This window comes from Lepidochelys kempii, chromosome 4 (assembly GCF_965140285.1).
Source record: "Lepidochelys kempii isolate rLepKem1 chromosome 4, rLepKem1.hap1, whole genome shotgun sequence".
NCBI lineage: Eukaryota > Metazoa > Chordata > Testudines > Cheloniidae > Lepidochelys > Lepidochelys kempii.
Window position 1 is genome coordinate 84,384,128 of NC_136383.1, and position 288,358 is coordinate 84,672,485.

General features: G+C 41.3%; 3 protein-coding genes and 1 long non-coding RNA gene across 13 annotated transcripts; 2 read left to right on the forward strand and 2 right to left on the reverse strand.

Moving 5' to 3' along the window:
• Window positions 1-391: 391 nt before the first annotated feature.
• Window positions 392-73,520, reverse strand: ZDHHC2 (zDHHC palmitoyltransferase 2). 3 transcript variants are annotated; one of them, XM_073341929.2, is made up of 13 exons: window positions 73,279-73,520; window positions 48,747-48,773; window positions 37,490-37,584; window positions 32,764-32,884; window positions 31,550-31,619; window positions 28,837-28,869; window positions 21,409-21,529; window positions 16,237-16,369; window positions 14,155-14,281; window positions 13,851-13,943; window positions 9,528-9,637; window positions 8,889-8,975; window positions 392-4,994 (listed from the first exon to the last, which is right to left on the reverse strand). In XM_073341929.2, exons 1-12 carry the CDS (start codon window positions 73,427-73,429, stop codon window positions 8,926-8,928), a joined length of 1,131 nt encoding a protein of 376 aa, XP_073198030.1. In that variant the 5' UTR covers window positions 73,430-73,520; the 3' UTR covers window positions 392-4,994; window positions 8,889-8,925. The 3 variants fall into 3 exon arrangements, with proteins under 3 accessions (XP_073198030.1, XP_073198031.1, XP_073198032.1); XM_073341930.2 differs by lacking the exon at window positions 73,279-73,520 and adding an exon at window positions 72,858-72,919; XM_073341931.2 differs by lacking the exons at window positions 48,747-48,773; window positions 73,279-73,520 and adding an exon at window positions 41,182-41,262.
• On the forward strand, window positions 51,650-53,674 carry LOC140910597 (uncharacterized). Its single transcript, XR_012158657.1, has 2 exons — window positions 51,650-52,082; window positions 53,469-53,674. It is a non-coding gene; the product is annotated as an uncharacterized LOC140910597 (long non-coding RNA).
• A 12,628-nt stretch (window positions 73,521-86,148) lies between the features above and the next one.
• On the reverse strand, window positions 86,149-235,616 carry MICU3 (mitochondrial calcium uptake 3). Of its 8 annotated transcripts, none has more exons than XM_073341936.2 (14): window positions 235,217-235,615; window positions 211,083-211,236; window positions 181,437-181,468; window positions 166,317-166,395; window positions 154,568-154,615; window positions 149,038-149,120; window positions 136,638-136,709; window positions 135,152-135,190; window positions 127,821-127,916; window positions 119,725-119,825; window positions 117,072-117,243; window positions 107,158-107,266; window positions 102,802-102,959; window positions 86,149-88,566 (listed from the first exon to the last, which is right to left on the reverse strand). In XM_073341936.2, the coding sequence occupies exons 1-14, from the start codon at window positions 235,562-235,564 to the stop codon at window positions 88,456-88,458; spliced, it is 1,602 nt and encodes a 533-aa protein (XP_073198037.1). In that variant the 5' UTR covers window positions 235,565-235,615; the 3' UTR covers window positions 86,149-88,455. The 8 variants fall into 8 exon arrangements, with proteins under 8 accessions (XP_073198037.1, XP_073198038.1, XP_073198041.1 ...); XM_073341938.2 differs by lacking the exon at window positions 86,149-88,566 and adding an exon at window positions 95,246-95,320 and having other exon boundaries at window positions 235,217-235,613; XM_073341937.2 differs by lacking the exon at window positions 135,152-135,190 and having other exon boundaries at window positions 235,217-235,616.
• Window positions 235,617-245,654: 10,038 nt separating this feature from the next.
• Window positions 245,655-251,304, forward strand: FGF20 (fibroblast growth factor 20). Its single transcript, XM_073340094.1, has 3 exons — window positions 245,655-245,952; window positions 248,875-248,978; window positions 251,059-251,304. The coding sequence occupies exons 1-3, from the start codon at window positions 245,655-245,657 to the stop codon at window positions 251,302-251,304; spliced, it is 648 nt and encodes a 215-aa protein (XP_073196195.1).
• Window positions 251,305-288,358: the final 37,054 nt, after the last annotated feature.

Genomic DNA, 288,358 nt, shown 5'->3' on the forward strand with positions numbered 1-288,358 from the left:
GCTCTCATGACAGTGTAAGCCGCTTATAAGTTATAAGATCAGGCAGGTTCAACACTTCGAATGCTGATGTTTTCATACTACTTCTAAAAACAAATGGTTGATCTCTTGCATAAGCAAAATGAGTTTAATTTTTTTCCAGCAGCAAGTTAACATGATACAAAAATACGTAATACTGTTTACAGAATACAAACAAAAGCAACAAGCTCCTCCAGGATTTGTGCAACATCACTAGGTATATACACTATCACTTCTCAGCAATGCATACTCAGTTGTTCTGGAACAATGGTCACTAAGAGAAAATATCCAAATTGTTTTGAGAGAGCTCTCTTGGAAGCTGATTTTTCTGACAGCTCAGCTTGTAGAGTGTTTTGCTACTTGTGGTAAAGTGTGGGAAAAGTCCAGAGGGAAAAATGCTGTCCTAGTAAGCTAAAGGCATACCTAATGTGCACCTTCGTGTTCTCAAACTTGCTTCTTGTTCTTAGTACAATCTTGAAGGGGAGAGCATCAGTGTGTAACAAAATATTTCCCCCCACCCCACCTGTGAAATTGCCCTGTATATTATAAATGCTTCCTAGAGATGATAATCTAAAGCAGCAACAGTCATCCTCAATCCATTTAGTACCTAGTTAGGTGTGTTGCATGCAAAACACCACACTGGGCTCATAACTGAACAAGAGAGAGAGAGTGGGCTAAAGTCAGATCTCAGTTACAGCTGTAGACTAGCTATATAAAATCAATGGCAACATTATGTATCAGAGCAGAGGTGGGTTCATTGTTTCTTCCTCTCAACAATTCAGTCTCCCCTTCTGTGATGCAGTTGATCATTTATTTCATACACAGTATTCCTGTAACCTGGATCCTCAGCTACTACTTTTCCAGTGGGAGCTGCAGTAGCTTTCACTCCTACTATCTGACAAAATTCTGTATTTGGCTGCCTAACACCATTTACAGTTTATGCAATGGGATGGCTTGTTCCCAAGTCGTTAGTTGTCCTACAGAAGCTTCCTCCTAAACTAGTGGGACTAGTTTAATACCCTCACTGGGGATTGAGATTAATATCTTTTTGTAGCCTTTTATTTATTTTATCCATTGACTATTAGGAAGGGAGAGCATGATAGTGCTGTCTTTTACTCCATAAGGTGTTCAAGACAACAATCATTCAAAATATTGTGCTGCATTAAATAGGGCCATGCACTAAAACAGGTCCTGATAGAAATATACCATGCTCTTCATTCACTCTCGCCTTCAGCATTTGATTTTTGTCTGGACAAACTGCAAAAAGACAAACGTGAAAAATCTACTGGTGTATTTATAGTAGACATGACTAGTTTTCATTGTTTAACACCTAATACTCAAGTGATGCACTAACATTGGTATTTGTTTTTTTACTTGAAAAACTGACAGTATTAGACCACTTTCATTGTAGTTATGATCTCCACAGGCGTTAAAAACAACCTAGCTGCACCTGGTCTACAATTACAAAGTGATTAAATGGGTGGAGCTCAACCTTTAAGTTTGCAATTTTCTTTATAAAAATATAAATTCCCTCTCTCTCTGGAAAAAGATTTCTAGATTACAAAATATTTCAGTTACGTAAGTGGGGTTCAGAATCCATGTGGACCTATGCACCAGCAGATGTGTAGTCTGTTGTAATGAATTGTTAAATAGATGTGAGTGTCCAGTAATTTTAATTCATACAAATTATCTACACACCTGGGGGGCAATTCATTCTGACTTATTATAGTGCCTGGATGAAATGGGGGGACTCAGGCCCATCCAGAATCCCACTGAAGTTAGTGTCTGTGGGGTATGTCTGTGCATCCCAGGATCAGGACCATAATTAACAGAAAATCGGCAACAAGCAGTTGCTGTTACAATAAATATAAAACACTGTGTTCTTACATTTAAAAAAAAAATACGAGTTTTACACATGTTCGAGTACAGTCAAGTGCCCAACAAATTTATGCTGACCAAAAGAATCAACGTAATCTGACAATTCCTATAGTTACAGTCTTGCTCTAGGTTTGTTCTCCCCCCCGAAAAACAAAAAAACCCTCATATTTGCATTGTAATACCACAATGGCTGAACCACAAGGCTTTGAAAAGAAGCTATGTTCCCTCATATAGAAAGCTTTCAGAGTCCTCATCAAACACAAGTCAGGAATAATAATTTAATGAGGGCCCAGACAGCTTTGACCTACCATAGAATCTGCAGCAGGTGGTGGTGGGAACTCCACAATGATCCCTTCTCAAATCATTTGCATGTGGGGATTTGCCTCCGCACACAAAACAGGCCTTAGTGATCACACACAACCACCTCTACCCCTTCCTCCCTGGAGTGAGAGAGCTGCTCCAGACTACAGCTGGTCACTGCTGCTCTAGGAACCCCTCTGAGGCTGTATTACTTTTTAACCCTTCTTTCTGGAGAAGGGCTGAAGGGCATTCCCTGTTCCCAACCCACCGAAGAGCTGCCCACATTCTTCTTCCTTCCCCTGCACAGATCACTCTTCTTATAGATCAGAGGAGGAAGGAGATCCAGATTTAGAGGGATCCCCTTCTGGCATGAATTTTACTGCAAAGATACTGTATATTAAATCGTATTTACTGTTACATAGAATATTAGGCAAGTTACATTAAAGCTAATTTTTAAGAAGTTGGACATGTCATATGTATATATTTTTAATGCACACTCGTGATTGACAGACAATACTGCAGCTGAATAATTACTTACAAACAAATATACAGATTATGAAAGCATGAAGAATAAAGTATTTAGTTCTTTCTCCACCCCATCTCTATAATCATGTTGACAGTTACCAACTTTTAAATAAACACTGATACAAAGTAAACTCCTGACAGAGTAACACTGAGGAAATTCTGGCAGCAAAATGTTTACATGTATCATGTAAACAGTGTTACCCTCAAAGGCTAGTTTAAAAATGTTCCACATCTATAGATCATATTCTGGCACTTCTGGTAATGGAATCCGTAAGAGATGTCTTCAGATGAGTAAAATTTAAGGAAAAAGCTCATTCATAATAATAAAAAAAAACATTAAAACCCTACCTACTGAACATTTTTCCACAGAGACATTGGTCCATGTCAGATCAAAATTCTCATCTAAAAGTGATAATGGTTAAAACCATCTCAGGAGAACAATTATGAACCAATGATCTAGAATTACATGGTTGTAAAAGAGGTAATAATAATAATAATAATGATTTACCGGAAACAAAAAAAATCCTATTAACAGTAATTCACTCCAGTTCCTCTGTGTTCTGAACATTTCTTGTTTCTTAAAGATTTACCTTCCTGCTATTACAAATACAGAAAGAATAATCTATCAGTTTTATATCCTGTACTTTATCTTTCTGTTTTATGTAATCCTGTGACCCAATCTGATCATCAACTGAGTTTTGAGAGCTGAATTCCCTATCTACTTCTCAACTGTGCCCTGATCCCATAGTCTTAAGTGCAATTTTAAAGATCCCTATTTTAATTTTTCTAGCTAGCCCACTAGAAAAAGTTAATTATTTTTAAAATGGTTTTGCAATTAACATACTTTGCATTTTATGTAAACATTTTGTAATACCGTAAGTGTAGTGCATATAAAGGCACAAGACAGAGTAAGGTTTGTGTCGCTGAAACTTCCTTGGTTTCAGAAACTAGCAATACACTTTCTTCTTTTTTTAAATCTGGCTGGTAAACTCTGATCCTTTGAAATCCAACATCTGATTGAATATGTACATATCTCCTTCCTACTTTCACTGTAAAAGGTTTTCTATGGGAAATAAGTTTGGGTTTTTGATGTGAGTGATCAGATGTCCAGTGTCCCTGTAATAGAGCAAATACTACATATTGTTATGACCATGAAAGTCTCTTTGTAAGTACATCATTAAGTTGCAACATTTTAAATACAACTGAGAAAGGAATGAGCTTATGTTCAATAATTAGTCTAATGACTACCAAGCTATGAGAAGCATATTAATGTTCTTGGGCCATGTACTTCTCAAAGTCCACAATTTAGATTAAGCATTTTTTGGTCCAAATGTTTCTAAGTAACATTAAGTCCATACATTTTGTTTTTCTAAAGAGATACTGGCCCAAACCAAGAAGCTGTATCACACTAATCCCAATTTCATAGAAATCATCCTGTGCAGCTGTAACTGAAAGCCCTGATCTAAACACCTCCATTTACACACACAGTCAATCTTAAATATGGGCCTCTTCTTACTATTCTACTAAGAATGAAGATTAACCTGAACTGTAAGCACACAATCCAGTTAGGTGAGAGGTTATTTCAGCTATCAAGTGTTTACAGTTCAGCAGTCATATCTGTATAAGGGAAGAGGGGATATTATCTGCAATCAAGTCTAAGATGATCCAACCTAATTCATGTAGGTTGATTTTAAATCATAAATTAGCTGACTCAGTCAGAATCTGAAATCAAAATATGGTACCTGACCAATCAGTAAGCCACCCAATTACCAAAAATCAATGCTAATAATGCTTTTCCAAGGATAAAGCCAGCAGTACAAAATGTATAATTCTTTTTTTTTTAGATAACCTACTTATGGCCATTGAAATTCATAAGTAATATCAAGATTCAAAACTGATGTAAAAGCATAGACGGGCTATATATAAGGAGTTTGTTTTCTTGTGCTATCAGAATACCAAAGTAAAAACTAGCCCTAGAATTGCACAATTGTAAATTTTGTCCCGCTAATCCTAACGAAAGGATTCTCCCTTTCTCCTTTCATAATACTCAGAAATGTCCTTTAGCATTTTAACAGTAATTTGTGTATGTTGAAACATTCTTTATACAGTTCAAAAATATCAGTATGTCTTATGTTTCAAGCAATGACATGGCAACAGCTAATCAGCTGTCAATTTCTTCTGAGCATATCCACACAGGAGCAGACAGGAACAGCTGGCTGATGGGGGCTGATTTTTGGAAGATTGTATCTTCCTTTCATCAGCAGCTTTACCTTCAACTGGAACAGAAAGCATAAAACCCCAACAACATTTTAGAAACAAAGGCACATTTAGCAATTTAATGACATTTGTTATATATTTTACAGGAAAAAAACAACATATAATGGAACATATAAAGACTGGATTGATAATAGAGTTGCCTTCAAATCAATCCATCTTAGGCTGGTAGTGACCAAAAGTTGTGATCATCATGTGGGTATTCTATCGCCAACTACTGTGTGCAATAGATGGGTAATCTAAGTTCTGTTCCTACGGGTATGTGCCTCATAAAAACAACGGTTACAAGTGGTACTAAAATGAACCATTTTTGTCAATCTCAGTAGACACACAGTGAATGACCATGTAGTATGAACTCCTATCCCTAACAGTGGTGCAAAGAAGCTGGTAGCACAGTGTCAGGAATGTGGCATTGTGCTGCCAGTATAATGGTGCTCTGGAGAGAGAAATTCATTCTTTGTTACTATCAATATAACCGAGTGAATGTAATTTTTCACTATTTCTCTATGAACTTTCAGAGGCACAATCCAACTCAGAAAAGTTTATATGACATACATGAAAGAACTTACATAACTGAAGTTGTGTTTATTAAGAAACAACAGAAATATTTGTCCTGGGAAAATACCTTGAAAAAGTTTTCAGAAAGAGTTGAATAAAATACTGAATTTACACCAGCTGTGTTCAGATTCTTTTCTGTTAGCTTTCCATGAATACTTGCATGAGTAAGTTTACTTGTTTAAAAAAAAACAAAACAAAAAAAAAAAACCCTCCCTCACAGGCATTGTGATTTTTAAGCAAATAGTCACAAAAAGCAAGACATACAAGTATTCAGACCAGAAATCTGATTCCAAGTTATTCATCAAATTAGGGACAGAAACGATAGAATGTAGGCTCTATGTCCAATCAAAACTAACAGTTCAAATTTTGAATACTTTCAGACTGCTTACAAACAATGTATAGTCTAATAATTATTAATAGATATTCATTGGAACAAGGCAAATAATATATAAACAAAAAAAAAATCTATATGCTATTCACAGATAAGATGCAAACAGGAAAGAAGTTAAGTTTTTCCAAATTATTCATTATGCATTATTCACTCAAAAATATATTTCTTCTTCCTAATTTTAATTTTATAATAGGAGCTTTGAAAGCTTAATATATGAGCATGTGTATTGCTAATTGCCATGGCCATTGTTATACTCCATTTTTTGTGACTGCAGCCATTAAAGCAATGGATTCCTTTATTTTAATGGAAAATATCCATGAATTTTGGGATTTTGCATTTGAGTGGGTGGATGAGAGAATAGTCAAACAATTTCCATGAGAATCTTGAAAGCTGCCAAGTTAAAAACTACGTTTCATAAGGTATTATAAAAATACCAGGAACTCCGATTATGACTAGTGATTTGTCACATTAGTGGTTATTCTACAGGTGATCTGAGAAGTCATTTTAATTTTAAAATAGTGTCTCCAGGTTTCCTAGGCTGCCTTGCTAAATAACGTCAGCCTGTAAATGGTCCCAGGCAAACAACGACATGCATAACTAACCGAGGTGAGCAAGGCAGCTATTTTTCTGTGGCAGCTATCGTTTTGCTAAGATAAGACTGGGTTAAACAGGGCGCTTGCATGTCATTTGAAGAATGTATCCCTCAACAACTTTTTGACAGGGTTCTAGAGAGGGCTGAGGGTATGCTTCCTATAATGACAAGGGGTGGAAATGCATTTCTGTAGGTGTCTGAAGAAAAGGAGTACTTGGTGCCACAAGTCCTCCTTTTCTTTTTGCGAATACAGACTAACACGGCTGTTACTCTGAAACCTGTAGGTGTCTGAGTTTCTCTTGGAATAATTATTTCAGTGCTGCTGTGATTTCATCATGTTGGATAGTTAGTGAACGTGTTATAGTGCCCAGAGCCTTGGGTAGGCATTGTGATGTTGCACTCCATATGTTTTATGGAAATATGTTTGTAAGTGTGAATATGATGTAACTGGCATATGCTTTATGCAAAAGGTCTCTTGTAAGGTATCATTACAAAGCTTATGATCTACCGAGTGCGTTCATCCTATTTGTTTGCATGTATTAGTTCTATGTCTGGAGTTAGGAGAATAAGATACAAACTTGTGTTACTGATGTAAACATGTTAAGTGGAAGCCATTAAGGGTGCTTCAGATTCAACGAACTGTGAATGGGTTTGTTTACCTGCAAGCCTTCCTATGTAGTGTCTTTCAGCTACTAGGTAATGAAGAAGGAGGTCTTCCAGTGACATCTGATCATGTCACCTGAACTAGAATCCATCTTAAACCTAGTGCTTTTCCATTTAGAAGGAGGGGTGGGGACCCAGAGAGACAAAAGATTCCCGCCTTGTGCCAAAGCGATAAAAGGGGGCTGCCAGTCATGAGAAATCCTCGAGTTACTACCTGAGCAGAAACTCACAAGTAGTGTACCAGGGAAAGGGATTAGGCTCAGACTAGGAAGAAGTCTAGTCTGTGAAAGAAGCTTATTAAAACATCTGAGGGTGAGATATTACCTGTATCAGTTTCTTAATGTATTAAGCTTAGACTTGCATGTTTTTGCTTTATTTTGCTTGGTGACTTACTTTGTTCTCTCGGTTATTACTTGGAACCACTTAAATCCTACTTTTTATACTTAATAAAATCACTTTTGTTTATTAATTAACCCAGGGTAAGTGATTAATATCTGGGGGAGCAAACAGCTGTGCATCTCTTTCTATCAGTGTTATAGAGGACAGACAATTTATGAGTTTACCCTGTATAAGCTTTATATGGAGTAAAACAGATTTATTTGGGGCTTTGAATCCCATTGGGAGCTGGGTGCTGGAGAGAGGAGTACTTGCAGAGCTGTTTTCAGTTAAGTCTGCAGCTTTGGGGGCGTGATTCAGACCCTGGGTGTGTGTTGCACCAGGCTAGCATATCTGGCTCAACAAGTCAGGGTTCTGGAGTCCCAAGCCATCAAAGAAAACTGGCTCAGAGGTAGACCCCCAAGGGGGTCTCTGTGATCGAACCCTTCACAGGCATCTTTTTATAATTTTAAATCTAAATAAATAAAAATAAATAACTTAATAAACAGAAGTCACTGAGCAGCCTTCAGAAGGTAAAAGCTTTCAATTACGACCAACCCAACGAAGAGTCTGATATATCACTACCAATTCCCAGATCGTCATCAAATCCCTTTGCTTATATTTCTTTGCAGATTAAGATTTCATCGACTTGTTCCCAGGAATCATCAATTTGGCAGTTCCATAAAATAGACATATCTATTTATCATCATCATTATCAATACGATATAGACGTCTGCACTCTCCATTATTTCTAATGATTAATGGGAATTGGCTCTGTTTCTTTTTGGCATGAAAGAACAAAACTACAAGTTAATTTATTCCAAGTTGTACCACTTAAATTACCTTATAGGTCTTTGCCTACTTCTCTTGATTCAAAATACTATCACTCAGTAGCACTGATCTAGTGTATTGAGTTCAGGGATGAGAGTCACAAATTCTTTAATCTGAATCCTAGCTTTGGCACTGAGTTGCTCTAAGGCCTTGGCTAAGTCACAACGTCCATGTCTCTGTCTTCCTACTAGATAATGGCAATAATACTTACAGCACTCTTTAGATGTAGACATGTAAAGATTAAGTTAATTATTTAGAAAAAGTATTGTTCAATCAAGAAATGTGTGTTTTAGGATAAACAGGAGAAATTGTTTCAATGTCTGAGGTAGGAACAAAATTAAATTGGAAAAAGCAAAAATGCTGACAAAGTGAGAATAGAAGCAAAACTACCAAGCATATTTTTAATAACTTTTCTATTGGGCAGAAGCACCTCGGAAGGCGTTTAATAGCAGAGTGGTAAATAAAACATAGAAAATACTAGCCTACCTTTCCTTGAACATTTAGATGCTTCCATTAACAGTGACTAGGTTTCATTTTCCACAGTTAGTCCAGGATTGCTCATACCTTTGGGGACTGGAAAAAAATAATGTTGTAAATAAAGTATTGTATATTATTTTTAAAAGATATTAATCAAAACAGCTTTATATTTGGTTGCCAATCTTCTTCTAGTTTTGTTTCATGGTCTATTTTGTGTAAATACTTAAACATGTATAATTATACAACATCCACTAGTTGCAATAGTCATGAAGGTGCCATCACAGTTTGGAACAAACGATTAGATATAATGATTACCTCTCTGACTAAAAAATATTTGGATTTATCTTGCGAGCCAGTGAACATCTGCAATTAGTATTATCCTTTGTGAGAGCTGCAGGTATTCAATATCTTTCATCATCAGGCTCATTCATAGTTAGAAGTATAAGAGGGCTTAAAACGTGCAAGGGACATTTTACAAACATGCACCCTAAATATTACACTTTGTAACAACAGGAATTGTTTCCCACCTTATAGCTACATCAAATTAATTTTGTCTCACAAAGAGAAGTCTTTGGCAATTTTCAGATTACATCTTTCCAACAAGAATTTACATTAAAATTCAATGGGTGTAACAAATTAATCTCTTACCAACTTTGCCCTTTTCAGTATTTGCACTACTTTCCGTCCAAGACTGAGTATCAGTAAGAAGGTGGCTCTGGGAATCTCGTAATGTCTTTGGAGGAAAAATGTGATTCTCGCTAATATGTAATTAAAAGAAAATAAAAAAAGTAAAAAGATTAACTTTTAGTTAATACCAATACCATTACACACTTTAAACAACTGCTCATGTAAAGGTCTTAGAAAATCTTACCTTGGTCATTTTTTGCTGAATCTTTGATTCTAATAAAAACCTTCACTCTAATACACGCTAAATTTTAGTTCTGTCACAGAGACAGGGTGCAGTCTAAAATGTAATGGTTTAAAACAGAACAGAGAAACATTTAACTTACATTTTAACTTTGCTCTTTGGTATTTGTTAGGGACTGGTTAACATGTTTTTACTAACTCCAAACCCACCTAAAGATAGTGAGTTCAAAAGAACGATCACATTTCATTTATAGCTGAAAAAAATGCCACACGTCAGCTTCAGCTAAACCTAACCGATGCTCCATATACCAGCAGCCCCAATCTAACAGCACACGTGCTCCTAGCATTTCTATGTCCTCAATCCCCCGACCTCACAGAGTATGTCTACACACTCACTGGGAGGTGTAATTCCCAACTTGGGTATGTGTACGCAAGCTAGCTCTGCTTGAACTAGTCCCAAAAGTAGCAGTGGGACCATGACGGCACAGGCAGCAACTTGGGCTAGTGCCAAATACGGATCCAGGGGCTAAGGCGGGACCACAGTTGGGGAGCTAGCCAGAGCTGCCACCCAACCTGCTGTGGCCACACTGCTGTTTTGACGTGCTAGCTCGAGCAGCACTTGGTGAAGATAAAAGGGGGAAAAACCGGGGCAATATCGTGGTGGGGGTCTACGAAAGACCACCACATTAGGAGACGGTGACGGATGAGGCATTTCTAGAACAACCCAAAACACAACACCTGGTAAAAATGGGGGACTTTAACTACCCAGTCATCTGTTGAAAAAGTAATACAGCAGAACAGAAAATGTCCAAATAAGTTCTTAGAATGCACTGGGGACAACTTCCTGTTTCAGAAGGTGACCGGGTAGCATCAGTTTTAGATTTGATTTGGACAAAGAGAGGAATTGGCTGTGAACCTGAAGGTGAAAGGCAACTTGATTGTGAAATGATAAATTTCATGAATCTAAGGGAAGGAAAGAGTGAGAGCAGCAAAATAAGGACATGGATTTCAATCAAGCAGACTTTAGCAAACTCAGAGAACTGGTAGTATGTAAGGTTCCAGGGGAAGAAAATCTAATGGAAACATGAGTTCAGGCGATATTAAAGACACAGCAGTAAACTCTCTCAGTGGAAAGGAGAGAAGGAACAATAGCAAGAAACCAATACGGCTCTACCAGGAGCTCTTTAATGACCTGAAAAATCAAAAAAGAATCCTAGAAAAAGTGGAAGCATAGACAAATTGTTAAAGAGGAGTACAAAAGGACAGCACAAGCATGTAAGAGAAGGCACAAAATGAGGTACACCTCGCAAGGGACATAAAAGCCAACACAAAGAGGTTTTATACATACGTTAGGAGCAAGAGAGAGACAAAGGAAAATGTAGATCAACTACTTGACGGGGAAGGAGAGCTAACAACAGGCAACACCAAGATTACTGATGTGTTTAATGCCTATTTTGCTTCAGTCTTCACTGACAAGGTTAATTGTTACCAGCTGCTTAAATATAATTAGTATTAAGAACAAGAGGGAAGGAACACAAGCCAGAACAGGGAAAGAACAAGGATATTTAGATAGCTTAAAGGTATTCAAATTGGCAAGGCCCGACAAAATTCACTTATGTTACTTAAGGAACTAGCTAAAGCAATCTCAGAACCACTAGCGATTATCTTAGAGAACTCATGGAGGAAAAGTGAGGTCCCAGAGGACTAGAGAAGGCCAAACATAGTATCTATCTTTAAAAAGAGGGTCTTGGCAAATTATATACCAGTCAGCATAATTTCAATTTCTGGAAAGATACTGGAACGTATTATTAAACACTCAATTTGTAGAGGATAATCAGGTGATAAGTAATAGCCAACATGGATTTGTCATGAACAAATCATACCAAAACCCACCCAACCGTCTTCTTTGACAGGGTTATTGGCCTAGTGGATGGGGGGAAAGTAGTAGTTATGATCTATCTTGATTATAGTAAGGCCTTTGACACAGTCACACCTGACATTTTCATAAGCAAACGAGGGAAATATGATAAGATGAAGTTACTCTAAGGGGGCTGCACAACTGGTTGAAAAAACATAGTCAAAGAGTACCTATCAATGGTTCACTGTCAAACTGGAAGGATGTATCTAATGGGGTCTGCCTTAGGTCTGGTACTATTCGATATTTTCATTAATTACTTGGATAACAGAGTGGAGAGTATGTTTATAAAATCTGCGGATGACATCGTGCTCGGAGGGCTTACAAGCACTTTAGATGACCAGATTACTGTGACAAATTGGAGAATTAGTCTGAAATAAGATGAAATTCAATAAAGACAAGTGCAAAGTACTAAACTTAGGAAGAAAAATCAAATGCACAACTAGAAGAGGGGGAATAGTACCACTGAAAAGGATCTGACAGTAATAGCTGATCACAAATTGAGTATAAGTCAACAATGTGATGAAGTTCAAAAAAGGCTAATATTCTGGGGAGAGAGTATATATTACGAAAAACTTTCTAATTATAAGGGTAATTAAATACTGGCACAGGCTTCCAAAGGAGGCTGTGGAATCCCCATCACTGGAGGTTTCTGTGACCAAGTTAGACAACACCTATCAGGGACTCTCTAGATATACTTGGTCCTGTCTCAGTGTGGGGAGGATGGACTAGATGACCTCTCAAAGTCTCTTCCAGCCCTACATTTCAATGATTCTGTATCCTTACTGAAGTCAGTGAACAGACAGGACTTATACCGACTAAAATTAGCGTTTGGAAAGCCAAGCTGCCAGACACACTTAAACAAGCTGTGGGCAAGCCCCTGCTCAAGAACTCATGTTTGAACATTAACAGTCTCACCAAATATCAAGCTCTCTCAAGCCTCCCATTTTTAGGCAAAGTAATTAATAAAGATGATGAGCCAAATTCAGATATACTTGGTTTCTAAACAAATTTCTAATCTTTATAATCTCTTCTGTTATTGCTTTGTGATTGAATCTTGTAATTAAAGTGTCTAATAGCCATGGCCAGGAGTGCTACAGCAATTAGTAAAACAACATTAATAGTGATTATATATATTATTGCTACATATTTAGGAAAGTTTTTTCCATTTTTCCGAAGTTGAAGAGCTAGACAACATTTCATGTCGTGTAACAAAATAGTAGGTCAGGTTGTAAGACGATAATGGTGTATTGGTAAAGAAATACAATTCGATTTGGATGGATCATTTATGTTAGAATTACTGACTGAATGTAGCTTGTTCACCTTCTACTGATCTCTGCCAACATTAACAAAAAGTATCAGGCACACTTTCAGTTCCACAAGAAATTGCTAAAAATTGTGCCACACAATGTTAGATATGAGCTACTATTATGTAGCCATACCTACCTAGGTTAAGAGGCATAGACCTCCATTTATACCGGTTTTGAAACGACTGCAGCTGTGAAACGTACTATCACTAGGATTGATAGTGGCATCTAAATATGAATGAATCTGACACGGAGACTGACCATTGTGGAATCCCACACTGGTAAAGGCTAAGGGTAATACAGAAGTCAAACACACTGATATTTTTTGGAATGTTATCGTTTGTATTGCACATTGTCCCAAAAGCACCACTGAAGATTGGGGCCCCCTTTGCAAGATGCAGCACATAATACAAAAAGAAACAGCTCCTATACTGAAAAACTTGGAACTTAATTTGGGAATATCTCAATCAGGCTCACCAATTACCTGTTTTAGTAGCTATGCAAAGTACGATTTGTTGTGGCTAGATAGACTGTCAAAATTCAGGGGTTGGGAAACAGCTAAACTGAAACAAGCAACACAGCTGATAAAAAGAAAATAGAATGTATTGCTCCCACATTCAGCAGTATTATTCATATGGCATGTTAGGGAGATTGCTTTGCCAGGTTTAAAATGATGAAGGTATGAAACTGAGAAATCAGCTGAATTAAAAGAACTTTACATAGATGCCTTAAATTCTGTTTCTTAGTAGGATACTTTTAAAATGCACATATATATGACTGCATTAGTGACAGCTGCCTAAAAATAATAAGCAAATGAAAAGTGGAGAAATCCACAGTATGACAGGTAAATGACAAACTTAAGGCAGACATAAACAGACATACTTTTTGGTTGTTGAATTAAGTCCAACAGGTGTGGAAACTTGTTCAGGATCTTGGTTAACAAGACAAGTTGGGAAGGAGCAACCATCTCCTAGACTACAGAGAAAAAGAAGTTTAGAATCAGTGTAGCACTTATACAAGCAAAATAAAACAATACTTCAAATATTTATTTTACAATTCCTAATTTCAAAGCACCTGCTTTATTTCACATGATTTCGTGTAAAAAAAAAAAAAAAAAGTGTTGCTGACTACTTTCTGATATCCATATCTCATGTATTAAAAGACCGTATTTTTCTTCCAAGCATACCTTGTAAATACAGGGAGCAGCCAGTATTTCTTCTCATCACCAAACACCTGTCTTAGATTTTTGCTGAAGCCCAAACTAAAACCATTCTTGTCTGTTCCATGACGAAATATAGGTGCTCTGAATGCCTCTAGAAAATGAAATAGGTTTGTCATATTTCCTGCCTAAATACATTTTTAATTAACACCCACTGATTATTTAGATAATTATGCTGGTAACAACAGGCTTATTGGCTTTCAGCTATGCAATATTTCCTTTTGGTGGGGGTTGCATAATGCCAGTTCAGGTATTGTGCAGCCTCCAAAAACTACTTCCTTTTGAAAGATGAAGACACTGGTATTAGTTCCCAATTGCCATATCTAGAGAAGTGGCCAAGAGTCCTGTGGCACCTTATAGACTAACAGACATACTGGAGCATAAGCTTTCATGGGTGAAAACCCACTTCATTACATGCATTCGACGAAGTGGATATTCACCCACGAAAGCTTATGCTCCAATACGTCTGTTAGTCTATAAGGTGCCAGAGGACTCTTGGCCGCTTTTACAGATCCAGACTAACACGGCTACCCTTCTGATACTTGACATCTAGAGAAGCCGCCCTACTGCTGGGGAGGAGGCAGGAGTTTTCCCTTGTCTGACAGATTCAGTGAGCCAGGGAGTTGTGTGGTGTAAAGAGGTTTCCGCATGTAACTGCCCCATAGCAGAGTCCAGCAAGGTAAAAGAGAGGCCTCACTGAGGAAACTTTTCAACCCATTCTCAAATCAAACAACTACAAAGGGAGAAAAAGGAAAGGAGCCACCCACTTTGACATTCGGGTTTCCCTCACACACCAGGATGGATGTGAGAAGTCTCCTTTTACTCCTCAGACTTTTTATAAGGGCCTGAGATCTTCATTCTACCCTTTTAGGGTTCTGTAGGGAAATTACTGCACCGACAATAGGAAGAGAAGAGACAGTTAAGTCTAGCACAAGGAGCTCCAGTGTGTCCGATCCAGAGAGCACATTCACAGGAGTTCTCCTTCCACCATGTAACTCCTATAGCTTGGTCTTTCCCTTATTGGCCTTATGGAATAAGCTAATCATTTCCTTGTATAAAGTTTACTGCCAGTACACAAGACCCACCTGGGACACTCCAGAGATTTAAATTTTTGTAGCTTTATATGTCAGTTCCCTTGCACTAAAATAGCATATGATTGTTTATGAACTCACAAATCTTCATGGGTGCAGTTTATGGTATTAAAAATAAGTATTCTACTTATTTTATTAATGGCTTTTAAATAATCTGACTCATATTTCTTCTCTCATTATTACCAATTTGAATTTGAGTCACTTTCCTGCACTTGTTACTAATTTCTAAACGGACGTTAGATTTTTTGGGATACTGTGAAAGAGAAACACTCGAAGGAATGGGCTTGAAGCATGCACAGACTCCCCTACAACTGTTAATATCTGCATTAGCAGGAGAAAACCCCCCAGACCTAATTCTTCCACTCCCCTGCCTCAAACTGAGCGTGCATCAAGAGAAAGAGTGTTTAGAGATCTAGAAACTTGTTGCTATCATATCACTGACTGAAACAACGAACTAACAACAGAGAGTGAAGGTGAGAAACACATAGGCTATGCCTACACTACAAGCAATGATGAGAGCTAGTGCAAGTATATGTACACAAGCAGAGGAACCACACTCCTAGCTCGTAGTGTAGATGTAGCATAGACACATCTTTTAGGACCCATGTATCCTACAACTATTATGGAGTCAGGGACCCTGATGCAGTTATGGATGTCGCCAGACATGGACGTGGCCAAATCTGTTACCAGGTAATGGAGACACAGTTAGGCCTCATCCAGGCTACCAGTTTTAACCACGCTGTAACTGATTATACTTTTAATATAGTTAGGGCTTTACACTGTGGTACCATCATCCTGAGTATCTCTGCACTCATTTATTACTAAGAAAGCAAAGAGTCCTTTAAAATCCACCTTTTCTGTGTGATTCATTACGTGATATCAACAGCTTGATATAACTGGAATAATCACAAAGGTAATAATACTCATTGATAGCAAGGTACACTATGACATTACTTACCTAATGTAGATTTATTCTTGCTGACTAGCCAACAATGATAACCAAAAAGAGAGGATAAACTGACTGAAAACATGGCTGCAGCAAAGAATAAAAACATGATATGGAACTTGGCTTGAGTATCAGGAAGGCCATTCTATAAAGAAGGAAAGAAAACCAAAATGTTAAGGCAGGAAAAATAACGACTCCTTTAGCCATATTAATAATATCCACTCAACCAAGATTCTGGGTCAAGCTCTGCACTAACTCACAGACCCCTGTGCAACCGCATCTCTCAGGAAAGTAATATAGTCCCTTTAGAGAGAAAGGGCCACATTCCACCCCCCATGTTCTTTCAAGGGGCATGAATTAGAGCAGAATTTGGCCTTTTTAAGAGAGAATATACAGCAACTCCTCACTTAATGCTGTAGTTATGTTCCTGAAGAATGCAACTTTAAGCAAAATGATAAGCAAATCCAATTTCCCCATAAGAATTAATGTAAATGGGGGGGGGTGGTTAGGTTCCAAGGAAGTTTTTTTCGCCAGACAAAGGCATTATATACATATACAGTATAAGTTTTAAACAATTTTAAACAAACAATTTAATACTGTACACAGCAATGATGACTGTGAAGCTTGGTTGAGGTGGTGGAGTCAGAAGGTGGAAGAGAATGGATCATCTGGCTGCTCCTCTTGCAGAACTTTCCCAACTCAAAAAAACACATCTAGAGATTGTTGTTTTGCTTTCTTTTTCTTCCCCTTGGTAAACTTCTTTATAGCAAATCATTACGTGACCAACTGCCCTAATCACTTTGGAGCTGCATTCCCTGTCAGGATCGTCATCACTGAGGATTTTCAAGCCAGCTTCAATCATTTGGAAAGCTTCAAAAAGACGTCTGGCAGTCAAATTCCAATGCGTTGGTTCTTCTTTTACTTCTTGGCCCTCTTCTTTCTTTGCTCTCATCACCTCTAGTTGCATCAGATCTTCATTGGTTAGCTCTTCTTCGTGTGATTGCAGAAGTTGTGTAACATCGACTTCTTCCAGCTCATCAAAACCCATTTTCTTGGCCAAGCCGAGGATATCTTTCTTCATAGCAGGGACAACATTTTAAAATCCTTTTAAGTCACTGACACATTCAGGCCACAACTTCCCCCCCCACACCATTTATGCATGCCTGAGTAACTTCAGCCCAAGACTCACCAATGGTATTGATGCACTTGAGGATGTTGTAGTCATGCCAAAATTGCCGAATTGTAGGTTTGCCTTCCCCATCAGTGCCTCTGATGAGCTGGTTGAAAGTACAGCATAAGTAAAATGCCTTAAATGCAGCCATGGATCCTTGGTCCATGGGTTGGATGAGTGATGTGATATTAGGTGTCAGAAAGACAATGTGGAAGTTTTCACACAGGTCGTCTAGGTTGATTGGATGAGCCAGTGCATTATCAATAAGCAATAAAATCTTGAAATCAAGATTTTCCTTGGCACAGTATTCCTTCCATGCAGGGACAGCATGGAGAGTCAGCCATTCTGAAAAAATAGCTCCAGTTATCCATGCCTTCTTATTGGATCTCCAAATGACCAGAAGGTGTTCCTTTGAAAATCCCTTGAGAGCTCACGGTTTTTCAGATTGGTACACTGTCAGCGGTTTCATCTTCATGTCTCCAGCAGCATTAACTCCTAGAAGCAAGGTTAGCTGGCCTTTAGTTGCTTTAAATCCGGGCGCTGTCTTCTCCTCTTGGAATGTAAGTCCGCTCAGGCATCCTCTTTCAGTAGAGGCCCGTTTCATCGACACTGAAGACTTGTTTAGGGGAATTGCTGCCTTCCTCAATTATTTTCTTGAGATATTCTGGGAATTTTTTAGCTGCTGCAGTATTGGCACTAGCCACCTCACCCGACATCTTGATGTTATGCAGGTGGAAGCGCCTCTTGAACCGATCACACCATCCCCGACTTGCCGTGAACGTCTCTGTCTGTGATCCTTTACCTTGGTCTCTCTTCAAATGGTCATACAAACTTTTTGCCTTAGCTTGTATCAGTAACAAATTTAGAGGTATGTTCCATTGGTTTTGCCCCTCTATCCACATTGAGAGAAGACGCTCCATGTTTTCTGGCAAACAATTTCTTGATCGACTTATTGTAGTAGCACTACGTGGTATTACACACCGAGCACTATCCCTGATCTTGTCGGCATTACTCCGAATTGTTCTCAGTGGTCGGAGTAAGACCTAGAGCAATGCCAACCGCACGCTCACCTGCATCAAAAGACCTTAAAATGTCTAATTTAGTACCCTAACTAATGGTTTTCCTACTGCTAGGCACTCCACTATCACTTTGCTGGATGTTTTTGACTCATGATGCTGCATGATACTCCTCTGGACAGCACATGCACGTGCTACTCTTCACTCCCTTCAGCCTGGAGTGATTGGGGTCATGCAGCATCAACCAACTACTGAAAGAGAAAGGATTTGGAAAACCCATGTCATTCTCCATGCTCCCTTACTGAAAGCCCTGTGGGTTTAGGCTAGAACTAGTTATGGAATCAGTTACACCTGCAGGTTCTTACTTTCACAGGAGCCCTGCTGGAGGACCAAAGGCCCGTCTTCCAGGGTGCCCTGGACAAACCGGCCCTGTGTACCTCCCATAGGTAGTCTACATAGGCAGTCAACACTGGGGCAGCACTGCAGCCAATGTAGTTATCACTGTTGTAAGAGGAGGAAAATAACATATGCTGCAGGGCTGCGCCCCTCCCTGCTGTGTGCATGCGGGGGCAGAGAGATGCAGCTGGCACTGAAGCGTATGGCAAAGCTCCCGTGGATTTCGCAGACTTTCATGAGATCAGGGCCAGGTTCTGTGCATCCATACACCACTTCTCCACACTTGCTAGAGCGAAGCAGATGCTAGAATGCTCTGAGCTTGCTTTGGGTGGGCTGTTGCCCCCTGGGTTCTTACCCCACTCCCACGAAGGGGCGGTGAGCAAATGGACGTTGTGTATTCAGGCACAAGATATCAAGGTGGGGCTCCCACTGTGCACCCCCGCAGCTGCTCTGGAGGCAGCTGGTGGCCTCGGGCGAAGCCTCCACAAGCGCTTGGTGTAGTGCTCTATTCCCGAGCAGGGAGGAGGGCAGCGGCTGGGCCATAAAGCGATGGTGAATCACTGGGGGGTAGCGTGCATGTGGAATGTGATTACAAACATATAGTAGTTGGGAGGTGCCCCGCCTTACCCCACACAGACGCAGCCTACTGCAGACAGTGAGATGGGCAAGGAGGCTGAAGGTGCCATGTTAGGCTAGGAAGCACCTTGAGCAGCGGCAGCTTTCTCCGTTGTGACTCAGGTACAAGCGCAGACGCCGACTTTGCAGGACGGTGCTCAACCCCCGGCTCTGCCCCAGGCCCGCCCCCACTCCACTCTTTCTCCCCAAGGCCCCACTCCTGCCCTGCCTCTTCCTGCCCCCGCTCCAGTCCCTCCCCCCAGCACGCCGCATCCTCGTTCCTCCTGCCCCCCTCAGCCTCCTGAATGCCGCAAAACAGTGGATTGCAGTGGGCAGGAGGCATGAGGAGGGAGGCGCTGATCAGCTGCTGGTGGGTGGAAGGTGCTGCCCTGGGGTGGAGGGGAGGTGATAGGGGGGCTGTCGGCCCACCCTAGTTCCAAGCCCCCACAAGGACGGGCTGCTCTTTCAGAGAATCCTGCAAGGAGAGGACAAAGCAGGCAGCCAAACAACATTTATAAGGGAACACTGTGCAACTTTAAACGAGCATGTTCTCTAATAGAGCAACGTAACAACGTTACCGGGAGGACGTTAAGTGAGGAGTTACTGTAAATATTAACAGAAGTCCTTTAAACTCATCTGAATCTCAATTACACACTGAAGTGGCTTTTAGAGTAGAGCCTTTTATATTTAAAATAACCAACTTGTGAAACTAACCCTGTCAGAATGACTGATCTATAGATCACAAAGAAAACAGCACTGTTACAAATCTAAGAGCATATTCTTTGCTGTACATTCAGATGACAGTAAGCAGGACATTTTCATATGCATGCCTAGTGGACTGATTTAAATCAAAGTGATTTATTTCACCAATTTTAATTATGATTAAAATCAACAAGCCAGAAACCTTGAGTTTAATCTTGTTTTGCATTACTTTAGTTACCTTCCTAATGTGGGGTTGATTCTCATTGATTGGTAACCATTAAAACATGTTGATTTGTATGTCCCATGAACTTAAATGAAAGTTATGTGCGCACAGCTGATGGGATGACGGGTCTTATACTTGAAATATACTAGAGGTGTTCTGTTACCACTGAACAACATATACCCACCAACCTGTTCGGAAGCAAGTCAAACTACCTGACATCCAAAAGCATATTCAGTTTTGCAGCTGAGGACTCTTAGGGTATGTTTACACAGGAACTAGACAACCGTGGCTGGCCAATGCCCATCTACTCAGACTCACAGGGCTCATGCTGCGGGCCTGTTTCATTGCTGTGTAGACATCTTGGCTTGGGCTGGAGCCCAGGCTCCAGGACCCTGCGAGGTGGGAAGGTCCCAGAGGTTGGGTTCCAGCCCAAGTCCAGAAGTCTACACTGCAATGAAACAGCCCCGCAGCCGGAGTCCTGCAAGCCCGAGTTGGCTGGCCCTGGCCAGCCACAGGTGTTTAGTTGCTGTGTTGACATGCCCTTTGTTTGTGCTTATGATACAGCACATATATGAACACAAAATCAGGGTCAACTGCTGAGGCCAGCTTAAATTTGTAACTTAGTGACCAAACGTTACAGAGTTATATATTTCTTATAGCCTCTTTTCCATAGTCTCTCTTTTCTGCTTTTCATACATTGAACAATTTTATTGTCACCATCTTAGAAGTGTAAAGACACACAGAAACTAAAATCTATTCATTTCACTTTCTTCCACATCACAACGTTTGGCATATCACCACCACTCAGGAAAACTTTCAGTTTTTAAGAGAAGACTGTAGCCTGTGGAAGGAAAGTTCATGCTTTATATGAACACAGACTACAAATTAAAAACTAAACAAATGAGTTAATGTGACTATAAATATTGATATTTTACAACTCAAAAAGAGATATATGTATACACTTGCTAAATATATAGCTCTGAACATACAGATCTGAGAGCTTTTACATTTACAGAACCACACTTTTCAAATAAGAATATGGGTTAAAGATAAGTACTTACTGTCCAGAATTTGATAAAATACTGTAAATCTGTTGCAGCAATGAAAATGCAGTACAGTAGAGAATAAGCCAAGAAAAGAAGGAAAAATTTGTAATTGGAGAATCCAACGCAGTTGTTCACCCTGGCAACAAAAAAAAAAAAAAAAAAAATAAGTACATGAAAAACTGAATGAAAACAAATACATTTTAATAATCTTTCTTTAATTGCTTTAGTCTAATTTTTAATGTTCTCATTTACTGTAAAATAATTTTAACATAAATCTGTAAACAAAAATAGTAGCTTCCTGTATATCTCTCTAGTACCATAAACTGTCTATGAAATTTTTCATTAAGACATTACTTTAAAAAAAAAGTATTTAATAGTGATGGACGAGACAAGCAGCTGTTTGCTTTTGGACTCCAAAGTAGTATTTTAAAGAACTTCCACAAGTCCTCCCCACGCTCTCTCAATTTCAACAAAAATCCTCAGGCTGAAATCAGGCATAGAAAGGGCCTAATTTGAAAGGAATATTTTTGACAAATTAATATATGGATGAATATCAGGATTTTGTACAGAAACTTCCAAGCCTTAACTATGGCAATCTCCAATATGATGTTTTACTATTATAATATTTCTTAAACATTTAAAACTAACTAATAAAAGATAATCACATTATTGAGATGGGTACACTGGAAACCATATCAAGCCATTACCAACTGGAATGAAGGGACACTACATTTACAATCTTGTAACTATAGTTGCACGTATTTTGAACAAGACTAAAATTGCTTAAAAGGGTCAGAATTTTGGAATCACAATCCTTAACATATTGAAAGAAAGGATTAAATAAAGAATCCTAACCTCAAACAAAGAGACAAAATGAAAAGCTCTTAAGCCTGAAAGAATATTTAATTCAAAGCGACAAATAAATCAAGCTTATGAGGTGCTGAAACTTGAAATGACTCAATTAATAAACAAAGACTGTCTTTTAAAACAGATCAACACAAAGAAAAAAAACCTTCTCTTTACAATGCAAAAGATAACCATTTCTGTAGTCTCCAAAGAAGCAAAGGAGGATTCTGCTGCAGCACATTTCCTGAAATGTTCCTGACCTAAACCATCATTGGTGAAGGCTGGCTGCATCTTATAGGGAACGTGGGCCAGGTTTGAGTTTGGGTCTGGATAACTATTTGGTCAAATGCTAAATGAAGTTTACTACTAATAAGGAATGCAAAGGACAGTTTGATTTTAGGCAAACAGGCACTGCAGTAGGCCACAGAATAGAATTCAGAGACACCCGAGTTCTCCAACCTTCCATTAAGTGTGCATATGTGGGTTTTGTTTATTACTGTTTCCCCAAGTAGACATTAAAACCTTCCAAGTCTGTTATCTAATCAGTTAAAGATACAGGAACTATATTAATGTGTAAATGGGAAATAAGCTAAATAAATGGAGTATAACATAGGTTGTATGATAGAGAAACTTAAGGCGGAACTCTAAAGTGGCAAGCTACAAAGAAATAATTCAAAGAGCTTGTCTACACAGTGGGTTAGTGTGCACCAGGCTTGGGTGTAAATTCTCATGTGCATCAGTATGTTTCACACTAACCAGCCATGTGGACTCTGCTGGCACACACTAAGTTCCCTAGTGCAAGCATTTAGTACGAGCCAGCAGGGTCCACACAGCCAGTTAGTGCACGACCTACTGGTGCACACTAGAATTTAGACCCTACCTAGTGGGTTAATGCACACAACATAGACAAGCTATACTTCCTTAAAACAACCGCAAGAGTCAGCTTAATCTTTTGGCAGACTCTTAGCCCAACTGACTGGATTAATGGAAAAGCAATCTTCCTTAACTTTCTTTTGAAGAGTGACCTCACAGCATATTAAGCGGTGGTGGCCGTTGTTTGGCTTGTTGGAAAAGGTGTGTGCCCCTTTAAGGGCTAGAACACCAGAAAGTGACTCTCTGCTGTGGCTGCAGATCAGGTCAGCATGGGGACACTGACCCATTTCCCCCCCCCGCCCCCACCCCACATCACATGACCAGAAGAGAGTGGAGGGACTATATCGGTCCATTCCAGTGCAGGAAAAACCCTCTTTTACCTGGACCGGGCAGAGCAGCAACTAGAAGTGGTGACATACCAGGTTTTGTCAAAATCTGCTGTGGGCACTGCACTAGTCACTCCTTTATCCAGGGGCTGGGAAGGAATTTGCCCTCACTGCCAGACTGTCCAAGATGAAGTATGGGGGGAGGTTTGCCTTCCCCACAGTGGGTTCTGAGGGGCTTAGTTGGGGCGAACATGAAGCGGGAGTTAGGCTATTATGTTGCAACTCGTTATGTAAATGTGGAGCAGATGTCCAGTGAAGGTACTTCCTAGGGAAAGGATATAGTGATCAGTTGAACTGAATTGGTAAAGGATTTAAAAAAGGTATTCTTTAACGGAGTGGAAACAAGGGGGTTCAGGGCTTCTATGACTTCAACAAGTTAAGTACAAATCTGTATTATGGATTTCATAAAATGTCCCTTGAAATTCATCAATACACTACCAGCACCCACTCTATATCCTCTACCGGCCTCATTTTGGCTCAGGGTTTATTGGATTAAAATGAAAGACAGTGAAAGAGACTTGCTTTGAGCCTGATATGTCTGCCCTATACAAAATCTATCAATTTGGATAGAGAATGTCTTCAAATGGGTAAACAAAGCCAACTCTACTGAAAGGAAATTAGTTTGTATTCCTAAAAGCCTATGGTCTGACTAAATAGATCTGTTAACTGCCCTTTATGTGTCAAATGAGTGCTACTTTTGCAGTATGTAGCTTGAGGCAATGGGTTTCTAATTTGACTTCTAAATTCACATGAAAATTTGGGTCTCCCTTAGGATAACACATGACAAATCAAGTTTAGAAAAAAACTACATGTTTTGTGAACCTTATAATAGCTTGATTTGTAATTAAATATTGAAAACCTCCAAGATTCTGAAGATAACATCAATGGAAATAGCATTTTCCATGACAAGAATCTAGTTGTGCTTATAAAGGGTTGAACAATTTGTTCAGCATTTAGAGTTAACACTGTAGAAGAAAAAGCTAAATTTTATGAGAGACACGAGGTGGGTGAAATAATATCTTTTATTGGACCAACTTTTGTTAGTGAGAGAGACAAGCTTTCGAGCTTATGCAGAGCTCTTCTTCAGTTCTGGGAAACGTATTCAGAGTGTCACAGCTAACGCTACGTTTATGTCACAGAGGTCATGGAAGTCATGGAATCCATGACTTTTAAAGACGTCCGTGACATTCTCTCCTTCAGCCCCAGGGGCTTGCAGGACTCTGGAGCTGACAGCCAGTGTGGCCCTGGCAGGGTTCCGGTGACAGCAGCGACAAGTGACAGGGGGCCCCCTGCAAAGTTGCAGCGATAAGTGACAGACTCCGGAGGGGGCCCTCCTCGGGGTTCCACCAATGGGTGACCGCTTCACGCAGGGGGCGGGGGCGGCCTTGGGAAATGGGTGGGGTGTCCCATTTTCTCTTTGGGAAATATGGTTACCCTGCAGTTCCCAGCTGCTGCGGGTGGACGGGAAACCCCACAGCTCCCAGCTACCACGGTGATGGGGGAAACCCGAGGCAGCAAAAGTACAGACAGGTCATGGCTTCCATTAATTTTTGTTTATTGCCCGTGACCTGTCCGTGACTTTTACTAAAAATAAGCATGACAAATCTTAGCCTTAGTCACAGCTAAATACAAAGTGGAAAAGATTGTTTATCATAAGTAATTAACACACATTTCAAGGGATCATTCAAACTGAAGTGGCCTGTTAACACCCCTCTAGTCATAGTGAGGAGAGGAAGCGGGTGGGAGAACACAGAACAGGAGGGGAGTGTTAGTGGATTATAGATTGTTGTAATAAGCCATAAATCCAGAGTCCGTAATTTTTAGTGTCTAGCAAAGTTATGAATTTAAGCTCCCAGGCTCATCTTTTTAAAGTATTGTGCAGGTTTCCTTTGAGGGTGAGGACTGATAGGTCAGATGTGGAGTGATCACTTAGTGAAAACTTTCAGAGGAACAGCCGTGTTAGTCTGTATTCGCAAAAAGAAAAGGAGGACTTGTGGCACCTTAGAGACTAACCAATTTATTTGAGCATGAGCTTTCGTGAGCTACAGCTCACTTCATCAGATGTTTACCGTGGAAACTGCAGCAGACTTTATATACACACAGAAATCATGAAACAATACCTCCTCCCACCCCACTGTCCTGCTGGTAATAGCTTATCTAAAGTGATCAACAGGTGGGCCATTTCCAGCACAAATCCAGGTTTTCTCACCTTCCACCCCCCCACACAAATTCACTCTCCTGCTGGTGCTAGCCCATCCAAAGTGACAACTCTTTACATAATCAAGTCGGGCTATTTCCTGCATAGATCAAGGTTTTCTCACATCCCCCCCACCCCCATACACACACAAACTCACTCTCCTGCTGGTAATAGCTCATCTAAACTGACCATTCTCCAGGTTTAAATCCAAGTTAAACCAGAACATCTGGGGGGGGGGGGGTAGGAAAAAACAAGAGGAAACAGGCTACCTTGCATAATGACTTAGCCACTCCCAGTCTCTATTTAAGCCTAAATTAATAGTATCCAATTTGCAAATGAATTCCAATTCAGCAGTTTCTCGCTGGAGTCTGGATTTGAAGTTTTTTTGTTTTAAGATAGCGACCTTCATGTCTGTGATTGCGTGACCAGAGAGATTGAAGTGTTCTCCGACTGGTTTATGAATGTTATAATTCTTGACATCTGATTTGTGTCCATTTATTCTTTTACGTAGAGACTGTCCAGTTTGACCAATGTACATGGCAGAGGGGCATTGCTGGCACATGATGGCATAGATCACATTGGTGGATGTGCAGGTGAACGAGCCTCTGATAGTGTGGCTGATGTTATTAGGCCCTGTGATGGTGTCCCCTGAATAGATATGTGGGCACAATTGGCAACGGGCTTTGTTGCAAGGATAAGTTCCTGGGTTAGTGGTTCTGTTGTGTGGTATGTGGTTGTTGGTGAGTATTTGCTTCAGGTTGCGGGGCTGTCTGTAGGCAAGGACTGGCCTGTCTCCCAAGACTTGTGAGAGTGTTGGGTCATCCTTTAGGATAGGTTGTAGATCCTTAATAATGCGTTGGAGGGGTTTTAGTTGGGGGCTGAAGGTGACGGCTAGTGGCGTTCTGTTATTTTCTTTGTTAGGCCTGTCCTGTAGTATCAGAGGAACAGCCGTGTTCCCCACAGGTGATACAGTGGTTTTTTTTGTCATTTATCATTTTCCTGTGAGAATTCATTGGAGAGTGTAGTGATTGTCTGATTTCACCCACATAGTTGTTATTGGGGCACTTAGTGCACTGGATGAGATGCACCACATGTTGCGATACACATGTGTAGGACTCATGGATCTTGAGAGGTGTGTTGTGGGGGTGCTGATCATTCTAGCAGTGGAGATATGTCTGTAGGTTTTGCACCTGTTGTTCTGGCAAGGCCTGGTGCTGCTTTGAGCTGGTGTGTCTTGGTCTGCGGGGTGCTTGCTTCTGATGATGAATTTGGAGGGATAGGGGTGTTGTTTGAAGGCCAGAAGAGCTCTATAAACCAATGTCCCAATTTATTTTAGAAACGTTTATGCTACTGGGGTAGCCCACTTCTGTAACACATGGTACTGTGAGCATGAAAGTCACATACAACTGCTAGAAGTATTGGTGAAATTATTATTAACTGTTGAAATTACAGTAGTGCAAGAGGCTCCAGATTAAGATCACAACCCCAGTGTATTAAGTATTTTACAAAAAGACACTGTCCAAGGCACTGTAGAAAGACAAGACACCAGGAATGTGTTTTAACTAGGCCTCGACATTATTGAGGAACACATCTGGGAACTGTCCAAGAGTAACCCATCCATTGCAGGTCATCGTTCCTTTGTAATCCATACCAACTGGTGGAGGACTGCTGTCAGTCCCCCATCCCATTCATCTGGTGCCAGCAGCAGTGCTAGGACCCCATTGCCTCCTCATACAAGGCTAAAGGGGGACAGAAGAGGCATTTGTCTCCTTGCTGTTCCAGACATTATGACTCCCTACCCCATTCCCCACCTTTATTAGGAGATGCCTTCTCCTAATCCACTTCCAACTTCAGTTTATCAGAAACTGGGCCCCCCTATTACCTGCACTTGGCACCTGCCAAGTTGCAACAAAAACTTAATTTTACAACCTGACTTACCCACCAGGGCCCTGAGCTTCTGAGAGAAAGGCAAAAGAAAATCTCCACAATGCCCAGGTCATTCCAGCAGTGAGGGAAAAATTGCTTCCTAGCCCTAAGGGGTGACTAGCCTAACCACAGCAAGGCCCCAAAACATGGTCCTACTCTAATCCCAAGGGGGAGAAGCTTTTCTTCCCAGTACAGAATGGTGCCCCTCTTCAAACTCCCGTAGAAAAGCCAAAGGTTTTTTTTCCCCAGACAAAGACTCTCCCTCTTACCCCACACCTCTGAGGATGATAGGGTGGAACAATATGGTAATTGCCTAAGTAACTGACATATAAAGGGTAAAAGGAAAGGAATATGATTAAATCCAGTTAGTTTTTGTTTTAAAAATATCCCCAGCCATATACACATTATCAGCATGTTTGTAGTGATAAACAAATAACTCCATCAGCCTTTCAAGCCATCATTAATTAATTGATGTCTTATAACAAACATGAACATGTCTGCGATTCCTCTAGAGACATGAGTTTTATATCCTTTATAGATCTGACAATGGCTAAGATGGCAATGTAGGGGACCCTCTCAGGCTACCTTCATTGACATATGCTAGACTAAGTGGCTCCAGGAAGCAGGCTTCAGGAGCAGCTGAAAAAGGTAACTTTGAAATCCAAGGTTTTGGCCCCGATCATCAGTCCATCCTATGTCCTGACTGGGTTCTACTTATTCCTTAATAATTTTCTTCCCAATTCATGAAGAATGAAAAAATCTTTTAGTACCTAAAATATTATGTATATGTTCATCCAAGTTTAAAAAAATGCATATATACAGTGTAAAATGGGAACTGCATCACTCTACTATGCCAAACTATAACAGACTCATCATTGGGCTGGAAAGAATCTTCTCGTCTAAATACTCCAGTCTCTTGTAATAGTGAAACATGTTTCAGAGTAACAGCCGTGTTAGTCTGTCTTTGCAAAAAGAAAAGGAGTACTTGTGGCATCTTAGAGACTAACCAATTTATTTGAGCATGAGCTTTCGTGAGCTACAGCTCACTTCAGAAGTGAGCTGTAGCTCACGAAAGCTCATGCTCAAATAAATTGGTTAGTCTCTATGGTGCCACAAGTACTCCTTTTCTTTTTAGTGAAACATGTCTTTCACATGAAGCCCCTCAAAACTGTATCTCATCTAATTTGGGAAATAAAAGGTATGAACTATACTCACCAAGGGCAATGATGGTCCATTTTCAAAATACATCTTTAAAAGAAAGCAAACAATTATATATATGTTAAAATTATAGGAAAATAAACAGGAAGTTTAGAGTTTAAACTAAACACAATTGCTACAAAATATCTGATTTCATATATCCAGAAGAATGGGTTGCCAATCAGCTACATAGCCTTCTTCAGAATAAATCTCATTCACAGTTATAGTCAAGTCTGCTCACATAATGCACCACCTGCCTACAGTAGAACAAGTAGACTTTCCCCCACTTTGAAAAGTAATAGTTGGCGGTTCAAATTATATTTTTGCCATCTTTTATTACACAACTTAACAAGTTACTATATATGAGCACATTACCATGAATTTGTATTGACATTATCCACAAGTTGTTGCAGAAGTTCACAAAGATCAACCTACGATGCCAACCTCCAATGCCCAACCGTTACATTTTCAAACAAGCACATTTGTGCTTTCTCTCAAGCTGTTCCTCATGCTTGGGAGGTACACCCTCTAAACAGCTGCAAAGCTACCCCAGTACTCCTTCAAACTCTTTTTTAAACTCTCCTTTGCTGTGATGCCTACAAAATTCCTGACACCAGTTAGGCTGCTTGTGTACTGAGACCACTGCCTACCCATGCTGACCAATCCTGCCTCTTTCCTTGTACGCCCCTGTCGGTCTGTATCCATCTATTGTCTCTTTAGGGGAGGAATTGTCTTTTGGTTCTGCGTTTGTATAGCATCTAGCACAATGGGGTCCTGGTCCATGACTAGGGTTCCTAAGCACTAGGATAATTACTCCTGAGGGAATTCTGCACCAAAAATATAAAAATTATGCACGCAATATCTTAAAATTCTGCAAATTTTATTTGTCAATAAATAAATGTGGAGGCTCCAGGATGGCAGTGGGGAGCAGAGGCCACTGGCTGCACAGAGGTGGGAGATCACCCTGCAGCCCCCCCACTCCCAGGACATAGACTCAGCGATGAGCTACACTCAACCCTGACACAGTGCAAGGGCCGAGCCCACCCCAGAAACACTTCGTGGCCCTGGCCCTCCATGCCAGGCACACCAGGTGTGGGCAGGCAGGCTCATCATGGCAGGATCCAAGTGTGGAGGAACTTAGTGTGGGGGGGATCCAGGTTTTTATCCTTCAAAAGTTATGTCCACTCTGGAAGACAATGGATGACTGGAGAACGAATATGTTTAAGACCTCAGAGATACCAAGGAAGTGATGTATGATTATTTAAGAAGGCTAGAAATCTTTATTTGGACTGTTTAAAGCACCACATTTTGTTAACAGCAATTTAACTAAAACGCTCAGGAGAAAAGCTCTTCATTAACAATTCAACATCCTCACCCTTCTACTAAGGGAAGAGAGCACTCCTAATCCACATGCGAGTTATCTACGGTGGATAAAAATCAGTGAAAGATTTTTTTTAAATTTAAATTCAATACATTTTTTCTTTTTAAAAATCAACCTATTTAAAATTAAAATTGAAACTGACAACCTACATTTAAGGCCTAAATTTACTATAATCTATTAAAATAATTTAAACTAAATTAAATTGAATATTCAACCAGTATATGTTTGCTGCCACAATTTTAAAGAAATTCAAACCATTGAACTGGTGAAAGTCACTGACTAAGCACGTGGAACCAGAATTTACTGAAGTGCTAAACCTAGCTTTTGACAGGGGCAAAAGAATAATATCTTAAATTCAATTTATTCAACTAGCTCAGTTCAATGACTAGTTCATTCAAAGTCAAGCAACCCACTGGGAGCTGAAAAAGCAGGAAAGCTTGTTTTCCTCTTGCAATACATGAATAAAACAATGTGTGAGGATGAGATCTACTAGTTCTAAAATCCCGAAGGACATAGTGGACAGAATCACTGTTCAATTCAGTAAAAGACAATACTACTTTTGTTTAATAAATTAAAGTTTGAAATACAAAACAGTTTGATTAAGCTGATTTTTTTATGCATCCAATACGTTTAGGGTAGTTTTATTTATTAAAAAAACAATTTAAAAATGTTTTGTGCATTTTTAATTGAATTCCAATTTCCATCCAAAGGCAGCTTGACACATATCACAAGTTAAAAAAAAATCTAATAAAAACAAGAAATGGCTCTTTTGCTATTTTCTTACAATCAAAAAATACAAATCTGAATAAATGTATATTAAGCTATATAATTGCTTAAATAAATGTATACAGATATAGTGTATCCTACAAGTTAGCAAAAAAAGAGTATCAAATGGATAATCAAGGCTATATTTAGTTACAAAACATGTTTTAATGGTTACCAATGAGAAAGTACCTCTCTTTAGAAAAATAACTAAAAAGTACAGATGTAATACAAGATTAAAATTAATTATTTAAATCAAGGTTTCCTGTTTGCTGATTTAGATTTTAAATCACCAGTTTAAATAACACCTCCCTGAACTCACCCAAGAAATTGTCCAATAAAAAACAAAAAAAGAAAAGTAAACATTCTTGATGCTTGTACGGAAAATTAAAAGCAGAAACAAACCTTTAAAAATACCTTTCAGAGTGTCTTTGTAATGAAACACCAAATAATTTTTTGTAATTAACAAGAAAGTAGCAAAAAATGTATTGCTCAGTTCTTTACCATTTAGCAGAAGCATTTTTATAATTATTTTCTTTTGCATTAATAAGATTTAACAATTGTTTAACATTAAAAAATTGTTCTTACTTGTCACACACGGAACAGTGATGGCAGCGGTCTGGTTTTACAAGTAGGCATCTGTCACAGTATCTGATTGCTGAGAAGAAAAAATATCCATGTTGCATTAGATCCAACATAAGGTTATGCACATTTTAACATCTTTAGACCCACTCAAAAATAAATATTTATAGTCAAATCCTGAATTCCCTGAAACTTCCAATAAAATGATTCAATTTGAATTTAGTGGGAGTTGCACATGTTCAGCACCTAACATAACGGCTATTTAAGAGCTACTTGTGAAGTGCATTTTGAATTTTTAATACACATGAGAAATATTCCAACAAATTGCATTCTGGATTATTTATTAAAGCTTTTCACTGAAGCTACTTTTCAAATAAAGAAAAGTCAGCATTGCAAAACCTAAAAATACAATAAAAGGCTATGTAACATGATTAGTAATTAATAAATAAATTCACATTAATTCTAAGAAGCCATTTTAGGATTTTATCCTAATAATAGATTTTATTTTGTATATTGCCTTTAGGGTTTGCTTACTTGGCAGACATGCGTAATCTGAAACTAATTACACTGATGATATAATGCAAGGCCTTTGACTGTTTAGTTTTCAGATTTGGCGTTTGCTCTTGCTAATATTTCTTCATCACTGTAGCTGACGTGCATAGGTACACAATAGTAGGTGCCATAGACAATCTGATATTAATATTTACCTTTTCAGGAATGTAAAACAGAAGTCAAATTATGTAACCTTCAAATATATATTTCACCTTCCTGTAGTGTTTGTTAATACTGCAAGCTATCAAATAACTACAGGTAAACCAGTGCTGCTTTTGAAACCAGTCTTGACACTAGTTAGGATTTGAATAGTATTAGTGTGTTTTCAATCAGTCTTCAGTTACAAATCGTGGGTATGTATAAAGCTTAATAGAAAAATCAGATTAACTTTGACTAATATTTGAGTATTAACATTCTTTATGTTTTTAGTGACTTGTAAATTCTATTACCATAATTACTCATTACTACATAGAATCTGCATTTGCAGAATCTTAAATAATGTACTTCTACTAAATAATAATAGGGCATCATTCTTAGGTCAGTTTTTTCTTTTAAGCTTTGAAAGACAATTCATTTTTTTAAAACATTGTCTAAAAATCTCACTTCCTACGGACAATGAATGTATCAAGACACTTGTCTCACTGACCACAGAAACAAACAGAATTTACCTCCAGACATTGTCCTTGTATAGATAGGAAGGTCCTTGGCTGCTCGCCTAAAAATTTCTTGCTGGGCTTCACCTCTAGGCTCCCTTTCCAGCAGTTCTTTGTCTGCATATGACAGATGGAACTGGAAAAATAATGTAATTTTTAATTAGTAATGCCTAGAAAATTACATCTTTGTGGACTTTTACTCCAATTAAGAAGAAAGATATTCATTAAATAATGATGAAGTAGCCGTATGTGCAAAATACTGTAGCGAACAACCAATTATTCCCAAGAGAGAGAAATTCAAGTTTTGGTATTTTTTCATTTCTCTTCTTAGTCAAAAGCAATTTAAAACATTTTCTGATTCCAGTGTGTATCCACCTAATATTGATTGCTCTCCTTAAGATAAAATAGGAACGCCAAATGTTTAAAATTAAGCAAGATTAACTGATATATCCTTAGACCATTTGGTTACCATTCTCTTGACAAGTTTCAAAGAAGACTACCTCAAAGTGTATTAATGAACTGTTAATGCATGTCAGGAGGGTCCACACAGTTCATCCGCAGCAGGCTAGTGCAGAGTAGATTTAAATTCACATCCCAACGTGACATGAATGAAATGTTCCTGTAGACAAGCCCAAAGTCCACCCCTGTGATACTGAATAAACCCAACTGGCTATTGAACAGAAGTTAGTTACTTTAGTCTTTCAATGTCATAAGAGGGGGCAAAGAAAAGAAAATATAATACATAATAGGTAGGAAAGTAGGAAGGGGAATTGTGTTAAGGAATCATACTTAGCAAAGTCAACAAATTAGTGCACACTATGCAATGTCAATTTTCTCCCTCAACACACCTGGACAGACTACTCAAGCAGCACAGGAAGAACATACTAGGGAGTTATGGCGACTTTAACCTTATAAAGGAACAGAAGCAGTATGTTATAGTAGAACCTCAGAGTTACTAACACCAGAGTTATGAACTGATCAGTCAACTACACACCTCATTTGGAACTGGAAGTATGCAATCAGGCAGCAGCAGAGACCAAAAAAAAAAGCGGGGGGGCGGGGGAAGGAGATACAGTACAGTACTGTGTTAAATGTAAACTACTAAAAAATAAAAGGAAAGTATTTTAAAAAAAAAGATTTGACAAGCTAAGGAAACTGCTTCTGGGCTTGTTTCATTCAAATTAAGATGGTTAAAAGCAGCATTTTTCTTCTCCATAATACAGCTTGAAACTTTACTAAGTCAATGTTTAGTTGTAAACTTTTGAAAGCACAACCATAATGTTTTGTTCAACGTTACGAACATTTCAGAGCTACGAACAACCTCCATTCCCAAGGTATTTATAACTCTGAGGTTCTACTGTACATCATTTTATGCTTACCTAGAACCCAGAGTATTTTGTAGCACTAAATTACTTGTAATTAATTAAAGGGATGATGTCCAGTAGACCTGTCCTTTAGCATCCGTTTCTACACTGCTGAACAAGGATGTTGTTGCATAATGCTGCTGGCAATGAAGTTCAAAAGCACTACTGAAACAGTAGACATTGCCTTCTAATAACTAGATTTGCTACATTTAATCTGATAGTCCATTTTAAACTCTAACGGTATGAAATAGCGGCAAAGAGTCCTGTGGCACCTTATAGACTAACAGACGTATTGGAGCATAAGCTTTATGCTCCAATACGTCTGTTAGTCTATAAGGTGCTAACAGACGTATTGGAGCATAAGCTTTATGCTCCAGTACGTCTGTTAGTCTATAAGGTGCCACAGGACTCTGTCACTTTTACAGATCCAGACTAACACGGCTATCCCGCTGATAGTATGAAATAGTTGCTTTCCAACCCAGGTATATTTAATGATTTATCATATGACTAGCATTCAGTAGCAGCCTTTTCTCAACATCTTCTATTGAAATTGGTCTATAAGAATTTGAGTAGATCCCTCGTCTAATTATTCCTATATAGTCTTCACGCACAAACCGACACTCCAAAAGAGTATAATTATAAAAAATGTGGCATGTAAAAACAGGTTAAACTTTAAAAAATTTTTAATATTCCCCCCCAAAAAGATACAGCAAATGTTGCTAAGTTAAGTCAATAGAAGTCACTGATGACTGTATTGTGGCAGAATGCAGAATTGAACTGTTTATTTAGAGCAACAGTGATCTTTCATGATAAATTATTTGTAAATGTGTTCATGGTTCCCACGTTAAAAAAAAAAGGGGGGGGCATTTGAAAAAGCCCAAACATTAACCATGAAAATCACAAGTTAAGGTTACATAAGCAATTCAGCATCAAACTTACTATCCAATTCTTGTGCATAAACCAGTGAAAAGCAAATTGTTTCTACTTTTTGAAAAAGGCTCATGATGAGTGCTTGCCACTTGAAGTTTTCCCTCCTACACATGTGAACATTTTCTTTTTCTCCTTAATCATAAAAATTTTCATAGTAATAGCTCTTTGCTATAAAATGACAGTGGGTTTGTGGAGAGTAGGATGGTTAAAATATGATTTACAAAAGGACTCTTAATTGACCTGCAACTATGGAGGTCACATGACGAGCACATCCATAACATATATACCTACGAGTATTGGATGGTGCTCTAATTATCTTGAGTATTTTATCTGAGTGGTGGTGAGGGGAATATGGGAACCAAAAGTTGTGGGTCTGGGGTAGGAGCAGCACTAGAGCAGTGGACTTCTGGAGCTCAGGACGGAGGAGGAGTAACATAGGTCTCTACGTCCATTCCAGCCCTGAAGACAATTTTGGCTAGTTAAGCATCGCCAGCTTATTTAGACTTGTGGGGTGAGGGCCAATGGAGGAGGGTGAGTCTGTGTGGAGAACACAGAGGAGGGTGGAGTGTTGTGCAAGGCCCATGAGGGAATAAAGGAGTGTGCAAGGGGGCAGGGAAGCAGAAGGTAGCAGCTGGTTTGGTTGGCTAATAGATATAGTTTACTTTCATACACCAAATATCATGAAGGGGATTCCATTCAAAAAATGACAATTACATTGTTATTCACCTTTTTAAAAACTACCTGAAAGGGTGTTCCAAAGAGGTAGCTGCTAGGCTGTTCTCAGTGGTGGCAGATGACAGAACAAGGAGCAATGGTCTCAAGTTGCAGTGGGGGAGGTTTAGGTTGGATATTAGGAAAAACTTTTTCACTAAGAGGGTGGTAAAGCACTGGAATGTGTTACCTAGGGAGGTGGTGGAATCTCCTTCCTTAGGAGGTTTTTAAAGTCAGGCTTGACCAAGCCCTGGCTGGGATGATTTAGTTGGGGACTGGTCCTGCTTTGAGCAAGGATGACCTCCTGAGGTCCCTTCCAACCCTGATACTCTATGATTCTATGAAAAAACCCCATGCCTTTACAAATAATCCTTTGCTCAATGCAGGCCAAAGTATATGTGCCAATTCGGGAGTTTAAAAGTGAACCCTGTGGCGGAAGCAGTGGAGATTAAGAACATTTTCTGAAGCTCTGCATGATTTTTTCAAGCTGTTAAGTTTTGATTAACTTGTATATGGAAACTACGTGCACAGTCATGAAATTTTCTGGATGAAAAAATGATCCTTCTCTTTTACGTTATCCAGAAAATTTTAACCGGTTTGCTTTCTGAGATCAAACAGATGAGGAAGAGGGGAACAAAATAAAAACTCTTAATGCAACCTCAACTATGGAGGCATGGTAGTGAGTCCATAGTATGGTAACCGGATAAATTACATAGGAAAATGTATTTCTTTCTTATGTAATGATTAGTTTGAAAAGCAACAGATAACTTTTCTTCAAAATTAGGGCCAAATCCTGCCTGTTTTACTCACACAAGTAGTCCCACTGACTGTAGTGCATAAGAGAAGCATAATTTTGTCTTCTAGTTTTTCTAATTTCAGGTGTGAAAGTTCCATATGCTTCAGAGAATGGTACCTAGAGAGTAAACCTGATTCAAGAGGCAACATGTACTATTCCTGGAGCTGTATTAGGATGAATTCAGCTTTCTGCTCCATCTTCCTCATATTCTTCCAGACAAGCGGATCCCTCTTATCCAATCCCTCTGTAGTACTATAACTAGACATTAGAATTTAGATTTAACTGATTAGCTGAGTCAACTGTAGCTGGACTTACAGTATGAACGTCTTAGACCTTACCTGAGCACAGACTAATTGGGATTCTCAGCGTCTGTAGGCTGCTGTTCTACAAGATGACCCACAAGTGAGCCTCTCTCTGGCTGAGCCAGTAGGGGCGTCCACTTTAGAAATCCCTCTTACCCCTTCGTGCAATGACAGCATGAGGACTTGATTGTTTATGCTCAGAAAACAGTACTTTTTGAATGGTAGGCAAAAGTGATTTTTCAGAATATAACTGACACTAGGACAATAGGACATCTGAACTAATTTAAAACACTCCATCTCAAATACATTTGCAAAAAATTATATATTTATGTGCACTACCCCCCAAAGAATGAACACCTCCCTAACTAAAACATTTGTATTTTATTGTCCTCTGTTAGCACACAAATGTTTGCTACATTTAATTTCTTTCCCATAATATATCAAACCACCAACATGATGGTAACAATCACTTATCACTACCAGTCAGGGTCACATTAGAACTGGTGACCTTCAGGTATATAAGGTATAAAGTGTACGTTATCCAGCCCTCCAAATGTCATTTGACCACTTAAAATCACCTGAAAACTGCATGCATCAGAAATGAACATAAATGTAATTTGTCCCAAATCTCAACTTACTTCTTTTGAAGGATTCACTGGTAATGTAAAGATTGTTTTCCAGTAAGACCAGACAAACAGCATGAAAAATAGGTGATAGGCAATCAGGCACACAACTAAAATTAAAGAGGGATGTAATTAATATATTATACAGAAGAGAACAGCAACAGCATATTAATTATATTATATATGCAAATTATCAGCATCACTAAGGCTGTAAGAAAATCATGTGCCACAATTTTGTTGCAGAAACTGCAACTTTTAACACACACAGCAACTTTTTAGAGTTGCTGCAAATGTTAGTGGCATTGTGACCCATGCACCATGTTGCAATGCTACTCAAATTTGGCCAGCAGGTAGGCTAAATCCCAGAGAGTGGCACCGCAACTTGGCACACAGGGTTGCAATGCCAATCATTCAGATTTGGCCCAGCCACCCCTCCATCATGCTTTTTTGACCACCAAGTGGGACACATGGCATTTCTTCTGTCCTGCTGCCCTACTTTGGAAGGTAGGCTGCATGTCTTGAACCACAACTTAAACTATGACTGCAACTTTTGAAAAAAAAAAAATCACTATTTTTTTTAACAGCCTTAAGCATACAGGTGTACAGGTACCCTAACGAATGCAAGTGTATCCATTTAATACAGTGTAATGATATTGGTAAACAAGATGTTGCACTGAAACCTTAGATGAAACACAAATTTACTGTTGTAAAAAATAATATTAAAACATTAAACTGAATTAAGGTAGTAAAACCCTAATTAGCAAAAGGAAAAAACACAAAGTACTCCCAGTATTTTCCTGGATGCTCTGGGTAAATTTAACTGACCCTTCCCTCCCTTTTAATATTATGAGCTATATGTGAAATCGTTAGCTGTGCAAGAAAGGGAATATGACAACCTAAACTTTATGCTGCATAGGCGATGAGAATCTTTCAAATACCGTACATGGATACATTTGGATGTGAACATTAGCCTTAATGTGTACTAGTTTTTTGTTCATGGTAGTTTTGCTGTTACACAGTCCAAATACAGGTTTTTAAATGGTCAAAACAGTTTATTCTTTAGATCCATTGTGATGTATTCTTATAGCTCTTAATAGTACAATCAAGATTTACTGGGCTGTGGTATTTTGTCACATTCTCTATTCTTACAATGAGAACTATGTCAGTAAATCTGTCTTAAGCGGATGGTGAAATTTTATGAACACCACTCATTGTATGTCCAATAATTGCTCAATATTCTTGATCTCTCTCATATTAACATATAGCAAAATTCACTACAATGAAGGACAAGGCCAAACTCGAGTGCCCACTCCAAGTAGCCTGACCAGATATCAAGAAGATGTGCAGGGAAGAAGAATCCATCTCATTCCTCCAGGCTGCAGCATGCTGCACAGCTGCCACACGCGACACTTACACATCCCCTATATGGTGAATTGGAGAGAGGATCTGCACAGAATACTCTGCCCCTGCAGTGCAAGTGGGTTCTACACCACACAAAATGTCTGCACACATGTAAGCCCCCCTCCCCCTTTGTGAGAGTGACAATAACTGTCACCTACGCTCCCAAATTTATTGGGCAAGGTGATTTTGGCTTCTGTTGAAGGATCTCTCACCCCCTCATCCACGTGTCCCCTGCCTGGCAATTATTTCTGCCCCTTCCAACCCCAGTCATCAGTTCTGCCCCTCCACAAGCCTCATTTCTGCTCCCTCCAAGCGGGGTGGGGGCAGGGGTGGGGAGGCTGCAGCAGAATCCCCTCTCTTCCAGCAGGCTTGGGTGGGGGGCAGCTCCAGCAGCTCTTCACCCCCTCTGGCCCCTCCCAGGCCAGATGCTACTGGGCCCTTTAGCTCCCTCCTCCCCTCCTGTGAAAACAGCTTCAGGTTGCGAGGGAGAGGGGGACACAGAACCCTGTATCAGCTCTGATTGGTTGTTCTGCCCCAGGAGGTAGTCAAGTGGGGCAAACAGCCAATCAGAGGGCTCAAATTCACTTGTGGTCTGGAGCGCCTCTCATCATTGTGAGACTGGTGCCTGCCCCCGTCAAAATCATGCCACTTGTGAAAAAGTTGAGGGAGTTGGCAACACTTGTCAAATAGTACACCAGATTACTCAGTGCTAATGACTTTTCCATAATGTACACATGCAAGAGGGCAGAGTAAAAGTTCTAGCAGCAAGTTCAGCTCTGAATTTCCCCACTTTCATGAGTTCAAAATATCAAAAGTAACAGAGGAGTAATGTAGCTGGCACTGAATTTTTGTTAATTTAAAGTTAAAGACAAGCAGAAATGCTTTAAAAATTTATTCTTGGCTCACATGCCAGTCATAAATTAACTTATTTGTAAAAACAAAAACCTGAATCAAACCATACTGTAAGGTACTTTGCTAAACAGGACAAATTGGTCTCTGAATGGCTTAGGCAAACAGTAAGTCTGTTCTTCAGATCAGTCAGAATATCACAGGTCAATAGCAGGCAAATATCACTTTATTACATCAACACTGGTCACTTTATTTGATAGATTTAATCATTTGACAGAACAATTTGTATTTACTCTATAATACATATTACCTCAAGAACAATATCAGCTATTTTGAAAATAAGCAGTATGATGGTACAAAACATGAGTGAGAGAAAGCAAATATTGATTATATGACTTTCTCTGCACCATATCCTTTTGCTAATTTGTGAGTGTTATTCCCTGTACATTTTACCTCTAATACAATACTGGGAAAGATATCTCAATTTCATCTCCATTTTTAAGTAGGAGGAAGGAACCACTATCTACAGAAAGTTTTATTCCATTGACATACCAGATTCAATGCCTTGAGGTATCCAGTGTTTCTCCCTTACTTGCAGTTTAGTGTGTCTGCAGAATTCCTAAACTCTTCAGGCTTCCCTGGCTTTCCAGTTTCTGGGAATTAGGTCTGGGATCAGAAAGGTCCCTGGAAATCTATGAAGTCTGACTGGGGAGCTAGGGTGGCCAGAGAAAGCCTAAAGAGTTTAGCAACTCTGCAGACATACTAAACTGCAAGTAAGGGAGAAAGACTGGATTGCTTAGGAGTTCTCTGGGGACTACAGGAGTTGAAACTGAGCTTCCTATGTTGGGCTCCGATAAGGTGATGCTGACAACTGCCACCTCTCCACTACTGACGGATATGGACAAGGTAGCAGACAATACGCTAGTCCTGTGAAGACTGACAAAGTAATTTGGTAATGGCATTTCATGGACAGATGCCATGGATTCCACAGTACTGCATCATTTTCTTTAGCCCCACAAATTTCTTCTCCCTTCATTTGCTGGAATCAAAGGTGTATCATGCCCATGACGGAAGATTCTATCACATACCTCCCTAAGTGAGTGAGGAGAGAGTTCTGCCACCTTCTCCTTGCATTTATAGGTGAAAGAGAACTCTTACTTATACACAGGACAAGAGGGTGTAAAGATTCCGTACCACCAGCCTTCCCAGACAGGGGGTGGCAGTGCTGCTGAAAAGCCTGCTACTGTGCAGGAAACTTTATACACCACCACATTTAACCTGCAGATGAGCGTGCTGAAGAGTTTACCCCAGAGAACTACATCAACATCCATGTCCAGCTGCCTTTGAGCAGATTCCAATGAGTCTGCATTGTTCTGGTGAAGGCAGTCTTGTGTCCAGAGTCATGGCAGTGAAGGGCAGCTGCACTTCCCTCCCTCACCAATGTGGCATGGGGATACCTGTGGGCTCATTTCCTGGAGTCTTCTCAATAGCCACAGATGCTTTCAAAAGACATTCCCAGCCTTTCCTCCAAACTTTTTTTCCCCGGAGAGGAATGAGGAATAACAAAATTGGCTCAGGTGGTAAAGAAGTAAGAACAGATTCTCCTGGAATGAAACAGCTAGTACTAATGAAGACAAGAGCAGAAAATTGAGGGGAGTGTATAAGAAATGAAAAATCTGCCGGGGCCAGTCTCTTTTAGTACGTAAAAGTATCAGATATGGCTAAAAGCATCATTAACAAGAATTTTAAATATATGATTAATACTTTTTTTTTTTTCCTAGTACCATATAAGAAAATAGTTTCCGAATTACCTCAAATTTGAACAAAAATGGTTCTTTGGCCACAGACTATTTATGCAAAATTTGAAGAGGAAATTACCATTTTGAGGATTTTACAGGAGGGAGCAAGGCTAAAAGAGGGCTTATATTATAAATCTAGAGTTAGCCTTTGTGAAGAAGCTACCACCTCTCCATACAAAAGATTCTTAAAAGCCTGGCACTGCTCAACACAAACATGTAAATTCTCTTGTCAAAATGAAAAATTCTTTTGCTCTTTCAAAAGCAAGTGCTATCTTTTTAGAAAATGTCACATAATCCGTTATACAAACTCGTTAATGGAAACAACATGAATAGAATACTCACAATTCATTCATACTTTTTTCAAGCAATCACTGATAATCAAAGAAAAAGCAACCTGACCATCTTCGTTGCTTTGTGTCAGGAGAAAAAGGGGGATGGCCAGGATTAAGTCAAGCCTTAGCTAATGTGAACAGAGCGGATAATGGTAGAAGCATTAGGCAAGCACTGTTGATCAAAAAAACACAAATCCTAGTTCACGAGGCTACATAATCCCTCCACAGTGACGTGACATGACAGAGAGTGATGGGTTATGACAATTAAACAGGGCTTAACTGCAGCATATAATAAAGAACTATATGGTACTGCAGACCACTGACAGAGAAATTCACAATTAAAGTAATTAACAAGGGCTATTCAAATTGCTGTCCTTCATGGCGCTGACACAGCACAAAATATTGCAGTGCACTTCATACCCAGTAGAAATTATTGTACTGAAAATGGGAAACATTCATTACACTATAGAACACACTTGGAAAAAGGGGAAAATCATATTGCAGGGATGATTTTGAAAAACCGCATACCCATTAATTGACAACACAATATGCAATTCAGCATATTGTTTGTTTTCCATTATGATTTACAACAATACGATGACAGCACCACACACATTCGTGGTACAAAATGACTATAAATCAGAAGACTTTCCTGGTGCAATATAAATATCAAATAAACTGTAATTATAATTATATTCAAAAATATGTTAAAAGAACATTAAGGTTGCAAAGCGAAGCACTCAGAAGTTAGGAGCCGCCAGAATTAAGTTTGCCTGCATACCCTTCTACGTATGCAGTATGATATGCTCTTTAATTATGTGATCACATGCTGTTTTTTCTCCAAAGGACCCCTGCCTCACTCAGTACCCAGAACAAATAGAGTTTACTCAATGAGTAGCTATTCAATGTTTTGTATTATCCTCGTTTTACAATGTGTGGTCCTAGGATTTATTTACTGTGTACTAATCACACCCTGTTCAGAATACAAAATCAATAATTTCATCATTGGCTTTTCTATGGCACTCATCACTATAGAATCCACGTGCTTCACAAACACTAATTAATTGTCTATCACTGTGAGGGGAGGTTGGGGGGGGGGGGGGCTACTACCTCATTTTATAGAGTATGATCTGAGACACAGAGGGATTAAGTCAAAAGTTTCCATTAATTTTGGCAGCCCAATTTGAGATGACAAGGACCTATTTTTTTTCCAGAGTACTTAGCCTTATATAGCACTTTTTATGTTCAAAGCACAGCTCCCATTGTCTGCATTTGCAACTGTGAGTGCTCAGTTCTTCTGCCAATCAGACCCCAAAGCATCAAGTTGGGCACCCAGAAAATGAGGCAAATACACCAAGTGACTACCTGTGGAAAGTTTGGTTTAAGTGACTTGCCCAGCATCTCTGTTGCAGAGGCTGGGACAGAATCCCATTTTCCAGGGCAGCATTCAACTGTATAACCATGAGACTACTTTCTCTTCCTGTAATCTCGACTCATTCTCCACACACCTTCCAACTTCTGCAACAAATGAACCAGGGGTCCTACACAGAACAGCCTCTTTTACTACACAACCCTGTTTGATCCCCTGATAGGTCCATCCTGTGAACTGAATGAGGCAGAAGTTCTATGGAAAAAAAAGAGTCTTATTTACATGATCTCATACTATCATAAGGCATACACACAAGGGGGCCAAATTAAGATTTCACAGGCAAACATAGTTCTGCAGTTCCGAACTTTTCAGTGCTTGACTTTGCAACCTTAACTTTCCTTAATGTAGTGGTTTTGTGTCTCATTTCTTATGTAATTAAAAAGGCAAAGTGAAAACAAATTCCATCACTTGGCATCATATTGATACTGACATAGGTCATCAGTTGGAATGTTTAGACCAGGGATGGGCAAATCTTTTGGCCTGAGGGCCACATCTGGGTATGGAAATTGTATGGTGGGCCATGAATGCTCACAAAATTGGGGCTGGGGTACAGGAGGGGGTGAGGGCTCGGGATGAGGGGTTTTGGGTGCAGGCGGGTGCTCTGGACTGGGACTGAGGGTTTCAGAGGGTGGGAGGGGGATCAGGGCTGGGGCAGGGGTTTGGGGTACAGGAGGGGGTCAGGGGTGTAGGCTCCGAGCAGTGCTTACCTCAAGCAGCTCCCGGAAGCAGCAGCATGTCCCTCCTCTGGCTCCTATGCAGAGGCGCAGCCAGGTGGCTCTGCATGCTGTCCTGTCCACAGGCACCGCCCCTGCAGCTCCCATTGGCCACAGTTCCTGACCAATGGGAGCTGCAGGGGTGGCGCCTGCGAGAGGGGCAGTGCGCGGAGCCCCTGGGCTGCCCCTAAACCTAGGAGCCGGAGGGGGGGCATGCCACTGCTTCTGGGAGCCACAGCACACGCATGCGGAGCAGCCCCAAACCCCGCTGCCTGGTTGGAGCATGGGAGTGGGGCAAGCCCCAGACCCTGCTCCCCAGTGGGAGCTTGAGGGCCGGATTAAATCAGCTGGTGGGCCGGATGTGGCCTGCGGTCTGTAGTTTGCCCAACCCTTCTTTAGGCTCTCAGAACTTGTGTCAAAGGAGAAACTGATAGCAGTAGTAGGTTGCCATTCTCCATATGGACCAGCACTAGAAAGGATGAGGCATACACATGGACAGCAAAGGAACAGAAAGACTCAGGAATCTTGGGTTCCATCCCAGGTACTGCAGTGTAACATGTTCCAGCCCTCTGTAGAGAAAGAAGTGGTTCAGGACTATTTAGAAAAGCTGGACGAGCACAAGTCCATGGGGCCGGATGCGCTGCATCCGAGAGTGCTAAAGGAGTTGGTGGATGTGATTGCAGAGCCATTGGCCATTATCTTTGAAAACTCATGGCGATCGGGAGAAGTCCCAGACAACTGGAAAAAGGCTAATGTAGTGGCCATCTTTAAAAAAGGGAAGAAGGAGGATCCTGGGAACTACAGGCCAGTCAGTCTCACCTCAGTCTCCGGAAAAATCATGGAGCAGGTACTCAAGGAATCAATTTTAAAGACTTAGAGGAGAGGAAAGCGATCAGGAACAGTCAGCATGGATTCACCAAGGGAAAGTCATGCCTGACTAATCTAATTGCCTTCTATGACGAGATAACTGGCTCCGTGGATGAGGGGAAAGCAGTGGACGTGTTGTTACTTGACTTTAGCAAAGCTTTTGACACCGTCTCCCACAGTATTCTTGCCAGCAAGTTAAAGAAGTATGGGCTGGATGAATGGACTATAAGGTGGATAGAAAGTTGGCTAGATTGTCGGGCTCAAAGAGTAGTGATCAATGGCTCCATGTCTAGTTGGCAGCCGGTATCAAGTGGAGTGCCCCAAGGGTCGGTCCTGGGGCCGGTTTTGTTCAATATTTTCATAAATGATATGGAGGATGGTGTGGATTGCACCCTCAGCAAGTTTGCAGATGACACTAAACTGGGAGGAGAGGTAGATATGCAGGAGGGTAGGGATATGATACAGAGGGACCTAGACTAATTAGAGGATTGGGCCAAAAGAAATCTGATGAGGTTCAACAAGGACAGGTGCAGAGTCCTGCACTTAGGACAGAAGAATCCCATGCACCGCTACAGACTAGGGACCGAATGGCTCGGCAGCAGTTCTGCAGAAAAGGACCTAGGGGTTACAGTGGACGAGAAACTAGACATGAGTCAACAGTGTGCCCTTGTTGCTAAGAAGGCCAATGGCATTTTGGGATGTACAGATAGGGGCATTGCCAGCAGATCGAGGGACGTGATCTTTCCCCTCTATTCGACATTGGTGAGGCCTCATCTGGATTACTGTGTCCAGTTTTGGGCCCCACACTACAAAAAGGATGTGGAAAAATTGGAAAACGTCCAGCGGAGGGCAACAAAAATGATTAGGGGACTGGAACACATGACTTATGAGGAGAGGCTGAGGGAACTGGGATTGTTTAGTCTGCAGAAGAGAAGAATGAGGGGGGATTTGATAGCTGCTTTCAACTACCTGAAAGGGGGTTCCAAAGAGGATGGATCTAGACTGTTCTCAGTGGTAGCTGATGACAGAACAAGGAGTAATGGTCTCAAGTTGCAGTGGGGGAGGTTTAGGTTGGATATTAGGAAAAACTTTTTCACTAGGAAGGTGGTGAAACACTGGAATGCGTTACCTAGGGAGGTTGTGGAATCTCCTTCCTTAGAAGTTTTTAAGGTCAGGCTTGACAAAGCCCTGGCTGGGATGATTTAGTTGGGGATTGGTCCTGCTTTGAGCAGGGGGTTGGACTAGATGACCTCCTTAGGTCCCTTCCAACACTGATATTCTATGATTCAAGGGTTCTCAACCTTTTTTTTTCTGAGGCCCCCCCAACATGCTATAAAAACCTCCATGGCCCACTTGTGCCCAAGAACTGGTTTTCTGCATATAAAAAGCCAGGGCTGTCATTAAGGGGTAGCAAGCAGGGCAATTGCCTGGGGCCCCATGCCACAGGGACCCCCATGAAGCTACATTGCTCAGGTTTCAGCTGCAGCCCCAGGGGTTCCGGTCCCATGCGGTGGGGCTTCGGCTTTCTGCCCTGGGCCCAGCGAGTCTAACGCTGGCCCTGCTTGGCGGTCCCGGACCCATGGTTGAGAACCACTGTTCTAGTGCTCACAGACTCTTCTGCATATTCCCTGTAAGCCTGGCCCCTTCTGCCTTTATCCCCTCTCCCAGTCTCATCTTTTCCTCCCCAGCACCTCATCCAAGTCTCCCCTCCCAAGGGGTTTCTCCTCATCTCAGTTCCAGTCTCCTCACCCATTCGATCCTAAGTCTCCTTCTCTGCTCTCAACTTCCAAGTCCCTGAGATTTTTCAAAGGTTTATAACTTAGCCAAATTTGCAGTTTTTCTAGGCACATCCCTGACACAAAAGCAATCCACCTGCCAAATTCTGAGCCTTGCTCCGGAGGCACTAGAGTTTCTCAATGAAATAGTAGTAAGATTTTTTAAAACCAAAAATATGGGCAAACCGATGTATTTTTCTCGAATCTCATTCTCAGAAATGGCTGAACTATTTTTGCTGAAACTCTGCATAAACATTCAGCCTGAGGCAGACAGTCAGCACAGGAAATTTCATCCTGAGTGGTTAAAGCTTGCCCAAGTTATAAGCAACTGAAAACTGGGAAATGCAGGCCATCTAGTGCACTACAAGGGAATTACTGCAGAACTACCATCTGGTCTCTGCATGCAAAGACAGGAAAATCCACTGGCATTATTGTTTCAAAATTCTCAGATCAGGCGTGGGAAACTACAGATATGTTTTAAGTTTACACATGTCAAATAGATCATTAATGGAAATCATGAACTGCACAAAATTTGATTATTTTGAATTTCTTAACTTGACAAAACTCACTGCTGCACTGAGAACCACATATGTGGCAACACAAAAACTACTGGAGTTACACAAACACAAGAAAAAGCTGAACCATTTCTTTTAAATGGGTGGAGAGGTGGGGGGGAAGGGAGAGACTTGCATCCCTGAACTACCCCGTACATTTTCCTAGATGCTACTTCAATAAACTTGAAAGTAATATAGCCTAGAGGGAGCAATTCTAGTGATGACTGAGAAGGCATTTTCATTCCAATCCTCTATTTTCAAGGGTTTATAATTCTGAAAAAGTCCTTCTAGCTGAAATTATTCATGCTTCTTAGTCTTTTTCTGAAAAGTCTGAAAAAAGTATGTTCAGCTGTTTGTTTTGTGTGTATGGGGGGGAGGGGGATCCTCTGGAAATTTCTAGATCTAATCCAGACTAGGCAAGTACTAAGCAAACAACATTGCCATTACAGCTGGTTGACATTTTTCAAACAAATTTTCCTGTCAGACATGTGGTTTCACTGAAATCAACATTTTCCTACAGGAAAATGTTGATTTTGACACAAGTTTTCAATTTTCCACTTGGAAGAATTGTTTGGAATGGATGTTCAGAAACCTTTTTTTAATTTCACAAATGTTAATTTGAAATGACAAAATTTGTTTCAACAATCTGACTTTAGTTTTTGATAAAAATGTTGTAATTTCCAATCTGAAGCTTTTTGGAATTTTGATTTGTAAACATTGCCATTATTTTGAGTTTGTTCTGCTTCAGAATGGAATGCAATTTCAAAATGTCAACATTTCCCATTAGAGGGAAAATGTAGGTTTCCTCTAATGTAGGGAATTTCAAGTTGTCAACATTTCCCATTAGAGGGAAAATGTAGGTTTCCTCTCTTTACTGTGCAATGGCTATTTGGAGCTCAATGTGAAGGAAGTTTGATAATCAAAGTCCTGACTGAATAGATGTTCACATAATAGAAACCACATCACACCTGATCTCTCTGCTGGCTGTCCCTACAGACACATCAAATATTAAATAGGTGTAGAGAATTAATTAACCTCATCCAACAGAAGTAGATTTTTTTCTAGTCAAGTGAGTAGTGGAAAAGCTTTCACTACTACTGCCTGTCCCCAGAGGTAACTTTTATTTCCACTAAAATTCACATATTTTAAAGTACTTTTTTTCAAAGGGGCCTCATTAAAACAGAACAGTACAGATAAGGAAGGAAAACAGAACTCTTCTATTCTACAGACCTAGTACTTAGAAGAAGTCTAAGCAAAATTAAAAATAACTTTTTAAACACTACAAACTTGAGAAAACTAAAAATCACTGAAATCTCCTTATTTTTTAAAACCTTACTTCTTACAGATAAATCCGTGGTCGTAAAAACAATAGATTACCTGTTTGTAAGTGAGATTCATAGATCCAGTTAATGTGATATACAGGATTTTGCAATAAATTTGAGGTACAGGTCTGATTATTTTTAAATGATCAGAAGGCCTGCTTATTTTTCTTTTGTGTTGCTCAGCTTCATTAAATGACAGTATTGTTTAAGATATATATAGATATATCTTACCTTTTTCTCCAATATTTGCCATGGATACTGCAAAAAAAAAGAAAAGAAAAAAGGAATAAAATAAAAAACATGATTTGCTATCATTTGGAAACAGATAAAGTCCTAAATCAAATATTTCAAACATTAGTTTCCCAACATTCCTTTGATAATAAACAAACATCAAAACTTCAAGTTTAGACACCCTGTATTTTTACACTGAATCATGCTTTTATTAAAAATATGTTTATGGTGTTGATTTTTTGTGATGATTAAATAAATTATCAATGCCACACCAGAGCTAAGCAGTGGTGCTGGAACAATGTTTATAGTGGGGGCGCTGAGAGCCGCTGAACCAAACTAAACTCTGTACATAATGGAAACCACTTGAAGCCAGGGGGTGCAGCAGCCCCCCCAGCACTCCTAGTTCCAGCATCTATGGAGCTGAGATTAGAACTCGGATGTTTTTGGCAGACACTCCGTTTCACTAGACCATACTGCCTCTCCCATTAGGCAGAATTTCACATAAAACTGCCAACATTCCAGCACCAAGGCCTTAATCAGTAATCCATAAAATTATGGAGACAACCTTCCGAGAGAACAAACAAGTGACCTAACAAGAAGCAAATTGTTTTTATTCGGAGCGTTATACAACAATACAGAAACTCATTACCGTCACTTGAAAAGGATGGTTCTTTTAAAAGCAGTCACTAGCTTCTTGATAGGAGCACTTGTGGCACCTTAGAGACAAATTTATTAACGCTAATAAATTTGTTAGTCTCTAAGGTGCCACAAGTACTCCTGTTTTTTTTGCGGATACAGACTAACACGCTGCTACTCTGAAACCTAGCTTCTTGATGTGCAGCTGGAGTGTAATACAGAGCAGATACTACAAAAAAGAATAAAGCCATTCCAGCAACTCCTCTAAAGGTGAAATGTAAAGCAAGACACATTTATGCCATTTACTGCTCGCTTATGATATATTAAAATGGGCTCTACTTGCTCATTTATTTTTTATTCCCTCCTCCCCATTCCAGCTTGCCTTGTTTGTTTTATCGTTGGGAATACCAAGTACTGACTTCCCTTTTTTTGATGAGGACTTTTGCAAGATTTTGGAGGACCAGAAGGATGACACTGCTAAAGACTGCAATCAGAAATGAAACTACCACCCAGGTTAGCTTACAAGGAAAACTTCATGCACAAAGGCCATCTTTACAATCGACTTCTGTTCTTCAAATTTCCTTGCTGTTACTACCACTACTGGAAACACTGTGAACTCAGCACAGATGGTCACCAGCATTTTAATCACTGCACAGAACTGACCAGTTAGGAGCAGGTTTACATAATAAGGCGGTTAAGATATTGGTGCCCTGTCTACACGCCAATGTTACTACCACGAGTGGAGCTCCCTTCCTTTCTAAGGGCTATCTGCTTCAATGGAATCACCTACTGTAGTACCAGATTGACTTACCAACTCAAAGGAAAAGGCATAAACAGAGTCCTGCTCAACCTGATACAGAGCAGCAGCAAATTCCATGGCCTTCCACTCAATGCTCCTCCCCTTGGTTCATGCAAGACACAGAAGATACCTAGCCAAAGTATTCCTGTCAATCAGAGTTATTGTTTCACACCACAGAGGGAGAGGCAGTTACTCTGGTAGTTGATACAATAAGGATTCTGAAGAGGAGCACCAGCATCTTGAATTGGACTCTCAATTTAACTGGCAGCCAATGTTAAGTGCAGTGTAGCAGTATGATGTGCTCTTACTGGTGGGCATAATTCGCATGTGGAATGCTACGAGCAGCAGCAGTTGCACCTTTTGTTGACCTTCAGGATCAGCCTCCTGTGAAAACTATTGCAATATAGTCTCACCTTAAGGTGATAAAAGCACGGATCACCATGGCTAATCACATCCTCAGTAGAAAGGGTACATTCTCATCAAGTGAAGATGAAAACATTACTGACTACTTGGAAACCCACAGAAGAGTTTAAAAGGACAATAAAATAATGCGGCAACTGAAGAATATATGCAACTTATCAGATATCCACAGACAATCCATCCATTTCTCAGAATGCTGCTCTCTTCCAACCATCATCATCTCTATCTTGTCTATTCTGAACCTTAGCCTGCTGTTTTTCCTCCACATCCCTATTTTAACCAAACATCAGAACGGCAGGGAGACCACAATGCCAGTCCTAGGTAAGAGGACAGCTAGGTCTCATCAGTACATTGGTGGCACAGCAATAGGTTCTCAACCTCCTTTATAAGTTAAGCGAGAGGGACTGGAAGATTGAGCGACATAGGACTCCAAAAAGGTAAGCGTTCTTAGTGAAGAGGAGCAACTGCTATCACCACTCAGATCTTTCCCAGAGGAATGCTCAAAGCTACCATAAACACTTCACACAGAAGTAGGCAGAAAGCACTTCATGATTCACAGTATCACAGCTACACAGTTCTGTAGAAGATCTGGACGGAAAATGGTTTTCAGAAAAAGTTTCATCTTGAACCAGGACAAAAAGTCAAGCCTGAAATTTTTCACAAGGGACTTCCAGAAAATTCCATTTTGGGAGAAGCTAGAAAGCTCTTGTGAATTTCACTTTCTACCTGTAAAATTGACAAAAGCCTTCCATCCAGTTAGCAGGGAGGCAGTGTCATGGCACTCAGCCTCAGCAGCCCTACTGGAAGGTTTTTTTCAATTTCACTTTCTGGCTGCAGGTAGACAATGACATTGGCAAAAGCCTGCCAGGCAGGCTGCCCTCATTTAAGTTTTCCTAACAGAAAAATAAAATTACTCAATAAAATTGGAGTTTTCCCATGGAAAATTTTGATTTTGCAAACAAAGCCATTTTCCAGTGGGAAATAATTCCCAACCAGCTGTATTCGGTAACTACTTAGGCATTATATATTGTTGTAAGACTCCACTTGTGGTTATTTATCACACTTCCTTTTAGATGATCTGTTTAAGATCAAAGTTTCCAGAAGCTATTTACTAACTGCTACTGTCTAGACTCTAGAGGAAACTACCCTTTCATTTCAAAGGGCTTATCTAGACAAAAAAGTTTCACCAGTTTAAACTTGTTGTGATTTTAAACCTATTTAGCTAAACCAGTGCAAAAGAAAGACTGTGTGGGCATTCTTATTTTGGTTTAAATAAGGCTTATTTCAGTTTATTTTAAGTCAATTAAGAATTAGGGCTGGTCTACAAAAGCCACCTTGCTTTGACCTAGTTGTGCATGAGACTACACTTAAATTTCTCTCCTTTCTCTCCTACCGACGTTAAGTCCTCTGTTACAGTGACGCAGTAACATCACCTCCTGAGCAGAGTTCAGCCATGGTCAATGTACTGAGGTCGACACAGGGTGAGTGTACACATTATTACTTATGTTGAGTCTAACAGCCTTCCAGCAGCTGTCCCAAAATGCCCAACACTGACCACTTTGCCGAGGGGTCATGGAGACCAGAAGGTCCCTCTCCCCTTTAAGGCCCTACTAATTTTTGAAGTGCCAATTCCTGATTGTCCAGAATGGCAAACACAACATGCAGCTCTCCCTTGTTGTGTGTAACTGCCCAGCTGATCATGCCAGCTACATACTCCAGATGCACTCTGGCTTGGAGATACTGGATCTTCTGGGCCTGTGGGAAGAAGAGGCTGAGCAGGCACAGCTATGAACTAGCCATAGAAACATGGTCATCTACGACCAAATAGCATGGGGGATGGAGGAGAAGAAACTGCAGCAAGCATATCAGAAGGCCAAGGAGGCGAACAGTCATTCCAGTGCTGAGTCGCAGACCTGGTGCTTTTACAAAGAGTCATGTGCCATATTTAGCCAAGACCCCCTGACCCCACAGACCACCCTGGATACCTCTGATGGGGGACATGTGACCAGGGGTCCAGCTATGCTGCAAGCCAGGACCTTTTTGAAAGTCCACTGCAGTCCAGTCAGTCCCAGCAGTTGAGCACAAGTAAGCCTGACGCAGGGGCAAGAACCTCAGGTTAAGTCAGTAACTGTATTTCCCATTACAATGATGTAGTGATGGCACTCCCAACTTCAAAGGACACAGCTATCCACTCTTCAGTAATATACTCGTACTAGCAGAGGTAGCAATACAACAAAGAGAGGTAGCATTATCTTATTTTTCATTCCCCATAGTTAGGCCAGGGGGTCCAGGTGGAGCAGGTTGTTTATGTATCCAGGGTTGTCCCTTGAATCCTCCTGAAAGATCTCGATGGAGCTCTCATGGAGGTACTCTGCAATCTTCTGCTGAAGGTTTCTACATATGGCAGCCTCTTCCCCTGCAGTAGGACACTTTCTCTACACCAGTCAGCAATAACTTCAGTAGGCAACACTGCAATACACAGTCTAGCAGCATACAGGCCCGGGTGGGCGCTCTGGGACAGCAGCAGCAGCTGTACTTTCCATGCTTTTGTTGCACACACGAGTGAGAGATCAGCTAAAATCACTACCGTCTGTGGACAGTGGTGCCAATTTACAGTGCCACTGCCCTATACTTATAATTCCATGCAACTGAGCAATTCCCTCCTCGTTTCCCTCTCCCCTGCAAGCCATACTCACCAGGGCTGGTGCTGTGAGTGGTGCCATACGCAAGCACTCCCAAGTAGAAGTGTCAATAGACATGTCTTGTTTAAAACTTTAGGGGAGCAAGGGAAGGGAGTTCTGAATCTTAACGCTTGCTCTCTGTTGTGACTATATTGACAATGGTACTTCTGTGTGATTTATCTGCAGCTGCTGCCATGGCACCCTTGAGGGGTTCCCCCTCCACACCCACACAACACCTGAGCCAGACAAGGAGGAGAAAGAAGAGAACCTGGGATCACATGTTCAATGAGATCCTGCAAGCCAGTGCTGCATCCGACCTTGAGCAAAAGGCCTAGAGGGTGAACACTGCAGATGGCCTGGAGAAGGAAAGTGCAGACTGGAGAAAGGCTCTGGAGTCCAAGCAGAAAAAGAAGAGGGAGATGCACCAGGACATAATGGGCTTCTCCAGCAGCAAACACAGGCTCTTATGGACCTACAGATTTAACAGTCACAGGCTCTCCTCTCTTTGCAGTCCACGGACATCTCCATTACAGCACCTCCCTACACCTGCCTTTCAACATTTTATGTGGCATCAGGGGCCTCATCCTTACCCCTACTACTCCACTCCGGGGGACATTAAGACAACCACAGCCTCACATACACTGACCTGTGAAAGCCACAGTTGCTGAATGCGTAGGTAAAATGGACATGAATGTTCTTTCCCCTTCATAAATTCTGCTCCATTAAATTTATTAAGTTTTTAATATATTTGCTTTTAAATTACACAGATTTTTCTTTGTACTGGTTTTGTTACTGACTACAATTCTATTATTTGGAAATAATTCATCTTTATTAGTTCACAACATATGCTGCAGAGTGCCTAGCACTTCTGAAGGCACCCACTTATTTGTTACTGTTCAGCATGACAACTCAAACGGTAGTAATCATAAATGTACAGCAAGCATTGCAAAATTAATAGGTGCATTGACAGTGTTATATTCATAGATCTACATCAAGTACCCCAAAATTCCGAACAAGTCCCAAAACACAGGACCAAGGGGAGCACAGTACACCACTATTCATTACTGTGGCTCTCTGTTAAAGTGCTTTTTCAAAGCCCCTCTTGGCTGTATAACTCCACATTGAGCTCCTGTAATAGCCCTTGTGTCTGGCTATTCACACTTAGCAGACAGCAGCTCCACCTCTGCGGGAACTCCTCCCTCTTTGTTTCAGAGATATTATGCAGGACACAACAGACAGCTGTAACCTATGGGATGTTTTTTCATTGAGTTAAACAATGTTAGCATCCCTTCAGTCTACCAAAAATTCATTCAACTCTCATTCTGCACCTGCTGAGCTGGTAGCTGCATCTTTCGTTGGTGCAGTCGAGGTAGTCAGTGTATGGCTTCAGAGGAGCAAGAGGGAGGCTGGTGTGACGGGTTGGACCCCTTAAGGTGCCACATCATGTGCTGAGATACCACTGAGCCCACCTGTTATGCCAGCCTGGGCACCCTTTTTACCAGTCTTGCTGTGCTAGGCCATTAAGCCTTCTCCAGCACACACCCAGGCAGGCCACACCCAACTGCAAAGCCAAACAAACACTGAGATCAGTTCTGGGAAAACTCAGCTTAAGAGACTTGCCCCAGCACTCAGGTGTCCACCTCTCTTGAAGTACAGACCCAAAGGTATATCATGAAATCTGCCTCCTCTCTCAATGTGGAGGAAGGCATGCACAGCCTCTTCTCCTCCTCTCCCCGCATTATGAATTGTACAAACTGGGTTACATGATAAACAAGAAATAAATGTATTAACTACAAAAGGTGGATTTTAAGTGAACATAAGAGATAGACAGGACAAAACAGATTACTAAGCAAATAAAACCAAACACACAAATTAAGCTTGTTTCACTAAAGAAATTGGTTACAAATAGTAATTTCTCACCCTAGATATCACTGCAAGCAGATTACAGAAAGTCTTGAAAGGCAGCTACACAGATCTCCAGTTTGACACTTCAAGTATTGTTATTCACAAACTAGACGCCCTTCCAGCTTAGGGCTTGTCTACACTGGCAAGTTTTCTCAATGAAACTAATGTCGACATGAAAAAATTGACAAAAGCAAAGTTGCCAAAGCATGTCTACATTTGTTCCCTCTGCCAACAGATTGTGTCCACATTCGGGGCACCATTGTCAACAGCGAGAGCAACGGAGTGTGGGCATGTATCCCACAGTGCCTGGCGACACCATCCATCGCTAGGTGTTGTGGGAATGCAGAAACGGAGTACAGCGCATCTTGGGATGTGCAAAATGTACTGTCATGCACCGTCATGCACCGCTGTGCGTCCCAGCCCTCCGATGGTTTCTGGCTTCCTTTTGCGACATTTTTCCAGCTGTCAGTCTTTTGTAGTGCGCGACAGCATCTGCAGTGAGAGAGGATGGATCCCGCACTTCTTTCCTATGTGCAGTTAATTGTCATGAGGACACTGCGCATGGCAGCAGAGTTACTCGCAAAGTTACTCACAGAGGATGAATTGCAGGCACCCGAGTGTGATACGGACAGCAGTTACTTATCAGTGTTTTGTGCATTCACAGAGCAGCTGCATACAGAAGATTGTCGCTTTCGGGCTAGAGAAACAAGCACTGACTGGTGGGATCACACTGTCATGTAGGTGTGGGATAAAGACCAGTGGGTATGTGCTGAGCTGGCCCCCGACCTGCGGCGCAAGAACACCAGAATGAGAGCTGCCCTTTTGGTAGAGAAGCGTGTTGCAATCGCTGTGTGGAAGCTGGTAAATCCAGACTGCTACCGGTTAGTTGCAAATCAATTTGGAATAGGGAAGTCCACTCTTGGGGCTGTATTACTCCAAGTGTGCAAGGCAATAAATTGCATGCTGCTGTGGAGGACCATGACTCTAGGAAATGTGCATGAAATAGTGGATGGCTTTGCAGAGATGGATTTCCCTAACTGTGGCAGGGTGATCAATGGCACACACATTCCAATGGCACCAGACCACCTTGCCTCTGAATACATCAGTAGGAAAGGATACCTCTCCATGGTGTTGCAGGTGCTTGTGGATCACCAGGGGCGTTTCACGGCAGGCTGGTCTGGAACGGTGCATGAAGCATGCATCTTCAGGAACAGGGGCCTGTACAGAAAGCTGCAGGCGGGACTTTCTTTCCAGACCACAAAATCACAGTGGGGGATATGGAAATGGCCACAGTAATCCTGGGACACCCGGCTTACAGCCCTGGCTCATGATACCTTACACAGGGCACCCAGACATCAGCAAGAAGCGTTTTAACAACAGGCTGAGCAGGTGCCGCATGGCAGTCGAATGTGCCTTTGGCCGTTTGAAAGATCGCTGGAGGTGTCTCAGTGGCAGGCGAGACCTTACCAAGGACAAGAGTCCTGTGGTCATAGCCACGTGCTGCACTTTGCATAATCTGTGTGAATCTAAGGGTGAAAAGTTTGCTCAGGTTTGGAGCACTGAGGCAGAGTGCTTGGCTACACAGTTTGAACAACCAGAAGCTAGGGCTGTCAGAGGAGCCCAGAGGGCTGCTATTAACATCAGAGAGGCTTTGAGGAACCACTTTGACAATGAGGGCAGTAACAGGTCTGCTTTGGAGTTGCTTCTCTGATGCATCCATGTACAATTTTGGGGTCCAAGATCCATGCAACACAACGCTTTAGAAGCCTGTTCCCAAGAGTGAATTGATTGCTGTACGCTTCTGTAGAACACAGAATAAAAACGCTGTACCATTAAATACCTTAGCCTTTATTTATTGTTAAAAAAGGGTAAAACCTCACAACTGTGTGTAGCTCCAGCGATCATTGTGCAAGCTGTGAGGGGGGTGGAGTGATGGGGAGGCTCAGGAGGGCCGTGAAAAGGAATGTGTGGGCATAGAGGGGGGTGGGGTTGGCAAAGAATTGTGCACGTGCATGTGGTGCAGTGGAGGTCGACCACGGATCTGCTCAGTCTGCAGCTGCGTGTCAAAGGCTTGAGCAGCTCCGTCTGATCCTCCATCACTTTTATCATCTGCTCCGTCGCTTGCCTAGCAAAAGCAGCACTCTCTTTTCTGTCCTCCCTTTCGGCTTCCCAGCACTCTTTCCGTGCCCTGGTCTCTCTCTCTCTCTCATCGAGCTGCAGCGCCTCCCGGAACAGGTCTTCTTTGCTGCGCCTAGGGTTCTTCCTTATCTGCCGAAGCCGGTCCGTGGGGGTGTGTGGTGTGTTCCTCAAGGTCTGTACTGCACAGAAGAGGGATTGTTACATTCCAGCAAACAAATGAAATATTTTAGTAACCAGGGCCTTCTGCTAGTAGAAATCACTTTCTCTCCGAGACTCTAGGCAGGCACACAACTCTGCGAGCACCCCAATCATGGTGAGTGTCAGGAGTGGGGGGAAGGCGGTTGTGCGTACAGACAAAATGGTCATGGCTTGCAGGGCAGCTTTGCAGGGAACTCATTTTAAAATTATCACACACTTTTTCACAGGTGGCCAACCTGCTGGCTGACAACTTACTACTGCGCTTAACCAGGGAAACCAGGGCACAACTATGGCATGCTTGTGGCTTTCACCCTGGTCTATATGCAGCCCAGCTACGTGCCGCTTTGGTCCCAGCTCCAGTGATCGCTAAATGGCATGGTACAGTTTCCTACAATGGGAGAACTAACAAGACTGCAATCCCTTGGAATCTCGGCAGAGGATTAACAAGTACCTCTTTGAAACTTTCCAGAGCCTCTCTCTGGAGGATTCCCTGCAGGTCTCGATGTCCATCGACACCCTGCTTGGCCATGCAGATTAGCTACATAGGGCAATGTCCAGCTTACAGAAAATACTACCTGCCTCCCACTTTTCGATTCTCTACACAAGCCACAGCAATGTACCCGGCGTCTCATCTGCTTCCTGCTCCCCATTGAGAGCTTCCTGAGTGGAGAAAAGTTCCTGGCTGCCTGCCCCACCGGGTGACCCTGCTGGGAGCACCACATCCTCTTCTAGCTCGACTTCTTCATCCACAATTTCAGCCTCTCTTTCTGCTGCCTCCGAAGTAACCACAGGGCTATCGGCAATGGAAGTGGGATCACCACCGAGGATAGCATTCACCTCCTTATAGAAGCGGCAGGTCTTAAGTGCACCACCGGAGCGATGGTTCGCCTCCCACGCCTTATGGTACGCCTGCCTCAGCTCCTTTATCTTTGCTCTGCACTGCTGCGTGTCCCGATCTTAGCCCTTTTCACACAAGCCTCGAGAAATTTGCCCGTATGTGTCCCGATTCCTACGGGTCACTTGCAGCTGCGATTGAAAACTCCTTTCCCCGTATACTGATCAGATCCAACAACTCAGCGGTGGTCCAAGCGGGAGCAACAGCCACCCATGCTCACCTGGGAAGCCACCTGGGAAGCCAACAAGCAGGAAATGAGATTTAACATTCCCGGGCCTTGCAATGGGGAGGGGCTGGTTGGCTGCAGGGCAGCGGAATTCAAACTGCTGACCAGAGCAGCAGCATGGGAATTGTGGAACACTATCTGGAGGCCAATAAAATCGGGGAAAAAAAAAAAAAAAAAAAACAGCTGTAGTGTCTACACTGGCTGTTTGTCGACAATAAAGGGAGGGGAAAAGAAAAGTCTTTCGCAGGGGTGGAAGTTTTTTGTTGCGAAAACTGGGTGGGTTTTTTTCGAAAAAAGTCACATTGCAGTGTGTACGCTATTGCTGTTTTGTCGCCAAAACCCTTCTCCCCACAGTTCAGTTCTTGCTTCCAAGTGTTTCACAGTGACTGAGTGGGGAGGCAGAGGAGAACCTCGATGATGTCACTCCCCTGCCTTATATAGCTCTTGTGTAAGGCGGGAACCCTTTGCCTCCCAGTGGAAGAACACTGCCATTCCAAGGGCTGGGTCTAGTACCAGGTGACTCAGACCCATGTTTCTGCAGGGCTGTGGCAGCCATTGCTCATAGGCTGTCTGGAGTGATCACAGGAAGACTACACTCTTTCGCAGTCCATTGTTTTTGCTAATAGGCCATTAGCCCTGTCTGGCATTTCCACTGTCTGAAGGGATAGTTGGAGGTGACACCCAAAGTAACACATTTGAAATACAGATACATGGTCAATATTCCTAACTTCAGATACCGAAATGACACAGGCAAACAAATTGGATAATCACATTCAGTAAATCATAACCTTTCCAATGATATCTCACATGAACCATCTTGCATAAAGCATATCTCAGTTATGTCATTCATAATATAAGCATATTTTCATAAAGAATATGGAGTGAAACGTCACAGCTGGTCCCCCAAAATCACTACTGGCATTTCAACATAGCCATTGGTAATCTGCCAGTCAGGAAAGAGATCCCTGCTTGCAGCTTTCTGAACAGTTCTGTGTTCTTGGAGATGGGAAAGTCATGCTTCTTCCCTGACCAGCCCACACTGATGTCAGTGAAGCATCCCCAAAGATCCACCAATATTTACATAAACATAGAAAAGTAGCCCTTTCTGTTGATGTACTCTGTGGCAAGGCAATCTGATGCCAAAATAGGGATATGCATGGCATCTATTGGTCCACTGCAGTTGAAGAACCCCACTGCTGCAAATTCATCCATTATGTCCTGCATAGCAGGAGACAATTAATGACCCTGCACACTTGCATGACAATGGACCCCATAATGGATTTTCCAACTCCAAAATGATTTCTCACTGACCAGTAGTAATCCAATGTTGTAAGTTTCACAGCTCAATCGCCACTCACTTCACCACTGTCAGTGCAGTTCTCACTCTGGTGTTCCTGTGCTAGAGGGCTAAGGCAATCTCAGCACACAGATCCAAGAATAAAAAGAAAAGGAGGACTTGTGGCACCTCAGAGACTAACCAATTTATTTGAGCATAAGCTTTCATGAGCTACAGGCTGTTACCCAGATCCAAGAATGTGGCCTTGCACATCCAAAAGTTTTGCAGCCACTGCCCATCATCCCAAACTTCCCATTATGATGTAATCCCACCAGTCAGTGCTAATTTCTCAGTCCCAGAAGCAGCGCTCCACCATCTGCAACTGCTCTATGAATGCTACCAACCACCCTGAATTGGTCCTCATCATGTCTCACAGCCATATGTCCTCTACAAAATCATCATGTTCCCGGCTGATTCAGTTCTTCTTAGGTTTCAGAGTACCAGCCGTGTTAGTCTGTATTCGCAAAAAGAAAAGGAGTACTTGTGGCACCTTAGAGACTAACCAATTTATTTGAGCATAAGCTTTCGTGAGCTACAGCTCACTTCATCGGATGTAAATATCAGAGGATCATGCATCTATCTTACGCTTGCAACGCCTGTGATAATAGTAAGTTTGTTGGATTTTTTAAAAACGTGCAAAAATTATATGATATAAATGACAGTTGCACGCTGGGAAGTTGATCCCTTGCTCCCAGCACCCCTGAATGACGCGTTTCTGCCCCACCATGAATTGCCAAAACTTCCTAAAAGACAGCACGCTACACAATGGCAGATTGCACTGGGATACCTACACGTGGTGCACCACGCTGCATCGACAGAACCATTCCTGGTGCATATGTGTAGCACAGATGCAAGGAGCCAAGTATGCACACACACAGGTGATATACTAACTGCAGCAGCCTTATGGTCGAAGCAAGTCACATAGGCAAAGTTTGCAGTGCAGACATGGCCTTAGAATAGTAAATTAACAATACTCACTGAAGTTTTCTAACTAACATTTTTTTTCAAATAATAAATCTTCATGAGGTGTTCTCCATAAGCAACATTATCTACACTCACTGGCAAAACTGTAAAGATTTTATTGGCAGCCATCATCATGGTAAAAAAGTTATACAAATATATTAACATATTTACTTATTTTGGATAGCTCTCACCTCACTCAATTATTCTGCTTTACTCCAACACTCAAGAGTTGTGTTCAAATTAAACTCAGGAAAAAAAAAAACAATCCACTTTCCACCATTCTTTACCCAGTTTAGTGTTCCTAATACAATACGGTCTTGTCTTAAATTTATCATTGGCATAAACTATCACCTTATATTTGTTTAAGAGGAGATATTAATATTTTCAGCCTCAAGCAAAAAAAATTAAGAAAACTTTTAAAATGTAATAGTTAAAGCATTAAACCCAACAATGTACTTTGCCTAAATGTTTTCTTATTACTCCAGGTGCAAGAAACTAATATATGGAAAGTTAATAAAGACATGAATTAATAATGTCAAGCACAAGGAAAATAATAACTGTTTTACAAAAAAAATTTGATGACTCACTATTTTTGGTTTTAGAAAGGAACAAAATGCTCATTTCACATAATGTTCCCAAAAAATAAGAAGCTGCCATAAATTTACTGAAAACAAATCTAAAATGCACATTTATTTATATACAAATATTTCTATGTTATTTAGGGTGACCAGACAGCAAATGTGAAAAATCGGGACGGGGTGGGGGGTAATAGGAGCCTATATAAGAAAAAGACCCAAACATCCAGATGTCCCGATTTTATAGGGACAGTCCCGTCACCCTAATGTTATTTTACAACACTTTATTATTTGATCCTTTATGGCCTGTTAGGCACAGCTCTTTGTAGGTTTTTTTCCCCTCCCCTCTTCTCCTGGGGAGTAGCTACATTGCTGATACAAGAAAGTAGGTCAAGCTTACAGTGTATTCGGTCATTCGTAAATGGTAGCTTAAACACGGAAAATTTGCTGAATGGTGTAAACATTAAGCAGCAAAAGGATGTACATTTAAAGAAACATATTTCATAGAGTAGTGACCAAGTTCTGTTAAAAACAGCAATTAGACACTGCATACCCAGCTCACATTGTTCTCAGCCCCAAGATTCAAAATATTCAAGTTCAAATATTTCCAATATATTACACTGTCTAGGTTTTGTAATTGTTACAGTTTTCCACACTACATCTTTCCCTCTGCAGGTCGGAAATCTGTTTTTTCCTCACCTCTTTTCAAAGTTCTGAACTGCTGAACCTCACCTCATTTCAAATCTTGCAGCGTTAACAGATTTGTGCAGGTTTTCAGTCCCAAGTTTCTGATTATTATACTCGGAAAGTATTAGCCCATCTGCTCATGAAATACCCACAAATTATTTTATATTCTTCTTTCTCATTGTATTGTGTACACATATTATACTGCTCTTCTTCAGGTCCATTCCAATCCTTGCACCTGAGACTGTCAACATGAATCTTTCTACAAGTAAAAATAGCATATAACTTTTTAAATAATGCAAATATATATTTTTCAACTTGGCACATTATAATTTCTCAGATGAAAGTTGTAGCATAGCTAAAATTACTGGAGATTCCTATATGTGGGCAGGTTGACTGACAGGCAAGGAAGAACAACAGAGACAAGGAGAAAAAACTATAAACAGATCCTATGTCCCAGTGAGCAACCAACATTACTCAAAATGTACCCCTGGCAGCTTTGGGGGGAAGAGGGCTTTAGGTTGGCTGCGGAAAGAGGGCTCAATTGCTTCTTTCAGAGTCTCTTCTGCCCCCCTACCTTCAACATGGGAGCTCAATTCCTTCACGAGTTTAGGAAGGGGAAGGGTAGCTGGGAGGAGGGAGATCACAGCTAATTAGTTGGTCTATAGGGAAGCAGCAGCAGGCCACTGGCTCCCATGCAGAAGCACCTTTTCTCCCCTGGCTGGACTGCCATTACAAACTCAGAGCAACAGCTCCCACCCTCCCTCCTCTGGGATTAGAATAGAACTGGGGTCTCCTGTGGGCACTGCCCTCAAGTCAACTTTCTGGACTGGGAAGGAAATTTTCCCTGCCAAATTGGCCAGGGAAGAATGGGATTCTTTTCACCTTCCCCTCAGCAACCCAGTGAGTAGATTAGGAGATAAATTCAAGTAGTCGCACCTTAGCAGGTGGTTAGCGCATGTAATTGTTTGATTGGGGTCCGGTTCCCTAAATTACCAGAACTGGAAGTGGATTTAGGGGAACACATCCCCTAAAGAAGCTGGGGAATAGGGTGAGCACATTTAGTGTCTGGGACAGCAAGGAAATAGCCCCTTAACACTCAGAGGAGAAGGTGGTGGGGTCTCAGGAACAGGCAGGGGGAAGGTATGGAGGGGTGAGGAGCTGATGGAAGGCTTCCGCCATGTGAACAGGTTACAGACAGAAGAATGCCCTGTACTGGACAAGTTAATGCCAGATAGTTCTAGATGAGTTAAGTTTAATAGAGTTGTGGCCTTGTTAAGCCACATCCCTTGTTATCTTTTCCTTCTTCCTGCGTGTCCAGGACAGGGGACCCAAAATGAAGAGTGACCTCTTGGAAGCTGTCATCCCCAAGTATTGTTGGGAGAGGAGGGAAAGAGGAGCTCAAAGGACAAATAGTTCTACTGGTGATGCAGAAGAGGTGCTTGGGTCACTTCCCTCCAACCCCATGAGCTTCCTCCTGACCACACTGACCCCTGACTACAGAATGCTGGGCAACATTTCCAGCTGAACAGTCCTCCAGAGTCTGATCATGCAGAACAACAGCAGCACAAAGGAACAGGAGACCTCTCATCAGGGTCACTTCCCACCAATAGAAACATCTGGCAGCTTCTGCCCCTGCTTGCAGACAACTTCCCAACTTTGCCTTCTGAATTCCATGGATCACAGGATAAGGGATATTAGACACAGGACCCAGTACAGATTCCCATGCTAATTCTGGAAGGTGAACCAAAATGCACACTTTGTTTGCTCTGTGCCCTCCTATGCTGTTGCATATGCCGCAAGGAGTATATATTATATACAAAAAATAAGTTACAATGGAAAACTGCAACCTGATGATCACTGATACAGCTGCCCTAATGATTTCAGAAAGAAACAAACTGTTTCTTCAAGGAACTTTTCTTAAGAGTTTGAGACAATTTAAATAGATATTTTCATTTCTCGTAATTCTTAATTTGGGGCCACAAATGAGAATCTTTTTTTGGCATTTTCAATGTGTGTGTGTGACTTATCTATAAAACACATAAGTGATTGAGATGTACATTTGCTATAGACAGCGTGGAGGATGTGTGTGTTGAAACGTTTTGCTCAAATTTTTTTTTTAAAACTGCATATATGTCTGGCTATGTTCAAGCATGGGGGTGAGTTTAAAAGTAAGTTAGATAGCATTTTGTGAAAACCTGGACATTTTCTCTAATTCTTACTCCCTTGTGGACAGGGCAAGAGCTTGTATACGCTCCATGATATTTTCTATACACTTATCAAAAAAATTCTTGCTTGCATAGCTTTCAGTTTTAATAATCTGAGCTGACTACAAGTGCTTTGTCAATTCATTATTATAAGGGGAAGTTTTATTATATATGACAACACAGGCATTTTCTTTTTTGGCTTTGAAATCAGGTATATCTTCTGGTTCAACGTTCGAAAATTGACAAGTTATTACAGGGGCCATAGCCCCCAGATTCCTATGGATATAGTGCTAGGAACACAGCCTGGTGTGTTGAAGTTAAATACAGACACTTGTTTTGAATGTTTGTGGATGCACCCAACGTATTTGTATCCCTTCGGTTGCAAAACCCCCCAACAAAATGAAAGATTTAAGAGAAAGAGTGACTTATTACCTATATTAGATTAAAAACTGAGCTATCTGACGAAAAATTATACAAAGTTTCAGAGTCGGCAACCCCCAGATTTCTATTATTATGCTGGTAGGACAATATCTTGATTTACTGAAATTAAACAAAAAGAGATAGCTGTCTAGAATTTGTGACTGCAGCCAAACAAGTGATTTTATCACGTTGGTTATGGAAACAAATACCATTGCTCCACTGTATTTTCTTACCTTTTGCTCCCTCTTTTTAAAAATATTAACATATATAATAAAATAATAATAATATAAATATTAATATTAATATAATATGTCCTATTAACAACTGTTTATCTTTAAATAAAAAACACTATTTGCTTTCCAACAAAAATGTGTAACATATAATTTAGATCACAGATTATTAAAAGGTATAATTATAAGTACTTAGTTCTTTTACCATTTTTTTCTCCAATTATTCAGGGGGAGGGGGTCATGCACATTGGGCTGCTTTAGTTAACATTCAGATTTAGATACCCATTTTTCCTTAACAGGTATCTCTACCCAGATTTTAAATGCCTCTGAATTTTAGTATTTTTTCATTATCTTCATTGTGGTTCTTTATAGTTTCCAGGAATAGTGCTAGTTCTCAGTCACTGGTTTAGGAGTTCGGGGCCATACATCAAATCCTATTACCATCTCTCTTTAGATTGGGGGTCAGTTGTTAGAAGGGAGAAGTCCAGGCACCAGAAAAAAGGTTTTATCTCATAATGTCCCATTAAGTGACATCGTCACCCTTATCTCTCAATCTCATTCTGACAGAAGTCAGGGGTAAGGTACCACGTAGGTAAAATACTCAATTTCACATCTTCTTGATTTTATTCAAGTTTTAATGCAAAAATCTATTAGAAAAAATGAAAATAAGGAATTTCCATGTCCTTAAAATAAAAAGTGGCCTCTTAATTATAAGATTCTTTAGATAACAGCTTGTTGACGTGAGAAAAATCTATTTGGGATGTGAGACTATCCATTTACCCTAATGAATAAAATTATAAAACTAATTACTAAACAAAAATTCTAAACCTTTGATTCTCCTCTCATATGACTTAATATTCTGCATCTGAATTCACAACAAAATTTGCACATATTTTATCTTTATTGAAGTTTTGAAGCTGTAAAATGGTTTAACGCTATCTGAAAATTTACAGTAACCCCTATCCTCTACACCAGCAGTTCCCAAACTTGTTCTGCTGCTTGTGTAGGGAAAGCCCCTGGCGGGCCGGGCCAGTTTGTTTACCTGCCGCGTCCGCAGGTTCGGCTGATCGCGGCTCCCAGTGGCTGCGGTTCGCTGCTCCAGGCCAATGGGGGCTGCTGGAAGAGGCGCAGGCCGAGGGACATACTGGCTGCCGCTTCCAGCAGCTCCCATTGGCCTGGAGCAGCAAACCGCGGCCACTGGGAGTCGCGATCGGCCGAACCTGTGGATGCGGCAGGTAAACAAAGCAGCCCGGCCTGCCAGGGGCTTTCCCTGCACAAGCGACGGAACGAGTTTGGGAACCACTGCTCTACACACAAAAATGCCTTTTGCGCCTTTAATAAAGTGTGCTACTGTCATTTTCATTAATCCTGCTAGATTGTTTGCACTGTATTCTCCTGAACCATCTACCCCTTTTGTTGTGATTTGTTTTGTGCCGGAAGTCAGAATGAGTAGATGGAAATAAAATTCATAAAAACAATTGCGTACTACTTGGGTGCTTAAACAAAACATTACCATGCTTTACCTTAGTGTTTTACGTAGTCACCAAAAGCCAATAATATCTGAATGATGTTTGATGCGCTACATGAAGTGAATTGGCACCTTCTGTTTAGTTCCTAGTGCTGTCCACATCACAAAACCCACCACATTTGGCTAGGCTTTGCTGGATAGATCAGAAAGGACACCAAGGACTGAGCATGCATGGCAACCAAACTATCCTCTTAATTAGGCAATCCTTAAACAAATAGCGCTTATGTATTCAAAATCATAGCGATTACCTGGATGTGTAAAGATTACTCACGTTAAGAGTTTCATGATCAGGTCCTTCTATGAGGTCCTTTCAGAACAGAGATGAAGCACACTTGCAAATAATTTATATCACATTGATGCTACTATGTATCAACTTGTGTAAAAGCCTTTCATTCCAACCCGATTCTCAGGGGATTATAATTTCACCACCACAAAGATTGATTTTGGGAGGAATGAAAGCATAATATCTAATCCTGGAAAGAATATTGTATGAGTGGAAGTTTTTTTCCCCAACTCAATGTGATGAACTGTAAGTTGAGCAAAAATCATGCTGAATATGGACTGAAAAAGAGTGTTTTTTTAAAGATTAGGTTTCACAAGCAGAGAATAGCAGCTCTGCAGAAACTGTACTTTGAGCAAACAACGTTCATCTCTGTTCTGGGGGCCAGAACAAGGCACATTCCTCAATGAAGTCCTATTTGGAGAAGTTAAGTGGGATTTTAAAGATGCATATGCATTTCACTGGCCCACTACACAAGGATTAATTTTACCCAGTCTTAGTTATAAGAGTTCTACAAATGTGTAAGTGTTCAAAGTTTTAGAAGGAGGAAAAATACAGTGCTTCCAAAATACGGTAGTATCATTAACACAAACTATCACGATTTCAGGTCAAACTGGATCTTCCTCCACCTAAATGTGGAAGTCCAGTTAAAGTTCTAATGCCTTTTTCTGTGTTCTGGTATATGAATCCTTACAGTAGAAACACCCTCAATTTCCCTCTCCCCAAAATAGATAGAAAAAACAGTTCTGAAAAATTCTCCTTTTAAAAAAATACAACTATTTATAGATAGCTGCTGTATAATGCTTCCTCTTTACATCTCTCTAACCGAAGTAATATTTATATCATTTGTGAGTATCTGCTATAGTATTCTAAAATAAAAAACCATGCATTTATTAAAATAAATGGGGATTCTCTGTCTTTCCCTGAGCAACATAATAAACCTTAGAATTAAATTCAGCAATATTTAGAAACTTGTTAAACTAGACAAACAACAGCTGATTTGTTTTGGTCTTGGGAGCCTGGCCTTGAACGTTGGTCAATGTTACTTTCATTTTAACTATAAATCTATTCCTAGCTAGACCAGAAGATTTAGAGTTGAAGTAAGGAGAAACATGAAGGAAATTTGTTTTCTTCACGCACCTACAAAAGAGCTTACTAAACTTAGTACAGTAGTATTATTGCCAGCTCTGATTTTCCTTGTACAAGGGTGAGGTGGGGAGAGGATTCCACTTAAATCTACTATTTCACTTACTAAGTTGCAAGGTCACTGTTTTTCAATGTTCAAAACGTATATCTACTGATTGTACCTAGCTTAGGTTCTTTTCCCCAGTTTTTTAAAAGTCATAATCAACTCTCATAATATGACATTGAACCTGATAAGCTGACAGAGAACAACGATGAAGAAAGAGGCAAATATTTAAAAACTCTCTAATTTAATTCTTATGCTTTTTCAGGTTTAAACCATTGTGGGCATAAGTGACTGAATTTAGATGTCTATGTCACTATGCCCACACATCTAATATAAATTATTTCATTTGTACCTACAATTTTGCCTGGAAACAATTAAGTGCAAAATCAGAGGCCATGCTGAAACTTAAAATTTCACACAAGGAATTTAATAGCCTTATTTTTAAAAAGTACTAGTACTCACAACTACTACTGAATTCAATAGGAGTTGCAACAACCTCTGCAAATCAGAACTTAAGTGATTTGCCAAAGGTCACATAGCAAGTCAGTGGCAGAGCTAGATTAAACCCTGGGAGATCCTGGCACCAGATCTCAACCAGTCCAGGAGAACATGCTGCCCCTTTAGTAATGTATTTTTGGATTTACTCTTAGATGTGAGAAAACTGGTATCACAAATGATTAATATTTAAAAATAGCAAGTCACCAGGATTTCTGTTTAGAACTGCGTGCTATTTAGTATCTTGTGAAGCCCCCAAAACACAAGATTAGTGCAAACAAATTATATTTCAGTAAGTCACTAAGTAACATACTCAGGCCGCAGGGACTGTACAGATTTAGAGTTTTGTACTGTTGTGTTTAGTTGATAACTTTTTACAATTTAAGTATGTGTACATATAGCTCCTATTCCAACTCCTGTAAAATAAATCCACATATGCACATACTGACTAGGTATGAAATAGTTTGACACTGAACTGCATCCACCTGCACTTCCTCTAGGACAGTGGTTCTCAAATTTTTTTTTACTGGTGACCCTTTTCACATAGCAAGCCTCTGAGTGTGGCCCCCCGCCCCATACATTAAAAACACTTTTTTATATATTTAACACCATTATAAATGCTGGAGGCAAAGCAGGGTTTGGGGTGGAGGTTGACAGCTCGGGGCCCCCCATGTAATAACCTCGTGACCCCCTGAGGGGTCCTGACCCCCAGTTTGAGAACCCCTGTCCTAGGAGATGCCGTTCAAGTAAACCAAGCCCACACTTTCTCCTACAGGCCAGGCTTGCTGGCCAGACTACATCTCCTATGATGGACCCTCACAGCACATCATGGCAGACACATGGTTGAGGTATATTGTGAGAGATGCAGCCTTGCTGGAAAGCCCACCTCGGAGAAGAGAACATAGAGAAAAGGCACTGCAGCAGCTCAGAAGGACGTGGTTTAAAGTCATACTAAGTCAAAATGAAACATTTTCTTTCAATCCAAAGTGTAGAAAAGAAATGTTTCAACATTTCCAAACTGAAGTGTAAATGTTCATCTCAAAAACCAAAACGTTCAATTTTTCACTGAAAACCCAAAACACCCCAAACCCAGAAATTCTCCACAGAAAGCAAACACTTTTTGGGAAATTTTTTTTGGCTGTAAACCCAATTTTCCACTGAAAAACTGTTTTGGTGGAATTTTTGTAACCAGGCTTCTTAATATCTTCTAATTACTAGAGAGGAAGGTGTTTAAAAATCCACAAATAGACCCTCATGTACTAGAAAACTTGCAGGTTAATGGAGGAGGTGGCATTGCAAGCTGCCATAAAACAACTTTGTGAAGATAAGGATTAAAAGAAGCACATACATTGATCTAGATGTGAGTCACCTAAATTTTCAGTAAGAAGTTTGTACTTGAAAAATTACAGTAAGCCCAAGGGTTATGTACTATACATGTTCCCAGTTGCATCACTCCTTTTCTACAACAGCCACTTCCTCAAATGAATATTTATCTTTAGCCATGGCCTTCAACATGACATCCAGAAAAAGTCAGAGAAAGCAGCTTCATGTTAGAACTACCAAGTCTTCAAGAGTCATTAAAAAAAAGTTAAGATGTAATTATTTTTATCATATTCTGTAATAAATAGTGGTCATGGAGCCTTTCCAACTAATTAATGGATCTTGTAGTTATCACACTACTGGTCTTTAGTGTTAAATCAACAAAGAAGCAGTTCACTGCCTTGTAAAACTACTCCACTAAGAATGTTATCCCTTAGTTGCATGTCAAAATACTTACTAAAGGCACAGCTAAAGAGATTTATCATCATGATGTTATGTTTTTACCTTAATTCTTCAGTTTTGCTTTATACATGATAAAATGATTAACTCTTATACAGAGCCTTTGGTACAATCCTACAACATATTAAGCATCAACAAATTTGACTTCAAAATATCATTGTACTTTATGACTAGGCCAGATATGCACCTAAGTCTAATAAGAGGATAGTCTAGTTTATTAGCTAGGGTGCAATTTATCTTTTTTATAAGCTCCTTTGTTAGATAATACAAGTTATGTAACAGGAAGTCTGTGACTGAAATGGTCTATAACAGAGAAAGAGAAAATTAATGTTTATATTAATGAACATAACTTTTAGCAGTATCAGTAGGGTTCTTACTAGCACCTATAACCAGAATGACCACCTATGACAATCAAGGTCCAGACACCGGAAGAGAGCAGGTTTGATTTGAACCCCGCAAAAATAAGCAGTTAAACCAACTTGATGGCATACTACGCTATTCATTGTAAAAGTGTATTGAGTAAGATCTTTTATGAAAGCTTGCAATGCACTGAACGTAAGTCATTTGAGATATGTATAAAAATTACAGTTACGAATGTATATGTAGAAAATTGTAATTGTAACTGTGGTACAATTTCGGCATCATCTCACATGGCAGTGAAGCAATCAGGCAGAGAGAGGTTACTTCTCCAGATGAGACTGCTTCTAGCACCTAGTCATTGCCCAGACCAGGAAAAAACAACGAAGAAACAAGGCAAATGAGAACAGCTTGAAAATGAAAAGAAAACCGCAGTCTTTGAAAACTAAGAAAGGAGAGGCTCTCCTGCTGGCATATTTAAACCACTCCCAACAAGTGGCAGTAGCCAAGAGCAAATTTACCATGAAACAAACCATGCGGTGGCAGGGGGCCCCCCCAACGACAGAGCAGCCCCCAAAATGCAGGACAAATCTCATCTGACAACCTGCCCCTGAGTCCCGGCCGGCGGTGCAGCAGGGCTCAGACAGGCAGGCTGCCTGCATACCGTGACTGGTGGCCCCATGCCGCTCCCAGAAGCGGCCGGCCGCTGGCACGTCTCTGTGCGCCCTCGATGGCGGGGCAGGGTGGGGGAGACGGCTCCGCCCGCTGCCCCTGGTCCGTGCAGTGAATGGAGACCCATTGCCCCCCCTTACCCCAAGAGGGGCACAGAGATGTGCCAGCAGCACAGCAGGGCTAAGGCAGCTCCCTGCCCACTCAGCCTACCTCACTCCACGCCACACCACTCCCGGAGGGGGGTGTCTCCGTGAGCTGCCCCCACCCTGAACACTGACTCCATAACTCCAAGGGGAACTGCGGAAATAGGAGCTGCGAGGGCAGCGTATGCGGGCAACGGCACGCAGAGATCCCCCCCGCCTACGAGCTGCTGCCAGAGGGATGTATGCTGGTCGCTTTGGGAACCGTGCCACCAGAGGTAAGCGCCACCCCCTTGACCTCCTCCTGCACCCCAACCCCCTGCCCCAATCAAGGTATCTCACTTCATTTTCATTTATTTCCCATTATTTATATAGGAGGAGGATGAAGAAAGAAAGAAAGAATGAAAAACGGGGGAAGAGACCAAAGAGAATGTTCTTTTTCTTGGCTGGGTCCCAAGGGGGACCCCCCGAAAAATGAAGCTGTGCACAGGGTCCCACTAACTTTAAATCCACTACTGGCAGTAGCTATGTCACCAGGAGATGCTCTCCCACCAGCATAGTGCTGTCCACACTGGTGCTGCTGTCAGTGAAACTTACGTTGGTGATGGTGGGGGGGGTGTGTTTTTTCATGTGCCTGACCAACAAAAGTTTTGCCAACAAAAGTGCTAGTGTACACAAAACCTTAATGAACACAGAGTTATGAAGAGAGCTTCTGTTCACATACCATTAAGGGAACGCACCCCAACAGTTATAATGTAACACATAAAATAGATGGGAATACTTAGCATACCTGTGTAATTTAAGTGTATTGTTTTAAAAGGGGAATGGGATCTAGACAATACTAAAAATGGGCCTGAACTGCTATGTCAGATCCAAAATTCCTAAAGCATTTTCAAATGTTAGGTCTGGGATGTTTGGTCTGGGATTTCGGGCCAAACTCTAGGCAAAATACTATATGACAGAGAAAAATATCATGCCACCCGATAGGTGTTCCGCAAAACGGAAGGTGTATTTGAATATGAACAGAAATTCTAAAGCGCTTTGTTGGCTCAATAAGCCTTGCAGACAGTATCATCAACCCACTACAACATCTAAGCCAGCATGCACAGTGTTTTCACCACCATCAATACTTATAGAGTCACAGTAACAACTAGTTCAGGAGTCACTGCTTATGACAAGGGAAAGGCTACTCTAGGAGGAATATTTGATTAGAGCTGAATCTCGAAGCATGCATCTCTTCTCCACACCAGCCCTGCCACCCTAAAATCCTTTGCTGTCTAACTGGTCTCCTAGGTTCAGCTACACTGCGATGCGCACAAGCCTGGCAAAGCACGTCTCATGACAAAGAAACACCCACCAGGAGAAGTGGACCGGGAAGAGACCCAGGAACTGGGCGCTCAGCCACGGGGCCACTGCCCGAGCGCCTCCGCCACCATCGCCCGGGACACAGGGTCCAGAGGCGGGCTCTGCCTCTCGGGGCGCGCCCGGGGCTTGCGGGGAGCGGATCCTGCTCAGCTCGGCAGAGGAAAGGCAAAGGCCATTAAGCCGCCAGCACCGCCCGCCGGGCCCGGCAGCCTCCTAGCGCAGGGCTAGGCTCGTGTTTACACGGTCACACCGCCCCACGCGGGGCAGCGTGGCGGGCCGGGATCAGCCACTGCCCTGCAGACAGACCCCAAACTGTCCCCGGGCCACCCGCCGGGGGTTTTGTCCCCTTTCCCTCCTGCGGGTCGGCGCTGCGGGGCAAGGGGGGTCCCTGGCAGGCCGCGGGCCCCACTCACGCAGGCAGAGCTGGGTGACATAGGCGTAGTAGGACCAGCAGAGGATGCTGGAGATGAACAGCACCGGCACCCAGTAGAGCAGCCGCTGGCAGCGCCGCCTCGCGCCGCCCCGGGTCCCCGCCGCCGGCGCCGCCATCTTCCCGCACCGCATGCCAGCCACTAGCCCCGGGCCCGAGCAGCGCAGCAGCCCAGCCGAGCCGCCGCAGCCTGCTGCCAGCGCGGGGAGGGCGCGGCGCCTGTGCCGCCCTCCCTCCCGACAGGCTCCTCCAGCGGGCGGCGCCGCGCCGGGGCTGCTCCGCCCCCGCCGCTTCCACAGCCAGTCACGGGCCCCCGCCTGCCGCCGGGGCGTGGGAAGGGACCGCGCGGAGCCGCCCCACGGAATGAGGCTGGGGCTGGCCGGGCTGGGAGCCCCAAGGCCACAGCGGGGGGTTCGACCCCCGAGGAAATGGGGCGGGGACAGGGCAGTTTGCTCCCACCTGCCCCTATAACAGCCCCGGGCCGAGGGCAGGTACCCGCCTGGGCAGAGGGGAGGCGGCGATCAGCTCCCCCCGCCTCAGCCCCTCATTAGGGGCTCGCTCAGGCGGAGGGAGGGAAACCCGGAAGCTTGATTTTCGCTTCAAACGACAGGAGGACCGAGCACCTGCCTCGTATACTGACAGGAAAGAGCCACGTGCCCCCTGGCAGCGGGCAAGGAGATTAGGATGCGCCGCCCGCTGCCTTCAGTTGCAGTGCGGTGCAACGCCACTGAAACCAACGCAGTTAGCGTCAGATCGGAGCAACATTGCTGATTCAGGCGAGCTGGGCCTGATACCCCGTGTGATCCTGCAAACCAGTGACCCCGGCTTGATCCTATTTCATCAGTTCTCTTTTCTTGACTTTCATGGAAGCACTGGGCTTGCTCCGTAGACTCTGATCCTGCCAACGCTTATGCACCTGCTTAACTTTAGGCAGATGAGTAGTTCTATTGAACTCAAAGAGCCTAAAGTTTTACACCTGTAAAAATGTTTTCATGCTCTTAGCCTATACAGACCTATGAACCGTGGACCTTATCTTTTTCTGTGTTCTGTATAGTGCTGAGCACATTGTCAGTAGTCAAGACATGCGTCCCTCAATTCCCCTAGCTGTAAAATAAGGATAATGATACTTAAACACCTTTGTAAAACGCATTGGAAGTATGGACAAAAGTGCTATCTAAATGCTAAGTATTACTGTAAAATAACAGATACAGTAACTGTTGTAGGCAGCCAGGGATGTCACAATAAATGGTAGCTTAAACTTTAGTGAACATGGCAGTCAGTTCTACTTTTGACATCACAATGGATTAGTTGGAAAGAGATGAGCAGATACAGTATGCTGACTCACTTTTCCCCAAACATGGTTTAATGAGTGTTCCTCACACAGAAACACTTTTGAAATGGCATAGTAAATCCAGATTATAATTAGGTATGTATGCACAAATTAGTTGCTGAATTAGAGTTCCAAAATTAGAACTGCCAGGATCAGCAGGGAGCATTTCTCCAATCTACTAGAATCTTTGAGTGTGTCAACAATATAGTAGTTATGAAAGAGCTGGTTGATTTAAGTGTGTTTGGATTTTCAAACAGCTTTGGACAGGATCTCACACAATGGGCTATTAATGAAACTGAAGTCACAGTGTGAGAGGTATAGATTGTCATAGATTAGAAATTGGCCCTGAGATAAAAATAGAGTAAGAGTTTTCAACATTGCAAAAGTACAGCAGGGGGTACCACAAGGTTCTGTACTAGGGCTGGTATTGTTTAGTGTATTTATTAATGATTTGGATAAGGGGATTTTAACCATGAGGTGGCAAATTTACATATCAGACAAAAGTGTTTAGGTTAGTCAAAACTAGGGAGACTGAGGAATTACAAAAGGATGTTATGACGCTGGCAGACCAGGTGCCAGCTCATGCCAAGGCCCCTAGGCCTCAACTGAACTCTGACCAATACATAACTGGAAACCAGTCTGGTTTACCTGTGTATTAGCATTGTTAAAATAGATGTTAAGTTTATAAGAATGTGTTTAGTGTTAAGAATTTATGAAATGTTTGTAGGATGTTGTGTGTAGTAATCTCATTTATAAGATCTGTACCCCACCTTGTAAGGTTATATTGAGTAGTTGCATTATAAAACTCTGTACATTTGTAAATCAAACAGGAAAGGAGCATTAATTTATGTAAAATGCTGGCTTCCTACAGAAGATGGTAAGTCCTGCCCACTAAGAAGGCCCACTGAAACCAAATGAGCCACTGTGAAACATCAAAGAACAAGACTTTAATTACTCCCCTACTACACCCATGAAGAGAATCTGTGCATGTGGACTCATCCCACCAGTTTGAACTCTGGGAGAAGGGAATAAAAATCCCTAACCAGAAGAAAATGGATCTCTACGCTGTTTGGACTCTGGGAGGGCAAGATTTCTAAGCAGAAGCATCCCCAGTGCAAATAATCCCATCTAAAAAAAGGTACTACAGAAACAGAAAGGGTACAGAGTTGCACGATGAGCACTGTAGCTCATGAAAGCTTATGCTCAAATAAATGCGTTAGTCTCTAAGGTGGTACAAGTCCTCCTTTTCTTTTTGCGGATACAGACTAACACGGCTGCTACTATGAACACTGTTAGTCACTGAAAGACTTTGATATAAGGGGAGACTGAAAATATTACGAGAGGAGACAAGATGAGACATGACTGAGGTATTAAAAACAATGAATGACACTGATAAGGTAAATTTGACACTCCTATTAATCATTTTCCATAATACAAGAAAAAAAAAAGAGACATTCAATTAACTAAAAGACAACAAATTACTTTTTTTACACAATACACAATAAACCTGCAAAAATCATTGCTACAAGATATAAAGCTTAGTAGAATAATAATGAAAATGATTAGACATTTATATGTCTAATGAGAACATCCACAGTTACATAAAATAGATTTTAAAAGTATAAGGGATAAAATGCTTCCTGCTTCAGGGCATGTGCCAACCATTTACTGACATGAATTAGGAAGAAACAGAGGCAAGTCATTCCATTATTTGGCTTCTTGCACCTTCCTCCGAAGTATCTGGCACTGTCCACTGTCAGACACAGGGTACTTGCATTAGATGGGATCACTGATCTGATCTGTTCTGTTATTCCATTTCCTGTTTTGCTATATGAGGAGGAGCTGGGAGCTGGAAACTCCAGGCATAACCTGGCGAGTTAATGTTTGTATAGTACTTTGAGGATTTAAAAAGCTATATAAATGCTATTATTATGTTTATAAACACTGCATTGTAAGACTAATATTTTAATATTCCAATATCTGATTGTGTCAGCCCTTCACAGGCTTTTTCAAGGACTATAGAAAAAGGAAGTAGTATTGTATTGCTTTTTATTTACTTAAAATTCTGTGAGTGTTCAAACAGCACCTGCATGCTGGTTTATGTGCTGCAGCAGAACATTTCTGATGGCATCAGAATGTCCCCATCAGCCATTTTACAGCACTGCAGGCTACCTTAGGTGTATGCTGGAAATAAGCATGGCTCATCAATCGTAATACATGCCAAGAAAATGTTGTAAACATAAAGGCATACATTAGTTTTTGAACTGTTAATGAATCCTTACAAATCTTTTTGTTATATAATACTTACATGTCTGTGTGGTAGGTTGTCAGTGACAGGAGGAAAAAAAGATGAATTGGTACAGAGAATATTTCAGTGTACATCACATACATGCTATGCATATGGCTTTTTCAGTTGCCTTCATGGAGGACTAGATGCTCTCATCCTGTTAGGGTGAAATTTAGCCCTAGTGTAACTCCACTGGCATTAATGGTATTGTACCACTTACCTGAGGGCTGAGTTAACCTTTATATCGTTAACCAGATTAAAACGAAATAACGATTGAGAACATGGAAAAGAAATTCCATACTCTATGTAAATGTAGCCTAATGTGATACTGCCACTCCTGCCTAAATAAATGAAAGTTGGATCAGTCCTTTCGTCATTTATTTCATCTCATTAGTAAGTCATTCAGTACAGAGTCAGTGAACCAACTCTTTAGCTGCTGTACATCAACATAGATCCATTAGCTTTAATGGAGACATTCTAGGTCACAGCAGATAAGGATCTGGTCAAATGTCTTCCTACATGTTTAGAACTCAGTGGGAGTTGGGTATTTGGCACTTTTGAAAGTTATTCTAGTCATTGAGGTTTTTGAATAAGGATTTAGGAGCTTAATTCTTGGCAATCAGATTTGAAAATCTTGGACATTAATTTCCCTTTTTAGCAACAGAGGTGGGGAAAATCTAAAATTTCCAACCTTTCCTTCTCATTAGTAATAGTTGTTTATTCACAGCAGAAATCACGGTGACAAAAGGAAAAAAAAAGGGTGTGTGTGAAATGCTGCCCTGAACAAGGCCATCTCCTGTCCACAGCAACATTATGTGCTTCAGGATCCGCACCAGTTCCCTAAGCATATTAACAGTCATGGGTTGATGTGTATCTTCCCTAGGGCCAGCGGTGCATCACTATCTTGCTAGAAACCTTCTAACTAAACAACCGCTGCAAGGATCTGGGTAACCATTTAGCCTGCTGACAAACATAAGGGCTGACAGGAGTTGAGGATGCCAACTGTCAGGTTGCTAACGACACCATTTACTGCAGCACATGTTCCTCTGTAGTGGGCCATATTGGTGACAGGCCTTCCATATCCTGAAATTGGACAAAATGATTAAAACTTCTCTCATAGCTCTGCAATGTTCATGGTGACACCAACCTCTCACTACACTGACAACCATCATACGCTAAGGCAGGGGTGGGCAAACTTTTTGGCCTGAGAGTCACATCTGCATGCAGGACCATGAATGTAGGGCTGGGGCAGAGGGCTGGGGTGCGGGAGGGAGTGTGGGGTGTGGGAGGGGGTGCAGTGTGCAGGAAGGAGCTCAGGGCAAGGGGTTGGGGTGCAGGAGGGGTGCGGGGTGCAGCAGGGGTTGGGGTGCAGGAGGGGTGCAGCAGAGGGTCAGGGCAGGGGGTTGGGGTGCAGGGTGCAGAAGGGGTTTGGGGTGCGGGCTTCAGCCGGGTGCCACTTACCTTGAGTGGCTCCGGGGTGGCAGTGGCGCGTAGCAGGGCTAAGGCAGGCTCCCTTCCTGCCCTGGCCCTGCGCCACCTCCCAGAAGTGGCCAGCACCATATCCCTGCGGCCCCTGGGGGAGGAGGGGGCAGAGGGCTCCGTGAGCTGTCCTCACCTGTGGGTATCTCTCCCGAAGCTGCCATTGACCAAGGTTCCCCATTCCCGGCCAATGGGAGCTGTGCGGGTGCGGTGCCTGCAGGTGAAGGCAGCGCGCGGAGCCCTCTGCCCCCCCCTACTTCCCTAGGGGACGTAGTGCGGGCCGCTTCTGGGAGTGGCGTGGGGCCAAGGCAGACAGGGAGCCTGCCTTAGCCCCGCAGCGCTATGGGGGTGGCAGTTAAGTGATATTCACCTGGAGCATTCTTAGGGACCAAGCCTAGGGGAGAAACCTGCAAGTTCTGCATAAGTAACTAACTGAATGACCCTGCTACCCTATTCTCATTTAATTCTTGTGCAATCTTTTTCTTTACAATATGTCCCAATCCCACTAAGGACTTCAAATTTTTACACATCACACGAATTATTTTCTCCATAAAAAGAATCCCCCCCACCGAAAACCCAGCCCACAAATATACCCTATCTATCCTGTTATGCCAGGTATACTAAACGAGCACCCTTAACACCTCCAGTTTAACTGGGCATCTTGCTCTTGTCCAACCCACCATTTCCAGCTTGTCTCCCACCCCTGCCTGTGTTTTGCCCCCATACTCTGCTCCTGCCCCCATGGGCCTGTAGGCAGCACTTGGCTACTACCCATCCTGTTCCCTCAACGAGACCTTTCCCTACTGATCTGGCAAGAACAGGCTGTATGGGCCCCAAAGCATGTCACAAGCATGCCTAAATTCGCAGATGCTATATAAACAAGGACTTTTACTGAATGCCCCGCAAATGTCATTACGCACCTCAGGCCTCTGTCCCTGTGGACTCTGGGTCCCCATGGCATCATCCACTCCAACCTCAGTGTACGATGTGGGATGTCCTACCAAGCCATGCCCCATAACATATTATATTCCCACCTGATTATATCCATATATTTAAACAATGCTGGGCTTCTGTCTGCGTAAGCCTCTACAATAACTCCCACATGGATAAGGAAGGCAGCTTCCCAATTTTCGCATATTCTCATCAACGTTGGCCGCTTGGGCATTTCATTGTCCTGCTTATTCTTCTGTGGCTTATTGTGTGTCAGCACCTCCTTGTGCAACAATGATAATTTGTTCACATGTTCATCTCTCAAAATTTTATTCCTAGTAGTACTGAGAAGGTGAATCCCATTGGGTCAGCCACCCCAGCAGAACCATACTTGAGACTGTCTGTTGGGGCACCCTCAGTGCCCTGTTGTCCTCCAGCTAACCCTGAGCAGCAATTTTATTCCACAAATTGCAGTCCTTGGCAATGAATGAGTTGAAAGGTGCCCAGAAATGTCCCCTCCATTAAGGACTCCCAGTCCCTGGAGAGGGGTCTGCTCCACCTGACTATCACCAGTCCCACAAACTCAGACCCATGCTGGGCTTCCATTACTTTGCTTCCCGACCCTCCACCTATGGGTGCTCCCAACTGCTGCAGTGACTGAAGGGTAGCTTGTAACAACTGTGTAATACCATTAGCACCCACAGAAGGTGTGTGTACCCCAGATATCTCTATTATAGTTCCTAGGACACCTGATCCTCCCCATATCCTATTTGTTACCCCACTAAAGTCCACCCTCTCCTCCACCATTTAAGCCCACCAAAGGGAAAAGTGTGCCAGGACCCTGAATCCCCCGAGGCCCCCTACAGACAACCATTGCCACACTAGGTAGAAGGAGCCCACCTTCACATCCTGCCCTTGCAACCTCTATCTGGTGCTGATCAAACTCACCCCTGCCAGCAGTGCTGCTCAGCTATCCTGCAATCTGTTCAAATGACTGTCCCAGCTCTGGCCAACCCACTGCATCTTGCAAACCTTGCAGTGCTGTGGAAACAATTTTGGAAGCAACTGCTCGGACCACTTGAATCAATTCTTGGTTGGCTGTCCCACCTGCAAATGCAGCCAATTCACCATCGGTGTGTTTGCTTCCCCAGGATCCACATCACCTCTCAGCTGAGAGGAATCCACTTGATAAGCAGACAGACCACCCTGGGATTTGCCAACCCCAGTCCTGGGTCCAGCATCTTGCCCGTGTGTCCCCCATGGTCTCTCCAGCCCCACCTCATCCACCCTGTGCTGGGTTTGAAAAGCCCTCCCCTCTCTGTTCTAGCATGCCTGCTATGCTTGGCTGTGAAGGGGAGCCAGTCCCCACCTGCTATAACTTAGAGAGAAACCTGAGACTGGATTCCCTACCCCTTCTCCCATGAACTGCCTAGTACTGGAACTGTTACTGGGGTGAGGACTTCCCCCCATCCTTGCTGATCTGTTATGACTCAGAGCTATGCCTGAAATTTCCTCTGCCTCTCCTACTTGTTATTAAATGCCTGCTTCTTCCTCTGTGGACTGGAATGGGGGGGAGGGGATTCCTCTGCCCTTTTCCTGCTCTCACTGCCCCGCTACCACAGGTTGCCATGAAGATTGCAGAGCTGAAGTCCTTGCTGCTCTGCCTGGTCTAGGTAAACAAGGGCTTCTCCTGCCTGGCATGTACTTATATAATGTCCCCTCTCTTCTGGTTACCCATGCTGACCAACTCTGCAGCTGCTGCAAAGTCACTCCACCTCTTTCTACCCCTTAAAGAGGAAGAAACCTTCCTCCAGCAACCCAGACAGCAGACCCCCGCTTAATGTGTGGCTCGGTCATTACTCCGATTCCCTAGCAAATACCTGACCACTTTCCTATCACCCTGTCTGACATGGTCAATCCAAGTTGGCTTGTTTGCTTCATGACAAACCCCTCTTGGGGTCATCTCAGACTATACCAATGAAATCAGGAGAACACTACTTAAACCAGGGGATTCCCATTTTGTGGGGTGGGTCCTATAGGGAAAGGAGAGATCCTGCCTGCTTCTCGGTTCTGTCCCTGTATTTGCTTTCTCTCCTCCCCAGTGTCGTACTGCACAACACTGCCTCTTCAACTTTCTGCCAGTAGTGGTAGTGCTGTGTAGAAATAGCAGTGGGGGACAAATGGATGAGTGAGGAAACGGTCAGTGAGGCATGGGGTTGTGGGGAGTCATCTATCCACATTGTTATGTTTGGGAATTCAGCTCAGCCCCGTTCCCACTCCAGCCTCCACACTGACACATAAAGAGCAATCAAAATGATGGCCAATGGGGCAGGGTTTGCAAGTAGTTAGAATTGTGTGGACTTTACAGTGAAGCCAGTTCTCTATAAACTTGTAAAACTGGTTGACGTTGTAGTACTGCATTGTCTGTAGAGCAGAGTGAATAATTACAAAGAATAATTTGTTTGGTACATTTATTGTGAGGGATTTCAGAAGTGAGAGGTAATGAATGGAAGATGATGATGAGGAAGTTATGACAAATGGTCATGTTCAAAGTTGGGAAGATTATACTCTTTGGAAATCTATTTTTCAGATTTAGTAAATATATTCAGTATTATGGCAAAAGTTGTATTTTTAATTGCATGGATATGCCTTTGAGACTCTTAGATAGTGTCTCAAAATGGAAACAACTCGATCTATTTAGGTTAGTGAAGAGAAGACTAAGAAGTGTACATGGGGAAAAGATTTCAGATTGTAGAGGGCTCTTTAATTTAGCAGAAAAAGGCATAACAATATCCACTGGTTGAAAACTGAAGCTAGACAAATTCATACTAGAAATAGGGAAGAATTTTATAGCAATGAGTATAATTAACTATTGTAACAGTTTACCTCTCCATCCCTTGGAGTCTTCAAACTAAGACTGCATGTCTTTCTAAAACAGATGATCGATGCAGATATTACTGGGTAAGGTTCTATAGCTTGTATTATGCAGATCAGACTAGATTATAATAGTCCCTGATGGCCTTTAAAAAAATATCTATGAATACGGTGGGGTGAGAGCAAAGTAAAAGTTCCCTGGAAGTTTTTCTGGAGTCAGCTTTCTGCCCTGAAGCTTCAACCCCTCTTCCATGTAGAGATGTTAGTTATTTTCTATTTCTGGTCAGGTGAGTGAGGCACAGTATGTGACCCAGCAGCAGAGGAGGTTTATGGGAGAGGAGACATTTGTGTCTCCTGAATACAGGACTGAAGTGAGCTGGATGAAGTTCATCATTTGCAGCCAGAAACCATAGTCTTGAAACAAAGCACATACCATGTAACTACCTGCTGTAAGGCTAAGAGGATGAAAGTAGATCACATCACCACATACTTTCATCAACCAAATTTAGCCTCCTCAAAAAAAATATCAAGTTAGTTTGACAGAATCTATTTTTCATAAACACACATTGACTGGCATTAATTATATTACCGTCTTTTAATTCTTTATTAATCAACTCCTGTATCAGCCGCTCCATTATCTTGCCTGTGATGAAAGTCAGACTGGCAGGCCTATACTTACCCAGGTCATCCCATTACTAATTTTAAATACTGGTACAACACTAGCTCTCTTCCAGTCTTCTGAAACTTCCCCAGTGTACCAAGAGTGATTGAAAAGTCAACATTAACAGTTCAGCAAGCTCCTCAGTCCAAACCTTGCCCTCTATTGGTGCCTCCACATTGTTTAGTTGCAGCACATACATTTTCCAGGCTGCTAGCCAATTGGGGACAGTCTATTTGCAATGATCTCTTTAGCCAAGCATACCACCTCTGCTCCCTATCCAGAGGGTGCACCCCCACCAGATGGCATCTCTCATTGTCCTGCTTTGCTTTACCTATGTGCCTGGAACCTTCTCCCTCTCTGTGCAAAATTCTGTGGCAGGACAGCATATACATCCTGTGACATTCTATACCTTGGGGGAGCGTACTGTAACCCCCATAGTCCTCATTTTCATATAATTGTGATCTTATATATATATAGCATGCCTTGTAAGGTATCAGGGGAAAGGTTATGATCTGCTGAAAGTAATTTCTCTATCCGTAGATGTGTATCATTAATGCATATGAAGTTATGAGAACTGTGGTGTATGGTGGTCACTAAAAACATGCTGTAAGTTGGGGAATCAGCCAGATATTTGCTCCCCAGAGGCAACAGCAAGGAAAGTAACCAACGCCCAGGCAGGGTGTCAAACAACCCATCAACAGCCACTGTCCAGCAAGGGAGCTACAATGCAATGACTCACCTATATGTGGCCAAACCAGTGGAATTGCTCAACCTTGCTGGGTGACTCAGCAATGCCCCCCAGACATGCCTGAACTTGTGCTCCCCAAGCACATGGACTGAGGGTATAAAACAGAGCGGATACATACTGGGACCTTCTCCTGCCCCCACCTATGCTGCAAGCAATCAAGACACTGAGAAGAAGACAAGTCTCCAACACAGGAGATTGGCCCAGGATTAAGGAACAAACCTGTATATTAAGGACTACAATAGCCAGTCGGGTGAGAAAAACTACTTAATCTACTTGTTGTCCAGTCTAATAGGGTTGAGAGTTTAGACCGTGTGCTTATATTTTATTTCTTTTGGTAACTAACTCTGACTTTTTGCCTATCACTTTTAGACTTTAGGAATTAAAGACTAGTCTTTAATTAAAGATTATGTCATGTGATGAAACCTCCAGGAATATGTCCAACCAAAATTGGCAACCCCAACCTTAGGGATAATGGCAGCATGGGTGAACTTGTATTTTGGTGTTCCCCCATCACCCCTGGCCCCCACAGGCTCCCCACCCTCCCATCACCTCTGGGCCCAGCTGCCTCCCCTCAGTGCTTAATTTGTATTGAAAGAGGTGCCAGAGCTCAGTCCCAGCACAAATTAAGCACTGGCAGGGCAGTCTGATAGCAGCAGCTGCTGGCCAGGCCTCCAGTTCTGAAGGCAACACCACAGCCAGCAGCAGTGCAGAAGTAAGGGTGGCATGGTATATGGCCATCCTTACTTCTGCGCTGCTGTGGTGGCTCGTGGTGCCTGGCACTCTGACTGAGGCTCAAGGCGAGCTTTGCGCTATCACATGGGGACTTAATCTTGACAGAGCCCATTGCCCTCCTGCAGCCCTCCGGCCAGTCTTGGTTCACCAAGGATGCCATTTCAGATTTTGGCAGGGTGGGGCAACTTTAACCATTATTCCAGAGGCCAGTTAGGCACCTAAACACTCTAGGATTATTTTTGTAGATAATAACTTAGGAATTAGCTGACAGGAGCACTGTATTTAACTCCTATATAAAGAAAGAAAGAATACATACAAACTCCAATTAAAGCCATATTTTAAATTTATATGTAAATTTAGAACAATCAAGAGATAATACAGCAAGATACTCCCAATCTCAAGCCTTCAAGTATCAATTCTGGAGCTCTAACATAGAAATCAGAAACATAAGTTTGATACTTTGTAAACTATCTTTAGTCAAGATAAATAAAAATAAATAAAATATGCTTAAAATCTCTAACAGACAAATTCTGGGTCACTGCCGTTATCTACTCTATTGTAGTTAATTGATTTTCACTCCATGAAAAACATATTTACTTAATTTTAACATATGTGATTAAGGTTTATTTCTCTTTTATTAAGAACGAGGATTTATTTTTCTAATTATTTTGGCATTTATGTTTACCAATCACAATCATGTACGTGCCTCACTAACATTTGACATTATCATTGCTATCTGTATCATACTTGGAACTGCATCTATTTTCATACAAATTTTAAGTTATTTTACAGATGTAACTAAAATTACAATTTGAAAATAAGCGATCATCTGCATAGTGTCTAAAATTATGTGTTTAGCTAATGTTTTTTAAACGGGCACTGCTAAGACGAGTACAAGCTAAATTTACATTCTAGAAGGATACTATTCTTTGATTGTACCATTTTAAATAATGAATGGCAAAGCACAATATGGTAATAAAAGTAATAATGATAATTACTCCAGCCAGGACAGGTTAGGCATTTTAGAACTCACAACTCAAAGAATTAAATTTAAGCATAAGAGATAAATAAAATTATGAAATGCACAGACCAATCAAAAAACTAAAATAACAGCACTGTAATCCTTAAAGAACTCTGAAAGAATAAAATTATAGAGAATATATGTGCATTGCACATTTCAACATGCAGTACCAAGAAGTAATAAGAACAATAACAATAATACAATTGTATTTGCGGGGGGGAGTGTGTGTATTGGGGGAGTGAGAGAGAGACAAAGTGTGTGTGTGTGCGCATGTGTGAGAGACAGAGAGAGAGTGTCAGACAGACAGAGTGTGTGTGTTGGGGGAGTGACAGAGAGACAAAGTGTGTGTCTTGGGGGAGTGTGAGAGACAGCGCACTGTCACTTTAAGCACAGCACTCACTAGTCTGAAGGCTTGTTCAGACAGCAGCCCCGGCCAGCAGCTCCCACTCCTGACTCAGAAGCAGCAGTACAGACTACCCTCACCCCAGCTCAGAGGAGACCGGGTACACAGGTAGGGGAAAGGGGACACCCCAACATCAGCCTCCCACTGCCCCGCTCTGCACAACAGACCCCTGGGAACAGCTTGGCCAGAGGCTGCTCCAAAGTGTGGGGCCGGAGCTGCAGCTGGCTGCAGATGGCAGCAGAGCCAAGTAGCAGGGGGAGGAAAGGAACCCCTGCTCTGGAGGCGCCCCCCCTTAGAATGGCACCGTGGGCAGTCGCCTAGTCTGCCCACCCCTAAAGCTAGCCCATAATTTGATTCATCTGCACTGCAACAAAGGAAATTAGTTTGTTTCAAGTGCGTTTATTTTGAGATAAACAAGAATATGACAAGCATATTTTTTCATATTAGTGTACTGTTACATAATTTATTGTTATTGTACTAATAAACAAAGCAGAAAGCACAGTCTTATAAACTACTCTGACAGTACTATATTCTATTTTATGCCAGTCTACTGTACTTAGGCACCATATAGAAAAAAATACAAATTGGAAAAATGATACCAAGATTTTACATACATTGTGATTGGTCCTGCAATTGATTGCACATTGAAAAAGCAGTCCACTGCATACTGTTAATTACAACATCAGGGCCTATCAGCATTAGTACAAATCTCTTTGATTTTCTAGTTGTCAGCTGTGAGAGGAGAGTGCAGTAGGGACTGCCTGAGTATTTGTCACGGAAATGCTGTCTACAGTAGAATATTTCTGACATTTTTCTAGCTAGTATTTTCTTATTATATGATTTTTACCTAAAGCCAGATAAGCCATGTAAAAAGAAAACATTCTAACATTGATATTTCTGAAAGTGGAAATTCTAAAAAAAAATTTTTTAAAGTCAATTAAAAAATGAATAAAACCTTTGTAAATTGATTAGTCCTGAAACTTAATCTTATTAACATAGAAGAAAACATATTCTTTTCTATTCATGCATTTAAAAATACTATATGGTCTTTGAGTGACAGACAGCCACATTCTACATGATGAAAGAATAAAACTCTTTGTTGTGTTTGTGATAACAATGAAAGATTAAAAACAGTATGTTGTGCCTAATAGCTGATTTAGGACTGAATTGCACCACTAAACCAAACCTTTTTTTTTACAACTGATAACAATGTAAATAGATTAATATTAGATAATCCGTTTTCATGCACAGATTGCTTTTATGTCAATACTGATTAATTTCATATTCAATAAATTTTCCTAAGAGTTACATTAAAATCGTGTGTGTTAAAGTGAGTTAGTATTAGGGTTTTATTTACTTTATGCTATCAGCCTTGTAGCCCCTTGTAAAAGCAGTGCAAAACTTTTAAATGCAATTGCTACATTGAGGCAAACCTGCCCCCCCAGCCAAACAAAAAAGACTGTGGATATGTAAAAACAAGCAGAATTGTGCTCCATTAATCATGACTTTTTAGGGCCTAATTCAACAACAACAAAACAACAACAAAATCATTCTTCACAACATAGAAATCTACAGACATGAGGCCAGGGAGGCTACAGATTGCTTGCATAACCCATAGCTGTATTAAAACTTATTATTTAATTCTAGAATTTGATTCAGGTAGAATTCCAAAGTCTCATGGTGTTTACATTTTCCATTGTAACATTTTGTAACTGGCTGTAGCTCTGTGCTATTGCATGCATTCCTTTTAATTTTTTTAAAGCCACACCCCGGGGGCAATATTTTTTCAGTACTGCATGCCAGTCTAGCAGAACTGGATAGGATTAATTTCTGCCCCATACCATGCCCAAATTTTATGAAAAGTGCATTATTACAAGTAATACATAATTAAGCTGAAATCCGTACTCTGGCAAAAAAGTTACAGAAACACAATGCTATATATTAAGTAGCATTGTATTACCTAACATGATACAAATATTAGCTAATACTTTGCCATTTTATTTTCATTATATTGTACACAATTAGACATCTTAAAATCAGGAAATTTTATTAAACTGAATCAGTAAGATTATAACAGTAAGACTTACAGCTGTTGGACATCAGTACCTCTTAATTAACAGCAATCAATAATTCACATTATCCTATATCACAACTGCGACTTATAGTTGTTTTTAAATGACAGTTTTGTTGACTCATGAGTACTTACAACCTGTACATTCCACACTTATGCAACTGTTCTGCTACAAAGTGCATTTTCATCCCTGTTTTAACACAAATTTCATATAATATTCATTTTCTAAAAACAAATTCACATCCCCACCACATGGAAATAATTTTTCACCACTGCCAAAAGGCACATTCACCAGAATGAAAAAAAAAATTCTTTAAATGAAAGGCACATCTCAAAATAAATATAAACAACACACTTCTTTAAATACACATTCTTTAACATATACTTTTATAGGCCAGATGACAGTGTAAGTCAACCCTTAAAACAAAACACATACTGAAAAAGTGGTTGAAAAAAATCCATGAATAGATCAGCAAATCAAGTGAAAAAACCCAATGGTGATTCAGTGCATAGTGCTGCAAGTGAAAGCTACATAGTTTACCTGTGTTATGTCGTTTTTCACACACAATATCTAGGAAAAATAGTAGCAACCAAATGCTGAAGTTTTTTCTTTCCTTCAGTTTTTTATCCTAGCGTATCTCGACTCCGAAATTGCTTCCAGAGCTCTCTTAAATGTTCGCTTGTTACAGTCGTCACACAAACATAGTAATCCTTCAAACCATATTTTGGGGTCTCCTGTTAAAAATGAACAAGTATAGAATTAGAAACAGACAATGTGCATTAAATTCCTTGCCACTAGATTATATTTTACAGGTGTTCATACAAACTAGGTAAATTTTTCATTACTACAACCAGGAAGTGCTAAATCCTCAGATTAGGGAGAGAAGACAGGCGAAGTAATATCTTTTATTGGACAAACTTCTGTTGAGAGAAACAAGCTTTCGAGCTTACACAGAGCTCTTTTTCAGGTCTGATATGCAGATCCTTGCACATGAGCATGGTTGTGGATCTGTCTGAAGGTAAGTAAGCAGTTTCCAGAACTGCACCTCCATCACAAGCACATGGTTAGTATTCACCCAGTAACTTAGTCTATATTGGTAGCTAAATGAAAACATATCCTTTTGTTCAGAAGTCTCCTGCTTTTAAGATAATTTCTTCATTTTCATAGCTGTATCAAAAGGTTCACATTTTTACACAATAAAATAAAAATACCAAAATATCTTGGTGCTTGTAGAAGACTCATGGCAATGGCTATAGCCAAGTATAAAATGAAGGCAGATAATACACAAACTTTCTTGCACTGTTATGTCAATTCTGAACGATGAGATTTCTGTTATTTCAATCCTGGAGCATCCAATAAAAAAGTACTATTCTGCTGAATGGTACTGCAGTTCTGAGACATTGACAAATACCCAGAAGAGAGTAGGCTGAATAGGGAGCAAGGATGGTCTAGTGCAGGGGTCTCAAATGCACAGCCTGCGGGGTTATTTCCTGCGGCCCGCCAAGCTCCCTGTGCCTCCCTGGAGTTATTTCCTGCGGGCCGCCAAGCTCCCCGCCCCCTGCACCCCCTCCTCCCAGTGCTCCGCATCCCCGCTCCTCTGCCTACCTCCAGGCACTTCCCGCTGCCAAACAGCTGTTTGGTGGTGCTTAGTGCTTTCCAGGGGGAAGGAAGGGGGAGGAGTGGGGAGTCGCGTGCTCAGAGGAGGAGGAGGAGAAGAGGCGGGGCTGGGGCAGGGATTTGGGGAAGGGGTTGGAATGGGGGTGGGGAAGGGGTGGGAAGAGGTGGGGCAGGGGCGGGGCCTCGTGGAAGGAGTGGAATGGGGGCAGGGCTGGGGGCAGCGGAGGGGTGTGTGTGTGTCAGTGATGCGGCCCTCGGGCCAATGTACTAGTCCTCATGTGGCCCTCCTGGTGATTGGAGTTTGAGATCCCTGGTCTAGTGGTTAGGGCTCTAACATGGGACCCAGAAGCCTAGGGTTCAATTCCCTGTTCTGCAAGACTTCCTGTGTGACCTCTGACACATCACTGAGTCTGTTACTTAGTTCCCTGGTCACATGCATCTTGTGTAATTTACTTACATACATTAACGATAAACAAAAGATCAGGTACTAGAGGGGCAAGGTAACCATAGATTTATCTTTACTTTTAAATTTGTAAGATAAATTCATCAATTGTTCCTGGGCATAAATTCAATATTTTTAAAATACACTTATAAACCAAGCTACTCTAGCCATTTATCTATGTATTTCTAATGTGCCGGCACTGCTGTAGTTAGTCTCAGTATATCAAATTAGGAGAATTTTTGCCTCTAAAAATCACACTCTCCAATGTTTTCACCCTTTTCTAAGTGAGTGTATTGTCTTGTTTTTTTTTAGACTATTTAATATACTCACTCTATGTATTTAGATGCACAACCCAATTTTCCCCTTTGTAAAATGTATGAAAAGAAAAATGGGTCTCGTATTGTATTTTTAAAGGCCCTCAATTGAGAACTTCCAAGATGAAAAATTACCTTATCTAGTTTGATGGCCTGCAATCCAGCACATTTAGATGAGGAAAAGCTTCATACGTGCACTCTGAAGGTTCTTAACATGGCCTTTCCAAATCTGATCTGAAGTAAATGTAGCTACCATCACAAATAAGCCGCTGCTGCCACTGCACACCACTGGCGGCAGCATGTCAGGGATATGTAGTTACACTTCCCAGTGAAAAGCAAGCTGTGGGAAAGACTCTGGCAGCAGGGAAAGGCTCTGGCAGCTGATACTTGTGTTGAGAGGCGTAATGTCAATATGCTTTCTAGAAGAAATGGGAGATGCTAGCTTCCTCTTACGTGGCTGGGAACACAGTCCATAGTCAGCAGTCAAATAACAAATACCCCAGTGTAACAAACACTGACTGAAGTACAGCACATTTTGCAGTGTAAGATTCTTCCTTGCAGAGCTTAAAACTAGACTTTCTTCAGTTATGAATCCAATATGATCTAAAATTTTCTCTAAAATTATGAGTGAAAAATAGTTGAGAGAATTAAACAATAAACCAAATAAACTGTGTCATTACTATATTCAATCTTTTTATCCAATATAATCCATCTACTTTACAAGACTATTGTTCACACAACACTAAAACTGGATTTGTAATCCCAGTTTTCTGCACAATCAGTAAAGAGAAGTCATTGCTCACCTTTCAGTTTGCCTGCCTCAGAGAAAAGACCTAGCAACAATGTTTCCGAGACAATTATCTGGTTTTCCTAATATTGCTTGTTATGATGGTCGAGTTTAAGTGTATAAAAAGATAGCCTTTTATTACGAGAATTGTACATTGGGAATGCATAGAAATTAAAGGTTTTTAAAACCTTTACCACATGACAAATCTAAATCTTGTTTGTATAAAACATTTATATTAGATAAGAAACTGAATAAGAAAACATAAATTAGCTTTTAGAATTCACACTTATAATATCAGTCTTCCATTGTCTTTTCTTAACAGTTTCTTGTCCCCTTTCCTCTTCAACCAAATGAACTCCTACTGATGCTAATTCACGTGCTATGCCTTGCAGGGACAGCCACAGAGAAAGAGAGACAAAATCTGCAAGACTATTGTTAACTGTTTGAACCAGGCGAAGTTTGGATCTTGTTCCCCAAAGACAGATTTCATTATTTATTATAAGGGTAGCATGCTTCATGCTGTGAAGCAAATGTCATTAGTGCAGTTTAGAGATATGTAACACATAGCAGAATGTGCTTCTGTTTCTTTTTGGGTACAGATTCCAAGTGTGGTATAATCAGTGATAAGCATGCCAAATATTTAAATATCTTTTATTACTGATCTAAGTTTACCATACAAATCATATCAAAGTATAGACTAAAGTCTTTACGTTTATATTTGGAACAACAGTAAAATTGAGAGTTATCATATTGCATCTAACCTTGGGTGATCTATATGGCAGATTTTTATATTGCAGACATACTATGTGTTTCTTTGTACATGAGGATGGTGTTTAAATTAATTAATTTTCTGAAATAAATGTTCAGTTTCACACTGGTTAATGGCTCTGCCTTTATTCTCTTTTCAATTATTCTGTAGTTTAGTTTTGCAATGACTTTTTAAAAGGGTATATAAACTCACTTTCATTCAATAATACGTATAGTGTGAATAGTGCAGGTTCTATTGTCCCCAAGACAACTCTCAGAGCAGCAGGCTCAAAATCACATCACTTATGTTTTTAATTAATAAAGTTGGCCAAAGCTTGCTTCAATTTCAGCTCAACAATCTTCATAACATGGATTAGTATTATAAATGAATGTAACATCTTTTATCCAAAAGGAACTAAAATTACCTCACAAAGTACATATGGTATGTTTCATACATCACTACTGAAATGCAACTGCCACTAGGGTCGAGGGCATTAACCAATTGGTGCACATTAAGGGAAGGGGGAGTTTTAGCTTCAGCAAAGAAGGTTAAAAGACCAACTCTTGCAAGAAGCCCCAAGAGAATGTCCAGGTACATCAGACAGGACTTCAGTTTTTCAGTCTCACCTGAAAGAGTCTACACATAGATAAACTGAATACCATGCAGTGTACTATGTCAGAAGGATGAATTAACTCTGCTTGGATTTAAAACTCTGGTTTCAGGGAGTATGGGCACTTATACTTGATGCTTAAAGCACAAAGCCTCTCATATCAACAGAATTTTACTAGGTTTAATATTAATGTTTTGGAGTTCTTCTGAGTGATAACATTTTGTTCCAATTTGGTAAATACTTACTATTGAAACTCACTAAAAAGGCACAGTAAATGTACAGCACTTTACCAATCTATTTAAGACCTGATACCTGCCCTGAAGTTACAGTCTAAAGTATAAAGAGACAAACAAAGGTATGTCAAGGCATATAACAGTACAGGAAAAGGAGGATGCATAAGGACTATTGGGGAAGAGAAAACAAAGTACTCCTGGAAGAAACTGCAGGATTGGGGTTTTAGTTAACGAGAGATTGAACAAGGTAGGAACAAAGGAAAGAAAGATAATGCTCAGGTTACCAAACTGGGAATCAAAATAGTGAGCCTTAGAGGTGATGTGAAGATAAAATTAATCTAAAATAATTCTTACCCTGTGTGACTAACCAGTTAGATTATTAAATTGAAAGAATTTTAAAAATCACTTTGTTTTTACCACTTCACCTGTCACTTCACTTGTGCAGAGAAACTAGAGTTTTGCCTGTTTAGAATGAGTTACTTTCCAGTTCTGAGGCACTAACACAATACTGCAGTATTTGGGTTGGACCCACACATAGGATTTTTAAACTACAAAGTGTAACCAAAATGTAGTTTTCTTTTTTGGAAATAAAGTCCTACTGATTCTAAGTTTCATATGTGACAGTGTGGGATATGTCTGAGTCAAATTTTGAGCTCTATCTTGTGTGTGTGTGTGGAAATTTTGGATACAGACAGCACAAGCCTGCACATACCCAAAGATAACCTATTGTACTACACTCCTGAGAGCGGCTCTGTCCAGCAAAGGTGTTGGATACCTTGCTGATGGACTAACACTAAGGGTACATCTACACAGCAGTTGGGAGGTATAATTCTCAGCTCAGGTAGACCTGCACGCACTAGCTCTGCTTGAGCTAGCATACTAAAATTAGCAGCATAGCTGCAGCTACACGGGTGTTGGCTCAGACTAGCTGCCCGAGTACAATCCCACCTGAGTCCCTGGGCACATACGCAGGCAGCTAGCCTGAGCGGCTGCCCATGCCCACACTGCTGTTTTTAGGCACTAGTTCAAGCAGAGCTAGAGCATGTACATCTACCCAAGCGGGGAATGACAAACTGCTATATAGATGTTCCCCTTAAGAGCCACTAAAATCCCAATCAGGGGCCAACAACTTTGTTTGCAACAATGGGCTTTCTACACAAGGTCCTGAAGGGGAAAAGGGGGAAGCATGACTGGTGGGCATGTAGCTTCTCAGTCTGAGTAAATGGCTAACAGACAGTGGCCTCATTCTGCTCTGTGCAGGGAATGATAATGGCCACAAGTAAAAACAACTTGAAGGAGAAAGGAGAGGAGGAACTCTGTGCAGCCTGAAACACTGACAAACCTCAGACTCACAGGAAGGGTAGATCAGCCTAAGGGAGGGTGCTTCTCAAGGGGTTTTGTGGTTTTCAAAGATCTGTAACTCTTAAGTGCTTTAAGTGTAAAGTAATTATGCTTAAGAAATTCTATTGCTAAGCATGTGTTCCTTGCTTTCCTGCTATGTTGTTCCCAAGTGGGTTAAACTAGAAGCTAAGAGCCTAGGTGGAGCTCTACAGCAGTGTGTGTAAATGACTGTGGATGGAGAGTGGGCTGTTTGGGAGGCCTCAGACTCTGATTTCAGAGTCTATGGCAGCTGGATGGCAGCATCTCATGTTCCAAGGAAGGACATAAGACAGGTGGTCCGAGTCTGGCCTACGGTTCCAGAGCTAAAACAGTTACTACACTCTAGCCAGACCCAGTTGGTTTGGAAGCACATGGGACCTAGCAATTGTTTCCACTTGCAACAGACTAGTGATCGTACAGTGGTGTGTAGGGCCAGATTCTAACAGGCCCCTTTCCCCCCCATGAAACTATGTTTGGGACCTAAACTAGTTGTTAATGCCCCATGAGTAGCTACTATACAATTATTATTTCACCTTCCTCTGTAGCACGGGTCACTTGCTGGAGGATTCTCTGAACCTTGAAGTCTTTAAACCATGATTTGAGGACTTTAATAGCTCACACATAGGTGAGAGGTTTATTGCAGGAGTGGGTGGGTGAGATTCTGTGGCCTGCATTGTGCAGGAGGTCAGACTAGATGATCATAATGGTCCCTTCTGACCTTAATATCTATGAGTCTATTATGTACAGAAAGGAAAAAAAAATGGCATTTATGACCTTAAATCACAAAAAAGCATGAACACACACTTTCAATGGAAAGATAGTTCAAGCAGCAATGTTAGAAATACACCAAGCTATTAAAAATATGTACACTTTCAAACTAAAGTGGAATTAAATTAAATAACCATTTCTCAGTGGGAGAAGGGAAAATCTACCTTTACTATAGATGTCTTTAGTACCATATATATCATACAGAGTTATCTGAAGCATGAATAAAACTAGTTACAGAACAGACAGAAAATACCAACAGAAACTCACAAAATCTGTGCTGTGGGAGAGGGAGAAGAAGCGTTTTCTTGAATACAGTACAAACAAAGCAATAAGCCAACAAAACAATGACAGCCTGAAATAGAATTATATGACCTTGTAAAATACTATGATGATCACATTCTGATAATCTATTCCTTAATTCTGTAATGGCAAAACAGAACAGTGGCAGTTTAACATGCAGCCATTCCCATCAGCATGCTGGCACACTTAGAAAGACTAAGCAGCTAACACATACCGTAACTTATCGGCTATAGAGTTCCTTCTTCACGCAGGCTTTGAAAGTGGTATACCTCTGTACAGTTTTGTATCCCTGTGGAGCAGAAGATGGAGAAGTGTGCATATGCAGACAACATGTGAAGGCAGCCAGAGGTAAGCATAAGACAACAGTGGCATGAAAATACAAAAGAATGGGGATTAAACGACAAATAGCTAGAAGTTAGTCAGAGTAAATAGTCAATTATAGGTAAAACTTTTTTTATCATTCAGTCTTTATATTTCAAATGAATTGTAATTGAAGATAAAATTTATAAAGGAGAGGGAAATGGTTTAGCATTACAGTTTTAAAAATAAAATATATGAAAATCATTATCTTCAATCAAACAAAAAACAAGGAAAACAGTTTTCATTGTTATGCCTTCCTACTATATAATATTTGTACAAGCTTTTAACAAAAAACCTATGGCAATATTCTGACTGACCACTGGGTGGCAGTTAAATACATCAGATTATCTCAAAAACGGTTTTCAAATTAAACCCTCTCTCTCAGGTTATAACAGTTTTCTTTTAATGTCAAGTCCCATACTTGAAAAAGAGATATAAATTCTTTTATATAATATAAAACCTATTAGACAGTCAACTGTTTTAGGTCTATGCTAGTTTCTTAAATATTCCATTTATGAAGGCAGGTACTGGAAATTTAGTTTTCATAATGTTTTAATTGTTATAGACATCTAATTTATAGTGTTAAGTAACCCAGTTAGACAAGTAGACAGTGTAAGACAATGGAAGAGAAAATGACTGTGTATACTTGTTAATTTTGTATAAAGATTAGTATCTGGTCCTCTCTCCAACCCCATAACTTTCTGTCCTTTAACTGACATTCAAGTGAACGATCCCTTTTATAGAGCAAAACCTACAGTCCTGGCAGAATCTTTTTAGAATTCCAGTTTCACTTAGCCTCATGCTTTATTAAGTGCATTTGCTTTATTCAGGCTTAATGTGGCCACAGAACACTTTGTGCTAAAATACTTACTATTAATTGTAATAACCATAAGCTTCTTTGAGGCAAAACATCCCCAATAAAACAGAATTTTTAAACAATCTCAATTATTAGGAAACATTGCTCTAACAACTAATCAAAAGAACAGAATATTATTTTTCCTTTCAAGGCAGCACTCAAAGTTAAGAGGATTTTTTACTTTTATTAATCATCATTACTATGTCAAAACAGTCACATGACATGTCAATTCAAAAGGTACAATTGCAGGGTCTCTAAAATGTAGCAAATTGAAGCTTACTTGGCCATTATGAAAAACTACAGTAAAAACTGCAGGGTTTTATAACTAATATGAGAAGCTAGCATACAGGAGGGTCTCTGATTGTAGGGAATCATCTATAATTGCAATAATAATTGTATTATTTACATTAGACAAAAAAGAAATGCCATCTAGAAAAGCCACACTCCAAACAGATGCCTGCTGTTATTTAGTTTCTATTACTTTTTCTTACTAGATATTTTTAACTAATAACAAAGACTGATGCGACTTATGAGGGTGTATGGATGTATGGTATTTCACATTAAAATATTAAAACACTGCATCTGGACTTTATAAATTGAAATTTGATCTTCATTAAGTTTGACCAGCCAAATACTTCTCTGCAGATATAAAATATTGTATCAGCAGAAGCTATTAGTCTTCTTTTATCCATAAAAGCTAACAAACAGAATGTTAGTAACCATTAGGAAAGGGATCCACAATATGATAGAAAATATCGTAATGCCACTATATAAATCCATGTATGCCCACACCTTGAATTCTGGCTGCAGTTCTGGTTAGCCCATCTCAAAAAAGGTGTATTGGAAAAAGTAGGGAGAAATTTATGGAGGGGATGGTATGATGGGATCTTTGACTATTAGAGGTAAATATGCCCAATGCCCTGTGATGGGACACTAGATAGGGTGGGATCTGAGTTACTACAGAGAATTCTTTCCTGGGTGTCTGGCTGGTGAGTCTTGCCCACATGCTCAGGGTTTAGCTGATCACCATATTTGGGGTCGGGAAGGAATTTTCCTCCAGGGCAGATTGGCAGAGGCCCTGGGAGGGGTGGGGGGAGGGTTTGCCTTCCTCTGCAGCATGGGGCACAGGTCACTTGCTGCAGGATTCTCTGCACCTTGAAGTCTTGAAACCATGAGTTGAGGACTTCAATAGCTCAGACGTAGGTCAGAGGTTTGTTACAGCAGTGGGTGGGTGAGATTCTGTGGCCGGCGTTGTGCAGGAGGTCAGACTAGATGATCATAATGGTCCCTTAAAGTCTTAAAGTCTATGAAAAGGGCAACTAAAATGATTAGGGGTATGGAACAACTTCCATATGAGGAGGGATAAAAAAGACTGGGACCGTTCAGTTTAGAAAAGAGATGACTAAGGGGGAATATCTTAGAGGTCTATAAAATCATGAATGGCATGGAGAAAGTGAATAGGGAAGTGTTATTTACCCCTTCACATAACACAAGAACCAAGGGAGGTCACCCAATGAAATGAATAGGCAGGTTTAAAACAAACAAAAGGAAGTACTTGTTCACACAATGCACAGTCAAACTGTCAAACTCATTGCCAGGCGCTTATATGAAAGACAGAAGTATAACTGGATTAAAAAAAGAATTACATATGTTCATGGAGGATAGGTCCATCAGTGGCTCTTAGCCAAGCTGTTCATGGATGCAACCCCATGGTCTGGGGATGACAGCAGATGGATCACTTGATAATTGCCCTGTACTGTTCATTTACTTTGGAGCATCTAGTTCCGGCCACTGTCAGAAGAGAGGATACTGGGCTAGAGGGCTATTAGTCTCACCCAGTATGTCCTTTCTTATATTATGTTCTTAGCAAATGGAATTTGCAAAACTTGCTATGGACTTAACACATCATTATATTTATTAAGAAACCACTTCATTGAATCTTAGGACTGGAAGGTCTTCTAGAATCGAGAGGTCTTCTAGTCCAGTCCCCAGAACTCAAGGCAGGATTAAGCATTACCTAGACCATCCCTGACAGGTGTTTGTTTAATCTGGTCTTCAAAATGTACAATGATGGAGATTTCACAATGTCCCTAGGCAATTTATTCCTGTGCTTGAACACCCTGAAAGTTAGGCAGTTTTTCCTAATGTTCAATTTAAACCTACCTTGCTGCATTTTAAGTCCATTGCTTCTTGCCCTAGCCTCAGATATTAAGGAGAACAATTTTTCTCCCTCCTCCTGGTAACAACATTTTACATACTTGAAAACTGTTATCATGTTCCCCCTCAGTCTTCCCTTCTTCAAACTAAACAAACCCAATTTTTTCAATCTTCCCTCACAGATCATGTTTTCTAGACTTTTAATAATTTTTGTTGCTCTTCTCTGGACTTTCCCCAATTTGTCCACATCTTTCCTGAAATGTAGCCCCCAGAACTTGACATAATAATCAGTTGAGGCCTAATCAGAGTGGAATAGAGCGGAAGAATTACTTCTTGTGTTTTGCTTACAACACTCCTGCTAATGCAGAATGATACTCGCTTTTTTCTGCAACAGTGTTACACTGTTGACTCATATTTAGATTGTGATCCACTATGACCCCAGATCCTTTTCTGCAGTACTCCTTCCTAGGCAGTTGTTTCCTATTTTGTATGTGTGTAACTGATTGTTCATTCCTAATTGGAGTACATTGCACTTGTCCTTATTGAATTTCACCCTACCATTTATCCAGTTTGTCCAGATCATTTTGAATTTTAATCCTATCCTCCAAAGCACTAGCAACCCCTCCCAGCTTGGTATCGTCTGCAAACTTTATAAGTGTACTGTCTATGCCATTATCAAAATCACTGATGAAGATATTGAACAGAACCAGACCCAGAACTGATCCCTACGGGATCCCACTTGATATGCTCTTCCAGCTTGACTGAGCCACTGATAACGACTCTTTGGGAATGGTTTTCCAACCAGTTATGCACCCACCTTATAGTAGCTCCATCTAGGTTGTATTTCCCTAGTTTATGAGACGATCAAACAAGACAGTATCAAAAGCCTTACTAAAGTCAAGATATACCACACCTACTGCTTCCCCCCATCCACACGCCTTGTTAGCCTCTCAAAGAAAGCTATTAGGTTGGTTTGACATGACTTGTTCTTGACAAATCCATGCTGACTAGGTTCCATCTTCTAGGTTTCTTCAAATTGATTGCTTAATTATTTGCTCCTTTATCTTTCTGGGTACGGATTGGTCTGTAATTCCTCGGGTTGTCCTTATTTCCTTTTTATAGATGGGCACTATGTTTGCCCTTTTCCCATCCTCTGGAATCTGTCCTATATTCCATGACTTTTCAAAGATAATTGCTAATGACTCAGCTATCTCCTTAGTCAGCTTCTTGAGTATTCTAGAATATATTTCATCAGGCTCTGGTGACTTGAAGACATCTAACTTGTCTAGTAATTTTTAACTTGTTCTTTCCCTATGTTAGCCTCTGATCTTGCTTAATTTTCACGGGCATTCATTAAGTTAGATGTCCAATTGCTACTAAACTTTTTGGTGAAAATTGAAACATGAAAGTCATTTAGCACTTCTACCAGTTCCATATTTTCTGTTATTGTCCCCCCCCCCCACACACATTGAATGAACAGACCTACCCTATCCTTGGTCTTCCTCTTGCTTCTAATGTATTTGTAGAATGTTTTCTTGTTACCCTTTATGTCTCTAGCTAATTTAAACTCATTTTGTGCCTTGACCTTTCTAATTTTGTCACCACTTGCTTGCGTTGTTTGTTTATATTCATCCTTTGTAATTTGATTTAGTTTCCACTTTTTGTAGGACTCTTGAGTTTCAGAGCATTGAGGATGTCCTGGTTAAGCCAGGGTGGTCTCTTGCCATACTTTCTATCTTTCCTACGCAGTGGGATAGTTTGCTCTTGTGCTCTTAATAATGTCTCTTTGAAAATCTGCCAGCTCTCTTGAACTGTTTTTCCCCTTAGACTTGCTTCCCATGGTCTTACCTATCAACTCCCTGAGTTTGCTAAAGTCTGACTTCTTGAAATCTATTATCTTAATTGTGCTGTTTTCCCTCCTACCATCTCTTAGCTTTGTTACTTATATGTTAATTTCAGTTTAGCATGAGACGACTGTTTCAGCACACTATAAATGTGACTATAATCATAGTTAAAGAGTTACACTGTACTTGCTTTGCCAATAATAAATACTGTATAATTCCACAAGGTCAAATTAGTTGGAAAGAAATTATCCTGGCTACAGAGGTGATATCTGCAACCTTCTGCAGCTTGAAAGATCATAGATACTTCCTGCCAATTTGGGCACTTAAGAAGCAGTAAGGCACTACATGCTATGCCCTTTTTCCTTTACATTCTGTAACTCAGTAATGTTTGTTTGTGTTTTATTAGACTTTATTAAAAAAAAGAAGAGAGAGTTTTGCAAGAGGTTTACAACAGACACCATTACTTACCCATGGTGGATGCTGACATGTTTTCTGTATTATTTCTGAAACCTTGCTAAAAACAGATAATCGTACCATGAAGTTTATTTCTGAGTGTGTCCTGGAGTGTTACTCTCCCGGGGAAATAATATATTTTTTAGGAATCATATGACAAGGCAATGGGTAGTTATAACCATTGTAAGAAAAATAAATAAATAAAATGAAAAAATAAAAGTGACTATATCATTGTTGTCCGTGTAGTATGGGACCAAATTTTGATACCCTTACATACAGTGAGTAGCACCTGATTCCTAGAGTAGTTCTATTGAAACCAATGGGATCACTTGTGGAGTAAGGTGCCACTCAGCCTGAGTAAAGATATCACAATCTAGCCTATTTTGTGAACCAAGAGCTTTTCAAGTTGCCTATAAGGAAAGCATGGTATATGGAAAGCAAAATAGTGTCTGATGAAGGTGACTTTTAAAGCTTATATTTGGTTTCTGTCCTGCTTTTTAATAATGTTAAAAAGAAGCATACATATACTCCATATTCACAATAATTATTTAGTAACTACTCTATGCACTGCTTAAGTTAACATATACGACACATTTACAATTAGTTAACATAGTTAATCATGCAGTTAAACATCTTCTAATGGTTATAAAACAACTACACTTCCACACTATCAGGAAAAAAAATTATGGTTTGAGCATCAGCAGGAAATACATATGTGTCACCGCTTCTGAAGGAATGTCATCAACATGTTTTCTTCATGGGGCAAAATACAACAAAGAAAGCCAAGTCACCTACGAGATTCAACATCACCTTCTACACAAGACCTAACATTAATTAGTCAATTTAGAAATCTATTCTACTTTAAAAGTGAGTAATACAGTGGCTAAAATAGTATGAAAAAACAAAACCAAATTTCAATTTAACAAGTACTGTACTCTCTTTATATATGAGTTTAAAGCTTGTATCTAAATGGTTATATTGTCAGTTTGAAAAGAGCATATTACATTTTAAAACTAAATTTAAATAAATAATTTGTGATATTGCTGTATAAAAACAGTAAGAAAAATGTGTGACTTCATATGGTCATAAAATGATGCATTAATTTTTCTAACTGCTCCATTTAAAAATAAATTCTAAAGTTATTTCTAAATCCCAAATCAACTCATAAGTCTAGCAAAATAGCTATGCAATCACATAAACACCACTATGCAATGATGTTCAGGTGTAGGTCCCAATTGTCCAATGTTATTTAAAAATTCTCCTTTAAACTTTGACACTCCCAAAATTTTCTTCCTTTGCTGGTGGAGTGGGAAGAGAGTACAGAGCAGTAAGTTTTACAGATTTGCCCCGTGGCAAAGCTCTAAAGTCAATTTACAGGCTCATTTTCTTCAACAGCTTTTAGCAAATGATTTCTTATTCTCTACCAATCTTCCTGTGTTGTAATGTTGACTTTAAATCTTCTCGATACAGACCTATATGATCAAAAAGGAGATTTGGGCCACAATAACCTTGTTTATACAAAAACAAACAAAAAACTCCAAGCCCCACAGCTGCTGCTGAAAAGAGAGTCTTAACAACTGGTGATGAACATAGAAATATAGTTTGGTCCATGGCTACACTTGCAGCTAATCATGCTCAGCATGATTTCACTAATAGTTAACTTCACTAATTAAAACCTTGATCAACTGTATCTGTTGCAGACACCCATTGTCAGTAACTGCCTTTGCACAGATACACAAGGCCTGAGGTGGAAGGCACCTTCCTCCTTTCTCCCCTGTCAATGGTCCAGGCACAAACACAGTACCCGTTAAAACCTCCATCCCTACACCACTCCACACCAGCCAGGAGAAACGGCAGCGTGTACAGGAGAGCACTCTGCACTTCTGAGGTGGTCCTGTACTGTAAAGGCACAGCCTGATCCCCTATCTATGGTTCTCCCAGAACAACAAACTTCTACAAATCAGGAAGAGATTCATCTTCCAGACTGTTTCCTAAGTCTTTCAAAATATAAAGATTTAATTAGCTGTTAGTTCACAGGCTACTTTCACTACTTTGGCAATACTGAGTCAATTAAAATAAAGGTAATATTAACATTCTTACCCTGAACCCTCGATTCAATCTGTCCTTCATAATGCCAATAAATTCTTTATAACTCAGCTGGTCATCTCTGTCAACATCAAAGATCTTGAAGACTGTGTTCACCAAATGTGCTGAAAGCTTCAGGCCTGTAGCTACATACACAGCACGCTTGAATTCATCTATGTAAACAATACATCAAAAGAAAAAAGTAAAACACAGAAGTCATATTAGGTGTTTTAATTTCTGGATATATCATAAAAGCTTACATGATGTGATATAGCCTCTTCAGCATAAACTTTCCTAGTGAACCATATGTAATGAAATGCAAAAATGATGTTATTGCTAAGTTATGTTTGCACATTTAAGCAGTCAAAAGTAAGGATATATGCAAATTACAGTTGAATTTCTCAGCTCTGCCATACTATCTTTAGTTACATGATTATAGATGATTTTATATATACTTGACTATCGAAAGTTGTATAGGAAAAAAAAATAGTCTCAGATTCTTCATTGGTGAAAACTGCTGCAGATTAATTGAAATCCATTAATTTACACCAGCAGAGAATTTAGTTCATAGATTGCAATTTACAAAATATATTATATTGAGTGTAATCACATAATTGGAAAGTGTATCATAACAGAGATCTGATGCACTATATTATTGTATTATATATAAGGCACCGTAGATTTAGGTGGCACTTCCCCTCCAAGTTCTTTCTTTGATCCACTGTCCAAAGACAAAAGCCCCATCGGTACACATGTTAGGTGGTGTACCCAAGTTTGGAGATGAAAGATTGAGCCTGATCAGAAGCAGATACTTCTGAGTATATTTAGAAGCAATTTTTCAGTTGCTTATAACTTTATGATCCAATCAACTGTTCAAGTTTATGAAACATGCACCCCCTCACTAAGGGCTTTTTATGAGCCATTGCGCGCACCCCCCTCCCCATATCTTTGGGCAGAAGCCAAACATGGAAAACTGTATCCCATAGGCACTATGAGAAGGAACTGAGACACATGTGGAAACTGTTTGTCAGTTAAGGCGTACTTGTGGCACCTTAGAGACTAACAAATTTATTTGAGCATAAGCTTTCGTGAGCTACAGCTAACTTCATTGGATGCATTCAGTGGAAAATACAGTGGGGGGATTTATATACATAGAGAACATGAAACAATGGGTGTTACCATACACAGCGGGGCGGCGGAAAAAACTTTTTGTAATGATAATCAAGGTGGGCCATTTCCACCAGTTGACAATTAATTCCAATTCAGCAGTCTCTCGTTGGAGTCTGTTTTTGAAGTCCCTAATCACATCAGCCACACTATCAGAGGCTCGTTCACCTGCACATCTACCAATGTGATATGCCATCATGTGCCAGCAATGCCCCTCTGCCATGTACATTGGTCAAACTGGACAGTCTCTATGTAAAAGAATAAATGGACACAAATCAGACGTCAAGAATTATAACATTCAAAAACCAGTCGGAGAACACTTCAATCTCTCTGGTCACTCGATTACAAACCTAAAAGTGGCAATTCTTCAACAAAAAAACTTCAAAAACAAACTCCAACGAGAGACTACTGAATTGGAATTAATTTGCAAACTGGATACAATTAATTTAGGCTTGAATAGAGACTGGGAGTGGATGGATCATTACACAAAGTAAAACTATTTCCCCTTGTTTATTCCCCCCACCCCCCACTGTTCCTCAGACATTCTTGTCAACTGCTGGAAATGGCCCACCTTGATTATTACTACAAAAAGTTTTTTCCCCTGCCCCGCTGTCCTGCTGGTAATAGCTCACCTTAAGTGATCACTCTCATTACAGTGTGTATGTTAACACCCGTTGTTTCATGTTCTCTATGTATATAAATCTCCCCACTATATTTTCCACTGAATGCATCCGATGAAGTGAGCTGTAGCTCACGAAAGCTTACGCTCAAACAAATTTGCTAGTCTCTAAGGTGCCACAAGTACTCCTTGTCTTTTTGCGAATACAGACTAACACGGCTGCTACTCTGAAACCTGTTTGAAAGTTGTAAGTATTGCAAATACAAGGCCAAATCTACACTTATGTATGTATTTCCTTTAACAAATGAAATAAGATTATAAAGATTATTTGAGGATAATATTAATGGAGGGCAGGTATAGAGGGGAGTTAATATATCTGTAAAATTGGGGGTCCTACCCTATTACTGGAGAATCGCTAATATAGTACCTATTTTTAAGAAAGGGGAAAAGGCGAACCAGGAAACTATAAGCCCATTAGTTTGACCTCAACTGTATACAAGGGCCTGGAACAAATTTTGAAAGAGAAAGTAGTTAAGGATATAGAAGCAAAAGGTAACTGGAATAAAATACAAGGTGTTATAAAAGATAGATCATGCTAGACCAATCTGAGCTCTTTCTTTGGGAAGATAACTGATTTTTTAGACAAAAGAAATGCAGTATATCTAATCTACTTGGATTTCAATAAGGCATCTGATGCAGTTTCACAATGGAAATTATTAAACTGGCGAAGATGTACATTAATATGAGAACTGAAAGGTGGATAAGGAACTGATGAAAGGGGAGACTCCAGCAGGACATGCTTAAAGGTGAACTGTCAGGCTGGAGGGAGGTCACTAGTGGAGTTTGTCAGGGATTGGTGTTGGGACCAATCTTATTTAACATTTTCATTCATGACCTTGGCACAGAAAGTTGGAGTGTACTAATAAAATTCGTGGATGACACAAAGTTGAGACGTACTGCCAGTATGGAGGAGAACTAGAATATTATACAAGAGCTGGATGACCTTGAAAGCTGGAGTAATAGAAATGGGATGAAATTTAATAGTGCGAAGTGCAAGGTCACATACTTAGGGACTAAAAACAAGCATTTTTGATAATATGCTGGGGACGTATCAGTTGGAAGTGACAGAGGAGGAGAAAGACCTGGATGTATTGATTGATCACAGGATGACTGTGAGCTGCCATTATGATGAAGCTGTGAAAAATCTTAATGCAATCCTAGGATGCATCAGGTGAGGTATTTCCAGTAGAGATGGGAAGTGTTATTGCATTATACAAGGCACTAGTGAGACCTCTGAAACACTGTGTGATGTTCTGGCCTCCTATGTTTAAGAAAGATGAATTCAAATTGGAACAGGTGCAGAGAAGGACTACTAGGATGATCAGAGGAATGGAAAACCTACTAATGAGAGGAGATACAAGGAGCTTGGCTTATTTAGCCAAACCAAACAAAGGCTGAAGGGAGATATGATTGCTCTCTATAAATATATCAAAGGATAAATCCCAGGGAGGGAGAGGAGTTATTTAAATTAAGTGCCAATGTTGACACAAGTATAAATGGATATAAGCTGGCCATCAACAAGCTGAGGCTTGAAATTAGATGAAGGTTTGTAACCATCAGAGGAGTGAAGTTCTGGAACAGTCTTCCAATGGGAGCAGTGGGGGCAAAAAACCTAACTGGCTTCAAGACTGAGCTTGAAAAATTTATGGAGGGGTTGGTATGATGAGATTGCCTACATTGGCATGCGGTCCATCTGTAACTGCTAATATCAAATACCCCCAATGGTCATAGATAGGGCAATAGATCGGGAGGGCTCTACTACAGAGAATTCTTTCCCAGGTGTCTATCTGGTGGGTCTTGCCAACATGCTCAGGGTCCAACTGATCGCCATATTTGGGGTCAAGAAGGAATTTCCCCCCAGGTCAGACTGGTAGAGACCCTGGGGTTTTTCTGCCTTCCTCTGAAGCATCGGGCACAGGTCACTTGCTGGTTTAAAGCAGAGTACATGGTGAATTCTCTGTAATTGGAAGTCTTTAAATCATGATTTGAGGATTTCAGTAAGTCAGACAGAGATTATGGATCTATTACAAGAGGTAGTTGGTGAAGTTATGTGGCCTATGATGTGCAGGAGATCAGAGCAGATGGTCACGATGGTCTCTTCTGGCCTTAAAGTCTATGAGTCTATGAGTTGTATGTATAATATCTTCTAAAATTACAACAGATCTCTAGGCATATGAATAAAACATGAATTAGCAAAATAAGGAAATAATCAGTATTAATCAAATTCAGCTAAATATTTTTCAATTTTTGAAGGAAAAAGAATGATTAAATTAGTTTGCACTGATGGCATCTGTTTAAATGACAGTGTTCACCGAAAGTGGTGAAAAAGACAGCACTATCTTCTGATAAACAGCAGATGTATTTTTATTTTCAAATATCAAGTAAACTCTCAGTGATACAGTTATAGCCTATTTTCCTAGTAATATCCAGTTATGACGAAAAATTGTTAGGACAAGAGCAGGACTGCAAGTTGCACAAAAGATCTGTTTTTAATCACTTACTAACAAAGAAGTAATAATTCTCACCTTGTCCTATGGAACGATTTGCAAAATTATACATTTGCATTGCAATTGCAAAATCTTCTAGGTTGTTCAAAAACTGGAAAAATGATCTGAACTCATCAAATGTGATACCCTATTGAATAAAAGAACCATATTTGCATTAGTACTGTTAGAATAATCAATAGAAATGACAAGTGAATAAACACGTTAGAAGATTGCATATGGCTATTTCATTTAGGGACATATCCGACATCCACTACAATAAATGAGAATTTTGCAGCAGACATCAATGAGAGCAAGACTTGTCCCGACATGAGTTCCTACAGATATAACACTTTTGCATGTTTGTCACAACTACAGGAAGTTAATTTTCACTGAAAAAACATTAACTTACAGTTAGGTTGTTTCATTGATTAACATAACCCTTAAACTAAGAAAATTATTATGATAAAGTAACCATTAACGTACTTTGATATAAATATTGGAATATCTTCACAGTTTAATATATACATCATGAATATAGATATATAAACAGAATGCAGTATTATTGTAGTCATGTTGGATATTAACCCAGGATATTAGAGATACAAGGTGAATGAGGTAATATATTGGACCAACTTCTGTTTGTGACAGTGACAAGCGTTTGAGCTTACACAGAGCTCTTCTTCAGGTAAATAGTTACAGATACACTGAATGAGTTCATAAGTACATGTTGTGAGTCTGAGTTAAGTTCTTTCCTGTGAATTTTTACATATTCACATTTGTAGATACTTGAGCTTTCTTCAGCTGATGCTCACAAGCTTATACTGGAGGGGCTCCTTCTGCTTTGCAATACAAGTTCTGAGTGTTAGCCAGGATTTGAGCATTGATTAATCTGCTGGGTGTGCAGTTTTTAAATGAGCACCAATGATTTTTCTTTTTCTTTTTTACTGGCTCTTCTGCTCCCTCTCTAGTTTTGGCTCCAAATCTATAGCCCTGATCACTAACTTCAAACCCCAGGCCCACTCCACAAGAGATCTCAAGTACTTGTTGCGTGTATTGACTCCCCTGATCTCAGCTTTTATGGAAGATTAAATCAGAACCAGTACTCCAGCCTCATGCTCACTGACCTTTCAGATGCCTTCCCCACTGTTGATCATGCTCTTCTCCTTGAGGTCTTGTCCTCTCTTCACTTCCATGATTGTCCTCTCCTAGTTCTCCTCTACCTCTCTAATCACTCCTTCAGTGTGTCCTTTGGAGAATTTTCCTCATCTGCCCTCCAGCTTTCTCTAGGGGCTCCACAGGGTTCTGTCCTTGCTCCCCTTCTCTTCTCCCTCTATACCTTATCACTGGGTAATCTCAACTGCAAATACAAATTCTACTACCATCTCCATGCTGATGATTCACAGATGTACCTCTTTACTCCAGACCTGTGTGTGGCTGTGCAAACTAAAATCTTGGCCTGTTTCTCTAACATCTGTTCATGGATGTCTAGCTGTCAGTTCAAGCTCAATATGTCTAAAACAGATTTCTTAATCTTCCCTCCAAAACCCTCCCTGTTACTTCCTCTCTCAATCACTGTGGAAAAACCATTATCCTACCTGTCATTCAGGCCTGTAACTCTGTTTGACTCAGACCTCCCTCTAGGTCTTCAAATCCAGTCCATGTCTAAATCTTGCAAGTTCTTTCTGCATCACATCTCTACAATACAGCCTTTCCTATCCATCCACACAGCTAAAACTTATCCACACTTGCGTGATCGTGCATCTTGATTACTGCAACATCCTTTTCTCTAGCCTCAACAAACACAATCTTTTCCTACTCATTTCCATTCAGAATACTGAGACCATTTTCCTAGCCCATCACTTTGACTATGTTACCCCTCTCTTTGCATCCCTTCACTGGCTCAACCTTCTCTATTGCATCAAATGTAACTTTCTTGTCTTCACTTTCAAGGCCCTTATCCCCATACTATCCTATAAACTTTCATTTACTATTGAGGGGTCAGCTTCCACCTTCAGTCAGCCCATATATCAGCCTCCATCACACGTTTTAAATTTTCAAACAAGCACCTTCTTGCTTTATCCCATGCTGTTCCTTCCCATACACGTCTGCAAAGCTCTCTCATTATCTTCCTCTAAAATGCTCCTTAGCTGTGATGCCTACAAAACACTTGATGCCTGCTATGCCACTGCCTATCATGCTGAGCAATATTGTCACCCCGCTTTCCTTGTACAGGAACTCCTCACTTAAAGTCATCTTGGTTAATGTTGTTTCGTTGTTACATTGCTGACAATTAGGAATAGGCTCGTTTAAAGTTGTGCAATGCTCCCTTCTAATGTCATTTGGCAGCTGCCTGCTTTGTCCACTGCTTGCAGGAAGAGCAGCCCATTGCAGGTAGCTGGTGGGGGCTTGGAACCAGGGTGGACCGGCAGCCCCCCTATCAGCTCCCTGCTCCCCTAAGTTCCCTGTGCAGCAGCTGCTCCGCAGGCTATCAATTGCCGGCAGTTCAGCTGTCCCCCTCCCCCCACTGCCATGTGCTGCTCCTGCCCTCTGCCTTGGAGCTGCTCCTGGAAACTCCTGCTTGCTGTGTGGGGGGCAGGGGAAGATGAGGGGGGCTAATGTCAGGGTGTCGCCCTCCCCCCTGCTCCTGCACTCTGCTTACCCCATCTTCCATAGAGCAGGGGGGACACACTGACGGAGGGAGCTGCTGCCTTAGGCAGCAGCTGGGTTGGGTCTCAGCTTGCTGATCTAATTAACAAGGCACAGTACTTCTGACCCCACTCTTCATACTTAAAGGGGAAATGTGCATCTCTATCTCTCAAACACACACAGGGTGTGTGTCTCTGTCTGTCCTCCCTCCTCCACCTCAACCAAGCTTCACAATCATCATCACTGTGTACCAGTATTAAATTGTTTAAAACTTGTGCTCTCTCTGTGTGTGTGTGTGTGTGTGTATAATATAGTTTTTTGTGTGGTGAAAAAAATTTCCCTGGAACCTAACCCCCTCATTTACATTAAGTCTTATGGAGAAATTGGATTCGCTTAACATCGTTTTGCTTAAAGTCACATTTTTCAGGAACATAACTACAACATTAAGTGAGGAGTTCCTGTACTCCCCTGTTTATCCATCTATGTCCATCTGTTTCTAGTCTTATACTTAAATTGTAAGCTCTGTGAGGCAAGGATCATCTTTTTGTTCTGTGTTTGTATAGTGCCTGGCACAATAGGGTCCTGGTCCATAACTATGGTTCCTAAATGCCATGGTAATACAAATAATAATAATTTGAGATGTCTTATAGGCAAGTCAAGGAGAGGAAAGGCCAGGGGAGCTGGGAAATGGTGTCAGTGGATGTTTTGTATATATTTCTTCTATTTGTATTTATAGAAGGATCAGGTTAACATGTCCTAGAAATACCTGAAAACAGTTTGACTTTATGAAAATCATCATATTTGCAACAATAGAGCTCACTCTGGCAGACCTTAGCAGGCCCACAAATAATAGAAAGTGCCTACCTACTTAGCTTAGCTTCTGGTGCAAGCCTTCATCTCTCTCTCACCCTCCTCTGGTTCCTTCTCTACAGATGGAGAGGGCATTTGAAACTGAAGGGGATGGAGTGTGAAACATCTCATTAGCATGCCACAATGACCCTTCCTAAGAATAATGTCTTGGCTTTTGCCTAGCCAGGGGGAGGGACAGCTCAGTGGTTTGAGCACTGGCCTGCTAACCCCAGGTTTGTGAGCTCAATCCTTGAGGGGGGCATTTAGGGATCTAGGCCAAAAATTGGGAATAGCTCCTGCTTTGAGCAAGGTGTTGGACTAGATGACCTCCTGAGGTCCCTTCCTATCCTGATATTCTATGATGTAAGTTATCATGTTGGATGGGTTCAGGACATCTACATATATGTGGGTGATTTTATCCACAGTGGGCAACAGTTTTACTTCCCCAGTTCTATTCATGTTTTAGATTTACCTGGGAAAGCAGTTTATATCATCCTCTGGCCTTTACCAGCCCATTCTTGCAACACATTAAGCCCAGATGGTCCCTTGCACATGAAAGCAATCCTAGTGAAACTGGCATTGGAATCAGGAAACTAGGTGCTATTCCTGGTTCTCTCTCAGACTTCCTGTGTACCTCCTGGACGAGTCACAAACTCGTAGTGTATTAGTTTTCAGCATGACTGTGGTCAGGCTAAATTTATTAAACATGCATACAGTACACTTTGTATTCAGATAGCCCCATCCATCCAGATTCTCAAAGGATAATATTAATGTTGATGGTGAGATAAGAGGTCAAATCTCACTCCCTGGCCCTCGTCAGGAATAAAGTAGCGAACCATTTAACAAACCAAAATCACAATGACAGGGTTGACAAAGGAGAAAGTGTTTTGACTTCTTTCCTAATTTTCTTACCCACAACAAATGAACAAACTCATCCACACATCAACCATGGCCAAAGCTCATAAAAAGACAAATCTGTACATCCCAAAACAATAGAGGATAAATTGCTGAGCTGAACCCTCTCTCCAACCACAGCTGTACATGACTGTTACACACGTTATGAGAACTGCTCAGAACTGCAATGATTTCTCTGACTCCTATAAATTTCCCAACTTGTGGCTGCAATGCTGCATTTTGCTTTTTTATTTTGGCTTCAGCAATAGTCCAACCATTCCGCTGAATGGCTCAGTCTCACGAGGCAATATCATCTGAAAGTCACTGAGGTTTAAACACCCAAAGAGATCAGCAGGAGAGTGGGTTTGTGTGTGTGTGTGGGGTGGGGGGGAGTGAGAAAACCTGGATTTGTGCTGGAAATGGCCCAACTTGATTATCATACACATTGTAAGGAGAGTGATCACTTTAGATAAGCTATTAGCAGCAGGAGAGTGGGGTGGGAGGAGGTACTTTTTCATGCTTTGTGTGTATATAAAAAGATCTTCTACACTTTCCACAGTATGCATTCGATGAAGTGAGATGTAGCTCACTTTAAACAGGTTTAAACTGGAGAATGGTCAGTTTAGATGAGCTATTACCAGCAGGAGAGTGAGTTTGTGTGTGTATGGGGGTGGGGGGGATGTGAGAAAACCTTGATCTATGCAGGAAATAGCCCGACTTGATTATGTAAAGAGTTGTCACTTTGGATGGGCTAGCACCAGCAGGAGAGTGAATTTGTGTGGGGGGGTGGAGGGTGAGAAAACCTGGATTTGTGCTGGAAATGGCCCACCTGTTGATCACTTTAGATAAGCTATTACCAGCAGGACAGTGGGGTGGGAGGAGGTATTGTTTCATGATTTCTGTGTGTATATAAAGTCTGCTGCAGTTTCCACGGTAAACATCTGATGAAGTGAGCTGTAGCTCACGAAAGCTCATGCTCAAATAAATTGGTTAGTCTCTAAGGTGCCACAAGTGCTCCTTTTCTTTTTGCGAATGCAGACTGGCGCGGCTGTTCCTCTGAAACCTAAAATATCACTGAACTTTGCATAACATGCTTCTGAGTTATTAGTAGCTAGAATTAATTATAAATATGTACAATTATGATAGATTTGATCTTCACTGCAACTAAAAATGCCCATGAGTGGACTGAAAACATTTGAAGTTTATGCTGATTTAGAAACTCTGGAATTTCTCATGAAGTTCTGGCTAAAATTGTGGAGCCTGGAACTGATTTGCTATAGCGAGCTCAAACTAGTGGAGGTGAATGACTAACCTGCCCTTCCCATATTGCTAAATGGGAGGGAGCCCTGTCTAAATGAGGATGTCCTGGTATGGAAAAGGTTAAGAGAACCATTGGTCTATGCACAGTACATTTTGCAGCTTCAACCTTCTGAGCTGCCATGAAAACTGTTGCCTTGTAGGAGTTGATATTCAGGGTAAAGTGGTTTATGTGATTTGACTGAAGAAGGCACTCACCATCATCCCAGTGTACTCCCCACAACCTTGAATGTAGAGGGATTTTATCTGGCCATTGGGAATAAAAGGAGTTGTGGCCAAAGAAGGGGGAAAGAGGGGAGGGGAGGAAAAGTATCACCTGAGTCAGAAGCAGACGAAAAGGACTCAGGTGACCCTCTGGACCATGCACATTTGAGGGTGGGAGGGTATTTATATTCTGTTCTCTCTTGGCAAAGCCCTCTTTCATGTCATAGCAGCAGCACCTACCCTCCCATCTATGGGATCAGAGTATACCAAGTATTATGGTCCACTGTGGACATTGCTCTAGTCACCTTTTTTGGAGCTGGGAAGGAATTTTCCCCTCACTGACAGACTGGCCAAGGTGGGGTGGATTTTCTCATCTTTCCCACAGCAGGTCAGGGCCCTGGCAGGGTAGGTAAGGAGGTATGGTTCAAGCTGTCACAACTTAACAGGTGACGGGTGCCCAGTGCAAGTACTCATTCTGTAGGAGGCCTGGTTCTCTGAAAACTCCATTTCCAAATCCAGTTTAAGGGAAGGCATCCACAAGGAAGCTGAGAAAGGGGGTCCTGCATGTGGCACAGATGGGAGACAACCCCTTTTTCCCAGTCCCTTAACCCACTTATGGAAGGGAAGGTCCCAGCAATGGGCTGGGACCAGGGAGGGCTAACAACAGATCTCCCCAAATGTAAGTGGAAATGATTAAGGAAGGAATGATGAGTTAATACAGTTGTGGTGTATTTAAACTGCATCTCTCACATCTTGTCATTCTCCCTGTGTGGCCAGGATCATGTAAAGTGCATGTACTCCACAATTTTTGCATTAATGCCGATAAAAATAAATAGTGTGATCTCTGCACAATACAACTTTCACTGAAATCAACTGCAGTTCCAGATGCTCAGTATCTCTCAAGAGCAGGCCCACAATATTTGCTACAACAGCTCACCTTAAAGCTGGAAGAGGGGAAGGAGAAAGAGAGACAAAGGAAAAAATTAAACTAAACTAAAAAAAGGGAGGGGTCCTGGACATACAGAGTTGGATATCTTTTTCCGTTTCTAAAATAATTTTTTTGTAAAACTGACCATCTATAAAAGAGTAATAATCTAATTCTGAATATATTTTGACATGTGAAATGATCTAAATGGATTTCCCAGGTTCCTATTTAGTTTCCAGGTAAAAGTGAAGGCAAACATTTTCAATTCACTGGGCAGATTGTATTTTTAGCAAACAAAGTGGATTGTGACATGAATGTGGCACTTAAAAAGACGAACTTCCTTTAACTGCTGCTATTTGTAGTGTAATTAAAATGCCAGTCTAAATGACTCAGTATTTGGCACTAGTTAGCAAAAGTAGAACATCTTGTGAGCAGGCAGCATGCCAGCCAAATGTGTCAACATGAGTGCAGTCAGCCAAAAGATCATCACATTGTCTTATGGGCTTCTGCATATAGAAAGTCACAAAAAGACTAACCGTGTGAATATAGCAGCGTAACAGTCTGGAGCCATTTCTTTGAAAACTGAGTTCTTCGTTTTGCTTTACTGTTGGAGACTTTTATAATAATCAAACATTCTGTTTTTGCAATAGTGAAGACCTAATATTATAATGCTAAATAAGACATCAGTCATAAAGGTTAAAATTTTTTAAAGGACCTAATGACTTAGACTCCTAAGGCCCATTTTCGAAAGTCTGCAGAATATCTATGAGCCCTATTCTAAGGAGTTACTTTAGCTGCAGTCACGAGTGCATATTTTCAGAATCACTAGTATGTAACTGTAGAAAACTGAGATGTAGCCCAGCATATTGTTTTTAGAATTATGGGAATTATATGAAGGGACAGGGAAGACCTAGAACTAACATGTGAGTAAGTTCTCATTTGGATGATAGAGTTTACTAGCCAGAAAAGAAAACTTATCGGGGACATGTGGGCTGACAAGGTAGTTTCCCGGGCTCATGATTCTGTTACAGAGCACAGCCAAGAGAAGGAAGGGAACCTACTGAGTTAAAGACTTTTCCCACCCAAAACTGACATTCGAGAAGTGAGATACTGAACTTCAAAGAGTATTTCTTATGTATAAATCAATACAAATACAGATCTTTTCTTTTAAACTAAACTATCACCTTATACAGTTAAATACATGTGTATCTCTATATCCATGATTGTGTGCCATTATTTTCCACTACCTTTGTGCTATATATATTATTGTGGCTATTAAAAATAAAATAAAGAATTTTAACAACAAACTTCTGTTTTTCCAAACAAGTCTTCACCCATATACATAAGGTTTGACTTCAACAACAAAATACATCTGGCTGCCACACAGCAGAAAAAACAATAACATACTGAAGCAAAATCCATTTCTATTGCATTGCAAGGGCTTTCAAATAGTGGCTCATATTTGGAACGGGGCCCACAAAGGACTAGTTTGTACCCCGAAAAAGGGGCAGTGAGTAGCTGCATTGCCCTGGAAGCAGACCAGAGAATAAACTGTTTCTTGGAAAGTAAGAATTTCTTCTCTGCTCCCCCTTGATCTAGAGAGTGAATTTCTTCACCCCTTTTTATCAAGCAGATTGCTCCTCCTGTGCCATGTACCAAGTCAGCTACTCTGGCTGGCAAGCGGGTGAGTGTGCAGAGCAAGGGCTCCTCAGGCTTTCCACCCGAGGGAATAAGAGTGAGAGTGGGAAGAGTAACAGGTGAGTAACCTTACTTCCTTGTACAGCTGAGTATGGGTTGTGACATCTCACCCAGAGCATTGCTGTGTCTCACATAAACTATAATAACATTCATTTTTGTGTGCTTACCTGTTATAAATATAACTTGTTTTACATTCAGCATTTTGTGTTAACTTTAATTTTTAAATGCCCTAGCTATTTTATGATATTTTAATGGTTTGTTTTTTCAGACTAACAAATTAAGGTAATTCCCAAAGCATACTTACTGCTTTTAGTTCCACAAGCGGAACTGTCAATACTATCAAAATGTATAGCCATTTTAAACAAAGTCAGACTGTTTGCAAGGACATATTAACCTGATCCTTCTATAAACACAAGTAGAAGAAATATATCCAAAACATCCCATGCTCTAAGGGGTACTTGTAACACAAGCTCTATTGATTTGCACTGATGCATTCAGCTACCATTAGATTTATCTATTGCTCAGATACACTACTGACAACACATTTGTTGCTAAATAATGAAGGATTAACTACCTAATGTTCTTTATTGTTCTTAGTTCACAAATTCTTTGAAAATATCTCTTCAGCCACTGATAAGAAACACTCACTCATCAATGGCTATCTACAAATGACCCACTATTAAGACTATTATAGAACTAGATAAAGAGTGTCAATATTGTTTTTGAAAAGGTCAGATGGTAGCAGAGAGAAAAAGTCAGAAAAAATGTGATTTTTCACTAAAGCTGAAAATCCTCAATATTAGGAAATTTCATTTCCTTACAGCACTAGCATATTGTTGTTTAAACTGAAGGTTTAATATAGTCTTAAGCCACTGTCTTTAAACACCTCAAAAAAAATTACTAGATAATTCCCCCGTCATGGTTCCTTGTTTTTTAACTCTACACATTTAACAAATTAAATACTGTGTCATTCAGTATGGATTTTGTAAAACAGAAGATGCAAAGTAGATCATCAAAGATACTTAAGGTGAAATCTTGGTGCCACTGAAGTCAATGACAAAACTCCCATTGACTTCAATGGAAGTAGGCCCTGGTCTACACTGGTGGGGTTGACCTAAGATATGCAACTTCAGCTACGCGAATAGCATAGCTGAAGTTGGTGTATCTTAGGTCGACTTACCTGGCTGTGAGGTCGGCGGTGCGTCAACCGCTTCCGCCTCTTGCAAGCTGGAGTTCCGGAGTCGACGGGGAGTGCGTTCGGGGATCGATTTATTGCATCTCGATGAGACGCGATAAATCATCCCCGATAGATCGATCACTACCCGCCGATCTGGTGGGTAGTGAAATCCTGCCCTAGGATTCATCCTTAGGATTTTGAGGTTTTATCTGCTGCGCATCACTGTAGTATCTGAGCACCTACCTTTTCTTCAGGGATCCTGCAACGTACATTTTCCAGGTAACTTGATGTATTTTCCACATTTGTATATCTCAAAAGAATATGAGCAAAGTCTTCCTCGCTGATGGTATTCATCCCATTAGAATAGGAAAGGAATTCTATTTCTAGAACTTCGGTTTGTAGGTTATCCATAAATCTAAAGCACAAATATAATACATATGGAACAAAAAGTACTTTGCACTTCTACAACTCCTTTCATCCAAAGATCTCAAAGCACTTCACAAACTCAGTAATTAAACCTAACAAAATCCCTTTTTAGGCAGATAAGGGATAACCATATAAAAAGTAAGCACTGGTAGTACTGGTGAAGAAGCAGAAGCCAAACTTTCCACTTGTTTGAATCTGGCAGAAACATATTTTTTTCTTAATTTGATCAATGGTGCAATTTTTTGTGGCACAACTATACTTAGTAATGTTCTTTTAAGTGCCACCATTAGAATCAGTTTTCACCTACACTCATAATAGGTAATACAGTAATTATGGTACCTGTTGCAACAATTTGGGGAATCTGTCTGTACAATTTATTAATTCCCTCTGAGACTGTGAACTCTGAGTATGTATCTTTACCAGACTACAGGCTCCATTCGGCATATGGAGTTCTTCACCACCTTCATTGTTGTCCTGCTACCTCCATGTTGGACTGAAATTCCAACAAGGTAGTGGTACAGGGCTGACAACTGAAGGCTGTTAAATCTGGATGGTCAGCCACTAAAATTTAATTGCTCCAGAGACAAAACTGGATCCCTACCAGGAGAAATAGTTTATCAGGGGAGAGGTCACCAAACAATGAAGTCACCCAGCAAGGGTCTTGGATCAACTGTGGAGGCTGATTCAGGAGTCACCTGACAGAAGGACTGGCAAGTTATAACAGGCGGGACATAATCTATTTGCTCTCTGTCTCTCTGGCCATTTTTCACCATCTTAAAGATGTGGTAAACTGCTGTAAGGAGCTGATGAGGCAGGAGGAATGGGGACCCTGCTTCTCTGAACACAGATGGTCCCCCAAGGAAAGGGTGAGCTAGAGTGAGAGGAAATGAGTGTAAGTTTTATTATTTCTTGTCTGATTAAATAAAGAACATTAATGTGTTAGAACGTGCGCAAAGTCTGCCTGTCTGTGTTATATGCTATACTTACTCCATGTTTCCAGAGAGAATTAAACTGTAACCCTGAAGGCTCACACCCTTGGTGGGATTCTGGAGCCCATGTGTGTCAGGCACAGGCGCTGACTTCTGTTTTTGCTGGTGGGTGCCTTCGGCCTTCTGGTTTCACTGTGCGCCATGTACATGCTCTTGCCACCTACTGGTGCCTTGTGGGTGCTGAGCACCCCTCTTCTTTTTTTTTTGGTGGGTGTTTGAGCCCTGCAGCCCATATGGAGTCAGTGCCTATGCCATGTGTTTAAGCTACTGGAGTATCTTGGGGGTCAGTACTGCACCTGGGGGCCTAGGCAGGTGGACTGAGGGTCTCTATTTCCATCAAACAGTAACAGACAGAGTCAATGTTCAGGAAATGTACCAGAGACACCAAGAGAAGCAACAGTCCTTCAGCCCGCTAAGACCCAGGGAAGCTTAAAATATCCAGGTATCCGGATGGTTGGATTCCCTCACAGCAATCTAGTTCCTGAGAGGTCATAAGGGGGCAGGCAACTGGATCTGTGAAAACCTGCATGGTATCTTTTGGCAATTTTTTACTTTTAAATGATAACCACTGTATGTCCCTAGCAGAAGAGATAGATGTGAAGACAAAATCTCTGACCCAAAGAGGTTACAATCTAAACAGAAAATGTAACAAGCAGGAAGAGGGGAAGGGGAAAAAAAACTTAAGGGCTGCATCTCCTGCAGCCCAGTACAGCCGAGTACATGAGTACACAGGAGTGGGCATTAATTCAGTATTGGGTAGGGGCAAGAATACCACCTGCTGCAGTGGTTCTCAAAGCCGGTCCGCCGCTTGCTCAGGGAAAGCCCCTGGCAGGCTGGACCGGTTTGTTTACCTGCCACGTCCGCAGGTTCGGCGATCGCGGCTCCCACTGGCCGCAGTTCAGCGCTCCAGGCCAATGGGGGCTGCGGGAAGTGGCACGGGCCAAGGGATGTGCTGGCTGCCCTTCCCGCAGCCCCCATTGGCCTGGAGTGGCGAATTGTGGCCAGTGGGAGCCGCGATTGGCCGAACCTGCGGCCGCAGCAGGTAAACAAACCGATCCGGCGCGCCAGAGGCTTTCCCTGAACAAGCGGCGGACTGGCTTTGAGAACCACTGACCTACTGGACCACAAACACTACTTTCTATAGTGCAGCATTTCTTTGAGTCAACATACATAACTAATGACCTCCTCTAATTGATTAGCTTACAAAATCTGATGATAATAGAGGAATGTTTATTTGGCCTTTATTAAAACCAAACCAAAACAACCTAACAAATTTTGAATTCTGTGTATTGTCTTAAAACTTTCTTCATCCTTGTTTTAAACCTTTTTAGCAGAAAAGATAAAGTTAAAGAAATGTCTGATACAAAAAGATGCTTATAAAGAAAGAGTTACCTTCTTTAACTAGATATATTATGTATATATTATTTACTAACATATACGGAGGTCTTTGTTTATATAGAAAGTATAAAATCAAAGCTCACCTATAAAAATCATCAAAGTTTAGCTCAGCCTTTCCCTTCTTGCCAAAAAAATGCACAAGCAGTGTAGTATCAGATAGCAAACTTGAGATGTCATCTGCACGCTTAAAAACCATTAGAATAAGACAATTAGTTAAGGCTCTAATTGCTTTAAAAAAACTTTATCAAAGAAATCATTTTATAGTCAGGAGAAATACATTATGCAGCGAATACTTAAGATATGAATTCGTGCATCCTATGTTTGTAATGTTAGAAAGGTAATTATAGTATTCAAATCAGTGAAGTTATTTTAGTTATCACACACTTTCCATATGAAACATTCACTTGTTAATTGCAATTAGTACAACAACACACAAATCCCCCCGCCCCCCAATGAGTTAGTGGAAAATATCATGAGGAAAAAGCCATGAAAAATAAAACCAGAAATTTTAGGAGAAAATGGACTAGAAAGTAAGGTAGGACCAAGGATTTTTATTTATATTTATTTATGTGAAGAAATATATATATATATATATAAAATTAGTTTTCTCAAGCTGCACTTTCCGTAGATACAATTTTGCAATTACATGAAAATAAAGCATTGCTATGAGTGTGTGTTTTCAAACCATCTCTAATGGTGTACTTTATACTGGAGCCACTGGGAGCAGGATTAGCCTATAGTGTGAGGTCTCAGTAGCAGACAGCAACGTTATAATACGCAAATGATATATATGGTCATAATTGCCTCATGATACAAAAGAGTCATCTTGTGAGTCATAGGAATGAGGGAATAGTGAAGATAACTAGACTACCTCTCATATTATTAAATGACATGTCATTGATATAGTAAGAGAGAACCCCCATTAGAATTTGGAGATTATGTATCATTCCACATTTTTGATATAACTAGTATTTGTTGCATTTACCTGTGTATGTGTGTGTTCATTTTTCTCTTTCATAAAGACCCTCTTGTTATAATGAAAGACTATTTTAAGAACTGGATATAACGATTCAGTAGAATGAGGCCCTGATCCTTCAACGTATTCAACATGGGCAGTGTTTCCTTGAAATCACTGGGGCTCTGCATGAGATCTGCCAGCAGAACACAGCTTCCAGGATCAGGGCATAAGAGATTTTTTTGAAACCTTGGTCACTATCTGATTAATGAAGAAGTTAAATGATTTATAAAAAATTTAGAAACAACCCTTAAATGAAGCAATCAGGCCACACATTTTGAGTGATATTGCTTTAGTTCTATCCCAAATTATTGGACTTGATAAAGGACTTTATGAAAATCTCCAGAGAAAAACTTCAGATAAATAAATTCCCTTTCTCCAGAAACAAGTGTCCTCAAAAGATACCTATTCTTAGAAATAACACATCCCCAGTAAAGGATGTTCAGAGTAGTAATTTGTGAGAATGTTGCTATTGACTTCTTTGGGGGCAGCACTACACTTAGAAACAGGAAAGCTGATTATGTGTACAAAGACTCTTACCTTGAAATGCACATATATGCCCTGATAAATTCCAGTAAAGACAAATACCAGATGCCCCCTTTATTTTTATGAAATGCATGTAATAATAGCTATAGAGACAGAGTATAACCAATCTGTTGAAATAAACCAAGGCATGGAGATTAGGAAATCAGTCAGATTTTCTGGATAAATAACAAGAAAAATGAAGGGAAGCAAGTGAATATGCCATGTCACAATGGCTACTTAGTTAGAAAAAGTTTAAATACTAGACTACATTTTTTTAAAGAAGTTATCAGCAATAACTATCAAATGGAAACGTAAGGGGTGCTCCCTATCCTATCTGAGGGAATGAGAAGAGAAGAGGTTGGATATGATGATAATCAATGGAGCTATTATTTAAGAAGTCCTAAATATGCATTAAGTCTTGAGAGATCAGTGAGGAAAGAGATTCAGCTGCTTTTCTTATGTAAAACGCACACAGTGATTTGGAAACGCCAAGAGAAAGTAAAGATGTAGGAATTAAAATATTGCCAATTATGAATATAGGGCCTAGTCTGATTGGATTTGACAGTGAAAGAAAAATTTATTTACCAAAGGATGGCAATGATGTGAAAATCATAAGTATTTCAGAGTTGGTTTACTAAAACTTCTGCAGCAGAAGCTGATCCGTATTTGGCATAAACTGGCATAGGTCTAATGAAGCTAAGACTTGGCCCTAAAACTACACATTCTAAGAATAACCTATGAGTCAGCATTACTGACACTATTCAGATATGTGAATCTTGGTTCATTATGAAGAGATGAATTGCAATAGCAAAATAACATTAAAATACATTTACTCAGCTGCATGGTGTATTGATAACAAAAATGATTTAATATCCATTGTCCAAATCCTTTAGGACATACTGTATTCACGTTTGAACGTTTTCAAAATTTACCTCTTTTATTGTGAAAATTAACATTTCATATGTACTAGTAGTACTTATTAATCACTGAAGAGAAGATACTGAAGAACAAAAAAAGGAAGAAAAAGTAGTAACAACAAAAAACCCTTTCTTTTCATCGTACAAGAACTAAAGGAATAGGAGAGATACCTTTAGTAGTTTAATAAAGTCTGTTTAGGATTATCAAGTTTATATTTCACAAACTCTAACTATTCTTCTCTTTATTCCTGTATTCTTCTCCAGGGAGAAATATGATGGCATAATATATATCTGTAGAAAGACATTTTATATCCTTCAATTAAGATAGCTCTACTCCTGAAATGAACTGATTAACTGGAGAATAATAATCACCGACTATTTGTCCTTTAATTCTCTGTTGTCCTCCACTACAGGGCATAGTGCACTGAAATAGAGATACCTTGATTTTCTACATCTTTTAAACAATTAAGCTTCTAAGTACATTCAAGCAGTTTCCCTCAAGCACTCTGAACATATATCAGACAGTAAGTTAGTCTTTCATCCTGTAAATTTTTTTAATAACCTTGTTAGATTCAGGTTGCATTCATCCATATCTAAAGAACTGTGAGTACTAGCCTATTAGTTAAAAAGCAAAAAAACAAAACAAAAAAACTAGAAGTCTTTCTACCATTTCCACTTGGTCAGTCTCACTGAATGAAAAAAAACAACAAAAAAAAAATCCCTCAATATGCTTTTACACAGCTCTTCAATAATTTTGCACCCATGGACTAAGTCATGTTAGTCCTCTGTACCTTCATTTCCCCATCCTTAAAATGGGGATAATTATATGTATTCATCTTGTAAAGAGACTTCAGATCCTTGAATGAAAGGCAGTATGGCCTTCTATGATGAGATAACTGGCTCTGTGGATATGGGGAAAGCGGTAAATGTGATATATCTTGACTTTAGCAAAGCTTTTAATACAGTATTCTTGCCAGCAAGTTAAAAAAGTATGAATTAGATGAATGGATGATACAGTGGATAGAAAGCTGGCTAGATGGTCGGGCTCAACGGGTAGTGATCAACGGCTCAATATCTAGTTGGTGGCCGGTATCAAGCAGAGTGCCCCAACGTAGGTTCTGGGGCTGGTTTTGTTCAACATCTTCATTAATGATCTGGATTGGGGGTGGGCAAACTATGGCCCATGAGCCACATCCAGCTCACCAGTCAATTTAATGTAGCCCTCGAGCTCCCACTGGGGAGCGGGCTCTGGGGCTTCCACCGCTCCCACACTCCAGCCGGAAGCAGTGGCATGTCCCTCCTCCGGCTCCTATGTTTAGGGGCAGCCAGGGGGCTCCACATGCTGGTGCTGCCCCCACAGCTCCCATTGGCCAGGAACTGCGGCCAATGAGAGTTGCAGGGGCGGCGCCTGCAGACGGGGCAGCACACAGAGTTGCCTGGCCACGCCTCCACGCAGAAGCCAGAGCGGGACATGCTGCTGCTTCTGGGAGCTGCTTGAGGTAAGTGCTGCCCAGAGCCTGCATCGCTGACCCCGTCCTGTGCCCATATCCCTTGCCCCATCCCTGATCCCCCTCCTGCCCTCTGAACCCCTCAGTTCTAGCCTGGAGCACCCTCCTACACCCCAAATTCCTCATCCCCAGACCCACCCCAGAGCCCGCACCTCCCCTCCTGCAGCCAACCCCTCTGCCCCAATCCGGAGCCTCCTCCCACACCCTGAACTCCTCTTTTCTGGCCTCACCCCAGAGCCTGCACCCCCAGCAAGAGCCTTCACCCCCTCCTGAACCCCAACCCCAATTTTGTGAGCATTCATGGCCCACCATACAATTTCCATACCCAGATGTGGCCCTGGGACCAAAAAGTTTGCCTACCCCATATCTGGATGATGGGATGGATTGCACCCTCAGCAAGTTTGCGGATGACACTAAGCTGGGGGGAGAAGTAGATATTCTGGAGGGTACGGATAGGGTCCAGAGCGACCGAGACAAATTGGAGGATTGGGCCAAAAGAAATCTGATGAGGTTCATCAAGGACAAGTGCAGAGTCCTGCACTTAGGACGGAAGAATCCCATGCACTGCTAAAGGCTAGGGACCAACTGGCTAAGTGGCAGTTCTGCAGAAAAGAACCTGGGGATCAGGACCGGCTCTAGGCACCAGCAAAGCAAGCACGTATTTGGGGTGGCACATTTCTAGGGGTGGCATTCTGGCCATCCTTTTTTTCCCCCTGGCCCCGCTCAGTCAACCAATGAGCCCCTGTGTGGGCCGGGGTGGCGGGCTCAGTGCGGGGGGTCCTCGTCCGGGGGCGGTCCCTGCCCTGGCCCCCCACTGTCGGGGGAGCGGGGCGATGCAGCTCCTTCCCCCCTCCTACCCCTGCTGCACGTGTCACAAGCGGCGGAGAAGCCGGAGCCAAGCGGAGGGGAGCCCGGGATCGGGGCAGGACCCGCGGCTGGTAAGGGACCCGCTGCCCCGGGCGGCCACCCGACCCACAGCTGATCCGCCTCACAGCCACTCTGTCGGTTACTGTCCCCTCTGCAGGGGTGGGGCCGGGTCTGAGATTGGGCTGGGAGTCCACAGGCGGGATGTACATCCCCAATCACCTCATTCCAAACACTGCTATAGCATTACGCATTCTTTTAACATTACCAGTATCAGTGGCTTCTGGTGAGCGCAGTTTCTCAAAACTGAAATTACTAAAAAATTATTTGAGGTCCACCATGTCCCAGAAGCATTTATCAGGACTTGCATTAATTTCAGTTGAAAGTACCACTGCAACAAATTTAAATTTCACTGAATTATTAAAAGACTACGCAAATATAAAAACCCGAAAAATTAAGTTCATATAAATTCTTTTAATGTAATGAGAAACTGGGCACACAGGAAGACACTAACATTTTTCATTACAGTGTGTAGTTGAACCCAAATTGTTTGTAGTTGTGATTTTGTTAAAATTAAATGAGTACACTAGTAGGAAATTGTTTTATTTCACTAACTACAAATTCTCTGTTTTCATTTCTTAAATATTTTAAACAGTCAATACAAAACAAAACAAAAACATTGCAAACTGCAAACATGAGTAAAAGCCAAAAAAAAGGGGGGGGGGGGAAAGCAGCCAACATTTTTTTTGCTTGGGGCAGCAAAAAACCTAGACCTGGCCCTGCTGGGGATTACAGTGGATGAGAAGCTGGATATGAGTCAACAGTGTGCCCTTGTTGCCAAGAAGGCTAACGGCATATTGGGCTGCATTAGTAGGAGCACTGCCAGCAGATCAAGGGAAGTGATTATTCCCCTCTGTTCGTCACTGGTGAGGCCACATCTGGAGTATTGCGTCCAGTTTTGTGCCCTCCCCCACATCACTACAGAAAGGATGTGGACAAACTGGAGAGAGTCCAGCAGAGGACAACAAAAATGATTAGGGGCTGGGGCACATGACTTACGAGGAGAGTCTGAGGGAACTGGGTTTATTTAGTCTGCAGAAGAGAAGAGCGTGAGGGGGGATTTGATAGCAGCCTTCAATTACCTGAAGGAGGTGGGTTCAAATAGGATGGAGCTAGGCTGTTCTCAGTGGTGGCAGATGACAGAACAAGAAGCAATGGTCTCAAGTTGCAGTGGGGGAGGTCTAGGTTGGATATTAGGGAAAAACTATTTCACTTGGAGGGTGGTGAAGCACTGGAATGGGTTACCTAGGGAAGTGGTGGAATCCCCAACCTTGGAGGTTTTTAAGGCCCGGCTTGACAAACCCCTGGCTGTGATGATTTAGTTGAGGTTGGTCCTGCTTTGAGCAGGGGGTTGGACTAGATGACCACCTGAGGTCTCTTCCAACCCTAATCTTCTATGATTCTATGATCTAAAATCGCTGATGTCAATGGGAGTCTTCTACAGTGAGTACAAAATATGTATGTTACATTCTATGTTGATAGACAGAGACATCTCTCCACAGTCCTATATTTTTCAAATGCTCTAGCAACTTCAGTAATTTCCAATACCCATTCAGAATGAATCCACAAGCTGAGCTCAGCAGTGTTCAACTCCACTGACCTATTGGGAGTGGGCTGTAGAACTACATAGTTTCACTCATTCTTCTCAGAAAGATACCAGAGAGTAAGGATGGGCAACTTCTCCTCTTGCTGAAGAGACCTCTTTTGTGGAGTCTGACAAGAACAAATCTTTTCTAACCTCCTTTTCAGTCTACACAATAGCACTTGAAGAGGCTGTAAGACAGTGCAGACTCCAGTGTTACCTAGCTTTATGTCACTTTTTCAGCACAAAAGTCCATGGTATCATCCATTTGTTAAGAGTGTCTGCGAGAGATAAGGATATGGATGAAAGCTAGCAAGCTCAAGCTTAAACAAAGCAAGACAGATGTGATTCTAGTGAGTAGTGGGAAATACTCTGAGAAGCTAACCAAGGATATTCGATTTGTATCAGTGATTTGCATGTTAGCTGAGAGGGTTATGCAAATGTTCATGGAAGAATTAAACGAATGCAGAAATTAGATGCTGGTAAGTTTTAATTATTGCAGTCTACAGATGTCAGTGTAACGCACCTTTAATGATGTGCTTAATTGCCTACTGGACACGTTCACATTAAAAAGGCTTCTAAAGAATACTAATCTTAAAATATTGTACATCTTGCTCATTGTTAATTTTGCTCATGTAAGTGCAACAGGTGTAAAGACAATCTGTCCCCAGCTTTGCTGCACTTCAAGCTAATCCATCTGACTGGAGTTACCCTCAGTGTGGGAGAATCCTCAGGTGACATAAGACTGGTAAAGCAGCTCCTATGCTTCCCTCATTACTGTCCCTGTTGTGATTTGCATGGCTTGAGATAGAGGTGTTACTGGGGAGCTGCTACAAGTGGCCAATCCTTGGGGCCATGACCAGCCTGGCCCAATGTACAGCAACCTCCTTCACACTGTAGCTGGGCACAGAAATGCCAGTTTGGAGGATCTGGCCTTTAGACTCTCTTTTAAATTATCAATACAAAGACATATACACATTCTGTTTATTCAATTTTTCAATGACTAGATAATGAAATAAGCTTTTGATTTTTATTATAATTTAGATACCTGCATACATTCATTTTTGATGGAATAGAGATATTGCTAGTCTTTCACAATGATTGTGCAATATCTAAAGATAAAGACTGAGATTAATGTATGCAATTGTTTTAGCTGCCTGAAACACCACTGTTTTCAATGCAATACGTTAAAAAGAATCTTTAGCAAAGGCAATATTGCTGACCATGACCTTCTGTAAAAATAAACTTGGCTACCATATGTTTAAAGCAAGTTAAGGGCCTGAACCTGCAAAGTCTTGGATACCTCATGAGAGATGCTGAGTGCGCTCTACTCTCATTAAAGTCATCACCTCACAGGATCAAGCCCTAAATGAAAAATGGTTCTTAATTTTTCAGTTATATAGAAATCAGGGTTTTTTAAAGTTAATATTAGATAAATATCCTAACACCAAGGATATAGTGATAGGACTTGATCTTCCAAATCTTGCAAAAGAGAATGCTAGCTGACTAGAAATGACAACTTCAAGTAATGCCACTGTATTCAGCCACATTAATTTCATATGACAGCTTTCCATAAACACTGTTTTTAAAAGAACTATTTTAAAAAGAAAAGAAAGAAGATCCACAACAATGGGGAAAACACTAAAATACAAAAGGAAATAAATAAAATGGCAATTTGTTCATGGACCAGACAGAGGTTTTATTATACCTCTGCAAGATCCGAAAAGAGAGCTTGGCTTGTGCTACGTCTCAATGTATCCCAATAGCTTCTGGGGACAAGGTCCTTTCCATCTGTCTTAAGTACCTGTAGAAGTTTCAAGAAGTACAACTGTTTGAAAACCACAAAACAATCATAAAGAACAACAGCTTATACACTTTAAAATCTTTTCTAACTAATCTTCAAAAAGAAGAAAACTGCATGAGTTTACCTTTGTTTTTGTTTTTTTTTCCCTGCACAAAGAAAAGTATTATATCACACTCCTTGTAAACCCAAGGCATTTTCAAAAGGGTAACAGTATCGATATCTATTTCCTTATTAGTCACAGTGTGGGCTTTACAAAACATAAGCGATTAATACACAATAAATTAACTAGATTAAAAAAATAGTCAGAATTAATCAGAGTTTTAACTGCACTGCTAAACAATAATAAAATACCAATTTAAATTTATTATATATATTTTTTGATGTTTTTCTACATTTTCAAATATATTGATGTCAATTACAACACAGAATACCAAGTGTACCGTGCTCAATTTATATGATTTTTAATACAAATATTTGCACAGTAAAAACAATTTTAAAAGTATTTTTCAATTCACATCATGCAAGTACTGTACTGCAACTTCTTTATAGTGAAATTGCAACTTACAAATGTAGAATTATTTTTGTCACATAACTGCACTCAAAAACAAAACAGTGTAAAATTTTAGAGCCTACAAGTCCACTCAGTCCTATTTCTTGTTCAGCTAATCACTAAGACAAACAAGTGGTTTACATTTACAGGAGATAATGCTACCTGCTTCTTATTTACAATGTCACCAAAGTGAGAACAGGCATTCGCATGGCACTGTTGTAGCTAGTGTTGCAAGGTATTTACATGCTAGATATGCTAAACATTTGTATGCCCCTTCATGCTTCGACTTGTAGAATATGCTTTTAAAAATCTTTTTTACAGTGCAAATATTTGTAATAAAAAATAGTAATATAAACTGAGCACTGTACACTTTGTATTCTGTGTTGTAATTGAAATCAATATATTTGAAAATGTAGAAAAAATCCACAAATATTTATAATACATTTAAATTGGTATTCTATTATTGTTTAGCAGTGCAATTAAAACTGTGATTAATTGAGACTATCTTTTTTAATCTCACGATTATTTGCGATTATTTTTTTAATCGTTTGACAGCCCTACTATAAACAGAAACATTCTGGAGTATATGTAAAATGTAAATGTATTGGCAAGCTTGTATTATTAGTAATTTCATAATTTTGTCAACATATTACTATATAAATAGATTAGGTTGCTTGTGATAGGAAGCTTGTTTTCTGATTTATCAAAGCATGACATGCACCAATAGCATTATCTAAATAGTTACAAATAATTTCATTCCAACAAAAGATCCATCCTAATAGTGTTAAGGAAAATAAGAATCAGGTCCACAGAGACTAAGTTCTAATTGCAGGATATACAGCAAGGAAACCTGATTGTGGGTGTCCACTGATCAAATTTACGATGTGCTCTATTTGAAAGAACTGTAAGCCATATCTTTTTGCCATGGAGGTGCTCTGCAACAATTTTAGAGGCCTGAGACACTTACATCTCTTACATTTTGCCCCACTTCCCCACTTTAAAACTACCCTTGGAGGTCGAACATGACAGCTTCCATCTTTCTGGCTAAGGAGAACTAGATAAGGTGATCTTGAAGGCAGTCAAGGCTTCTTCTAACTTGGCTACTGTTCTATTGCCCTTTCCCCCGTGCCCTTTCCCCCATTAGTCTAGGCCTGATTCCCTACCTTCAGTGCTCCCAACTCCTGTCAGTCTGGCAGAAGAGACAAAGACTGGGAACTGAATTCAATCTTCCAATTACAAGTGGGAAAAATATCCTTACTTTTGTTTTTTAAAATCAGCATAAATTGTTGCTATTAAAGGTCTCATACGGTCATAAACTACAGAAATACAATGTGATATATGCCATCATGTGCCAGCAATGCCCCTCTGCCATGTACATTGGCCAAACCGGACAGTCTCTACGCAAAAGAATAAATGGACATAAATCAGATTTCAAGAATTATAACATTCAAAAACCAGTTGGAGAACACTTCAATCTCCCTGGTCACTCAATTATAGACCTAAAAGTCGCAATACTCCAACAAAAAAACTTAAAAAAAAGCCTCCAATGAGAAACTACAGAAATGGAATTAATTTGCAAACTGGACACCATTAAACTAGGCTTGAATAAAGACTGGGAGTGGATGGGTCATTACACAAAGAAAAAACTATTTCCCCATGCTAATTTTTCCCTACTGTTATTCACACCTTCTCAACTGTTAGAAATGGGCCATCCTGATTATCAATACAAAAGTTTTTTTCTCCTGCTGACAAGAACCCACCTTAATTGATTAGTCTCGTTATAGTTGGTATGGCAACACCCATTTTTCATGCTCTGTGTATATATATCTTCCTACTGTATTTTCCACTGCATGCATCTGACGAAGTCGGTTTTAGCCCATGAAAGCTTATGCCCAAATAAATTTGTTAGTCTCTAAGGTGCCACAAGTACTCCTCGTTCTTTTTGTGCCCCATTGTACACTTTGCAGAATCCCGTGGGATTCCTTTTAGGACTTTTAGTATATCTATAACGCCACATAGATGTTGTGAGGAGTATTCTGCAGGCTTATTTTTGATTTTCCACACATTTAACGTCATATGTACTGAGGAAATTTAGACAGTTGAAAATTTAGAAAGGAGACCTGACAATTATATTTTAGGAAAAATCTCTCTTGAAATAGTATTCCCTATATTCTGTTAGCACAATATTTTCTCAGCTAACATATGCAGCCTTCACAGCACTCATGTTCCCAATTTAGCAAGTAGTAAAGTATGGTTACATGACTGAAGACATCATTTAAGTATGTCTTATCAGTGTAATCCACTTAATGCTCATGGGGCTGTCAAGGTTCCTCCCCCACTCTGAACTCTAGGGTACAGATGTGGGGACCTGCATGAAAACCTTCTAAGCTTACTTTTACCAGCTTATGGAGTCTTAGAACTGGTAAAAGTAAGCTTAGGAGGTTTTCATGCAGGTCCCCACATCTGTACCCTAGAGTTCAGAGTGGGGGAGGAACCTTGACATGGTGGCAGTGGTGGGATAAGGGGTCTCGAGGGTTCTTTGGGAGGTAGGTGGGGCCTTGGGTAGCCCCCAGTAATAGGGTGTGGTCTGGGGTTGTCCCTTCTAGTCTCTGCTCCAACTGCGACCAGTTTTCTTCTTCTCTGCCACCTCCACCCATCTGGCTCCAATCTCTCCTGCCTTGATTACAGTTTTGGGCTTCCCATCTAGGATGTATCTTTCTATTTCCTCAGGAACACCCTCTAAGAATTGTTCCATTTGCATTAGGAAGGGCAAATTTACTGGAGAATCAACACTTGCTCCTGATATCCAGGCATCCCAATGTTTCACAATGTGGTAGGCATGTCGGGTAAATGACACGTCTGGTTTCCACCTTAGGGCTCTGAACCTCCGATGAGACTGCTCGGGTGTTATCTCCATTCTGACTCTCGCCTTGGATTTAAACAGTTCATACTTGTTCATCTGTTCTTTAGGCATTTCAGCTGCCACCTCAGCTAAGGGTCCACTGAGTTGCGGCCTCAGCTCTACCATGTATTGGTCAGTAGAGATGTTGTACCCAAGGCAGGCACTTTCGAAGTTTTTTAGGAAGGCCTCAGTATCATCGCCTACCTTGTAGGTGGGGAACTTTCTGGGATGTGGAGTGGTACCTGAGAAGGATTGCTAGGGTTTGTTGGTATATTCTGCTGAGCCTTTACCTTCTCCATCTCCAGTGCATGCTTCCTCTCTTTTTCCCTCTCCTCCTCCTTCAGCCGCATGAGTTCTATCTGTCTTTCATGTTCCCTTTGTTTTTCCTCAGTCTGAAATCTGGCTAATTCCAGCGTTTGTCGAGCCGTGGATTTTGTCATCCTAACCTCTCTGTTTTTAACTAATTTTACACCCAAGGTTTAGAAATAAACAAACAAAACTTGGCTGTAAAATTTTGCTGTGCTGGAATAGAATACCTATTCTCTGATAGTGATTGTCAGCCTACAGAAAAAGACAATCCCCTTGTCTCTGCTCTGGCCCCAAATCAAAGCAAAAAACCTCCAACTACTTGGAAACCTGCTTACCAGCAGCCCAAAGGAAAAGAAAATTCCTTTTCAAACTTGTGTTCCTTGTAAAAAAATCAAAATCCTAAAAAAAAAAAAAAAGCCCCTGCCACTTTTGTCTCCAGGCAAATGGGTAGAACACACCCACATTTACTTTTAGAAAAAAAAAAACTGGTTTACCAAGACTGTGAATTTCCCTGCAGGAGGTTAAATACCCTGCCTCCAGGCAAAGAAACCTGCAATTCACAAAGATAATCCCCTTTGGTCTCTGCTTGGCCCCAAAGCAGAGAAAAACAAGCTGCTTTCAGTTTCAGCTGCTTTCTGGACCTCCTTTCCAGCAGCCCCAAAGGAAAAAAAATTTCCTTTTTAAAATCTGTATTTCTGGTTCAAAAAAATCTCAAATTGATCTCAAAATGATTTCAGGTTAATCCCACCACTCTGCCACCATGTCAAGGTTCCTCCCCAACTCTGAACTCTAGGGTACAGATGTGGGGACCTGCATGAAAACCTCCTAAGCTTACTTTTACCAGCTTAGGTTAAAACTTCCCCAAGGTACAAATTAATTTTATTATAATAAAATTTATATAAAATTATATTATATGACAAGAAATTTTTAGCCAATAGAACATTATCCCTTTTGTTGATTTGGACCATATATTAAAAAAATAAAAATATTGTTCCCACACCGTACAATCTCTGTAATTACCAAAGTCTTACATAGGTCTGAAGATAGTCTATCACTCAACTTTGGAAAAAATCTCTTGTCTGAAGTATGGAATCTCATTCTGGGGAGCTTCCAGAAAGATCCATAAGAGAGTACCCAATATTAAATACCATATATTGGACCTCCACAAGCCAAAATTAATTTCCCACAATTTTTAATATGCTGCAGGTAACAACTGTATACTATTCTGACCAGTATGAGGTTAGGTGCATTATAATATATTTTGCAGCTAACATTCATAAAAAGTCTGAATAAAAGATAAAAACTTAATACAATTAGTATGCCTAACCTTTTCATTTCAAATTTAATGTCATGTTATAAAGCTCTTTATCTAAATAGAGATAAACTGGTTTTGATCCAACTGCTGATACATCATGTTGATTATGTATATTTTAATCTATGAAACTTCATATTTTTAAAAAAATTAACTAAAGTTAGACAAGAATATTTCTTCTTAAACCATAAAATATTGACAAAATATGCCAAATAAGTAAAAAAAAATTTCAACATGAAATCACTGCCTCAAGAAGTTACATATACTTTTGACTGCCTCATCCTTTATTTAGATACACATATTATTACATAATTATTAATTGAATAACCTGTCTTATTGGTGATGTACTTCATTTATCTGACAAAAACTGATTTATTATTGATGAAGTTAGTATTTCTGAAGCATGCACATTTTATTTTTCTACATGTTACTTTTATAATAATCCTCAATAATAAGATTGCATTCAGCTAGTCAAAACCCACATGCAACTCATGCTGTACTAGTCTTAATACACATTCACAGCATGCACCAGCTTAGCTCCAGAGAAATATCATGAGTAATATGAAAAGACATAAATAATCAAATTACTCAGACCCATTTATAGATGCATCTTATGTAAGATGTAGCCTTCAGAGCTTGATACTATGAAGTTGTGAGTACACTCAACTGCCCCAGATTTCAATGGGAGCTGAGGGTGCTCAGGACCTCATAGTTTGGTCTTTCAATGATAGAAATATAAAGTGTTCATTATTCCAATTCCAGGTCCACATTCATAGCATGCTAATAGATCTAATTCACCATTCACCCATTTATTTTATTTAAAACAATTTAAAACCCCTACTGTGCTGACTTATTTTTCTAAATGTGAGTATAAAAATAGATTTTTTTACTAGAGTCAGAAAATTATTATAAATTTAGAAATGCTTAAAGCTAAGTTTTGTTAAACTATAAAAGGAAGGAAATATAGAGATATGAAGCACAGAGTCTTTCACGCTTACATAGGGAATGATCCAAAGCACACTAAAGTCAAAAGAAAGGCTTCAATAGACTTCAAGTCAAGACTATAGTGCATACTTTTTGCCTTACTATCATCTTATTGAACAGGTATGTATTTAATATGTCTGTGCTGCCTTACCTGGGCACAATTGTATGAAACACACAGTGACAGAGTTAAAATGTAGGCATGATCAGAAACAGTACTATGTAAAAATGGCACTGCATATGTGTTCAGCTCAGGGATAAAAAGGTTCTTACCATTTTTTATTCTTGTTAATGCTGCACAGCTACAAAAGTCATGGGAAACAACTGTATATACAACTTCAAATCCTAGCCCCTTTTCTATAAATGCAGTCAAACTCCATCCATCCTAATTATCATGCTAATCTGGCTCAAAAGAATGAATTCCTCCCCATATGACCATGAAGATTGAGGCTTGGGTTCTTCCCTGGCTTTTTTATGCTAGGGAGACAGGGAAGACTATTTAAAGGAGTCTAAATCTGCTCTGCTCTGAAAGGGCATTCAGCCAAGGTCAAAGGACAGAGTTCATCAATCTAAAAATTCCTTCCACCCTCTGCCCAAACAGTAATCAAGTGTAATAAAGTCTGTCCTCATCTTGGGCTATGGGCTTCCTCTCTACCAACAGCCCCTGTTCTCATCCTACTCTGAAGTAGTTTTGTTTTATTTTATGCACAAACAGTGCAAGAAAAAAATGGTTGAGACCTTCTCTTCCTCTGTGCTGTGTTAGGATAAGATGCTGGGAACTGACCGAACCCAAGGAATATGGTTATTACTGAAGGCTCTACCGTTATGTCCCATAAAAGGGGATGGAATTTTTATTATTAATTGTTGTTGTGGAATTTTATTTACATGGGGTCACCACCCCACCCAGAGCAGGTCTACAACTCCCTAATACACACCTGCTCTTTTTCTCCTTTTTACCTATCCAGAGGCATCCATCTGTCCTCTGGATGGGCCAGTCTGTTACTCTATGCCTGTAGCAAGTATGTGCAGCCTTCTATGGCCGTGAAGATAGAGTATACTTTTGACTTAACAAGACCCTATACTAGCAAAATTCATTTACTTGATAAAGAGCCAATTGTTATAACAAATGATTCCATCTCACTGGTGAAAACTATATACACAGAAAAATTTTGAGTACATACACTGTTAGTAGAAGTATGATATCCATAGAGTTGAAGGCGCTGACATACAGCAAAAATGGTGAAGTGAAGTACCACATTTCAGAATGAAACCAAAAAGAAAGAGAAAGAAGACAACAGAATAGGTTAAGACAGGCAAGGCTTTATCTTACACGTTACTAGAAATGTTGGTATGTTTTTTCAAATGGTGGCGAGCAAATGGTTCTTTTTTTACATCTTGTTTTTAAGACTCTTAAAACAGAAAAAAGTATAGGTTTATCATTACAACCATGATAAATTTAAGTTACAAGAATTATGCTATTCTACCTCCCTATTTTATCTCTGTAACATTCTCAAAAGTTTTCCTTCTAGGATGAAGTTTCTTTTGCTTAGACTTGGCCTAAACATGTCAACAAAATTAACTGAGCAATTAAATTTTGTTGCCAATGTGAAAAAAGTTGTGTCCCTTAGGATGAACAAATATTCTTTTCTGTGCTTGGGTTATTCAAAAATGTGATAGCTCCTAAAATTCAAGTTTCTTGTGGTTTGGGGGCCAAGTTCTGGGAAGAGAGCACACAGACAGCCCCAGATAAATTTGTTTTTACATTATGCTTTTAAAATTCAAATAAATAAATAAAAGGATTTTGCTGTACACAAAACAGTTCTTGAGCTGAGGGCTAGAATCTACAGCTCCCAAGTAGCCATAATGGTAGCCATAGGGATAAGAAGCAGATATATCCAAGTGGTACCTATATTGTGGGGTTTTGGCCAATCGATTTGCACAGTGCATGAATCCACCCGTTTTTCAAAGGAGGATTGGTAGAGACCTATCACTGAGACACATGGGGATTGCAGGGACACCTGGGGATTGCAGGGAGACGGGATGGCTGAGTGGGGGTGCAGGCACAAATGGGGACAGTGGCAGATGTGCCTGACTGAGAGAAGCTAGGGGTCAACCAGGGGAGGCTCCATGACATATTTCTCCCAATCACGCCCAGGCTCCTTCCCAGCAATTACTTCCCCTGACTCCACAAAGCTTTTGCACTGCTTCTGATGGATGCGGGAAATACTGTGTTTCTTTTCCTGAATATTTTTTGTTGTCTATATTGTTACATACATACTTGCCCCTAGGACTTGCCCACATGCATTTTGAAATAAATTACTAAACTAATTGAAACCGGTGTGATTATATTGTGTTATTTTGACAAATAAAATATGCAGAATTTTGCAGAATTTTAAAATGTTGTGCATAGATTTTTTATTTTTTTGATGCAGAATTCCTCCAGGAGTACCTATTATTCTCCGCTCAATAAACAGGCTTAGAATCAAATCAACCCTTTATATTGTTAGGAGTTATGTGATTCACTATGGTACCTGGTGTTGCCCAGAAATCTCAAAAGTGATTAGTAACAGTAAATAAATATTCTTAACTAATAAATATAACCACACTTTTGAGCTACATAAAATAATCCAAGAACCACAAACCTACAGCTATTCTAATTTTACTTACCAACATTATACGTTTCTCTTCATCTCCTTTTCTTTCTCTCTTCTCATTTTTCTTTCTAAATATCTCTTGAAGCTGCAAAACAAGCCAAGTTTATCTTCCGATCCAGGAACAGAGCTACTATGTACATAACAAACAATGCAGAATTGCCCCTGCCTGTCAATATGTCTACATACGCAATGCTGTATACATACATACACGTGCTGTAAAAAGTTGAGCTATTAAATATAGTTTTAAGAGAAATAAAATTGTGTATGACCAGAGATAGATAAATGTTCCAAAACTGTACTAAGTGGGTCATAGCCCACGCAAGCTTATGCTGTAATAAATTTGTTAGTCTTTAAGGCGCCACAAGACTCCTTGTTTTTGCTGAAACAGACTAATACGGCTACCACTCTGAAACTCGTCACCTTATACTCAGACTCTCACCTTCTAATCTCCAGCTCTCCTCACCCCCTTCTCCTCCATATGAAAAGGCAAAAATAATTGTTTGTTTTTAAATAAAATACAAAGTAAACAGCCCCCTTAGAAAACACAGATTTTAGAACAAGGGCCTCAGAGTTTTACATCATTCTCATAGTTTTAGTATCTGAAACTGGACTAGACAAAATTCTGGAGAATAAACTGTTGGGAATAATGCTACAATCCGGAAGTGATGGACCAGATGACCTAATGGGTCTTTTCCGATCTACAAGTTCTATAATTCTATGAAAAGACATATCTGTGTCTCTTCCTCCTACCGATGAACTAATTACTTGTGGTAAACAGGGCATAACTACTGGCTCATGACCAGGAGTTATCTGGTCATTCTATCGGGTCTATTCTATTGACAAGCTGTCAGTGTTGCAATGCTACTGTGCCCCAAGACTAAGGAGCAGGAATGAAACTCTCAATCTTAACCAGCAGTGGCCAAAGTAGCAACACAAATCCCTCAATCTTTTGAGCAACAGAAAAAGAATCACCTCTATACTATTCTCTGTTTTGACAGCCTGCAAAACAAGCATCTGAGATAAAAAATCAGATCTGGATCCCTTGTGTAGTAGCACAATTAATCTTAAGGAAAATGTGTCATATGTTCCTATGGTCACAGGGTATAATAAATTAATGTAATTAATTTCATCACCTGAATACGTAAATCAAGAAAATAGATCACTTATCATTAACTACTTAGCAGTGATGGTTCCTGAAGAGTGAAATAGTATGAATTTTCCATTTAAATCTGTATTAACTTCCAACTTCCACCACAATATAGAGCCAAAAATCATAGTAAAAGAAGAATCAAATCTGTTTATAATCAGACCTCTTAAAAAGGATTAGCATAATACCCATGCATAGTTATCTAAATCATTTATATACTATGTCAATCATATGTTAGATACAGTCAACTGCAAAACATAGATTAATGTAATATTACATTTGAGAATTTACAGGCTATACAGCCAAGAAATATGGAAGTGTTCCTACGGCAACGTTAACTAGTCCATGTTGCACATTTAAGATATGTAGTACTTTGGTTTACTATTTACACTGATTAAATATATACATTCATTTTCAGAAAACTATATGTACAATTTAGACAAGTTAATGTTGCTCTGAAAATCTTAATGTATATTTATTGGACCTACATGGGAAATAATTTTCCCGTCCCATGAGAATTTGAGATTTCAAAACATTTTCTTATTCCAAATTCAGATGAAAAGTCAAAATTTTAATTTTCACAAACTGATAACCTGTCTTTATTATAACACAATCAATCTAACAAATAACTCATTTGCTTATATAATGGTTGAAATACCACATACTTGGCACTCATATACTACACACTGCATAATTCAAGTAATTATACAGTTAAACTGACTTGTATAAAGTGTAATAAACCGTACTATTAGTGTGATATCATGGTTTTCAGCACTTTTAAAACAGTTTATAGTATGTCATATACAGGGCCCAATTATGCACAAGATTTGCATTGCATCTCTCAAAAATTTGTAATATTTTATGCCGTATAGGTGCTGTTGAGATGTCGGCTGTCATGTTTCTCCGTACACAAAGCACAATACACATTCTAAATTTAGATAATTTATTTTTTCAGATCAAGGAAAACGCCAGAGCCAGATTTGTATATGCAGTCCAGATTCTACTCATTGCTTGAGTAGCACAAAAGAGCCACATCCTGACTGCAAGTGGCTAATTGAGAATTCCTCCAGGGGAGGGAAGGACAGAGGTCTCACCTGGTACAATATTGATGGAGTGACTACTGAAATCTAACTTCTCCCCATCATCTGACTATGTCAGAACTTCGCTACACTTTGCCAATTCTCAGCTGGGTTATGCGTGCATAAGGTTCATAGCCAGTTTACATCAGTTAAAGTCTAAAGCTTAACTAATGCCGGGGCTGGAGCCACTATTTCTTGAGAATCAGAGAGTTAAAACTGATTCCCTGATGGCCCACAGGAGGGGAGATGCAGATCTTGGCACCGAGAAGAATCTAGCCCATAAAGTCCCCATAAGAAGGAAACAGAGACAAAGGCCAAAAGTGGAAGAACTTAGCGCAATACACAATGTGTTAGCATTCTACTGTTCAAAGACGACATATCAGAAGCCTATTAATTAAATAAAATTTATTCCAAACTGTTGCTAGAATAAACAGCACTTTTGAATCTTGGAAAATGATTCTTCAGCAGGGGAACTCTGTCTGCAAGAGACAACAGCAACTGAATTCCTTTATTTACAGTAGTACCTCAAAGATACGGAGACCAGAGTTACGAACGGACCAGTCAACTGGACACCACGTGAAATCAGAAGTAACAAATCAGGGAGCAGCAAAGAAAAAAAAAAAAGCAAATACTGTACTGTGCCTGTATTGCATCTTAAAGGCTGTATTACATCTGGGCTGCCTGTCCCCACCCCCACGCACAGGGCAGCCACTTACAGCAAGACACTGGGGCTGCCAGCCTATGGCAGCTGGAGCCAGCAGAGCAGGAGCAGGGCTGGGGTCTGCGCTGCTTTCACCCCCCCACCTCGCCAGGAGGGGAATGCACTGTTTTTACTTCTCTCCCCTGGCTGGAAGTGGGACGGGCTGTTTTCACACACACACAAACAGCCCTGCCAGGAGAAGGACAAGCTTGCAAACTCATGCCTGTGCCGAGTAGGGAGCTCAGCTGCTGTTGAAGCCTGGGCTGGAGTGTCGGCTGCTGGATCTGGAGACCAAACTGTGCTTTGTTCAGAGCTACGAACATTTCAGAGTTACGGACAACTTCCATTCCCGAGGTGTCCATAATACTAAGGCTCTATTGTAGTATAACAGTGAAGGTGCAACAAAAATCAATATTTTACATATCCCTACCAATGTGCTTCACAGATGACAGATTGTTTTAGCCCTTATATCCATTACACTTTGGCTTCTTAGCTGAGACTAGCACAGATTATGCCAGTTATTATGGTGGAGGTTTTGCCTGCTATAAATTACAGGGAGACAATGAAGGCCCTCATTCTGTAATACACTATGCACAGGCACGCCATATGGGAACAGATTTCAGAGTAACAGCCGTGTTAGTCTGTATTCTCAAAAAGAAAAGGAGGACTTGTGGCACCTTAGAAACTAACAAATTTATTTGAGCATAAGCTTTCGTGAGCTACAGCTCACTTCATCGGATGCATTCAGTGGAAAATACAGTGGGGAGATTTATATACATAGAGAAAATGAAACAATGGAGCAAGATCCTGTTGCATTCATTACCTAAGACCTGGGTGAACTTCTGGAAACTGACCTTTTGTGCAGAAAAAGAGCTATGGGATACAAATGAGAAGAATACTGAATGTGAATGAATCTGGGAGCACTATCCTAGGAACATTGTTTGAAACAAGATAATAGGACTGAACATTGAAAACAATGCAAAAAAGATCTCCAGCAGTAAGGGGACAAAATCCTTCTGTTCTCTGACCTCAGCCCTATGACATAAGCAAAGAAAAAAAGCTAACACATCTGAGGAATTAGTTTTTAAAAAAATTATTGAAGCCAGGGTGCTGTATCCAGAAAAGTTAAGGGTGATATAAATCTTCTCTTGGCATATTTCGAAGTTCTCTCTGCAACTAAATCTGACAAAGGGTTAATTTGCCCTATATTACAGTTCAGAAAGCCATTTTATTTGTAAAGCTTATACGGTTACTTTTGTTATTAGCTTTACTTTCAACTTTGCAGTATTTGAATTTTGTTTAATGGAAAGGTACTGTGGAAAAGTTTAAAAGGGGTCAAGTGGTCATCTATCTGACCTGTGGCCAAATTCAGCCCTGGTGCAAATAGGTGCAGTGCCACTGCATCAATGAAGTTGCATTTAGAAATACAGAAATGTAGGATTGCAAGGAACTATCTAGTCCAGCCTGCTGTGCTAAGGCAGGACCAAGTATACCTATACCATCCCCAACACGTGTTTGCCTACCCTTTTTTAAAAAACCTCCAGTGATGGGGATTCCACAACCTCCCTTTGAATCCTATTCCAGTGCTTAATTATCCTTATAGTTAGAAAGTTTTTCCTAATATCTCACCTAAATTTCCCTTGCAGCAGATTATGCTCATTACTTCTTCTCTTACATTCAGTGGACATGAAGAACAACTGATCACCATCCTCTTTGGAACAACCCTTTACATGTATGAAAACTTATCAGGTCCTCCACGCAGTCTTCTTTTCCCAATATTAACCATGCCCAGTGGTTTTTTAAAGCTTTCCTCACAGGTCAGGTTTTCTAAACCTTTTTCATTTTTATAGCTCTCCTCTCGACTTTCTCCAGTGTGTATCTTTCTTAAAGTGTGGCACCAAAATCTGGACACAGTACTCCAGTTGAAGCCTCACCAGTGAGGAGTAGAGCAGGTCAATTACCTCACATATTTTACATACAACACTACTGCTAATACACCCCATAATGGTATTAGCCTTTTTAGCAACTGCATCAGATTGTTGACTTACTCAGTTTGTCGTTCACTATCACGAAGGCTCCATGTTGGTCACGGAGGTAGCGGAAGTCACAGATTCCATGACTTTCCGCAACCTCCGTGACTTCTGCACCGGCCAGTGTGGCTGGCCCTGGGGCCAGCTGCTCAGGTGGCTCTGGGGACAGACATACTGGCCGCTCCTGGAGCAGCTCTCCAGTCAGCCACTCAGGCAGCCCTGCTGCCAGCCGCACCGGCCACTGCTTGAGTGGCCCCAGGGCCAGCTGCACCAGCCGCTGTTTGGGCGGCCCCAGGCAGCTGGCCCAGGGACTACCCAAGCAGTGGTCCCAAGAGCAGCTGCTGCTTGGTGGCCCCTGGCAGCAGTCCCAGGGCAGCTGGAGCAGCTGCTGCTCGGCGGCTGCTGGCAGCTGGCGCCACTGGCCCTGGCCCCCCGCTCCCCGAGCAGCGGGCCAGGAATTTTTGTTTATTGCCCGTGACCTGTCCATGATTTTTACTAAAAATACCCATGACTAAATTGTAGCCTTAACTATAACCCCCAGATACTTTTCACCAGTACTACTGCAAGGTCAGTTATTCTTCATTTTGTATTTGTGCATTTGATTTTTCCTTCCTAAGTGAAGTACTTTGCACTTATCTTTATTGAATTTTATCTTGTTGATTTCAGATCAAGTCTCTAATTCATCAAAGTTGTTTTGAATTCTCATTCAGTCATCCGAAGTGCTAGTACCCCTTCCCAGCTTGGTGTCATCTGCAAACTTTATAAGCATACTCTATTCTCCTCTATCCAATTCATTAATGAAAGTACTAAATAGGGACCCAGGAGAGACTCCTGTGAAACCCCACCAGATAAGTCCTCCTAGTCTGACAGCAAAACATTGATAACTACTCTTAAATACATTGTTTCAACCAATTTTGCATCCACCTTAAAGTAATTTAATCTAGATGAAATTTCCCTAGTTTGCTTATGAGAATATCATGTGGGACTGTATCAAATACTTTACTAAAGTCAAAGTACAACATGTTTGTGCCTTCACCCCTACACACTAGGTCAGTAATCCTGTCGAAGGAAAATAGGTTGGTCTTGCATGATTTATTTTTGACAAATTCATGTTGGCTATTACTTATCACCCGATTACCCTCTAGGTGCTTACAAATTGATTAATAATTTGTTCCAGTATCTTTCCAAGTATCAAAGTTAAGTTCACTAGTCTTTAATTCCCCAGGTCCTCTTTGTTCCCCTTTTTAAAGACAGGTACCTCTTGGACCTCACCCATCCTCCATGAGTTTTCAGAGATAATTGCTAATGGTTCTGAGACGGCTTCAGATAGTTCCTTAAGCCCCTAGAGTGAATTTCATTAGGCTTGGCTGCCTTAACTTGTTTACAGGCTGAATTAGGCATTTAATCTTTTCATTATATTTTTGATATTACAGATTTCTTCTTAATAGGCAGCAGATATAAAACAAACAAAAGGAAGTATTTCCTCACACAACACACAGGCAACCTGTGGAATTCTTTGCCAGAGGATGTTGTAAAGGCCAAGTCTATGACAGGGTTCAAAAATGAATTAGACAAATTCATGGAGGAGAGGCCCATCAATGGTTATTAGGCAGGATGGACAGGGATGGTGTCCCTACCCTCTGTTTGCCAGAAACTGGCAATGCACCACAGAGCATGGGTCACTTGATGGCTACCTGTTCTGTTCATTCCCTCTGGGGCACCTGGCATTGCCCACTGTTGGAAGACAGGATACTGGGCAAGATGGACCTCTGGACTGACCCAGTATGGCCGTTCTTATGTTCTTGTGGTTACTTTACGTAAGACCAAGATGGAACCAGACTCCTGGCATGCAAAATTAAAAAGGTCATACAGAAGTTTTTAAACTAACGGCTAAAAAAAAAGCTAAAAGGCGTGGACGAGTATGTGGTTTGGATAGAGACATCCCTGAGAGCAGGATTTAGAAAAGGGGATACTCTATATCCTAGAAAGAGCGAAGATCAGACAAAGAGCAGACAAAAAGCATACAAAGTCCTGAAAGAAACTGAAGAGAAACAAACTGTCAAACAAAAAAAGAGTCCCATTCATTTACATCACAAGAAGGCAGACAACTAAATATTGACAAATTTTATAAGTGCTTGTTTACAAATACTAGAAGTCTAAATAAGATGGGTACTTGAGTGCCTGGAACTAAATGAAGATATTGATGTAATAAGCATCACAGAAACTTGGTGGAACAACGATAATTAAGGTTAAGATTCTGTCAGGGTTATTTTTAGTAAAAGTCAGGGACAGGTCACAGGATCCCCCCACTGCCTAGGGCAGCTGAAAGCTGCAGGAGCCACTACCACTCACAGTGGCTCAGAGATCCAGGTCCTCTGCTGCCCAAAAGCTCTGGGGGCCCTCCACCGCCCGCGGCAGCTCCAGAGCTCAGAGCTCCAGATCCCAGAGCTCCAGATCCCTCTGCTGCCTGCAGCAGCTGAAAGCTGCAGGGGCTGCTGCCACTCACAGTGGCTCAGAGCTCCGGGACCCGTGCTTCCCATGGTGGCTGAGAGCTCTGGGAGACCCCTGCCACTTGCAGCGTCTCGGAGCTTCAAGATTGGTGGCTTGGAGCTCTGCCAGCTGGGGCTGAGAGCTCTGGGTCCCCCTGCCACCCATGGTGGCTGGGAGCTTCAGATCCCCCCACTACCCGCGGCAGCTGCGAGCTGCATGGTCTCCTTGCCAGTTGTTGCAGCTCAGAGCTCCAGGTTCCTCCGCAGAGGGGTGGTAGCTGCAGGGGCCCCCACCACTTATGGCGGCTCAGATCTCCAGAGCTCCTGCCGGCTGACAGCTCCAGCCCCGCCGCCCTAGGGCTGAGGTGGAAAATATCATGGAGGTCACAGAAGTCATGGATGCCATGACTTTGATGACATAATCTTAGCCTTAATGATAGTCAGTGGGACATAGTATTACCAGGGTACAAAATATAAAGGAATGAGAGAGTAGGTCATGCTGGTGGGGAAGTAGCACTATATGTGAAAGAAAGCAAGAGTCAAATATTAAATGAATCAAACAGTACAACAGAATCTCTATAGATAGAAATTCCATGCTTGAATAATAAGATTATAGCAGTAAGAATATACAGGTTGAACCTCTCTAGTCCGGCACCCTCTGGACCTTAGTGCTGAACCAGAGAATTTGCCGAGCCATGAAAGGTCAATGCAGACTTCCAGCGGGTCTCCATAGGCGTGGGAAGTAGGGGTGTGGGGGGTGCTGCAGCACCCCCAGGCTTTGCATCCAGCATGGCCCCCCGCCCAGGGGCTCCGATGCCGGCCCCAGGTCCCAGCCACCAGCCCCTCGCCCGGGGTCCCAGCCGCCGGCCCCAGGTCCTCCCCCTCTCTTCCGGAGCTTGAACACCGTGAATCAGCTGTTTGCAGCGCTTCGGAAGCACTGCGAGGGAGGAGGTGGAGTTGGTAAGCGCGGGGCCACTGGCACACAGTGGCAAGGGGGAGGGGAGCAAAAGGGGGAGGCTTGGCGCCAGTAGATGCTCCGCTCCTGCTAATCTTTCCCCATGGGTGTTCCAGCCCCAGAACACCCATGGAGTCGGTGCCTATGCCAGACCATGGATATTGCCAGACCAGGGAGTGCCGGACTAGAGAGGTTCAGCCTGTACTACAGACCACTTGACCAGGATGGTGACACGGTGGCTCTGAAATACTCAGAGATTAGAAAAAAGGAGTACTTGTGGCACCTTAGAGACTAACCAATTTATTTGAACATAAGCTTTCGTGAGCTACAGCTCACTTCATCGGAATGCATCCTTTTCTTTTTGCAAATACAGACTAACACGGCTGCTACTCTGAAACCTGTCAGAGATTAGAAAGGCTACAGAAAACAGAAAACTTAATAATAATGAGGGATTTCAATTATCTCCATATTGACTGAGTACATGTCACCTAAGGATGGGATGCGGAAATAAAATTTCTCAACATCATTCATGACTGTTTCTTGGAACAACTACTCCTGGAACCTACAAAGGGAGAGGGAATTCTTGATTTAGTCCTAAGTGAAGCACAGGATCTGTTCCAAGAGGTGTATACAGCTGAACCGCTCAGTAATAGTGACCATAATGTAATTAAATTTAATATCATTGTAGGGGAGAAAATACTGAAAAAACCCACCACAGTAGCTGTTAACTTCAATAAGGGGAACCATATAAAAATGAGGAAGCCAGTTAAATGTGAATTAAAAGGAAGAGTCACAAGACTGAAATGCCCGCAAGCTGCATGGAAACTATTTTAAAAAACAGTAATAGAGGCTCAAATTAAATGTGTACCTCAAATAAAAATAAAACAGTGAGAGGGCCACAGAAATGCCACCCTGGCTGGAGAAAGTAAAAAGAGACAGTTAGAGACAAAAAGACATCCTTTATAAAATCAGAACTCAAATCCTACTTAGGAAAATAGAAAAGAACATAAACTCTGGCAAGCCAAGTGTAAAATATACAATAAGGTAGAGGAAAAAAGCCAAAAACCAAAAAACCAATCCGAAGAGCAACTAGCCAAAGACATAAAAACTAACAGCACATTTTTTTAAAGTACATCTGAAGGAATAAACCTGCCAAACTATCAGGGGGGTACTGGATGATCCAAGTGCTAAAGGAGCACTCAAGGAAGACAAGGCTGATGTAGAGAAGCTAAATTAATTCTTTGCATCACTCTTCACTGCAGAGGATCTGGGGGTGATTCCCACATATGAGCCATTCTTTTTAGGTGACAAATCTGAGGAACTGTCCCAGACTGATGTGTCAGTAGAGGTAGTTTTGGAATAAACTGATAAATTAAACAGCAATAAGTCACCAGGACTAGAAGGTATTCACCCAATAGTTCTGGACTTCATTCAAACAATAAAATACAACTAAATAGATAAAATTCACCTTTGGGCTAAACTACAGATTGAAAAATATTTATTTAGATTTGTAAAATAACAAAGGTACACCTCTCTCAGTTCAGGGCAACTACACCTGTAATCTCACCCTGTGGTCCAGCAAGGGCAAGTATTCACAGGCTTCCGGCTCCCCAGCCATCAACTCTCTTGGGCAGAGACACGTGCATCTCTCAAACTTGACCAGGGTATTTCCAGGCTGCACAGTTTCCTGCCTACACTGGCAATTCCCCACCAATGCAGATTGCCTCAGCAGGCCTGCTTTCTCTTCTCCTCAGTCTATAAACAGCGTAATTAGCCACAGTTAAGTTACAATACAACTCTTTTTAAGCAAGCACATTTAGTAGTAAAGTAAAAAATCATTTCAGAGAAAATATATTAAAACAATAAAATCAACAACAACACCCTACATGCATGCTAATAAGCTTAACAGAGATCACCCCTAGTTGGTGTCAGTCCTTCCAACCCTTCTCCAAGTATTGGGGCCCTTCTCTTGGACAGAAGGTCCTGTCTGTTTTCCGGAACATAACGAAGCCCCCGAGTCAGCTTAAACTCAGGTTAATTATCTAAAGTCCTTCCTTTGACTTTGGCCTCTGGAGAATCCACTTTGAACTAGCAGGGGCAGCGAGTAATATGGGCCCATGGTACCCATGCTCCAGCAATATTCAGGGCCGAGGGGCCTGGCTCCACCAATGTATGGGGCCGGGTTTCTCCCCCGGCCCTACCTGCTGCCCCCTGTGCGCCTCCCCTGAAGGTCCCCTGCCCCCCGCCTGATGCCCCCATGCGTCTCCCCTGGACCCCACAGCATCCCTGCCTCAAGCGGGCGGCTGTCCCCGGCAGCTATGCGCTGCGCTCCACTCTGCCAACTCCTGGCACCAACTCCCGCCGCAGGGTCCTAGTGCCCCCCCATCCACTAGTGTCAGGGCAGGCTGACCCTGCCCTTCCGCCTTAGACGGACAGACCCTTTCCTTTTCCGGTGGGACCATCCACCAGCACAGGCCCCCCCCACCTGCAGTCACCGCTCCTGCCCCACACTGGGCAAGGGGCAGCCCCATTCCCTACTCCCAGTGAGGCTACAGTGAGGGGCAGCAGCAGGGGAGGAGGTGCACACGCACCTACCACACCCACCACAGCAGAGGTGAGGGGGCTTCCTGGATCTGACAGGGGCTCTAGGAGCACGTGCAGGGACAGTGGTGTCAGATGAATGTGCTGCCAGGAGTGGAGAAGGGGCCCCTCCCTCGGAGATCGCTGCTGCCAGTGCGGGGGAGGGCTGGAGGGCGTCCTCCTCTCTGGCCCCAGCCCGGAGAAGCCTGCCTGCACCCCAAACTCCTCATACCTGCCCCACCCCAGAGCCCACACCCCCAAGCCAGAGCCCGCACCCCTCTGCACCCCAACCCTCTGCCCCAGCCCTGAGCCCCCTCCTGCACCGTGAACCCCTCATCCCCAGCCCCACCCTGCAGCCCTCCCCTCAGCACCCCAACCCTCTGCCCGAGCCCCTCCCATACCCCAAACCCCTCACATTTTTACATTATTTTAAAACATATATATTGGCTTACAAGGCAGGTGTGTGCACGCACGCGCGCGTGTGTGTGTGTGGGGGGCTTGGACCCGTTTGGGCACTACCAAAAATTATACAAACCTGCTGCCTGCTGGATGTGTTACATCCTGAATGAGTACCCAATCACACTCCACTGTTCTTAGTTCCTTGAGGGCTGTAGTTACTCTCCCGCATGGAATTACATACAATCCCTGGCCCACAATGACACACGCAATACAGTAAGAGCTCCCCAAGATATTGCAGGAAATTGTCATATCTGTCACAACACCTAATCCAAAAGCTCTAGGTGCCCTGCCATTATTTAAAAGTACAAATTATTCAGACTCCAGTCAGCCTTGCCACCATCATCATCCAGGTGTAATAAAACTATTAAGGGCCCAATTCAGCAAATCACTTTAGCATGTGCTTCACTGTAAGCCTGCATTTGAAATCAATATGATTTACACAACATTGTATCGCTTTGATGAAATGGGACCTTAATGATATGATGGGGTTAAGCAGCACAGCAATATCTCAATTCCACCTCAGAGCCTCTCCAAATGGTCCCCAAAATAGACTAGCTTTGTAGCATGTCATGAAAGTTAACAGATTCAGGTTATTCTGGACCAAGTGGGGAAATAAACAAAGGCAAGAGGCCACCTGGAGAACATCCTGCCACAAGCTCTCTCATTGTTATACCAAAGTGTGCCTAGCTCAAGTAACTGCTGGCCACAGCTGTGGCAATATTAGCCCAAAAGGAATTTTATTTGAGAAATTTATTAACAACAACAAAAACAGTAGACGGGAAATGGGAATTCAACTTCAAAGCACAGCATGCAGTACATCTATGCACCATTATAAATAGTTGACATTTACAGTTACCTACCATTTTATGCAATCTCTCATTGTCATACAGAATTTAAACATAAAAATAGAATGATAGCAAGATTATGTCAAAATACTCAGAAACTGATCAAAGAGCAATATCTAATATACATACCACCAAGAACTCCTTTTTGTCGACCATCTCATTGCCATCAGTATCAAACATGTTGAAAGCTATTTTAAAACCTGCATGAGGCTCTGCCAGAAAAAGAATACAATTGTCAATTATTTGCAAAAAGTGATGATAAAAGTTTAACCTTTATGAATATAAACTCAATATTTTAGATCAGATCCTCAACTAGTGTATATCAGTATATTTGTGCATATAAACAGTGTATAACTGACTTACAGCAGCTAGGGATCTCACCTTATACATTTGTTTCACTTTCAACATTTCAGAAGCTTAATGCAAACCTCAAAGTTCATAGATTGAAAAAAAAAAGAAAAGAAAGAAAAAGGGTAAAACATCTTGGAGCAGTGGTGGTTTGGTATTGAGGAGGGAGAAGCAATCACACATGGCTATTACCTGTTGTCACCTCCTAGGGGAAGGGCCAATGTTCCTCCCAGTGTCATTGTGGAAATTGAGGCAAAACCCATTCCGTGGGTGGGTGGCGAGGGGCGGGGAGGTTATGTGCTTACAGTATTAGAAGATTTAAGAAAAATATTTTTACAATACTGCTTAATTGAAGTGAGGATCCGTTGTGGCACTGAAGTCCAAAGAGCGATTCTGAAAAGATATATATCTGATTCCACACTTCTGATCTGCAAATTATGTTGATTGGAATGTCAGATAAATAGAGACTACCATATTGCTGGCACAATGCACCTTAATTCAGAGCCAGATTTCCTCAGCAAAAATACACACAGCCAATACATTTGTACAACTTTTGCTAGGAAAGGCATGACCCATCAAAATTAGTTAATAAGCCCCCCACAAAATTATAAGATTTTTGCAATGATGAAATATCATCCAAATTTTAACTTAAAAACTTCTTACCATTCAGTTTTATAAAAACTGGCTTCTACTATCCAGGAACAAGAACTTGCTAAGGACAATACAAGAAACAACATACTGACCAAGGTGAAATCCCTGAACAGCGTTAGGTGAGAAGTGACGGTCCTAAAGACAACCTTATCTTTGTGAAAGAGAGTAAACAGGCTATCTTTTAAAATACCCTACAAATCACTCATTGCTGTCTTTAAAAGCTTTGGAAACAGCCAGAAGAAATGACATCTTAAAAGAATACAGATAAAGACTAGTAAAGATTAAACAATAGAATTCAAAAGCCAGGCTATATTAGAAGCTTATGCAATAAACCTTTTAAAAATCTAGCAATATCGAAGTAAGCAAACAATTTAGTATCCTGTGAATTATGGCAAAAAGAACAAACGGGGCAACCAAATGAAATTTAAGATATCACTCACAGAACAGATTTAACAAGGAAATAGATTTAGAGGATACAAGGAAAAGGGAAATAGGGACTAGGCAACTAACAGAATCTCAAGACAAGGAATAACCAAGAGCTGTAAAGCCTTCTTCTGTTTAGCACTGTATTACTTATGTTAGGTAAATAAAAGGTGACAAACATGCACTCTCCCCCATCCCACTGAGCTCTATTATATTTCAAAAGCCTGGCAATTAAATACAAGGGGACACATTCACCCTATGTATAACTCCACTGACTTTTATAAGACTTAATGTCTCACCTGAGGACAAAGTATCAAATGACTTGGAAATAATACTAAGAGGCTAATAGAACATTTTGGTATACCAAAGTACCAGTAATTTATTAACCAGAGGTTTCAGAGTAGCAGCCGTGTTAGTCTGTATTCGCAAAAAGAAAAGGAGGACTTGTGGCACCTTAGAGATTAACAAATTTATTTGAGCATAAGCTTTCGTGAGGGAAAGGGAAGAAGGAGGATCCTGGGAACTACAGGCCAGTAAGCCTCACCTCAGTCCCCGGAAAAATCATGGGGCAGGTACTCAAGGAATCAATTCTGAAGCACTTAGAGGAGCTTATAGATCAGGAACAGTCAGCATGGATTCACCAAGGGACAGTCATGCCTGACTAATCTAATTGCCTTCTATGACAAGATAACTGGGTCTGTGGATGAAGGGAAAGCAGTGGACGTGTTGTTCCTTGACTTTAGCAAAGCTTTTGACAAGGTCTCCCACGGTATTCTTGCCAGCAAGTTAAAGAAGTATGGGCTGGATGAATGGACTATAAGGTGGATAGAAAGCTGGCTAGATTGTCGGGCTCAACGGGTAGTGATCAATGGCTCCATGTCTAGTTGGCAGCCGGTATCAAGTGGAGTACCCCAAGGGTCGGTCCTCGGGCCAGTTTTGTTCAATATCTTCATAAATGATCTGGAGGATGGTGTGGATTGCACCCTCAGCAAGTTTGCAGATGACACTAAACTAGGAGGAGAGGTAGATACGCTGGAGGGTAGGGATAGGATACAGAGGGACCTAGACAAATTGGAGGATTGGGCCAAAAGAAATCTGATGAGGTTCAACAAGGACAAGTGCAGAGTCCTGCACTTAGGACGGAAGAATCCCATGCACCGCTACAGACTAGGGACCGAATGGCTAGGCAGCAGTTCTGCAGAAAAGGACCTAGGGGTTACAGTGGACGAGAAGCTGGATATGAGTCAATAGTGTGCCCTTGTTGCCAAGAAGGCCACTGGCATTTTGGGCTGTATAAGTAGGGGCATTGCCAGCAGATTGAGGGACGAGATCGTTCCCCTCTATTCGACATCAGTGAGGCCTCATCTGGAGTACTGTGTCCAGTTTTGGGCCCCACATTACAATAAGGATGTGGAAAAATTGGAGAGAGTCCAGCGGAGGGCAACAAAAATGATTAGGGGACTAGAACACATGAGTTATGAGGAGAGGCTGAGGGAACTGGGGATGTTTAGTCTACGGAAGAGAAGAATGAGGGGAGGTTTGATAGCTGCTTTCAACTACCTGAAAGGGGGTTCCAAAGAGGATGGCTCTACACTGTTCTCAGTGGTAGCAGATGACAGAACAAGGAGTAATGGTCTCAAGTTGCAGTGGGGGAGATTTAGGTTGGATATTAGGAAAAACTTTTTCACTAGGAGCGTGGTGAAACACTGGAATGCGTTACCTAGGGAGGTGGTGGAATCTCCTTCCTTAGAAGTTTTTAAAGTCAGGCTTGACAAAGCCCTGGCTGGGATGATTTAATTGGGGATCGATCCTGCTTTGAGCAGGGGGTTGGACTAGATGACCTCCTGAGGTCCCTTCCCACCCTGATATTCTATGATTCTATGAGCTACAGCTCACTTCATCGGATGCATTCAGCTGTAGCTCACAAAAGCTTATGCTCAAATAAATTTGTTAGTCTCTAAGGTGCCACAAGTCCTCCTTTTCTTTTTATTAACCAGAGAGGCTCAGAGAATTATGAATACCATTTCCTTTCAACTTCTAAATGCCAAGGCAGCACTAGAGAAAAAATGATGACTAAGATGTTAAATGAATCCTTCAGAGAATTTTCCAATATGATTTTCCTTTTAAAATATCAAATGACATTTTTATTAAAGTGACTGGCCAAAAGTTTGGGTAGAAAAAAAATAGATCTCCCACTGATTAAAGAGATGCTGCTATGTGCCCTTGGTCAGGTCTTAATGCTACCAACTAAAACAATCCATACTCATGTTCCCTGATATTGGCAAGAGGAACAGTTGACAAGCCGATTCTATGATTTAAAGCACAGTCCTATGGCCATATATTCCATGTCTCTAAAAGGTATGCAATGTTTGCATTTACTCCACATGTACACCATTATTCTAGTAGGTCCTTTTGAGCACTTGGAAGGAAAAGTTGAAAACCCAGTCATATTAGCCTGAACTCCAAAGCTTATTACATTATTCAATTTAGTAATAATTTCTTGCCTTTACTTGTGGCCCTATGCAATGATGGACCAAAGCCCGCTTCTTACTCTACCATAGTTACATAAAAATGGCATCAGCTGATAACCTCAGTTGTTTGGATTTCGAAAATTCCAGTTTAACGTCTAACATTCGGACAATTGAACTATTTTGTCCTTCAGTCAAAAAATGGGTAAGGCACCTCCCACTTCACTTCTTACCTATAATAAAGAATCTCATTTTTGGTCAGACATTAGTCCATTTTATGGATATTATTTGTAATGGAAAAAAAATTCAGCCAAAATATTCTAGAGCAAGGGTAGTCAACAGGGGGACTGTGGGAAAAATCCAGATCACTAGAGGCTTTTGACCAGACCACAAAGCTCTGGGGGAGCTGTGAGCAGTTAGTGTGTGTGTGGGGTGTAGTGCAGGCAGAGGAGTGACTGGCTGTGTTCTGGTGGGCTTGGAGGAGCTGGCTGCTGGGGCTGACTCATAACTGGGGGGCAAGTGCTGCCCTGCCCTCCCTAAATGGAGCCCCGCCAGGTACGCCGGAGCTTAGAGCTTCAGCCCCTGCTGGGAAGCGCTGGGGCTTCAGTCCCTGCCGGGCACACTAGGGTTCGGGTCTTCAGTGCCCCCGCCGAGTTACAAGTCAGTGCCAGGCGCCTGTCGGGCCGCTGCTGTCTGCACTGGGTGCCTTCCAGGGCTACATTTAGGGAGGTCTGTGATCATAGAAAAAGGGTTCCTCAGCAAATAGTACCTCAGGCAGTCCATAGACCACTTCACTGCCACGACCTCTTTCTCAATGATGGATACAACTTTCTCCCTGGAGAACAGCTTTTAGCTTATGTAGAGTATGGGGTTTTCTTCTCCCTTAACTTCTTATGAAAGAAGAGCCTCTAGCTCTACATCTGAGGTATCAGTTTCTCATATAAACCTCTTTGAAAAGTCTGGATTAAAAAGAACTGGGTTCTGACACACACAATCCTGTGTATATGATTCCATGCTTACACTTGAGAATTCTTGCATGAAATGCCCAAATAAATGAAGCACTGTTGTGGTTCTTGTGTTTGATTTTTAAATTCCAATAGATGACAGTTTTAAAAGCCTATTATTTGAAGTTAACAAAACTTCTAAAACTAGTTCGTAAATCTTTAATTTACAAATCTAAAATCTCAAACAATTGTGTTAGTTATGGAAAATCTATACTATACATAATTGACTCTAGTACAATCAAACAATTAAACCTTCTACATTCTTCTATATTGTTTTCCCAGGTGGAAGACAAAACAAATATTTAATTTTGTTAGTGTTTGTTGTTTACCAATAAATATTTGGCTCAGTTTTAACAGATTTTCTAAAACTATGTAAGCGGATATCATATATAGATTGAAAAATAATATTTACAATTTATTATCTCTCTCCATCTTCAGAAGTCCTTTATAAACTTTAATAAATTTATCTAACAATTATGCAGCAATTTCAGAGGACTGAGATTATACACTACAAACTGATGTTCAATTCATCTGATAATCCTTAATCTCTCATTTTCAGTAAAGGGTGCCCATGTAATACAACACTTTAAGTGAAACGTTACGAGATTACCCTGGGATAATACAGTGACCAAGTTATATGGAAAAGATGGATGTGATTTTTTCCCATATAATTTATATAATTTTTAAGTGAACATAAAATATTCTAATGTATAGCAATAAATTCAGAATCACAAAATTGCAGTGAGTTTTTTTCAGAATACTTACTTGTTAAGATACAAAGGAGAAACAGATATTCTGTGTAGGAAATCAAACCTAGAGACAAAAAAAGTGTCATGTCATATCAACTCTAATGAGCCTTCATTTGTCAAGCTTGAAAAATTAGAGGTTTTCTTTACACATATATACATTACAGCTGAGCAAAATTGTTCAGATGAAACTATTTTTCAGTCAGAAAGCAGATTTAGGTTGACTGAAACATTTTGCGAATTCATGTATATTCCAGCAAATTGTTTCAGTCAAAACAAAAAAAAGAGAACATTTTTCCAAAAAGTCAAAATGAATCATTTCAACATTAACAAAACGAAATCTTTTTTCAGGCAAGATTTCACACAGGGATCTAGGCATTATTCACAAAAATGGAAGTAGGGGCACTGTCATCCCCCTTATAACCTTTAGTGCAATGGGTAGGGTACTCATTTGGGATGTGGGAGACCCAGGTTCAAATCTCCACTCCAGAGCAGGGATTTGAACCCAGATCTTCACTCCTTCTAGGTAAGTACCCTAACAACCAGGCTACTGGGAATTCTAAAGGGGGTCTCCCTCGCTCTGTCCTGTTGAAGCTGTTCCACTTTCTATAAAATACTTGAACAGTCATTGAGGGGGGAGAGCAAAAATGAATGACTCTATAGCCTTGTGCTCAGGACACTCACCTGGGAGGGAGAACACCTACATTCCAATTCTTGCTCCAATGAATATTTATTTATACAAAATGGAACAGCTTCAAAAGAAAAGATTGAGAGAGCCCCACACTAGAATAGGCAGCCAATAGCCTGGTGGTTTAGGCACTCTGCTCCAGACCTAGGCTGTCCACATTCAAGGTGATTGCGTTAACTACTGGACGAATGGTTATAAATCACCTCCTCCTGTTTTCCAAATGTAGCCCTTCATTTTCTTTATCTTTTAGAACAAGTTAAAAATACCCAAAAGGTTTTGTTCAATGTGAGCTTACTTTTTGATATTTTGGAACTGTCAGAAAACTAAAATCTCTCTCTTTCTCTCACCAGCGGAGAGTGGTTTGTAGTCCAGGTAAGTTGTTCTACAAATACACTGCAGCCTTACTACTAAAACACTAGGTTAAACATATATTAGTCTCATCCCTTGAAAGTAATGTGCATGATGCATTACACCAAGTTTTTCCAAAACCCCAACCATGACACATGGAAGTATCTTATGGTAGGTTTCAGAGTAGCAGCCGTGTTAATCTGTATCCATAAAAAGAAAAGGAGTACTTACAGCACCTTAGAGACTAACAAATTTGTTAGTCTCGAAGGTGCCGCAAGTACTCCTTTTCTTTTTATCTTATGGTAGTATACAAAGGTTTCACATTACAATTAAAACTGTGTTCTCTCCTGATGTCATCTTTAAATTTGTTTAAGCTTGGGTCATAATTTTACTGAATGTTAGTACACATATCTAGTTAGGAATTTTGCTTCTCACATTGCTTAACAATACACAGATTTTAGTATTTGGCTGCCTCTGTGTATACATACATACACTCTAATTATGCTTTGAAGTTTACATTCAACTCTTATTAGATGAGCTTATACATTTTAATTAAATAAAAAGAAAAGGAGTACTTGTGGCACCTTAGAGATTAACAAATTTATTTGAGCATAAGCTTTCGTGAGCTACAGCTCACTTCATCGGATGCATCCTTTTCTTTTTGCAGATACAGACTAACATGGCTGCTATTCTGAAACCTTTAATTAAATATTGATTTTTAAGGCTTTGTTAAAAATTGAAGTGTAATGTCAGAACTATTTACCAATTTAGATATATATGAAGCACCTATTCTAGGCCTCTCAATACTTCTGCGATACTTTAAAAATCCAATCACAAAAAATTTTGAACTGGTTCAAACTGCAGAAAATAATTGATCAGGCTTGAACCCAACATCCGTATTATACACTCATTACCACAAATTGCGCTCCTTCTTCCCCAAAAGCCTGGGTAAATAGATAATCTTGCAGAATGCCCAGAAGGTCAGTGAATTAGGGATATTCTGGACTCTTTTCAAAATGGGCTGCTTAAGGAATAATTACTGCCTTGAGGGTCTACTGGAAAGGCTTCAGTTCCATTAATCTTTAATGGCAGACCACCAAAACTGGTCCCTAGTCCCCAACATGATAGGAAGGGCACTATCTCAAAAAACACAGGAATTATGAGTTGGTCTAGAATATTAGCCAAACTCCAAGGGTGAGATTTTTTCAAGTTGCAGGTGCCTAGTGGGATTTTCAAAAGTGCCTAGACAGCTAACTCCCATTTATTTCAATGCAAGTTAATCACCTATGTGTTCCTGAAAATCCCATTAATCTCCTATCTGCATCTTTAGGTGCCTACATACCTTTAAAAAATCTAGCCCTAAATGACTAACTTCCAGTCCCAAACCAAAAACTAGACTATCTGTGAGCACTGAACCAGGAACCACCTGGAATTTCTTCATGGTCATCATAGTGGCTGTGAAATCCAAAGCTCATTCCAACAATTTGTCATCCATACACATGTTAAAATCACTGATTGCTATTAGCCTTGGTACCTCCAAGGTGGGTCAGCAACTCACACGGATAATTTGCAGCACATCAGCTGGTTCTCCTGAACTTATGCCAACTTAAATGCATCCTGGGAATAGCACAAAATGAACATATTGTAATTAATCTAGCCTGGGTGCAGGAAACTTCCAGCTTTTCAGGCTCCATACAAAAATCATGCAGAGTAGATCTTCACCTGTCTTTTTTAGGCTAATACTGTACAGAATACCTCGCTTGACCCAACTGTGCCCAAACCGGTAAAATGGTAACATCCAGCCACGTTTTGCTAATACAGGCAAGCCTGGGGGGCAAAAATCCTAATTAAATCATGGACTGTTGAAATTCACTGATCTTCCACCTATCAGCATGAAGCTAAAACTGGGATTTTTGTCCTTAACTATAGGTAAAACCAGTGAAACAGAAATTATGCATTTTGACCTCACAAGGTATTTTTCTGACTTGTCTCCTCCCATACATGAATATAGGAACGGAGGAATCCAAACACCCACAATTAATTCTTTGCATACAATACTACCATATTCCCTACACATAGCAACATTTTTCAACTCTGTTGGCCCTCTGCAGTGATTATTGAGTGGTCATAGCTGCCACACCTCAATACTAGCCTGCATTGAAGATCCTTTGTCTACAAAGCCAAACTAAGAAGACTATTCACTCTCCCAAACACCTTTACCAATAACATCCCAAAACCTCACAGCCATTACCTTCAGAATCACTCCCTAAATATTCTCCTGTACAACAGGCCATTTATCCTAAATAATCCTACACCCAGGCCATTTATCCTAAAAGGGCAACGCTTCCATGATGGATATGTCTCCTCCCCTCAAAAAACAAGAAAAAATACCCAGATCATTTTGGTCTTCCTACTGAGGCTGGAATGTGGGGATGATGTAAAAGGAAGGCAGTTGATTAAGCTATCATTTAATCACACCAAACCACCTATCCATCCCCCAAATGAACCCTTACACACCCGTAAATTCACTAAATTTGAACCTCTTTCCTCTCCGACCCTAGCCCAACCCCTAATTTCAGAAAATAAAATAAACAAACATATTTAATTCTTCCCCCTCTTCCTCAGTCTAAATGGAAATCCCTGGAGTAAACCTTCTGCTGACGCTGGTGGTTGTTGTGGTGCAGCTAAAGTAGGGAAGGCTTCTAAGCAGTTCTAATACTAATTTATAAGGAAAATGGATAGTATCTCACTCCCGCCACCCCCACAAAATTGTGGATTTGTAAACAAAATGTAGCTGCTTCTGCTAGCATTTCAAGTTTAAAAGCAGTTACCCGAATAATAAATACAATCATGTATTCTGCCTTGTGTCATCTAGATTTTGTACAGTACCTCAGAAACTGAGAATTACTGTTATGTGTCAAAGACCAGTTCCAATTTTTCATTAGGTCTGTGACTACTTGGAAGGTCAGCTACCTAGAGATCAAATGAAGCTGAGATATAGATAAAGGGATGTAAAACATGCTTGAGTAATCAGTCAAATGTAAAAAATTATTTTACAGATTGTTTTTCAGTGTTTGATAATAAAGTGTTTTCAGTGTTTCTTTGTTGTAAAATAAAGGAAGGAAGAGCAACTGTCAAGTAGTATGTCAGCAGACATGAAGGGAGCTATCTAGGAGGCCTTGAAAGCATTCCCTCCTTTTGTTTGTACTAGTATATTGCAACCTATGGACAGATAGTTCTGGTTGACTGCCCTGAGTGTTATGGGAGAAAGATTCTGGAATGACTATAGCTCAGAAAGAAGGGATAACTTGAAGACCACATAGAAGGTGCAGAGGTCACTTGAGGTGAAAACGATTGAAATAAAAAGCCCTGGACCATATCCTTAGTTGGTGTAAATTGGTGTAGCTGAACTGACTTCAATGAAGCTCTACCAAAATACACCAGCTGAGGACCTGCCCATCTACATACTTTATATCAAAATGCATACATTGTAGCAATAAAGCCTAATAGAGAGACAGTGTGAACTAGGAGATTAAGACTGGATTGGGACTCTGGCGATCTCGATTCTATTCCTATCTCTGCCTTTGGCATGTCATCTCTCTGCCTCTCACATTCCCTATCTATAAAATGGAGACAATGATACCACTTTTGTAGAGTACTTTGAACCTACTAATTAAAAGCACTGTTATTATTCTACCACTTTGCTCCAATTTTACACCATAATTTTATTAATTTCAATTGACTCTCACTGGCAGAAAACTGGAATAAGACACTGGTGAATCAGATGCAGAAATTTTAGAGATATTTGTATTACACAATTCACAAAGCTTATTATTGGATACACTTTTTAATGGAGAATATTTTTAGAAGAGTTATTTATATTGCATATGTGATTGCCTACTATATGGTAATGTTTACATTATTTAGAGCATATCTGTATCTTTTAAAAGTAGAGTCACATCAACAACTATTAATAGAACATATAATGTAATTCTCAATTGATATGAAGATTATTTTATTATCAAATATTGATAAGAAACAAGCACCTTTGTGCTTTCTCCCATGCTGCCCCATGCTTGGGAGGATCTGCCTGTAAGTATCCACAAAGCTACTTCACTATATTCCTTCAAATCTCTTCTTTAAAATCTCCTTTGCTGTGATGCCATAAAAAAACTTGACAATGCCCAGGCCACTAGTGTGCTGAGACCACTACCTATCATGCCAAATGTAACAGAGCCCTCAGAGGGTCAGGTGGTTTACTGGGTAGCACACACAGTATTGCCTCTCAGCAGGAAAGCCTTTCAGTCCAGTTCCTCACCCAAGGATGGGTTTGGCTTCCCCTCAGGTTTGCAATGTCCTTGCCCTTTTCTTATCAGACATGGAGTAAGAGTGGCATGTCGCTTGTGCCCCCTCCTGCAGCAGTGGAAGTAGGTAGGGGAGCCTGGGTCCTCTCACTCCACCGGGCTCTGAACTAGGGCCCTATGAGAGTCAGTAGTGTCCAGCATCCTGCAGTGCCCTCGGAGTTACCCTCCCTCGGTCACTTCCTACCATCTGTCTCCCCCCAGAGCTCCCAGTCCAATATAAGGTAACAAAAGAAAAAGAAAAAAACAAACAAAAACTAAACCTTAAGCCCCAACTGGGCTCAGTATGCAGTCCTGTTCCTCAAAGGGAGGCTTCTTTGGCACCCTTGTCCAGGAAGGTCTATCTTCCTCCCCAGCCTCCCACTTCTGAGCTGAATTTCTCCCTTTAAGCTTGCTCTGCAGGTCTGGAGGGGAGGGGCTACCTGGGTCCAGTATTATCCTTTAACTCCCTTGGAGCCAGTGTGGGGTTTGTCCACCCCTTCACACCAACCAATACAATCTCATTGTTTCCTTGTACTCCCCTGTCTCTATCTACCTATGGTCTCTTGTCTTATACTTAGATTGCAAACGTTTTGAGGTCAGAACTGCCTTTTTGTTCTGTCTTGTACTGGGTCTACCCTACATAAAATAATTCAGCCTGGGAATAACAGTAAAATATGTCAAGATCATGATAGTTAAGAACTGCTGTAGATGTTTAGATAAGATGGTTTAGAAATGCTTTAAGATTTTATTTTCAGTGAACAATTCAATCTACACCTGTACAAAATAAAAATAGGGAGATCACACCTTTGCAGGTTATTGCATTTTTATACTGTATATTTGGTTGTGATATAAAGTATTTCCTTGGATTCAGTGTCAGTACTTAGCAAACTAGACCATAATTCATGGCACATTCAACAAAAGGAAATAGGCATTTTACAGAAGAATGTCATAACTTTTTTGAGATAAGTCTCTTATATCAACATAAACCAAAAGGGGACAATCTGACCTAAACAAATATCTTGAGTTACAGAAATAAGAGAAAGTCATGAGAAAGTAATTAAGGGCCCAATTCACAAAGGAACTTAGGCATTGCAGTGCTCAGCATTGCAACACCTAACCTGTAGGTGCCCTGGAAATCACTGGAAACCACAAACCCTGAGTTGAGTTAGGCACCTAGTCTCCCTATACAATGCATGGGCAGAGGTAGGCACTCGAGAATGGGATCTATAAAAGACATTATGCTAGGCTGGGAGCTGCCTAGGATAACCAATGGGAGATGCCAATGAAGGGGGTTTGTCCTCATCTCCACCCATCTCATGGAGTTAGGTACCCAAGTCCAATCTGCTTGCGATCCACAGCCAGGAGTCAAGTGCATAAACTGGTTTCAGAGTAACAGCCGTGTTAGTCTGTATTTGCAAAAAGAAAAGGAGTACTTGTGGCACCTTAGAGACTAACCAATTTATTTGAACATAAGCTTTCGTGAGCTACAGCTCACTTCATCGGATGCATCTGATGAAGTGAGCTGTAGCTCACGAAAGCTTATGCTCAAATAAATTGGTTAGTCTCTAAGGTGCCACAAGTACTCCTTTTCTAAGTGCATAAACTGTTTCTTGCAAAAAGAGCAGCACACACTCCTAACACCACATGAGGACAACCAGTAGTCATCCTCCATTATAACATTTAGCCTAGTTGTTAGGGAACCCACTTGTGATGTAAGATCCTTGTTCAATCCCCCCGTCCCCTGATGAGAAGAAGGGATTTGAACAGGGAATCTCCCACCTCTCAGGTCTTAACTACTAGAATATGGGGTAGTTTCATACAGGTCTCTCAATTACGCTTGTTGAAGCTGTTCCTCTTTGTATTAAAAAATTATATATATGTAGGGCCAGAGAGAGAATGAGAATGACTCTATGGTCCAGTAATGAGGGTACTCAGCTGAGAGGTGGGAATGCCCAGTTGAATCTCTTCTCATCAGGCAGATGGGAAGCTGAATCAGCATCTCCCACATTCCAGGTAAATACCCTAACCTGATGGGAAAAGGTTATAAGAAAGGCCTCCTCCCTTCCCCGCCTGGCTTGTTTTGTGTGGCGTTAGGCAGCTCAGATCCTGCTTCTGGATCGGGCGCTGCAGGCAAAATACATGGGGCAACATCTATCTCTTCTGGTTTGAGGATCAAGTTAGGGTTTAAGTATGAGATAGGCACCCAGACACCTGCCCAAGGCAGCAATGCACATGCCCAGAGGCAGAAACTTAGATGCCTAGGGAACTTTTTCTTGCAAAATGTAAACATTGAATGAGTTCAGGCACCAGCTGAGTGAACAAAAGGGAGCAGACAAAGATAAAGTTGGTCATAAGGATACAGATAGAAAGCTTTCAAATTAGGTACTGAGGGCCAGTTTTTAAAGGTAGTTAGGTGCCTTGTTTTCAATGAGAGTTAGGCACAGGTGTTTTTGAAACATGTTTTGAACTCACCCTGAGTTACCAACTCAGAAAGCTAGTTTCACAGATAAGAACATAAAAACATGAGAGCTGTCGTACTAGGTCACACAGTGGGCAGTACCAGAGCTTCCAGGGGAGTATACAGAACAGGGCAATTATGGAGCGATCCACCCTGTCTTGCCTCCTGGCTTGTGGCAGTCAGAGGCTTAGGGCTGCCCTGAGCATGGGGTTGTATCTTGACTATTTTGGTTAATAGCCATTGATGAACCTGTCCTCCATGAACTTTTCTAGTTCTTTTTTTAACCCATCTATATTTTTGATCATCACAACATCCCATAGCAATGAGCTCCACAGGTTAATTGTGCGTTGTGTGAAAAAATACTTTCTCTTGTCTGTATTAAACCTCCTGCCTATTAATTTAATCGAGTGACCCTTATTGCCATGATAATAGATGCAGCCAAATAATAGCACTGCCACTCCAGTAATTTTTTTAAAGACACTTACAATAAACTCAAAAAGATTTTTTCTCCCTTCTTCCTCCATCGTTTTGTAGCCAGACCATCTCACTGACCCACCCACAACACCCTTCTCTCCAATCCCTCAAAGGCCCCTGCATTGTTGTAATTTTCCCTCTAGCAAATGAGACCTACACAAAGTTCCCTGTGGAAAAACATCCACCATAAGAAGTTGCTAGAAAGGGAGGCAATACTTTTTCAATCAGTGATTACAGTGCCTCCACAATGCTCCCAGTCCAAAAGCAGGTGACTGCTTAAAAAATACTCCAATCTGTGCATGTAGGTACTGGGAAGGATTGAACATTATTGTGCATACCTGAAGTCAGATTTTAGTCTGAACCAAAAAATAAAACCAATGGAAAAATGAAAAATAGCAGAACTGGAATTTAAAAGGCCAAAAAAAACAACTGTATGTGTTCCTCTCCCATTAGTAATTAAAGTGTCATTTAGCATTCAATTTAGTCAAACTTTTAATTAAATAATTCCTTTATATTTTACTTCATACCTTTTCTAAATCGAAGGTACATCTGATGTAGATATCCAGTTTTGCACCTTGTATCATATATGAGGTACATGGAAATAATTTAATATTACTTTCATGTGAACTGCACAAGAACTTCTCAGCCTAACAAAGTAGTTCCATCGTAAGGTATCTTTTAATAAAGGATAGGTCACCAAAAACAAAAGTGTTGCTGGAATTCTGCAACAGCCCTGCATGAAGGAGACATACTTAAGGACTGAAGAGTAACACAGTTAAAATATATAAATAAATATATGGTTTTAACAAATGTTATGTGAAGAGTGAGAAAGGTGATTCCTATTGTTAAATATTTAAAATTTGAACCCTAATTTGAGCCCTAGTTCTTACAGAGTCTTTACTTATGTATGAATATTTTTCAATGGACTAAGGCATATGTAATAAATAAATAATAGTTATACCTCATGTAGTGCTTTTCATCAGTAGAGCTCAAAGCATTTTCCAATATTGGATTTTTACAGAACGAAAAACTGAAGCACAGTCACTTTGCCCAATGTCTCAACTGGAAATGGAACCCAGATCTCCTGAGTCCTAGCACATCGTTCTAAGCACATAACTTGACATCACTGAACCAGTGTTTATAAACAGTCTAAAAATGGAATGTTTGTGTTTTACTTAGATGATCTAAAACTCATATTTTTATGGAGCCAAATTCGTCATAGCAGAAAGCAAACTATGGTAATTTCTCTTGCAAGCATAACATATTTATAAGGTGCACACCAAACTTCAAGGAAGCTATTTTTTTTCTCTTGAGGAGTCTAAAAACTCCACAGGAGAGAGGTAATCTATAGCTCCATAACTTTACAGGATTAGGCTGCACAAGAGCTACATAGAGGACAGGTTTCACTGCAACTTTATACATGCTAAGTGTACTTGCTACATACTCTCTAGTTTTGAATTATCCTAAAGTTAATACAAATGGACTTAGGTACAGTAACTCCACATTTAATGTCGTCCCGGTTAATGTTGTTTCGTTGTTATGTTGCTGATCTATTAGAGAACATAGTCATTTAAAGTTGCGCAATGTTTGCTTATAACGTTGTTTGGTTGTGGGGGCTTGGAACCAGGGTGGGCCTGCAGACCCCCTATCAGCTCCCATCCACCCTCCCCAGCGTCTCCCACCTACCCCGCAGGTCAGCAACTCCCCCCTCCCTCCCTGTGCCTCCCGCCTGCAGAAATCAGCTGTTTCGAGGCATTCAGGAGGCTTGTGGGGGAGGAGCGAGGACACAGTGGGGTGGGGCCTTGGGGGAAGGGTTGGAGTGGAGATGGGCCTGGGGCAGAGCTGTGGGTTGAGCATCCCCTGGCACTTTGGAAAGAACAGAAAGAGGAGCAGCTGGACAATCCACCCTCTTTCACTCTCTGACTCTACCACCTCAACCAAGCTTCATAATCATCATTGCTGAGTACAGTATTAAATTGTTTTAAATTGTTTAAAACGTATAATGTATATGTATATGTCTTTTGTCTGGTGAAACAAATTTCCCAGGAACCTAACCCCCTCCCCCCCATTTACATTCATTCTTATGGGGAAATTGACATCATTTCGCTTAAAGTTGCATTTTTTGCTTAAAGTTGCATTGACATCATTTCGCTTAACATCATTTCGCTTAAAGTTGCATTTTTCAAGAACATAACTACAACGCTGACGGAGGAGTTACTGTGTAATAAATCCTGAAGCTTTACCCCCCCAAAAAAAGCCTTATTTCAGGGCTTCAGTGCCTCTCTTCGATTTAATGCTGACAACAGTGAGCAGCAAATGGTTTTCATGACCATGAAGCTGAGGCATGCCGCAACACTTTTAGTACCGTTCCAAAGATGAGCTTAGTTTTGGGGGTTTCTTTATAGCTTATTGTAAATGTTTACTTCAGTTTGAAACCTAACAAAACTGAACTGCAGTCAACCCAGTATTGGTATCTGGCAACAGCACAGAAAAATACCTACAGCCCCAGTACTCAGAAAAGACTTAACTCTTCCAAGGTGTCATTCTAACAAGAATCACCAGTTCGGGCAGACTAGTATTTCAAGATCACTTTATTCAACCTGCTGTAATAGATAATATTTTTGGTTATATCATCTTGTAATAGTTGTCTGATTTAACTAATTTAAGGCCAGATTTAAATTTAAAAACTCCATGAGTCTTCTGCTACTGTGGAAACAAACACAAGACTAAATAGGTTAATTTGGATGGCTTTTACAAGTTTCCATAGTACAGAAACCAACAGGTTTTTAGTGAATATGTACTTTTAAAAAAATATATCAGAGATCTAGAGTGAGATTATATCTTTTCCCAATAATTAATGTGAAGTTTGATGGTCAGAAGCTATGAAGATTTTCAAAACCAAGTCAAGTCAAAACCTTGATCTGCAGAAGTTTAGAAATTGCTAATGCATAAATCTGATTTTCTTGATTAAAGAGTTGAGGTACTACATGGGATTTTAGAAATCATCAATTAGTATTGTGGGGAACATGAATAACTGAAGTTTTTCAAGGAAATCAATACACATTACTACCTTTGCACCTATCAAAACTGAAAGTCATTCTGTATCCTTTAATTAAAAGTATTTTATCTATGTCTCTTTTGTAGGTAATTCTCATTAAAAGGACAAAATTAAACTTGAAACATTTAAATACCAATACAACACACTTCAAAAAACTGTTCCAGATTCAGATAGTACTATATATAGCGATCCTACGGCAGCTGCAATCATGATCAAACAATGCAGATATTGAAGGAAATTTTGTTAGTCTCTAAAATGTAAAAGACAACTGTTTTCCCTCTTTTTGGAAAAAAAATTAAGAATTCAACTTAAAAGTGCATATTTTAGCAACAATATTTCCACTATACAGAATCTAAAATAGATGTAGTAAAGTCATTCAGTAAAATAAATCTTCCTCACCTTTCTCTCTAAGATTACGGAAAAGTTTTGATGATCCTTTCCAAACTGGTGGTGTCTCTATAAGTATCTGATTCAATTCCTGAAAAAAAAAAAAGAAAAAAAATTAAAAACCACAAAGTAACTGGTAAAGTCGTTATCAGATTAAATAGTGAAATCTAAAAAACTAAGACCAGAGGCAAGTAATTTTACACAAACCTCCTATTTAACTTAACTCCCAATGTATGGCAGCTATAAGTGGAAAAATTTTAGCTTACAAAAGCACATGGGCCCTGATGCGTCAAACACTTAAACACAGCATAAGGTTTGCTCATGTGAGTAGTCCTGATATCAGGATCAGGAGCAAATCTGTATTCATACTTAACCGTTTATAGGACTAGGGTCTTAACTCGTTTCAGAGTGGTAGCCATGTTAGTCTGTATCAGCAAAAAAAAAAAAAAAAAAAAAGAGAGAGAGAGGAATACTTGTGGTACCTTAGAGACTAACAAATTTATTTGGGCATAAGCTTTTGTGGGCTAAAACCCACTTCATCAGATGCATGCAGTGGAAAATACAGTAGGAAGATATATATACACAGAGAACATGAAAAAATGGGTGTTGCCATACCAACTGTAACGAGACCAATTAATTAAGGTGGGCTATTATCAGCAGGAGAAAAAAAACCTTTTGTAGTGAACTCAATACACCTTATGCATGACTGAACTTTTCAGTTTGTTGCTACAACTCATTCATTAACGTATTTTTATTGGGGGACTGATCCATAGCCATTGAAGTCAATGGAAAGACTCCACTGACTTCAGTGGGCTTTGGTTCAGGCCCCAATTTGGTTGCATTACTTTTATGATGTCTAACTTCACTTACACCAAAACAAATTTCACACTAGAAACCTGAGCATGGACTCCTTAAGGCTTACAAGTCATTCACCACCTTGCAGGGATACCAGGATACATTCTGCTCTCAATTACACCCATGAAAAGTACAAATCAAACTGCAGTAATTCCAGTAAAGTCAATCAACATAATATACTTTAACACCACAAGGGGCGTAAAACAACCCAGGAGAGGGCTGTGGCTGGGGGCAAGTAGTTCCCAGGCTGATTGGGGAAGTAGACACAGCTGGGGCCATGCCCCAAACAGACCACAGCTGCCCTTATAAAAGGGCTGTGAGCCAGATATTCAGACAGTCTCCTCTAGTGGTGGAGAGAGATGGGTGTGGCTGCTGGGAGAGTATACCAGGGTACCTGAAGTGAAGCAGGGCTGGGGAAGGCCAGAGGAACTGGGAGGCTGCAGGCCTGGCAGATGGCCTAAGACAGGGTACTGGGGTTGCAACAGGGCAACCCAAGGGTAGGCAGAGGCAGCAGCTCCAAACTCCCCTTGCCTGTGATGAGTTGCTTATACACTGCTAGGTGGTGACTAGCAGTAGCCATATACTGAGGTGAGGATGGGACAGGGGGTTGGGGTTCCCTGGGGAGGGGAGACCCAGAAACTGGGGGGGTACTGCCAGGGGGTGGGACCCAAGGGAAAGGGGCACTGGGGTCCAAGGGGGACACTGGGCGCCAGCAACAGGTGAGATACCGGCTGACAGAGGGTGCTCTGAAGACTGGCAAGCTAATTCCCTGGATGACCAGCAGGAGGTGCTGCCGGGTGAATCTTGCATCGCTACACACCAGCATCAATAAGAGCAGAATTTTGTCAGCTGAGCACCCTTAACTTCTGCTGAGTTTCACAGGAGTTGAGGATGCACAGCACCCTCAAGAGGCATCCCCACACCTTGCAGAAATGGGTCACATGAGTTTTACACATCCAGTCAGAAGAAATGTATTGTGGAACCTTCATATCCATAACATTTTGATTTTCAAATCATTACTAAAAGCTGCTGGTAAATCTACAGAACAATAATTATTTGCAGAAATAACTTCAGATAAATCTGTTAAAATCATGATTTGTCCAGGGACAATGCACAAACAAAGTACTACAATTTGTCAAAGGGCTTTCTAAAAATTATTTTCTTAGCTCTACTCCTGGTAATCTGGTTAATTACCATATTAAAACAAATTTCAGATTTCTGATTTTGTATTATTAATTAACAACAAATAATTTTAAGTGAGAACAGATTTTACTGTAGTCTGACTGCTGTAGAGTAAACAAAAAAGTGTAGAATTTACATTATTTATTGAAGGCAATCCACTTGGAGAGATACACATGATAAGGTAACCAAACTACAGATCCTGTCTGGGAACATTGTACAAAAATAAAAGCTTGCTACTTTTAGATCTGGTGCCATTTCTTCCTAATAAAAGCCTCAGTCATGCAACTGGGTTTACATGGGTGCAGAAGTCTGCATAAATAGATCCACTGGAAGGATCAGAGCATGAACCTCGTTTCAGATTAGCCAGAAGCATAATGGAAGCCAAACAAATAAAAGGCAAATTGTTATATTTTGAGATTTATAAAAGTGTTGTACCGGTGTTAGTCACAGGATATTGGACAGACAAGGGCGGGGGTGAGGTAATATCTTTTATTGGGCCAACTTAACCATAGAATATCAGGCTTGGAAGGGACCTCAGGAGGTCATCTAGTCCAACCCCCTGCTCAAAGCAGGATCGATCCCCAATTAAATCATCCCAGCCAGGGCTTTGTCAAGCCTGACTTTAAAAACTTCTAAGGAAGGGGATTCCACCACCTCCCTAGGTAACGCATTCCAATGTTTCACCACGCTCCTAGTGAAAAAGTTTTTCCTAATATCCAACCTAAATCTCCCCCACTGCAACTTGAGACCATTACTCCTTGTCCTGTCATCCGCTACCACTAAGAATAGTCTAGATCCATCCTCTTTGGAACCCCCTTTCAGGTAGTTGAAAGCAGCTATCAAATCTCCTCTCATTCTTCTCTTCCGCAGACTAAACAATCCCAGTTTCCTCAGCCTCTCCTCATAACTCATGTGTTCCAGTCCCCTAATCATTTTTGCTGCCCTCCACTGGACTCTCTCCAATTTTTCCACATCCTTATTGTAATGTGGGGCCCAAAACTGGACACAGTACTCCAGATGAGGCCTCACCAATGTCGGATAGAGGGGAATGATCATGTCCCTCTATCTGCTGGCAATGCCCCTACTTATACAGCCCAAAATGTCATTGGCCTTCTTGGCAACAAGGGCACACTGTTGACTCATATCCAGCTTCTCGTCCACTGTAACCCCTAGGTCCTTTTCTGCAGAACTACTGCCGAGCCATTCGGTCCCTAGTCTGTAGCGGTGCATGGGATTCTTCCGTCCTAAGTGCAGGACTCTGCACTTGTCCTTGTTGAACCTCATCAGATTTCTTTTGGCCCAATCCTCCAATTTGTCTAGGTCCCTCTGTATCCTATCCCTGCCCTCCAGCGTATCTACCACTCCTCCCAGTTTAGTGTCTGCACACTTGCTGAGGGTGCAATCCACACCATCCTCCAGATCATTTATGAAGGTATTGAACAAAACCGGCCCCAGGACCGACCTTTGGGGCACTCCACTTGATACCGGCTGCCAACTAGACATGGAGCCATTGATCAGTACCCGTTGAGCCCAACAATCTAGCCAACTTTCTATCCATCTTATAGTCCATTCATCCAGCCCATACTTCTTTAACTTGCTGGCAAGAATACTGTGGGAGACCTTGTCAAAAGCTTTGCTAAAGTCAAGGAACAACACGTCCACTGCTTTCCCCTCGTCCACAGACCCAGTTATCTCGTCATAGAAGGCAATTAGATTAGTCAGGCATGACTTTCCCTTGGTGAATTCATGCTGACTGTTCCTGATCACTTTCCTCTCCTCTAAGTGCTTCAGAATTGATTCCTTGAGGACCTGCTCCATGATTTTTCCGGGGACTGAGGTGAGGCTGACTGGCCTGTAGTTCCCAGGATCCTCCTCCTTCCCTTTTTTAAAGATGGGCACTACATTAGCCTTTTTCCAGTCGTCTGGGACTTCCCCAGATCGCCATGAGTTTTCAAAGATAATGGACAATGGCTCTGCAAGCACATCCGCCAACTCCTTTAGCACTCTCGGATGCAATGCATCCAGCCCCATGGACTTGTGCACATCCAGCTTTTCTAAATAGTCCCGAACCACTTCTTTCTCCACAGAGGGCTGGTCACCTCCTCCCCATGCTGTGCTGCCAGTGCAGTAGTCTGGGAGCTGACCTTGTTCGTGAAGACAGACGCAAAAAAAGTATTGAGTACATTAGCTTTTTCCACATCCTCTGTCACTAGGTTGCCTCTCTCCTTCAGTAAGGGGCCCACACTTTCCTTGTTCCAGGTGAGCCTGACTGTATAAAAAGCCAGTCGGCAGTGAACCAGAAGAGCAGCTAACAGCAGGAGTTTGCCTGGGAGTTCGCCTGGGGAGAGCCCATTGAGGCTTACATCTTGCCGCCTTCTCTGAGTAGTTACTGCATCTCCTGAGGAAGCTTGTAGGAGGAAGGTAATATGGATGGGGGGTGTTCAGCTGTTGTGATCTGCACTGGATGTGCTATGTTTGTCTTTCTTCCACAGGACAGAAGCGACTTTGTCTGTACAAAGTGCAAACTGGTCTCCATATTGGAAGAGAAGGTTCAAGGTCTGGAGCAACAGATGTTGACCCTGCGTTGCATAAGAGAAACTGAAGATTTCCTGGACAGATGTCAGGATATGCTTCTACGGGCACAAGGTTCTGAAGATTCAGAGCAGGCCGCACAGCGGGGACAGGAGGCCGGCGAAGAAATTTGGCATCATGTGAACTCCAGAAGAAGAAAGGGGAACGTCCATGTATCGGCAACGCAGATACAGGTAAATAACCGTTTTCATGTTCTCTCCACAGGTACCAATTCGGAGAGTGGACCACATGATATGTCTGAGGGAAGGGAGCAGAAGGAGACTCTGCCAGTTGGAAGGCATGAGATGCACCGTCCTAGGGTTGGGGGTTCCATGACCACCACTCCCAAGAGAAGGAGGCGAGTGGTGGGGGTCGGGGACTCTCTCCTCAAGGGGACTGAGTCCTCTATCTGCCACCCCGACCGGAAAAACCGAGAAGTCTGCTGCTTGCCAGGAGCTAAGATTCCCGATGTGACGGAGAGACTACCAAGACTCATCAAGCCCTCGGATCTCTACCCCTTCCTGCTTCTCCACGTGGGCACCAATGATACTGCCAAGAATGACCTTGAGCGGATCACTGCAGGCTACGTGGCTCTGGGAAGAAGGATAAAGGAGTTCGAGGCGCAAGTGGTGTTCTCGTCCATCCTCCCCGTGGAAGGAAAAGGCCGGGGTAGAGACCGTCGAATCGTGGAAGTCAACGAATGGCTACGCAGGTCGTGTCGGAGAGAAGGCTTTAGATTCTTTGACCATGGGATGGTGTACCAAGAAGGAGCAGTGCTAGGCAGAGACGGGCTCCACCTAATGAAGCAAGGGAAGAGCATCTTTGCGAGCAGGCTGGCTAACCTAGTGAGGAGGGCTTTAAACTGGGTTCATTGGGGGAAGGAGACCAAAGCCCTGAGGTAAGTGGGGAAGTGGGACACCGGGAGGAAGCAGGAGCGTGTGAGAGGGGAGGGCTCCTGCCTCATACTGAGAAAGAGGGGTGATCAGCGGGTTATCTCAAGTGCCTATACACAAATGCACAAAGCCTGGGAAACAAGCAGGGAGAACTGAAAGTCCTGGCAAAGGGAAGGAATTATGATGTGATTGGAATAACAGAGACTTGGTGGGATAACTCCCATGACTGGAGTACTGTCATGGACTGATATAAGCTGTTCAGGAAGGACAGGCAGGGCAGAAAAGGTTGGGGAGTTGCACTGTACGTAAGAGAGCAGTATGACTGCTCAGAGCTCCGGTATGAAACTGCAGAAAAACCTGAGAATCTCTGGATTAAGTTTAGAAGTGTGAGCAACAAGGGTGATGTCGTGGTGGGAGTCTGCTATAGACCACCGGACCAGGGGGATGAGGTGGACGAGGCTTTCTTCCGGCAACTCGCAGAAGCTACTAGATCGCACGCCCTGGTACTCATGGGAGACTTCAATCACCCTGATATCTGCTGGGAGAGCAATACAGCAGTGCACAGACAATCCAGGAAGTTTTTGGAAAATGTAGGGCACAATTTCCTGGTGCAAGTGCTGGAGGAACCAACTAGGGGCAGACCTCTTCTTGACCTGCTGCTCACAAACCAGGAAGAATTAGTAGGGGAAGCAAAAGTGGATGGACACCTGGGAGGCAGTGACCATGAGATGGTCGAGTTCAGGATCCTGACACAAGGAGGAAAGGAAAGCAGCAGAATACGGACCCTGGACTTCAGAAAAGCAGACTTTGACTCCCTCAGGGAACTGATGGGCAAGATCCCCTGGGAGAATAATATGAGGGGGAAAGGAGTCCAGGAGAGCTGGCTGTATTTTAAAGAATCCTTATTGACGTTACAGGGGCAAACCATCCCGATGTGTAGAAAGAATAGTAAATATGGCAGGCGGCCAGCTTGGCTTAACAGTGAGATCCTTGCTGATCTTAAACACAAAAAAGAAGCTTACAAGAAGTGGAAGATTGGACAAATGACCAGGGATGAATATAAAAATATTGCTCAGGCATGCAGGAGTGAAATCAGGAAGGCCAAATCACACCTAAAGTTGCAGCTAGCAAGAGATATTAAGAGTAACAAGAAAGGTTTCTTCAGGTATGTTGGCAACAAGAACTTCTGTTGGTGAAAGCGACTATCTTTCTTTGGGCCAATAAAAGATATCAGCCACCCTGTCTCTCTGAGATGTATACAGTTAGTTACAATTGTCAATATATATTTTGAGGGATGTGATACACAGTGGGATTGAAAAATGATGTAGAGTTAAAGGCCAGGAGGGACCACAGGATCATCTTGTCTCTCATCCTGTATATCACAGGCCACCAACACACTGAACACAACACCCAAAAGTAGACCAAAGTATTACAGACCAGGAGACTAAACTATTATGTGCCACAGGCAGAGAATAGCAGGGACTGAAGTGCACCAATGCCTAAGACTCCCTGAAATCGTAGGGAAATAATTAAGTGTGATATACTCAGCAAGTGACTCTCTCCTCAGACTACAGAGCATGGTGGAAAAAACCCCTAGGCCACTGCCAATTTGACCAGTCAGCTAAGCACCTGAGAGAGAAAATGCCAAGTGCCAACTCAAAGCACCACCCCACCTCATCCACTGTTTCATCTCCAGCTGTGGCCATCTTGATGCTTCAGAGGAAACAAGCAAAAAAATTATATTGGGGGAGATCCCTTCCTGATCCCTGCAGGAGACTGGCAGAAGCCCTGAAGCATGAGATTTTAGGAACATAAGAAAAACCAGAAGGTACCTCCCAGGATGCCAAACCCAGATCCCACAATCACAGGCAACCTCATCACACAATCTGACTCATATATTTATCCAGCTCTCTCAAAACTAATTGTTTACTCCCACAACTCCTATGGGGAGGCTGTTCCAGAATCTCACTCATCTAATTTTGGGGGGAGGATAGCTTACTGGTTTGAGCATTGGCCTGCTAAACCCAGGTTTGTGAGTTCAATCCTTGAGGGGGCCATTTAGGGATCTGGGGCAAAAATTGGGGATTGGTCCTGCTTTGAGCAGGGGGTTGGACTAGACTACCTCCTGAGGGCCCTTCCAACCTGGATATTCTATGGCTAGAAACCTTCTAATTTCCAGCCTGAAGTTGTTCAGAGATAGTTTATACCCATTTGTTCTTGTGCCAACATTGTCCTTTAGCTTAAATAGCTTTTCTCCCTCCCTGGTGTCTATTCTCCTCCTTATGCATTTATATAGAAAGCAATCATAATCTCCCTTAGTCTTTGTTTTGCTCAGCTAAACCATCCAAGCAATTTTAGTCTTCGCTTCTAAAATAAGCTCTTCATTCCCATCATCACCCTAGTAGCCCTTCTTTGTACCTGTTCCAATCTGAATTCCTCATTCTCAGAAATGGGTGACTAGAATTACATGCAGTATTCCAAATGGGGTCTTGCCCTATCTCTACAGCAGATGCCTCGCCTGATACACTTGCCCTTTTCCATCATGTTGCTGACTTCCATTCATCCTGAGATTGACTAATACACCAAGGTTTTTCTCCTCCTTTGCCACATTTGACAGAGGCACCCCCAGCATACAGCAGAAATTCTTGTTGTTATTTTCTCAGGATACGTTTACAATGCAATACAACATCCATGGCTGGCCCACGTCAGCTGACTTGGACTCTCAGGGCTCAGGCTGCAGTTTATACTGCAATATTATAGCACATCTGTGATTGGGCTGGAGCCTGGGCTCTGGGATTCCATAAGTACTTCACCTTATTTCTAGCTCTCCAATTCTCAAGATAGTCCAATTCTTCCTGCATAATATTCCAATCCTCCTGTGTATTAATGATGCCTCCCAACTTTGAATCATCAGCGAACTTTTTGTGCAATAGTCATTAATAAAAACACTAAATAAAAATCAGTCCCCAGACCAGTCCTTGAAGAACTCCACTAGCAACCTCTCTCCAAACTGACTGTTCACCTTTCAGAACAAAACACTGCCTTCTCCCCTTTAGATAGTTCCTTCCCCAATTTATAATTCTTGTACTAATGCCCATCTTTTCTAGCTATTACTTTCCCATGTGGTACCATGTTAAATGCTTTACTGAAGTCTGTATATTAGATTTACTGTATTTCCCTTATCTTAAAAACAGTGTTTTTTCTCAAAGAAGGAAATTGTTAGTGTGGCACCTTTGGTAAACCCATGTTGCATTACACTTTTTCCATTTGCCTTCATGAATTTAATTATTTTTTCCTTCACAATTTGTTCTAAAGCCCGGACTACGGCTGAGGTCAGACTAACAGGTCTGTTATAATCCAGATCCCTTCTTCCCCCATCCCCGCCTTTTTTTTTTTAAATATAGGCATGATGTTAGCTATTCTTCAGTCAAAAGGTGCTACTCCTCAAAAGACTGAAATTTTAAAATTGTCGCTACCTGTCTTGCAATTTTATGTGTCAGTTCTTACAGTATTCTAGAACAGAAATTATCCAGTCCCCCATTTTGAGTACAATAAGCTGTAAGTTTTTCTTCCACCTCAGAAATGGTAATTTCCATTTCTGTAAACTGATTTCCATCAGCCATGCTGTCCTTCATGCCCATATTCCATTTTATCATCCTTACTGAGAACCAAGGCAAAGTATTCGTTTAGTCTCCTCCCCATCCATACTGTATAGTGGCACAACCTCATCCTTCCTTATTCTTTGTATATATAATAAATACAAGATTTTTAGTTTTATATAATTTCCTTGGTAAGTGCTAATTCAGCTTGACTTTTAGCAATTTTTATTTTATTCCTACATTTTCCAACTTCCAGCATGTAGATTTCTTTGATCAATCCTTTTTCCCATTCCCTATAGGCTCTCTACTTACACTTATAACCACCTCAAAAATGTTATTCCATCCAATTGGGTCTGGAGCCTTTCCCTACAAGGTTTTTTCCCATTGCTTGGGATGAAAATTGCAAATACAGTAAAAGCTGTGTTATCCGGCACTTTATCAACCAGAAAGCTCTATTAACCGGCATTTCTGATATCTCCCAATACAAATCTTCAATCTAGTAACCGGGACTAGTATACTGCCCAGGAGGTTATGCAATTGCACATTCTGCAGTCTACTTTAATGCAAAAAAGGCAGAAGACAAGTAAGCAAGCCAATATCAGGGATTTATTCAAAAAAGCAACTTCCAGGGTGTGTCATTGGGCTGAATCTAATGACCCTATCTCCTACACCTTCTACATCTACAATAATAAACTGATCTTGATAATGGTGACCCTGAGGCACTGCAAGATCCTGAACTGCCTTCTGAATATCAAAGAAAGATTAAATTATGTTCAGTATAATTTTAGTGTTAAGTGTATTTTTAGTGATCTGGATGTACACCATGCACTCACAGCCCACAGTGATACATAGTGTCGTAAGATAACCTACTGTATAGAAAATTATACCTGTATGCACCGAAGTGCTTCAAGAAAGCAACCACTCTGCAGTACAGTACTACTATTGGATTGGTGAGTACCTGTATACTATTTTATACTTTATTCATTTTATTGTATTCTAATTCCTTGAAAATTGGTATTCCATTGGTAAGCATAACACTTAGTTAACTGGAATTTTTGACTAGTCTATTTCCCCCATGCCGGATAACACAGCTTTTACTGTAGTTTTTGTATACTTAATTCAAAAAAATTCCAAGCACATCCACATTTAAATACCTGAGCTCTTCAATACAGTTGACTTCTTTAATTCCCTTAATTTCTCAGTCTGCTCTTTTGAAATAAAAAAAAAATAGTTGACAACCTGGTTTTGGTTATCCTTCTATTTAATTTAAACTGAATCAATTCATGATCACGGCATCCAAGATTACTTCCTATAGCTACGTCTATGATGGCCTCACTACCTACCAAAAACAAGTTTAAAATTGCATCATCACCTGTTGCTGGTTTGGTAACTACTTGATGAAGAAAACTCATCATGACCAGGAGTAACTGGACCCTACCAGTATTAGTAGCATTTATTCTTCAATCTATAGCTAGAAAATTTAAGTCTCCAATTATGATAAATTCCTGATAGTATTTCTCTAACAACATTAGAGAGATCTCTATCCATATCCAAGTCCAACCCTGGAAATCTATAGCAACTACCCAGCACTGTCTTAATAGAATCTCTTTTGCAATCCTTCCCCAAAGTGATTTTGACCCAAACAGATTCAGTTTTGTCCATACTATTTCTTTACAGTTTATCGCATCCTTATACTACCCCAACAGCTTTACCTTTATGTATATCACTCCTAAACAGAAAACTAAAATACTCTTTAGTTTTGAATGCTATTTCACCAGGTTTCCATCATGTCTTATATCCGATTTGACCTCCTACACTATTTGTTCCAATTCCTCCATTTTATTGCCTAGACTCCTTGTATTCATGCACAAGCATGTCAGTTGTTTTCCTCAGAACTCTCTCAGTTTTCTAGTCAAACTAGAAATAGTCCTTTCACTAACTGTATCACCCACCTGACTACTACTCCAGTTAATATTTGTACTTTCTTTCTCTTTGCTGTTCATACTCTTTCTTACCTTCTGGTGTTCCCTTACCTCTTACTTCTTCGTTTAGCTGATTTTCCTCCTCCTGTGTATTGAAGTCAGGCATGGAGATTACACCAATCTCTCACAGCCTCCTCCCCATATTTTCTAGTTTCAAGTCCTTAACAACTGTGCCAGCCTTGGACCCCCACTAGAGTGTTTGGGGTATTAACCTTTCGGGATCATCAGGCGAGAATAGTCTTCCTCTGTGAATGTCTTGCAATGGTTGATTAACCCCGAACTTTCCTCACAGCACTAATTCTCGAGCCACTTGTTGATCTGAATTATTTTGCTACACCTTCACTCTCCTTCTGTAGGGTCCAGAAGTATCCCACTGAAAGTCATCTAAGCTTCCACTTCGTTGAGCATCTTACCAAGGCTAACAACTGTCCTGGATCCACTCCAGTGGGAATCTAACAGTATCATTCATCCCAATATGCAGCACACTCAATGGATTTTTTCCCCACTCACATTAGGATCCTTTCCAACCTCACATTCACATCTCAGATCCTTGCTCCTGGCAGATAAAACACTCTTCTGTTCTCTGGTTATGATCTGGTGACAGGCCTGTCGATTCTTCTTAGCATGGAGTGGAGTCCCCATTGACAGAGTCTCTTTCTGGTGTTTATAAATCTGTCTTATGTTCTCTCTCTCAGTCACCGGTACATCATCCTCATTTTATCTTGGGTTCCACTCCATGACTCTCTCCATCATCTCTTCCATCCCTTATGCATACACTTGCTTCCCTTCTCTTCTTCCGCACTGTCGCAACTTCTGTCTGTTTCTCTTCCTCATTTTCCAGTGCAGCAAACTTTGTTCAACTCTATTTCACCTTCACTAGCCAGTCTCTTCTTCTGCATTGTCCTTGTGGTCAAGCTCTTCCATGGATCACCCTCCTCTTCTGGCAGTTCACCCTCAAGGTCCGCTTTTTTTCAGCAGTTGTCCAAAAATCTTGAGTTGTCTGTACCACCTTGTCTCCATTATAACTTCAAATCCCTGTCTGAATTCCATCATTGTCTAATCTCGAATACTTGGATCTTTTCTGCCATGAATCCTAACTGGCGACATTTCATGCATAAGTAGCTTCCATCAGATACATAATCCTAGAGTGGGTATGTCCCACAATTTCCACATCCAACCATCTTCCTGTCCTCTCCCCTTCAGATCACTTCTAATGTTGCATCAGTAGCCATCATCTCTTTCTAGTCCCTACTCCTAGGGGGGAAAAATGACAAACCTCCCACCTATAAGCTCCCACAAACTCGGCTGCTAGCTGCTCCAATGTCAACCAATGGCTTGCTTTTAAACTAGCCAAAATAGGGCCAGGTCTCGACTCAAAAGTTAAGTCGACCCAACTACGTTGCTCAGGAGTATAGACAGCATTAGGTTGACAGAAGAATTCTACCAGCGACCTGGCTATTGCCTTTCGGAGAGGTGGATTAGCTACGCTATGGGAGAACCCCTCCCATCACTACTGGAAGTGTCTACACTGAAGTACTAGACTGGCAAAGCAGTAGTGCTGCAGCTGTGATGCTGTAGCATTTCCAGTGCAGACAAGTCCTAGATCAGCATGGCCCCCTCGTTAAAGGCTACCAGCAAGCAATGGATCAAGTCACACACTTGGAACAGCTCACTCAGAAATCAAAACTGTGCGTCCAGAACACAATCACCACTCTCCTCTCAGGGAAAACTCCCACAGAAACTCTAGTTAGCTGCTAGTTGTTCACTGCCAATGTAAGGCACACTGTTGTAACACTACAGTGGTGAGTAAATGCTAATGGTTGCTATGATTGAGTAAAGCATGATCAACAGTTTCTATATTCTAAAAATAAAAACTGTTTTCATATTCCTTGAAATTGGAAATGGATGAATGTACTGAAATATACAGTGCATAAATACAGACAGACAATTTGTCATTGTGGTTTCTGCAAATATGGTTGTATTTTTGCTTAAATGTTCTGCGACTCCTGCAGTACTTTCAATGAAACAGTTTTCTTAAACTAACAGAGATCATGGAGTACTTTATTCTTTCAACAATAGACATTAAGAGGAATGGAGGGAGACAGCAGCTGAAGGCAGTATTTGCTGCTGAAGAAAGTCTTGGGAGACTCATGGGGATGGAGGTAGGGACAAGCTCCTTCAACCAGTCTGAGAAGCAAGGAATAAATATCTTTTGCTCCTTCAGAGACATCAACCTGTTGGAGGAGACGAGGCACAAGTATCCATTACACTTAAAGAACAGTGTATTTAGCCTCCATAGACTTCCATCCAGCCATGGGGCAGTGAACCAGCAGGAGTAGATTACAATGGAACCAGTTTTGCAGTCAAATTAAGGGTCTCCTTAGGATATTCCTCCTCATGGTTTTGTGACAGTCATTAAGAGGGTGTAGAAGGAAAAGAGTCCCTTTTTCCCCAAAATCTCTAGCCTGGCTAGATGAAGTCAGAACACAGCTTCACGTTCCCCTGACCCACATGGATCTCCTTTTAGCTGCTTCAGCAGCAAATACTGCATCCTGGGAGGAGGTAACAAAAAAGCCAGAGTTCAGCCCTGCTTAAAAGCATGTAAACGTCCAACTACAAATTGGTCACCGATCTGAACAAATGCACTTGGCCATATTATACTGTTTCTATTCTTGATTAATCTTCTCACAGTTGAGACCCTCTTGAAGACTGAATAAAATCAAATCACCGTCTCAATTACCCCATTAGTTTTGAATTCTGAGTAAAATGCTCTAAAATGAAATGACTAATGAGAACTAGAAAAGGCTAGTTATGTCAAATGATTAGACAATTCAATGTGGCATGTCTAAAAGTTATCTGAACCACTGAAAGCCTGGTTTTTGTAATTACAAAGTCAAAAACAAATGGCAGTGGGGGAAGAGACTAAGCATGCCAGCCTCTTATGCCCACCTTGCCCCGTATCTCCTGCACATCTAGAAAGCAGTGGAAGGGGTATCCTCCCCTCTCATCAATACAGAGCGGGTAGCCCCAAGACTCCTCCCACAGGCAGATTTAGCCCTTAGGAGAAGTAGACTTGGACAAACTCAGCAACCTGGTGATGTCGTAAGAGTTCTGTAGGCAGGTGACCCTACTGTAATACATAGTACTTCTAAACCTCATTTCCTTTAGGTGATTACGGGATCTTGGACAATTAGTCTCACTCAATCCTTCCTCCCAGTACATGGTATATGGATTAACATGGAGTCTTATATAGAACGGAACAGGCATATGTTTTTTTTTTATGCTGTTTAATCCAGCCTTCTAGAATTCTATTCATCTACATATTTCAGGAAGTAACTTTTTTTAAATTGAACAAAGTTGTTTTTTCTATCACCACCACCACCACCACAAAAAGGTGGTAATCGGATTTTGTGCCCAAACTAGTACATTTTCAAGACAATTTTGCAAGTCTGCCTTAATCATGTTTTCATCATAGCTCCTTTTTAAATTATTGTTTACTCATTGCCTTACATTCAGTTAGAGACCAGTGAACAGCATCCATATCCGCTTTGGGCTTAAAATGCAGCAGCTGTGCCACTGTAACGCTTTGGTGTAGACATTATCTAAGATGATGGGAAGGGTTCTCCCATCAGTATAGATAATCTACCTTCTCTTGAGCCAGCACTGTCCAATGGCGATTTAGGTCATTTTAACTATGCTGCTAAGGGGTGTGGATTTTTAACACCTCACGTGATACAAGTAGGCCAACCTAATTTTCTAGTGTAGACTAGGCTTTGGAGGAATAATTAATCATTAGAGCCAGCAATCCTTTTACTAGAGACTAAGTGACTATTGTGACATTCCAAGAAGCAGAAGAGGAAGTGTCTCTGTTGTTGGGTGTGTTTTTTGTTTTTTTGGGGGGGAAATCTGGGATTTATTAAAAAAAACAAACTCACCCATAAAAACAAAATGGTCTAATCCTTTCTCCTTGTGGATGCAAGTTTATAGCATATATTTACTTATATGTGGAGAAATCTAAGGTTGCAAGATACAGAAGGAACTATTGCTCACCTGTTTTGAAAGGGACCTCCACTTTTTAGCACCTGAAATGAGGGAGAAAAATTAACGTAATGGAATCAGTTAATAATTTAGCCCGTATGATTTGCATCAAAGAGAACATATCTCTACTATAGTTAACTTAGGGACATATTCCTGTCTTCAAGCAAATTGCATTTGGTTCCAAAGCATTTAGTATATGCTGTTAATGACATTTTTCACAATCATACAAAACATACTTTAAAAAAAACCTATGTAAAGATATATTTCCTTACTAACCGCCGCTTCGGTGAAAAATGATATCTACATGGTCTCTACCACCACAATATTCAGTTAAAAATTCTAAAGAGGGAATGGAGGATGATCCAGGTATACCTGTAGAGTCCGTACATTCAGATAATTTGTATTAGTAGTACTATTACAACTGAGATTGCAGTTCTTTTGTGCTAGGCACTGTACAAACACATAGTAAGAGACAGTCCCTACCCCCAAAGTAAGAGACAGTCCCTATCCCCAAAGAACTTAAGTCTTAATGGACACCACAGACAAAAGGTGGAGTGAAAACTGAGGCACAGAGATGAAGTGAGTTGCCCAAGATTACACAACAGTTCAGTGGCAGAGTCAGAAACAGAGCCTAATTCTCCAGATTCCCAGTCTGGTGCCCTGTCCCTGATAAATCATGCTATACCTCTGAGGACTGGTCACTAGTAGCCTTCCTTTCTCCTTCAAGACATTTTTTTCCTGCAGATTCCCACAATAGGGGACTTGCAACTGATGATAGTCCTTAAGAGGATGGTTAAACAGACTAAAGCACTGTTCTCCCAGAACAAGCTTCCAGAGGGAACTCGATCAAGACAATGTCTGTGAAAGCATGAACTGAACTGAACTCCAGGTAGCAGCCTTACTATTCACAGATTCAGAAACTTCATACCTCCTATGCTTTCAAGATTATCCAGATGCTGCTGATTAATTTCATACAACATTATAGTGGGGCACCAGCTCTGCTACATTTAAGGTTGAGAAGACTTTTTTTTTTAAAGGCTGAGTCTTCTAAATGCTCTAAAATCTGCATGTTTACTCCGACACATGGCTGGTGAGATGAAGACAGCTGGGAGACTAAGGGCAGGTCTACACTTAAAATGCTGCATTGGCGCAGTTGCACCGCTGTAGTGCTTTAATGAAGATCCCCTTACCCAACAGGAGAGAGCTTCTCCCATTGTCTTAGTTAATCCACCTCTGCGAGAGGCAGTAGCTATGTCATAGAATCAGAGGGTTGGAACAGACCGCAAGGGTCATCTAGTCTAACCCCCTGTCCAGATTCAGGATCTCGTGTCTAAACCATCCAAGACAGATGGCTATCCAGCCTTCTTTTGAAAACCACTAGTGAAGGAGCTTCCACAACCTCCCTATGCAATCTGTTCCACAGTCCAACTGTTCTTACAGTTAGGAAGTTTTTCTCCTGAGATTTTATCGAAATCTGCTGTGCTGTAGTTTGAACCCATTGCTTCTTGTCCTGCCCTCTGGGGCAAGAGAGAACAACTTTTCTCCATCTTTTTTATGGAAAAAAGTATTTGAAGACCATTATCATGGTCCCCCTCAATCTCTTCTTTTCCAAACTAAACATACCCCATTCCTTCAGCCTTTGCTCATATGGCTTGCATTCCATTCCTTTCATCATCTTTGTCGCTCGCTTCTGGATCCTTTACAGTTTCTCCACATCCTTTCTATTCACTGGTGACCAGAACTGGACACAGTACTTCAGCTGAGTCCTAACCAGTGCCAAATAGAATGGTATTATCACTTCCCATGCCTTGAATGCTATGCCTCTGTTAATGCAACCTAAAATTGCATTTGCTTTTTTTTTTCGCAATAGCATCAGATTGCTGACTCATGCTGAGGTTGTGATCCACCACAACTCTCAGATCCTTTTCAGCAGTGCTGCTACCAAGCCAGTTATCCCCCATTCTGTATTTCTGCATTTGGTTTTTCCTCAAATGTAGCACTTTTGTCTTTGATAAATTTCACTTGTTGTCTACAGGCCAATTCTCCAATTTATCAAGATCCCTTTGAATTTTAGCTCTATTCTCCAAAGTGTTTGCAACCCCACCCCCAGCTTTGTCACCTGCAAACCTGATCAGTATGCTCTCTATTCCGACATCCAGATCATGAATAAAGATGTTAAACAACACTGGACCCAGAACAGATCCCCATGGAACCCCACTTGAGATCTCTTTCCAATCTGACATCATTCCATTCAGAGTTACTCTTTGTTTGCAGCTGTTTAACCAATTATGTATTGACTTAATGGTAATTCTGCCAAGTCCGTATTTCTCTAGCTTATTTATCAGTGTGTCGTGTGGGACTGTTTCAAAAGCCTTGCTGAAGTCCAGGTATATTATGTCCACTACATTCCCCTTATTCACCAAACCAGTTACCCTGTCAAAGAAAAGAATTCAAGCTGGTTTGGCATGATTTGTTCTTGGCAAATCCAAGCTGATTGCCAGTGATTACCCCTTCATCCTCCAGGTATTCACAAATTTGAGAAGCTCTCCTGCCAACATAGCACTGTCTACACCAGTGCTTAAGTCAGTAAAACTGAGTCACTCAGAGGTGTAGATTATTCACACCTCAGGGCAACATAGTTATACCAAAGTAATTCTGTAGTGTAGACTAGGGCTAAGGGTATTGTCTACGCTGCAATTAAAAATCTGTGGCTGGTTGAGGTGGGAGGGTCCCAGAACCAAGGCGGCTAGGAAACTAAAGGAATTAGCCTACGGAGGAAGGCAGGGAGGTGTGTTGCTGGGTTTTTTTTTCCTTTCCTTAACTTGAAGTACTCTTCACGGAAGAACACATCATGGAAAGAAAATGACATATCGCCAACACCACTGCTAGCTCTTCCTCTGCCTACACGGAGAAACTAAATTAATTCTTTGCTTCAAGTCTTCACAGCTGAGGATGTTTGGGAGATTCCAAAACCTGAGCTGTCCTTTGTAGGTGACAAATCTGAGGAATTGTCACAGATTGAAGTGTTGTTAGAGGAGGTTTTGGAATTAATTGAGAAACTTAACAGTAACAAGTCACCGGGACCAGATGGCATTCACCCAAGAGTTCTGAAAGAACTCAAATGTGAAATTGTGGAACTATTAACTATAGTTTGTCATCTGTCCTTTAAATCAGCTTCTGTACCCAATGACTGGAAGACAGCTAATGTAACGCCAATATTTAAAAAGGGCTCTAGAGGTGATCCTGGCAATTACAGACCGGTAAGTCTAATGTCAGTACCGGGCAAATTAGTTGAAACAATAGTAAAGAATAAAATTGTCAGATACATAGAAGAACGTAAATTGTTGGGCAAAAGTCAACATGGTTTCTGTAAAGGGAAATCATGTCTTACTAATCTATCAGAGTTCTTTGAAGGGGTCAACAAACATGTGGACAAGGGAATCCAGTGGACATAGTGTATTTAGATTTCCAGAAAGCCTTTGACAAGGTCCCTCACCAAAGGATCTTATGTAAATTAAGTTGTCATGGGATAAGAGGGAAGATCCTTTCATGGACTGAGAACTGGTTAAAAGTCAGGGAACAAAGGGTAGGAATAAATGGTAAACTCTCAGAAGGGAGAGGGGTAATTAGTGGTGTTCCTGAAGGGTCAGTCCTAGGACCAATCCTATTCAACTTATTCATAAATAATCTGGAGAAAGGGGTAAACAGTGAGGTGGCAAAGTTTGCAGATGATACTAAACTGCTCAAGATAGTTAAGACCAAAGCAGACTGTGAAGAACTTCAAAAAGATCTCACAAAACTAAGTGATTGGGCAACAAAATGGCAAATATAATTTAATGTGGATAAATGTAAAGTAATGCACATTGGAAAAAAATAACCCCAACTAAACATACAATATGATGGGGTCTAATTTAGCTACAACTAATCAGGAAAGAGATCTTGGAGTCATCGTGGATAGTTCTCTGAAGACAGCTGCGCAGTGGCACTCAAAAAAGCGAACAGGATGTTAGGAATCATTTAAAAAGGGACAGAGAATAAGACAGAGAATATTTTATTGCCCTTATATAAATCCATGGTACACCCACATCTTGAATACTGCATACGGATTCATAGATTAATAGATATTAAGGTCAGAAGGGACCATTATGATCATCTAGTCTGACCTCCTGCACAATGCAGGCCACAGAATCTCACCCACCGACTCCTGCAATAAACATCTCACCTATGTCTGAGCTATACTGGCATTAGAAAAGGTTCAGAGAAGGGCAACTAAAATGATTAGGGGTTTGGAATGGGTCCCATATGAGGAGAGATAAAAGAAGCTAGGACTTTTCAGCTTGGAAAAGAGGAGACGGGGGTGTGGGGGATAGGATAGAGGTATATAAAATCATGAGTGGTGTGGAGAAAGTGAATAAGGAAAAGTTATTTACTTGTTCCCATAATATAAGAACTAGCGGCCACCAAATGAAATTAATGGGCAGCAAGTTTAAAACAAATAAAAGGAAGTTCTTCACACAGCGCACAGTCAACCTGTGGAACCCCTTGCCTAAGGAGATTGTGAAGGCTAGGACTATAACAAGGTTTAAAAGAGAACTGGATAAATTCATGGAGGTTAAGGAATAGTATCCCTAGCCTCTGTTTGTCAGAGGGTGGAGATGGATGGCAGGAGAGAGATCACTTGATCATTACCTGTTAGGTTCACTCCCTCTGGGACACCTGGCGTTGGCCACTGTTGGCAGACAGGATACTGGACTGGATGGATCTTTGGGCTGACCCATTATGGCCATTCTTATGTACACCTTTGGGGCCTCCCATCAGATAAGCATCCTGACCCTGGAGGCTTCTACCCAGCCCCTGGTCTTGACTTTCTGGGAACGTGTCCTACACATCCCTGCCAACAAAAGTCAGGTAGGGAGAATAACCTCATGTGAGAGGTGTCTGTTGGAGGAGGCCCTTGGGAAGCAGGCAGAGGTGAAAGTAATCTGGTACAGTCTGGTATGGAGTACCGGTAAAAAAAAGATGCAGTAATGTACTGGCAAATAAGTGGAACATTCAGTACTGGCTCACTTTCACATCTTTGTGGCTGCAGAACAAAAAGTTAAAACTCAAAGCTAATAAAAGCTTGGAAAGGGAAAACTCACTGTCACATCTGTTTGTTGTATCTCTCCCTCTCCTCCTCCAGCAAGGCTGCTGCGGCTAGGCTCCCTGTTCCCCCGACCCTTCCACTCTGCAGGGGCTCCCCTCTAGCTTGTAGCAGGGGGACTGGCTGAGGGAGAAGCCTCCCCAGGTAGCCTGCTGCCTGCATAAGAACAGTTTAAATTCAGCTGTTCACTCCCTGGTCTGAACCGGGAGTAGGGGCTATTTTGGGCTTCCTTGTTAATTTCACTCAGGGTTGTTGCTGGGAGTGGGGTTGTGTGAGACCAAGACAGGGGCAGAATACAATAGGCATTTGGCCGCACAGCTTAAATCCAGAGCTAATGAAAGCCAGTGAAAGGGGAAAACTCACAGTCACAGGTTTCTCTCCTCCCTCCTCCTCCAGCCAGGCTGCGGACAGGGCTAAGCTCAGTGCTTCCCTGAACCACCGCACTCAGCAAGGGCTGCCCTCTAGCTTGAAGCAGGGGGACCGGCTGATGGAGAAGCCTCCCCAGGTAGCCTGCTTGCCTGCACAGGAACAGTTTACATTTAGCTGTTCACTCCCTGGTTCAGACTGGGATTTGGGGCTATTTCTGGCATCCTTGTTAATTTCATTCACGGTTGGGGGGAGGGCGCGGGAGGTGGAAGGTGAGACCAAGGCAGGGGCAGAATACAATAGGCATTTTACTGCACAGCTTAAATCCAGAGCTAATAAAAGCCAGTGGAAGGGGAAAACTCACTGTCACATTGGTTTCTCTCCTCCCTCCTCCTCCAGCGAGGCTGCCCGTTCCCCCGACCCCGCCTGCCTCAGCAGGGGCTGCAGCGGCTCCCCTCTAGCTTGGAGCAGGGGGACTGGCTGAGGGAGAAGCCTCCCCAGGAGGCCTGCTGTCTGCATAAGAACAGTTTAAATTTAGCTGTTCACTCCAAGGTCTGAACCGCAGAATTAGGGGCTATTTCTGGCTTCCTTGTTAATTTCACTCACGGTTGTTGGGGGAGAGGGGGGTACTAAAGCCTGGGTAGTTCTTTTCTGCCCCCTGGATGAGGCAATCTTCAATAATATAATACACAAAAAATACAATCAAAGTCAGAAACCACTTCCAAGTTCAAATCTATCCCATTCCCTCCCCAGCAGAGGATCGTGGTTGTGATGTCCAAATTGCTTGCAGATCCTCTTTGAAATGTTACTGTTTTAAACAAAAACATGGAGAACATGGTGGGAAGATGTGTTCTGATGATCGGGGTTTATTTTGGGCAAAGCAATTTTAGTAAAACAACTAAAGATTCACAGGGAAAGCAAATAGCCCCATAGACAAAACCACAAAGGGACTGGAGGGGAAAACTGGATATTCAGGGAAATTATTGTGCCTCCTTTGAAAGAAATAGTAGTTTTCATTCCACCCTCTTTATATATTGAATTAAATACCCAAAATGTCCTTAGGACATAGGGGCTCAGATCTCTTTTTGTTTTGTGGGTGTCGGTGTCCTGCAGAGTGCGGAGACTGAAACTGACAAAACTTTCTCTAAGTATCTTGTATATTCCGTGGCAGCTATTCTAGTTGTCCTTCATTCACCCCGCCTTCCCCTACTAATAGCCACATATTGGTGTACCCCCTGCAAACTTTTATGCACCTGGGAGGGAGATTAAACAATCCTTGATATCTGACTTGCTAGGAAATAGGGAGCGTCCAGGGAAAGGGGGGCACCGGTGGGCATGGCGCAGTGGCTGCCTGGCTGCGGTTTTTGACTTGGTTACTTACCCCTTTGCAGACCCAGCCCAATGGCACCTGCTGGCTCTCTGCAGGCAGCAGCCCGCAGGGGCTGGTTGCTGGGGTCACTGCTGGTCAGCAACAGGCTGCAGCTGCATCGTTTGTGACACATACATACTGTACGTATTGCTGCCCTTGTGCAAGCAAGCGGCCAGCCATTGCAGCGGCCAGGCACATTCTCCAGGCGTGCAGCCCGTGGGGAGGGCGCCAGTGCCCTTTTGGGAGGTGCAGGGACCACGGAGACAGTGTTTCTGCAGCTAACACCTCAGGAACTTCTGCAAGAGGCAAAGTCTGGCTGGTACTGTCAGTGCACCTGTGGACAGCCAGCTTTTGGGTTGCTGCTTAATGGTGTCCACAGGAAAACTTCCAGCCTCAGCAATGGCTACTCTGTCAGGTTGCAGGAGGGAGCCACCTGGGAGGCAGGGGAGGAGACAGAGGTCCAGGGGGCATGCAGCAGCAACAACACAAGCGATAGGGGGTGGCAGGTGGGGGCTGCCGCTCCAAGGGGAACCACTACCCACAGCAAAGCCGCCCCAGTCCCTGGCTCAGTCCTGGCACGTGGAAGGTGTGAGTTGGCTAGCCAATGGGGGCAAGAAAGGGGCAACCCTGGGAAGGACTAGATGGAGCAAAGCATCCTTATAGAAACTCCCACATTGGGCCATACAGCTGATCTTGCTGATCTCCCTGTTGTCGTGCCATGCCTCGAGATGAATGTGCTGCATGTCTGCCCTTTCCAAGCCACAATCTCACATATGGCATGGGATTCCACTGAGTATAAGGAGGTCTCACTGAGTATAAGGAGGTCCCACACCTGAAATGAATAGCAAGTCCGCCACATGACTAGTGGTAAGTACAGTCCATTTCACTGTAATGATGTTGTTCATCGCACTGAATCCTCTTTCGCAGTCAGCGTTGCTTGCAGCAAGGGTGTCCACTGCAAGGATGAGTTTAAGTTTAACAGGAATGTTTTTTCCTCCAGAAGCCTTGTATTCAACAAATCATAGAATCATAGAATATCAGGGTTGGAAGGGACCCCTGAAGGTCATCTAGTCCAACCCCCTGCTCGAAGCAGGACCAATTCCCAGTTAAATCATCCCAGCCAGGGCTTTGTCAAGCCTGACCTTAAAAACCTCTAAGGAAGGAGATTCTACCACCTCCCTAGGTAACGCATTCCAGTGTTTCACCACCCTCTTAGTGAAAAAGTTTTTCCTAATATCCAATCTAAACCTCCCCCACTGCAACTTGAGACCATTACTCCTCGTTCTGTCATCTGCTACCATTGAGAACAGTCTAGAGCCATCCTCTTTGGAACCCCCTTTCAGGTAGCTGAAAGCAGCTATCAAATCCCCCCTCATTCTTCTCTTCTGCAGGCTAAACAATCCCAGCTCCCTCAGCCTCTCCTCATAACTCATGTGTTCTAGACCCCTAATCATTTTTGTTGCCCTTCGCTGGACCCTGTCCAATTTATCCACATCCTTCTTGTAGTGTGGGGCCCAAAACTGGACACAGTACACCAGATGAGGCCTCACCAATGTCGAATAGAGGGGAACGATCACGTCCCTCGATCTGCTCGCTATGCCCCTACTTATACATCCCAAAATGCCATTGGCCTTCTTGGCAACAAGGGCACACTGTTGACTCATATCCAGCTTCTCGTCCACTGTCACCCCTAGGTCCTTTTCCGCAGAACTGCTGCCTAGCCATTCGGTCCCTAGTCTGTAGCGGTGCATTGGATTCTTCCATCCTAAGTGCAGGACCCTGCACTTATCCTTATTGAACCTCATCAGATTTCTTTTGGCCCAATCCTCCAATTTGTCTAGGTCCTTCTGTATCCTATCCCTCCCCTCCAGCGTATCTACCACTCCTCCCAGTTTAGTATCATCCGCAAATTTGCTGAGAGTGCAATCCACACCATCCTCCAGATCATTTATGAAGATATTGAACAAAACCGGCCCCAGGACCGACCCTTGGGGCACTCCACTTGATACCGGCTGCCAACTAGACATGGAGCCATTGATCACTACCTGTTGAGCCAGACAATCTAGCCAGCTTTCTACCTTATAGTGCATTCATCCAGCCCATACTTCCTTAACTTGCTGACAAGAATACTGTGGGAGACCGTGTCAAAAGCTTTGCTAAAGTCAAGAAACAATACATCCACTGCTTTCCCTTCATCCACAGAACCAGTAATCTCATCATAAAAGGCGATTAGATTAGTCAGGCATGACCTTCCCTTGGTGAATCCATGCTGGCTGTTCCTGATCACTTTCCTCTCATGCAAGTGCTTCAGGATTGATTCTTTGAGGACCTGCTCCATGATTTTTCCAGGGACTGAGGTGAGGCTGACTGGCCTGTAGTTCCCAGGATCCTCCTTCTTCCCTTTTTTAAAGATTGGCACTACATTACCCTTTTTCCAGTCATCCGGGACTTCCTCAGTTCGCCACGAGTTTTCAAATATAATGGCCAATGGCTCTGCAATCACAGCCGCCAATTCCTTCAGCACTCTCGGATGCAACTCGTCCGGCCCCATGGACTTGTGCACGTCCAGCTTTTCTAAATAGTCCCTAATCACCTCTATCTCCACAGAGGGCTGGCCATCTCTTCCCCATTTTGTGATGCTCAGCGCAGCAGTCTGGGAGCTGACCTTGTTAGTGAAAACAGAGGCAAAAAAAGCATTGAGTACATTAGCTTTTTCCACATCCTCTGTCACTAGGTTGCCTTCCTCATTCAGTAAGGGGCCCACACTTTCTTTGGCTTTCTTTTTGCCAACATACCTGAAAAAACCCTTCTTGTTACTCTTGACATCTCTCGCTAGCTGCAGCTCCAGGTGAGATTTGGCCCTCCTGATTTCATTCCTACATGCCCGAGCAATATTTTTATACTCTTCCCTGGTCATATGTCCACCCTTCCACTTCTTGTAAGCTTCTTTTTTATGTTTAAGATCCGCTAGGATTTCACCATTAAGCCAAGCTGGTCGCCTGCCATATTTACTATTCTTTCGACTCATTGGGATGGTTTGTCCCTGTAACCTCAACAGGGATTCCTTGAAATACAGCCAGCTCTCCTGGACTCCTTTCCCCTTCAAGTTAGTCCCCCAGGGGATCCTGGCCATCCGTTCCCTGAGGGAGTCGAAGTCTGCTTTCCTGAAGTCCAGAGTCCGTATCCTGCTGCTTACCTTTCTTCCCTGCGTCAGGATCCTGAACTCAACCAACTCATAGTCACTGCCTCCCAGATTCCCATCCACTTTTGCTTCCCCCACTAATTCTACCTGGTTTGTGAGCAGCAGGTCAAGAAAAGTGCCCCCCCTAGTTGGCTCCTCTAGCACTTGCGCCAGGAAATTGTCCCCTACGCTTTCCAAAAACTTCCTGGATTGTCTATGCACCGCTGTATTGCTCTCCCAGCAGATATCAGGAAAATTAAAGTCACCCATGAGAATCAGGGCATGCGATCTAGTAGCTTCCGTGAGCTGCCGGAAGAAAGCCTCATCTACCTCATCCCCCGGTCCGGTGGTCTATAGCAGACTCCCACCACTACATCACTCTTGTTGCACACACTTCTAAACTTAATCCAGAGACACTCAGTGAATCCCAAGTCTGTGTCTTGTTGTTTGATTCTCAGTTGATCAGCCAATGCTCTTGTTTTCTTTTCTCCAAAATGGGGATTCTCTGGAATCTCTTGCCATTTTTCAAGATTCAAAACTGACAAACTGTTAAGTTCTTATAATTGGAAGTCCTTTCTTCATGTGTGCTTTGATTGGCTTTGTTTGAGGCAGTTGTGAAGAGCTTTGTCCTCATGTTGTCAATGACTGCTTGAATGAATTGAGACAAGTTGATTCTGGGGCTTTTTCCAGCGCCGTTTAATTTGCTGTTTTTGAACATCATGGATTGTTCAGCCTTCTTAGCTTCTTCAGAGTGAATTCCTGGGTCTGTTTTTAGGCTTTCGATTCTCTTGATGTATATTTGCATTAGGTTGTCTGCTTTTGGAATGGTCATGTTTCGTTCTTGTAACATCTCAGACAAGTTCTTCAGTTCTGTCAGCACATCCAGCATTAACAAAAGGCCCACTTTGGAGAGATGTTAACCCCTCTTGCAGAATGGAGCTTCAAATCTGAAACATAATGACATACTGTGCACCCAAGTTTACCGTCCGAAGCAAAAAGCCAGTAGTTTTTCTTTTTGAACTCCTCAAACTGCATTTTTGACCACACAGCAGGGTACGGTGGTGGAGTATCAGCTTTTTTACAGAGCAATTCAGCAGTTTCATTTGTCTCCTCTCTTTGTGGTGGCTGCAGCTCACCACATGACAAAGGTGTAAAAGTGTCAGCATTTTTTTCCCTGTGAATGACTAGTTACAGCTTCTTCATTTGTTGCTGTTCTTTTTGACTGACAATCCCCCATTTCCTCACTTTTACATTTAAACATACCTGTTAGGGTCTGCTGAACATGTATCTTCTTAGGCAGCATTTTTTTCCCCACTTACTGTCCTCCTGCTGTTAATAGTGCGCCTGACAAGACTTGACCAATAAGAAGCAAGCCCGTGCAATTACCATGTAGCGGTATGGCACTCAAAAACTAACTTTGGAACATCCACATGAATGTCTTCTTGTGAAAACAAAATCTTCTTGTCTTCCTTGACAGATCTAAATCTACTCGTATTCCAGGTATGTTCTAAATGTATCTGTTCAGTATGGATGGATCTCTCAGAAAAGATAGCTCTTCAGTGTAGGAATCAGACCAAAAGCCCCGCAGGGGCAAGATGCCATTAAGCAGCACACATTAAGCAGAAGTTCCTGAGATGTTAGCTGCAAGAGTGCAGAGGGCACACCAATGGGTGGCTATTAGTAGGGGAAGGCAGGGGTGAATGAAGGACAACTAGAATAGCCGCCATGAAATATACAAGATACTTAGAGAAAGTTCTGTCAGTTTCAGTCTCCACACTCTGCAGGACACCGACACCCACAAAACAAAAAGAGATCTGAACCCCTATGTCCTAAAGACATTTAAGCTGTATAATTCAATATATAAAGCGGGTGGAATGAAAACTACTATTTCTTTCAAAGGAGGCACAATAATTTCCCTGAATATCCAGTTTTCCCCTCCAGTCCCTTTGTGGTTTTGTCTATGGGGCTATTTGCTTTCCCTGTGAATCTTTAGTTGTTTTACCAAAATTGCTTTCCCCAAAATAAACCCCGATCATCAGAACACATCTTCCCACCATGTTCTCCAAGATATTTTTTTTTAAACAGTAACATTTCAAAGAGGATCTGCAAGCAGTTTGGACATCACAACCACGATCCTCTGCTGGGAGGGACTGGGAAAGATTTGAACTTGGAAATTGGTTCCTGATTTTGATTGTATTTTTTGTGTATTATATTATTGAAGATTGCCTCATCCAGGGGGCAGAAAAGAACTACCCAGGCTTTGGTACCTGCCCCCCCTGCCAATAACCATGAGTGAAATTAACAAGGAAGCCAGAAATAGCCCCTAATTCCATGGTTCAGACCTCGGAGTGAACAGCTAAATTTAAACTGTTCTTATGCAGACAGCAGGCCTCCTGGGGAGGCTTCTCCCTCAGCCAGTCCCCCTGCTCCAAGCTAGAGGGGAGCCGCTGCAGCCCCTGCTGAGGCAGGCGGGGTCGGGGGAACGGGCAGCCTCGCTGGAGGAGGAGGGAGGAGAGAAACCAATGTGACAGTGAGTTTTCCCCTTCCACTGGCTTTTATTAGCTCTGGATTTAAGCTGTGCAGTAAAATGCCTATTGTATTCTGCCCCTGCCTTGGTCTCACCTTCCACCTCCCGCGCCCTCCCCCCAACCGTGAATGAAATTAACAAGGATGCCAGAAATAGCCCCAAATCCCAGTCTGAACCAGAGAGGGAGCAGCAAGTTTAAATTGTTCCTATGCAGGCAGCAGGCTACCTGGGGAGGCTTCTCCCTCATCCAGTTCCCCTGCTACAAGCTATGGGGGAGCCCCTGCAGCCCCTGCTGAGTGCAGGGGTCGGGGGAACGCGGAGCCTAGCTGCGTTGGCAGCCTGGCTGGAGGACGAGGAGGAGGGAGGACAACAAGAAAAATGTGACAGTGAGTTTCAAGCTTATTCCAATAGTAAAGTTTTATTACAGACAGTACTGGTAGAAGTAATAGTAGCTTTATTTTCTATACCTAAGTCATGCAATGGGAGGGATCCATGAAGTATGTAGGAGAGGTGGGTTGCTTGTGTTTGGACTGTACTGTTAAGAATTGTAACTTACGTCTGGCCCCGCCCCTTCCACCTGAGGCCCCGCCCCTTCCGGGGTGCGGGAGAGCAGGACCTATACCGGTAAGAGCTGTATTTTAGTTTTACCCCTGGGAGCAGGTACCATAGTTGGAGAAGGAGGTGACTCAGCTGCACAGCATCTGGGAGCAGGAGGACTTCATTGATAGGATGCATCTGGGATGGAGGATGCTAGCCAACTACAGATGACTACACCAGCACCAGAAGAGGAAGGGAAACTGACTGCTATATAGGAGGGAGACTAGCTGCTAGCCACCATGTGCCATATATTATGTTCCACCCCTCACTCATCAATATGAAGAACCAGTATGCTATACTGCAACACGAGGTGAGGAGCAAACCCCACTGGGTGAGGAGCAGGAGCCAATTTACCCCCAAATTAGGAGGCTTATGGCCACCCTCACCCAAGAGTAGGAGGCATAAGGGGCTGGTGGTTGGGGACTTCCTTCTAAGGGGGACAATGGCATCCTTCTGCCAATCTGACATGATGTCTTAGGAGGTGCACTGCCTCCTTGGAGCCTGTGTCTGAGCCATTACAGAAAGGTTGCCGAGGCTCATCTGTCCCTCTGATCACTACCCCATATTGCTCATAGACATGGGCACAAACAATACTGCCAGGTATGACCCTGAGCCTATAAACAGTGTGTATAGGGCTCTGGGACAGGGGTGAAGGAGTTGGGATACAGGTTGTATTCTTGTCTATCCTCCCAGTTGAGGGAAGGACAAAAGCAGCGGGAGACATCATGGAGATGAATGCATATCTGCACAGATGGTGTTGACGGGAGGACTCAGGCTTCCTCAACCATGGGATGCTGGTTCAGGAAGGTCTGCTGGAAAGAGATGCAGTCCTCCTGATCAACAAGATGAGGAGCATCTTTGTGCACTGATTCACTAACCTAGTGAGGAGGGGTTTAAACTAGGTTCACAGGGAGCAGGTGACAAAAGCCCTCAGCTAAAAATAAAAATTGGTGATCTTAGCAGATGGCTAGGTCCATTATGGCTCTATCTGGAGAACTTCAATGACCAGAAAATAAAAAAAGAAATCATACAAAGAGTGGAAACATGGAAAAATTGCTCAGGAGGAGTACAAAAGAATAGCACAAGCATGCAGGAACAAAATCAGACAGGCTAAGGCACAAAACAAGTAACAGCTAGCAAGAGATACAAAGGCAACAACAAGAGGTTCCTTGAATACAATTGGCGGCGTAAGAGAGACAAAGGAATATATACGTCCTCTACTTAGTGGAGGTGAACTAATAAGTGATGACCCCAAGAAGGGTGAGCTGTTTAATGACCATTTTGCTTCTATCTTCACTAAAATGGTTAATGGTAACTATTCATAGAATCATAGGACTGCAAGGGACCTCGAGAGCTCATCTAGTCCAGTCCCCTGAACCCATGGCTAGACTAAGCATTCTCTAGACCATCCCTGACAGGTTTTTGTCTAATCTGCTCTTAAAAATCTCCAATGATGGAGATTCCACAATCTCCCTAGGCAATTTATTTCAGTGCTTAACCACCCTGACAGTCTGGATGTTTTTCCTAATGTCCAACCTAAATCTCCCTTGCTGCAATTTAAGCCCATTGCTTCTTGTCCTATCCTCAACAGTTAAGAAGAATAATTTGTCTCCCTCCTCCTTGTAACAACCTCTTATGCACTTGAAAACTGTTATGTCCCCTCTCAGTCTTCTCTTTTCCAGACTAAATAAACCCAATTTTTTCAATCTTCCCTTACAGGTCACGTTTTCTAGACTTAATTGTTTTTGTTGCTCTTCTCTGGACTTTTTTCAATTTGTCCACATCTTTCCTGAAATGTGGTGCCCAGAACTGGACACAATACTCCAGCTGAAGCCTAATCAACACAGAGTAGAGCAGAAGAATTACTTCTTGTGTCTTGCTTACAACACTTCTGCTAATACATCCCAGAACAATGTTCATAGTGTTTGTTTGTTTTTTTTGGCAACAGTGTTACTGTTGACTCATATTTAGCTTGTGGTCCACTATGACCCCCAGATCCCTTTCCACAGTACTCCTTCCTAAGCAGTCATTTCCCATTTTGTATGGGTGCAACTGATTGTTCCTTCCTAAGTGGAGTACTTTGCTACTGAAATATTGAATTTCATTCTATTTACTTCAGATCATTTCTCCTGTTTGTCCAGATCATTTTGAATCATAATCCTATCCTCCAAAGCATTTACAACACCTCCAAGCTTGGTATCGTCCGCAAACTTTATAAGTGTACTCTCTATGCCATTGTCGAAATCATTGATGGAAATATTGAACAGAACTGGACCAAGAACTGATCCCTGCGGAACCCCACTCATTATTCCCTTCCAGCATGACTCTGAACCACTGATAACTACTCTCTGGGAATGGTTTTCCAACCAGTTATGCACCCACCTTATAGTAGCTCTATCAAGGTTCCTTCCCCACTCTGAACACTAGGGTACAGATGTGGGGACCTGAATGAAAGACCCCCTACACTTATTCTTACCAGCTTAGGTTAAAACTTCCCCAAAGCACAGATTTCTTTCTTGCCTTGGGAACCAGCTTAGGTTAAAAACCTGGTATGCTGCCACCACCAAGAGATTTAAACAAAGAACGGGGAAGAGACCACTTGGAGATGTCTTCCCCAAAAATATCCCCCCAATCCCTACACCCCTTTTCCTGGGGAAGGCTTGATAATATCCTCACCAGTTGGTACAGCTGAACACAGACCCAAACCCTTGGATCTTTAAGAACAATGAAAAATCAATCAGGTTCTTAAAAGAAGAATTTTTATTTAAAGAAAAGGTAAAGGTCACCTCTGTAAAGTCAGGATGGTAAATAGTTTACAGGGTAATCAGATTCAAAACATAGAGAATCCCTCTAGGCAAAACCTTAAGTTACAAGAAAGACAAACAGGACATTCCAGCACAGCGAATTTTACAAGCTAAAAAAAACAAAAGAAAATCTAACACATTTTCTAGCTAGCTTACTTACTAACTTTACAGGAGTTGGAAGGCTTGCATCCTTGATCTGTTCCCGGCAAAGGTATCACACAGATAGACGGATGAAAACTTTTTTTCACCCCCTCCAAATTTGAAAGAATCTTGTCCCCTCATTGGCCATTTTGGGTCAGGTGCCAGTGAGGTTACCTTAGCTTCTTAACCCTCTACAGGTGAAAGGATTTTGCCTCTGGCCAGGAGGGATTTTATAGCACTGTATACAGAAAGGTGGTTCCCCTCCCCTTTATAACAAGCTCAATCTAGGTTGCAGTTCCCAAGTTTGTTTATGAGAAGGTCATGCGAGACAGTATGAAAAGCTTTACTAAAGTCAAGATATACCATGTCTACCACTTCCACCCTAGCCACAAGGCTTGTTACCCTGCCAAAGAAAGCTATCAGGTTGGTTTGACATGATTTGCTCTTCACAAGTCCATGCTGACTGTTACTTATCACGCTATTATCTTCTAGATGTTTGCAAACTGATTGCTTAATTATTTGCTCCATTATCTTTCCGGATACAGAAGTTAAGCTGACTGGTCTGTAATTCCCTGGGTTGGCCTCACTTCCCTTTTATAGATTGGCACTATATTTGCCTTTTTCCAGTTTTCTGGAATCTCTCCCATCTTCCATGACTTTTCAAAGATAATTGCTAATGGCTCAGATATCTCTTCAGTCAGCTCCTTGAGTATTCTAGGCTGCAGATCATCAGGCCTAGGTAACTTGAAAACATCTAACTTGTCTAAGTAATTTTTAACTTGTTCTTTCCCTATTTTAGCATCTGATCCTACCTAATTTTCACTGGCATTCACTATGTTAGACATCCTATCACCATCAACCTTCTTGGTGAAAACCGAAACAATGAAGTCATTAAGCACCTCTGCCATTTCCACATTTTCTGTTATTTTCCCCTCCTCATTGCACAACGGGCCTACCCTGTCCTTGGTCCTCCTCTTGCTTCTAATGTATTTGTAGAATGTTTTCTTCTTTCCCTTTATGTCTCTAGGTAGTTTGATCTTGTTTTGTGCCTTGGACTTTCTAATTTTGTCCCTACATACTTGTGTTATGTTTATATTAATCCTTTGTCATTTGACCTAGTTTCCACTTTTTGTAGGACTCTATTTTTTTTATTATTGAAGATCTGGTTTAGCCCCAGGTGATTTATTGCCATACTTCCTATCTTTCCTACACAGTGGGATAGTTTGCTCGTGTCCTGAATAATGTCTCTGGGCATGGCTACACTTGCAGATGTAGAGAGCTTTGAGTTAGACCCGCCTTCAAGAGCGTAGTAGGGAAAGCGCTGCAGTCTGTCCACACTGACAGGAACAAGCGCACTGGCGTGGCCACATATGCAGCAGCATTGGGAGCGGTGCATTATGGGCAGCTATCCCACAGAGCACCTCTTCCCATTCTGGCACTGTGGCTTGTGGGAAGAGGATGGGGGGTGCAGGCATTCTGGGTCCCGTCCCAACGCCCCGTGATGCATCGGTTTGCATCCCAGCAATCCCTGTACTTCCGTCCACATTTGGCACCATCTTTCAACGTTTTTTGTACTGCGCGCTCTGTCTTCCCTTTCAATCTGTGGGAATGGAGCCCAAACTGCTGAGAATTATGCTGACAAGTCTCACCAGCACGTCATGTTTGGCAGTCGAGTTATTCCTTTTGATCCAAAGTGACAATGAGGGCTCCGACATAGACTCAAGTAACGCATATGACACGAGTGTGCTTGTGGCATTCACAGACCTGCTCACCACTGTGGAACGCCGATTTTGGGCTCAGGAAACAAGTACTGAGTGATGGGATCATATCATCATGCAAGTCTGGGAGGACGAGTAGTGTCTGCAGAACTTTCGAATGAGAAAAGCCACTTTCATGGGACTGTATGAGGAGCTCACACCAACCCTGCGGTGCGAGGACACGACACTGAGAGCTGCCCTGATGATGGAGAAGCGGATGGCTATTGCATTTGAAAGCTGGCAACTCCAGACAGCTACCAATCGGTCGCTAACCAGTTTGGAGTGGGGAAGTTGACCATTGGAATTACGTTGATGGAAGTTTGTAGGGCCATTAATCGCATCCTGCTCAGAAGAACGGTGACTCTGGTGCATGACATTGTGGATGGTTTCCCTAACGGCGGAGGGGAGATAAATGGCACGTGCATTCCAATTCTGGCACGAGCCCACCTAGCCTCCAAGTATGTTAATTGGAAGGGGTATTTCTCTATGGTTCTCCAGGCGCTTGTGGATCACCATGGGCATTTCATTGACATTAACACAGGCTGGCCTGGAAAGGAGCATGATGCTTGCATCTTTCAGAACACTGGCCTGTTCAGAAAACTGCAAGCCGGGACTTTTTTCCCAGACCAGAAGATCACCGTAGAGGAAGTCGAAATGCCCATTGTGATCCTTAGAGACCCATCTTACCCTTTAATGCCGTGGCTCATGAAACCCTACACAGGGAGCCTTGACAGCAGCAAGGAGCAGTTCAACAACAGGCTGAGCCAGTGAAGAATGACTGTAGGGCGTGCTTTTGGCTGTTTAAAGGGCTGCTGGCGCTCTCTGTATGGGAAGCTGGACCTGGCCAATGACAGCATCCCCGTGGTTATATCCGTGTGCTGTACCTTCTGGAACATTTGTGAAGAGAAGGGTGAACGATTCACTCCGGCACGGAACTCAGAGTTTCAACACCTGGAAGCTGAATTTGAACAGCCAGAGAGCAGGGCTATTACAGGGGCCCAGCGTGAGGCTGCAAGGATTAGGGATGGCTTGAGGAAGCAATTTGGGGCTGAAAGCCACCAGTAATGTCTGGTGCCCTGCACGGGAGTGAAGTTCAGTGGTTCCAATGTTAATAGGAATCTGTGTTTGCTACGCTGACTTGCGGTGCCTGTTTCTTTCCTGGTCTAAGGTATCTTTTACTTTATGCAATAATAAAGAATGTTTTCAAAGCCAAAAAATCCATTTATTGAAAAGAAACACAACTGCTTGGGAAACTGAAAGGGCAAGGGGGTGGGGTGGGGAATGGTACAATCAAGATTTGCATATGTCCTGTTATCATACTAAGCCTTGCTGTCTGGAGTGCTGTGCAATGAGTCCTGCACTTCAGGATGGCTATACTGCATGGTGATGGGGGTTGAGTGCAGAGGGTAAGGGTCATATTTTCAGGGCTGGGTAGTGAAGCTACAGGTGTTGGAGGTAGCTGGTGGTGGTGAGAACCCGGATGTTGGGGAAAGTGGGTTGGAGGTGACATGGGGGCACAAGGGAAAGAGTTTTGGGACAAGGGCTGTGGGGGGCGCACAGTAGTGTTCCGCCTGCATGGCTACGAGTGCCTGGATTGAGTCCGCTTGGCACTCCATTATGCTTATCAGCTGATCCGTGCTTTGCTGCTGGAGCACTGAACTTTTGTGCCGGTGCTCCTCATTCTGCTGGTGGATCCTCCTTTCACTGTCCTGCCACTCCTGCACTTTTCGAGTTTTCATTACTTGAAAGCTGCATTACTTCATGCAACATGTCTTCCTTGCTTCTACATGGCCCCTTTCTGATTCTTTGGAGTCTTTCGGCCAGTGATAACACAGACGGCTGAGATCTCACGGTTGCACCTGTAAAGGCAAAATGCAACACTTAACAGAGGCAGCATTGTTTACACCAGACAGAGCAATGATTTCCCCATACTTAAGAGCAAGCACAGTCGACACAATAGCATAATTTGCCCGTCCCAAAGCAAGCGCACATAACCCACAGGAGCCCCAAAATGGTGAGTAAGCACAGGGTCAAGCGTGACTGCTTGTTTCACAGCTGTACTGTCCTCTGGGTTTCTGTGCCTTGGGGAGAGCCAACAGTGGCAGGGGGCCCCTATACTGAACACTGTCCCCAAATTTTCCACAGGAGTTTGTCCTGGAAGATATCTTGCTGCTGAGGGTGACCTGGGAAGCAAGGGAGGGTCTTCTACCGCAATGCGGATTCCACCCTGACTCATATGCAACTTGCCTGTATGTAGCAATGGTCGCCCCACCCCTCACAGCACAGTGGCACGGACAAGTTAGCCTTACTGGGACAAGGAACACAGTGGCTCTCCTGAGAAACCTGCGCAAGCGCATTGCCCAAGTTCTGGATGAGATCTTTGAAGAGATCACAGAGGCCGATTACCACGATGTGAGAGAGCACTTCAACACCCAATTCCACATCAAGGAATGCATGCAGCCGTAACCCTCCTCACTCCAAGAGCCCGCACTGAATAACTTCCTTCCCAAAATAAAAGCCGCTTACTGGGAACCTCCTCTGGTGTTTGTCCTTCCCCAAGCACCGGCCACCGCGACTGGCTACCTTCCTCCTGGCTTGAAAACAGCTCCTGACTGCATGCATCTAGGGATTGCGGAGTGTCTTTCTCCGCCTCAGCACCCTCGCTCCTGCTTTGCTGCTGCTGCTGCTCCTCTTCCTCTCGCCTTGCTGAACTGGGCTCTGAAGTGTCCATGGTGGTACTCAGAGTGTAGGTGAGGTCGGCCCCAAGTATCACGTCCAGCTCTTTGTGAAAACGGCAGGTCGCAGGGGCAGCACCGGAGCAGCTGTTTGCCTCATGGGCTTTGTGGTAGGCATTCTGCAGCTCCTTCACTTTAATCCTGCACTGCAGTGCGTCCCGGTCATGGCCCCTTTCCATCATGTCTCTTGATATCTGCCCGAAGGTATCATAATTCCTATGGCAGGAGTGCAGTTGGGACTGGACAGCTTCCTCCCCACAAACACTGATGAGATCCCTCACCTTGCCATTGCTCCATACTGGGGATCTCTTGGCACGTGGAGGCATAGTCACCTGGAAAACTTCGATGAGAGCACTCCACCCCTGGCTGAGCAAACAGGAAGGGAATTTTCAAAATTCCCAGAGAATTTAAAGGGCGGGTCTGACGGTTGATCATCTGAGGGCAGGGCAGTAGAGTTCAAAGTGATGACCAGAATGGCTAGAACAGGCATTGTGGGACACTTCTGGAGGCCGATCAGAGTGCAGTAACAGACCACGGCATCCACACTGGCGCCGTGGCACTCCAGTGGGGGTGCACAAAACGTTATTCCACTCGCCGAGGTGGAGTACCAGGAACGGACCAGCCGTGGAGTCAATGCACTCTACGTGCCTTGCCAGTGTGGATGGGTAGTGAGCTAGTGTGCCCGGGGCTCCTTTAATGCACTGTAACTCACAAGTGTAGCCAAGCCCCCTCTGAAAAACTGCCAAGTTACTCAACATAATGAAAATTAACAAGGGGGAAGGTATACAAGCCAAAATAGAAAAATAACAGGTTAAAGAATATTTAGATAAGTTAGGTGTAGTTTAGATGGCAGGACTTGATGAAATTCATCCTAGGATACTTAAAGAAATAGCTGGAGCAATCTTGGAACCTTAGCAATTATCTTGGAGGACAGGTGAGGTCCTAGATGATTGGAGAGGGGCAAACATAGTACCAATGTTTTAAAAAAGGGAACAAAGATGTCCCAGAGAATTATAGACCACTCAGCCTAACTCTGATACCTGGAAAGATACTGCAACAAATGATTAAACAATGAATTTTTAAGCATCCAGAGGATAACAGGTTTATAAGGAATAGCCAGCATAAATTTGTCAAAAATAAATCATGCCAAAAATCAACCTAATTTCCTTCTTTGAGAGGGTTACTGACCTAGAGGATGGGGAAGAACCAGTAGACGGGATGTATCTTGATTTTAGTAAGGCTTCTGATGCAGTCCTACATGATATTCTCATAAGCAAACTTTGGAAAAGTTATATGAAATTTCAGTAATTGTTTTTGTTTATACAAAAGCAAACAAATTAAAATGATAAACTACTGTAAAATGAGTGGTTTCAGAGTAACAGCCGTGTTAGTCTGTCTTTGCAAAAAGAAAAGGAGTACTTGTGGCACCTTAGAGACTAACCAATTTATTTGAGCATGAGCTTTCGTGAGCTACAGCTCACTTCATCGGATGCATCCGATGAAGTGAGCTGTAGCTCACAAAAGCTCATGCTCAAATAAATTGGTTAGTCTCTAAGGTGCCACAAGTACTCCTTTTCTTTTTGTAAAATGAGTGAACAACTGGTTGAAAAACCATACTCAAAGAGTAATTATTAATGGTTCTCTGTCAAACAGAGGGCATATCTAGAGGGGTCCCATAGGGGTCAGTCCTGGTTCCAGTACTGTTCAGTATTTTCATTAATGATTTGTACAACGGAGTGGAAAGTATAATTATAAAACGATGACACCAAGATGGAACGAGTTGCAAGTTCTTTGGAAAACAGGATTAGAACTGAAAACTACATTGACAAACTGGAGAATTGGTTTGAATTCAACAAGACAAAATTTAATAAAGATAAATACAATGTACTGTGCTTAGGAAGGAAAAATCAAATGCACAAACACAAAATGGAGAACAACTTGCTAGGTGGTAGTACTGCTGAAAAGCAGCTGAAGGTTACAGTGAATCAGAAATTGAATATGAGTCAGAGTCAACAACATGATGCAGTTGTTAAAAAGACTAATATTCTGGGATGTGTCAACAGGAGTGTAATATGTAAGACACATGAAGAAATTATTTGACGCTTCTCAGTACTGCTAAGGCCTCACCTGGAGTCCTGTATCCAATTCTGGGCACCACACTTTCCAGGAAATACGGCGACAAATTGGCGAGAGTCCAGAGCAGAGCAACAAAACTGATAAAGTCTTCCTAAACTGATCTCTGAGGAAAGGTTAAAAAAATGGGCCGGTTTACTCTTGAGAAAGACGACTGAGGGGGGACCTGATAACAGTCCCCTAATATGTTATGAAGAGGAAAGGAATCAATTGTTCTCCATGTCCACTGAAGATAGGAGAAGTAGTAATGGACTTAATCTGCAGCAAGGGAAATTTAGGTTCGATATTAGGAAAAACTTTCTAACTATAAGGGAAATTAAACTCTGGAATAGGCTTTGAAGGGAGTTTGTGGAATCCCTATCATTGGAGGTTTTTAAGAATAGGTTAAAAAAACACCTTTAGCAGATGATCTAGGCTTACTTGGTCCTACCCCTGCACAAGGAACTGGAGCTGGTGACCTCTCAAGGTCCCTTTCCGCTCTACATTTCCCAGAATACAGCCCTCTGGGGGGTGGTGAAGAGCTTTTCTTAAAGTTCACAGATTCAACCAACTTTTTTGGAGGGGGGAGCCTATATGCTACAGGGTGTGGTGGGGAAGGCAGGCAAAGGAGAGACACACAACAATCTTCTCTCAGGTGCTTAGAATTTACTGTAACAACCATGTAATAAAACTGTCATGATTTTAGGATGCAGACAATGGTTTGAGATTTCTCTTACTGGCCTTGTTGGGAACTACACATTCTGAACATTTCAAAGCCATGACCATTATCTCTATTCCATTATAACAAAGTGTACAGGGTGGGGCAGGAGAGAGGGAGCACTTAGGAATCACACAGCAATCATATCAACCTAATGGAAAGAACAGTGTACTGGCACCAGAGGTGTTGGAACAATTTTTATAGTGGGGGTGATGAAAGCCACTGAACAAAACTGTAAACCCTGTATATGATGGAAACCACTTCACCAGGGAGTGCTACCACACTCCCAGCACTCCTGATTGGTACTCAGAAAATTGGGATACTATTCCTGGATCTCTCACTAGCCTTCTTGGTGACCCTGGGCTAGTCACTTCACTATGTCACCACTGTACAGATGAAAAAAAAAAGAAAGACTAAGATGTTTTCCGCCTTGGGAAAGTGCTTTGAGATCTACTGATGAAAGACACTGTGCAAGAGTTAGGTATCATTATCATCATCGTTATCTGGCCACAGCAGCATCTCAACTCCACACCTACATGATAACTGGAAATGCCTAACTGTCCACTAATTCCTACCAACACATTTCTCTTTCTATTAAAAAAACTAAAATTCATTAACAAAACTTAATTAATATAGAGTTATGGTTGCCCACTGATGTCTTGTGACTTTTCAAAATACTGAGGACAGCAAAGAAGATTCTTAAAATGAGGAAATACGCTTAAGGTACCTGCCCATTCAAACTTAACTCTGGCTTCCTTGATCGATGCCCCAATATGCCCATAACACACGTACTCACATTCTGCCTTTGCACCAAACAGAAGTTACCTATATTTGCCCTACATTCAAACAAACAAAACTAATTTTCACGACCCTTCAACAACTTTTACAACCCCTTCACCCTTATGCACATGATGCCATCTAAATACAGTATTTTCCATTTACCCTTCATAAAACCCACAGACCACATTTATCTCCCACTTAACTGTGGCAAGAAGACCCCTGTGCCCCACTACTGCCATGATCTACACAACACAGTACTGTAATGAGACCACTGAATCTCGGAAGGTACATATGAACCTCTTTCCTTTGATCATATATATGGGTGTCAAGAAGATGGGCTCACCCATGCCCCCAGAGCACCTCATACTACAATCACAGGTCTGCCAAGCTTCTCCAGCTGATACTTCCATCATTCAGTATAGCTACACCTAACAGTGAATGCAGCTGTAGTTCATACAAACTCCACCCAGTGGGTACTGTCAGCTCCAGGAGACCAGAGATAAGGTTGCATGGACATGTACCGTAACCACATTTTCTGGTTTTCCAAAGTTAGAGTTTTGCTGAACTCAATGTTCTGGAAGGGCAAGAGATACCACTGATCAACCTTAACTTTGCATTCATGGAGTTTTTTGTTAGAATTGTATAACATTAGACACAGCAGCTACAATGGAATTTAATTAGTTTAGGAATAGTACCATTCCTCATACTGAGATTTGAGCATGACAACTTGGTTATGTTCATACCTCAGAAAGTCTGTGACAACACCCCCCCGCCCAATAAGGTTTGGTATTATCAAGCCAAACATGTAGCAAGCTGGACGGTTTTTCGTGTAACTTTGTGTTTAAAATCTTAAATATGGATTACTCATCTCTCTACTGTACATCTTTTATAAAGTCAACTCATTCTGATATAGGCTGATTTGCATTTGTATTAGTTGGGTGGGGGGGGAAGAGCCAGGCATTGAAGAGTATTTTGAACAGAAAACATTTGTCAATCATGAGACATTAGTTTAGAATGGCAAGCTTGACATTATAGACAAGCAAGTGGAATTTTACATTGGGCATGTGAACACACACAAACCCTACAACTCAGCATTTGGCTGTCTATAATTTTTGTTGAGTCAGATCATAAGTTAAAATAGAGCAAAACACAATTGTATTTCTTCCTCTTTCCAAAAGTTTTTTTGAAAGTGTAAACATGTCTCCATGTGATAAAAATCAGAATTACAAGCTTGACTTCTCATAAACATTTTCAGATAATACACTGATTTATTTCATAAACCCAATCCTTCACTAGAAATATAGGAATATAATAAAGTTAATTATAGCTTTTGTTTTATACTATAATTTTACTACAACTGTCTAAAGTTAAACGTTTAGTTATAAAAAATACTTCACATTTTTACCATACGACTATTATCCAATGTTTAGTCACTGTTTAATCAAAAAGGAAGCGAGCACACTCTTGACTTTTGCAGGGTTTATAAGATTTCCAGGGTAAATCAGTCACAATAGCTGTATTTACTCTACCAGAAATCTCATCCAAGTCTAGTAGTATTAGCTTTTCTATATAGCAAAAGTAAATAGCTACTACTATTACTCTTCAAAGGGCACTTTTCCTTTCTGACAAAACTCAAGGCTCTTCTAGTGTTCACCCACTGAAAGTTTAAGTGCGAGTTCTGCCCTCCTATGTTCTCCATAAGATATATGGACAGCCCTTACAGGCCCAAATCCATAACAAGTTTAAAGCAAACAGAAAAAAAAAAGATTAAAAAAATGCAAGACATGATTTTATTTAATATTTAATCTTTGATTCAAAAAGTCATCTTTCCATGTCATTCTATATTCAGTAGAACAGGGCAGACAGCTAGCAATCTCTTCAAAATTATAACAGTAGGAATAATAATAGTAACACAAATAATTTATTACTTTACATCTTCACAGCTATATACAAATTTTAATTAAATACTCACATCTCTGTGAAATATTAGTCAATTTACAGAAGAGGACACAGACCCAGAAACATTACAATAGCTGTGTTCCACATAGCAAATCAGTGGCACATCCAAAGTCCACACAGCAAATGAGGCAGTAAAAGATTAGAACTCAAATGTTCATGGAATCAGAAGCTGGAAATGGGAAAGACCTGACAGTCGTCTAGTCCTTCCCATGGCAATGCTCACTAGTGTACATTTGCTAGCCTTTCCCCTCTCTAATTTTAAAATAACTCAAACAGTAGAGCTACCACCTTAATTTCATCCTCTTACATTTAGCTACACACTCTTATGCTATTCCTGTAAATAATTACTCTCAGTTCTGAAGTCTAACTTTACAAAACTAGTAGCATTAGGAATCAACATGTCTGACTGCATCTCTAAGGCTTTATAGATTAGCAGGATTTCCAGATTAGTATTGTCTCTGGCCTCAGAGATTAACTACATGCATTCAAAGGATTTTGATTCAAATAAGGTTTACTGCATTTGAGCTCAGAAGGGAAAAGTGGCTACTCCATCTCCAGATTCTCCTCCCTTGGTGTAGGGTTAATAGCATATCCTGGGAGAGCTAACACTGGACTTGCAATATCAGCTAGGTGGACTTCTGCGACAGAGATCAGGTAATGCACCTCACTGGCAATAAGATTATGGTTTGTGAATGATGAAAGGCTTGATCCTCTGCTATCAGAGCCAATGGGACTTTTGCACTGATTTCAATAGTAGGATGAGCAAGCCTTTATTGACTAGAGATCTTATGTTGAGGATGAAATCATTGTGTTTATCTATTTTGGATCCATGTGCGGTAGCTGGCTGCTTATTGCACCAGGTTGGAGGTAGTAGTGTCTGGTAATAGTCTTTCCAAGCTTTGGCTGATGTTTTCTCCATTTCTTCTTCCTTATAATGATCTATACTGTGGAGGATGATTTTAAGAAGCATGCTTAATTGACAATGACAGGAATTTAGCAGTGTGTTGGATAACTAGTGTGTCACCAAACTTCTCAACTCCCAGGATGACTAAGTGAAAGTGAACTGTTGGTGAGATCTGGAGATGCAACAGCTGTTCAAGGTATGGTTCATGTGCTCAGCACCCTTGAGTTCTGTGTTATTGCTATACTGTGGGAAGCCTCTACTTCAGAGTATCTGAAAGTGGTGTTGCAAGTGGGTGGCTTTACATAAAGTGAGGCATTAGTTTGTTTGGAGGATGGTAGAGAAGGAGTAGCCTAAATCCTGATGTAAAGCTGGTACTTGATGTTGTCCGAGATGCTAACCTTGCTTTGAGACTTTTAGGGATGTTTATTGAAAAAATAGGGAGGAATTAAGGAAGTTGCTTGGACTTCTCCCCTCTTCTAGCCTCCCCTGGGAGAAATCAGGACCTACTCCTCCTCCGCCTCCTATATACGGTCGGGGGGGAACCTGGGTCCACTCCTCATTGTGCTCCTGACTCCCACTTCCAAACAGGGAGAAGGAGAGGATCAACCCTACGAAAGCTGCTCTTCTATGCCACCTAGGGCTCTATTATGTTGACCAGTCCCAGGCCTGGATCTCCTTTCTGGGATTGTCCCTGTCCTCTTCTCACTCCTGTCATTTTCCCTCTCTTTTCTTCTACCATCGCTGCCTCCTCTTGCCCCTCTGGCTTCTCCTCCTCTGCAAACTGTATAGTGAGGGTCTGCATGGTGATTGTCAGTGGGGTTGAGGCACTGGATTCACCACCAAAGCCTCTGATTGCATGTTGAGCCCTAACTGCCCTGTGTGGACTCTGTTGGCTCACTCTAGTGTCTCACTGTAGTTGAGCAAGGTCCACACAGAGCAGTTAGAGTGCAACATGCAGCCTGTGGCTTGGATGGTGAATCCAGCAGCGCCCCAACCCATTCAAAATTACTGCAGCTTGCTTCCTATCAGACTGTCACTGCATAGTCTGTGCATATGCCAGGACTACTGAAAATTAGGGATGAATGAAAACTTTAAATGCTGCTTCCTGAGTCAAAACTTCAAAGTTTTGGAAGTTCAGCTGATGTGTTGGTTCTTGGCAATAGATAGGGGTCTCTGGGCTATTCTCTGCTGTGAGGGTGGAGGTATTCCATCGACTTAGTCCTCATTAATGGAAGGACATTATACCTTTCTTCAAGAGTTGTCATGGTAGGCTCTGAGTTGTCATGGTAGGATGAGGAAATATCTTTTATTGGACCACCTTCTGTTGGTGAGAGAAACACGCTTTCGAACTTACACAAAGCTCACCAACCTTGTCTCTCTGATATTCTGGGATCAACCTGGCTATAACACTGCAAACGTCAAGAGTTGTAGCAGTTTTGATATCACTTGATTCAGACAGCTGCCACCTCTTTTGTGGTGCTGCTGCTGAGAGAAAAGGGAAGGAAACTGTAGTCTGCAAAGAGTCTTTCAAGATCTACTTAAGCTGCATTAACTGGTTTTGCCAGTTCCCTGGTGATGGTTTCAGCCCTCTTTGTGCTGTTGACTTTAGAAAGAAGGACTTTGACAACAACTCAGGTCAGTTATCGTAAATCACTCCTAAGCAACACAAGGCATTCACTTTTCCCAGGATGTTACTGAATGTTACTACCAGAGCATTCCAAGTTTGAGAGCCAGAAAATCAAGCCAGTTAAGAATGTTCTGCGTTTGTACAGTGCCTAGCACCCTGGAGTGCTGGTCCATGATTAGGGATCATAGGCATTACAGTAATACAAATATTATAATAATAGACAGTAAAGTTGTGTCCTACTACTCAGTCTGCCTGTGCATTTATCTTTTGGTGTTGAAACTGACATTTATAACAAATCAACTAAAGCTGTGTTAAAAGTGGAAAACAAACTATCAGGGAGCTTCTTCTGTGAATCTGTAAATGCAGAAAATTGATTCCTGCAGGGTCTGAGGTTCTTGCTCAGAATGTTATTTGCTCTTTGGCCATGAGATGCCTTACATAATCTTGAAAGAGTGAAAAATAAAAACAAAATAGATTACAATTCAAAATGGTGAAAACTGCAATACAAAACTATCCTGGACAGTGCTCAGGGAAAAAAGCATTTTCTACACTGTGAGAAGGACACAAGAGTTCTACAGCAGTACTAGCATATTCAAAAAGAAGCTGGAATTGAAACTGTCAGTACAAATGAACTTCAAATTCTGCATGCCTATTATGCAAGGTGTGCCCTATAAGACAATACAAAATGTTTAATTAAAGACTTCTAAGGGATTAAAAAGGAATTACAAAATTGGCTTTAATTTAAGGGCAATCAGTATGAGAAACCCTATAAACTTTTTGGATACCATTAAAATGTATTCTGCATTCTCCTTTTGGATTCTCAGCAGTTCCTTTTCATATCAAGTAAAACAGAAACAGTAATTTAAAATAAGTTGAAAGATAACATGCATCTTCAGCATTTAAAACAGGAATTGCATCCATACCAAAATCCTACTTACGTTTGGGTGCATCACTTGTAACAGACTGAATGAAGTCATATGGGGTCATATATAATTGGCCTTCAAATTCTAAACTGGCAAATATACGAAACCGTTGCTCTCGAGAAGTTGCATAAAGGTCCAGATCTTCAAGGTCTAATCTGCTTTCTGTGATCTTAACAGAAAAAAAAGTATGAAGGAAAAGATGTTCTATTACATTCAACACTGTCTTCAAGACTCACTATAAAGCAAGTTGTAAATGTAAAAGGTGTAAAGTTAAATGCATGCATAAAAGTTTTGCAGGATAAGGGCCTAAGGTTACCAACAGGGTCTTATTAATCTTATTTTGTAAGTTTCAGCAACATACTTCCTTTAGACATGAAAACTGGCAAGCTTAGGACAAGTCTACACTTAAAATGCTGCATCAGTGCAGCCTCACTGATGCAACTGCACCGCTGTAGTGCTTTAATGAAGACACTAAGCAGAGGGAAGAGAGCTCTCCCATTGGTCTAGTTAACCCACCTCCTGGAGAGGCGGCAGCTAAGTTGATGGGAGAAGCTCTCGTGTCTACATAGCGCTCTCTACACAGGGGTTAGATCAGTATAACCATGTCGCTCAGCGGTATACACCAGATCTTACTGTCAGACAAGAGGAAAACTTTCACTATGTTGATTTGGAGAGAAAAGTTCAAGGGTACCTTTGAAAAACTCACAAAAGTCTAACAATAACTGGAAGACAGCTTGGGAAACAAACTTCAGATAATACTTAAAACTTGTACACAGGACAATTTGAAAGAAAACATGCAATGGGAAGGGGAGAAAATACTTTCTTTTTTTTTTTACTTCCATGTGTAAAGTGCAAGTGTCGACAATTTTATATGCAAGAGGTTCTACAGATGTAAACTTTCTATGGATATCCTGGATTCAATAGCTAGTACTATCAACACTGTTATACTTTGTGAGGAACAAACAGAACTCCTCTAAAGTTAAGAAACAGCTTAAATGGCATAACTTCATATGAAGTTCTGAAGTTTGTAAATGCCTGGAGTACTTGAACTCTTGGGATACTGCCAAAGACCTTTCATCTCATCGTGTGGCTGCAGGTGGACATTCCACCCCCTCAGCTCTCTCTCACACTCACACACACACAGAAATATGTATTAGTGTTGATTGGCATATTGCTACTATCAAGTGACTCTATAACTAACTAGAGTAAAATAACAAAGGATATCAATCCTCATGGTTCTCTTTTCTATTCGCACTGTTTAACCTGATAATATAATATTGATTTTGTGAGACATGCACCTGCACCCCTAACTGCCAACTGCTGCTTGTAAACATTCCTTGGCCATGTAGCTAGCCATATGCTTCTATGGAGGCAATATCAAGAAGGAAAAAATAGTATTTCAACCTGTTCATCACAAATGCAGAGAAAAACAACAGCTTAAAAATGAAGAGCAATGACACAGTTAACTTTTAATAGTATTTAAAAATCAGAAAGCAATATCTAAGCAATAAAACAGCTAGAATGTCACTCTACCCTTTTATTCATTTCACAGACATACCACTGAGTTAGTTTTGCCACCTAAGCAATTTTGAAACTATTAAGTCAAAGACAACAATTAACAGATCTTAAACAGTAGTTCATTTTTTTTAAACCACCCAAGAAACTAGCCACAGAAAGTTTATTTTTAAAGAGGAGTCCAAACACTTCCAACAAAGGGAACAAGCTTAAGAGATGTTTGCAGTTAGTGTCCACCAAGAGATAACAGTCTTAAACTACAAATGGAAGGTATTTTTTCAGAAATCTTTGTAAGGGTGAGGTTTAGATTTCAGTGATTAAAAGGAAAAGGCATATTTACTGGGTGGTCACAAATGTAGGCTTTCTTGAGTTCTGATTTCCAAAATGCAAACATTTAGTCACCTGAAAAAGTAACACATAAAGTAAAACTACAGGGGTGAAATAAAACCAAGCTGCTTCCAACTTGTAGCCCTCCCAATGACTAAATTGGTGTTGTAGACCAGATGCAGGGCTGGGCTCATAAATGGCTGAGTGTCAACAATTGGTTGAAAATTTCTCTTTGGGAACACATGACAACAGTTACTTTGGACTGTAGGTCAGAAATAAAACAAACCAAACAGCCAAAAATAAAATACATATAAAAATAAAAATTCAACCTCATTAGGGACAATCTAGATGAAGTTGCTGTCAAATTTTTCAATTTCTACACTTGTAGATATGTTAAACAAGGGTCCTGTACAAGTACCACCACAGATTTATCTTGAAAGACTATATGCAGTCACTTGTTATGCTGCCTCCTCAGTTCCTAGCAGAAGAAGTTAAAATAATTGGCTATGTAAAGCTATTCTATCACTTGGCAAAATAGGTGAGAAACTTTTTGTGACCTGAAGGAAATAATCCATAATCTATGTTGAGAAGGAGGAAGGAGAACTGAAAAAAAAATAAGTGCATCAAGTATTTGCTTCTGCCAATTGTTAACAAGTTCTGTGGAAGTGAACTTCTTATGAATCACTTTCTCACCTCCAAGACAACTCACAAACTGCAAAATTAGGAAGCCAATAAATTTCTCAGATTCAGAGACTCTATTAGGTTGAGAGAGAGCCTACAATTCATACAGCAGTATCATGCAATTCAAAATTTTTTATTTTTAGAAATCATTGTATCCAAGATTACAAGGACTATCAGTCCCCCACTATCCTCCCATGAAGAAAGTGAAGCTGCTTGATCCTCCTTACTGGATATCCCTCTTTACTGGAGATCCCTGTCTGTGTATCTAGGGCATATTTAATAGTATTTTGGGGACAAACAAGACCTCTTCTGTGCAGTGCAAACCACACACACAGGGCTCCTTCCAGAAGGTCCAAATATTTTTCTACATTTTAGGTTAACATTTCTATATATTTTAAAATATATCAAAACAATCAAATTTAAATTTAGAAAAAATGTTTGCTACGGACAAAGTAATAGTTTATCAGAACTGCCATTAAGAATTTTTTTAAGATCACATATAGGCTGACATTACAGTCTTGAGAAGTGACTGTAACTGTGGCATTTTGGGATCCCAAGTTTTAACATTTTCCAGTGCTTTCCAAATCAAATGTACAAGGATAAGATGTGTTTTCTAACTGCCTGCCCTGCAAAGTCACCATGTAATGAGAATGGAAAGCTGGGTTCTTTCCTTCTTGGACATCCATCAGCAGTAATAAAAGATCCTGCAGGCCAAATTGTGCTCTCAAATTATACACATGCAAACCAGTTGCATTCAGGTTATGCTTTCAGTGAAATTTGTGCAACCCATCCTCTTCAGTGTGTTTGCACAGATGTAACAGATTATCCCTAAAATCAGAGTTTTAGTTAACAATTCTGTTTATGATATATATGAAAAAAGAGAATCCAGATCATTCCCTCTTAGTTTGTGCAACTTCTGCAGGGCTAGAGAGTGGACAATTATTTTTAGCACTAATATTAGCAGATACAATTCTGAATACACACAGGAAACAAGCATAAGTGCCATTTTTGCCCCGTCATCTTTCAGAGTAGGATTGCATTTTAAGAATTTACTAAACAAGTATAATCATAATAGATCACTTAGGAAGTTTTAGCATACTTTTCTATTCAGATGCAGTACTTGGAGGATATGTTGAGGTTCTGTGCACTTTGAGCAATTCAGACCATATCAAGTAGTGTTGCTTATGTTTCCATGGAGACACTTCCAACCGTATTTACTGCATTGTCAGACACATACTTTAACATTTCTTAAATGCTGAGTGCTACAATAAAAATAAAGTGACACCCAGTACTCAAGGAAGTTGGCCGGGAACCTCAGCCAACGGGAGCTGCAGAGGTGGTGCCTGCAGACAGAGGCAGCACACAGAGCCCCTTGGCCACGCCTCCCCCTAGGAGCCAAGGGATGTCGCCACTTCTGGGGAGCCCCCCACCCAAGATAAGCGCTGCCAGGGCCCTCACCCCTTCCCACGCCCCAGCCCTGAGCTCCCGACCCAAACTCCTGCTGCTGCTGCAGGGTGGGGAGGGGCGGTGGCCCGAGACTGCCCCAGCAGCGGCCAGTGCGGCTGGCCCAGGGCCCACCCAAGCTGCTCAGGTGGCCCTTGGTTCCGTCATACGAGCCACTGCAGAAGTCACGAAGGTCATGGAATCTGTGACTTCCATGACCTCTGTGACAAACTCGCAGCCTTAGTTATGCTACAAGTTGCTCCCTGTCTACTTAACTCAAGCACATTCTGGTGCACCTATGACCGCATAAGTCTCAGAGTTGGGGAAGTTTTACTGAAGCAGCGCGAGCACCAAAACAGATGGATCATTCAGTAAGATTCACAAAGCCAGGTAAATTCTAAAGGAAAGTACAGTGGTGTTGACAAAGTAGGGGGGTAAGAGTCAAAAAGACTCCAATTTCTATTTGAAGTTTTTAAAGCTTATCCAAACCAAATCTCTTAGTAATTATCGGCAATCTTCAAAAACTTTCATGAAAGCATATCTCTGACAAATAAAAGAAAAAAAGATTTTTCAGACTTCTATTTACTAATCCTCTTGGCAATCTTGTCTACTACTTACAATGATCTTATATCATGTTATAGTTCTGTGCCTTTTAAAAACTGGACGTGGCCATTTCCCTTAAGTGCACTGTCACGAACTTCTGATTAGCAGTTTTATCTCAATTTTATGAATAGCAGGTTAGTTCTGGTTTACCTCATCAGCTGACCTGCTTCGCTTAATAGGATTTACCAAAAAACAAACAAAATCTACAACACTTTTTCTTTCAGCCTCAAAATTAACGTTTCTATTCACAAGCAAGAATCTTTTTTTAAACAAAGTATTAGGGTTGAAAGTATGTTTTAAGGGAGTCTCACTGACACCCAAAAACAAACAGTATAAAAGCCCCAAACATTAAAAATCTGGAACTGAGGGACTTAGCCAGTTAAGTTAAGGGACTAAGCCAGTTGCCAGCTGTCATGTAAACCTTCATCATTCTCTATCACGTCATGACTTATATGGTCAACCCAGTTTTTAATGTTGGGGTTTTGGTCTCCTTATACACCGTTTTTAAAAATAAAAGATAAATTTTCCTTATAAAAGTTAATACTTTTTTGGCAATGTTAGGTTGCCACTGTAACATACTTTCAAACAACTCTTTTTAATGAAGTAACTGTTTCTGAATTTCCTTAGAGTTTTTATTTAGGGGGTTATTTCTTGTGGGTGTTTTGTTTTGTTTTATTTTTTTCTCAAAAGAGTGACATACACCAAACCTATTTAAATTTTTTAAGGTAAGCGGGAGGGAAGTCCTTCTTTGACAGACCCTTTTGGAGACTAGCAATTCCGTAGGAGATAGGTTTCAGAGTAACAGAAGTCTTCTGCAGTTTCCACAGTATGCATCTGACGAAGTGAGCTGTAGCTCACGAAAGCTTATGCTCAAATAAATTGGTTAGTCTCTAAGGTGCCACAAGTACTCCTTTTCTCGTAGGAGATAGGTTAGTGTTAGAAAGGGAAAGTGGGTAGGAAATGGAAAAGTAGATAGTGGTGGGAAAAGCTTTTATCCATATTCAAAGCTTTAAAGTATTTAAAGCTTTATATCCAGAAAGTTAAGCATTTTAAAGTTTCACATGAATAAAATTGCTCTTCTTGATCCCCTACACTCCATCATCTTACAACCTGACCTCTTGTCATATTGACATCCATGTCTTGCCAGTACTTTTTCTCCTTACCAGTGTGCTCACTCCTCCCATACAGACCTCTATTTTAAAACCCGAGAGCCTGGCCACTCTCCATATACCACCCCCACGCCCAATCCTAAACCTCCAGTTCATGTCCCTCCAAGTTTCACCCCCAAACTCCCATACCATCACTCTCCAGCTCAGCACGGGAGCAGCATAAGGTCAGTTTATACTGATAAAGTTAATTTTAAACACTGTTCTGTATACACATGAAAACAGATCTACAGAAACACAGCCATAGCCAAAAGTAACAGGAAAGAAGCATCGTGGCCCTTGGCACACACACCTTTGAGCTTTTCCCTTTTCTGGCCCAATTTGCAGGGTGTCAGGATGTATTGTCCTGGCTTTCTTCTGCCTAGTCCAGAAACAAAGCCAAAGCTTGGTTAGCTTTAGCTGAGAAGGAAAACAAACAGCCCTAAATTTAAAATCTCTTGCAATAAGTACAGATTAATGGTCAGTTCCTCCTTGCTGCCCCGGGTTGGGCCTGGTTTATTGAACCTGTTTCCTGTTTGGGAAGGGATGGAGAGGTAGAAAAAGCAACCATATGTGTACCTCCTCTTTGTATCCTTGCTCTAATGAGTCCCTAGGTACGCCCTCCCGTAATTACCTAAGAATGGGTTACAGAATCATAGAAATTTAGGGCTGGGGACTTTGTCCTCTGATGTTAGTTGGTGCTAAACTGAAGAAAAATGGACCCTGATGCATATGCTGGGGGACTGTCCAACAGTCAGGCAGCTGTGGAAAGAGACAGACACAATAATTAAAATAACGCTTGGCTTCAGCAACCAAACCTCAGCTGAAAATTATATCATAGGTTACACATGTACTACGCTGATTCTTGAGGGCCGCAAAGATTGTCAAACCCATAATTTTACAAAAATGAAAGAGTAGGCTTATTCCCAGACTAGAGCAGTGGTATTCAGACGTGTCTGAATTGTAGTGAAGGAAGAGTAACTCATCGATGCAGAGACCAAGTAAATAAATTTGAAGACATTTGGACCATGTTTCTTGATACATTTGAATAAAGATTGCTGAGATAGCGCAAACAATGCCAGACATCTCCCCTCCCTTGTGCCCCCGCTTTCCCTTTTTGCCTGTTTGTGAAGGTCTCTGTGTGTGTCTTTTTCCTCCACCCTAACATGTTCTAGCTGTGTATTATTGTCTGATTTTGTAGTGTCTCTTCTTGAAGCTTTGACACATTGCATAATTCCACTGATAGCTTGTGAAATGTGTGGCATTTGATAACATACAAGCAGTAAGTCATTTAAAGTTGTTTTTTTATTATTTCTTTATTAAACTTTTTTTAAAATTAATCCCAAAAGAAAGAAGCAGAGGGCTGGAAGATACCTCAAGAGGTCACCGAATTCAGGTCCCTACAGTGAAGCAGGACCAAGTATTCTGCAAAATTCTGCATTGTGCAGTGGCGCAGAATTCCCCCAGGAGTAAATCTACTAGTCTTAATTCATTGCTAGTAATTTAACAGTCTTTATCAGAGACTTAGCTGAATAAACATAAAGCGTCTTAATTCAGGTCAACCCATTAGTCCAACCTAAAGCAACAGCCTCCTCCCACTGTCAGCTCCCAGACCCTGAAGAGTCTATTCATTCTCGTAAAGCCATAGTAACATCTTTCTTTAGTCCAAACTTATTAATGTGTTTATACATCAGTTATCTTAATAGCTTTCTATAAGTCGTTTAGTAGTCTCCTTTGACCTAATGACCATCTATATGTGTTGTATTATTGAAGTTGTTCTTATTAGAAGAATGATGCCATTTTCATTTTCTTGCTGCTGCTGTACTTCATCATTTCTTCTTTCAGCTGAGTTTGGTCTTGCAGGTAAGAACTGCAAGTGTCTGATTTAGTCTATACACTTGACCATCATTCAGTTTCAAATAAGGTAGGTTATGCAATTCTCTGCCATGATTCTTTTGATTAAAAAAAGCTCAACTGATATTTAAAATGTATTCCTTCCCTTATATTCTTCTTGGAAAAAAAAGAACTAATAAACTGTGTAGGCAATAAATCTTGCTGTAATGATGTTCTACAACAGGGGTTGGCAACTGTCAGCACACGGCCCATTAGGTAATCCGCTGGGGGCCACAAACCATTTTGTTTACATTGACCATCCGCAGGCACAGCCCGCCACAGCTCCCAGTGGCCATGGTTTGCAGTTTCCGGCCAATGAGAGCTGTGGTAAGCCGCAGGCCGGTGCTGGCTGTCGCTTCCCACATAGCCCATTTGCCAGGAATGGCGAACCACAGCCACTGGGAGCTGCGGGAGGGGGCCATGCCTGCGGACGGTCAACATAAACAAAATGTCTCACGGCCCGCCAGTGGATTACCCTGATGGGCCACATGCCAAAGGTTGCCAACCCCTGTTCTACAATTTAATAATGTCAAAGACACTAATTAAATGTTCAGTATTCAATAATGTCAAATAGGCCAGCCAAGACAAGTACAACAAGGACTGCCACAACATAGTACTTCCACAGTCCATAAACACTGCACAAAGAACTCCCAACACCCCCGCCCTGCCATGGGTTAACAGCTGCACAAATTTCGGGCCTAAGACTCAAAATAAGAGCAATAGGCATCTGACAATATTCACCCACAAGATGGGTTGATTTAAATCACCAAGAGGAAAGCTGGGATTTAAATAATCAATTTTAATCAATTTTTCCATTTGTACTTCAGTTATTTTCTAAGGAAAGGTACAGTCTCATTGGTTAATATAATCATTAAAACCATAAAAAAACATTAAAACATGCCCATTTACCCTAATTATAACCCAATACAACAGTAACTCTTCGATGATATCACACAACTGTATGACAGTGGTCCCCAATGGTGATCGCCCCACACCGAATTGGTTCGCTATGGGCCAGCAGCACTTGGGGGTGGCCAGCTTCCAGATGGCAATTGTGACTTGTTGTCCACAGATATGGCACGCCGCATGCTGCTCTGCTGCCATTGTAGCTCCAGGATTAGTACAGCACATCTCCAAAAAGGTTGCCTTCCTCCCATCCTAAAATTCTCTCACCACAGCTGGTAATCCCAGATCTGCAGGTGAATCCTTTCCTATCAATACATTCTCGTTACCTGAGCTCAGAATCTGCACTGTACACTGTGAAGCTGCTCCAGGAACCAGTCCTCTTCTAGGAGTTCCTCGGTGTCTCTCATCTACGTCCCAGTTCCACCATCACTGAAGACACTCCTGCTACATCTATTCAGTGGTGTGGCACGTGAAATCTCCAGTCAAGTTCCACCAGCTGAGTGCTAAAATACAGCCCAAGCAGCCTGTGTGTATCAGAGGTTGCCAGCATAGTGGTGAGACAGCAATTCAAAAGTGGCACTAGACCACCCATAAAGGTAATACGAAGCAAAGACAGATGAATCATGAGATTTTAAACAATTTTATCTATCCTGGCTTCTGCTAGGCATCCCACAATGCAGTGAGAAAAATTCCATAATGCAGAATGCTCAGCAGTGAAGCATACCCTCTGAGAACACCATGCGGCAAACTGCCCATGTGTACCCAGTGATGTACATTGACAGAGGGAACACCATCCCATGTGCATGCTATTACTGCAGCTTGGATAATGCATGTAACCTTAGATGCAGCAAAAAGCTGCTGATTCTCACACACACACGTAGACAAGCCCTCAGAAAATTTTGAATGGTACACAGCAATAGCATAATAAAAAAAAGCAGGTGACAAATTGATGTTCCTGTCCATATTCCAATGGCATACTTTAAATGTCTCCCCTGTCTAAAAAACACTCACATATACTTCTGCATAAAAGATATTTCACAGCAATTTTTATAAAATGGATTAGTTCATGTCAGCAGTCATAAGTAAACCTACAGCAGCCAAGTGTTCACACATTATGAAAAGTGTTTTCCCTCTAAGATACATTTTACTGTCAGGTTTTCATCATCAGGGAGAATAAAGGCCATTTTGAAAATCAAATCATATTCTGGCAATATCTTTTTGAAGGGACATATGTTTGCCTCCTTACATATTAAACATGTCTTACAAACATCCTGAACACTAAAAAAACTAGCAACCTTCTCAAATGGGGCCTACAATAGTCTCAAAATCAAAGTTATTCTGTATATGTCCTAAACACTTTATGGAGGTGCAAAGCTATTTTACTGTGCTACCTGGGTAGCTCTCACTATAAACAGTTTGAGATATAAACAGCTGAACAACTCTCTGAGATTAGACAGGTACTAGGATGGATATGAAGCCCTAAAGTGAGAAGCTTTATAATATATAAATATACATATATAGCTCTAAAATATGTCCATAAATTATTATGATAATCCCCTACTAAACAGATGGAGGGCCATCTAGCCCCTAACATGTTCCTGAAAGTCACTTCCCAGAAGTATTGTATTTAGAGCAGATAGACTAAAAACACTGATGTAAACACTATTGCAGGCCTTGGAGAATTTTAGTCTTTTCTGATTAAGAGGCATATTTGTACTGTATACCTGGCATTTAGGGAAGCATATTATATTTAGGATCAATCATGAAAATGTTGCTTTAAACAAAAGAAAAAAGAAAGACGTTTTAGAAGATGGATAGTCCTATTATGTAACACGCGGTGTGCTATTACATAGCTACCACTTTTTGCCTTAAATGTGGTGGCATTCCAACAGTGAGTGAGGCAATTTGTGTATGAAACAGTTCACTTGTAAGTTGAGTAATTTTATAAGTGCTTTAGGAGTGAAGTGAAATTATTCTATGTACAATTATTCTCTTTTATCCTTACTTCTCTCTCCTCATTCCCCACTCAAATGGAAATATCAAAAGTGTGAGTGAGTCTCTTGCTGTGTCCATAACTCATTCCTGTCTAGGAGTTCATCTCTATTTTTCCACAGTGGACATAACAGCAAGCCGCAAAGTCCTTGAAACACCTGTACTCACCAAGAGTTCACCATATTTCACCCAAACTTCCCCTTAGGCTTGTTTAATCCCAGGGTTCTCATTTTAGGACTTCATATCCATCCTACTAACTGTCTAATCTCAGAGAGTTGCTCAGCTGTTTATATCTCAAACTGTTTATAGTGACAGCTACCCAGGCAGCACAGTAAAATAGCTTTGCACCTCCATAAAGTGTCCTAAAGCCAGGATCCCATTTTGCACAATAGCATAAAAATTAAACTGCTGCAGTTGTTGTAAACTCTTAATATATTTGAAAGCAGTAATTACAAAGCTATGGCTCAATTTTAATGGAAATAAAGCATTCAGATAATACATTACATCATTATCCTTCCTATAAACACCACAAAGGACAAGTTCACTGCCAAGTGTTTGTCTCATGTTACTTTAGGTCAATAATTCAAAAGTTTCACTCTGGCAAAAGAGCTGGTTTTCCCATGGAGACAAGGTTAATGCCAAATAAAGGATTTGCTGCTTGAAAATTAGGAAAACTGATGCCTACAAGCTGATAATGCTCTAGAAAGGTTACCTGAACCAATTATATCAGTTATCTAAGTTCAGAACAATACATTGCCTTTCACCACCTCAAAGCATCAACAAATAATGTCAAATAGTCTACAGGCTATATAAGGCAAGAAAAAATTGCCCTATCATAAGCCATCTCCACATAAGAGAGAAGACTTCGCTATGCTCCAGATCACATAAGTATTACTTTGGCTTTTTCTAATTGACACAAAGAAAGAAGACTAGCATTTGATTTCACCTAAAGAAGCCACTATTTACTACTAGGAAATATCTTTTGCTAGCAGTCAAACATGTATTCTATTATAATAGTTTAATCTTTTAACAATTATGTTTTAAATGAGCAGATTTCACTGATTTCTTTTTACAAAGTAACCTGTATGAAATCAATGAGGTTCTGTACAAATCATTAAAATAAAAAGGTTTTCAAAGTCTGTACTCAGCTCCCTTCATTTATATTTGGCTTCAGGCTTATTTAATATGCTTCCAAGTAGATAAAAGCAGTATACATTTTATTTTCATGGTGGGTGGCCAACAGGTTAAACATCAAATTCTCTGTGTGGGAAAACCCCAAAGTAGACAAAACTGTTTTGATGCTTAGCAAAGTTCTATTTCTAGTACAGCCAACTCTCCTGCTAACTGATCTCTCTTAAAATATGTGACAAGGATATTATGTGAAAATATTTACAAGCATTGCAAGATGGAATGTATTTAAAATATTGTGTAGAATGACTGGTTTGAATAAGACTTTACAGGAAATCCTTGTGATAAAGTTTAACTAGAACATAACTACAGTGTTCCAAAATAGTAATATTAGCACTAACATTTTACATTAAACTTTTGATGGTTAAAAATTCTGTTCTTCTTTTTCAGCTATCTAGATGTATAAGTTACCAATATTCCATCATTAATATTGATTACGAAAAAAGGTTTAGCACTATATCAATGTGTTAGGAGCAGAATGGTTTGGAATCTGGAATTCTCAAATCCCAGCTTCTCAAAATGTATTCTTTATTATGCTTCTATAGGTGTTTTAGATTACCTGTTTAAGAGAAGTTACTACATTTAAAACACTAGACACACACAAGAGTTAAGTTTCTATTGTTAACTTGCCCACATTGCATATACCACACACACACACAGAGGTATGAATTAATAGCCTACTTAGTAATCAAAAATTTTGTGTGTGTGTGCGCGCTGTAGAGGCAAGTTAATGTTATGAAAACCCTAATTTTTGCATTTCCTGACATTCCTTACAGAACTGGACAGTCCTCTTTGCTTTCAGTTTAAAAGGACTCATAGAACTGTTACTTACCATATGGTTCTTTGAGATGTTGTGGTCAGTATGGTTCCCACTATAGGTGCACATAGGCCTCATGCTGAGGCCAGGGGATTTTTGTTTTGTTTTTAAAACTAGTATCCAGCTGTGCTGTGCATGCAGCCCATTCTGACAGCCCTCAGCTGCAGGATGTTCACGTGTAATTTCAGGTTTCTTGAGACTACATGCCTTGATTTTTGCAGATGGTTCAGATGGGCAGCTCAGCCTGTCCCATGTGTGTCCACATAAAAGCCATCATCATGGAGCGGACCAAGAATGACATGAATTTCCCCAGCCCCCCATATTTACTGGGCCTACCCACAAACCAAGCTCTCAGAGGACTTGAGGTGGGACCATGATCCTGCTATTCACATGAGGTCTGGATGGGAAATATGCATACCTCAGCCACAACTGTAAAGGCCACAGCTGAAGTCTGGCAGGCAGAGTCACATGTGTACACTCTCATGTTCATATGCCACTGACTGCAGATATCTGAACCTGTCCTCTGGCACACAGGTCTTTGCTGATCTGGAGTCACAGCTCTTATGAACTCCCACCTGCAGTAGTATGAGAGATGATTTCTCAGTTCACAAGGAATCTTAGCTGAGAGAACAGGGAAAGGATATATTCCAAGGCTGACAGTCTCCAGGAGCAGGTCGGAACAGATCAGCCAGTCATCCAGGTACAAGCAGATGTGGATTCCTTGTCTTCTTACAGTGTGTTGCAACTACTGCCAGACATTTTGGTGCTGTGGATGCTCTGAAGGGAAGAACCATTATTGGTCACAATTAGGCCCCACTGATAGTCTTAGGTACTTCCTATGGGCCAGGTAGATTGAAATGTAGAAGTACGTATCCTGTAAGTCAAGAGCCACAAGCCAGCCTTGAGAGGGAGAGATGGAATGACAGAGGCAAATGTTACTGTCTCAGGTTCAGGATGGTATGTAATATGTTGAGTCTCCTCAGGTTGAGGATTGGAGAAAACCCCTTTCTTCTACAGAATGAGGAAATCCGAGAAGTCTCTTCACTTGAGCTATTTTGGGACCTGCTCTATGACTCTTGGATGAAGCAATTAAGCTACTTCTGGTTTTGGTGGGCTCTCATAAGACAGGTCCCTGAAGAGGGAAAGGGGTAAAGAGTGGAATTAAATGTACACACACCTCTAACACCTATCTGACTAGGGTGACCAGCTGTCCCGATTTTATAGGGACAGTCCAGATTTTTGGGTCTTTCTTATATAGGCTCCTATTACTCCCCACCCTCTGTCCCGATTTTTCACATTTGCTGTCTGGTCACCCTATATCTGACTCATGTCATGGCAGACCATGCTCACTGGGATGGGATGAGGCAGTTTCCAAAAATTGTGCTCTCTCAATTAGGTTTGATGTGGCTCTCAACTGTCTCATCAAATCTGCTCATGTGTAAGACTATAATTCTGTCATGGAGGTCAGAGATTCCACGACTTTCTGGGCCCGCCCAAACAGAGGTCCAATGGCCAGCCCCATCCCACTCTAACAGCTGAGCAGTGACCAGGCCTGGGCCAGCCCTAACATCGTCTGGGGTTAGGTCAGCCTCTCTGGGGCTGGAGCAGCAGCAGTCAGCCCTGCCGCAGGAGCAGCAATGAGGCTGGAGCAGCTGCAAGCCCTGGCAGAGCTGTTTTTACCCCACCCTTGGGTATTTTTAGTAAAAGTCAGGGACAGGTCACAGCTTCTGTGAATTTTGCTTATTGCCCAAAACCTGTCCCTGACTTTTACTAAAAATACATGTGACAGAATCTTAACCTTACTCATGTGTCATAGGAGCAGAGTATGTTGCTGAGGAAGGCAGGTGCCCCTGTTGTGTCTTGGATGCCTCTTGACATGGTTGTCTGCATTGGCAGGGCATGTGCATTGTTTCAGCTGGGGCTGAGGACTGTAGAGCTTCTGGTACAGAGCAGGGGTGTACGAAGGGTAGCTTGAGTCCTTCATGAAGCACAGAACATTGTCTATCCACTTGAACACCTCTGAGCCCTCAGTTATGGCCTGCAACTCTTTTGGGCTGGAGCCATGATGCTCCATAGTCACCACGGTTGCCAGACTTAGTTTGTGCCAGCAGAGACTGCTATCTTAAGAAGTGCTCCTTAACCCCAGCCCTTGACATTGTGCGAGGCTTGGTGAACTTCTCTCCAGACTCTTTGCAGTGTCTTTTTTTTAAATGAGAGAATAGTGAGCTTCTTCTTGAGCTTCTGCCTCTACACTCAGAGCAGTCTGTCTAGGTACTTCACTTTGATATTGGAGATGTTGGTGTCAGCTTCAGTGCTGAGGTCCTCTTTGATGCTAGGCATGTCAGTTTGTACCAGGGCTGATGTCAGGGCCAGATCTTTCCTTGGTGCCATCTTCTCCATGCTAGTCTTAGGCATTGCCTGCCTGCTCAAGAGGATGTTGGATGATACTGGTTTATCCACCAGTAGGATTCTGGAACTAGTTTCCTCCGTGTCTGACGGACTCGCTTCTTGCAACTTGTTTAGCAAAGAGAGACAAGCACCCTGAGCATCTGCTTGAAATATGTGATTTCCCTAAGCACAAGAGATACCTATTATGTCCATCCTGAAAAGGGATTAGTCCAGTCCAGGATGAACAGGGCTTGAAGCATGCAGGTTTCAATGTCACCATATTAAGGAACCCTGTACAGGGGACAGGATGTACAGAGAGGTCTACACAGTAGAGTGCGGTCCATATGGGTCAGATTAGTTCCCAGTAGTCAAATATTATAGATTGGAAGTACATCTAAAGAAGTTTAGCCTGAACTAAGAATTAACAGGTTAGAAATTCATTGGTACCATCTTGCTGCCACAAGCAGCAAAAGGGAACTAAGAGAGTATCACAGGCATGATGTTCTTTACGCCCTCACACAGGAGCAAAAGGAAGCACAAGAGTGGTCCCAATGGACACTGTAAAAAAAAATCTGGTCTTGTGTGCAGAAGGTACATTGGTGCTTGCAGTGGGATCCACACTGACAAATACATGAAGAATATGCAAGTTTGTACTGAAATTAAAAAAGACACCAAGAAATATATCTGTTGGATGCGAACTATAAAATTTTGTCTTCTTGTGAAGCATATGAGCAAGTTAAAAGCCTGATAAAATTGGTTTATAGAATATGAGTGTCAAGGTCCTTCCCCACTCTGAACTCTAGGGTACAGATGTGGGGACCTGCATGAAAGACCCCCTAAGCTTATTTTTACCAGCTTAGGTTAAAAGCTGCCACCACCAAAGTGTCTAGCAAAATAACAGGGGAAGTGCCCACTTGGAAATGTCTCCCTCCTGCAAAATATCCCCCCAAGCACTACACCCCCTTTCCTGGGGAAGACTTGATAAAAATCCTCACCAATTTGCATAGATGAACACAGACCCAAACCCTTGGAACTTAAGAACAATGAAAAAGCAATCAGGTTCTTAAAAGAGAATTTTAATTAAAGAAAAAGTAAAAGAATCATCTCTGTAAAATCAGGATGGTAAATACCTTACAGGGTAATCAGATTCAAGACATAGAGAATCCCTCTAGGCAAAACCTTAAGTTACAAAAAGACACAAAACCAGGAATATACATTCCATTCAGCACAACTTATTTTATCAGCCATTTAAACAAAACAGAATCTAATGCATATTTAACTAGATTGCTTACTAACTCTTTACAGGAGTTCTTACCTGCATTCCTGCTCTGGTCCCAGCAAAAGCATCACACAGACAGAGAGGACCCTTTGTTCCCCGCCCCCCAGCTTTGAAAGTATCTTGTCTCCTCATTGGTCATTTTGGTTCAGGTGCCAGCGAGGTTATCTTAGCTTCTTAACCCTTTACAGGTGAAAGGGTTTTTCCTCTGGCCAGGAGGGATTTAAAGGTGGTTAGCCTTCCCTTTATATTTATGACAATGAGGATTCTTTTTGTTTATAATATTTTCCTCTGTGAATATGTAAGGTTTGATTCATATTTAATTTGATGCCCCCGTTGGGTCAGTGGCAGGGACTGAATTCAGGACTTCTGGATCTAAATGCATGAGCCATTACTACCTGTGCTAAAAGAATCACCTCTGTTAGCTCAAAGACTGTAGCCAACTCATAAGCCTGTGTGTCCAGCCACTCGACAGAGAACCACATTAAGTAAGCATGGGTTAGAGTTGTCTTAAAGAAACAACTGAAAAGCAGCTTTCTAATAAGAGACATATGGGAATGTGAGAGTACAAATCACATCTTAGAAGGATAAATGAAAAAATATCAATGGAGTTACTGAATTCAGTGAAGCCATCTTAACACACTTATGTTTCATATTCACTTAAACTCTGAATAGGATGAATACAACTCTAAAAGTTTAGTAAATATAAAACATAGCCCTCAGATGCTGAAAGAAAACAATGGTCTTGATGTTTATAAATACCTCAGTAAAGAATAACTGGAATATTTCTATCCCCAGTAATAGGGTGTGTCATAGCAATGAAGATCAACTGGGAGGTTTTTATGGTTAGTTCTTGGAATTCAATCCTCTGGGACCAACATCAGGCCTCTCTCAGGTGAGACACTCCACTTCTAGAACGTACACCCTCTTGGCAAGTCAGAAAGCCAGTCTAGGGAACTTAAAACCATAATAAACAATGAATGTTTAGATCCGAAGAGAGTGGTTTTAACCAAACCTATTATCGGTGGTTATGTAACTTGTTTCTAAAATCTGTATTGAAATAAGCATTTAGTGACGATAACTGGTTCTCTTAAAAACACTTTAGAAAAGAAAACACTTGTGTTTAATTTCCAGAACACTTAAACACCTACCTATGTGTGGTAATTTAAAAAAAAAAAATGGTGTCATCATGGAGCACTTCAATTTGGGATAAATATGTTGAAGGTCTTATATAGCAAGCAGTAAAATATCCAAATTACTAAAAGTTATAGATGAACTAACTATTTTGGATCTCATTATCCAGATGAAGACAGAGTTCCCACTAGACTGGAAATTGCTGGTTGCCTAGGAACCAGTGATCATGATCCAATTACATTGTGTATGGACAAACAGAGGACAGTCCCAACCACAAGATATACACTTAATGCTTCAGTTGAGGAAAATTATGAAGAATTTAGACAGAAAAATGTGAATGAAATTGGCAATTGTTTAAGAGTTTAGATGGCCCAAAAGCCACAAACCCACCATTGCAAAAGAGGACAATTTTGTTTAAAAATCCCATTCTGGTTACTAAGGGAAGTATATGTAGCAATTATAAATTTAACCTTTTTTCTTTTTGAAGTAGATGGCAAACAATATCAATTAGAAACTGTAAAATATATATTAAAAAAATCCATGGCTGGCATGGCAAAGGACAAGTGTGTTTGTTTTTTAAGTATATCAGAAACAAAAACAAACAAACAAAACTAACAATGGCATAGGCCCATTACCAGATGGAGATAGTAATTTGTTAATAACAATGCAGAAAAGGCAGAAGAGTTTAAGTATTTCTGTTCTGTATTTGGAAAGAATGACAATGACAGACTCATATCACAGCAGGATGAACTGCTTTCTAGTCCACTAACAAAGACACTGAACAGCATCTACTAGCGATAAACATTTGTAGTTCAGGAGCCCAGAAAACTTGCACGCAAGATACCTAAAAAAAAAGTTGGTGAAAGAACTCTGGCCCGTTGATTATGTTAATTTTTAATAACTCTTACAATACTGGGAAGTTCCAGAAGACTGAGAGACTGCTAATATGGTGCCAATATTCAAAAAGGGGAAGTGGGAAGCATAGGTAACTATAGGGTGGTTGGTCTAACACCACTCCCAGGCAAAATAATGGGAAAACAGATACAGAATTTAATCAGTAAAGAATTAAAGGATGGATATAGAATTAGTGCCCGTCAATATGGTTTTACTGACAACAGGTCTTGTCAAACAAACATTTTTTTCCTTCAGATTACAAGTTTTGCTGATAAAGGTGACTGCATAGAAGTAGACTTTTGTAGTACCACATGATATTTTGACTTAAAAGCTAGCACTATACAAGATCAATAGATCATATGCTAAATGTATTAAGAACTGGCTAACTGATAAATTGTACAAAGTAATCATCAGTGGGGAAAATAATCAAATGGGGGAGGGCAGTTTCTAGTGGGATTTTGCAGGGATCAGTTTTAGGCCCAACACTATTGAATATTTTCATCAATTATCTGGAAGTAAATATAAAGTCATTTCTGATCAAAATCTTCAGATGACAGACTGCCCGAGGGTAAATAATGATGAGAACAGGGCAATCACACAGAGCAATCTGGATCACTTCAGTCAGTACAGACCATGGGTTTACTGATAGACAGGATCAAAGTAGTAGCTGTCGGTTCACGAAGGCCAAGAGCTCTGTGAAACTGTTCGGCCAGTTCAGGGGCACTCCAGCTCTTCACTGAAGCAGTGGTTGCTTCGATGGAAACCAGAAGCTCTGTGAAACTGTTCAACCAGTTCAGGATCCTCTCTGAAGCAGCTGCCTTACTTTTTCTACTTCCTTGCTTTTGTGGTAGGTATGTCATGCATATAGCAAGCGTAACTCGCACACGGCATCATGTTTTTGTACTACAGTAACAATATAAGAATGCTATTTTATCCCAGGTGTTACATCTTAGAGAGGTATACTGACTCTTTGCTACCATATTTGTATAGCTTAATTAAGAGGAATAGTCATCTCAGTGAGGAAGGGTCCAGTAGTTAGTGCATTAGTCTGGGGCTTGAGAGACCCTGCTTCAATTCCCTGCTTTGCCACAAGTTTCCTGAGATAACCTTAGCAAGTCATTTAGTCTGTGCCTCAGTTCCCTCCTGTAAAAATGGGAATCCCTTTATCTCCTACATCACAGATACAGTAGAAACTGTGTGGTGCTCAGATACTACAGTAATGTGGGCCATAAAAGTACCTAAAATAGAGAGATCTCCACCCTAGAAACTTTTCAAAGTATATTTTTCTTTTCAGTCCAATAACCGCATCACATTATTAAATTCTATCAAGCTCTCAAAATGTTAGTATATAAGAATCATAACACAGCCAGTCACATTGGAGAAACCTTCTTCTCCAATGTTTCTAATACCTCATAACCCCTGCACTGGATGGAATCAAACTACTCAAAGACTGAAGGCTTACAGCTGTCCAAAAAGAAACAATGGTCACTACTCAACACTAGTCCAACCAGCTTTATGATGAAAATAAGTCTATATACAATATCATAAGCAGAGCTGGTAATGATGCATGTAGTTAAGGTTTGCAAACACTTCCCATTGTAAGACTTTGTTTCAATTGTTTGAAACTTTACCAAACTTTAACCTTTCAGGCTGAAATTTTCCATTGCAGGCGGAGGCCTCAAGCTGAGGTTTTTTAAGAAAGTTGCAGCAAAAGAATTGCTCAGTTATTTCCCAAAGTGGGATTGGAAAAAAATTAATTGTTTTGCCCATATTAAAAATCTCCCAACTCCTTTGTTGAAATGCTCTAGTAACTCCATGCTTTGGAGCAGGAACTTGAAGTTTGGAAGAGGGAGTCATCCCAGTGTCAACCTTTTTCTGTTGTTATGAAAAACTGATCAAGTTACGACCTTCGAAAAATCTCAAGTTGTACATGCTCAGTAAAGACTTGTCTGTCAGCTAAATTCTCAGAAGATGCCATCTGCACGAAGCATGCTCCAGCCCAGGTCTGCAGGGAATGAGAAAGATTTCCCTGCAATTCCTTCTCCTGGCTCCTGAAGGTCACTGTGGCACAGGACACTGAAACTGAAAGAAGAGACACCCTCTTTCCTGTGCTTTCACTGCTCTACGTGCTGACACCAGGGAGATTGGAACTGGCTGGTCAGAGAGGATGGGGGAAGTAATTTGGGAAGGGAAACTAAGAAGGGGAACCCAAGGAGGGAAGATCCAGAAGGGTCGGTCCTGGGGCCAGTTTTGTTCAATATCTTCATAAATGATCTGGAGGATGGTGTGGATTGCACTCTCAGCAAATTTGCGGATGATACTAAACTGGGAGGAGTGGTAGATACGCTGGAGGGGAGGGATAGGATACAGAAAGACCTAGACAAATTGGAGGATTGGGCCAAAAGAAATCTGATGAGGTTCAATAAGGATAAGTGCAGGGTCCTGCACTTAGGACGGAAGAACCCAATGCACAGCTACAGACTAGGGACCGAATGGCTGGGCAGCAGTTCTGCGGAAAAGGACCTAGGGGTGACAGTGGACGAGAAGCTGGATATGAGTCAGCAGTGTGCCCTTGTTGCCAAGAAGGCCAATGGCATTTTGGGATGTATAAGTAGGGGCATAGCGAGCAGATCGAGGGACGTGATCATTCCCCTCTATTTGACATTGGTGAGGCCTCATCTGGAGTACTGTGTCCAGTTTTGGGCCCCACACTTCAAGAAGGATGTGGATAAATTGGAGAGAGTCCAGCGAAGGGCAACAAAAATGATTAGGGGACTGGAACACATGAGTTATGAGGAGAGGCTGAGGGAGCTGGGATTGTTTAGCCTGCAGAAGAGAAGAATGAGGGGGGATTTGATAGCTGCTTTCAACTACCTGAAAGGGGGTTCCAAAGAGGATGACTCTAGACTGTTCTCAATGGTAGCAGATGACAGAACGAGGAGTAATGGTCTCAAGTTGCAGTGGGGGAGGTTTAGATTGGATATTAGGAAAAACTTTTTCACTAAGAGGGTGGTGAAACACTGGAATGCGTTACCTAGGGAGGTGGTAGAATCTCCTTCCTTAGAGGTTTTTAAGGTCAGGCTTGACAAAGCCCTGGCTGGGATGATTTAACTGGGAATTGGTCCTGCTTTGAGCAGGGGGTTGGACTAGATGACCTTCTGGGGTCCCTTCCAACCCTGATATTCTATGATTCTAAGATTGGGAAACTCATAGGGAGTACTGGGACTGGAAGGAGGCTCTGGAGAAAAGGGAGGAAAGACAGAAACAGGCTGGAGAGACAGGGTCAGAAGGGGTCAAATTGTGAGGTTGTCTGTGACCACTAGAGAACACTCCCCTCCGGAACCTGGATGGAACCCAAGATTCTTGAGTCTCATCATTCCTTTTCTTTCAGCAAATATTGTGAAACCCCAAGTATGTGTCTCAGCCCCTTCTAGTGGCTGGTCCACATGGAGGATGTCAACCTACTATGGCCATTAGTTTCTCTGTTAATTCAAGTGGCAGTGGCAATGGATCTAAACATTCCAACCCTGGTGATAAGTAATGTGGATGGCAATATGTCATCATGACAGAATTTTTGTTAGCTTTTAAAAAAGTTTAGGCATGGGGGCACACTTTCAAAGTGAAACCAAAATACTGAATAACTGCTCATTCAGTAAGCACCATCCAGCCTGCACAATGAATGAAGAAGGGATCCTGGGGAGGGGGCAGCAATGTAATCACAACGTATACCCACAAGTGGAGTGAACTCAGGTTACACAGGCAGCCTAACTCTTGAATTTCCCAACTTTTCAGTGCTTCACTTTACAACATTTACCATAGCTTAGTGTGTAAGATATATTAATACAGAAAAAACGTAATTATGAAGAAGTTAATTGTGTATAGCAAGCATACTTGATACAAACGCCCAAAAGCCAGGAAGTGAAAGTTAAGCCACCTAGCAGCACATATCCATTATTCTTCCACATACAGACACAAACCTAACCATCATAAGAACTACCATATACTGCAGATCACATACCGCAATTTTAACTCTGCCCTCTTTTAGCCCTTCTACACACACACCCCTTTAATATCTTTTCCTCTCAACACCAGTAGTTGTGGATGTTTGGTATACTACATGGGCGTCTTGGGAGAGAGTAGTTTGGTAAAGGGTTGGGTACAGAAGGGTGGTTAAAGGGTGTGATTGAAGGGTAGCAAGCCTCAGGTGGCAATTAGGTTATAAGCACTAAAAAATTTAAAAAGCAGACAAAACCCCAAGCAATTTTCCTACTTTAATTTTCCCCGTGCATCCTGTCTACAAGACTGTAAGCTCCTTAGGGGAGGGACTGTCTGTGTCAAATCACTTGTGTTAATAGTAAAAAAAAACAGTTTGTGAAAATGTGCTATGTTTTCTGATACGTCTTACAGTATAAAAATCATTCTATAATCAACATTTATGTCATTATGCACTAAACATGTCACTATGCCCCAGTTTTAGATATGATAGGGCAGTGGTTCTCAACCAGGGGTCTGTGGCCCACTGGGGAGCCTCGAGCAGGTTTCAGGGGAGCTGCCAAGCAGGGCCAGTTTTAGAATTGCTAGGGGCCAGGGCAGAAAGCTGAAGCCCCAACTTACAGGGCTGAAGCCCAGGGCCCTGAACCCTGTCACATGGGGCTGAAGTCAAAGCCTGAGCAACTTAGCTTTGCAGGGCCCATTGTGGTGTGGGGCCCTGGAATGGCCTTGCTCGCTACTCCCTAATGCCGGCTCTGGCCTTTATATGCAGAAAAAAGTTGTTGTGGCACATGTGGGCTGTGGATTTTTTATAGCATGTTGCGGGAAACAAAAAGATTGAGAACCCCTGTGATAGGGCATCTAATATCCAGGACTTCATAAATCAGTATTTTGAGAGACTCAACTTAAATTCCCTGCTTTGCCACATGTTTCCTGAGAGACCTGTGGCAAGTCATTTAGTCTGTGCCTCAGTTCCCCACCTATTTTCCATTACTGTACAGTTAGCCAGCACGTTAATCTGCAAAACATGACCAACTGTTATGCTAATTATATGTACAAAGCAGTATAAAATTATAATTTCTTATGCAGTTTGATATATCTTGTCAATTGCCATCTAAAGATATTATTGAATTAAAAAATTAATAGTTTTAACTAATAAGCAAACAATGCAAAAATTTTGTTTCAATCAGCTGGAGTTCCATTTGTAGCACAATACACTTTTTAAATCAAGCTGGATGAAATGAACCATCTGATTTAATAATGATAGTTCCACACTGTGAAAAACAGTAAATGGTCCCTTTGACAGCAAATCCAAAATTGAGGAGTGGTTGTTATAGCATACTTCTTGTCATCTATTATTAAATAACTGTATTGCACAATGCAGGAGGAAACAAACAGATTGTTTACACATCTTTTACACTTCTGTTTTTGTATTTTAACTTTCTGCCTGATCCGACAGACAGGGCAAGTCCAAGCACTTGTCCCATGCAGATGGACCCAATTAGGAGAAAGTGACACTGACAGCATTTGGCACATAGTCAAACGCACAAGATATTCACACTGAAAAGACAGAGCGGAAACTATTTCTCTCTCTCCAGTCTTTCGGTCAGCCACCTGCGGGGTTAAGTTCTCAGACAAGAAGCTCGGTTGTGAGCATGACAGCATCCCTTTAAGGTACAATGGACACGAGTTTTGGACCTGAAACTGTGTTTCCCTAAATCTTGCCCCTGACTCGCCTATATAAGTCTACACGGGGGGCACAATCCTAGGGGCGCGCCACACACAGGTGCCAAACCGCTGGGCACCACCGCACCTCTGCTCATCCCCCTGCTGGACACGGGCTGCCAGGGACCCCCGCCCCGGGGCGGGGAGCAGGGAGGCACCGGACCCCGAGCCAGAGACCAGCATCCCCCCTCCGGCCCGTTATCCGCTCCCGGCTCGGCGCTCACACACCTACCGTCTCCTTGGCAGCCGCCGCTACGGGGATGGGCAGCAGCCCCCGGGCCGGGTCGGGCTCTCCGGCTCCTGCGGGTCGGCGCTCGGCGGCTGTCTGCGCCCCACGGGGCCGGGGGGGCTCCGGCAGCCGCCCGACCCGGCGCTCATAGAGCCGGTAGCCCAGGTAACAGGCGAGAGCCCCCCCGGCCGCCCCCGCCGCCATGCCCAGCTCCCCCCGCCGGCCCGGCCCCGCCGCCTCCTGCCCCGCGCCGGCCCTCAGGGACCTGGCCAGCTCCGGCCCGCCGGGCAGGGAGCAGGAGTGCGGGGGACCCAGCAGGCGCCACCGCAGAAGGCTCCGCAGGGCGGCCATGGCCGCAGCTCAGCCCGAGTGACGGGCAGAGCGAGCCGGGGGAGAGGAGCCGGCAGAAACCTCGCGAGAGGGCGGGGGGAGCGACGCGAGACTCCCTTCATCCCAACCCCTTCCCCAGTCCCTCCACCGTCTGCACCTCATCCCCGCCTCGCCCTCATTCTCTGCCCCCGTCCCCTCTCCTAGTCCTCTGTCCCTCCTGCCCAGCCTCCTTCCCCCGCACGTCCCAGCCCCTGGCCTCCCTTCGCCATTGCCCCCTCCTGTCATCTAGCCCGTCCAACCCCCTCCTCTGCCTCACGCCTTACCCCGCCTGCCCCATCCCCTCATCCTCTGCTTGTGCCACCCCCACAGTCTGGGGGAGTTCACCGCCAGTATTGAGCACTGAGCCTGCCTCTGCAGCTGTTGTAAGACCTGCTTCCTCACCAACCTTGCTTACAGTGTAGTGTATCTGACGGCCTAAATGAAGTTTGTTGGCGTTCCCAGGCAGGTAGTTCTCAGTGGACAAGAGTCCACACTACAGAAGCCACCATCGCAGCCCGCAGCAGAGCATTGTGTGTGTACACTGAAGTTCTCCATCCTTCAAACAAGTAGTCCCTCTAGGGCAGATGTAAGGCACTTTGATGGGCCAATTTTGGCAAGCTTGGAGTGCCACTTCCCATTCTGTACATAAATAAGCCTTCAGTCGTGGCCATCAATCTGCCACCTTCCACCAGCATGACATAATTCTTATTTAAAATAAATGAACACACATTGTGAGGATATTGTATAATCTCCTTATGAACTGTGCATAGCCATACTACATGGGTTGTTTGATCTAGTCTGATCATGCAGAACATGGTTGAGCCTGGACAGTATATGAATTGGAGACCAACAAGGAAAACATGTGAAATGAAATCCAGTCTAGTGATTTTGGGCACTCATGAGTTTTAAGTTTCTCAGACTCATGTCAGTAACCTCCTGCTACCACACTGTACTAACCTGAATGGAACTATACCCATATTCATCAGCCCAGTAATCCAATAGGTCATACAAAAATAAAAGGAGGACTTGTGGCACCTTAGAGACTAACAAATTTATTTGAGCATAAGCTTTCATGAGCTACTTCCGATGAAGTGAGCTGTAGCTCACTAACACATTTATTTGAGCATAAGCTTTCGTCTCTAAGGTGCCACAAATCCTCCTTTTCTTTTTGCAGATACAGACTAACACAGCTGCTACTCTGAAACCATACAAAAATAAGTACTTCTCAGCTTATACAAACTCCAAAATGTCTGAGGGCACTACAGTAATTCTAATTCATAGTATCACTTAGAATACCATGACTCAATTTATCTCTTATTTAACTCTTGACTTCATTGTTCTCAAGTGTTAGAATCAACAGAATGAAAAAATTGTTATAACTTTGGACAGTAGGTAGGAGCATTTTTATTCATATATTGCATGCAAGTTTATGTAGGGAAAGGCATGCCACCTAAACAGACCTAGGTCTCAAGATTAAGTGTCATACTGCTGTGGAGTAATACTTAGATTTCAGTGACTGTGGTTCCAATCCAAACCTCATTGAAGGCAATGGGAGTCTTTCCAGTCACTTCACTAGACCGCCAGAATCTGTGACTACACTATGGTGCAGATAAATAAATGTGTTACTTAACACCATCCAAATCCTTTCTGTGCCTACTCTTAAAATCAATTGCTCTATCCAATTACCCAACAATGTTCTGTTGACACCTGAGGACAGAGTCCATAAACCAAATTATATTAAATATTTGAGGCTTATTTAATTTAGAAAATAAAAGAGTGATCATCAAGGTAGGTAAGAGTTAAATAGAGTATATTTGGCTGAGTCTAAAAAAATAGAGGAGAAACCTAATTTGCTTAGGCAAAACAACTTTGGGTTACTAGTAGAAAATTGTACTTAAAGGATATCTAGAAAAAGGCATTTCTTTATACCTACTGATAAACCTACCTGTAGGGTCAATGGTCCATTGTAAGACTGGCTGAAATTTTCAGAGTTGGGTGTCTAAAATTAAGCTTCTAAATCCATAGATTTGGAAATCTAACTCTGAAAATTAAGCTACTTTAATTACATAAATATGGACTTCACAGTCCAACTTTAGGGACCCCCATGGTCCTGTAGTCACCAACCATAGTACTCCATTATGTCAGGGTGCAACGCTGCAAGGGCTCCTCATCTCCAGCACCTCCCGCTGGCCATCTTCTCACCAAGTCTTCCATGGCTCAGCATAAAATTCAGTTCCTTTCCAGATAACAAGAAGATCCAACTGGAAAGTTCACAAAACATCATAACACAAAAGAGCCTGCAGCCCCCTTTTAGGCTATTCCTCAGCTCATCCTTTGTGGTCAGCCTTCACCCCCATCTTGGGCTCAATATTCCTTCCATTAGGCTTGCATACCGCTTCCTCAGAAGCTGGTAAGGGAACCCAGGCCCACCTTCTACTCTAGGTTCCATCTCAAGTACCTCATATTACACAGCTAGGTCTGCTTTTTCAGACATGCGACTGTTTCCCTGGGCCACTTCCTACCTCTAAGCTCCCTTGTGTTGCTTCTCCACAGCATGTGCTTAATACATCCTCCCTTTGGTTCTGAACCAGGCTTCTCCCCAGGTCCTCTCAGCTTTTTCTTTCTCCGTTGAACTAACCACTTCCACCTCTCTCAGGTTCCACTAAAGTGCTCTTACTGACCCTATCTCAGGGCCTGCCCCCACAGAAGCCTAACTTATTCCTTGTGGATTCTCCTACCTGGCTTCTTACCAGTTTAAGTCCTATTTCAAGGCTTTTCTTCCACGACAGCCTGACCTGCTCTCTGTGAGTTTCTCTCCACAGGCACATCTTGCCACCTCTGCAGTCTCTCCCCCAGTGAGTTCCCTCAGCTTTCCTATCAGGCTCTGGTGCCTAATGATTTTTATCTAGCTCTGTCCCTTCTGTCAGAGAGGCAATCAATCAATCACAGAGGCACTAACTGGCTTGTCAATCAAGTGATGGGAGTAAGCCCCATCACAGGACCTAATTAAGAAAATTTTGTCCTGTCCTTTCCAAATCTATCTCATTGATCATGTGAAATGGTCCTTCAATCAGTCAAATGTTATATCTTTCTGACTGTCTAGTTTTAAAATCCAATTTCAAATGAACCTTTCGTGAACATAGTACTGCCAGTAAACCCATTTGATGTGTGACTCATTAATCACCCAATCCCCAAAAGTGTATGGACCATGAGTTATCTTACCATTGCATATTGTTTCCTTGAAACTGGCATCTTTAGACAGGAATTTGACTTTTCAGTAGCACCTTCAGGCTAATCTTTTGTTCAGTTCAAAAAGCCCAGTACACATCTGTAACTACTTGTGTCTGAGTATGTTCCTCAGACCCTCCCTGGTGAGGTGTCTGCTTAGGAACACGTGTGGAGACTATTCTTATAGGAAGTTTAAGATTCCAAGTTAGCTGCAGATCTGATCTGCCCTGATTCAGACCACCTAATTTAAATAAAATAAAATAAAGTCTTCCAATGTCATTGTTAAAGAACTTGTTTAAAAGCTCCTGAACAGGCCATTTAAACACATGTTGGTAGATATATCAATATATATGCAAAAGTTGACCTCTCATCTGAATATAGACATGTGCCCTCCATCTATCTTTTCTTTTCCACTCCACTTATATGGGAACTACTCATATGTATCCAGAGAAGATTGGACCTAACAGCCACATATCTTTAAAAAGCAATTAATTTCTCTCTTCCTTTAAAAAAAATCAAATAAAACAGAAATTCCATCCTATGGGAAATTTTGAAATTTCAGCATTTGTTTTTGTCCTCAATCAGGTTGAAAAGTCAAAATATTAAAATGTTTTGAGGAACAAAAAATTCTGAAAAAATTTAATACAGAAATATTGATATGTTTAATTTCAACATTTTGGAGAGAAAAAAAAAACATTTTGATTTTCCTAATCAAAATGTTTGATTTTTGGTTTGCCAACCTGAACTTGTTTTGATTCAGGCTGACAGTAATCTCTGCATCTGCCTGAGCTGCTGCAGAACCTTATGGGAGCTGTAGTTCCATTGTTCATGTCCCCATTCTCCTCCATGGGTCCAGCTCCCCACCTACAGCACATCTCCCATGATGCCCTCAGCAGTCAAATAAAACACTAGATCTCTGAGCAGAAGAGTCTAAAGCACAAAATCATCATAACAGTTATCAAATTATACTGGAAGAAATACATAGAAAGTAAAGGGTAGAATAGGTAGTTTTAAAAATCTGCATTAAAACATATATAAATTATGCATGCGATGAACTGATTTGTGCTACTAATGTGGTGCTCAGTACACAGTACACTTTGTACGGTATGTAATGAACTGAAGTTTTTCTTGCAAAGTTGGTTATATTTTTAGGTATTATGGGCCTCAATCAGATCTCACTGTTTTTATATCTGTTTTATCCCATTGACCTGAGTGGGTTATTCCTGATTTAAGTAAAAGCTGAAGAAGGCTCACATTTTGTAGATACCTCTTTGTCAGCAGTAGGGCTGGTTGAAAGTTTTCCATCAAATCTGTTTTTCTATGGAAAATTTTATTTTTGACAAAATGAAAATTTTCATGAAAACCATCGGCTTTTACAGAAAATTTCAATTTTTCATAGAAAAATGGAAAGCCTGAAAACAAAAATATGTTCATTTTGGCTGAAAACCAAAATATTTTGACTCTGAAATACCACTTCAGTGCCTCGTGGAAGTTGTAGTTTGAGTTCCTCATGCTCCTATTCTCCTCTATGAGCCTGGCTCCCCAGCTGGACTATTTGTTCTATGAGGTAGGCAACCATTTGAATGCACCATCTCCCCATAGCAGACCATAGTGCATCTTGGAAGATGTAGGTAGTCTGACCGGGGAGCCCAGCCTATAGAGGCAAATGGGACCATGAGGCACCCAAACTACCATTACGATCAATCACCATGGTAATATTTCAAAATCTAAATATAGTAGAACCTCAGACATACAAACACCAGAGTTATGAACTGACCAGTCAACCACACACTTCATTTTGAACCAGAAGTACGCAAACATGTAGCAGAGACAAACAAACAAACAAAGAACCAAACAAAAAAACAGCAAATACTGTACAACACAGTACTGTTAAATGTAAACTACTAAAAATAAAGGGAAAGCTTAAAAAAAAGATTTGACAAGGTAAGGAAACTATTTCTGTGCTTGTTTCATTTAAATTAAGATGGCTAAAAGCAGCATTTTTCTTCTGCATAGTAGTTTCAAAGGTGTATTAAGTCAATGCTCAGTTATAAACTTTTGAAAGAACAACTATAATGTTTTGTTCAGAGTTACAAACATTTCAGAGTTATGAACAACCTCCATCCTGAGGTGTTCATAACTCTGAGGTTCCACTGTATTGTGTTTTATGGCCAAAATATTTTTGCCAAATATTTAATCAGAAAAACTAAATAAATATTTTGAATTTTGGCCAAAATATTTAGTTTTTATGATGAACTATTTTGGTTTTTAATTTTTCACCTGATACATTTCTGCAGAAAAATTCAATGAAAACCGTTTTTCTCCATTTTTTGTAATTTTTTTCTGTGGAAACCTGCCACCTGCCCACCCATTTTCCAGCCAACTCTAGTCAACATACTGATTTTGTTTAGATTTTGTAGAATTGTAGATTTTAAGGATGGAAGGCACCATTATGATTAACAAGTCTAAACTTCTGCATAACACAAACCATAGACTTTCACTAAGTGATTCCTGCATCAAAAGTATAGCTTCTGATTGAGTTAGAGCATTTAGAAATGCAATCTTGATTTAAAGACTTAAGGTGATGGAGAATCCACCACATCTATAGATAAAGTTGTCCCAGTGGTTAATTACTCTCACTGTTTAAAAAAATTGCTTGAAATTGCTAGTCTGTGTCTGGTTTGCGCTTCTAGCCACTGGGTCTTGTCATGCCTTGGTCTGCTAAATTAAAGAGCCCACTATTATCAGAAAGCTGCTCTTCATGTAGGTACTTGTAGACCGTGATGAGGTCATCTCTTAATGTTCTCTTGAATAAATTAAATAGATTGAGTTTTTAGTCTGTCACTCTAAGGCAGGTTTTCTGCACCTCAAGTTATTCTTGAAGTTATTCTCTTCTGAACCCCTTTTTCAGTTTGTCAATGTCCTATTTAAAATGTAGACACCAGATCTGGTAACAGTCATAGTTTAGCTATTGCCACATGCAGTGGTAATAATACCTACCTACTTCTACTCAATATTCCCTTCCTTATGTATCTAAGAATCACATTCACCCTCTTAGCCAGTCCATCCAACTGTGAGCTTGTGTGCACCATGATCCTTAAGTCTTCTTTTTTTGTCATTGCTTTCCAGAATGGTTACCCATATTTCAAATATCGCCCTTAGTATTCTCCCAAAGTTCATATATACACACGCTCAATGTATTTCATATATTAATATGGTCTTAAAAATGGTTTTGTGTGTGTGTCTGTGTGTGAAACAGATGTTACATTTTATATGTTTTGTACAGATTCATTTGTTGTAGAACTTATAGGGAAAGTGTTGCTGTATGTACTCAGAGCAGTGCACAACCCAAGGAAAGATCTGACCCCCACCAAAGAGCCCAACAGATCGCCAAGGGATATCCAAGCCCCCTTGAAAGAGAGCCAAGACCAAGGAGTTCATAACAGCATGCATGTTCATTTTCTGACCATCTGCATATGTGGAACATTCTACTGCTAGTGGAGTTTCATTTTCCTATCTCAAAGGGACGGGATCTGATTTTGGGGCATAGTTTGGAAAATTACTCCTTTCCCCCCTCAGTGAATCCAACATACATCTATGACTTATTTAAGTTCAGTGGGAATCTGAAACACTTGCTCCTCAATACCTGCATGATCTTCTGCTATTATTGTCCATTGAAAATAGCCCATACTGTGTTTTTTTGTGAAGATACAGAAAAGATTTGGTAATGATTGAGGTACAGGAGTAACTCAAGTAGGCAATACCCATATTTTGTTTTAGAGTTGGCACACCATTGTTGCAAGGATGTTTTTAAATATTAAAGCACAGTAAATTTGGAAGATATAAATCTTTAGAGCCTATATGTTTTTTCCAACTGTGTCATGTGATACATGTATAAAAGCATCAAAGTTATCAGTGAGCTCCTTTCTCCACTCTGCAGGCAGCCACCAACTATTGCTCAGGACTATATGCTAATCTTAGAAAATGTACAGTAATTATATTGTCTGCAGAAGCTCTAACTACCTGCAGTAGAAATAAAAATTGGACCACATATGTGTTTGTTTAACAACATTGAAAGTGCGGTCTCTAGGAAGTATAGGTAAAGTTGATTAGATTGTAGTGTATACTTAAAGTTGAATAATGTACTCTTGTAAAAACACTCTTCAAAATTATTTAACTTCCCATGATATCGTCACAGAATGTGCAGAAAATCTTTAGTGTTATCTTTTCCTGTCACATGACTAGTGCAAACAAGAAAAAAATCCTTATCTTTTTGCTTCTTTTCTGGTACTTTATAAAATAGCATAACCGGTTCAGCAGCCAGACATTAAAGATTCCGGTTTGAAAAAGTCTATGTTTTGTATTTCACTCTACTTAATGCATCTCCATTGTGAAACAAGAATGATTTTATTAGCAAGAAAGTATCTGAGGAGCTGATGATGTTTGAAAAAACCTCTGGTACAGATAATCACATGCGGAATCTAACCAGAAAAGCCCCTTATTGCTTACTATATTCAAATAATACTGGAACCTAGGAACTTTTCATTGGAGGAGCATCTCTAGGCTCAGTAGGATATTCCCTTTAATATGTGCTTCAGTCTATGTCCAGCAGTCTTGTGCTGAACTGAATTAATTACAGTTTGATCCTGAAATAACTGTTATATCAATAAAAACACTTGATGTGCGTTTCAAATGTTTTAGGTATCTAAATCAGTGTACAGGCTACTTGAGAAATCTGTGCTATATAGATCACTCAACTTTGATCTATTTCTTTGATTTAGCACTGCAATTAAGAAGATTTGGTTCAAAGAGAAAGCTCATTGGTTGATGTTTTACACTGATGTGGTAATGTTTACACAGATGTGCTTTGAAATCTCAATTATGGTGAATTTTTGGGTCCCACCACATGACAGACTCCTGTTATTTGAAAGGTAAAATAATATAACATCTATCTGTAACAACCTTCAGAGCAGGTCTGCCAGGGCTCTCTTCTGAGGTGATTTATCTGATCATTGTATTTAGTGTGAGTTTTTTTGGTTTTAAATCCCTCCACAGTAAATCACTTGCTTTAAAGAACCCTTTTTATAATTCAGGTGCATACAGGGGCAGTACTTAGGACTGCAATGATGAAAAGGTGTAGCATTACTTGCTTTAAAGCACCTGCCAATTAATTAGCCCCATACTCTCCACAGCAAATAAAGCCAAGCAGTCAAATCTATTTGATCTCCCAGATTTAGACTGTGACTGAAAAGCCCATGGAGCAAGATTGAAAAACTAATCTTTCATGATTCTCTACAACTTTTTGTTCAAATGAAAGCTTAAACCAGCCAAGTGACTTTCAAACCTTTGAAAGATTTAACTATGAAAGATCTTTGGGTTTTACACCATAATACATTAATACTGGTGAGGGCACACGTTGCAATACTTGCATGCTAATGAATATACTTTAAGATAGTTTTCAGTGTTTAAAAATTACTATTAAATATGAAAAAATCAATAGAGTGTAAAAGTCAAGCCTTGATAGTTTTAATATAATTGTTTTAAAATATCAATGATCGTTTTATACTATTCATTTGAAAGGCAGAAATGCAGCTACATCAAGTTACCACAGTCCTAAATCAGCCTCAAAGAGATCTTAATATTATTGATGCAAGAATTAAAACATATTTTAAAGGCGATACTGTAGTTAAATTGTAGGCGTTCCTATACTGTGGTGATTAGATATATCATCTCTCTCTGTCGGAGTATGTACTGTGAAACTATTCTCACACCATTTCCTCCCTCTTTCTCTCTATGTGATTTAAAAATATTAATCAAAAGTCACTGGTCTAGCTCACTGATATGTTTAAAACCACTCTGCCGATACCAACAGACATTGATCAATATCGTATCATGTTTGTGATGAATTAAATAGGAACGCGAATTTTACAGAGGGGGAAAACATCCCTGATTATGCAATTTCTTTTAAAAATCCCCCACCTTGGAACTTAAGTGATAAAAGGAAAGGGTAATACATGAACATTTTATTAGTGTTTTACAATCAGGGAGTAAAACTGTCAGATCTTTGTTTTTTCTTTCATGTGTGTCTGGGCAGGTCTATCCCTCAGGTAACGCCCTTTATCCTTCTTCTCTCTTACCTTTCCTTGCACCTGTCCACGTAATGCACTGCAAGCTCCAAGCAACTCCTGAGTCCAACCCTCCTTCTCGAGTCCCTGCCAAGCCGGGCTCCTTATAGCTGCAATCTATCATTTTCGAAACACTCACATCAAAGGAGGCTGAGCAGCAGCGTCAACAACAACAACAAAGGGGAAGAGAGTGTCTATGCTACCGCTCTGCAAAGTTGGATGCGAGCTCTCTCTCTCTCTCTCTGTCTGTCTATGGATTATTTTTTATGGCTCTGCACACTGGGAAACGTCAGAAACTCCCCATCGTCACTGCAGATCAGAAAAAGGTGTGAGGAGAGGAGAGATCGGTTTAAAATTTCAAACGCAACCTCTCCGGCGCGCAAGAGAGGGCTTCATTAGCATATGTCCGGGGGGACCAGCATATATACGGGCTTTGTATATAAACAGAACTCTAATCTGATCAGTTTCCCAGGACACAACAGCAGCACCAGCAGCTCTAGATGTTGATGCAAAGCCAGCAGCAGACTCCCACATTCTCGGAGTCAGAAGAGGCTCCAAAGACAGGCAGCTGTTGTCCCAGTGCAAAGTCCACCCTGCCTGAGATCATCCAGGAACAGCTCGGCCTGAACGTTTAGATCTCACTCTTCTCATTTGATTATTGTTAATTTACCTTTCAACTCATCGCTCGTTAAACCTCCTCCCTTCCAGCGGGCTCTTTCATGGCTCCCTTAGCCGAAATTGGGGGCTTCCTAGGAGGCTTGGAAGGGTTAGGGCAGCAGGTGGGCTCCCATTTCCTGCTGCCTCCTGCCGGGGAGCAGCCGGCTCTGCTCAGCGATCGCCTGGCTCAGGCCGAGAGGGGGTCCAGAGGTGGAGGAGGTGCGGCGACTGGGACTGCGGATTTAGCCCATTTACAGGGCATCCTACGCCGGAGGCAGCTCTACTGCCGGACGGGCTTCCACCTGCAGATCCTGCCCGATGGCACCGTGCAGGGCACCAGGCAGGACCACAGCCTCTTCGGTAGGTAGCAGCTGCAATCACGGAGAGCTCGGATCTCAGCCTCATCCGTCCCGCATAGAGAGGTGTTTCTATTCCTCGTGGAAAAGAAACACTTACATACTTACTGCAAAGTAGAGCAGCAGAGCGGTCCGATCAGAGTGCACCACTGGGCAGGTGTTTAGCCCGAGACTCCCAGTATAAAGCTGTGCATTCCAGCCTTAGACCGCAGGGGCTGCACACAGAACTCAGCATGACAGAACATCTCTTCCTATGTCATTCATTAACGAGAAATGTCTGTGTGGAGCGTCCAGAGTATGTCGGTTTATATGTACATACACATATTCATTAGTATATGTATGTAAACTCTACACCTACATTTGTATGTAGCAGCAAACTCAGAAAGAGAGGTTCTATCACGGTGATGTTTTTTCTATTCAGTACCTAAAATTTAATGTCCCGGACTTGCCTCTGCAATCTCAAAATCTCTAAATCTCTTTCTAAACAAACAAAGATCATGGAATCGTTAATCTTGCTAAACCTCTAATCTGCTTTGTTTTGCAATGCGGAGAAAGCTGCACGTGGGATTGCACAGAACTACAACTGTAATGTAATCACAACAGTAATGTTTCTTTTATTTCCTTTTTAAAATGGTTTGTCCATAAACCAAAAAGGGGGCGGGGGGATATCCTAAGGATGTAAATGGTTTCTTGACATGTAAGGGTAAATAAGAAGGAATGTATGTAGGCACTGCAGCGTTATCTGAACAAACCTGCTATTGTTGACCATCAGTGAGGTTTTTTTTGTATTGATTTAACAGGCACAAAAAGGTGATTAAAGAGTTTTCTATCATCTCTCCCATAGTCAAAACAATCAGCTGGAATGGCCCTTAACTGATTTTATAACACATTGAAGTACTGGTGTTTTCAGAACTAAAAGAACTGTAGTTAAACAGGTTTCAGAGTAACAGCCGTGTTAGTCTGTATTCGCAAAAAGAAAAGGAGTACTTGTGGCACCTTAGAGACTAACCACAGCTCACTTCATCGGATGCATACTGTGGAAAGTGTAGAAGATCTTATTATATACACACAAAAAGCATGAAAAAATATCTCCTCCCACTATTACCAGCAGGAGAGTGGGGTGGAAGGAGGTATTTTTTCATGCTTTTTGTGTGTATATAATATGATCTTCTACACTTTCCACAGTATGCATCCGATGAAGTGAGCTGTAGCTCACGAAAGCTCATGCTCAAATAAATTGGTTAGTCTCTAAGATGACACAAGTACTCCTTTTCTTTTTGTAGTTAAACACAAAGTTATTCACAGAAGGGAGACTTTCTACAGCATGTAAACACAAAATTGTTACTTTAAAAAATGATTAGTCCAAGATCAAAGATTTGCAGTGTTTCTTTCAAATCTTCCTTTATTCTAACCCTATTCTCCACAGGTTTGTCTGATGTGGTCTCTGTGAGGGTTGAATGGCCTGCTTATTATGGTTTATAAAAAGAATGGCTTTGAAAATGATATCAGAAAGACAAAATACCTCCATGTCTTTTTATGGGACCTTGGACATTAGAAACTGGGAAATCTGTGATGATTTACATCCAATAAAAAGTTCTTAATGCTTGCTCCTTGTAAAGGATTTAGCTGGTTTGTCATTTAGCATTGTAAATAAGAGGTATGCCAAAGTTCAGTTAAAACTCAAAAGATTGTAAATTACAGTACACTAATCTCTCTTAAGACGGAAAATGGGTCAGAATGTAAAACAGTGTGCATAATGAGACAAAAAGGCATGCCCAAAATATTGGAAAGACTATTCCATACTATCACATTAGTTTAATAAGTTTGTATTATTATTTTAGAAATGTGCTAGGTGTGAAGCAAAAGCAACCTCACTTTGGGACTCTGTTTACATTGGTAGCAATTTTAACAGATATGATTTACACATGTCCTGTCTTTTTTGTATTGTACGTGTAATGTAATCTGTACATATTGGATCTCAAAATACTTAGTGCTTAGGGCAAGAATGGGCTACTAGCAAGGTTACAGGTAAATTGGATCCTTTTTGGTCACATAAGTGGTGACATAGTTTAAAGAGACAGAATATAACATAATTTAAATACTGTAAAATGGGCCCAATTTCACATCGCAAATGATGAATAATGAATCAGAATAACAAATATTTTAGGCATATTTAGATAATAAACGTTCTAAATCAAGTGTTAGTTATATTCCACATATTATGATCAGTTTTGTAATTTTTTAAACATAGTATACATGCACCATATTGTATACATATACAAAACCTGCCTCTGAAATCAATGGGATTACTCATGTGAATAGGGGCTGCAGATTTGGGCCCACATGTTGGATTAGATATACAGCAAATATGTTTTTCTTCTCTATGGGAAGACTCTCTGGTATACAATTCCCATCTGTATTTTGACTTGTATTCACATGATATCATTATTTTGACTTCCACCCATTAGATATAATTAAAAGTGTTGGTTTCTTAAGATAGTGCTACAGAGAAGGTGAAATATATCTCTGGATAGTTCAATCTTACCCTCCAATGTATGAAAAGACACTTCATCAAATACTGTATAATCATCTACTGAAATTGTATAGCCCTGAATCCTAAATGAATAGTTTTAACCCATCAGTGACAGATAAAATCCTTTCTTAACTAAGTCATAACAAATGTTTCTGAAAAAAGCAAATAATTCTTTTTCCTTGTGGAGGCTTCTAGTCTGCTTTGAACTAAAATGTGTATGAAATTAGTTCAGTGGTAGACATGTAAAATAGGAGTATTCTTATATATGTATGTAGGCCACATTTGCTATAGTACGGACAAATAAATTATTTCACCTGCTTCTAAATATATTATATATATATTTCTTGACTTTAACACATGTGAGTTAAAGCAGCCCTACCCTTGTACATTTAGGTATCCTTGAATTCATCAGTGTGGCAGTGGGACTGGTCAGTATTAGAGGAGTGGACAGTGGCCTTTACCTTGGAATGAATGACAAAGGAGAACTCTATGGATCTGTAAGTATTAGCTTATATTTTCTAAGCCACATTTGGATTTTAGACCTGACATACTGAGTCAATTGTTAATAGCGGGCAAAAAACTCAGCCAACCACTGAAATAATGGAATATGCTAACTTTCTTTCCTGTTAAAATAGTGTATATCATTTGTGTCATTCAATCATCCTGAGAATGTGTGGTGATGATAGCTCAAATCTTTACAGTCTGAGTCAAATATCATGCACATGGAAAGAATTTAATTAGCCTGAGAAAAAGAGAATGGATCAGAAATGCTCCTCCTTAACAAAGACAAAAGAAAGAGAACAATGTATGAATGAATGAATGAATGAATGAAAGTAGCCAGTTTAAGAAAGTCTTAATACTTAATATAGTTACTTAGTGACTGATTTTCTTTTTAAGATCTACCCTACAAATCTATCAGGCTCACTGCATTTTTCACCATAAAAAATACTGATATGGAAAACAGAGGAAAAAGATAATTCTACAGAAAAATACATAAATAAATACAAAACCCTGGATTACTTGATTTGTGGTCTGCTGATCCCTTATAATTCAGCAGGTGGCACTTTGGGGCACCTGCTTTTTTTCAACATCTGAACGAAGACCATTAAACTTAAACAGCTTAGTCATGTACCACTGTTATTTTGAAAATGTGAGGAGTATAAATGAGGCAATATCATTTAATCCATACTCTGATTTAAAATTAAACTGTTAAGACTGAAAATAAGCTTGTAATTATTTCAAATGATTGTTTTTTGTTGAGAAATTTCAGCATAAGACACTACAAACTATAGTCTTTGGTTCTACAGCAGTATCAGGCTAACATGGACTCAGATTCTTCTCCATTTCAGTTTTCAAACCTTGAAAGATAAAATACTCTCTGTCCTCCCCTCCCACTCAAATGTTCTGCAGTAATAAAACATACACCTTTGACAGGAGTTTCAAGTCTACAACTTCTATTCCTATCACGGATTGGTTTATACCCTTTCCATAGATGATGGCTGAATATAATAATTTTTTACAATAGATTGTGAACTCTGGGCATTTTATAAACCAAAAGGAAACAGTATGTACATTGTCATTGTTTGTGACTTACCTTGTCAATCAATGACATCCTTTAGTGTTTTAGACATTTTTTAGGATTGAAGGTTGAGAGGGGGAGGCATTTGTTGGTCTGAATGAGTATGAAATGGTGACAGATGGTAATATGTTTCTGATTCTTCCATCTTGATGCAAGCTTTACCTTATCCATCATAATAATGAACCATACACACTGAGTCCCTTTCGTTTACAAAATGTCTTCCAGCAATGAGTAATTATGTTTCTCCAAACAAGATTAATGTGGTCACCAAAGTCCTTGTAGTGATCCTAGTTATTTTAAAAGTTGGGGAATATAAGTCACAAATACTAGGTACAGCCACAGCAGTTGCTTTCCAGTTCCAAAGGGATTGCCTTTCTCATCTGTTACATTACATCTTTACCCAGAAGGCTCATATGTGTATAAGGACAGCAGTGACCACATTCCCTCCAGCATAAGGGAGGTCTAAGCCATTCTATGTTGGATATGTTCAGTAGTCAAATACATTTTTTAAGGTAACAATCTGTATTTTCTTGACCATTTAAGAACAGGAACACTTAAACACATATTGTCAAGTCTTATATTTTCTCTGCCTGTATGTACATATTCAAATCTCATTTTGAGGGTGTCAGATAAGATGCTGGAGATGTGTGTTTTAGTTGACTCTTGCATGCGTAACACCCTCTTCAATCCTAGAGAAAGTCAGCAAAATGGGATTTAAATCCAAAATTGTACACAAAGTGGTGCAGGTCTGGTAGTGATAAAAGGGAGCCTTGTGAACAAATAACTTTCCCAACTGCTCTAAAACAGTTCACATGCCACAGGTATGATCAGATTTACCCTCTTCCCAGGTTTGATTTTATTAGCAAAGAAATTAACAATAAGTCAACATATACTCCAATCCACTTTAGTTATCACTGTATCTCTTTATAGGAATATGTTCAGAAATTGGTTACTGAAAGAGCTCTGACCTTTTATTTTTCTATCTTTTTTTAAAATAGGAGAAACTAACTTCTGAATGCATCTTCAGAGAACAGTTTGAAGAGAACTGGTATAACACTTATTCTTCCAACGTGTACAAACATGGAGACTCGGGTCGGCGGTATTTCGTAGCACTTAACAAAGATGGTACTCCCAGAGATGGGGCTAGATCCAAAAGACATCAGAAATTCACACACTTCCTACCCAGGCCAGTGGATCCCGAAAGAGTCCCAGAACTCTACAAAGATGTGTTAGGATACAGTTGAAATGGGACAGAGTGTTTGAAAGGAAACCAAAACAAAACCCATTCTTTCCTACCACAGCTTCCATGGTAACACAAGCAGGAAGAACTTTCAAATACTGCAGAGTTACCAGGCTCTAGGAGAGTGGATTTTAACAAGCTGTTTAGTGATAGCCTCCATTTCCTAATGTTTGGATATAGGAGACAAAGCCTTAAAGTTAAGAGTGGACAAGCCTCTTTGAAGTTTGCTGACCCTGTTGCTGGCCAGTAGAGAGCGGGAGGTTGGAGTCTGATTTATTTTTAAAATACCAAACTCGTGCCTAACTTGTCTGGATTACTTATTATTCATAAACTAGAGAAAAAATAACTACCTAAATCATGTGGAGTGGGACAATAGTCAGAAAGTTGAATGAAATGGTAAGGAATAGGCTGTAAAACAGCAATAAAGCCTGAGAACTATATCTGAAGTTATAATGGCTATACTACAAGTGACGGACCTTGGAAGTCAATGCATTTCAGTCAGAGCTGGAACTTTTCTTCAGGATGGACCTATTTATACATTTCCAGATGACATATATTTATTTTATATATTTATTTATTAAAGAGTTTATTTTTACTGGGATATGAAGACACTACAACCCCTTGCCCGAACAAAAAATCATTGACAGTGCCAATATTTACTCTGAGGTAGTGTCATCATGCAAAAAAGGCATTACATCGCAACAGGTTCAAAAACAGAGTATCTAAATTTTCATTTTTTATAAAGTATAGATTAGGTTATATTTTTATGCACACATAGTTGTCTCATGGATCGTTGTAAGCTGAAGAGAATGTTGGTTGCTTTTGACTTTGAGAATGCCTTACAGATTTGTACTGAATTCAAACGCATATTTAAAAAGGAATTAAACTATGTTTTACTTTACCATTTTTACTGTCATTCTTTAAGTGAAGAGTTTGCTAACAAACTAAATATATATAGCTTTGCAAAACTGCAAAAGGTTTAATGACCATAGTAAAGTAATCTCTCAAAAGTTTGTGTTAGCACTTTAAAGCCCATGGTGAAAAGCCCACATTGAAAGCCCACAGTGCATGGCATTTTAGCTAAGTGACTTCCATTGACTTTAATAATAGTTGAACAGCTAAATGACTAAATTCTATACAGAATTTTAAAAACTGAAGAGTACAAGTGACCAGCATATAAGAATTTTTGTTCTTATCAACTTCATTATGTTTACAGTACAATGGTAGTGCAGTACAAAGTCTTTGAGCTCACTGAATGAAAAGCTCTGTAAAAGTGTAAAGTATTGCTACTATTGTATTCTTAAATTATATATTTAACAGAATGATGTGCAGAAGATGTTACACAATGATCTCATAAATTAGCATGCAGATATTTTTTCAGAAGATGAAGACAAAATTGAAACTAAGCACGCAGTTCTGAATGACAGACCATAGATGTGCCTTGATTCAGTAGTTGCACACATGTATACACGCCAGTCATGATCTACATCACCCAAAAGCAACGTTGAGGGTTTAACCTAGGATCTCCCATTCCAAAAACATAGTCTCAGTCATTAGCCAACTGAGCTAAAGGAACATTTCCACCAGGTGTAATACTATCACAGGCCAAATTCTGTATGGTTTGACTTTATAACCTATCTAGGCTAGCTGATAGAGCGTTACATACTCTATCATGACTGACATTAGAGGGCAGCATTACACATACTTGGTCTCTGAAGGAGAAGATAGATGGTTTTGTGTTTGAGGCAGAGAACTGTGAGTCAAGAAAAGAGAGAGCTCTGCTCTCTAGAGACTTCCTGTATAGCCTTGTGCAAGTCACTTAACTTCTCAATGCCCCCGTTAAATGGGTTTGAGGTCTTTGGTACTGTGTAAATGCAAAGTGTTAAATGGAATAATGTATTATTATTTATTACATATGAATAGCACCAACAAGCAGAGTAATACTAAAAATGCCTTTGATGAGTTAAAAGCAGCTTCCACAAAAAAGTATTGCTATGTTATGGCACTGTACATTAGGTCAGATGTATACATCTAGTGTATCTCTCATTAAGATAATGAAAATGGGGTGTAGTTTTGTGCAAATATCCGTGGTATATGTGCTATGCAGCAGCATTCATGAGTATCTACCTGTGATGGGGTGTTCACCCCACAGTAGCCTGGGAGGGGTTAATGAGGAAGGGGAATTATGTGGCCTAAGTAATTCCCTGAATGATGACAGAGCCCAGCTTGAGAAGTAACAGGTGGGGCTAGGATAAAGCCAGGAAACTGGCAACAGAAAGGGGCTGCAAGGGAAATAGTCTGCAGTTACTCTGGGAGAAGAGAGTTTGGGCTGGTAACCCCAGAGAGGGGGAGAGCCAGAAGGTAGAACTAAGAAGTAGGAAGATGTAGGAAGGAGGAGTCCAGAAGAAGAGCAACATGGTCTGGGAGTAAGCAGGCCACTGCCCCTAGAGATAGGTTCCCTGGGCTGGAACCTGGAGTAGAGGGCAGGCCTGGGTTCCCCTACCAGCCACTGGAGAAGTGGCATGGCCAAGGCAGTGAAAGGAAGACTGCCATTTTTGTATGGATGGACTTTGATACCCCAGAAGGGGCAGGCTATAGTGACCGGGCCAGAAGCCTAAGTCATGAAGGAACCCCCGAGTCCCAGAGAAAGAGAGAGAGACCATGGGGAGAGGAACAGGCAGAAGGGAACATTGGATGTGTGAAGAGTTAATCCCCAGAGCAACCGGTAGGAGGCACTCTAGTAATGAGTGGACACCATGACACTATTCAAAGCCAGAATTTCAATCAAGAGCATTTTTTTAATATAAACTACACTTGCAAGAAACATTAATATAGCTAAATGTCCTCAGTTCTATAGTTAATAGAGAACTGGCTGCTTCATATATATAAATATAGATAAACATATTATTTCTACTCATATCTTTTTACTTTCTCCAAGAAGAAAATGAAATATTTAGCACTTGGATAACAGGTGGCCAGGGTTTAACAGATCAATAAACTAATTAAATGAAATTGTGAAAGGCACCATTTAAAAAAATGAAGAGGGAAATGTAGCACAGAGGGCAATGTAGCACAGAGAATATCAGAAATATTTTGTACTAAGTATATATTGATACATAGATGGTATAATCCATTCCTATTTACAGTAGTTGTTATTGGTGATGTTGTTTTTGAAAAGTAAATTAATGACTAAATAACAACCAAGCTAAATGGAAGGATATATTGGATAAGTGCAGTAAATAACTCAAAAGTCATCTCTGCATGCTAGAAAGGCAGAACACAGTTTATTCCACACAGTTGTCTAGGTTTTGTGACGGATCTGTGAATACAGATCTGGCTGACAGATTTTCATGTGTTTCTGGCAAACATGGTCAGTGTTTAATCTGTATTTATAACCATAAGTGAGTTTCTGACTATGTGTCCTTGGTTTACCAGTTAGTTTACATTTGGAATATGCTTTGAAGGTGAAAAAGCATTACAAGTATTTTTAACAATGTTACTATTATTTTGTGTCTCATCATGGCTGTCCTGATTTTTTAACAGACATAACACAAACCTGAATAGTTACAGGGATTAGCTCCATCTGATAAATAAATAATATGCAGCTGGAACTTGAAGATCCAAATGCTTATACAACTTGCATCATCAGGAAATACCATATATTTCTATAAAATACTTGCCTCATTTCCATATATTATTTGACTATTGAAATCCCGTATTACAGATATCCCAGTAGTAATGGTCAAAAATGTAGCGCAAAATTACATGGCATATATATATGCTCAGATACTAAGCGATGGGCAGCACCTGACATGTCCCTCCAAGCACTGAAAGGCCTATCAGTCTCTCTCTCTTTTTTTTTTTGGCTGTAGCATACTTCCACTGACAAAAGTAAGAGGATATTGTACTATGTGTCACAATGTGTTCAATTTCCCCATTCCATTCTGCTTTTTGAGTGTATTTCCATTCTGTTGTATTCTGTCTATCATGATCCTCTGAAACAGTTGATGTGCTTTGTAGTCGGAAAAGTGCTTATGTAAAAATGACACTTTAATGAACAGACCTGCCTTTGTGTGTACTCAGAGTCATATCTGTGGATTTTAGTGACTTTTTAAACTGTAGGGCCAACATAGTTAAGAGAGAGTCATTTCATTCTATTTAATCAGCAGAAATGACTAAATTTACTAATAATGTACACCTGTGTAACTCTAATGGTGTAGTGCTTGGAATGGTATGGGCTTACACTGATATTACCAAGAGTATAATTTAAAGGCAATAAGGTTTCACAAGTGTAATTGAGGGCATAATATGAAGGCAATGGGATGCACAGATGCAACGGAGAGCATAATTTCATACCTGTCAACTCTATGGGTTTTCCCCTATAGATCAGGGCTTTCAAACATTTCTATAGGTTCTATAGCCAACATTTCTTGGCTTCAAATCCTCTTTTGCCACTTCCCCACCTCCTGGGGAAAGAAAGCCAATCAGAGCTGCTACGCAGCCTGATGGACATTCTGATTCTGCACTCTCCGTAGCAGGTAGAGCTCCAGCTCTTGCTTCCCAGGTGTATAAACAATGGGTGAGAGCTTGTATAGCGCTCAGGCCTTTGATCTCAGAGCTGGCTGGGAAGCAGCAGTTCCCTGCCATCTCTTCAGCTCCCCATGTGCCCTGTGCCTCACATGAGCCCCCATCCCAGTAACCAGATGCCCCCTGCCTCTCATGTGCCTCTGAATTCCACGCAGGTGTGCCATCGTGTTCTTCTGCTCACCATATGTCCCAGATGCCACCAGTGCTATTTTTTGTCCCTGACCCCACACTGTTCCTTTAGGACAGTGCCCAGATGGGACCTCTACTGAACCCATGGAAACCTTGACTTTGCCAATAAATGATAGGGCTTATTGTGTGCTGTCCCTCCTCTGTTGTAGCTTAGTAGTTGGCTTGGAGGATACAACTTCTGAACTTCTCCTGGGAGTGATGGGTTGAGTATGGAAGGAATCGGTATGAAGTGTAGAGGTGTGAAGTGTATGAGGACTGAATAGCTAGATGTGTTCAGGATGGGTGAGTGAAAAATGAATGGGTGTATGGAGTGGGCATTTAGTAGTGAATGTGGATTGGGGATAGGTGTACCGAATCAGTAGCTGTATGTATTCAGTGTGTGGCTATGCAGAATGAGTGGATGTAGATGGTGGAGTAAATTGTCTGGGGATTATGATCCTATGTGGACGAAGAGATGGGAAGCAATAAGAATGGGTGTGGAATAAATATTAGTTGAAATGTATAGAATGAATGCATAGAGTGGGTGTGAGAAGGACAAATGGGCAATGTGTCCATGAATGTATGCATGTTTATACATTTCTATGCAATGCATGTAAATCAGAATTGTCTTTTTTTTAGTTTGCAAATGTTGGCAGGTATGTAGTTTGCCTCAATTTGCCAGAACCTCAATTACTGATAATCCCAAAACGAGTTGGTAGGGATAAAGTTAGGAAAAAAACACCATCTTTTTAATTGTTAATTGAGGACATTTGATGTGGAAATCACTGTGAGATAAACATGGAAGCTCGTGGTTCCATTTTTACAAAGTTACCTTTCAAAGTTAAACCATAAGGAATAATTCTAATTCATTGTATATTAGTTACTTGAACTTTATTATACTTGGATTACTTTTTTAAAATGTATTTTTTTCAGTACTGTGTAAAAATAATCATACATATATGGCATTCAATATTAAAAAAAAAGGTGGGGGAAGCCAAAATAAAAAAAAAACTGTATAGATTTTCCCCATCTCTAACCAATTAAAGAAACTCAGTTGTGGTGTGGCAAGGAAGATATATATTTCCAGAGATACTTTTCACGCACAAAAATCCATTCCAAATGCCAACAGATTAAGTAACCCAGTTTTGTGCTCCAAGAAATGAAGATTTTCATTAATCCGTATTGTGAACAGAAGGGTCCAGTTTAGGGAAAACTGGGACTGCTAACTCGATGCATCTTCCAAGCACACTGGGAATTTTAAAGAGGGATTATGCTTGAGGCTTTGTCTTCCCCAGTGTGGGCCTATGTATAAAGTACACAATCTGACCTTAACCATTAATAATTAGATAGCTGACTGCAGATTTGTTCCCAAGGCCTCAGCCCTGCAAATTGTTCCATTTGGGGTAAGGGTTCTACATGGGCTGGGGGGGCTCCTGTACCCACTTCATTTAAATCAATGGGAGTCTGCATGGGGACATAGGTCCATCTGCACAGAACAAGCTGCAGGATGAGGGCCAGAGAATGTTTCTGTATTCAGGTACAACAGTTGTAAATTAGAATACTGGTTATCCTCCTTTGTTTTCTTGAGTATTCACAGTTCGAAGAGTTTATTCTGCAGACCCATGTGACCTTGATTAGTTTACATTTGATGTAACATGCCAAAATCCCAGTGCTTTGCAAATGATTTGATTTCTGTACCAGTTATTGTATTTTCAAATATACTTGATTGGGAATTCCATATCTTGTAAAGACTGATTTCATGTAATGAATCATCATACTCAAGGTATATTTTAGAATATTCAGTTCAAAATAGCCTGACTAGAAGACGGCCATTAAACAGCCTTTGCTTTCAAATCAGAGCTGGTAATAAAAGAGCTGGTCTCTTATAACAATTCCATAATGAGCAACCTTTAATTCATCACCAACAGACCAGTAGTAGTGTAATAGAGGTGAGATTTCTCTTTCTACAGCCTCTTTCAAGACTTTTAGTTTTATCTTCTGTCATCACCTGTAGTTTTTTTTGGTAAATTTTCAGTGTGCTTGTGCATTTGTGCTTCTATATCACACTTCATGTTACTCTCTCTTTCTGATTAATGTGCCCTTAATAATGCGTCCGCCCCAAGTAAGCAAGAGCTTACTAAGACCAGCAGTTCTTGCTAGTACTGATGCACATGTCTGAAGTGAAACTGGTAACTTTGAAACAGTAATCTTTGTATGCTAGGTAGAGGGGTGCAGTTGTTAAAGGCTTTGTAACAATGGCTAACAGTTTATGGTCAGCTTGTATGTCAAATTGTCAAACATATTGGTGATAACTTTCACACGCAAATGCTACAGTGAGCATCTCTTCTATTTGGATGGAACTTCTTTAATCTGACTCATCAACAGGGACACAATTAGTTGAAACACCAACCTGAAGAACAGAGTTCATGTTGTGAAGCACCAGAAGTCACTTTTAAAAAAGTGCAGAACAAACTGGTTATGCAAACAGGAGCTTTATCTTCTCACCCCCGCCCCCCACCCTTCTAATTTTTCATAGCCATTTACAGTCTTTCTGCAATAACTCTTTAAGGCTGTCTACACTCAGGTTTTGTACCTGTGTAACTCTAAGTTAAAGGTGTGATTTTTTTTGTTTGTTTTTAAATTGATAAATTGTACAACCCCTAGTGCTGACACAGTTATACCAGTATAAAGGTGCTTTATATCAGTATAGCTTATTCCCCTTAGTGTATGGGAATAAGCTGTACTGGTATAAACACTTTTATATTGGCATAACTGCATCCACACTGTGTGTGTGTGTGTGTGTGTGTGTGTGTGTGTATTGCTTTAATCACACTGGACAAGGCCTCAGTGGCATAGTTATTATGAACATTGTGGTAGTAATTTGAAAAGCCTCTACTGGTTCCAGCAAATCAGCTGCTACCTTTTTTCCCCACAATGGAAAGGTGAAGATCTTTTTATAACTTCATTAAGTTCCTTTAGATCTAAGCATGCTGTTTGTCAGCGTCTTGTCTTCATTTATGTTTTGTACATTGCTGGTGTTTAACAAATAAATAATAATAGTGACGAATAATGGATCAGATAATTCTTCAAGGTGAAAATGTAATACAGCAAAAGATTGTATCACACTTTCTGCACCCACCACCATGGTGGAGATACTCTATTGGAGCCACACAGGTGGACAGTAGGGAAATGCTAGTGATCCAGAGCTCGCAGAGAGCTATCACAACCAGGAGAAGGGCAGTCTTACCCAGTGGCCAGAGCAGGAGTTGGGAGTCAGGCAATACCAGATATCAGGAAGTCAGAGTCTGAGACAGGCCAGAGGGAAAACCAAGAATCAGGCGTCAGGGAGGGCCAGGTAACCAGGGGATTAGCAGTAGAAGCAGGTATTGCAGAGAAAGCAGTCCTGGGAGGGAGAACCCAGCTGAATGAACAACTTTCTGTGCTTGGGTTACATAGGGGCTGGGGACCAATCAGGACACTCAGGTTTCCACCAATCAGAGCCCAGGACTCCCTCTGTTAGCATTCAGCTGCTATTCTGGTCAGTGGGTGGCAGGTTGGGAGTGCTTATATCTTAAAGGCCCTGTGCACCCCTTCAAGACCCATGGTCCCTGACAGAAGCTGATACCTGGGGATTTGTGTCCTAGTGGATCAGGGGCTTTTTTATCAACCTCATGGCATATTCTGCAGAGAGGCAAATCTTGCTGTGATAATGAAAGGACTAGGTAGTTGACGCAGTGAAGCCAGCCTTTTAGAAATTTCCTCCCCTTTAGTTCCCTCCTTTGGGTTTTCCTGGGAGAAGGGCTCTTGGGCCCACTGATAAATTCTCAGATGTATTTGGTTTTTCCTACTACACCACTGGATATATCAAGTCATGTGACTGGTGACTAATCTTTCTAAACCTGATCCTGATCAGGTGACTGAGGCCAGGAAATAAAATAAACTCTTATCTGCACTCCTGTGAATCAGATCTTTTATAAGGTAACAGAAGTAAACTACATTTTCACAAGATTGGAGATATGAGAGGATTATTTTGCCCCTTACTGCATTTTTGTCAACAAGTACTACCCCACCAAACCTCAATGGCTTTCTGACTGCATGGTTGCTACTTGTGATTTTTACTGTCTGTGAATGGATGAGTACATATGTTACATGAGCACTGTCAATAGAATTCTAGCATTGATAAAGTATTTCATCACACTTTACAATGCTTTATTGAGACTACCAGTTCAGAGACTCATAGGCAGAAGGGCAAAAAAAGTGTAACAAATTTCTCAAGCAAAACACAATTAACTTGGAAGTATTGTGACAGGGTAGTCTGCTATTTAGGGCAGTTGTGCCTAATGGTCAGCCCCATTCTGCCACCTGGCTTGGCCATTAAAGGGTTTGGAAGGGTCTAATAGATGCAGATAGAGATCTGGGAATGCCTGAGAATTGGGGAAGGAATCTGGACACTGCATCTTTAAGGGCCTGAAATCTTGCAGATAAGGTAGGGCTAGGTTCCCCTCTCACTCAACCAATTGGGAATGAGGTGGGAAGGGGAGCAGCATAAAGGCTGCCTCCTTTCTCAGAGCAGACAGACACTGATAAGAGAAGGGTGGCTTTTTAAATTGGAAGGCTAATTTGCACGGGTGTTCAGCTGAAGGGAGCTGGCAAAAGCCTTGCAGCTAAGTTAAGGCAAGAGGTTTGAGATACGTTCCCAGAGGGCTTAGGGAGACTTCCTGTTTAAAGGAGAGAGACACTGAGAGTTTTAAGACAAGGGGCAGAGAACTGCTAGTATAATCCAGCTGCCAAGAGCTGAGACTGGCTTTTAGGAAACACTTCTGTAGCTGGTCCCAGGAGAAGCTGTGAAGAACCATAAAGGTCAGGACAGGAGCAGCAGTCTGCAGATCATAAGAGGTAAAGGTGTAAGTAGCCCAGGGAAAATGGGAAAGGGATGGAAGGAATTGTCCTTAAATGCCTAAACAAGGTCCCAGGGCTGGAGCCCAGAGGAGAGGGTGGACATGTGTTCTACTGCCTCTCCCAAGGCCAATAGGAGAAAGCAACTAAGGTGGCCACTCACATGTTCCTGGAATGCTGGCTATTCAGTAGTTCTGGGAATGGCTTGGGTCTAAACCTGCTGGCATGACCTTGTATGCACAGTGCATGTGAGGTCATGATACACAGAGGGCTCCATTTTTAAGAGCATGCCACACTGGCCCTGCCAGCATGACCTTGCATATATGCTTTCTAGGTCATGTTGGTGGTTGGAGGGGTGGAGTGTCATGCTTTTAAAAATGGTGTCCCTGTCCAATAGTGGACCAAAAAGTCCACTTTTGTCCCAGTACTAGGTGGGATTCAAACCTCTCAAAAAGAGGACCACCTGGTTTAATACCAGATGGATGGCTTCCCTAAAAGAAACACAGGTGTCAAGAATAAAAGAAGCCAAGAACAGAAGTGCCAGAGGCTAGGACATGGGCTTGAACATTAGATTTTCAGTTTCCTATTTTCTGGACTTTTCTGTGAACCCCCAGAAGGGGAATGAAATGAACAATGACATGGCTGGAGGACTAGGCCATATGTTTTGTCAGACTATTGTGGCGCCAGACTAGCTGAAGAGAGTGCTAGGTTGAGAAAATCTTTGGAGCACTGAACCTGGAGGACCCCTGGAGGTGAAAGATCCCTTAGGATAAGTAGTTACAAACAGGCTATGTACCAGGAAAATAGAACAGAAAAACAGTATAGGAAGGAGGTCAAACAATTGCCTCCATTGTTAACTGGAGAGGATATTGGATTTCAAACAGAAATTGGCTGGCAACATGCTAAAGAAACAACTAATTGATCTGCAGCAAAGTCAGATGACATAATCACCCTGAAGGGTCAGTACTAAAGGAGGACCTCACAACACCTCAACAAAACCAAGGGTGACAAACACTCTGCTTTTTGAGGACATCCGGGATGCTATTGATATTGCTTACTTGTAAGAGAATCTCTAAGCTGAATTTTGCAAGGAGGGAAAGTAATGTAAGAAAACAGCCTTTTGAACATGTGTTTAATAAAAAAACTTCTCTAGTTTTAGATTTTGGAAGGTGCATAAGATATATTTTAAACCAGCAACATACGAAAACTAAACAAAGCTCTATTCACGCACTGTAGCATTTTCAAAAATCACAAACCACACCAACATTACTTTCAGGGTCACCATCTGTCATAAATATAAAGGGAAGGGAAAAAACACCTTTAAAATCCCTCCTGGCCAGAGGAAAAACCCTTTCACCTGTAAAGGGTTAAGAAGCTAGGATAACCTCACTGGCACCTGACCAAAATGACCAATGAGGAGACAAGATACTTTCAAAGCTGGAGGAGTTGGGGGGAGAAACAAAGGCTCTCTCTGACTGTGTGATGCTTTTGCAGGGAACAGAAAAGGAATGGAGTCTTAGAACTTAGTAAGTAATCTAGCTAGATATGTGTTAGATTCTGTTTTGTTTAAATGGCTGATAAAATAAGCCGTGCTGAATGGAATGTATATTCCTGTTTTTGTGTCTTTTTATAACTTAAGGTTTTGCCTAGAGGGATTCTCTGTTTTGAATCTGATTACCCTGTAAGGTATTTACCATCTTGATTTTACAGAGGTGATTCTTTTACGTTTTTTCTTCAATTAAAATTCTTCTTTTAAGAACCTGATTGCTTTTTCATTGCTCTTAAGATTCAAGGGTTTGGGTCTTAGTTCACCTATGCAAATTGGTGAGGATTTTTATCAAGCCTTCCCCAGGAAAGGGGATGTATGGTTTGGAGAGGATTTTGGGGGGAAAGACATTTCCAAGTGGGCTCTTTCCCTGTTATATATTTGTTAGACACTTGGTGGTGGCAGCAATAAAGTCCAAGGGCAAAAGGTAAAATAGTTTGTACCTTGGGGAAGTTTTAACCTAAGCTAGTAAAAATAAGCTTAGAGGATCTTTCATGCAGGTCCCCACATCTGTACCCTAGAGTTCAGAGTGGAGAAGGAATCTTGACACCATCTTTTCAGCATCATTTGATGTATGTGTAGAATCTAAATTATAACTCATATGTACCTGTCTAATACCTCTTTATGTATCAACAGTAGCATATTTCTGAACAATGCTTTGTAATTTTATTATTTACAGGTGTTTCTTTTGTTCATGGAAATAATGTTAGTCTCTGTGATTGACAATCTCCTTGTGGGAATAGACTTAAGTCTTTGTTATGTGCTAGATCTTTCAGTTATCTTTAATAAAATTGGCCATGAGGTGCCATTGACATGACTATGGCTTTTAGGGTAAAAGGAATTGCCTTAAAGTGGTTCCATTTATTCATGGTGGAGGGATCCCAGAGGGCGGTGATAAGCAACTGCTCTTATACCTGGGAACTTTCAGCTACGGAGTCCCAGAGGGATCAGTCTTATCTCCCCTTTTTATTCAATATTTAACTGAAGTTGCTGGGTGAGATCATGAAGTAATATTAGTTATAGGGTGTTCAATACGTTGATAATACTAATTCTACAGTTCCTTTTTATTAGACCCAGGTGGTGTCATTTCCTTGTCTGGCAGAAGTAAGGACCTGAATGAAAGCCAGCTGGCTTGAGCTCTGTCTGAATAAGATGGAAGTTATACTTAATGGGCAGAAGGAAGCATTTTGAGTAACCTGCAAAGTCTCTGTCAGCTGTCACAGTTGGAAATGCCTACTGTGTAGAAGGTCTTATAATCATTTGGGTTCATGAGTTCCCGCATCAGAACAGCAGATAAACTTTTTTCTTTTCAACTGGCAAAAGTTCTGTGCCCTCTTCTCTTAGGTTTAGAGCCCACCATGGCCATCTATCCCTTTTGGAAAGCAGTGTAGTCCTGTGGCTAGGGCAGTGCACTAGGAGTCAGGAGAACTGCATTCTCTCCCTGCTTTGCCATTGCATCTCCCGGTTCAACCTTGAGCACATGTTTTACACTCTGCTTCAGTTTCACCATCTATAACTTGGGGGACAATAATGCTTACCCACTTAAGTTCTGTGGACAAAAAGTGCTATAGAACTGCTTACACCAATCCAGTTTTGGGTAGATGCCCCTTGTTATAGAAATCCAAATAAATTTTAGTTACTTATAGGTTACTTGTTACTTATAGGTTACTTGACTGCCATACTCACCCTGGGGCTAACTATCTTAGGGCTTGTCCACACCAGCGCTAAGTCTGCAGAAGATGCTCTCCTGCCCACATAGCTTCTGCCTCTTGTTGAGGTAGAGTAATTATACTAACAGGAGAGTGCTTTCCCAGTGGCATAGCGTATCTTCACCAAATGTGCTGTAGTGGTGCAGCTGTGTTGATTTAGCACAGTAGTATAGACTAGCCCTCAGTTATGTCAAAGATCAGGTATGCCAAATTTGGTTGTATGCCCCCTCAAAAAAGTGGACTTGTGACAACCTATTATACTTTTGCTCTACACTCACTGCTAATAACTTTCTGCTCGTAAATGTAAACTGCTAATTACTGTCCAAACAGTCCTACATAGGATAGAGCCCAGCTACGTAAGATGGGAACCAACCTGAGTGCTGCAGCACACCTTGGCTTGAAGTGGTTTCCATCATATACACGGTTAACAGTTTGGTTCAATGGCTCTCAGCAATAACCCCCCCGCTCCCAATACAAATTGTCCCAGCACCCCTGTAAGAAACCACTCTCTCCCTCTCTGACCCACAATGTCACCTGTTAGTCCAGAACTCATAAGGTAACTCCCCAAATTTGAGGTTGCTGTGTGTAAGATATTGTCAGGTGCACTCTGGAATTCTTTCTCACTGGAAATATATCATGGCCAAACTGAAGAAACACTGTTTGACTTTTTACTAACTGCTGGATCCAGGATCTTAGCATTCAGCATAGTGGCTGTATTTTCATGTCTTCATGCTATAAAGTTGTGGAGGCTAAAGGCTTTAAATCCCAATATTTGGGAAATACTCTTGCTTATCTTAATTATGTAAAGTGTTCCCAGCTACTATAGGTGTTAGAGTAAATGACTGCAATGAACAATAAAGTCATTTGTAGATGTTATTACTAGATCAATGCATTTACATTGGGCAAAGCTCAGTTTATCTAATTCTAATTTATTAACAGAGCCTTTCCACAATTTGTCACTGTGTATGTGTCTGGTGGGTATTAGGATCTCCACATTTTCTCTGCTATCTTACTTTCTTTCACCAGCTTTGGACCACTCATCATGATGACTCTCTTTCTCACTGACAGTGTTTGAAAGCTGATCCCCTGAAGCCCAACATGACTTGAAGAATAGTCAGGGGTGGTCTCTGGAGAACACAGTGACTTCCAGGAGTTGAGTATGAGGCTTCTGAAATTACTCCACCCCCTCACATTCTGGGGATCAAGAAACTGAAGTTGCGGTCCAAATCAGAACCATTGTGTAATAGTACAACATGTTGCCCCTTGTTTCTCAGGTGCCCCGCATAGACCATTTGAGCAGCCCCACTGACAGAGTTTTAAAAGAAAATGTAACTGATGTCTGACATATAGTACAGTCATGTTTTCATGGAAAAAAGATACTATTGTTTCAAACAGCAAAACCTTTATATCTTATGGAATAACTTCAATAGTTCTACAAAAGATTTGGTTGCTTAAAGTTAGTCAGTGTACCCACATGCTTTCATATGATTCCTTTATGATGCTGGCCAGCAATGATGAAATTAGCATATTTTCATCTATATACAAGTTGTTCATAAAAAAACTTGAAAGGGGTAGTTAGGAAAATCCGAGTGCTGAAACATTTAAAATATGCTTTCTGGTCACAGTTTTGTGTGATTGTCAGCCAGAGACTATCATGATCAAGGTAGCTTGCCAATTGCCTGCCACAGATATATTTATTACTATAATGGGGATTTCCTATCAGAGATCTGAAGACACCCACTCTTGCACATTATTTTATACTAGATAATCTATACAAATCAACAGAAGAGATTTGATATGGAATATAATGAAAAGAAATACAGTAGATAGGATATTACTTTGATCTAGTGGACTTAACTGAACTTATTTGGATTTGTTGTGCAACTTATATGTAACTAAATATGGAGAAGGAGCTTGTCTGGTGCTTTGCTATGTAAAATAAATAAGTGTGGCATGTAGGAAGGGGTGGATTTTATTACTGATTTCAAAGGGTGGGTCAGCATTGAGTAACACATTTCTTTCACTCTAAAGGGGAAGAAGTAATTTAAAGAAATTCTCTTAGGCCTATTAGAAAGCACACAGAAATGTCCAACTAGTCAGGTCACTAACTGGCTGAACACTTCTGTGCCTTGTTTTCTTTCCAAAAAGAGATGAAGCCTGGATTGTATTATTGGGGAAAGGGAAAGATATTTTTTTAAAAATTATTAAAAATCTGGTGCCTGATGATGGCACTCTTTGCTTTTGCCTCTCCAACATGTAAAAACAGAATGTGGTCATCTGTTGTGGTGTGTGGAGTAGTAAAGAGCACACTGCATACCTGCCAACATTTGCAAACAAACTCCAGTAAATTCTAATTTACATATATATACATAAATAAGCACATATATTCACAGACACAGTCCCCGTTTGTCCTACTCATGCCCACTCCATGCATACGTTCATTCCATACCCACTTGCACTCCATCCTACCTGTTTACTTACATGCTCATTATGAATGTCATCTCTGGATCCAATTTATTTCACCACCTATCCCCATTCATTCCATGCTCACCCATCCACTCATTCTGTGCAGCCACACACTGAATACACATTGTCACCTGTTCTCTAAACCCATACCCTCACTTCACACCTACATACAGCATAACCACTGCACACATCCTTTCTGAATACATCTCCTTGCTTATCTGTGTACGCTTCCCATTGCCCTCAACAACAGTCCAAGCTACACAATGGGAGGGAAAGCACACCCTAGGCCCTATTTTTTATTGGCAAAGCCCAGGGAATGATGGAGTTTCCATGTGGTCGGTGCAAGTCCCATTCCTCCCATTAAATAGTCTCAGTCCCTGAGTCCCTTCCCCTGAAGATACCAATGCTCTTTTAGTGGGAATGGGGGCTGGGGAGATTTGGTGTCCCCCCTGAAGGTTGGAGATGTGGGACAATGACATCCCCTGAAGACAGGAGAGGTGGGAGAAGGAATTGGGACACCTCCCAGAAGAGCCCTACAGTAAGCAGGTAGCCAGGACCTGTGGGTTCAGTGTAAGAGGATGGGGGAGAAGGATGGCAGGCACATGAGGACAATAGAAGGGGAAGTCAGAAGCACATAAGGTCAGAGGGCACATGGGAACACTGAGGGGGAGGGGCAGAGGCTTACGCAGGAGGGAAATAAGAGCGATGCAACATCCTCACTCCTCTTTCAAACAAAAATAAAAAACATTCATTTTTTGTTTCTTTCAAAAATGTTCATGGAAAATAGTTACCATTTTCCAAACAGCTCTACAAAATATGGCACTTGTGGTTTGTAGTACAGTACTTGGTATCACTTAGCAGAGAGGCCAAACATTAAACACTAAAATTACCAAAATGGGTGGCAATTGCTGCCAGGTATAGCGTTGGTTATCTGATGCAGACACCTACTCACTGGAAACTAGATTGACAGCACTGGCTCATTTGGTAATCATTGGTCATCAGTTATCTCATAAGTTTTTGGTCACCAATAGATGATGGTACTACAGTGATGAGCTTTATATTACATTACCCTTCACAAGTCATTCTGCCATAGACAAAATGTTTTTACCCAAGAGCTACACATTAAAATTCAGCACTGCAGTTTTAATTTTTCAATTTACATATGAAAGGGAACCATGTTCTTTAGATCCAGCATGCACTAATGCTTTCCAAATATTTGCAAGTGCTGCAGAAAAGAATCCCACTGACTGAAGTTTCCTCATTTACCAAAAAAAAAAAAAAAAAAGTTAGAAAATGTTCCATGAGTGTTAGCTCATGCTATGAATTTTAGTTAACATCTGAATAATTAGGATACAGGTCCTGTCAAAGTATTTCAGCATTAAGACATGACAGGGCATATTCCATAGGGCTAATAAGACATGCCCCAGGTACATCAGGAACTCCAGCTACCTATGGCGTGTATCAATGGACTTATAGAACATGATCTGCAGTATCTTATTGTATAAAAATATTGCCCTTCAGTCTTGATGAATGGGAAAACAGAAAAAGGTTGTAAGCAATTCATTTTTATTCAATTATGAATATTAAATATCTATTTTCTTGTTAAAGCGCTATATATTTTCTAGTGCTTACCATGGACTTCTCATCATCTCCTATAATAGACAGTTGTTCACAACTCTTCCTGCTCTCCTGGGCCCAGTGGCAACATTGATTTGTTCTTTTCTGGCGGCTAGGTAATCTACTACTTTTGAAAAAGAAAATTAAATGGAGAGACTCTTGACCCTTCCTTTCCCTTTCAAATAGTATGCTTTATTGTAATAACTGAGGCCACGTCCACACTTCAAACTTTGGTCGATGCAGCTTACTTTGGTGTAAAGCTGCTGCAGTTAGTATATCACTTGTGTGCATACATACTTGATGGCCTGTGTTGGCACTTTGTGCATTCACAAGGAGTGCTTGTGTCAACGCAAAGTGTGGTGCACCATGGGTATCCTTGTGTGCCATGCACTACTCTCCAGCACAATGGTTTTTTGGAGATTTTTGCAAATGTGTTGTGGGATAGAAATGAGCCGTGCAGAGAGCTAGTGGTCAAGTCCCCATCATGCAACTTTCTCCATCCCATAATGCCATCCCTATCCTGTAATTTTTGCATCTTTAAAAAAAAAACAACCAAACCTGTGCAGAACTTGTTGCTGTCCATCATCTGGCGGACGTATGAGCCCACAAGCTCTGCACTGTTGTCAAGAATGTTGCAAACACAGGCTGAGTGATCCTCCAGTATTTGCAGAGCCTCAGGAAATACCGCAACAACGGGCTGCATGATTTCTTTGAGGACAGATTGCTATGGGACGTAGCAAAAACCAATTCAAGTTGGTTGTTGGCATTCACGGAGCAGCTACAGAGGGTGGAGCTCTGCTTCTGGGCCTGAGGCACAAACACTGACTGTGGGATCACCTCATAATTCAGGTTTGGGATGACTAGCAGTGGCTTTAGAACTTTTGGATGTAAAAAGCCACATTCCTGGATCTGGGTATTGAACTCACTCCAGCCAGAACATGGACACTAGAATAAGAGTTAAATTGACAGGGCAGAAGCAAGTGGAGATCACACTGTAGAAGCGTGCAATGCCAAGTTACTACCAGTCAGTGGGAAATCATTTGGAATTGGAAAATTCACAGTGGAGGGCCATTGTTCAAGTGTTTACAGCTGTTGATTGTATTCTGCTATTCAGGACTGTGACTCTTGGCAATGTGCAGGACATCAAGGATAGATTTGCAGCTATGGGTTTCTGAACTGTGTGTGTGTGTGGAGGGGAGGGGCAATAGAGGACATGAACATCCTATTTTGACCCGACCCCACCTGACAACAGAGTACATCAACAGAAAGGGCGGCTACTTCTATGATTATGCAAGCGCTGGTGGATCACTGGAGATGCTTCACCGATATCAGTGTGGGATAGTGCATGACTCTCACATGTTTAAGAACACAGGACTGTTCAGAAAGCTTAGAGCGGACATTTTTTCATGACTGATAGATTAGCATTGGTGATGTTGAAATGCTCATAGTGGGGGACCCAACTTACCCTTTGCTCCCCTGGCTCATGAAACCACACACCGGTCACCGTGACAGGTTCAAGGAAAGATTCAGCTACCGGCTCAGCAGGTGCAGAATGACAGTTGAATGTGCTTTTCATAGATTGAAGGGACACTGGTGGTGCTTACTCACCAGATTAGATCTCCATGAGAAAAATATCCCACTTGTTTTAGTTGCCTGTTGTGTCCTGCAAAATATTTGAAAGGCAAAGGGGGGGATGTTGTCCTGGGGATGGAGGGCAGAGGTGGAGCGGCTGTCTGCCGACTTCGAACAGCCAGACACAAAGGCAATTAGCAGAGCTCAACGCGCAGTTATGTGGTTCAGGGAAGCCTTGAAAGAGCACTCTGATGGCCAGTAACAGTGATGTGCTGTGCTAGACAGTGAGCTACTTGGCATGGAAATTTTGGGGGTTGTTAGGAATGGTGCAGTACCTGGCATACGTTTCTGAATATCAGTGTCTTTTAATGAACCTATGAATTATTCAGTGCTTACTGTACATTTATAACTTTTATTGCCATGTGGTTTGCACAGAATCAGTAGTTCCATTCCATTACCACTAATGAGCGCTTTCAGTAGCACTAGGAATTCTGCGGTATATGTTATGAAGTAATAGGGATGAAATTATTTCCAAAAATAAAAAATTATTATGTTACAAGGTTCAAAGAGTAATTTGTCGTTTAAAAAAATATTGTGCAAATGTATAAAATTAATAGAATGCCAGAAAACATTCATGTCCATTTATGCCAAATATACACCAACCGTTGCTCTCACAGGTCTGTGTGTGAGAACCTGTGGTTTGCCTTACTGTCCCCTGGCATGGAGTGATAGGGCTAGGGATATGACCATGGATGCTATGTGGAATGTGTGTGTGTGGGGTGGGGGGCTAGAGAGCTGCTAAAATGGAGTTCTCTATTGATTGACTTCAAAGGGAGGTGAGCATGTGTTGGACATGTAGGTCAACAGGAGTCAGCAGCATTTGTGTTTGCTGCTGGAGAAGCCCCATTATGTCTTGGTGCATCTCCCTCTCCTTTTCCTGCTGGGACTTTCTCTTGTCCATTCTTTCCTTCTCCATGTTGTCTGTTATATTTACCCTCCAGGTCCTCTGATCAAGGTCTTGGCTTGCAGGATCTCACTGAACATATCATCATCTCCTCCTCCTCAGGGTCAGATGTTCCATGAGTGTGGAAGGGGCACCCTTCAAGGCTGAAAGAGCAGCAGCTGCAGAGAAGACAGATGTATTGTTGGATTGACAGTCCAATGAACAGTGAAAGAAAAGTTTCCGAACTGCCTTCCCTCATTCCTATAAAAGTTTTAAAATCAGAAATACTAATTGACACATCAGGTTTGGAACGCCTCTCTGCACAGCACCGCTCTCCAGCCATAGCCATGGTGACTATGGCCCGCTGAGGCAGGGGAGAAGGGAAGTAATTGTTTGGCTGTGTAAACCCCAAAAAACTTCAGCCCCTATTTCCAAGGCTACAAGTACAGGGCAATGGCACTGTGTACTGCCACTATTTTCCAAAGCCGGTGGTGATTTTAACTGATCCCGCTCCTGAGGATAAAAGAGGCACAAAAAGCACAGCTGCTGCTGGCATCCTGAAGCTGCCTGGGCCTGTATGCTGCCAGGTCACTAAATTCAATGGTGCTGCCAAAGTCAGGGCCGAGTGGTGTGGGAAAGTGTCCTAGTGTGGAGGAAGACTCTTATCTCTAGAAACCTTTGGGGGAGGATTGCAGAGAAACGTTCATGGAGATTCTCGCTTTCAGAAGGACACAAGGGACATCCCTGTGTACATAAACAAACTGCTCTGCATGGCCTCCCTAATCCTGCAAGGGAATGAAAAGCAGATATATATGCTACAAGTTTGTTGTACTGCTATCTCTGCTTGTATGAGTAAAACAATGAAAAGCAGATACCTGTGTCCTGGTAACTTTGGGGTTGGGCTGGGTGCCATCTTCACATTTAAACTTTTTTAAGGGAGAATGCATGCACACACTTACCTGAAGTACCTTCCCTTGGATATGGCTCATCTGTGCTAGGTTGGTGGAACTGGATAGACTGTGGTGGAGTCTCAAAAAGATCCTGGTTTGCGGCATAACTGGCCCCCCCTTGCTCCATGCGGCCTCTTTCCTTGATGTTCATGGCAGAGGTCTTTGTCTCAGGTTCCACTGAGTTATCCTTGATTGTCTATAGGGTGCTGTTCTCTGCCAAGTGTGGCATGCAACTCGTAAAAGTGGCAGGGCTATGGCTCAGCACCAGATTGACTGTTGGCTTCCCTGTCCTTGTGGCATACCTGCTGCTGTTTCTTCACTTTCATGCAGCACTGTTGTTGATTCTGGTTGTACCCCTTTGTCTGCATCCCCTGTGCAATCTTTTTGTCCATGTCCATGTTTCTATGGCTGGTCCATGGCTGAGCTTGCACAGCCTCTTCTCCCCCACAGGTCAGGAGATCTAATACCTTCTGTCTACTCCCGGCAGGAATGTGGCTGGAGCATGTAGCTGGCATAGTTGGGTGGGCAGTTACATACAACAAGGGAGAGCTCGCCAAGCTGGGAAATCAGGAAAAAGCATTTAAAAAAATACATGAGGGTTTTTAAAGCAAGGGGGTGACTTTTGTGACCCCCAGGCAGTGGAGTTCACATCTGTGAACACAGCAGTCACTGTCATGCATTAATGGACAGCTGCTGGAGGACTACTCAGGTTGATATAGGTCATGCAGTATCTACACTCACACTGCATTGACCATGGCTCAATGCTGTTCAGGTAAGTGGTGTTACTGTGTCTCTGTAACGGGGCACTTACGTCAGTGGGAGATACACTTGAAAACACGCATAAATAGGTTGATGCAAGGTGACTTATGTTGACCTAACTTTGTCGTGTAGACTGGACCGAAGTAACTGAGCCATTTAAAATGCAGCAGGAATCAGGATGAGGGGAGATAGTGGGACACTCACCCTATGGCAAAATTTATGATTTATTGCACAAAGATGGAGAAAAATGACATGCACAAGTCCGTGGGTCCAGATCTACTGCATCCAAGAGTGTTGAGGGAGTTGGCTGATGTGATTGCAGAGCCACTGGCTATTATCTTTGAAAATTCATGGTGAGTGGGGGAGGTCCCGGATGATTGGAAAAAGGCAAATATAGTGCCCATATTTAAAAAAGGGAAAAGAGAGAACCTGGGGAACTACAGACCAGTCAGCCTCACTTCAGTCTCTGGCAAAATCATGGAGCAGGTCCTCAAGGAATCCATTTTGAAGCACTTGGAGGTGAGGAAGGTGATCAGGAACAGTTAACATGGATTCACCAAGGGCAAGTCATGCCTGACCAACCTGATTGCCTTCTGTGATGAGATAACTGGCTCTGTGGATATGGGGAAAGCGGTGGATGTGATCTATCTTGACTTTAGCAAAACTTTGGATACAGTGTCCCACAGTATTTTTGCCAGCAAGTCAAAAAAGTATAGATTGGGTGAATGGACTTTAAGGTGGATAGAAAGCTGGCTAGATTGTCAGGCTCAAGGGGTAGTGATCAACGGCTTGATGTCTAGTTGGCATCTGGTATCAAGTGGAGTGCCCCAGGGGTCAGTCCTGGGGCCAGTTTTGTTCAATATCTTTATTAATGATCTGGATGATGGGATTAATTGCACCCTCAGCAAGTTCGCAGATGACACTAAGATGCCGGGGAGAGGTAGATATGATGGAGGGTAGGGATAAGTTCCAGAGTGACCTAGGCAAATTGGAGGATTGGGCCAAAAGAAATCTGATGAGGTTCAACAAGGACAACTGCAGAGTCCTGCACTTAGGAAGGAAGAATCCATGCACCGCTACAGGCTGGGGACCAACTGGCTAAGGAGCAGTTATGCAGAAAAGGACCTGGGGATCACAGTAGACGAGAAGCTGGATATGAGTCAGCAGTGTGCCTTGTTGCCAAAAAGGCCAATGGAATATTGGGCTGTATTAGTAGGAGCATTGTTAGCAGATTGAGGGAAGTGATTATTTCCCTCTATTCAGCACTGGTGAGGCCACACCTGGAGTATTGCATCCAGTTTTGGGGCCCCCTACTACAGAAAGGATGTAGGCAAATTGGAGAGACAGTCCAGCGGAGGGCAACAAAAATGATTAGGGGATTGGGGCACATGACTTACGAGGAGAGACTGAGGGAACTGGGGTTATTTAGTCTGCAGAAGAGTGAGGGGGGATTTGATAGCAGCCTTCAATTAGCTGAAGGGCGGGTTCCAAAGAGGATGGAGCTCAGCTGTTCTCAGTGGTGATAGATGACAGAACAAGGAGCAGTGGTCTCAAGTTGCAGTGGGGGAGGTCTAGGTTGGATATTAGGAAACACTGTTTCACTAGGAGGCTGGTGTAGCACTGTAATGGGTTACCTAGGAGGTGGTGGAATCTCCATCCTTGGAGGTTTTTAAGGCCCGGCTTGACAAAACCCTGGCTGGGATGATTTAGTTGGGGATTGGTCCTGCTTTGAGCAGGGGGTTGGACTAGATGACCTCCTGAGGTCTCTTCCAACCCTAATAGTCTATGATTTTATGAAAAACTGCTGTGCTCTTTGGGGGCTGGAAAGGGAAATCCAACCACCCCCAGCCTGGGGCAGTCCATGGGGCTGGAGCACTTCCCTCGTTGCAACCCATTTGGACTCCTATATGGGGGTGCCCAAAGCTGGATTTAGTTTGAAGTGGCCCTTCTCCAGCCTGACTCTAAAGCTCCCAACTCCACTGCAGTTTATTTGGAGCCTGTGTCTGTGGAACCTAGAAGCCTTCTTTCAGTGACTGGATCATGGCTTGTCATGCCTCATGGTTAGAGCAGGAGTCAGAAGTCAGTTGCCAGAGCCGAAGTCAAGAATTGGAGCCATGGGCCAGAACTGGAGTCTGAGGCCAGATCCCAGAGCCAAGGATCAGAGCTGAAGTCAGGAATTGGAGTCAAGGGTCAGGACTGGGTTACATGGAGTGAGGCAAAGCAGGAGCAAGACTGGGTGGCATGGCGCTGGGTCCAAGGCGGGAGCAGGTTTGGGAACAATCAGACACAGGAGCTATCGTATCCAGGGGTGAATGCTTTGAGCAGCTGCTAAACTGCTGCTGCTGCTCCTAGGCTTGATTGTTCCCAGCCAGTTGCTGACTTTTCCAACCAGTCAGGTGGTGTAGCCCATACAGCAGCCTACTACAGGCCAGCTGAGCTTAGTAGGATGCCTGGTGACTTGCTTTGCTCCAGACCCTGACTCCTGATGCTTCCATGCATTGTCACTGTCTATCATGATGTCACTAGAAGCTTGATTGAGTAGTAAAATCTCTCAGGATATGGCCAAATCATATGTACAGTCATTTGCAAGAAAATTATCCATCCTGCACTTAGCTCTTTCCTTAAAGAAGGAAGGTGACTATTGTGTAGACAGGGGTAAGCAAGAGGGCTCTCTGGGAAGATCTGTATATTTTTTTCCCTAGAGATTTATGTTTATTTCCCAAAGTGAAGTGTGAAAAATATAACACAGCAAACTGCCTATAAAACAACACATAATCCAAAGGTGAGTGGCTACCCAGCATCCCTACAGCATGAGTTGAGTAGAGAGGGAATCTAACACTAACATACTTCTTGCTACATGCTGTTGTTTTTATAACATGAAAGTGCTATTCATTGAAATAGCTGCTGCTTTGTCAAAGATCCTGTTTTTCATGAAACGGTTAAGTCTGCTCAAGATCTCTTCTCTTGAACTTGCTGAACACTTTCACAAAGACCAGGAACTCCTCAAAACTATTTAGTGGGTTTAGGAGTGGAGCAATAGCTACTCTATCAAAGAGTCTGTTAATCATGAAACTTTATGAAACTCTTCTACCTACTCTGTACTTTTCTTCAACAAAGTGGCTGTTTCTTTGTTGACAATGATCTCTGATCCAAAAAAATGTGTCTCTGGACTAGCAAAACCCATTCCCCATTTATTGTGTTCTTCCCAATTTCAGATACAGGGAACATTACTCAGGTGAAAATGACAGTGATGCATTCCTTTCCTGAACTGTTCATAAAACCTCCTGCATAGGAGGTCAGAGAATGAAAGTAACGGACTGTCCAGTAACTGCAGTGCACAAGGTAGGATGAGTAGTCCTCTTTTCTTTTCTTTTCTTTTCTTTTCTTTTCTTTTCTTTTCTTTTCTTAACAAAATGATTATACAACCCCAGAGACCTCTAAATTCTCACTATGCACAAATTTCTGACTTTCTAGTCTGTAGTTTTTATGCTAGAAGGATCAGAAAAATCACAAAATACAAAATGTGAGTTTCATTTTAAGGTTAGTTTTTAATGAATTAGAGCACACAAACTAAAATTTACTTAAATCCTCAGAAAATCCAAACTTTACTCAGAAATTATGTGCTGAAAAAATTGGACAGACCCTGTAGTTCATACAAAAAACAGAGGTTGAATCCCATTTTAAATGCAAAATAAGACCCAGCCTTAGCTAGGGAGCTGCAATGGCTCTGTTGTAATTCTAAAACCTCACAAGTCAACCTGCCATATACATGTTTTCCTGGCAACTAAATGACATGGAGTTCCTGTAGCATTCCTTTCCAGAAGGCTGGTTGGAGTTTTAAGGATCCAGGACTGATTATATTAATTGTCCTGTATCAGATCCTATTTTAACAATAAAAATCCTTTAAGGTATATTTTGATGTCATTGGGTTGCCAATCATGGCTAGTGCAACTCCTTGCATCTAGGTCTAGGAATGTAGCTCTTGGTGCAACAGGTGCCCCTTTGCTGTTTAGTGCTCACTCTGTGATAATTTGGCCCTGCAGCCAAGTAACCATTTAATCCTCCCCTTTTGGGGTTACAAAGTCGAACAGGACAGTTGTCTAAATTCCATCTCCAGATGTCAGATTTCAGAGTAGCAGCCGTGTTAGTCTGTATTCGCAAAAAGAAAAGGAGTACTTGTGGCACCTTAGAGACTAACAAATTTATTTGAGCATAAGCTTTCGTGAGCTACAGCTCACTCCAGATGGTGTTCAGACCCACCTTAAGGTTTTGTGCCACTATAACAGTGGCTGGCAGTGGAACCCAGGCCTGCCCTTTACACAGGTTTCAAGCCCAGGGACCCTATAACCAGTAATCCAGGTCCTCAGTCTCTGTCCCTGTTGAGGTTTCTCTAGGATTTTTCTTACCAAGCCTCTCTATCATCTTACCTTGTTTACCACAGGAGCCTAATCTACTCCTTGTGGCTACTCACCCCTTCTAGCTTCTTGCCAGATCCCTAACTCCAGGCTCTCAAGGCTTACTTTTGCCCTGTACAGCCTCCTTGTCTCTGATGATCACCATCATCCCAGGTGTAATGGGATGTTAAACTGTATTATACTATTCCACCACTAGGTGGCACTGTGTATGAAAGACCTTATTTAAGCTAACCTCAGCCATACTGGAAGAGCACTACAGGACCTTATGATGAACACATCTGGTTTGGTGTATATAAGCAAGCTATGTAGCCCATCCATACCTGGTATAGAAGATCATGACATGGTGTCAAGAGTAAGCTAAGAACAAAACCAGAAGGAACAAAGCAACAAACTTGCAGTATCTCATCAATATGAAAAGGACTTGTGTGGACTGGTCCAGGCTGAGGTTGATGACACCTAGCGGTGTCTGCAGTGGGGTTAGGTTGATCTTACTCCATTACATCCATTGGGATGGAAATTGTTGAAATCATGGTGGAATTCCTCAAGAGCCTCTTTTCCATGGGTCCAGATGATGAAGATGTCATCAATATAGCGCAAGTAGAGTAGGGGCATTAGGGGACGAGAGCTGAGGAAGCCCACCTTGATTATCATACACATTGTAAGGAGAGTGATCACTTTACATAAGCTATTACCAGCAGGAGAGTGGGGTGTGGGGAGAGAAAACCTTTTGTAGGATAAACACCCATTTTTTCATGGTTTGTGTGTATAAAAACATCTTCTGTATTTTCCACAGTATGCATCCGATGAAATGAGCTGTAGCTCACGAAAGCTTATGCTCAAATAAATTGGTTAGTCTCTAAGGTGCCACAAATACTCCTTTTCTTTTTGCGAATACAGACTAACATGGCTGTTACTCTGAAACCTCTCATCAATATGCCACTCTTCAATGCCCCAGAGAACTTCAGCTTTGACAAACTTTCAGAATGAACAGACTGGAAATAAGATTTTGCACTGCTACCAAGCTTCACAAAACTGGGGATATACAGGTATTGTCTTTAATTTATGCTATGGGAAAGCAAGCAGAGCATATCTTTAAATCCTTTGATTTAGTGAAGACAGTCACAAAGATAATTGTGAAATGGTTCTGGCTATGTTTGATGCACACTTTATACTCCAGATAAATGTGGTTTATGAAAGAACACATTTTCATCAGAGAATTCAAGAACTGGGGGAAATGCTGAATGTTTGATTAAAAACTCTGCATACATTGGCTGAAAACTGTGATTTTTGGGAATGCAAAACATGAAAGTATCAGACAGGCTGGTTATTGGGTTAACTGATAAAAATCCTTTAACAGCAGCTACCACTGAAGAGTGACTTAATCCTAGCCACAGCAAACAACAGACAGCAAAACAGTCAGAATTAGTCAAACAATAGAACAAAACTTAGAAGCAACTTGAAAAACCTGAAACTAGCTTAGAAGCTATAAACAAAGACTTGAGTATTAAAAATCTTTCTTTCTCATAAAATCCCTGAATCAAGGAGGGAGAACTCCCAGGCTAAGAGGGACAAATTCCAGCCTACATGCACAAAGTATGGAAAAAGTTATATCCCAAGAGATGACATGTCCAACCAGAGATGCATGGTATAATACATGCATGAAATATGGAAATTTTGTAGCTGTTTGCTGCACCAAAGCAGTCAGGGAGTTGGACTCATATTATAGAAAAGAGTAATTGTTTCTGGGATCTCACTTGTCTGCCTGGAAAGTGAAATTGAATATTAATGGCAAGACTATTGACTTTAAAATTGACTTAAAAGTGGATGTCACAGTCATCTGAGAAGGGACTTGCAATGACCTTGAAACTCTCCTGGAGCTGAAGTCACCAGAAACAGCACCTGACTAGCCCTGACTAGCCCTGCATGGGCCAATTCACCAAACCACTTACAAAGACAAAAGCTATGCATTCAGAGTGCATATGGTCAAAGACAAACAACCTTCTCAGCTGCAGTGTGGCAGCCATGATGGGCCTAGTGAGAAAGGTGGAAGAACTTGATGGAGGATTTGATGATAGGAGACTTCTGAAAGGAGATCCAGTACAAATCAACTTAAGAGACAATGCTGAACCATACAGTGTACAAACATGCCTACAAGAGAGACCTTGGAAGAAACTAGCTGTAGATTTACATGATTTCATCATTATGTGGTTGTAAAGGACTATTTATCCAGGTATATAGCAATGAAGTACTTGAAAGACCTAACATGTTGCAGTGCTACTGAGAAACTGAAGTGCACTTTTGCTCACTTTGGTATCCCAGAACAACTAGTGATGGAAAACAGATCACAATTCACTGCAGCAGAATTTAAGTCATTCAGAATGAAATGACATTACTCACAAGTGAATGAAGAGGTTGAGAGAGCTGTACAGACTGCCAAGAAAATCATACAGCAGAAGATCCATTCTTTGCTCTTCTGAATTACAGATCAGCACCAATAGTGGCTACTGGATATAGTCCAGCACAACTCCTGATTGGAAGACAACTCAGAGGTTCTTTTGCAAGGTTGGAACAGTAGTTATGTTCAAAGTGACCAGACATGACGAGAGTAGCCAAATTGGATAAAAAGGCTAAGAGAGCTTTATGAACACTTTTACAACAGACATCACTCAGAGAACTGCTGAGTCTAGAACCTAGTGACAGTGTTCAGGTTAAATTGGATGGAGAAAAACGATGGACCAAGCCAGCTGTTGTGAAGAAATAATTCAGTGGAGAGATCAACAGAAACCATCATTGTCTACAGTTCGTTCCCTAAGAAGAACAATCAACAGAGCAAACTCTACAGATGGTGGATGCTGAACAAGAAGATGACCGCTCAGGGATTCCAAACCAATCACAACCAGTCATTGCAACTATTGGGCAGCCAGATGATCAAGTTGTTACATTTGGGACATGTAATTAGAAAACCAGCATGATTCAGAGATATTTAATAGAATGGACTGTAGTGAACTTCAAAGACAGCATGATGGTAAGAATGTAGAAAGAACTTAAAGGGGGAGTTGGAATGTTAAACTGTAGTATACATTCAGCCATTAGGTGGCGCTGTGTGTAAAAGACCTTATTTAAACTAACCTCAGCCATACCTGGAAGCTCATTAAAGGATCTTATGATGAACACATCTGGTGTGTAAGCAAGCTCTGTAGCCAGTCTATATTAGATACAGAAAAGCATGATGCCAGGGAGTTATTTTAGACTCCTTTCTTTTCTTTTTCTTTCCATGGAGAAACAGACTTATCTGGATTGTCTACACCTGCCACCAACTATAATTTTTAAATACCTAGCAGTTTATATTCTCTTGTTCTACCCTATGTCTGTCAGGTATTGTAACCATGCCTTTCTAATACTATCTCATTTCCCTGATATTGTTACTAAACATTAATATACCATTTGTTATCTTAAGCCATTTAAATTCCTCAAAAAGCTTGGTAATCAAGCTTTACAATTACAATGTAAGCTTTACAATTACAATTGGTAATCAATTGTTTCTTCTACCTTAGAGCATGCACATAGTACATCTTTGTGGGTTTTTTTATTTGAAAAAAAGTTTCATTTAAGTCAGAATGGTCAGTTAGTATACTAAACCAATTCACTTCATTTTCCTATCCAGGCCCTGAAGAACGCCATTATCCTCAACTCTAGGGCACAATGCAAAAAATGTTCTTCCTCATTTTTCATTGATCCAAATTTTTTGCCATTCTTTTAATTTTTTCTGTACTAAAACTTTTGAATTCCTGTTTACTCAAGAGTATTTCTATGTCTATCCTTCCATGTCTTACAGTGCTTGTAGCTGCTTTGTCTGCCGTTTCATTCTCCATATGCAGTGGGATCCAAGCTAATGCCACATGTATCCCCATCTGAACTGACGTTAGAAATAAAATTTCATTGATTAAATCTCTTCTACATACTGACACCCCCCCTTTTTTTTATTGCCATAAGGCCTGATACTGAGTCCAAAAAAATGACTTCTGCTGCTGGGCATACATCCCAGATCCAGTTTAACACTAGCATTAATTGCTGCTTGTTTGTTTGTCATGACAGCTACAAAATTGGATATTCTTTTAGCTGCACTAATTCCCAGTTTTGATGTACAATGTGCCATCCCTACTCTTCTTGTTTGGACCTGTCTGTATATATTTGACACAATCTACTTTTCATCTATATACTAGTACACTTCATTTTTTTTTATATACCCATTGTCTCCTTTTTACCCTTAAGTTTATAGAATAAATCCAAATCCACATTTGGACATGTGGCTTTCCATCCCATGACCAAAAGTTTTGACTTTGAGTTTTTCCTTGTCTTTTAACTCCTGCATCCATGTTTTAATCCAAACAGCATGTGGAGTTCAAAGATCCTGTGCTTTAGTCTGCCTACTGTATTTGCAACAATCCTCATAAATTTGTTTGTTACTTTCATCATTGCAATTCCCATTAAGTTTCGCCCAGGAAGTTAGGACCAGTAGTTTCATTTGTAGTGTAACTGGCATTTCACTAGCAGCTATCTGTAGTGCGCATATGTGTGTTGTAAAAAATGCACTGCACGCAACGCATAGTGCACTATTAAATCTAATTTTTTTAATTCTGATTTTGATGCTGACCCTAGAGCTTGGCAGCTATAGTCGATACCTGGTCTGATTAAGGTTTTAAATACCTTCAGCAGTGTCTTCTCATCTGCCCCCCAATTAGTCCCCGCAACCCTTTTAAGCAGGTGATTCTTCTCTTGCATTTATTTTTAACATAGTCTATATTATCTTTCCAAAATAATTTAGCATCAAATATTGTCCCTAGGAATTTAAACCTTTAATCTTTATCTAGCTGTACAGACACAGTTTATATTCCTTTGTAGCTTTCCTTTTTGTAAAGATCAGTCTTTTGGTTCTAGCAATGGAGACCTTAAAACCCAAGCATTTCCCCAGTTTGAAATCTCTTGTAATGCTTTGTGTCACTCCTTGTTCCCATATAATATTATACAATTCCAAAGGAACCCTCAAACTGCTTTCAGGAAGATAACTAAACATTACATTGCATGCATTAATTTTACCCAGTGATGTATTTTTGCTTATATCAATAGCTTTCTCAAATTCCTGCACATAAGACCTTCCATTCAGTATAGTATCTTCAAGTTTTTCCCCCACTACATAATAGTTCATGCCTCTATTTGATGCATTGCCTTTTAATATGGTGAAACTGAACTTTGATTGTCATCATTACTCACCCTTTGGAAAATTTCTGTGAAAAGTTCTGCTTTCTCATTATCAGAACTTCTAACTATTTTGGCAGGCCCAACAAGATTGGGAAGTCACTACTCTTATTCTGAATTCCATGAATTCTTCTAACATGCTTGTGTATTTCTGTATTTTTGTGTATTAACATGCTTTGTGTGTTTTGGTATCTTTCTTTAACCCCCCACAATACTTCCTCCAACTCTCTTTGATTTTTTTTTTTAATAATTCTTTGTGCTTTTGATTTCCACTGCAGAAGTGAGTATTGGGGTACTTCAATATCTTAGGTCTGGCTACAGTAGCTCTTGCTATTATCCCTTTTATTACATTGTCATTGAAATTCTCTGTCACCACTCTCACACAGTGATCATTCACAAATTCAGTACATTTATATGTACATATCTCCTAGTTAGCTTTCTTAAAATTCCAGGTGAGTAACTTTACATTGCCTTCAACCTTGTCCTAGAAAAGTAATAAGATAGGGAAACGATCACTCCCCATTCCTTCTTCCTTATGTATTTCCTTCTTCCTTATGCATTTGCTTGCAATATCTGTTTATGATTCCGGGTCTAAGCAAGAAAACCTACCATCTGCTGCATTAAATCTAGCTGGGGTGCCATCACTTAAAACCACAAGATTGTTTTTTGTCTATGGGCCTTTCTAGACAGGCACCATTACTATCAGTTGCCCTGCTTCTGCACAACTTATTATGACTGTTTCGGTCACTGTATGTAATGTATGGTCTTTTTGTGTTCTTTGCTATTTCTTGTTATTCTGAGCTTTCTAATTTCCCTCACGAGCTGTATGTATTATAAATCCTTAAAGAAATATTTCTCTTCTGCATTGGGATCTCAACAACATTATATTTGAGACTTACTTTTTCATTCTGTAATTCTATATAGTTTAGGGCTTGTCCACACTTAAAACACTGCTGCAGCTGCGCCATTGTAGTGCTTCAGTGTAGACAATACATATGCTGACGGGAAGGATTCTCCCATTGACATAGCTAATCGACCTTCCCAAGAGACAGTAGCTAGGTTAACAGAATTCTTCTGTTGACCTAGCGCTGTCTACATTGGGGGTTGGGTCGGTATAGCTACGTTTCTCAGGCATGTGGATTTTTCACACCCCTGAGAGATGTAATTCTACCAATGTATAATTCTAATGTAGACCAGGCCTATATGAAAGTACAAACATCTCCTCCTCTACCTACTTTTTGTCTATTGTCTAATGGCAATATACCTTGGAATTTTAAAAGCGAGCTTTCCAACTGACCGTGTTTCCTGGATACTTATGATATCTGGTTTAATTCTTATTCCCAGTATATTTTTCTCTTAGTTCTTGAGCTTGTGCTATCAAACTGTGACCATTCCAACAAAAGATTGTGGTTCCCACACTAATCCTATTTCACCATTATCCTCATTTAAGGTTGCATGAATACAATTCATTGACAACTTGCGAACATAGAAATAGTTTTCCATTGTCCTTGCTATAATTTTAATTTTGTATATTCCCCTCCCAATTTGATGTGCAATTTATCAGTTCTATCATAAATGCAATAAACCTCTCTTTTCATCTGCAGTGTTTATCATATCTTTTATAGAATGAGGCCATATCTACAGTTCCCATCAGTTCCTGTGCTGATTTTCTCTTCGTTTTCTGCCTGAGGTTTTGAGATTCTTCTTATACCTTCTGCATAAAATATGTTAACAATTTTTGTCTTTTGTATCATTTTAGCTGGTCTTGTTGCAGTACATATGCTGGACTCTGACTCCCACCACAGTTACTACACATGCTCTCCATCCCTTCTATACAATTTTCATAGGACTGCTAACCCTGCACATTTACTGCATCTCATTTTCCCATTACAAACATTTGTTACATGGCCATACCATTGGCACTTATCCCTTCTTATGGCAGGAGGAATATATGGCTTGGTTCTAAATATCTGATACCTTAGTATTACTTTTTCAGGTCGAGTCCCTCCTTAAATGTAATCAGGACAGAACTTGATGGCTTGTTTTATCCTCCTCTTTTATTAATTAGAGTATTAGTAACAGAGCACAGAAGATAGCTGATTACTTATCTCATCATTGGTCAGGCCCAGTGGTACTTTGTATACTACCCCTTTGTTCTGGTGAAATACTTTGGTAGCAGTTAACTTATTTTAACCTTCTGTAAAGTTTTAGTTTTTAGCAGTTTATCAGCCTGCTCTTTGCTTATACTTTTAACTGAAAGATCCCCATCTTGCAACCTCCTGGCTATTATGATATCCTCTATGCTGTTTTTAATTCAGTCAGTTACTTTCACAGGGTTAACATTGCCTACTCTTATTTCTTTGGCTAGGAATCTTACAATTATAACACTTTGGTTTATTTCTTTCCTCAACTTGGCTTTTTTCACTAAAATCATCATCATCATCATTCTGCTTCTATTTTCTTTTTTCTCCCTACTTTGTGTTCATTCTCTCTCTCTAACAGACTTTTCTTCAGTTTCCAGATTATTTGGGGTCATAAAATTCTCCATCTCCCTCAAACCTCCCACCCAACACTTTTTTTTTTGCTGCCCCGACCGCCACCGCTGCTCCTTCCACCAGCCCTTCCTCCTCCAGGCCTTCCAGCCCAGAGCCCAGTGAGCTTCTAGCCCTTTTCTGCTCTCAGCTTCTTGTCTTTATAGTGCTGCCCAGCTGTTCCCCAGTTGGGCTTCACTGTCAGTTAACCCTGGTCCTTCTTCTCTCAATTGATGCCAGGTGATTTAACTGGCCTCTCAGGCCCTCATTAACACTATCTGAGCTGACATGGGGAGTATGCCCCATCACATTTGAGGAGGAAAGACAGTTAGAGGCCTATTGCCACAAAGAATTATAGAACTGTGGGGCTGGAAGGGAACTCGAGAGGTCAGCTAGTTCAGCCCTCTGTGCTGAGGCAGGACCAGATATATATAGGACATCCCTGACAGGTGTTTGTACACCAGTTTTTTTAAAACTTCTAGTGATAGGGATTCCATCTCCTTCCTTGGAAGCCTGTTCCAAAGCTTAACTATCTTTATCCTAATATCTAACCAAATCTCCCTTGTTGAAGTTTAAGCCCATTACTTCTTGTCCTAGTATCAGTAGACATGGAGAAAATCAATCACTGTGTTCTTTGTAACAGCCTTTTAACATATCTGAAGACTGTTTTCAAGTTCCTTGTCAGTCTTCTTTACTCAAGACTAAACACGCCTAGTTTTTTAAACCGATCCTCATAGTCCAGGTTCTCTAAACCTTTTATCGTTTTTATAGCTCTCCTCTAGACTCCCTCCAATTTGTCCATATCTTTCTTAAAGTGCGGCGCCCAGAACTGAGCACATTACTTCAGCTGAGGCCTCACCAGTGCCAAGTAGAGCAGGATAATTACCTTCTGTGTCTTGTATATGACTCTTCTGTTAATACAGCCCAGAATGATATTAGCCTTTTCACAGCTGCATCATACTGTTGACTCATATTCAATTTGTAATCCACTATCCCCACCTGATCCGTTTAAGGAGTACTAACTCCTAGCCAGTTATTCCCCGTTTTGTAGTTGTGCATTTGATTTTTCCTTCCGAAGTGTAGTACTTGGCGCTTGTCTTTTTACTGAATTTCATCTTGTAAAATTTAGACCAATTCTCCAATTTGCCAAGGTCATTTTGAATTCTAATCCCGCCCTGCAAGGTGTTTGCAACCTCTCCCAGTTTGGTGTAATCTGCAAATTTTATAAGTATACTCTCCACTCCTTTTATCCAAGTCATTAATAAGCATATTGAACAGTACCAGACCAGGGACAGATCCCTGTGGGACCCCACTTTGTCCTCCCAGTTTGACAGCAAACCACTGATGATTATACTTTAGAGTATGGTTTTCCAACCAGTCATGCACCCACCTTATAATTTCATGTAGACCATATTTCCTTAGTTTGCTTATGACAATGTTATGTGGGACTGTGTCAAACGCCTTACTAAGATCAAGATATATCACTTCTACTGCTCCCCCCGCCCCTGCTTCCATGCAGTAGGCCAGTAATGTCTTCTGTCAAAGAAGGAAATTAGGTTGTTTTGGCATGATTTGTTCTTGAGAACTCCATGTTGGCCATTACTTATAACTCTATTATCCTCTAGATGCTTAAAAACTGATTGTTTAATTATTTGTTCCAGTATCTTTCCAGGGATCCAAGTTAGGCTGGCTGGTCTATAAATCACTGGGTCTTCTTTGTTCCCCTTTGTAAAGATAGGTACTATGTTTTCCCTTTTCCAGTCCTCTGGCACCTCACCTGTCATCTATGAGTTCTTGAAGACCATTGCTAACAGTTCTGAGATTGCTTCAGCTAGTTCCTTAAGTCTCCTATGATGAATTTCATCAGGTTCTGCTGACTTGAATACATTTAACTTATCTACATGTACTTTAAACTGTTCTTTCCCTTTAAACTGTTCTTTCCCTATTCTGGCTTGTGTTCCTTCCCCTTATTGTTAATATTAAATGCGGTAAGCATCTGGTCACCATTAACCTTTTCAGTGAAGACTGAAGCAAAATAGGCATTCAACACCTCAGCCTTCTTGATGTAATCTCCTTCTCTACTATGTAGAAGACTTAATGCTTTCCTTTTTCTTGCTCTTGCTTCTAATGTATTTATAGAACATCTTATTGCCTTTTATGTCCCATACTATGGTTAACTCATTTTGTCCTTAGCCTTTCTGAGTTTGTCACTACATGCTTGTGCTATACTTTTGTATCTGTCCTTAGCAGTTTGTCCATGTTTCCACTTTCTATAGGATTCTTCTTTGATTTTCAGGTTATTAGAGAGTTCCTGATGGAGCCGTATTGGCCTTTTAGTATTCTGCCTATCTTAGCTCTGCATCAAGCTAGTTGTTATACCTTTAATAGTGTCTCACCTAATAGTGTCATCACCTAAGACTGTTTGTATACTTACTCCTGGAGTGATAATGCAACTTAAAACCAGATGCTCTCTCTTATCAGGCACCTGTACTGTTTGTTTTATAATTTGCAAAGTGAATTTAAACTCAAAGGAAACAATGCAGCAGTTCTTACTAGGAGTGAAGCTTTCCCAGCACAAATTCTGTTGCTATCAGAACAGGTAAGACTAAGGGAAAAGATGGGGAAGGACAGATGTTGGCTATATTGCTTTATCTGCCTTTTCCTGGAGCATGGCTGAAACCTTACTGACGGAAAGTGCAGATTACTGGAAGGATGGAATGACTCAGAGTGCAGGAAGCACTTTGCACATAGAATCTGGGAAACAAAAGGAGGTAGTCCACATACATTTCAGAGATCAGAATATGTACACTGCTTATGCAACAGAGTACATTCCTGAAAAACAATCTCTTGGAGAATGTGACACTTGACAGTAACAGCCATAATGACACCTGGAGCATGAACAACAGCATCAAAAATGCTATGGGTCTAAATGAGCATATATGTGAAGTTAGAACATTTTGGGCAATGTCCTTTTCTGGCGTAAACTGATGTTGCTCTTTTGACGTAAATGGAGCTACACCAGTTCAGGTTCTGGCTTTTGTCATCAACCCAGGATAAAGCAGTACAGTCACGGGAAGCTGTCTAGATATTCTTTTGTATTAAGAATAACTATGAGAAAGTTTGTGCAGCGCTAGGGAACTTGTTTTAGAGAACTGAAATTTCAGCTGTGGATAAAATTTGTTGCAGTGCAAAGGTCCTAAGTAAGGCTATCTGTACCACTTAATTACTTAATGTGAAGCATAATGAGAAATACTAAAAAACTGAACTCTGTGAAACAAGACTCTTCTTGACAGTCAGCAAATTATCATTGGCCTGCACTGCAAAACCATTCCAGGAATGACTGGTTTGGTAAACTCAGAAATGTAAAACAATGCAAGGGCAGTGAGTAAGTAAAATATCTTGCCTGTTTGATCTAGAATATCAATATTCTTAGATATGCCATCCCCCAAACAGCAATTCTACTATCATTTTAATACAGTACCTATCCTCTTCTGTCTGTTACAGATATGTACAGGTACAGGGAGAAGAGGAGTGGAAGGGAAGAAAGAAGAATCCCTCAGTATTTTTCGGGTGATTATCTCTGTCCTAGAGAAATAGTGTCAGAGAAGTAATATCTCCTTCTTCAAAATAATGGACCATATCT

Coding starts and splice junctions, on each gene's coding strand:
- ZDHHC2 (XM_073341929.2), bottom strand. CDS start 73,429: ATGCGGTGCGGGAAGATGGCGGCGCCGGCGGCGGGGACCCGGGGCGGC. Junction 32,885..37,489: donor CAGTGAATCCTTCAAAAGAA/GTAAGTTGAGAT, acceptor TTATTTTTCCAG/TTCCATCTGTCATATGCAGA. Junction 16,370..21,408: donor ATTTTATCAAATTCTGGACA/GTAAGTACTTAT, acceptor CCTTCTTTATAG/AATGGCCTTCCTGATACTCA.
- MICU3 (XM_073341936.2), bottom strand. CDS start 235,564: ATGGCCGCCCTGCGGAGCCTTCTGCGGTGGCGCCTGCTGGGTCCCCCG. Junction 181,469..211,082: donor TACAAGTGATGCACCCAAAC/GTAAGTAGGATT, acceptor CCCTCATTTCAG/GTGCTAAAAAGTGGAGGTCC. Junction 102,960..107,157: donor AAATCGTTCCATAGGACAAG/GTGAGAATTATT, acceptor TTGTTTACATAG/ATGAATTCAAGCGTGCTGTG.
- FGF20 (XM_073340094.1), top strand. CDS start 245,655: ATGGCTCCCTTAGCCGAAATTGGGGGCTTCCTAGGAGGCTTGGAAGGG. Junction 245,953..248,874: donor GCAGGACCACAGCCTCTTCG/GTAGGTAGCAGC, acceptor TTGTACATTTAG/GTATCCTTGAATTCATCAGT. Junction 248,979..251,058: donor AAGGAGAACTCTATGGATCT/GTAAGTATTAGC, acceptor TTTTTAAAATAG/GAGAAACTAACTTCTGAATG.